Raw genomic sequence first — 247,595 nt, 5'->3', positions numbered from 1 at the left:
AACGCAGAAATTATATTCAGGCAGGTGTCCTTGCTCCAGTCAAGAAATACAATACAGTATCTAATGTCCAGCAGTCTTAAATTGCTGTTATTTTGCCTACTTCCCTACTATATTGCTTCATCAAGAAGGAAATTCCATGAGCTCTCTCTTGAGTTGACTCAGGGAAGAATGCATTGCTGGATTTTCTAGTCAAAACAGATTGTAGGCAACCCGTTGCTGTCCTTTCATTTATGACTCTAAATCTGATGCTTTGTAAGTCTTGTTTTCAAACAGCACAACCCAGAGAGACTGCAGAGGAGTGTGATCCCAGAGGTTTCTCTCTCGATTTTCTTTCAGATGAGCCTAAAGACTAAAACTGAAAAATGTTCTCCTATTAGCAGTCTTGGATCTGCTCTTGCCAAGATGGAATAAACATTTGGCATCTCCAGTACCTTTTGTCTTGCTGAAGACAATGAGTTTGGAGATTTGGAGATCTGTTTGACACTGATGTGTTCCCTGGCCCTTCTCTGCTTCTTGGTCTGAAGGGAGGAAGAACACAGGCTGTTGGTCTCTGCCAGGTCTACCCAGGAAGCAGTCTCATGGGCTCTCCAGTGCTGTCAGGAGCTGGGCCAGATGCCTAAACCCAGCCTAGGGCATTCCTCCTCCAGATGTCCCAGGATCAGCTTCAACCTGGTGTTTCTGTTCAAAAGGCATTTGAAATGATCCCACCATTGCCAAGATAAAACTAGTTACAGGATTTTTCTCCACTGACACCCACATGAAATCTTTTCATTTGTAGGTCATTGCAGTGATTTAATAGTGCTTGATGGTAGCGATTTTTGCTTCTTTTTTTTCTTTTTTCTTTTTTTCTTTTTCTTTCACTGAATGTGGAACCAATCTGCTCTCAGTTTTTATTTATGTGTTACTGGGATGGATCAACATGAGGCACTGAGATAAGTTTGCTATTAGCGAAGCCAGAAGGATTCCTGTTCCACCAGAAAACCCATTTTCCCCCCTTCTTTTGTTTCCCATAAAATCCTGTCAGTGATCTTTAAGCAAGCTCCAAATTCATTGAGTCAACACTATTTGTGCCCAACTTTTCTTCCTTTCACTCCATTAAGAACTAAAGCGGCCACAGCAGAAAAACTGGGATAAGGCAAGAAAGCAGAATGCTGAGATTTTTATTACAAAACTGGGCTGCAGCTGTAACTCCTGGTGATCTTTGAAGTTTACTGAATTAAAACTAATGCTAATGCTGATACCAGAGCTTTGCAAACACTTTTTTATTTGTACTGAGGAATTTCTTTCTGTGGGTTTTGTCCTACAGCCTAATAGCAACTGGCTATTTTACTGTTTCTACATATCAAATTGCTTCAATGCTCCTGTTTCCACAAGAGGTGCTGTGTTGATTCAGATAATTTTAACAAAGAATTATCACGCAAAGATATGCTTTTGCATATTCACTCTATAAATAGCATGGCCTTGTTCCAACCTAATACTTTTTCCATGCAACTATCTTTATAAGCAGCTTGGAAAGGTTCTTCTGATAGCTACCAATAAAAACAACCATCCATTGCAATTTTGACTGCTCAAGTAATGTCTAACTGTTCCATCTGTATATAAGATGTTGTCCAGACCTCTTGACAATGCATAGCACTTGCTCTGATAATAATGGCATTGCCTCACAGGGATATCTGGTGGTACTGGGGTGGCTGTAGGCCCACAGAGATCTCCAAGATACATTAAGTATCTTCCTTTGTCCTCTTTGCCATTTAATTTAATAGCACTATTTCATAGGATAAACCAGAGATTTCTCACCAAATTCACCACAGTCCCCAGAGCTTTTAAGAGGTAAAACACAGTTTATATGTTGAATTATAGAAGTTACTTGTCACCATTGTCCATTGCTATCAATCAGCTCCTTGCAGTGACTCTCAAGAGAAAAATTCCAGCTATTATACTCGTTAACGATGTAAATACTCTTGGGGCAACTGATGGTTGAAATATGGTCTTTATTTGTCCTGCCTCCTGCAGTCACTAAGACAGGTTTCACTATGCTGATGAGTATTGTAAATATGAGTAAGCTCATTCAAAGGCAACATTATCCTATAGCTTTTTATTTCCAAACCTCTTAAAAATGAAAATTCTTCATTGTAAGGATAGTTTTTAATAGCTTCTGGGTCCGTCTATCACAAGAGAAGCTTACTCAATCCACCGCCTCTGAGCTGTCAAATGTTCAGAGTGCCTTGTTTATATGTCCTGGGATTTTGTAAGAAATCAAACTGATACTCAGAGCTAGTTTATGAACAGTACATAAGATTCTACCTCAATTACATGGCTGCTTTTTGTTCACCACCTCTTTAATCTCTATCTAAACACTACTTCATGACTGTACTTATATTTTCTTTCCTAACAACTTTTCTTTTTGGCTCAGTGTTAGGCAACATGATGTGGTTTTTCTGCTTACCTAGTTCTTCAAAATAGATTAATTTCTATCTATAAATTAAAAACCTAACAAGTTCACCCAATAAACATGTTTATTTTCATTGAGTTTATTTTCATTGAGATTTCTTTTTTAAAATTTTTCTCCTGTCCATCCTCTGCAGAGCCTATGAAAAGAAGCAAAAAGATAAATCAGGCACTTTCTTACAGATTTTAACATCTATAGAGAATTTCAGAAATCTATTTGATCTATATAGATCTATAGCCTATATCATAAAGGTTGAAGCGGAGTATGCACTTCAGCTTTTGGTGACTGGAGAACCATCCTGATAATGCTGTGGCTTTCAGACTGGATGGATTGCCCCTTCTGTTATCTCTGTTCCGAGTCTTGTCTCATGAGAAGCACATATCCTTCTGTTGGAAGGACTTTACCAAGGAGCATTTAAATGGAGCTGAGTATGTTCAAATCTTACTTACTAAGATCTGCCTGAGCCACTTCTCTATCATCATTTCCCACACTCTTTCCACATTATGTTCTGTATTAATTTATTTTCGTTCTCTGCTTGCAATTTTGAGGACAAACAAAACTGGGGAGAGGTCAGAAGGCAGAGCAAAGGGTTATGCAGAGATGTACTGACTTCAGTGGGTACAAAGGTGCCAGGTTGGTGCTGCTCCTCTGAATCCACTGGTCTGGGTTATTCGTCCAAATCTACTAAGGTTTCTGCATATGCCAATCTATCCTTCTCATAAGAATACTTGTACATTTCTTCATGTAGCTTAAAACACTTGCAGAGTTATAAGAGCAAGTACAAACACACAATATTAACAATTTTAGTAAAACTTCTAGGATTTCCATGTGGAGTGGAAGAGAAAAGAATGGGGGAAAATAAGTAAACAGAGCATCCACCCAGAGAAGTGCCTCTCTGCAGAGACGTCCACCTCCAGCACTCAAGTGAAAAGGTGTTTGTCTGTGGTTAAGGCTACAGCAAATTCTGTGAACCATATCAACATTTAAAAACTACCAGTGAACAAATCTCTCTGCTTAATGACTCATAAGCAATTTGAAATGAAAAAAAAATAAATAAAAGATGTTTGAAGTTTATATTATGCATTTAAATAGATTAAAGAGAGACTAAACAATCAGTGATAATACATGTGTGCAATAATGCAGGAGAGGATCAAGTCTTTCAAGTTTCAAGATTGCTAAGAGGCTTCCCTGGTGTAAAACTGGGAGGAGAGCTAACGCACAAGAGGATTAAAATACATTATCCTACATGGTATATTAATTATTCTTATTGTACCAGGATGTTTTTGATCCTCAGACGAAAGTTTTGCAGGCTTAGGTAAGAGTATCTTGGATCTTTGAAAAGTTAGAAGCAGACTTGTCCACTCAGAGGAATAAAAAGGAAGATACAAGGGTTATTGATATTCTTGTTAAACTTTGCCTTTGGAGATTCAGACTCAAGAAGGGCTTGGATGGGGAGTTTACAATCAAGGAATATCTCATTTTAGCATGACACTCAAACATTGGTGCTGATGTCAGGAGATAGGGTGCTTACCCTTCCCTGTGACTTTCCCTGCACACACAACTGAGCCATGTGGAATGACTTCTTCCCATCCAGAAACACTGACAGAAGTGGGTCCTGCCTGACTTGTACCAGAGGAGTCCTGACTGAAGTAATATGGTAATTATTTACTGTACAGCACTTTTTAGGAAGTGTTTGGTTATGAATACTTAGTTGTAACTCTTCAATTCTTTCCCCTGCTGGAATGTTACAAGCTGTATGTAATCTTCTGTTATTGTTATTTTTTTCCCCTCTTGAGAACTGCTCAGAATAACTCAAACTAAATCTCTGTGGAGAAATGATCATTTTACTACCTAAGTAGAACACCATAACTTTCATGCTAAGTAAACAAGAAAGCCAGCAATTTATAATCAAGTTGTAGTTTGTAGGCATAGCGAAACAATCACTTTTCAGCCTTGGGAATGCAACACCCACCTCTAACTGAAAGTCAATGTGATTTTCAGTGTTTGCATGTGTAATAGGACTGGTGTATCAATAGGACCCGTATTTTAAGAAGTCTGTTTGACCATCAGCTCCAGGATTTCAAAAACATCTTGGAGCCTGCACCCACAGTTCAGTGAAATTACACTTCAGTGTATAACCTTGGGATGTGGCAAGAATTTAGCTGGGTGGGGAGATGTTGATGCTGGAAAACTCGAACTGCTTTGGAAGGTGGCCATGAAGGGGCTTGGTTGCCTGGATTGCCTTGTCATAAAATGATAAATGTATCTTCTGCCCTGCAAAAGACTATTAGGTAGTGGAACACGGCTGTTTTAGGCTTACTGGTAACATGCCCAGCCAGCTCCTGGTATGGTCTTTGTCCCTGCCTCCCACCATGACCATGATTTGGCCCTGTGATGTGTACTAGGTATAGATATTATTTCTGTGTTGTTACTCAGGGTATTCCTATATGCATGAGGCATGAGTAGTATCTCTATCAAACCTCTGTCAAACAGCATGGAAACTCAGAGAAATATGTTCAAAAATAGAATGGAGCTCACAGGCTAGGGAAGGGCAGATTCTATAAAGTCATGTAAACACCCAAGGAAGCAGCCTCTCCCATGTGCTAATTTAAAACCCCTCTGCAAATGGATGAACACTTCTACATTAAATATACATGCACATACTGTTAATGTTAGATAAATAATTCAGTGCTATAATGTCACTGAAAAATACAGAGCACTAAACACAGATTTAGTAATGCACTGTATATTACATTTGTCTTCATCCCCCTATTAACACCAACCTGTTTCTTCTCTGTTTTTTCACCAATATATATATTTTTTTCTAATTAAGAAAACTGAAGCAAATTTCTTCCAAAACTTATCTTGTTACCAAATATGAACAATCCCACACCAATGCTTTGTACATCCCTCTGTTACATATGGTCCAGAACAGACTGTTGGATTAAAGTTTAACAGGTTTAAAGTCCTTGAAACTGAGAGCTTGTAGTACAGGACCTTGCTCCTTGTGCTGTGACAAGTATTTCTCTTTCCCTCCCAGTATCCCCAAGGTGACAGAGAGGAACTCCCTCCCTGCCTGAGAGTCTCAGCCTCACTGCTGCTGCAGAGAGCTTGGGGTGAAATAAACCATCAAATGAGAAAAAAAGTGCTGATGTATCTTTTTAAGACCAACAAAGATATAATCCTCATTCAGTAGAGCAGTTTATTGGAAACCACCTTTCTGATGATAGGCATTGTAGTATTAGGAACGGTACTGAGGATCATACTGGCTGCCTGACTCCTGCAGCCATCTCATCAGAGTTGGGGCAGAAGGGGAGTATTATCATATGCTCAGGACTGAAGGTGGGGAGGTAGTTCTTTCCCCCTCCTAATGCAGAAATATTCTTTACCATTGGTTGCTGGTGTGAGATCAGCAGTTATTGAAGTGCCTTGCTACGCTGTAAGGTTACATAAATCAGGACAGCATTCTGAGGACCTTTGAAGGCATGTAATAGCCTTGCTTTCCATCACACCCCTGTATGATTTACTGTTTGTGCTAGATGTGGTAAATGTAGAGTGCCCTCAGCCAGTGAAGCTGAGACAGCATTTTGTCAGGTGTATAAAGCCCCATCCTTGGAAGCACCATTGGATATGGATGCTGTCTAATCAGATGGGTTTTGACATCAGAGAACTGCCCCCTGACTGCTGCTTACAGATGGATGATATTGACCTCTGCTATCCACTTTGTGAAGAGCAACATCTCTTTCGCTGCCAAGGAAGATCCCTCTGAAACCCACTGCTGGGTCTTACTTTTAGCTGAGAAAAATTACACCCATACAACTGGCAAAAGAGTAAGGCCCTCCTACAAAGAGAGCCTTGATTTACAATTATGTTCATAGATTAAAATTGTGAATGATTCAGGGTAGACATGTTGCCATTTTTCTGTGAGGACTCTAATCATGAGGCATTTGTGAATCCTGAATGTTTCCCGGGTCATACAATGAGTTATTATCAGCTAGCATTTTGCATCAAAAACCATAATTTATAATGAGAGCTTGTCATTCCCTGTTCAGATGCTTCAATCACCCAGGTGGGACAGAAACAACATTCAAGGTCAATGATTAATCGCACGACCCTCTAGGAGGCAATCTACAGAATCCTTTAACACTTGGGTATTATTAATCCAAACTGTGCTGAGTGCTATTTATTAACAAATACCTGTGATCGTGATTAGCTCAGCAAAGATTGCTTCTAATCTGGATAATTTTCAGATGAAAGGGAAAGAACAGTGACAGAATCATAATTGCATCATGATTACAAGTACCTTCTTCCTTCCCTCCCTCACCTCTTTGGGGTATTAAGGGGTAATTGGATATTCTTATAGGAATACTGAGAAGCTAAATCTTAGTACAGGTCAGTCAAATGCCCTATCTTTTCTTCACTGTAAACTTTAAATTACTGTTGTGATGTGATCATTTCCAAGATGGCTCTTTTGAAAAGGTGCCACAGTTACCAAGATGTTTCAGATATACTGAACATAGGCAAGAGGATTTGGGAGAATTTGGACAACTGGATATCTACTCAGAATATTATCAGTGCAAGGAATATTTATCTATACACATAATCATCAAAACAGCAAAATGTAGCAGAAATGGGTAGCAAGGAACACATGTAATAGAAAACTCTGCCTCCATGGCTGCTAACTAATGTCAGTGTGAAGTACAGTAAGTTGTTCTAATGGGTGAGTATGATGCCTCTTAGCAATCCTTATCAAACACGTATGTTACTCAAAATATTGAAAATTGCTGCAAAGATCTCATTGACTTTTTGAGGTCTCTGTCAACACTTGTTTGCAAATAAATTCTTAACTAAATGTTTTATATGTAGAACATTGAATATTAAAGCAGTTCCCATTGTATGTGGTAATAAGGACTGTAACTACAAATATTTACTTCAAAGCTAAAACATTATTTCCTGCTTCTCCTTTGTGATCAACAGAAAATACACCAGGATTTTACAAATTTTAGCTCATAGTAACAGGACAAATTTTGTTGCTTATTCTTGTGTTTTATCATTTCATGTTACAGGTTTTGTGCAGACTCTTCCAGATTTTACTAACATGGATGTTTTTTCCTCCTTTCCGATCTTTTTACCTCAGTGAGTTGAGCTGCATGCCAGTCTTTCTGAATTTGGGAAGGAGACAGGTATTTTGTATAAGGAGTAATAAGTAGAAATCACAGTTGTATCAAATAAAATTATCTGGAGAAGAGCAGTTAGAGAGCAGAGAATGTATATTGGGTAAGTTGCTTATCTCTAAATCTTCTTCCTTTCATTTTTCTACTTTATAACCACGTAAAATTGTTCCTTTATCTAAGCACCAGGTACAGCAAAAGAAAATATAGGATTACAACATTTCTAAACCTTGAGCTGAAATGGCAACTGCGAAAGGACCAGGAGGGAAGTGCAATTTCTACAAGAGAATCCCTGTCATGCCTGCTAATTAATGCCTCTGGCATGTGGACCCCTGTCCCTATCATACAAGGCTGAAGCTAAAGCTGTCAGCTCATTCAGGGCAGGTCATCGCAAGGGTTATGAGACTATAATATTCCCTGCAGGTTCTGTCATGCTGTTTGCAATCCACTATAGTAGTCAGAGTGGGGAAATTACCAAAAAAAAGTGTTTGAAAACAAGAGAACAGAAAAGCAAAATAACGTAGCAGTAAGAAGTAACAAGAAACACATGAAAATGAAAACTACCTCCATGTATGTCAATATTTGCCATCCCTAGCAGCATGACCTCCAGAACAAAGGCGACGGGTTCCCTGCTGCCTGGTGACAGAAACAAAAACAAACACTTCCTACACCCCAAGTCTGGCCGCAGAGCTTGCAAGTAATCTCTTATTTATATATTCTGCTCAGGGGATAACCTTAGCTCCACAGACGCCTGGCATTTCAGCAGAACAAGCCCCTCTTTGGGAGGCGCACAATAGGCGAGCTGCAGGCGCAGGGCTCCCTGCTGCGTTCTGCAGGAAGGGCTGTGATTTCCCCTCTTGCTTTCTCTGCATTTGCAGGGCTGTTACAGCTTATTCATATAAAACAAAAGAAGGAATACAGTGCATATGTTCCCACCTTTTTCTCTCCCGCTTCAGTACATTTAGCAATTAATGTGAGACCCCATACTGGAGAGAAGACTTCTCACCTTCACTTTCCAATCAAAAAAATGCTCTTTCCTAATAATTCCCAACAAATTAGTCAAATCAATGACTCGGTTGTCATTAGATGAGAATGCAACACAAAATCTCATTAGTTTCAACACTGTCTCCCAGGAAGTTCCAATGCCTGATGGGAATGCTTTTGCTTAAACAGCACATGAGGATGAGGTCTGGTGGGTCACTTCTTACTATCCCTATCACCCACCCCATCGTCTCTCCTGTCTTTGCCCACACTTGTCCCTGCTGGGCATTCAGACACTAAAACCATCCCAGGCTTATCTTTTTCTTCCTAACCTCAAATTCAGCCATATGAGCTGTAGGAATGGATGACAAAGAAACACAGGAGAGGTTCAGCTCAATTAGATGACAGCCCCATGAGTATTCTTGCACCGAGGCGTTTCCTCCTCCAGTTCTAGGATGATGGACGCTGGGTAAGGGACAGGTGCTGCCCGGGAGGGCAGCGCTCTCGGTCCAGTGGGTGCTGCACGCCCAGCTCCTGCTCTCTGCCTGCCTCTGCTTGGGGATGCTGGAAAATGGATTCATTTGCAGATGTAAATAGCGGCTGTCAGAGAGGGCAAGGGATTTGCTTTACATATGAAGAGGGAGGCGGCTCTGCATGCTGTCAGGCTCATTAGGGAAGCAGGGCCCGTGTAGCTGGGCCATTTGGTAATGATCTACCCACTCCATCCTTCCTTTGTTTCCTTAACAACCCTCTGCTCAGGCCAGATCCCTTGGGCTTTGATATTTTCCCTTAAAAAACAACAACAAAAACCCTGTAGCTTCGATCAGTATTTGAGTTAAGAAATCCGATATACACAGAGAGAATACGTATAACATGAGATATATTAGTTTTTATTGAGGAGTAAACTGAGATGGCTGCCAAGCCACTTTTATGTACGGACAAGAAAAGGCAACCGAAAACGGCACACATCACAGTCACTGCCCACCACAGGGACCAACGGCAGCAATACACTGAGGATCTGTACTGCTTTTTATTGTCTGGCATACCATTCAGCCAACGCAAGGTAAAAGGTATAGAACTAGATCCCTTCCTCACACCCCTCTCCTGGGCCCAAACCCTCTGAGAAAGTAGTCCAGCTAGATGAGAGAACCTTAGATACACAGTTTTGCAGCATAAATAGGTCTTAGATTGCTACTACTAAAAGTGGCCCCCTGCTCTCATCTCACCCTGGACATCCTTTTCCATCACCAACTGTGCATCAGCTGTTGTACTTGCATGGCAAACTGGATCAGCTCTCAGCTCCAGCCAAAAATAAATTCTGCAGAACAATAGTGGATTTCAGTAGGACCAATGGGTTGATTGCATTCTTTGCACAGCTGTGTGATCAAACACAAAATATTCAGTGCAAACATGCAGGTGGAGGTGGGAGAGCACAGGTGGAAAAGAACTGAGAGTCTGCAGTCTGCTTCAGGTGGCTGCATCCTCAGATAGACGTAGAAAATGACATTAACTTGATATGAGCTCATATTGGATTATACATCTTGGGCCCCATGAATGCTATGGGCCAGAACAGATGTGATACAGAACATACCTGGGAATTTCACCATGTAACTTTGGAGCCAAGCCCACAGCATAATAAAAACTGATAATTATTAATAAATATATGTATATATATCAGATTTATTACTGCTAGCACTATGGATTACTGTGTTCCTGCAGACTTGTCTCATAGTTGAAATCAGATTTTGATTTGAGCTTTTTGCATCCTTAGTTTTCAGTAGTAGGTTCATTAGGAGTAATATTCATCCCTCATCTCATTGCCTTATATGTCCTTCTAAAGGAGAGTGGGAACACTCATTTCTTATTGATGTTGTCCTTTTTGTCCTCTATTCTCTGCTATGTTCAGTAGTAGCAGGGGTCATATTGAGTGAGCATCAAGCTTTAAAAGGTTTATGTTGCCTAAAATGAGAATTCTCAAATCAATATCCATTGCCCAAAGCCTGCCTAAAGAACTTGGGAGATGGCTAAGATTCCTAATTTGTATAGGAATTAAAATACAATATATTGAAGAAGGAAGCAGCAGCATGAAATAAAATGAAATTCCATTCCATTTCCTACTGGCTGCAGTCCATGATGGCCATCCTGTTTTCCAATTTCAGTGTCTCCTTTGAAGTTAATTGTTTGCTAGTGAAAGCCACTGAATGGCAAACCTAATTTGACTCAAGGATAGCCTTTCCTCTATTTGTCAATTGCCTGTGAACACCTCCTGCAGCCCAGGAATCTCAAGGTCTCACACTTCCCTGACATGCATCACTTACAGGATCTCCTCCCACTGCTCTGTGATGGTACTCTCCTAAGAGTGGCTCCAAGCTGTCCATGCTCTTACTGGGGCACCTGACCTTTGCGACTTGAAGACACACACTTGCATCTTTTTGTGAATTCAAGAGGTTTTACTTTTAAGGAATGATGAAGAAGTGGCTTTCTGTTTCAGCAGATGAGGTTTTTGTAAGCTGTTGTTTCTGGACTCTATGGGACAGACTTGGATTCCCTTTCTAAAGGGAGAAGAGTGCACTCCAAACTCTTTAACAGTGCCTTAATTTGTAAAAGGGATTGAACTCTTCACAGTATGAAGGTGTGAGAGTGAATTAAGATCCCCCCTTTTTTTTTTTTTTAGTCATGGCAATAAATGCTCAAAGACAATTTTCTATTAAAGTCCCTTTTCACATCTACTCAAATTTGCCTTCACATGCTTCCTCCCTCAGGAAGCCATGGTGTCATCACTTTGTCTGTCCAGCTGGACATGATGCACAACTGTAACCAACCAGGGTTTCTTATCCCATCAGTGACAGCAGTTCATTGTTTCTGTTAACAGCTGCACATTCTTTTGTAAATATCACATTCAGGTACAAATATTAATATATAGGATAATATAAATTTTCTGTCATACAAACAACATTGCTCATGTAAGAGCTCAGGCAAGAAGATATTAAAATGCATGCAAAACAGTCAAAGAAATTGCAGATTACTATATTGCTGTGTTTATTTTCTTTATTATTTCTCCATTTGTGGCTTTGAGCTAAGAAAGTCTTCCCTACACTGAGAAAAAAAGAATTACATTTTCTAAGTGAAAAATATTGTATTACACCCTAAAAAATTCTATTTCTGTGAATTCCGTAAATGGACTTTATATAGCCTCAAATGTGGTTTAATATATAAACGTAGATAAAAATGTTTTCTTGCCTCCCACAGACAACTTGGCAAAAACAAACAAAAAACAAAAGCAAACACAGAAACAAAACAAAACAAACCTAAGTGGAACAGCTGTTCTCTGAAGACTGCTAAGAGCCTGGATAGTACCATTGCTTTTGTGAGGGGAGACAGGAAATAAAAAGGTCAGAACTGTGAGAGAAGTACAAAATAAATGGAAATCATAGCAGTTCAAAGTTTAATTTAATTTTCCTTTAGTTTATCCTGGAAATGGTAAGGCTTTCATAGCACAATAGAATTTTGTCCAGGACCTGAATTTATCAAAAACAAATGATTATTTTTTTCTTAATTCAATGACTTTTCTCTCTCCTGCCCTTCTGTTATTCTGGTCCTTGGTATTCAGCATACTCCATTGCCATGAGGAAATGCAGAAGCAGGAAATAAGGGAAACTTAATTAAATTGCAAATCTCTTTATAAAGCTTTGTGATCTACTTTTGCAAGTGAGAAGTCTTTCAAGATTATGCCAGTCAGCTTTTGGATCCATATCTGAAATAGCTACTGCCATTTTCTTTCATTTTACCATTTCCTCCTGTGTATCTCAGACACTTCCCATTCTGCTGGCCATAGCACGAGAGTGTTCCTCACTTCAAGAGTAAGGAGGAAACCACTGGCACTGGGGAGGTTGGCAGACTCCATGCAAAACACTGATTTGATAGTTTAGTGCTGCTGTAAATCTATGCAAAGCAGTCTCTGAGGCCTTCCAGAACCAATATGCATTGATAATCACCCTAATCCAAAACCAATCGGGTTAAATAATGACAAGCCTTTTTAGGCACTCATTTCTTTTTTAGTGTAGTATGAATATGATTGAGGAAAATTAAGATGCAGGTATCTCTTTCTGTGGAGCATCCCAAGGCAGCACACTATATCCCTGTCAAATCCACGCAGATCGTATGAGGAATTCCAGTTCAATCTCAGGCAAACAGACATCTTCTTGTGCATCTTCCCCTGCCTGGTACTTCTGAGTGAAACCAGTGTGCAGGTCTCTGGATCACACTGCAACCAGGCTAAATTCACACTTGGCCAGACCTTCAAGAGGAACCGATATTTCAGCAGGAATTAAGTCTGTCTGCTCTGCTTAAATAAAGCTCTTGCTCCTTTTACAAAGGTTTAGAGGCTGCCTGTGAGTAGAAGCATGCTTTTCAAAAAAGAATAGCTTTAAATATACTCCCTGTTAAATAGAAGGTAATCCTACACAAATAATAAAGACTTGGCTGTGAAAGTGTTTTTTCCCCTGCTTATAGCTCTCCTGATAGAAAAAAAACTTGATGCGAGACTAAAGTCTGCAGTACCTGCACCTGCACTCACATGTGGAGAGTGAGATCCTGTCCTAATGAAAGTCAGTGGGAATTCTGCTCTCAGCTGCAATAAGGTCACTGTTCCTGCCTGTGAGCAGTCAGACTAAATGAAAGGGATGAGAGGGACTGTGCATAATCAGCTACTCCACAAATGCAACTATTTGCAGGGGACTGCGGCCATGTTTTTAATTATCTCCTAAATTAAATATTAATTATTTCCAAGTGTCAATTGTATTATCTTGCTAATTTGTCCGCGCGTGAGTAACTAAGATGGCTGGGCACATGATGATGTAAACACCGCCCGTTTTTAAAAGGGCTTAACTGGGCAAAATGCAGAATATCCTTTGCAGATTAAGTTCTTTGGAAGGAGCAGATGGTGCAGCACTCAGCTTGGAGTTTCCAACACAGAGCTGTGATAGTGGAGCTGCAAGAGCAATCTCTTGCTATGAACTCCAGAGCCAGTTCATGACTGGAACATTGACAGTAAAAGGAAATGGATTATCTGTACAACTTCTGGCTTACATCGGAAGAGAATCAGGTTTTCTCCTGTACTAAGCAGGTAATATGTACTTCATGGAGTTAGGAGGGGAAAGTCTCAAAGTTAGCAGTATGCTTTCAAGTGAAGTTCAAGTTGAATTTCCTCCCACATCTTCATTCACACTTGGTGTCATGAAAAAGAACAGATTGTTTTAGGCATGTGCAGCACTAAATCCAGTGCTATGCAGACATGTTCTGCTTTCCCAGAGGAATACAAACATGGAAGCTGGCAGAGATGCAATGCCTTCAGCTTCAGGTAGCCTATGAAACTTAGAACAGACTTTGAGGGAGCTGTCATCATTCCTTTTAGTGACAGAAGCACCCCACAGCCTGGCAACAAGTGAGTATTCCTAGACACAGATTGAATTCAACCTGGCTTTAAGAAGGAAAAAAATACTTTAATGAAAGCTTACTTATCTTAAGTCATTGCCAGGTCACATCTCAGGATTCTTGTTAGAGCTTCCATATCAAATAGCATGTCACGTGTGGCACTTCATGGGCAGCTGCAGCTTTGCTGTAAATATTTTATATGTTTTTGATTCAGCATCTGTTTTGTTGGCATACTGCAACCTATTCTTAACCGTGGCTTCTGTCATAATAATGTACACCTTAGGGTATTTCAGTCTGTAATCATATTTAAATAAATCATTAACTTCATAAGTAGAGACATCTCACCATAGATATTGATTGTTAAATGGCTCTTCTCCAGGATGAGCAGTCTAGCAGAGTAAGACTTCTCCTTACATATATTTATGTTCAGCTTCAACAAATGTGTGGAACATACACAGACAATATGCAGCAACAAAAGATGCTCATCTTCTTGAAAAAGCAGGGCCTGAATGGGAAATGGCTGGCGTATGTTTCTTCCAAAGAAAATAAAAGCCAGCATCCAGAGCATGAGAGCCTCAGAAATAATAGCACCTTTCTGTTCAACAGCAAGGAGTGAAGTTATTCACCGCTCTCATGAAAATTGCCTTACACACTCACTGTAATGATTTTGACATCTCTCTGGCCAGGTAAAGAAAAGTTGACTTTCTTTAGCTTTATTTAATGCCAGACAAAGGATGTAGGAGTACCAACACTCATATTGTGTTTATCGAAGTACAGAGAAAGAAACTATAAGCTCTAATACACAAGGATGGAAGATTACATGAGGAGTTGTACAAACAGTGAAACAAATGAAATCACCCTGGATTGCAAGCTGCTGAGTCCCAAATCCACTGCTCAGGGCTACTCAGATGCATTCCCAATTAAAATAGTGAAAGGCATTGTCAGCAGCAAGACAAGCAGTAGTTCAGGCTTTCCAGTGGGTCAAGGACACTAATTTTCATATGATAGTGAATATTCCTGGACTCTTGCTGGCTGTGACAGAGAACCAAGAGATACCTCTGCAAATCTGAGGAAAAGAAAAGATAAAGTAAGAATAAGAAACCTTATATAAGCACGCTTGCTCTTCTGACAAAATGAAGTTCGAAGACTCAGATTTAGTGACTAATGGAAAAGTTAGTCTATCAATTTACATAATTTCTTAACACTCTGCTATGGCAGTGTTGAGGTGAAAAACATTAGGCTGAAAGACATTTTTCTCATCATTTTCTCTCTGAATCTCACATCTAATACACAAAATTAAGCCTGGTGCCACCACATAGTTGATTGACTTCAGCTGTGCTTGGTCACTATCAGTGTTTATTTATTAAACTACTGAGCATTTAGCACATGTCTGGCACCTATTCAAAAACTACTTTTGTTGGCATGTGTGGGGAAACATCCAGTAATACAGTTGATGGCTGTGGTCAGGGAAAGCAGCTACAGCCACAGAGTAACATCTGTAGTGAAGGTTCCTTGTCATTAAAGCATAATCTTAAAGTCTAGTTCTGCTGCCTATGAAAGCAGCACAGGGACCACTTGGACATGAGCATTCTCTCCTGAAGAAAAATAACGTTATACTCTGACCAGTGGCCTGGGTGTGGAACAGCACATGGTGCAAGCCTGAGGTGGGCAGAGCCTTGTTTAGATGTCTGCTTGCCCACCTGCTCCATAAGGGCTGGTCTTTCTTACTCTCTTGAAGCCCATAGAGGCTTGAGAGAGAAATGACACATTCCTCAGCTATCAAAAGGCAGGCTTGAGGCTTTCTGAGCTTGCCACAACTGTGAAAAGCACAAGGCCTGGGACAAGTGACTGTATCAAATTCAAGACCTCTGCATGGTGCCAGCCAGGTCCCGCTTGCAGCAGAGGCTTTGTAAGCCCAATAGCTATCAGCATGTCAAGCGATGAAAGGAAAGGTGTGCATGTTTGCCTCCGGTGTTATATGGTTACACACACACTTGCTAGGAAAGCTAGATGTATGCTGGACCTGTTGGCAGATTTATGGCTGGCTTTGCAATGCTGTAGGTTCTTCAGAGAACAGCACAGTAGCTTCCTGTGCTGTTATTTTAAAGCGGCTTTTCTGTTACCGTTGATCACAGAAGCCGTCTGTAAGCTGAGATCTTTCCACAACTTAAATCTCAGTGTGAGGGCTCACAGGGACCCCTCCATCCAAGGAAAGGTACATGCTTTGTCTGGGGGGGTGGGAGGGGGATGAGGGGCAAAAATAAATTCAACATGAGCTTTTTGTCCTTGACCAACTTCAACAGTTTTGATTTCCTAGCAACAGTGAAAGTTGCCCATGACAGAAATGACAATTGCCCTTCAATTCAGTGAGGAAATGGTTCCCTCTGTACTCCAGGTATGATTTGTGTGCCTGTTCCCTACATACTTGTATGATGCAATATTCCACTCTAGGTAATCTGTGCGTTTACCTGGTGTCTTGGAAAACATATTTCATATGTGCAACTTCTCAGTCTTCCCAGTTTCTACACATCACATTTTTTCCCCTCTTTGTCCATTTTATGCCTTTTCTGTTTGCTCAGCTGTTTACAATTTTAGTCATGGTGTGTTGCATCTCCCATAAGAAAAGACAATACTTTCACTGACAAGCATTTGACATGCTACATGGAGCAAGTATAGGTGAAGGTAGGGCGAAAAGGGTGCCAGAGCAAAGGCAGAGACAGCTTTGCTTTTCTTCATGTGTGGGAAAACTGGACAAGGAATTTTAATGATATGTTTTGCAAATGAGAGTTGGATGAGTTTTGGTGATAATTTCTTTAAAATTTTTTCTATTTTATTTTATTTTATTTTATTTTATTTTATTTTATTTTATTTTATTTTATTTTATTTTATTTTATTTTATTTTATTTTTCCTTCATAGTCTGTGTATGTGTGCCTTTGTCCAGGTTTTTCTCCTAATTCAGATCTCTGGCTATCCTATTTCTTTTTCAGCCTGTCTTAATTCTTTCCCCTTTCAAAAATACTTTCTATCTTGGCCTTCTCACAAGCTGCTTATCATGGGAATTGCATCTAACAATTTGTCACCTTTATAATGTGCCAGTTTTAGAGGATTCATTTCTCATATGTGTGATAAAGCTGTTTTCAATGAGAAAAAAATGAAGGAAGAGATTCAGGGATACCAATAGAAGATGCCATTGTGTCTCTGCCAGAGCTGCAAAATATTCAAAAGATAAACCCCAGAACTGAAGAAAATTCATAACCTCCACAAAACCCCTCCACGACTGTAATCTGTTGCCACATTCTTTTATGGCCTATGAGGGTCCAAAATACTTTTTATGAGCAATAAGACATGCTCTGTGAGTGGCATCAAAGTTAGAAATAGTCGAGTACTTAAGCTTGGAGTTCAGTATGTTACTTTCACAAGTTTATTAATTAAGAACTAACTCCCATCCCTAATTTGCAAGGCACTGCAAGTTACTGGTTCGATCAGTTTTTCCTATATATCCTTCTATAGAAGGTTAAAAACAAAAAAAAGAAAGAAAGAAAAAAGAAAAAAAAAAAAAAAGAATGGAGATTGTTTTGGCCTCGAGAAATAAATCTGATGCTTTATAGATTTTCACAAGGTCCCTTGCTGTTCTCTTTTTGCAAATCACTCTACATAACTGCTTTCAGTGGTGTTATCTCTATGTTTTTCCCTTAAGATATCCAGATTTTTCTTTAGTGGAACAAGGGAGTCATAACTCTAGCTATATGGCAAAGAAGCAGACAAATATCTGAAGTTCTCTGATTAATATACATACATTGCTGAATTTCAAGCCAGAAAGAGTGCTATTCAAAATTACAAACTTCCAGTTTAAGGAGTAACTAACAGAAATACTGACAGAAACTAAAGCTACTCTAACAGCAAGAGAGTGCAAACAACTGAAAATCTGTATGTCCTCGAACTATTAATTATTCTTCCTTGCCAGAATTAAAAGGAACTTCTGACTGACCTAAGTTCTGCTTAGAAAACAGAGAGAGAAATAGAGTATTCCCTGAGTCTCTGACTAGTTTAACTGTGTATTTGTTAAATTTAAGACCTGCCAAAGCCCAGCTATTATTTTCTAGCTGCTTTGTACCAGGCAGCTTCTTTAAGTGTGACTTATGGAACATTTCAAGACTTCTATACTAGCAACAATAACCATCATAAAACTTGCGGAATATGACATTAGACTCTGAAATACTCACAGCGTATGTTCTGAAAATATTGTGTTTAGCAGCAGATGTATAAAAAGATTTTAATTCAATTAACGATGCCACTAAAAATTCCAGGAATAAAATTACATTTGATAGACATGTTGTGAATAAAAATAAATGAAGTTATTGTTAATTTTGCTTATTAGAGTCAAGTCTTATTTTAGGAATGTGTACAGACTTCACCAGTTACACAAGAATTGGGCATGTAGGTTTCAATGTCAGACAAGCATCAGACTCCTTTTGATCTTTATGACAATAAAACAATTTCCATTTTGACTAGTCCAGCTATTCCAGCTATTAATCTCACCCTAGATTTTAGTTGGCTTTGAACAGTGGAAATTTAGCAATTTCAGCAAAGGAAAACAATAAGTTCAAAAAGATCTGTCTTGAGGAGAAGGTTTGCTAACAAAGCTCACAATGTCTTAAGGGGGAGAGAACAAGCAGTAACTCAGTGCAACTGTTATTGACATAGCCCAAGTTCTTTAGAGTTGGGCTGCCTGTGTGGTGGCCACACTTGTGCTCCCTGGATCTCCCACTCATTGTGAATTAAATTATGCTAAGAACAGCTAGAATATTTCTTGCAGAAGAAATTCATTTCTGTAGTCCTGATGATGGAGAACTGCCATCAATCAGTACTTCTATGTCCCAAAAGGACCTAGTGTGCTTGATTAGGAGTCAGATGGGCAGCAAAGAAGATTTATACCACTCTTCCTGGCATGTGGAATTAAAACAAAGCAAACAGGAGGAAACTGATTTCCAGGAAAGACAAGCACTTGGGAACATTAATAAATCAGTGCATTATTGATACCAACTGATTCATCAACACAAGTAAAATTAGGTATAATCTTTAGCCTTCTGCAATTTCTTCCTTTTCTATTCTGGCATTTTCTGAAAAATAATAGTTGGCAGAAAAATAGAAATGATAATACTCTTGATACAGGCTACATTTTTATTTTTTCATTTCCCTTTTCAGTGCAAATGAAGGCAAACAGTTCCCACAACCAAAACAGGGAGTGCACTGAAGCAAGAATCCTTTGTGAGTCATAAGCTGGGGCACACACACCAAGGCTTGGGCAGCTCATCCAGAAAATGAGCTTTTCCTCAGTCCATAGAGAATTCAAAAAAGGGCTAGTTTGTTAGCACAGAAAATCTGTTAAATTATTCTTAATCTAACATTATACTTTGTTGTTTAAATGGGAGCCAGCTCACATTGAAACACAGAACACAATCACAACTTCTTGCGTAGGCATAGACATTGGTCATGGCTTCATACATAATTGAGTTTAAGTCATGGGTATGTGTGAGATGAGGGGAACCTGACTTCACAAATGCAGTTCAGAGCCCAACTGCAAGACCCATCAGATGGCTACTGAGAGATCCTGGAGAAAAGAGAGTGTTCACTGGGCATCTGTCCTTACTCCAAATTTAAACATGAGCCAAAGGTGTTCCCTTTGGCAAATGTTCCCTACAGTCCAGCTTTGAGGCCCACGAGTAACTAGATTAGGACAAAAGAGCAAATAATACAACCCTCCAAGCATCTAATCAGCAGCCGTAATGCAGCTGCTTTGGTTGTAACAGCTATGCAGGCAGCACTGCTGATGGGGACCGACACTGCCAAACCATTGTAAGAAATACGTGACACATACACTGCTGCACCAGGAATGACACCGTCTTGGCTTCAGCACAGTTGGAAAAGAAAAGCAGTGTTTCTGCCTCCCATATTGCATCTCTGAGGTGCAAGAACACTTCAACTTTCAGAAAAAATATACATCTTTCCAAGGAAGTAAATTTTTAATAGGCCTCTTGAACATTTCTCTTCTTGAATGCTTCTACTTTCACCTTCCTTCTGCTGTGTTCCTCCCAGGTAATGTGAAGCTGTTTTGAGAGAAAATGACATTTTCTCCCTCTGATCTGAAATTCCGGGAAGTGTTTTCTGCTTCAAAAGTTGCTTGTTGGGATTGTAAATTCAAATTACTGCCATACCTTATGGCTTTCTTTGGCAGCAGAGCAGCACCACAGAGACCAGTGACATATTTCATCCTGGGGAACATATCTAGCACATCTACAATATGCTAGCTGTGAGAAAAATGGACCCCTTTAGTGTACCACTAGTAATAATGAGCATTAGTAAGCAAAAGGAAAACATTTTCTAAGAGCCAAATAAAGAATGATGGTAAGGTTACATAGCAGAAGAGAGAGAAAATGTACTTTCCGTAGGTGCTAAATAGGTAACCCTCAATGGTGGAGTGAAGCATGTTATATCACATACCACTGCCAGTACTAATTGATGGTACAAACCGCAGTCATCACAAACTGCTTGGAAATCTATTTCATGAAAACACAAAGGAGAGACCCCAGCTTTGGGAGTTTTGCACTGTGGGTGGTACTGTATGGAAAGAAAATAATTGTGGGCACAAATAATGTGAAAAAAATCCACACTGTAAGAAGCCTTGTCTGGAGACTTCTAGTGTGACAGCCTGGTGAGAGCCCATGGACTCAGAGAGGAAGATTAGGAGAGCAAGGCTATCAGCACTGGTAAAACCTTAAAAAAACCTGGAAAACTTCAAATAGAAAAGGAGCCACTGGCCTGAGTCCACTGATCTCATATCTTAATTTATGGGAGGTTGTTGCTAACCAAACTCACTAGAAAACTTTTTTTGTCATTGCCAAATAAGGCTAGCAAGCATATTCTCTCTTCACACTGAAGAGCAGAAAAGATCTCTATATAGATGCACTGGAGACCATTTATCCTGATTATGTTCCCTGCATTTTTATCCCTTTCCTTCATGCTTTGCCTGTGATTTTGTCTCTGCAGATGTAAGCTTTTTCTGAGAACATGTTCTGTGTATCTTTCTCTCATGCTACGGTAAGTTATTTGAGTACCATGACAGTATTTCTCGTTCTTTTCTAGAGGCTCAGAAAGCCTGTTCTGCAAATCCCTGGTCATGCCCATCTTAATCCAAACTCTTGCTTCTCATCCCAACTATCTGCTGTAGGCATCATTGCAGGACAATTCCCACACTCCAACAAAGTAAGTATCTCCCAGGAATCATTAGGGTAGCATTTTTTTTTAAGTTACTGGGACTTAAGTGGGGAGGGGAAAAATATCTGACTCTTCCCATCTCTATCGCCTGAAGTCCTAGGCAAAATTGTGCTGGTTGTTTGTGTTGTTTTTTCTTCTTATTCAAGTAGGTTACTGTCTTTCAACTAAGGTGATTTATTCCATGTAGGGTGAAGGAATAAATGAATCATAGAATTTCTTGAGTTGGAAGGGACCCTTAAAGGCCATCTAGTCCAGCTGCCCTGCAGTGAATAGGGACACTACAACTACATCAGGTGCTCAGAGCTCCATCCAGCCTGACCTTGAACATCTCCAGGCATGGGGCATTCACCTCCTCTCTGGGCAAAGTACAAGCAGAGGCTTTAGATCAGGATCTCAGTGGCATGAATTTTCTGAGTTTCTTATCTTAGCATTTTCTTCTTTCACTCTTTCAAGCCTCCTGCAGCTAGGAGTCCCAAGTGACACTACAAGTAAGTGCTGTTTTGCATCTTCCTGCAAACATGGAACCAGTGCTGAAGCACTGAGCCAGTGCTGCTCCCAGCTCCACTGCACCACCCAGTTGGGCCCTACAACACCCAGGCACTTGAGGACTGCAGTCAGGAAGCTCTCAGAATTAGATTTTCTATTCTCTCTCCAAGACATTTAAAAGTTTGGGCAACTATATCAATTTCTTCTTTCCATTACCTTTTTGATTTCAATGCAGAATGAAATGAAAGTCACAATTTCTGAAGCATTTTGGTATTCAGACCCACACAATTCAACCCTTTTTAGGGCAAACCAGAAGAGAGAATGAGCACTTATGAAAGCCTTGTTTACAGATTGCTGCCTATCAGTCCTCTGTGGCTGGAGTAGAAAGGCAGAGAGCCCCTTGCAATGCTGAGCAATTGTGTACACCAATGACTGACTTGGTGAATTTATTGCTATCCATTCTTCTTCCCAGAATCATCACTCAGTCTTTCCTACCCTGCTCTAAAATGTCATTCTGACTAGAAATCTGAAGGGAATGAAAAAAATAGTCACAAAATGGCACAGCACAGTCAGAAAGTAAGTTTAAAAGTGATAGGTCTTTCAGATTTCCTGGAACAGAAGCTTTGTTCTTTCTGCCTTTTACTGCTTGCATTGTTAAGTGGCTGCAATATAATATCTAATTTTATGTACTCTTATTTTCTTATTTTAAATGTATTTCACCAACCCTCTATTTCTGCTTTACCACTTGACTACTCATAACAATAAACCTTAATTCTTGCATAAACTGAAAGTACCAGTGGAATCAGATGCATGCAACAGTAAAGTTCCAGCAAGTTGGACAGTGCTGACCCACATGAACAAAGTAGCTGCTGAAATAAAAATAAATATTTCTAAAGTGGAACTTTTCAAAAACAAACTACGTATAAGTATGAAAGTCTTCATTTATGGGATTTTGAGGCTCATGAATTCTAATTAGTATCAAATGAATTGGCTTGCTATTAATGGAAGAAAAAAGAAAAATTACATATACAGTAGTGTATCTATTTAATATAAGCATACTTACTATATATGTTCCTATGTGTGTGTGTATATTGAAAGGGTTAGTCATGAGTTCATAGAAATGGCCCAAGAGAAGCACTTCAATCTCCATTTTTATGTAGAGAGAGTGTAACTAAAGACCGAGGCTAATGATGATGCTCAGAGCCACACTGCAGCTCAAATGATGGTGAGAACAGTTTTGTTAAGCCTCCCTTCACACTGCTCTTTCTCATGTGTTCAGTACATTCTCTTGCGTTTTCCTTAAGTGTTTGATGAATCAAGTTGCACTACAGTCCTGGCTTTGGTAGTCCATACAGAGCACCTTTATGTGTACATGTGACAGAGTATCATTGTCACTCTTCAGTCAGCAAGGATTATTCAGTCATATGGCAGGGCCGCAGCTGTATCACTCCCTGAACTTCATCAGGACTATAGCAGCTTTTAAGGTTCTTTATTCTGTCTAAGTATCGATAGTGATAACAGTGATAACTCCAACTTACTTCTTTTTTTTCTTAAATATTTAATAGATAAATTTGCTTTCTCCTTGGTGTAAGGGGGCTTAGTCACACTTGATGCTCCTAAGGAAGAGACTAAATTAACTTACATGAGAGGTGCATTTGGCCCTGTATGGCCTGCAGTTAAACATGACAAATGTAATGGGACATCTGCTTATCTAGGTCCTGTGAAGTTATCGGAATAACCAGCAAAGTACAATTATCCATGATTCGTAGTTCTTTTATTTACACTAATATTGTGCATAACAAATAAACGAGGATTTTGCAGTGTGCTTGCGGACAAACTCATGGTTATAGAAACTGTGGAAATTCATCCAGTAAATAATTAACTGCAAATTAAACATTCAACATCAGCAATAGAAAAGCAATAAGAGCTTTTGTTTGCAACCCTTTTTTTCTGAAGAGTGAAAATACAGATATTTTTAATTGATTTTTAATGACAAACCTAAGCCATAACTGTAGATGTGGATTGAAACATCGCTGAGGAATCTTTTGAACCACTTGAATTCTACTTCAGTCTACTGTAAAAACAGGAAATGCTTTGCAATATATGCATCTGAATACACAAACTGGAGGGACTTGACATTTCAGTAACTTCAGTAAACAAAATGAGGGAGATATTTACAATTGACAGGTACCAAAGCTGTGAGAATGATGTCTAAAATTCAAGACAATGTATCTTTGCCCCTTAGGATAATGGGCAAAAAATGAATGCTGAAAATCCCTGGTTTGTTGTCACAGATTGATACAAGCTAATACCAGACATGCAGCTATCCGTGCTTTCCAGCTGCTCAAGCACCAGCGCTGTTCTCATTATCTGTACCATTTGTGCTTCAAGTAGGAATCACCCCCAGTAAGCCAAGATGGAGAGATATGCAAAAAAACAAGCTCTTATTGGAGCATCCCACAGCCAGAAATTTGAATTTTGCAGTTGAAGGACATTTGAGGATAGAGCTAAGAAAAAAATTATTTTCTCAGAAGTAACTTAATCTCTTCAGGGGAGGAAAAACCTGAAGCTTCATTTTTGTGGGAAATAGTCGAAACGCAAGACAAAAATGTTTAGTATTTTGTTTCGTAAAACTAGTAGAAATGTGTTGTTTTATCATCTCTTTTGGCACTAGCATACATTGTGTTCCATCTCCACCACTTTGTTCCAGCACATATAGCCTTATGTAGCACGACATGGAAGTGACTTTGGTGTCTTCTGTAATATGAAATCCTCAAGAAAGAGGAAAAGATGAGTCAGGCTGTAACAGGCAGCATCCTGGATGTGGGGTTTCTGAGGAGGACTTTACAATCTATGCAGTGTGAGCATGCTCCACTGTGGCTATTTGTCCCTGCAGCAGCTGAGGCTCAAACAGGAATTTCTATGTTCCACAGGCACCAGCTTATTTCTGGGTCAGCCTTGACCTTTTCCTGCTTGTAGGGATGTCAGCTGCTCTGTGGTGATCTCCAGCTGAAGAGGACTCTTGCATTTTTTCCTTCAATCTGTCACTGGATGAATACAAAATGCAGCCTGAGAACGCAGAGCAGAGCAGAAACGTATGTGTCTGTCGATCTGGTGAAGTCAGGCCAACTCTGCTATTGGCCTTGATATTGGCACTGTAGGGTGGAAACAGAATATGGCTTCTTGAGGCCAGGTTTTAATGATTTATATTCTTTCTTTGTATTAATTTAAATGACGGAGAGGTTTGGGCTATTGCATTAGAGATATTAACGCATAGTTTTGAGAGTATTTCTGGGCATGTATGCTAAATTTGAAAATTCAATATGCTTGCAAAATTGCAAGTATAAATCAAATAACAACTAAAGCATTTCCTCAGACCAATGGTTTTAAGTGCTCTCAACAGCTGGAAAAATTGCAGACTCTTTGCTATGCAAAATTGGCATGTATAGATTTAGAGAACAGACAGTCCTTTGCTAAGCTGCAGTAATTCGTCATGTTTAATGTGTTTGTTGTTAACAGGGCACAAGCATGATTTGATTACCGTGGTGCTTTGACAAAAGTCCATGCTTTTACTGGAAAAGTCAAGAAAAAGTTTGCGGGAGCAAACTGAAGTTACCAGACATTAGAAAGGGGAGTTACAGTTGCCATCTATAGTATGTTCTGTTTTGCTTTCTTATTTTATTTAGTATTTTGTTGGTTTTTGAGGGAAGTGGGTGAGAAATCAGCAAAAAATTACTGGGAAGAGTATTTTGTTATGGAGTGAAATTTATGATTGGAGCATATGAAGTCTCAAGATGTAGATTACTATCAGTATTATCAGGTAAAAGTAGCTACTTTTTTGTCAAAGTAAAAGCTCTCTGAATGATCCTTCTCAGTGAAGATGTGTAACCAAAGAGAAACTGCTGTGTACTGCTTAGCAGTTACTGATCCCATGTCATGTCTCTGTGGTATCTCTGGTAGCTGTGAAATCTGCTGGTTGGCAGGTTTAATTGCACTGAGACTTGCTAATTTTACAGTGCAATATGCATCCTGAGGTTTACTCTTCAGAAGAGTCATCTATTTCAGATTTACTTGTGCTGTTCAGCTTTTATTAAGCAAGAATTTGTATGTTTATAATATTTCAGCCAGAAGAATTAATTATAACTTGGGAAAAAATAAACAAACAAACAAAAAAAAAACACCACAAATTTTGAGTCCAAATTAATCCAATGATTCTCCATAGCTCTTCTTTGCAGGCACGGCCTCAGTTACCAGCATGTTAGGAGATGACCTGGACCCACATCCAGGCAGGAAAGGTGCATGCTGAACACTCAGCAGTTTAGGTAAGATGTTGTTGAATGGTTAATAATCATCCTGAAGTGGGAAGAGTCAGCGTGTGGCCTTCAGTAAAAGACTGCCTGGCCACAGCTGCACGGGGAAATGGATCCCTGGTGTGTTGGAGGCTGTGGGAAGCGGTCAGTGAGTTCTGATGAAGCAGCTGTGTCAGGAAAAAGCAACAGGATACAAATATCTCTGCCACAGGGAGTGGGGAGAAGAGGCACTAGCCTGTGAATATGTTATATATTATGGTTGCCTGAGTTTTATTTTAATGCTGTGTGAGAAAGATTGTCTTCTTCCTCACAGGCTGGATGTGCCTGTACACTAGGCAAAAGGCTTGGCTTTGCTTTGTGTATATGCTGGACTGCATATATATTATGCTGCAGCTTGCTTCTGGTTTAGAATAATCATGACTGGTTTAGTAGCTGTTGTAGCCACATATTTCATCTCCACACAGTGGTAATTACACTTGAATGCAAGGGAGGCTTAGATGGCATTGTAGAATTCATTACTCATAGATCTACATTCTATCCTAAAATGCAAGGACGTGTGTGTCTTGTAAACAAACATGTTTATAATGGGCAAACAAACAGTTGCAGAAGTTGAAAGCAGATACTAAGGAAAATATATTTTCCTTTAGTTATAACACACAGGAGAATTAGAAGTAATGACTGTCCCAGCACTTTTATAGGAACCTGGGGAGAAAAGCTGCCAAAAACAGTACTGGAAAACAATGACAAAATATTTATCATTTTCAACCATATGCACATGCTGAATTTAAGTATGCAAAGGACCTTAGATACAAAGGCCTTAGATTATAAATGAAAAGAATCCCCACATTATGATGGCCAAAAACAAACAGACAAAACAAATATTGAACAGTTCTGATCTTTATGCTTGTGATGTTTCTAACACTCCTTACATGCAACATGTGTTCATCTAAATTCGATACGCAGATAACAAAAGAAAAAAAGCAAAAAAACCAGGAGGTGATTGGTAGGCAGCATCCAAGTAAAATCTTCATTTCTAATACATTTTCTTTTCCTGTGAACAACGATGCTCTTTTGTTTTCCTTCCCAAGATGCAGCTGTAAACCATCTTATCAGATACAAATAAAATTTTCTTAAATTCAGTGGAGGAGAATAATGAATTGGTTTTATAGGCCTATAAAACAACCCGAGTCTGTGGACATTTGGAAATAATGGTCTCAATTAGGATCGGTAATGTATTCTGTGAGATATCATAAGAAATGTGGCGGCGTGCTTATTTTTCTCTTCTCCCAATGATCACCTGCAATATGCAATAAAATGCTAGGATGTACTCATAAAAGAGCCATCACAGTATCCTCCCTAATATATATGCAAATATTTCATCACTTTGAAACTTTGAGGCATATGGGAAAGCTGTTACAAATTAAGATCAGCTTCAAGTTGCCATATAAATCAAAGCAATATCTCTGTTCTAAATAAAGTATCTGCTTGGGGAAGTAAGCTATTTGGATTAAATAGAGATACAAATTAGTCCCACGCAACATCCCCATAGAAAAACAGGCAGAGCTCTGTTCTCACCCTTCCTCCAAAGTGGTGACTTTTGCAGTTTGGAGGACTGTCTGTACCAAATCAAAGAATCAGGGAATCAATAATATCCCGAGTTGGAAGGGACCCACAAGAATCATAGAGTTCAACTCCTGTTTGCTTACAGCACCACACAAAATAGACCACAAGTATGAGAGTGTTGTCAAAATGCTTCTTGAACTCCAGCAGCTCAGAGCTGTGACCAGTGCCCTGGGGAGCCTGTTCCATGCCCCCTGTCATCTGGTGAAGAACCATTTCCTAAAACTCAGCCTGATCCTCCTTCTGGGTACTGATGTTGATCTCCTGAGGCTTGACTACTACTGGACTCAAGGCTTCAAAAGCTTCTCACTCTTCTGGGGGAATCCCAGGAGCTGAGAGGGGATGGAAATATCCCATTTCAAACCCTTTCCCCTGAAAGCCTTTGAAATCCTAGAAAGGGGCGTTTTCTCTGCTCTTCGTACCTAGAAGTGTGGCATGCTTCAGGAAACTCCATTCTTCACAGCAGCAGGCAGCAGCAGGATGCCTGTCTACATTACTGCATCTCAGGAATGAAGCAGCCTAAAGGAAGTAATCAGTAATTTTCTGAAGTTTGGGAAGGAGTAGTAAGGAAAACACACACACACAAAAGTGTATTGCTCTCTGGGAATAAATTATGGAAACAGCCTTTCAGTGTCTAAAGGGGAACTACGAAAAATAACAGACAGGCTCTCCATGACCCTGTAGCAGGGTCTACTGTGATGAGACAATAGGAAATGGCTTTACACTAAAAGGAGGGAGATTTAGACTGAATATAAGGAAGAAGTCTTTTACAATAAGGGTGGTGAGGCACAGGCTCAGGTTGCCCAGAGAAAATGTGGGAGCCTCATCCCTGAGGACACTCAGTGTTGGGAGGGATGGGGCTCTGAGCAACTTCAGGTAGCTGCAGATGCCCTTGTTCCTTTCAGGGAAGTTGGACTAGGTGGTCTTTAAGGGTCCCGTTCAACTCAAAAGATTCTACTATTTTTTGAAATGATTGCTAAAGTGGAAGGAGTCAGGAAGGCCAAATCACAAGGGTCCCCACTGTGATGCTACGATGGACAGTGTCCTAGTGCCCATTCAGGAGCTCAAGTAGCAGCTTATTTTTCAAGGTCTCTCAAATGGAAAGAATGATCAATTCATCTGTGAGGGATGACTTAAACTGAGAATCCTGACCTAATGGGAAAGCGGAGAAAAGTGAGACTTCTATTTTAATAGGTGGCAAGAACTAAAATATGTAGTGTAACAAACTCATTTTCACTTGTGCTCTTGTGTATGTGTATTTTTCCATGCATAAGCTGCCTTTGAATCCATCCATGCTGGGTGAACATTGAAAATAATATCCGATTCTGTACGGAGATCTGAAACTACTGACAGCCAAGGTCCTTCAGCCTGTAGTATGTGCTTCCTGCTGACTGGCGTTTCCCTCTGCCTTCCTTTCTTTTCAGGACAAACTAAAAGGAATTGGGGTGTAGAAATGGACACTCCTTTATTCTCCAGCCCTGCTACTGTAGGCTGGTTCCCTACTGACAAACAATTTCATTTTACTTCTAGTCTGACTTCCAGTGTGTCAGGTAGCGGGGCTCTGGTGGAACTGTATGTCACAGGATAATTGATTCTACTGTCAGAAACAGAGTGGAGAAAATAATTCTTAACAAATAATGTATTCAAAGGATGAGGTTTCACCTCCTGCCCATGGTAATCCTGCTGAAGTTCAGGAGTCCCTTGGCTGTCTCTGCTTTTTCCACTGATTTGGCACTAGGCAGAATATTGCCTGGCACAAGCACTGTCTTCCAGGAGCTCAGGCTTCTTGGACTGCTAATGCTCTATCCAAACATCCTCACTGGACACACAGCTCCCACATTCAGCTGGAGGATCTGAGCAAACAAGGGAGCAGCCAAAGGTGGGAAGACTTCTGTTGATAAGCAGGAATCACAATGAATAACTGCTGTTCTAATGCCTGCAGTGAATGCATGACAATGTGAGGGTGTGAGCATAATGTGAGCTCCAGGATTCAGTGCTGTTTCACAGGTATTTTGAGATAAAAGACACTGTATCCGATTCTCTTGGCCCAGAGTACTTCTGAAAAGCATGCCAAAAAATAAAATAAAATAAAATAAAATAAAATAAAAAAATAAAAACAAAAGTAAAAAATAAGAACTACTTGCTCTGTAATTTCAAAAAATAAAACATTTTTAAAACAAAAATTGGAATAATTTGGATCTAATTTTCCAGGAAAGTTGCACCATTTGCTAGTGATCTCCTCTGGGTTCTGAAAGAGATTAAAGTTGGTATTGCAGTTTGCATTACAGAATGTTTCATACTCTCTGAGTTATGTAGCATAAACAATACTGCCCATTAAACAACTGTTATTGAAAGCTCACAGCTCCTCTCCAAGAATGAAGATTTTTCTCTGTGGGGAAGCATTTATGATTTATGTGCCATACCCCCAGACGAGCCAGGGTGTTACTTATTTCTGAGTTGAGCTGATTTGCTCCTAGGCAGCTGTAAGTGGGAAATGATAGTATGGCGACAATATTACCGGCACTGAGGAGCAGTGTTGGCAGACTTAGCTCTTACGAAAAGCAAAGCATGCAGGAGGGCAAAGCAGGAAGAAGTACTAGTGTTGGCTGCAGCCATGCGACAGACATGGTTTATTAGCTGGGAAGGAGCAGCAGCTCACAGCAGCAGTATGGGAAGTCTGAGAGTGCAGGAGCTAGAATCAATGTTTTTATATTTCTTCATGAGAATGACTCCCAGCTCAGTCCTGCTGATGGCAAAAGCCAGCAATTTCATGCTTTGGAGAAGTGTAATAATGTCTTTGTATGTGCTTATGCTACAGAATAAATAAATAAATAAATAAATAAATAAAAAGGAGAAGCTATTCCCTTGCTTTCACACCAGAAAATGAGTGCTGAGTAACGTTGGAATAGGTTGGATGCGGTGGAAATAATAATTCAGGTAATATATTTTGTTCCCACGAGGATGACTTGTTTATAGGCTACTTCTCAATCCCACACTTCTGTGGAGAACTACCTGGTCTGCTTACCACCCCCAACCAGAGCATGACTAATTTGCAGGAACAGCCCTGTTCTGGTCTGAGGGCTCAGCTCCCCTCATCCATGTGCCATGCCATTTGCCACTGAGGCTGCTCTCTCAGGTCACTGAGGGATGAGGAGACCAGGATCACCAGAGCAGTTTCTCTGAGCAGGGTAGCCTGGAGGTGGGCAGCCACAACACCCTTTGCAGCATGAAAGACTGGGAGACACAGAAAGTGTGTGGTGACTTTGAGAACCTGCAGGATGACTGCATAGCAATGACACTGAAAGAAAGCTGAAGGTCTTTTGGTTGGCTTCCCTTGTACTGGAAGAACAATGATTATTCAGAGAAATATTTTTGAGTAAGCACAGCTTTTTGTTGGCAAGTCTGTCAGGACTTGTGCTTGCACAAGAAATTAGGCATTTGTGCAGGCTATAATTTGATGTACAGAATAAAAGAAAATAATCTAAGATATTTTCTCATTCTAGCAGTTCCCAGGTTTTCATACTTCTTTTAAGGCACCACACTGAACAACAAAACGTCCTCACTGGTTCCCTAGATAGATAGAAGGCTACCATGCACTTGACAGGACTGCAGCACAGCATGGTGCTGTTTCTCTGCATTATGGGACTTTCCAGGGTGTGCCTGATAAACACGTAAAGCTTTTCTCAGCTCCTAAACTTATAACTTGCTACAATCCTCCTTTCTAGCTCCTGGGACCCAGCCACATTTTCTTCAATAACACCACTTTTTGTCAAACTACCCTCTAAAAAAAAATTTAAAAAAAAAAGAGTTAAAACATTTGCGAAATGTCTATGTCTAACTTGTCTTCCAAAAATTACTAGACTCTAGCTTGGCCCTAACAAACCTTTCACTACTAATCACTAACTGCTGACTAAATACGGATAGTCCTTTGATGTCACCTACTGTGCTTTCTGCCCTGCCCTACCTTCAGGCTCAAATGCTGTAATGGATCAAATCAATGCAATGGGAGGAACCAGTTCGTCAGTGTGATACCCATGGCAAGTTAAATAAAAAATAAAAGAAAACAAACACAGAAAAACCAATCAAATGCCTGAGCAAAAATCAAAAGATGGAAAAAAATACTTCTTTATTGCAAGAAGCACACAGATGAGAGAAATAATTCTAGAGAAAACATAAAGATGTTGATGCAGATTATTTCTAGAGAAAAGAGAGAGCATGCAGTCTGCTACATGATTTGGGGCTTTTTGTTTGAATAACGCTGAGCAGCTCTTCTTTTTAGCTGATGCCTAGGAATACAAATTGTCTACTAAATATCCACAGCTGCAGTCTGCACTGCTATTGAAGCAGCTGCAGCATGTCACTGCTGTTTGCTTTGTATAGAGAAGGGGGAAGGGTTCAAAGAGACACAAAGGCCGCAGCAACCTTACTAAGACCTGTGTAATAAGGCTGTGGTTTTTTGTATTTTTTCTTCTGGTTTCCCCTTCTCCTTCTGGTTTGTGTAGTAAGAGAAAGGGAAGTAGGTGCTCAAGGACAGCTGTAGAGCCTGGGCTTGGTTAGATCTGTGTTCATTTTGGGATGATTTGTTTGAGTAGGTCTCACAAATCCATTCAAGCTTTTCTAGGTAATGTAATGTCTCTTCTGTACTTGTACCTCATGCTGGGGCATATCTTGGGTTTTTACCTGGTCCCTGTCCCTGGCTGCTTATCTTCTGTGCTGCAGAATCAATACACATAGATGCACTGGCGGTCACTGTGTTAGAATCTCATGCTATTGCTGCTGCTTACTGCTTGAACTATGGTAGGATATAGAAGTTCTGGTCATGGCCCACGATCTTCTTTTTCAAAGGATAAATGCAGACAAAAGCAATGTGACCTTTTAAAAGGGCTAAAGATTTATTGATTTTTTTTTTTTTTAAGGATGTCTGAGGTATACAAAGTGTATTCTGTAATGTAGCAGATCAGTTTATAAATAACACACAAATGGCATATTAGAAGCAAAATGAATGCAAAGCACAGATTCATCAAAAGTTATAAAAAGTCATAGCCCACATAAAAGGTCAATGAACCTCAACATACAAAACTTAAATGTTCCCCTGGGATTAGGTGTGATGTGCATCTTTCACCTTCATATACCAGGGACGAGCAAGAGGATGTCTTAGGAGGGTTATATACTGTCACACTGCTTAAGTTAGAACTTTCTTTCCAGTCTGTGTCATCTGTAATGCACGACTGCTGGGAAACCAAAATCACTCTACTTTAGTGTGACTCAATTATAATACTATGTTAGATAACAAAGATCAAGCAGTCACATTTTTGTAAAGTCATTTAAAATATAATATCCATACAAGGTCCTTAAGAATCAAATACACCATTCACGCTTGGGAAGCTCAAAATGCACAGTGTCCCTCATCAGATCTAAATTACTTCATTTAGCATCAGATAACAACTCTACCAATCAGCCATTAAGACTGGGTGCCCTCTGATTTCATGGGGAATAAGGGCTTTGTTCTTCTGACTGTGAGGGATGCACTTGCACATAATACCTGGCTGTTTGAATAGATCGATACAGAATGCAGAGTGAATTACATCAGGAAGTAGAGGCAGAGAATAATAAAGTATTTAAATCAATTCAGCTACTTACATTTATCAAAAGAAAAATCTACTAATTAACAAACTTAAATAGCTTTCGATTAATTAAATCTCCTAAATTCAAGGAGTTTTTAGTCATATTTTAAAATCCAGACGTGATACTATTCAGACACACTTGAAATAATTTTGCTTATGTTCTGAATAGTGTAAGAGCCAAAAGGTTATACCTGAGTCCTCTAAATTAATCTTACACTCACTAAAAGTTAACCCATCATCATGTAACGTTCAACATAAATCATGAATATGTAATATGTGGCATTTTAGCATATTATGATTAATAACAGATCTGAATGTTCATTTGCTTGATTTTATCATAGCAAACTTATTATAGAAATATTGACATTTAGTCAAATTGTTTTAAGATATGCTATGTGTAATAGTGTGAGTGCATATATTTATAACAAAAAATGGCAGTTGAAGTGCTGTTGAGAGACAGAAATATGCAGATACACAAAAATAACTATGTTTCACGCACTTACATTTTGCAGCAGGAAAGTAAAGAGGAAAGATTAAATTACAGGCAAAAAATTCATAGAAAGGTGTCTGGTGAAATTGCTGGTTCACAATCTGAACCAGTGGATGAGCACCAGGTGAGAAGGTGTGGCTAACACAGGGAACTCACTGGAAGGCGTGAGCCTTGATCCAACCTTCCTCACTCCCCTTTAAGTTTTAGCAGCTGAGGATGTAGTATCTCTCTGGACAGGGGTTGTGGTCTTTTTATGTTGTCACTGCTTGTTGGGAGAGGTTAGACATTTTTCTTTTTTTGTCCTGTTTCCTCCTTATTTCCTGTCTGAAGGCACTGTTATTGCCTTCTTTTTCCATGCATGTTGAAAGACAGATAAATATATTAAAAGTAAAATGCAATGGCTTTGTTAGTATTAGGCCTCTCTTGGTTTCCTGTTATAAGCCTAACACATGCAGTAGATGTGTTGGGATAAGTGACTTGTCCTCAAACAACACAGAATATCACCACATGCTCTTAAAACTCTGGCTATTCTGTGTTCCCAGCTTCTTTCTAGTTTTTTAATTGTTTGCAGACCACATCTTACAGCAGAGGTGGGTATTATATCGCCTGAAGACAGACACATCCTGGGAGTGTTTTCTGCAAGCTCATTTTACTCTTCTTTCTTCAGAAGCTAATGGACTACTTTTTCATAACAAGAGGGAGATGTTTCACCTGCAAATTTGGATGCATCTGAAAATATAACTGCCAATGCAAGTTTGTTAGTTATGCACTTTTTGTCCTAGTGCACAGATGGCAGGAAGTGTTAGAGCACTTATGATATTTGATAGATGTTTTCAACACTGAGAAGCTTGCACTTGTGGCACTCTGCCAATGCTACCAACTGGTGAAATGCAGTGCAGGATCTCAGCATGAATTCAGGGAAGCTTCTGCTGACTGGGATCCATCTCACTCAGCTTCAGCCCCCTACATGGTGTGTAGCCAGACTCATCTGGATGAGTCCTTCATGTAATCAAGTGAAAGAGTTGGGCATCTCTAATGGCCAGTGATATATCTAAAATATACTCACAAATGATATGCTGAAGGTAATTGCCATGACTACAATGGAAGCTGAAATACAAATGATGGAAAGCCTAGGCCACTGATTTGGAATAAATGTTTATTCTTTTAGTGTTAAAAGTAGGTGAGAAGAGTCATATTCTAACTCACAATATGCTCATTTATGTGAGTATATTACTGTATAAAAGGTGATCTAGATTAAATGGTAGTTATGCTTTTTCATCTCAAGTATGTGTAGAGGTCTGCACTTAATACTACTTTTATTAATTTTTGTTCTTTATGTGTAATATAATCACATATGGCTTATAGGAGACAGGTGCTAAACATTTTGTTCAATTGCTTATAGAAAAAGCTAAAAGTGATTAGAAGTAACATAATGAAATTTATTTATTTTCCCTTAGCTAGAGGAACAAATTTATTGCTGGTGTTGCTATTGAATGTTTCAACATTAGTGTGTGTTCTTAAAAACATATCATTATTTTATGAGGTTGCCAATTCTGTCAGAAAGGCAATTCTGCTGTCAATTTGGCTGTTATGAGCTGCTGAACAGAAATTAAAATCTGTGAACATCTCTCATTGAAAGAAAATTGTCTGAAGGGATTAATTGATTCTACATTGTAACATAGCTTTTAATGCAGTTTTTCCTACTGCTTCCTTAAAATTAGCAACAAATTTCAACTGTCAAAATGAGTTGTTTACAAAGAAAGGTAAAACTCTTGCCTGGGATTGTGGAGATTCCTTCAATGCCAGGATTAAACTTAATTGCTGCTTAGCAGTGTTCAGTATGGGGTCCCATGGTGCAGGGTCAGTGCCAGCATCTTTTGGACAATGAGACATTTTTGATAATGGGACACTATGGTCTTTCTTAAGACCATGGAATCATTTAGGTTGGAAAAAAATATTTCAAAAAGTTCTACCATCAACTTAACCTACAGATTCCCATTGCTAAACTTAGTCCCTTTGTGCCAGAGCTATACATTTCTTAAACGCCTCTAGAGATGGGAACAATGCTGTTGCCCTTGGCAAAGCTGGAACTGCTGCTGCCAGTAGGCTCTTCTTATTTGAATTAAGCCCTTGACTTCATGGTGATATACTTAGTTTGAAGTTAGCGGGAACTTCTTGTATTGATGTATGCGGACAGCAGTTGTTGCATTATGTGTGGTGTCCATAATATCCTATGGGAAGTGATCGATCAAAGAACAAAACCCCAGATCAACAGATCCACTGAATGAAGATTTCTATTGAGCATAGCTACGTTGTTGTTTCATGTAGCAAGATATTTGCCCTCTGGAAAAAACATATTTCACTTCTAAATTTTCAGAATGCTCTAAGCAGCAGCATCCTTCTGTTGCATGATTTAGATAACCTTTCCTACATTAACAGAGTAGAATATGTAGAACGCCTGGATCTGGCTTATGATAAGTTTGTGACTGAACTGAAGATACTTGTAAATATGCCACGTGATGCTTTTGCTTAACTTTTAACAATGATGAAATGTCGACAGCCTTTCAAATCCATCTATCATATTCACTTTAAAATAATTATGTACTCACCCTAAAGCTTCACCTTTTAATGGAGGAGCAAGTCACATCATTAAACCTATGAGAAATCTGTCAGAGATGTATAAACACTTTTGATGTTAACTCATAAATGTATCAACACTTCAACTAAAAATAATGATTTTCTTCAAAAAACTGTTTTTTTTTATAAGACATTATTTCTATTAGGAAAATAAAGAATAGTCCAATAGACATGTTCTGGTATTTCAAAAACCTTTTATATCACAGACTTTTTGACAGAGACATTCTGAGACTGCTACCCACCTCTCCCTGTTGCTGAGCTTCCAGTTGTTAGTCTATTCATTCAACTTGCTTTTTAAAGCTGTGTTTTCTTCTCTTTGACATTTCTTCTGCAGGTGTTTTTCCTTGGTATTTTTGGAACTTCTGTTTATTTCCCTTTTGTATTTTAAGCAAGTAGTTTGAAGCAATGTATGTATCATTTGTTCCACTAATCATCTCTATGATGCTGTTATGGACATTTTATTCAGTAAAGGCAGCTGGTGTATTGACTAGTATCATAGCTATAAAAATAAAATGGAGTTTAAGATTAAAACTGTAGCAATAACCTTGCTCTAATAGTATTAAAATATATAGGACCCATTATGGATTTTTTTTTATTTTTATTGCCATCTGTTACAGTTTCCATTTTGGATGATTCTGGAATGCTTTTTGTAGTCTCTTCACACTAAACAACTTTGGACTAAGACTCGAGTCAGAAGGAAGTGAGAAAGCATTAAATCAACTTGTCTTGGAAGCGCAAACCTCAGCGGCATCACCTTGATTCATTTCTTCCTATCCTGTAAGATGTCAGCACATGGTCTTTGCTTTGGTAAGAAAGTACAAGTCAGGAAGCAGGGTGAATTTCTGTTTGCATAAATCACACCAAGGCATGAGGGGGTACAGAAAGTAAGGCATCTTGCCTCTGACAGTAGGAATTTCTAAGGAGTTTTGGATTATCCTTCCTCTTACTGTTTTGTCCTATCTTCCTACTGTTCACTGATACTAGAGAAAAGCTTTCTCCAGCAACCTCCATCTTTGTTTGACCCTCTGTGCTGTTTCTAGTCTTGCTAAGGCAGGGAAGTCCATCAGGTGGGAGAGCTTGGCAGTAGGTTCTCCACAACTCATCATGCCTACTTTCAGTAGGACTGTGAATGTCATAGAAGGGAATCCAAGATCTCCTATGGACAACAATGCACTGTGAGAGTATGGCTTGAACAAGCAGAGATATCAAAAAGCTTTATGCCAGAAGAGACTATCTTCTGGAGTTTTCAATTTCATAAAGAGGTAGAAGAAAAGTAAAGGTATCTCATGGTGTTATGATAGAGAAATAATATTCTTACCCTGTTTAAAATGTTGGTGATGTTCATAACAAGTAGATGGAAACTAGTGGAAGGATCATTACAAACAGAAGTAGTACATAGTCAGAAGGAAAAATACAATGTATTGGGAAGGAACTGGAATGGCTTTTGTAAATGGCATGTATGAGTGCAATGTTTGAGGCACGGACTCAGATGTGAACGATCCAAATCATTTATTACAAGTTCTCACGTCCCTTATATACCTTCACAAGTTTTTGTTTTCTAACTTTCCCATCAACCCTTACAACTTTCCCAACCACCTTTACATGTTAACAAAGCATTCTACAAAACACTTTTCAACTGTCCATGCAGGCACATATCCAATCAAAGCTGTGAGTCCCTTCTTCTCCTTCCAGAGGTGTCCTTGGTTCTCATGCTGTTTATCTTGCTGCACAGCTGCTGCTCTGAACAGCTTTTCTTGTATTCCCACATACAAGTCTTTCATCTGCCTGGGTTTTGGAAAGTGGAAGTTGACAATGCTACTGGTTATGCTGATGTAAACAATCTGAAGAGCAAAGGGACCTTGCTGCAGTAGCAGAGGCATTTCAGGGGGGGACACTTCATACTGTCTCCATTGACAATCCCAGTGTGTTACTCTGTCTTCTGTTTGGGCCATGCCAGAACTAGACTTCTGCACTTGATCTGTGAAGCAGTTCACATCAGAACAGTGACTAGCCTTTCCCCTCCACTTCAGATGCTCTTGTTAGGCTTTGGGCCACCTGGAAATTAGGTCTGTTATCTCTCCAAGTCACTGATATAATTGTTAAGCAGCACACAGCCAAAATTTCTGATCAGAGTCTGTCCGTTTCTGTGAAGAACCATGAAAAAACACCAGTGAGGACTCTTCGTAACTAAGGAGATCTAAGGAGCCAAAGCCACTGTAGAAATTTCTGCCATCAAATCTATATTCTTCAAGAGTGTGCAAAGCTGTGGTCTGTGATTTAGTCATACAAGCTGAGAAGTCCAGTGTAGGTGGAATTATACTTTATTGCTTTAAACTCATTTCAGTTTTTACCTACAAGGGTGATAAATGTGGGAGAAGCACAGCTGGAGTAAACTAGCTACAGATACACACAATATATTTTTATTTCTGTTAGAATTATTTTAATATTACAAGAGTAGATTGCAAGAGATTATTTTAAAACTAAGTTGTTCAGTTGGCAGTAAAGTGAGTCATAGTAAGTATTTATTTACAAATTTTTACATACATTTTTATTTCATAATTTTACTGATTCTTTCTCAAAAACTGGAATGAAAGTACTGTATCTGAAGAGAATATCCTTGAACTTATTTTTATTTTTCTTACAAAAGCAGTCTGGAATTAAAAAGACTGATTACCACCAGGACAAAGTTTCAAGTACCACTAAATATAAATATGAAACTGAGTGTTTGGGCAGAGGCCCATGAAACAAAGTGAAGCAGCTGTTGTCTTGTCAGTGTAAAACATCCAACAAATGCATAAATTTGCAACATATGTTCACTGGAATATGTTTGACATAACTTTGGCTCAACAAACTGTATGTATCTTTCTCTAGATACTATACAAGAGTGTGTGTGTGTAAATGTATTCTTGTTTAATATTCACAAATTCCTGTACCAGTTCCCAAAGGCATAAATTAAAGAGACAATATTTCTCTATCATTACACTTTTTATATCCCAAAATAAAAAAAAATCAAGGTTAAAATTATTTCCAAATTGCCTCACCAAAAAAGAAACATTACAGGAAAAAATACATGCATATGTAAGTTAAAGTAAATTTAATGGTACATGTTGCAGTGGCAGAAAAGTATTAATCACTTCTGTAGCACTTAGGACTACTTGGCGCTCAGTTTTCAGCAGATAGTAAAGTTGAGGGAAATCTGCCTACTACTGCTGTTTAATGTTTAATTGAGGAATCTTGCAACCATTACAACCCCCAAAAAATCCCAAAACATGAAGCACCCTGCACAATGCCAGTATCCCACGAGATGAAGCAGGAGGTGGAGGAGCAAGGATGGGAATTTAGACAGGAAAGCCCATAGCCCAGAGCAAATCAAAGCTTTTCTGAGGCACACGCCTCATGCCTAGGAGAGAGGAACCAGCCTCTATCTGTCAGAGGTCACTTGGGCTGTCTGCTTCAGACAGAGAGTAAATAACCTGATATTTACATGGGGAAAAGGTGATTTGTGTGCTGTATGCCAGGTTTCATTTGTTTTCCTTTCTAGAATAGAGCTGAGTTTTCAGTTAATTTTATACAGCACAAGGAAACACTGTCAGAAAAGTAGCAAGATATGTAACATGGGCCTTCAGAGGGAAGAAAGGTGAATGTTAGTCAGCATTTTTCATGTTTTGAAGATCGTAATGTTCTATGAAGTAATAACTTAGATACTATTAATTTTTATATGGATCATAACTGTAATTTTTATGTGATTCATACACTGATGAATAAGTCCATACCCTCAAGTAATTTCCAATTCTACTGTTCTGTAACTAGCAAAATATTATTTCAGCCAGGAGCAAAACTGCTTCAATAAATCATTGCCATCAATAAGATGAATCAATACATTTCCAAGTCTGATGGCAGAAGCCGGAGTTGCCATTTGCGTGCAGTATGATGCTTTGGGACAAACACTGCTTGCAGGAGCAGTGGCACAAGCTCTAAGGGTTGGACAGTGGGGACCTCTTTTGCTGTCAGTCAGCCTGAATGCTCAGGTGAACTTTGCAGCTCAGCATGTTTTCTCTGAAGGAATGATGAGGATTTATGCTGCTGAGGAGCTAGCCACAGAAAATTGAATTTTACTTTTACTGAATTTTAGTTCGACATATGCCCATTGGCTTCAGTATCCTTCAGCTGGAATTTACTATTTCCATGTGTTTTTTAAGAAATCCATGTAGCTAATGCAAACACAGATTTGGCCAATCTGATTTGGTGGAAAATAAGTATGTATATGCCTTGGCTGAGTACTAATGAATACTAATAATCACTAACAGGGTGACTGGGCTATCCCTGTGCCCCAGAGAGCTGAGTTTATCTGTAGAAGAAGACAGCATCTCTGCATCAATTATCTACTGTGTAATGTGAAAATGCACAGGATGAGGAAGATACTGGAAATTGCTTGCAGCTCATAGAAATGTTATGTCAGTCTGTTTTAGCAGCGAACGTACATCCCATTTAGTGCCTATGGAAAATTGTGTTTCTTTTTATGTCTATTATTAAGAAAACTCCCAGAAAAGGTCCCATAAAAACATGCTGCTGTGAGAAACAAGACAACAGCAACTAAACAAGGCTGATAATTAGTCACACAGCAAAAGATTCAGTTTTAGAGGGGGGAATAGTGAGCAGGGAGCCAAGAAAAGCTGTAGGATGTAGCCCTCTACCTTACTGCAAAGAAGATCAATTTTGACTTTTGAAGATTACTTAAATAATTATAAAAGTTTACATTCATTCAAAATCTTGTTAAGGCTTGCAGCAAAATCTTGTTAAGGCTTGCAGCAGAAATTACAGTGTAGAAAGTAGCCTGTGTTATGTAGCAGATTAAACTGTGATCGTAATAGTCCTTTCTGCTAACAGAAATGTACTTTGAGAGCCTCATGGAGTAAAATCTATAATTAAGATTGTCTCATACTATCATAACAGGGAAGGACAGTAACACCAACACAAGTATACTGAGCAGGGAAAGTCTATACTGCACAAACCAGTCTTAATGAGGGTTCTCCAGCTTCCTTAGTCCACAGTCTTCTTGATCCCCAGTATAATGTGCCCTGGTTGTAAGCAAAGCCATGCTGAGGAAGAAGACCACTGCATTTTACTCAATTAGAGTCAGTTTTTGACACTCTGCACTATAATGTATCTGGGATATTTTTTTCCTGTAGTTATACAGCAGCCCTTCAAACTGACCTATATCCTTGGGAAATCAATTTTGTTCTTGTACAGAATCCTTTGAATCTATATCTCCTGAACTTTGCTGATGGCATGAAGGAAAGATTCAGGGGTTACAGCTCTGTTGGTTTATCTTGGTGTTCTCTGTCATAAGCATTGTTGCCTACACAATGGATGAGGCCGCTAAATGACAAGAGCAGAGAAATATTAACTATAAATGATGATTTCCAACACCTGTGGGCAATAAGCACAATTCATCAGAAAAAAAAATAAAATAAAAATGGGAATCAAAAAGAAATTCTATAGCAATTAAATCTAAATTTGCTATTCAAATTCCATTATTTGTTAAACCACAATTTTGTTAAATCAACACCTCTTTAAGGTGTCTGTCACTTGTTCTTTGTCACTTCATTATTTTGACTTTTATTATCTTGTATTCATTGTCTCTGATATTCTTTTCCTCCAGTTATCTTTTTTTTTAGATAAGGGTTATACCCTACCATTTCACCTATACATTGCTCCTCATGACATTATACTTGTCTGGATGAAACAGTATATTTAATAGTTAAACATCTGAGATAAATATTATGCACATATCCTTCCTGTGTACTGCCTAAATCCACACCCACACATGATTTTCCCCTTGCCTGTACATTTCCCCTCCTGCTTCTTTTATCCCTATTTTTCCCTTTTGATTCACATTTACCAGTTCTCTCTGATTCAATCTGACTTGTGTCAGATAACAGCAAGAAAACATTTGCTTCTAACTAGCCAGCTCTCATACCACGTTCATTCACTGTTAGCAACCATTTGGTTAGGAACACCAAAAAACAATTTCCCTTCAGTATTACTTTCCTAAATGTATGTTTTGCCCTACCAAAAAAAAAAAAAAAGAAAAAAAAAAAAGTTTGAAACTTTAAAACAATCCCATGTCCCATTTCTTCAGTGTTGCCTATGGAGTGCATTAGTAGAAAGTCATTATTAAAACACAGCAGGTTATCAGCACTTCTTCCTCTTTCTGCCTCTGTATCTCATTTGAGTGGTGTAAAAGTCATCCTTTGTTTGGTACAAGGAGACCAATGCTGGCAGAGAAATCACAAGCTTGAATGACTCAAAAAACAAAACAAAACAAAAAACAACAACAAAACTGCTTTGTTATTACAAACACTGTGGTAACAACTAGCATCAATCCATTCAATGTTTGTATCAACCTTTTGGAGGAAAGGCTGTTTTTTCCATTCTTATCATCTATTACCAGGTCAGTCCCACCTTCTCCCATGAATTCATACCAAAACAACTGTTTACACATTCCTTCACCTGGGTCACCCATACTCTTTACTCTTTCCCTAAACAACACCCTTTCCTGAACCAAACCGACACTTTTTGAACTAGTAGGACATCCCAGCAAAGTGAAATCCCACGGGGATTCATCAGGATTTTTTGTTTTCTTTCCTGTCTATGAGTCTATAGCTGTCTTACTGGAAAGCTTCTGGACTCCCCAGGGGGACCTGCTGCCCATGGGGTTTACCTGAGCGCTAGTTTTCTCTGCTGTGTTGCCTGGCAAAGAATGCTGAGGCAGCCGTATATGAAATGGTCATCAGAAGAGAAATGTTCTCTATTGCTCGTAGAGAAGGATGCAGTAAACGTGTTATGTTTACTTTAAGCATCTTTTACTGAGTAACAATTCATTATACATTCAGCTTTCATCAACAAACGACTATTTTTCCTCATGTTTCTCTAACACCTTTGTCTTAGCGTAGAACAGCAATAGAAAATTGCTGCTATTTATCACAAGATTGAAGTACTTAAGTAAAGGACAATGTCTTCCAATAATGATAGTACTCTGGAAGCCAACTACATTATTTTCATTAGAAATGCAAAGTAACAATTGGAATTCCAATCAGAATCAGTTGGATTCAGTAAGTGGAGCACTACAGAAAACTGAAATGTGGATTGGTTTTAGAAGTTCACAATTTGGCATAAATAAAAATTTCAAAGATACACTTTACTTGAATGCACTAATATAATAGTATAGTAATATAGAATAGAACAATAGTAGAATAGGATAGAATAGAATAATAGTATAGAATGTAGACTAACAGTGTATATTATATTAAAAGAATCTGAAAAATTGACTGATACTAAAATTAGAAATTAACAAAACAAAACAAACACACACACACACACACACACACACACACACAAAAACACTAAACCAACAAAAAAGTATTTCCAACTTTACCCATTGAAATTCATACTTGCCAATTTCCAAAGATAGCAATAATAACAGGATAAGGAATAGACACAAACAGTAGAAAAAATCTTCACCCAACAGATTCAGTACTGTAAAAGTTTGGAGCAAAATAGTGAGTCTCATTAGGCATTTCCATAATGCACATACACATACATATGTATTTTTAGTCCTAATTCACAGACTGCTATTTCAACATAAAAACTACCAAATGGTAGGAGAGAAAAGAAAATAGATGGTTACAGGCAGATGTCCACAGTAACATTGGCACCTAACTGGCACCACATTAAAATGGCTTGAGGCTGTGAACAATAGTTCACAGAGCAATAGGACAGGACAAAATGGGTTGATTTACTTTAAGAGAATGTAACATTGTGTTAATGTTAACTGTGAAAATACTGCTGAAAATGGAGCACGAGACACAGGTTTTCTTGATAGCCATAGGATGTCCTTGGAACAGAGTCTGCATCTCAATGAGCTTGACTCCACTTGCAGTGTATTAGAAACAAATTAGTTAGACTCAAACGTAATTATAATGTCAGGGTATTTTCAGTTACAAGATACATCGTTCCAGTTACGAACCACATCCTACACAGGAAAAATTGTCCTGCTTACAAATGCACAATAGATCATTTCCAGGACAAAAAGCAATGCTTCTCTCCACATTTCTTCTTCCTCCTACATTTTCCTTCTGTTTAAAGCAGTGCAGTTAAAAAGACTCTCATCTCAGCTGCTTTTGTCAGGCTAGCTAATGAGTTGGGGCGGGACTAGCGGAAAACACAGTAGAAATGGGGTCATGGAAAGGTTAAACTTCATGAATTTATTCATTGGGATTCAGCTCGTGTCCTCCTGAAATGAGATGTCATCATTAAAATTGTGAATGACACTGTTGCACAATGATTCTTCGTGACAAGCTGTTAGAAAGATGTGAAGAAAATAGGTTTCCTTTAGATTTCAGTACATCACTGTGATAAGAAAACAAGCCCAAATGGAACAAACAATGTCAGAAAAGTCCTGAAAACAATCTGTATCCATAAAGATGCTTGTAAAAGAAAAATGCTCCAATTTCGTGGAAAAGAAAAAAACATCTTGGCATTCTGTTCTTGCTGTATTTTCTGGAATTTGTGGGTTATGAATGGCAGAAGTATCTTGGAAATTAATATATTGCTTATTTCATCATAAGTAACTTTGACATAGCAAAAAAATCTTGGCTTTTTTATTTTTTTATTTTTATTTTTAATTTTAATTTAATAGAATTGAATAAGCTAATGCTTTGAGAAGGAGAAAAAAGAGAGTAACAGTAATTTCTGATGAAATGTGGAGGGTGCTGACTAATTGTAGGTGTGACCCAGAGCTATGCTAGCCACTTTCAGGGCATGGGCTCATGGCACTGAAAGGTGAATCAAACAGAAGGTGATGAAGCATTTGCTCAGAGAAACTGCGGATGCTCCATCCCAGGATGTTCTCAAGGCCTGGCTGGATGGGGCCCTGGGCAGCCTGATCTGGTGGGTGGCAACCAGCCCACGGAAAAGGGTTGGGGCTAGGTGGTCTTTAAGGTCACCTCCAAACTAATCCGTTCTATGCTTCTGCTGTCCCAAGGCAAAAACCAGCCATACTGGCCCAGTCCTGACAAGGTGATATGCTGACTTCTTTGTTAGGACATTTATGCAACTCAGGATGGCATTTGTATCTCCTGAAACATGCCATTCACCGTTTTGTTCTCCATCCAACATGAACTGCTTCTGCTGAGCTGCTGAGCTGCTTTTGTGAATGATCCTGTCTTGCAGTGCATAGCTGCCTTCTAACTTGTTGGAATGGATTAGCCACCACTTGTTTCCTCTGAGCCTCCCCTTCTTCACTACAAACCACACCTGTGATTCTGGAAGTACATTCTGAATTCAAATCCCACCTCCTAAAATACTTCCAGCCATTCCCAGGTCACCATTGTCTTCAAATCTAATAACCCTACTTGCTATTAATACATCCAACATATTATAACTGGATGTCTCAGTTATGAATGGTATTTTTCCAACCATCCTTGAAAGCTGCCTTTTTTTAAAAAGAGAATTTATGGGACTCTGAAATTAACTGAGTTGCCCACAGAAAAGTTGCAGGCTCATCAGTGAGATTTACAGCCTGCTAACTTCTCTATAATAAGGTAAATACAGAACTGCTGGGCCATCACGGAGTCTGCCATAAAAGAAAATTAACAGCAGTCTCCTTTTCTTTCCAAGACCTCTTTTATCCTGATGTGAAAACAAACAAACAAACAAACGAAAAAAACCAACAACCTCAGTCTGTGATTTAGATAGAGAATTAAGTTTTGATAAGATGGAAACTTTCCATTTATATATATATTATATATATCCTGAACATGTATTGACTATATCTCCACAGCATTCTCAAGTAAAACAGCCACAAAAGATGAGTGAATTTTGTAATATTTTGGCTTCCATGGATCCTGCAATAAACTATACAGTTAAGCTGGCTGTTATTTTTTTTTAAATCTCAGTCAAATAGGTCAAAACTTTCAGAGTAGAGAGGCAGAAGTAAAAGCTGACCTGAAAAGTATCACATAAATGGAACTGGAAACATCAATGTTAGAAAAAATCTAGAGGAAAATGCTAACCAAAATTACCCTGAGAAGAAGAAACAACTATTATTTTTCTTAAGAGTTACTGAAGTTCCTCATCCAAAGGAATATTGTGTGTTTTATATTCCAGGTATTCTCTGTTCACTCATTTCACTACTGAACTAAGGAAATTCTGTCTGCAATATGTTCCATACGGTTGATGACTACAAGCAACAGCTATACTGATTGTGACAAATTACTTCATTTGCTTGCAATTGCTGAGGTAGAGGCAGCTGGAAAATATAACAGCAAGGATGTTCCAAGTAAGTAGCCAAAACTTGCATGTGTAAGTGCATGATAGTTCAACTGCAAGGTGGTAGTAGTGGACAAACCTCTACCCAAAATGCTGAATGTAGCTATTTACAGGAAAAGGTCGTGCTGAAAAAGAAAACAAGGAGGGGAAAGTAGAGCCTGAGATTCTCTTGGAAGACCTAGTTCTTCCTAGAAATGTGTTTGAAGTGGCCAGCTTATAAGTACTGCTTGGAGTGATGTGCTGAGATGTCATAAAATCACTTCTTTATTTGGGATAACTGCATTTATCCCACAAAAATGAAAATGTTTTTAATGCAGCAGGAGGACATGCATGCGAAACTAGATCAAGCCAAAATCAGCAAAAACCCATGTACCATTTCCTCTAAGAAGGCCAAGATACTGCTTCTCATAACCTCATCACCATCACTCAGTCTCTTTGAAGGCATATCTATTTTCTTTTTTGAAACCCAAAGCTAATTTCAAGCACTGTCTATAGGTAACTGTGCTGCACTGCCATAATGGAGATCTCAAGGTGCTGTTTTCTATTCCGCTGCTTGATTCTTCAGTCTCTCACTTCTGTACACTGATGTTAGTTACACAACCTGTATATTGATTGCTAGGCGTTTCACAATAATGCCTTTCACATATGGGTAGAAATTACATCTGTGCTCTAGCTTCTGACCCAAATCCATAATCTTGACCTGACTTTCCTCTGAGGGGAAAAATGTTTGCATAATAAAGATATGCCTGACCTCAGATCTTAATCTGGAGAGACATGAATCAAAAGTCAGGGCTCTGGAATGACAAGAACTAACTCATATTCTCATGTCTGGCAACAGCTTGCCCTGTGACCTGAGGGAGTCATTTCTTCCCTGTGTGCCTTAGTTTCTTCACGTAAACAGAGGTAATGCTTACCTTCACAAAGGGAATTTGAGGTTGATCACTAAAGGCTGCTATGCACATTCATAACTGTCTGGGAAAATTTTTACTTTGATTCATAGAGAATGGCCAAGATATGCATCATTTTGAGGTACCTACGTGTAGCAGTTCAAATCAGCCCATAGCCCATACATATCTCACTAGGTTTCTAAGGACCTCTGCATATTTAGTGCTCATTGATGGGAACTGCAATTTGGTTGCAAATACAGAAATAAGCTCATATTTGAAGAACCTGCCATGGTATCACTGTTACAGAGAATTTCTATACCAGTCACCCCATTGCCAGCAAGGTGGAAATGTTGGGGAAGGAGAAGAAAGAAAATCTTACCAAATACAATGTATTTCAGCCCTGATACATATCCCTGCATCCAGGTGCTGGAGCCCATGGGGGCAGAGCCTCCCTTCAAGCACTAGATCTGCTAAGAGGATCCCTGAAAGCCTCTTCATGATGACAGCCTAGGTGGCTACCACCCTCCATGGGTACACACTTTCCATGACCATTACCCCTGCTTCAGCTCAGTCTCGTCCTCCATCACATGGATCTGACATGTCTGTCTCTCAAAATTAACGTCTTCACCCAGGAGAGTATTTTTCTGCTGGCAGAGAGCTGGACTTATCTCTGTAGCCACTTCTGTGGGTTGGCTGCTGGTGGCTTGTCCTGTCACAGCTGTGCTCATACAGCTAATCCCATCTGAGTCACTGACCCCAGGCTGAGTGGACAGGATGCAAGGCCTTCATTACAGGAACTTGTTCGGATGCAGACACTGTCTTTCTTATTTCTCAGACTTTGAAGTGGTTTTGTGGTCGTACCAAAGCTTTTTAGTCAGTATAGCTTCCCTGCCAGGCAGTAAAATAATCAGTGGGATTTGGGATGGAGTGTCAAAACAGACAAAAAATGTAATTTTGCATTAATTTGGAAATTTTATATTCATCTGTGCATCTTCCTGCGAGATGGGAAGCCTATTAAAATCCAGTTTTGAGAGCCACCATATTCCTGTGTTTCCATTCTGATCTTTGGGGACTGAACTGTCTTTGGTGTCTGTGCTGTGGGAAGTAGGGCAGAGCCACATAGCTGCATCTGGGGAGATATGGGCTGCCAGCACAGGTGGCACAAGTTACTCCTTAGTTGTGTGCTGTCTCCTCTGGAACAGAGGAAACCTGTCCTTCATTTCAATTTAGCAATTTACTACTTCAGTTTACTAAAACCAGTTCTGGCTGTGAAGATCACCTCTTCTTAGGCTTCACTGAATTACAGATGTCATTGTTTTACAGGTTCACTGCTTCCTGTGTGAGAGATATCTAGAAATGCAAACAAATAGGACAGACTCTGTGAAGGGTTTTCTACATATGCGCATTTCTATCAAAGTCACAAGTCTTATGCAAATCAGGAAATAGTAACAAAACCCACCTGGAAAAACATTTTTTAACACTCTTTGCTCTTTGAATTTATAACAGTCCTTTCAGAGGATCCATCATATATGCCTCTCGACTCAGTAGATCTTTGGTCTTAAGTTGAGATAGATCTCCATAAATTTACAGGGCCTTTCATCAAACAGGGCACAGTCACCTTAAATCTCTTCATAGGATTCAGACCCTGGTTGTTTGGAGAAAAATAGATAAAAAAGGAAAAAGCTTTCTTAGGTAGGTGTATTGAGCAATACTACTCTGTTTCATTGTAGGGTCTTCCTGGTTCATAACTCTAGATTATTCGTTTTGTGAATGTTTATGAGAAATCCAATCCGGCAACAGGAAAGAGAAAAAAAAATTGTGTGAGTGCAATAGAGCTGCCTAATGAAAACACTGAGAACACTACTTGTTTTTTTTACAAGACAGAGTTTCGATATGAGGAAAGTCACCATCTTTCTCTTCATCTAATTGCAAGGTACCACCTGTATCTGTAAAATTAGTATTTATTTGTGTAATTGTGTTGCTACAGTCATGAACCAGAAATATTGTGTTGTTCCTTAGCAAATACTCATAGAACCATCGAGTTCTTTTGTAACTGCAGAATGCAGAACTTAAAGGCTTGAAGAAAAAAAGTTGACAATGCATCATCTTCATTCCAGATCCAAATCTCTTTTTAACTCAATCATTCTGATGCTTCAGATGTTAAAGTAATGGCCTTTTGTGTTATGTAGCTGATTAGATGTTTCTGCCACATTTAATCAGTGATTTGATGTAGATTTATATGTGAGAAAGCTGGACTTTCTTTGTGAAAAAGCTTTAACTATATTCATTTACCGCAAGAAGATATCTTATTGGATTAATAACTACACTCAGATTTTGACTGATTTTAGGAACAGTCAGAATTTCAGACATCAACTGTTTTTCTTTTCAATTTGGCTTTTTTCTGCTTTCCTTTTTGCTCCCTTGGTTCACTAGTCTTTCTTTTCCCTCATCTCTCCCATGTGCTGTCTTTCATGTTTCCTATTTGACAGCTGAGATATAATAAGGAGAAAATGCTTTTACTGTTATTTCTGACAGTACAAGTACAAGCCAAAAGGTGATAAGGCTTCAAATAACAGCCACCAGTGCCTGTAAGATCTTTTCATTTCTCTTGATTTGGAAGTAAAAAGAAACCAGATTGCCCAGTGCTTCCACATTCACACAAGAACCAGAAGTGAAGAGTGATATTAAAGAAGCATGGCATGGCCACAGCCTTACCTGCAGTACAGTAAATCACTGTAAATCACTGAGTCGAGGCTGACAATGTGCTGAAGGACAGCACTGAATGGAGTTAGTGGGACTGGTGACAAAACACTCCTTACTACGTCTGAAAGTTTAAGTATTCTTCTTCATCTCAGAAGTCTTCATGATGAGAGGTATCTCTTCTTACTAATATTGCTTCTCCTGATGTGAAATTTAATTCCACCCAAGGAGGTGGTGGAGTCACCCTTCCTGGAGGTGTTAAAGAACTGGAGACGTGGCACTAAAAGACATGGTTAGTAGGCATGGTGAGGATGGGTTGGGGTTGGACTGGATGACCTTAGAGGTCTTTTTTAACCTTAATGATTCTATAATTCTATTATTACTCTCCCTCCGGTGGTTTGAATAAATTCACATGAAAGAATAAAATCCTTGAATATTGAAAATACTAGATAAATTAAAAGACTGGATAGTTTCTTCAGTAGCCAAAAATTGGATCTTAGGATATCTGTTTTTTTTTCTTTTTTTTTTTTCTTTCTTTTTTTTTTTTTCTGATGTACAAAAGATTATAATGGCTGTTAAAATTCAGCATTCTGGAGGTTTTCTGCCTATCTCCAGGAAGAGAAGGCAGCTGGGAAGGCCTTTCACACGATTCCACCAATGCTGGTCTTCAGCTGGAAAGGGGCACTTCTGAGCATGACAGAGCTGGTTTATGAGTTAGCGCACCTGACAGTATTGAACAGTTTGAAGTCAGTGTTTGAACAGCAGCATGGCTAAAGCAATGCTGTTGCTGAGAACCAGTGTCCATCTGGTTGAGATCCAAGGTCCAACATCAGGATATAACCCTCCTGATTCTGAACCTACCTGTCTTCCCAGCCCCTTTGTGTGAGAAGGTTTGGTTCAGTGTCAGCTCTGCTTTAAACATGACATTTCAGCAATGGCTTTTTGCTTGTTTCAGGTGTTTGAAACCAGCTATTGTAGAACTTGGGAGCTGATCCAGGTCCTTGTCCGGGTACCACTCTGACCTTCATTCAGAAGCATCACTTGCTTTCGTAGTATCTCTCTCCCTGCCCCAGCCTGGAATTGCTCCACGGGTAAATGTTGCTGGGGTTAAAAACATCTCTGCCCTACAGCTGGTCTTTCTGTCACAGATAGCTGCTTGGTGCTGGATATTGCAGCACAGCAGTAGGGAATCATTTAATATAAAACCACGGACAGAAAATGCATTCTTTTCAAGCCAAGGAGACTACTGTCCTTCAAACGGGACTTTGAATGGTAAATAGTGTCACTTGTCTTTATAGAAAAGATGACACTCAGTTAATAGGGTGGCAAAGTTCATCCACTACTCTATAATTAAAAAACAAGGGGAAAGATGAACCACATAAAAGGGTTTCCCACTGTGACAAATTCTGTGGATAATAACATTTTCGTTCTGTTGTAAAAAGCAACTGCCTTGGCTGTAAATCCTCCAGCAAGGGTAATGAGCAGTATAGTTGGCCTTTCATTTGTTTTGTAGTCTGATGCTCAATCTTTCCCGAAAATAAAAGCACAGTGCCCAGATTGCTTGATCAATTGATCCAAAATATATATAAAAGAAACAGCTTTGCTTCTGCTACAGTACCTAATTTCAGCTGTGTAATTAAGGCAATAACATTTGCATTTCTGAAAAACGTTCCTTTTGGTCTGCACAAGTAAATATCATCTCCATGATTTATTTCTTACCTTTATTCTCTAGTAGCTTGCTTTCTGTATCTTCCTGTACATTGACTTTCAGTAATAATAGTAACAACAACACCAATAATAATAATGGTTATTATCACATAATAATAGCTATTATTATTACTACTACTACTATTATTATTGCCATTGTTAAATTGAATGTCACAAATCCCCTCCCACTATAAATTTTGATGGCAGAGACAAAATTCTTGCTTCATCTCCCAGCAGCCTCTTAGCACACAACTACGGATGAAGACCACTTCACAGCAGATAACTGTTTCAAATCCTAACAGGCTCAACTTTTAAACCTCTTTTGCATCTTTGTTAATCTCGGAACAGGAATACAGCAAGATTTTTATCTACTTATTTATTTATTTTTAATAAAGTATAATGAAAAAGACTCCCCCATTTCCTCCCATTTCCTTCTGTGATTAATTGAAATGCAGTCCACTAAGCTTCCACTAATTTGTTCTGAAGCCAGCCATTTCCTTAAACAGCAAGATGAATGTTGTTGATAGGAAGCTGCTAATGCTTTTCTCACTTCCATTGCTGCACACCAGTTAAATCCCCAGATTTGGTCCTCTCTCTTGATGGTTATCTCTAAGCTACCATGGACAAAAAACACTAGGCTCAACTACATGTCCATTTGACCTGTGAGAGCCTTGGTTTGCTTTCTGTGTGACTTTGACAGCAGGCTTGTGAATATAGCCACTGAGATGGAGGGAGCAAGGAGTGCAGTGTTTAGCATTTAGTGCTATTGCTTCCCATGCTGCTTCAGGGGTCAGTTTTTTCCATCCTTTCTCAGCCTGAGCACTCAAACAGTGGGCGGCTGCTGCCAAGAAGGAGGCTGATGTGGTTACATGGACATGAAGCAGGCAGCCTGGACTCTATTGTTCAACTTGCTTAAAAAAACTGCAGAATGTGTTTATCAGGGGCTCAGGGCAACATTTATGTGGTCTGGTGCAGAAACTGGAGTTGGACTTGATGATCCTTATGGGTCAGTTCCAACTTGGGATATTCTATGATTCTGTGATAGGAAATATTTCTACTGGGGCACTGATTGGGAGATTAATGCTTTCCATTAATACATGCATGGCAGTACACTTGCTAAACCTATTTGACTCTTGAAGGCCACGCATGACTGGGCTTCTCAGACAAAGCTCCTGTTCTTTTTTTGGCACTACAATTAGCTTAACTTCATCTGAGTCATTCACATTCTCCATGTGTCATGCTCTGTGTATACTTGCTGGTAGTTTTACATCCTAAGACATTTGTGTCACAGCTTTCCATACTATTTTCCCCCTTTTCAAATGTAGACATTTTCTTTTTGGGCCTTATTGTCCTTAGGTTTTGGCTTGTTTGATATGGAAGCTTTGCACTGTTCTACTGGGGCTAGGAAAGCTCAACTGCAATTGAGCTGGTACTTGACTGATACACCACATTGTGTTTCATCAGCTTTCCACACAGCTGACCATAAAATTAAACCTACATTTCTAAAGCTTGCAGACAGCTGTAAGAATTGCCCATTATGCCCATTTATTTGCTGTATGTTTTCTTTTCTTAATTGTATTTTATTTTTTGTGCTGGTCTAGTGTTTTGCATCTCAATGTTGCCATTAGTGAAACATAAAAGGGGCATTTAAGGACCACATAAGCAGGGAGAGTTAGACACCAGACTCTGAAACATGTTTATTTTTTTCTTACTTTTGTTTCCACTGGTGTTGCCAGTGTTCATAGTTCAATAGAATCTGTAAGAAAATGTCTTCAAAGTGCAGTTCTGTTGCTGCTTGACTGCATTTGTCTATGGGTTTTTGGCTGTCACTGAGGCATTGACTCAAGAATTCCTGAAAACTGACATTAAATTCTAATGAGCAAGACTTTACCAAGCAGGTATTTAAACAAAGAACAACAAAAACTACTTTTCTCTCCACTCTAGCTGCTTTTGATCCCATTGAATACTACCAACTGGGATAGAGTCATGCATGACATTCACCATCTCTGATGTACTGCTGACAGTACCTACCTCACCATGGTATGTAGATACCATGCATCTTCAGTGTTTTTACAAAAATGAATTAAAATACACTGAAAGATTGCTGCATGGCATGTATCACTATTCTTCTCACTTACAATTGGGAAAACCAAAACAAAATATTTGTTTACAATTAGAATTTTTGCTTTTGGCAAATATAAACATTTCAACAGGAGAATAAAAGTAGCCATTACAGCATATTCAGCCCACTGTGTGCACTGATGCACAGTAGAAAGCAGGTACTTTCTTTGAACAACAATTCTTTGATAATGTCTGTATGTACCCAACTATCTGATAAGCTGGTAGCTGGAGCTTCAATGTCACCTTTTTATTTATTTATTTATTATTCTGTCAGCTACACAGGGATCTGGAGATGCAGTTACCAACAATTTGAACTGTTTTATTAATATGGATTTTCTGCATTAATTAGGGTGCTACAAGGGCATAGCGTTTTGACCGTACTACTAATAGCTCAGTCAGGGTGTTCAAGGATTAGCTGGACAACATGCACCTTTTATCTCCACAAAAATCATTGGTTACCTGATTGCTTATAAAAAAATCTGGGTCTGTCCTGCCTGTGGTAAAGAAGAATGAAGGAGGATCTGATTAATGTTTATAAATATTTAAAGGGAGGTGGAATGCAAGTGGTTAAGGCCAGGCTTCCTCAGTGGTGCATAGCAATAGGACAAGAAGCAAAGGTTCAAAATTTGAACATAGGAAATTCCATAAAATATGTGGAAGAACTTCTTTATGGTAAGTGTGACAGAGCACTGAAACAGGTTGCACAGAGAAGCTGTGGAGCGTCCTTCTATGGAGATATTCAAGACTTGTCTGGACATCTACCTGTATGATCTATTGTAGGGAACCGGTGTTTGTGGAGGGATTGGACTTGATGGTCTCTCAAGGTCCCTTTCAACCCCTGCAATTCTGTGATTCTGTGAAAACTTTGTGAAATGCCTTGGACTGGGATTTTGAGTTGTACGACAAATGATTTTGAGATGCCTTCTGGATGGAGCTGTACACCTGGCTGTATATTAGAATGTTTAACACTGTTTTAAATTCAGGCTTCAAAATAAAATGTATTGGGAAGGCAATTTACATAAATAATGATCAGTCAAATACTGTTATTCAGGGGAGACTATTATGTAACAGACTGTTACCTAATGGTATTAGGTAATGAAACTATTATACTGACTGTAGATAATAATGAAATTATTGTAATTATGACAAAACCACCATTTAAGACTATCTATTTTTGCAATTCCTTATGTACACGACGTAAGGTTTTTCAGAGATCCTCTTATGCTATGTCTTGACAGTATCTTGCCAGTATCAATGCCATCTCCCATATTTAAACTTTAAAAAGGCTACCAGGTGTATCTGTGAGCATGCCCTCTCAGTGCCTTTTTATCAAACCAAGGCAGCACGAAGAAGGAATCGCAGGAATCCTGCTCTCGGCTTCACTAGCCATTAAAGCTTGACCTGTGACTCTGTAACATTCCTCATGTCTTCTCTGCAGTTATACCTTTGCTGCCACAGAAACTACCCATTATTGCTTGTAGCAATGGCCTACTGCTTTGATTGCCTGCTTTGCTATAGGGGAAAATTATGCACACTGCTGCAGCACAGCTACAAAAAGGAATACTTAGGGTTTTCCTTAGCCTCTTTAGAGGTTATTAGTCTGGTTGCTAACATAAAATTTCTCGAAATTTCATCATTATTTCCCTTCTCTTAAGTAATAAATATCAAACATTAAACCGTTTCAATTTTATTTATTTTTTTAATCATAATACTTCCATTTCCCAAACTTGTCCCTTATCTTCTGTTGTTTCTTTGCATACTTGTGTATTATACTTTTGGTTACCTATATATGGCAGCATGGACATTTACATATCCATTTAATGAATTCCTTTTTTCATACACACTCTGTTTTCATTCATTCTTTAAGTTACTCTAGAAATTCATTTCATGGATACAACCTTATAAATGCTACTGAGAAACCAAAATATGTTATATAATAAAGGGAGCCTTGGCAGTGCCAAGATTTTGTTTTCTCCTTTGCAAAAGCAAAGTTTTTTCCACATAATGTGGAGCAAACACACACACAGCACACCTAGCTCCTGCAACATAAATTTAATTTCCTTGGAGCTAAATAAAAAGGCCTAACAAAACTGCTCTTGTTACAATTATGATCTTCAAAGCAGTTTATTTATTTCCTTTTATAGGTCTGGACAGCCTTGAGCTTTCTGTGTTTAGATTAAATCAGCGCCAGAATCCCCCTGTTCTTTTTTGCTGTAAACAACACTGAAATATGAATGATAATTTAAGATTAAAGCTGAACCTTTTGGATCAGTGGGATTAAGTGAGAAAATGTTGCTGAGACAAAGGAGCAGTCCTACTCTATACTCTCACAGTCTGGACCCATACAGGTCCCTGACGCTGGGCAAACTGCTGGAAACAAACACCACAGTGCCATGTTTATTCATTGGAATGAATATCTGATCAGCCTGCTCTGATGTCTCTGCCAGAGGAAGTCTTTGGGGGCAGGAACTGCCTTTTTGTGGCTCTTGATGAGGTCTCTGTTATTGTGGTGGTGCTGAGAACAAGCATGAGCGTGCCACTGCAATCCTACCTCCACATCTCAGCATCATCCTCCCAGTTGATGAAGTGGCTGTCACTAGAATGCATAAAGTCACTGGGCAGAGTATTTGAGGAATCTGTATAATATAATATAATATAATATAATATAATATAATATAATATAATATAATATAATATAATAAGCCCCTTCCTTTTTTTGTCTCTTCAAACCAGAAGATGTACTTGCACCTCCAAAACTGACAGAATTTTGGCACTTCTTTCTCTTTTGTGAATATTTTCTCACATCTGCAGGTAAATGAAACACATAATCACTGCATCAAGATGAAATCTTGACTGGATACTATCCTTATCTTGTTTTCACAATATTAAAGAAATAAATATATATATAAAACAACAACAACAACAAAGTTTTCTGGATCTGTAAGATGTCCATCACAAAACAAAACAAAACAAAAACAAAAAAAACCCACTGTTTTTCCTAAAAATGCTCTTGTGTTATGCTGATGCTGAGACAAAGCAAGAGAAAGGTAGACAGTATTATCTTTTGCTAGAGTGACAGTAAATGTCCGTTGGAGCTGTGATGTAGCGTGATATTCTATGGATGCTGAAGGTGATGTTGCAAGGGAGAATATAGTCTGTGAGATCAGTAGGTATAGAAGGAAAGGTAGCACCAGATCACTTGTTTCCATTGCCACTAAAAGCCCAACTGTTTACCTAAAGCAGACCATCTGACTAGACTGCTTGCAAACTTGATTTTCACTATTTGATAGAAAATGTTACTCAATGTAATGCTATTTCCAAAGCCTATCATTATATTGATTGTTCCTGTGAAGTCACTTGAGAGATTAGATGAGACTGTCTTTGATGGATGAGCTATGGTTTGCAGTCCACAGTCTGTGTTTCCTCTCAGGTTTGAAAATCTCAGTAGGAAGATATCCCTGGAAGCTGTTGCAAATTAATATTAGAAAGGAAATTATAGTATATCACAATATTATGATGTATACTGCAATATCCTCATACAACAACACTGGTGGTTGTTAGGATGTTGTTATTGCCGTTTCTTCCAGTGAGGAATAACTGTCTGGACCAAGCTGCTTCCCTTATATTTCAGATATAAAACTCTCACTGCAAGATCTCCCTTGTGTAGTCCTAGAATTTTCCAGCCCACTCCCAGACTCTCAAGGCTGAACATCATTTTCCATGACCAGTAAAACTGAATAGCTCAATGCACTTGGAAAGCAATCACTGAAAGGGTGTGAGCAGGCCTGAGAGATGACTGCTGTACCTTGCAGTGAAGTAATGAAAAGAGGAATTTATGCCTATGTTTATTGTCAGTGCTGTGTGCAGTACTTGAAATGAAATACGTGCACATTCTCTTGGCTCATGTGGGGAACACCCATCCTGCATGTGCACAAAATGGTAGAGTGGGGGAGGGTTAAGGAAAACGTCACTATCTGCCCAGCCCTGGTCCCAGCTGAAGGGAAGAGTGTCATTCGGAGGACTCATATGCTTATCCTCCTGTATTAATGATAGTTCAGCATGGGGCTGCTGTGGTAGTGCAACTAGAGTGGCTCTCTAGGAAGTATCAGAAAGTTTTTGACCTTGCATATCCCTCTGCTGATTACCCCTCAGATGTGTTCTAAATACTGGCACAGACTCAACGTGCTTGCTGATATGAATATGTGCCCTCATGAGTACAAAAGAGCAAGTAGAGCAGACCACACGCCCTTTGGCACGTATGCTGGCTGCTATCTCCTTGGCTTGGCTGCCTAGAAAAAGCGCCTTGGAATTTCTGCAGTGGCTGAAGCCAGGCCAGGGTGTGGGCAGCCTCCATCATAACACCCAGTTCAAGACTTCTCCTTTGCCAGTAACAGGAACAAAGTAATCACGTTTAAATAAATCCGTGATGGAACACGGGTCATGCGAAATGACCTGCTTGCATGCTTTCATTAAATCACTTTTCATACAAGTATAATAACCAAATAACTAAATAACAAATAAGCAGGATTGTTAGGAGTTAACACAAAGTAAACCAGTGTTTATCAGGAAAACTAAGATAATTTATGCACTGAACTGTCATTAGGAAAAAGAGCCCCATGAAGAGGGAAGTTACAACTTCTTTTGAAGTGAGGATTGGTTATAAATGCATTTGGATATTTTTGGAATGTGTTCTGGTAAACACAAGATAAGCTGCATTAATTTATACTGTATAGCTGTTTACTTGTTAAATAAATATTCCAACTAAAATAAGATGAATTCTGGTGAAAACATGCTCTACACAGACTTCCTAGAAAACCCAGTCATTGGGAAACTGTATCTACCATTGCACTGTGATGAAAATTGGTCAGAAGAAGCAGAAAACCCACATTAAGACTGTGTCTTGTTGAGAGTTCTCTGCTTAAGAGAGCAGGTTAATGAGGACCTTGCTGGTATTTCAGGACCTGAAAAGAACATGATGCCCACTGAATAGTATTTAAGTTATTTTTAAAGTGCATTAAAAGGAACTAATTCTCCTTAGATTACACCGGTGTGTGAAGAATTCTGTTCCCTAAAAGGCCAAAGACATTTCTTTTAATGAAAGTGATGATTAATTTATTTAGACAGAATCAATTTAAAACACTTTCATTTCCATTTGTCATTATTACTGTCACAAGTAGCTGATATACAGTATTGAAAAATGATTAAAGGTGAACATCTCCACCAAGTTTGTCACTAATTTATAACATTATATTGAACATGTTTTCCAAGTTGTCTGCTTGTTAATCTCTTCTTATTATTGCAGAAATAGTTGTATCTGCCCCCTTTTGCACAGTACTTTCAGATCTAGAGGTGAAAGTACTGTAAAAGCATTAAGTATTATCTTTAATATTATTGCATCCTGTTCGTATTATGCAGGTAATAATGTCTCTGAAATAAAGCTGAAACACACTCCTCTTTTTATGTTAGATGTAATTTTGCAATGGGATAGCTCAAGAGACAAGAGAGACCAATAAACAGTATTTAGCAGTTTTATCCTTAGTGTTGATGATGGTTCAAACGTGACTAATCTGAATTTAAAACCATCTCCTGAGACTATAGACTGTACACTAGGGTGTTGTACCTTCCCTGGAGAGGCCTTCTTCTACCTGCCTTGCCAGCACCTTTATCCCATGCTGGAGGCTGTGGAAGCCACATACCCCCTTGTGAAATGGACTGCTTTCTTTTTCTAGGGCTGTAATGCAGGAAAAGTTGGATGCAGATTGGAAACTTTTTGGAAAGGCAGAGGTAGTTATAAGGAAGGTTTCAATGTGATAACCCAGAGGAGGAAATCATATCAGTGTGAGCAAGAGCTAGAATAAACAAGTCACTACAAATACTTCTTTCCTCTTTAATAAATATTTGACTAAGGTCATCAGCCTCGCCTGAAGTGGACTCATATTTGACAATGTAGCCCATTCCTCCCTCTTACAGCTGAAAAATGGCTTTGCTTGTTTTAAAAGTCATGACTGGTGGATTCTGGTTCTATTGTCCCATACATCAGCAAGTTATCAGGAGCTGTTATTATCAGTTCTATTATTAAAATCTAACAACGTGGTCTTTATTCTTTTTAATTAAATCTAATCAATTACATTTCTCCCTCTGTCCCAGTCCACTACTTAAAACTATTCCTGGAAAGTAATTCTAGTAACAGCACCCAGAGCCACATAACCATAAAGGAGAGACAAACTGACTACTGACACCTTACCGCTGTACCACAATGCCACAACCCTCACCAGCGATCAAGAGGAGTTTAGGTAATATACCTCTCCATCTCAAATAGGGTGGGGTTTTTTGTTTGTTTGTTTGTTTTCTCCAGAAAAAATCATGGCAATGCTTTCTCAAATTTTGCAAGTTGTCCATAGTTACACAATGTTTAAATCACAAAGCAACTGATAGTTTACGAGGAAACTATCGAGATTCCTGTTAGCTAAAAACTACAACAGATTAGTTTTCCTGACAGTGCTACTGGAACACTCATTTCTAAAACACTTATCAGTATGGCGTTATGCATAGTCAGGTGTTTCACCGAAAGTATGGCAAATGTTTTATAACTCCATATATGAGGGAAGCAGAGACACATATTTAGTCTTAAAGGCCAAAGAAAATGTGGCACAAATGGTTTAGCTGTCAAGAAGTCAATGTGTTTAGTAGTTTTCTCATCTCAAACTGGGTTCTGTACATTAGCCATAAAAAGGACTCAGACATCTTTAGAGATTGCAGCTTAAAATGCTACCATCATTCATTACAGAAGAGTACAACTTTGAGATCAAATTATCATGTCCTAAAACGTGCTTGATGTCATAATCACTACCCTGCCAATCCCACTGACTTTGGCTTTGCTATGGGGGTTGATGTTCACATATTTCCAGCTGCCCTAGACCAGTCACAGGAACGAAGTAGGCAAACACCAAAAATGTGAAAGAATATCTGAAAATATACAACTGCCATTGTTCACCAGATAGTACGTACCACAGACATTGACATATAATTCTTAAGGCCTCCAAGTAATGGCAGGAAGCCCACGACTGTGCTGTTTTCTGCTTGAGTCACCAGTAATAAATATATCAAACAATGAAAACATGTAAATTCATATAGAGAGAGGCATGGACTTAACTTTCTTTTAAACAAATTCAAAATATACATGAAGATCAACTTCTAAAACACCATGACACGTATGGAGCTAAATTGATAGGAGAAACAAGCTATCTTAAGCATTCTTCTGCTGTTATATTTATTCTTATATATATATATATATATATATAATCTTATTCTCAATATGTTCCTGTGCAACCAAAAACAACAGTGAAGCCTTTCTGTGTCTAATCTAGTGACCATAAATTCTCAGACCATATCGGAAGTTTGTGTGACCTCATGGATAAAGTGTTTGCTTCATATTTTGAAGGACATAAATTCAAATCCTGTTAATAGTCTCCCTTTATGAGATGTCTCCAAGCTTATTTTCAGAAGCATAATTGAACACTGGGTCAGTTAATTATTACTGAATTTTTCCAGCAACAACAAAAAGGGAAAGCTATCCACTAAAAACAACTTAGAAAGTAATACTTACAAAATGATTAGCAATTTAAACAGTCCAATTAAATGTTGCAATTAAATTTAAGTAGATTCCTCATTAGAGTAATTTTCTGTACTCATAACTATATAAAACTCATATAAAGCTTTTTGGGAACTGGGAATTCTGAGGCACTTCCGTGAACATGTGTGCTATGATTGGGTCTGTGTTTGTATCTGATGAAAGAATTTAGGTATGGGAATTCATAAATGCACATATGAGAGATCTTGGTCAGAAAGAGTGATCCATTCTCTTCAATATTATCTTGTTTAGCTTATTGAAAGCTATAACACAGGCTTATTCTGAGTTTCTTTGAAAGAACTGCCCTGTTCCATATCATAAGAGCAAATGACACCTCTCTATGAACCAGTGTTTCTAGGGTACAAGAAAATGTGATACAAATAAGAATAGATATCTGTAGGATTTTGCATCTGAACACCAAAATTAATGTGCCACTTCATTGTATCACTCCAAGATTTTACACGGAAATACTTTGCCTCTTCTGTCTTGTGAGACCATACACTTGTTACTCAGTGTTCAATGGTGATGCTCTTTCTTTACATTGAATAACACTTGAAACAATGATTTTAAAAAGTAGGGAAAAAGATTATGATAAAAGTACAGCCATGTGTTAGTAAATTAGTCTGGGACATTTGGTTATATTTTAGGATGTTAAGGAGATTCATAATTATTTATTGGGCTTTATTTCCTAATACCTTCTTTGTTTATAAGTGTTGGATAGACACCATGATGCCAGACACACAGCAGTGACTAAATGAGTATTTCTTGGAAAACTTGTCCAGAGGATCCAGGCACGGCCTGACGAGCCACTGGCTGCAATTTCTGGGAGACCCAGAGAAGGCTCTGCCTTTACTACCAGTTGTGTGCCAAAAGCAAACAAAAAGCTGAGGTCTGGCATTGCTCCAGAGGACTGTGACTATGCTGCCAATGCACGGGAGTGGAAAGGATGTGATACTTTTGCTGTTCTCCCATTGTGAGGAGCTGTGGGCAACCATGAGGCCTCCCCTCAGTCTAATCTCCTCTGAGCTGAACAAACCAAGGTTCCTCAGCCACTCCTTATGTATCTTGCCCTGTAGACCCTTCCCCATCTTCATAGCCATTCTTTGGCATCCAAAACTACGCACAGTGCTCAAGGTGAGGCCTCACCTGAACAGAGTGAAAGAATGTCTCTGTCTCCATATTGCCACAGGGAGGAAATTTATCTCATTCTTTCTTCTTCCAATTGGTAGTTTGCCTTTCATATTAGTCCACAAAAATCATTAGCTCAGCAAAACTCATGCGTAAAAGCATAGAGTCTTCTATTAAAAATGTAGGTTTTGATGTGCTACATCTATCCTACCAAAATTAAAATTAAAAAAAAAAAAAGTAAGAAATGTTAAAAAAACACACACAACAAAAAAACAACATTCCTTCCAGAGGTGACTTTCAAATGAAAGCTAGGACCACATTTTTGGAAACTCCACAGCATTTCTCACATACTAAGCCCTAAGGTAAAAAATGTGTTTTTATTTATTTATTTATTTATTTGTGGGTTAAGTTAAAAGACTTTAAGCTTTCTCTCTACTTTCTACAGGTATCCATTAAAAAAAACTATCTGTGTGAAATATGCATTAGGAGAAACAGAGAACCAGCAATATGGGGTTCAAATCCAGCCTAGACTTAACACTGAGGGGAGAAGACATGAGCTTTTCCATGCTGAAGGAACCCCACAAAACTCCCTGGAAAGGTTTGCATAAATTACTCGTACACGTGTTTTGCAAATTAAAGATGAAAGTGACAGTTATAAATAGAAGAGAGAAAGCAGCGGCTAACGCTAGTAATTCTCAATTTTGTTGTTTGTTCCACAGGGGAGGATTTGCTTTCCCAGCCTGTGATCTCATTAAAAAAATGTGAAAATGCTCAGTTGTTATCTCTATAATACACAATAATTGCAGAGACAGGAAAGAGAGTTGCTGTAAGGTACGCCTTTTCTTTTCTGAGGTGAAAGTGGACCTGTGTTGTAGTCTAAGTTTACCTTCCTGAAGGTCTTCAAACAGAGGACCTCCCTCCCAACTTCTGGCTAGCACAGCAGTCTGGATTGATCTTGTGCATACAGAAGAGTATGAAAAAACACTTTAAAATTGATCAGCGATGAAGAATTCATCAGGCTGAGCTGTTCTATAGGGATTCTGAGTTTTTGATTTGTGATCCAGTAGTAACAGCAGGGAAATACAGACAGCTCAAGGACGGCAAATGGCACTTCAGAGAGCTCTCTTGGAAGGCAAGAGCTTTTTTTGCACACCTCTGTAAACTGTCATATGCAAATCTGCAGCCAGTAAAGGTAACTTCAGTGTTACATTTTCATTGCAAATCTTAATGCGCCATTTATATCCCCAGAGGTATCAGACACATTGTGTGCATTTGATGAAAATTCATTTAGTTTGTGAGTTAACAAGATTTCTTATCTTTTGGGTTTAATTAACATGTAGTTTTATCAGCGACTAAGTTATTTGCAAAATCCACGTACTTGCAAATTTTAATTTACAGCACACTATTTATCAAATAAATTCTCTTTTTCCCTTATATGAATGAGTGCCATATGATTGCTTTTTTGTCCAGAACATGCTTTAAATGGCAGAAATTAAAGATGATAGGCTAATAGCTGAACAGAACAGAATGTAAGCTGGGTGCTTAATTGGACATTCAATTAAGAAAATGTTGTGGCTTTTTTGTCCTTTTATTTTTATCCTTTTATCTTTTGTTCTCTAAAAGAAAATTCTAAGAGGTTAAAGGAAGAAATGTTAGAAAACTTGGAACACAAGCACATTATACATACAGAAATCTTTTAAAATTCATCTGTGTTTCTTTAATCTTGAGGTGGATGAACATGACAGGGGTAAAAGAATTTGTCAGGCACTTGAAAAAAGAAAATACATCATCTGAGAAAAAACCATCCTGGCCTTAGTCTCCCCAGCTTCAGAAAGTTAAAGTAAAATCTAGAGCAGCTGAATTACGTTATGAAGTAAAAGTCTCAATATTGGTCCTATCAAATTATTATAGTCCTCTATCAAACTATGTCTATAATTATGGCTCTCTGAGAATAAATTTATTTGCCATTTTACATAATCTGTGTTTATTTGTGAAGTCAGTATAAGTCTGCTGAAAAGTTTCAAATAAAATAATTACAACAACAAGTTAATTAGACTGAGCAGTTGGAAAGAGCAATTATCAGCCCACCGCTCTCTGCAGGGAAAAGGAAAAGAAAAAAGAAAAAAAAAGTGCATTTTTATCTTCAGGAAATACAGAAAAATAGCAGCAAATTGTGGTTTCTTGCATATCTACCATAAAAAGAAAGAAAGCACGCTGAAAAAAAATAAGCTGCAATGAAAAGAACTGTAAGTAGACTCTCAGGTGGTAGCTATACTTCATTGTAGATGTTATTTACTCTGTATCCAGTAGTACTTTTGGTAGCCAGTGAAAGCAAATTAAAAATGAACAGGTGAACGGGTTGGTGTGGGATGCAATAAATGCAAGCTATGAAAAAATTACTTGTGAAAAACAGTTACTTACCACGTTCATATGAATAAAATTACGGTATTAAGTTTGATCCCAGACAAAAATCTTGCTTTAGAAACACTGAAGTGAATAAATGCAAGGCATTAAAAATGCCTTCTGACTGTAGTCAGAAGTAGAATCAACTTCTTTATGACTTTCATCGACTTTTAACCTTTAGTTTCCCACTTCCTATATTTTTGTCACAAAATAAATACCAACTTCATGGTCACTTATATGTAGTAATTCTGACAGCCTTTGGCATGTACTACTACAGGCAAAAGGAAACAGGTTCTTAACTGCTTAAGAATGGAGCCAACAACACCCTGTGAAAATACAAAGAATAGCTAAGTATGAAGTAAGAGTAAAAATGAAAAACAAGCTCATGGAGACAGAGAAAAGTCAATCATGCAAGGCAATGAATCCACTTTGGAAAGAGGAGAACCTATGAAGTCTCACATGGCTGGAAGCAGTACTAAAACAACAGCTTGAGCAAGGCCATAGTAAAGGAGAAACAAAACAAAACAATTAAACTCAGTGCTTCATGTTTTGACCTTCCTTTAATCCAGTAACATGCCAATCACCAGCAACATTGTTTTTAAAAGACTCAGGAAAACTACAAAATCTGATGTGCATTGATAAGCAACAACCTTTAAAAGTAAGCCTGAACTAACAGTTTAAAGCTAAAGAATAGCGGGGCACAGATTAAAATTCTGGAAAGCTTGTTAGGTTAGGTCAACGAGTTTACCAGCAGCTTGAAAATGTGTGGCTTTCAGGTATCTTTTGCAACACAAGAAGTCCATAGAATGCAATACCATACTCTCCTAACAGAGCAAAAGAAGGGCTTCCACCCACTCCTCCATAAGGTTTCAGATTTGTATTTAGTGATGATTTTTTGCAGAACAGGTAAACAATCTTATGAAGAACAAAATTCCCGTCTGAGATCTGCAACTTTAATATTAATATACAAATGCCTCTTTCCATTTGTGACAGAGCTGGGGAAGGGGCTGCTATTGCTGCTGGATTTTTCCTGCCTATGTTGAGCTGTTTTAAAAACAGAAGTTGTGTTCTCTTGATGCTTTTGTAGCCTGCAATTTCTCCCATAGGTCTGTTTCTTCACATCAGCCCAGAAATCTAGGAAGAACTGTAGAGCCTGATTTAAATACAAGAGGGACTTGAATCAAGTTTCTGATGACAAATGCTTGAATTGCTGCATCTGGTTGGATTCAGTTATGTGTGGGTACTGGAGAATGTTTCTAGGTCCTTGAAAGTGTTATCTAATTGTCTGTCCTGTCTCTGAGCCTAGCTGCAAATAACACAGAAGATAAGTCGTTGCAACTAGAAAATCAATGTAAAGCCATAAAGTAAATCTGTTTTACTAATATGGGTATAGCTCTAGAGGTCCTCTAGAGGTGATAGAAAGACTGTACCAAAATGGCTCAGAAGCCCCTGGGTTTGTGGATTACCTCTCATTACATAAAATTAGCAAACCTAACAGTAAATCAGTCCATTCTGAGCCCTGGGCTGGGTAGATATATACCATAAGCACATCTGAACCCAGCATTCTCCTGGATTTGTCAAACAAATCTTTCAAGAATATTGCTTGTGGCAGTAGAATTTAAAAGTATTTGATGTTTGAAGCATATAATGTTTATCTATCTTTCTACTCTCCTGTTGCATTACCATGGGGAAGGGTGCTTTGCATTCAGAGGATAGTGTGGAGGCAGGAGTTGGACTCAATGATTCTCATGGGTCCTTCCAACTCAGGATATTCTATATTGCAGGATAACTACAAAACCCGATTTCTTTTAATTTTCTCAGTAAAACTATGAAAAACTATTTCAGTGAGACTACAGAGTTTATAAACAAGTAGAGTTTTTTTAAACTGTTAAACAATATAACCACAATACCTGAGAAACTCCACCCTAGAAATTAAAAGAGGGGAAAAAAATAAACACGAGAACACAAAGCCAAGAGACTCATTCTGCTCTTGTAGAAGAAATACAACAGTGATTGAGCACTTGGTGGGAAGGTAGGGCCAATCCAAGGGATCTCAGGTGTACGGAATGCATCAGAGTGGCCGGAAGGGATGGAAATGGAATCCATTCCTTCCCAGACCTCATTTAAGGGTTGGCAGCAGAGATGAAAATGTCGTGCTTAAGATCTCTGCCTACCTGAGTCCTTCTAAGGGTAGGCATGTTTTTTCTTTTACTTTTGTGTCCTTGACTGTTGCATTTGAACACATCCTTACTTGTAGCCTAGAATTTTGCTGCTCTGTTATCATTGCTGCATTTTGTACCATGTTACAGCTCTGAACTCTCCTTTTAAGAATTTTAATGCTCCATCCACCAGCTCAGGTGAAATGCACATAGTCTGGAGTCTTATTGCAGGTGTTGTGATCCATATATGGTGCACTTGGGGGCAGGTGAGAAGAGATTAATATTTGTGATGATGAGGTATAGTGTATGGAGAAGCTCTATTATGCAGCTGTGTTTAGAAGGATTGAACGCTGAGGTGAATTTCTTCTGCTTTAGTAAGAAAATTGTATAGAGAAACAGGGTTTTGAGAAATAATTTAATTTCTGGGTTTTTTTTTTGTTGGTTTTTTTTTTGGGTTTTTTTTTCAGAACTGATTTTAAAAGTATTTTTTGATATGTGATTGTGAGAATGGAATCTGTTTTGTCTACTGTAGGTTCTCTTGTAGCTACCTTCAAGGGAAAAAAAGAGTGCAAAGAAAAGGTGAAGATAATGGTAGCAAAAACAAGATTAATAAGCTATGCAACTCTTAATTTTCTGTTTTGTGCTACAAGATTTTTTTTGTGCATGGTCTGAGGACTGTTCTACGTATGCGTTCAGTGTTTGTTTTACCTACCATAACTGTTCTTGGGCTATACAGAGATTAAGGTTGCAGCTGAGAAGTAAGAAGTGAACTGCAGGATTTGATTGATTTAGGGAGAAGTTATAATATTTGTTTATTGCTAGATTACTCATTCTAGTCTGTCTTTTGATGCTATGATATTAGGCAACAAAACAGCTTCTGTAAAACAGGTCATAGACTCAGAACACACGAAATCAAAGCAGTTATTGTATATATCTAAATGTTTTTTATATTCTGTGTATAGTAAATATTTTTTTCTCTGATCCAAAGCAAGTACGGAATAAAAAGAAAAATGTTAGGCAGGGCTATTTCATTAAAGCTCTATTTTTCATAATGCTTTCATACAAACATACCAGAAATTCATTGAAGTTCAAATGTTTCTTTGTGAGCAGAGTGACTAAATTACAATTTAAAATATGTGAACTATCTGTACTGCATTGAGAATTGTAATACTGTGCTGGAAAATTGATGATGAGCTTTGTATTAAGCAATAATGTGAATTCTACTGAAGCTCTTCCTATCATCTAGTCCCTTCAACATGTGCTATTAGTAGAGTATTCCCTTTAGCCTTGTTTAACTCTTATTAGAATATTGTACTTGCATGGCTCCATAATTGCCTTGAAGACCTTACAAAAGTGAAATGTAATGTATTTTACCTTGTGTATCCATTTCCTAAGTTCATAGCTGAAACTGAAAGAACATGAAAGATATGTTGCTTTGTGAACTTGAAGAAGAAACTTCAAATGAAGAAAACAAATCAGGCTGGAGGCTCTTCAAAACAAAAAGTTCCTACCAGGTTCTCACTCTTATGCTTATAGTAATTACATGACAGTGCAACAGGTGAACTCTGGGAGTCTCTAGTACTTTGGTGATTTTTGGTGTTCTTTGACCTTGAAAGAAAGTTATAGGAAAGGATAGCTGACTAAATCTGATAGATTAAATTCATCTGCCGTGGTTTGCATAAGCAGAAGTTTTAGTTTTCTTCCCCATTAAAACCAACATACAGCAATACTTCTGCTTTCCCTGTCTTCAACATCAAAACAAGTTTGAAGACCGGTGGTGTCAGTGTGGCTCTCTGAAGTTTATGTTATGGATGCTGCAAGTACCCCTGCTTATAGAGGCATTTTTCCAGAAGTGACCAAGAAAGAGAATGTGCTTGCCTCCAGCTCTCACTAATGGGCTACAAAACTTTAATCTTGAGGAGGAAATACCTTCAATTTGCCAGATAATATTATTACCAGATATTACCAGATAATAGCATGCTCCTTTTATTCACTTTGCCTTAGTGCCAGGGCAGAGGATTGTAATTTGGTGTAATGGGAGTCCAGTAGCATGTTGATGGGTAATACTATAAGGTAGTTTCCTGCTACCACTTCATCCTCCTTCAATTTGCACAGCTGATGGGTTTCAGTGGAGTTTCAAGCTAATATAAGGAGGCTGGGGCAGAAGGGATGTAAACCAAAGGACCATCAGTGGCTCCTATAGAGAGAGAAGTTATTAAATAGGAGCATTCTCTGAAAGTAGTGATCAAAAAGTGGTGATGAAGTGGAATATGCCTTCTATGCATTCTAAGAAAGAAGTAGAAAAGGTGGGTATATCTTAAGCATTTTGAGGTATGCAGTTCCAACTCTTGTTAAATCAGAAACGCAGCCTAATTAGTACTCAGCAGAATAGTTCAGTCCAATTTCTCTCTGCTGAATTTTGCCTTTAAGAATGTCTATAAGAAGACTTTATCTTGTTCAGTAAAGAAACAAAGAGGGAAACTCCTGATTGTTTTATATTGTATGTGTTTTGGAGGATTGAGCTTCCTGAAGGAACAATGTTTCTTCCTGGACTGTGACATTAAAAATAAGCAAAAAAACTCCACCTAACTTTTTTTCACTTACATTCCTGAAAAACTGAGTACCTGAGTACGTTTAGAAGAGGACTTAGGTTTGTTTGGATAGCTGCTGTCAGCATAGTTTAAAACAATAGTCATAGCTCTACAAAATACATCACAGTAGAGCACTAGAGAAAAGGAAACTAATCTAGCTCATGCAGGAATGAGCGATGTCTAACATTTCTTATGAGGAATAGCTACTGCTTGTAACCATAGTTATTCACAGCTGAGTTACCTTACCTTAAATTTAAGGGAAATTCAGACTGTTCTCTGAGAGTATAGTCATTCGGTGCAACCCGAATGTCACCAAGGCTGCCCTGAGAGATCTCTGTTGTTGCATCCATTGGGACTCCCAATTCTTTCTTAAATGAAAGATTTTACAGGTTGTATGTAAAGCTTTATAAAGCAAGTGTTTTCATTAAACTAAGTATTGGAGGCATAGGAAACTGGTGCAGAGTTTAAACTCTGTATCAAGTTTGAGTTATGTAATGGTTACTGGGAAGTCTTGAAGAATCAAGGAATATAACGTGAAAGCTGCTACAGCAATCATATGTGACTGGTTCTGTCTCAGCTGTGAAGACTACATCTGGATACAAGCTTGCTCTCAATTCAAATCCTGTGCAAAAGTTGAAAGCTGGTTTGTGCATCATTTATCTGGCAAGTTTCGAGTACACTGAGTAAAATTAGTCACATGCAGAGCTTCACTGAACAAGAAAATTGCCATAAAATATTGCAGGTCTATAAAATCTATTAAGAGTAATGCAGTTCTAGACTAGTTTCTGCAGTGCTACTGATAATAGCCAATTCCAGTATTTCTTAGATAAGGGAAATCCTGTTGTCTAAATTAGTTGAGGACAATGATTCTATGTGCCTGAGCAGTCAGGCTGCTCCTCAAAATACAGAGACTCCTGAAAAGTACTTCTGGAGTGGATTTATAAATAAAAAAAATGTGCTTTATGGAAAGATTAAAGCATGGTTGTACTGAAAAGCCCAAGTAGATAGCTCCTTATAGCCAAAACTACTCACTGTGTAGGCATGCATAAGTTGTGGGAGTATAATAGTTATTGCTTCCTACTAGAAGTGTGTTAGCATGAAAGTGTACGAGTTTGTAGTTTATTAATTGCACCTGATGATTCATCCTTTTGTATGCGTTAGAAATATTTAAATGACAATTTCCTGATGTTTGAATAAATATTTCCTTGTAGTGGGAGTGCAGAGTAAGTCCTACCCATTTATTTTGCTACAGCAGTAAAATATGCATTTTAATTTTCATTTTAAATATGCATTTTATCCATTCTCAGATGTGCTACAGAATATTTATTATTATATAGAATGAATTAAAAATACATTGAACTGGTCATTCTAAGTTTGCTTCCCCTTTTTAAGGGAGCATGATGATGTTTTTCAGTGTGAAATGTGACAGTGGACCAATTTTTAATGAAATACACTTTGTCTTGAAGTAATACGCTTTCCGTAGCTCATTGAGATTATCTTACATAATTTGCATAATAAATATAATGTGTATTCCAACTATGCTTAAGGACTTTTGGCAGATGGAAATTTGATTTCTAAGACATCTTTATTTTTTTCCCATCTACCTAGACTTCAACTGTTATCATACAGGGACTCTGCTGAGATACACTTAGTTCTTGCATTTCAACAGTTTTTGAGTAAAATTTGGAAAGCAATGTAGCAGAGCAATGTAGCTTTACTTCATAGGAATAATCTTCCAAAATTAGCATGGTCTGTTCTTTCTATGTTGAAAATTCAGCATAATATTAAATAATGCAAAGATTAGTTAAAAAGAAAAAAGTGGAAGGGAACTCATGAGACCAGCTCATGAGCTCAGTTCAAATAGCATCTTTTTTTATGAATCTCATAGAAACACAGGATACAGACAAATGAAGATACTTAGCCTACCATCTATGTTTAAGAGTATTTTTTAATATCTTTGTTAGGTTTTTGTATATATGCTTGTGGAGCCCGCTCAGAGCTGGAATGTTCATTTGTAATGCAGTGCTGTTATACCAATTTTGATTGAGGTCATTGTTGCACCTGCATGGGGAAACTGAGACATCAAAGGCAATACATGAAAGGGAGGAAAAAACAGTAAATTTAAGGATTTGATTATTTGTGTAAATTATCTTAGATATGGCATCTCTCTTTGATGTAGCTGGCACAGCAAAAGGCTGGGAGGTCACACTTTAAAATATAAACTGCTTTTCATATCCTCCATGGTCCTCCTCCACAGCAAGGTTTTGGTGCAGTGCAGTCCCATTTAAGTATAGTGATGAAACTACCTCAGCTGTGAACTAGAAGGAATAAAGATATTCCTAAAGTGGAGGTTCTTTGCCCTTTTGTTGTTATGATTTTGTCGTTATTATTCAAAAGGTACCAGTGAAATACTAATAATCCCTTTGGGGAAGCAGTATTTCTAAGCTCAATTGTTTAACAATTGGGAAAAAAAAAAAAAAAGAAAAAAAGAAAAAAAAAAAAAGCATAGATGAACAGGCAAATTACCCACAGGATATCATGAATTAATTTATCCCGTGGGGCTTTTCAGTGGATTAATTAGTAATGCTTGGTGAAATAGTCACAATTAATGTACTTTATTAGCTTAATTTTTTTCCCCCCTCATTCCCCCCATGAAATTTCCTACAGAAGCTTATGGATTTTTAAAAATGTGTGTAATTGGGATAACAGTCCATCTGGATTTAAAATGCTTGTTCAGTGAAGCAACCTCCTTGTCTGCTCTGTGACACAGAGGTTGTGCAGTCCTGAAATGCTGCTGAAAATGTATCCCTCCATTTCTTTCCCAGCCTTCTAAGTTAGGCACTTAACTGTGGGAGCCCATCTGAGCTAATAACACCTTTGAGTGTGCCTGGCTCCAGGACATGGTAGTGTATTGCCCTCTCTATGAAAGAGGATGGTTGTTCACTCAACCTGCAGAGTCTGCTCTATAATGTTTTAACCCTTTTCTTGCACGCTTTATTTTTTTTATTTTTATTTTTTTATATTTTTTTTTTGTCAGTGGGAAGTAATGATGAACTTTAAGTTGCAAATCTGAAAATTAATTTTACTATTGAAGTGTAAGTGATCAGCTGTGGCACGGCTAATTTAACTCAATGAGGATGGAAAAAATTGATTACTTCAGGCAAAAAATAAAAGAGGTCTGAGGTAGTATTTTCCTCTGCTATTTCCGGAAACAGATGATATTTCAGATTGGTCTATTAGCAATTTAGTCGTACTGTAAAGTTACAAACTAGAATTCCAGGCAGCTGTGAGAGCAAACTGCAATTTCCTATCCCATAATAATGTGTTATTACTTAAAAAGAAAAACTTCAAATGCATCCTGAGGCATAGAAATTTATCCCATCTTGAATAAAGATAAAGCACAAAATACATACAATAAAACAGGAAATGTGTTCTTTGAGTAGCATGTTTCGTAAATCTTTGGTTCAGTGATTAAAACCTATATTTTCTGCATTTTGACATTAGCTTTAATCGTGCTGGTCAGTACAACCTGGGATGTGTACAGAAGCCTGTAGGGCTTCAGAAGATAAAATGTATGAAGTACTTTTCTTTATAGCAGTAGGGCATTCCAAAATGTGGTAATAAGACAACAGCTACACCTACATAACTGATCTCATATTTCAAAGCAATAAACTGGGACTCTGTGGTGTTCATTACACTTGAAGTCTCATGTGGTGGAGGAATAGATTAAGTAATGTGCATGAAAGTAGACCAGTCACCATCGTTTTAGAGAAAATAATCTCTTGATGACTCAGAAAGGACCTGGGCTCTAGCACGTATGGGCAGGTGGTGTGTTGTGGTGGGATTAATGTTCCCCCATGAGTCAACTGCTCAGGATTAACTTTTAAATTCTGTGAAAATTGCATCTAGAAGTGTGACACAGTGTGTTTTCTTATTTCTGGCAAAGTCATTTATTCCCACATGGACATATCATTAAAGGCAAGATTGAGGATGGAAATAGTACAAGCTGCAAGAAAGCTGCCTCATATACACACTTTTCCCCCACCCTGGAAAAGTAGCATGGAATTCACAAATTTGAGATATGAAAATTTGAAGATTTTTTTCTTCATAAAAATGTTTCCAATTTATATTCTCTTAATTCTATGATAAATAGGTTAGGAAAACCTATCAGAACATAAATGTGATGCAGTCTTAGAACATCTGCTTGCCTAGTGAAAGCATTGCTTTTCAGCAGTGGTCATGCAGGAGAAGATGATGGGTGTGAGCTTCCCCACAGTTACAGCTGTGGAATTTATTCCAGCAGTGGGTCTGTGTGGAGATCTGTCATATTGCAGCCAGGTTTAAATTGGCAGTGCTGTTTGTGGCAAGGTCCCTCAGCCTTTCTGGAGGTCTCCAAATACTCCCTGCTTTGAAGCTGTCAGTCTGCTGCTGTTCTACAATGCACTGATTAGTTTTGATGGATGAATTGTTTTGGAAATAACGTAATACATCAGTGAGTCTTTCATTCCCTCATAGACCTGATTATCTTTGTCCCCCGTTGGCAGTGTTCTCTTGGAGAGAAGTGAGGCTGAATGCTCAGCCTGTGCAACAGCTCACCCCGCTGTGCCAATCTGAGGGGCCAACGGTATCAAAGGGTATGGCAAATTGTGTTACCAGTACTCTGGGTAGCAGCTTTTGAAATATCTGGGGACTAAGACATATGAATGATTAGAAATGATTACCTTTTCCTACTAGTATTTCCACTAATTATTTCCAATCGGTTTGTCTAATAAGGAAAATCACAAAAGGGAAATGAAAACAAAAGCATGTGCTCTGTGCTAGGTAAAGCTCCTCAGCTGGAAAAGGGGTAGTTTTAATTGTTAGACTTTTTTTTTCTTCTTTTAATAAATACCCAAAAGCATACAAGAAAACATGACAAAGGAGCTGAGCTAATAATTGGCTTTATGTCAGCGCTGTGCGTGCAGCGCTGAAGAGACAAAATCCTTCCTGAAAACCCCGAGGCAGGCTGCAGGGATGGAGCATGGCCACTTTGTATCTGCTGCTTCAGCCCTTGAGCTGGCGCAGCAGCTGTTACCTATTGCATCCACGAAGGAGCTTTTCTCAGCTCATTGTTTTGCATAAATACAAAAGGTCTTTTCCTCAAATCTCCCCTGAAAGGCAGCCTTGTAAAGGCTGGCAAGAAGCCTGCCTTCCACTGAGTAGGGCTCTTTGTAGGACCCCTTTCTGCTCTGCTGCAGTTATGTTTTTACAGCACTACAGCCTTGCTTTTGGAGTATATTCAGCAAGGCAGATCAACCAAGACACTTCGTGTAAGTGATGCTTCTAGATGCAGCAGAACAGCTGGATTGTAGTTAGGCCTGCATGCAACAGCAGCACAGAGCAGGTTGAGGGGAGAAAATAGAAGTGCTGCTGCTGCAGCATTCCCCAGAACAGCCTTGGCCCTGGAGTCTGGCTGGCTGGGGACTATAATGCCCATCTCCCACACCAGGGCCAGTCCCTAGGGCAGCACCTTCACTGGAGTTGTGCTACTGCCTACTCGCGTTACTATGTTTTGTGACTGTGTCTCAGGACTGCCATTTTAAAAAAGCTAGGGTAGATGTATCCAGTTAATCTGATAGCATGTCAAAATACTACCGTGTATGAGATAGTTATCTGCAGGCTTCCTATGAGTGCTCTGTGAGAAGAATGGCTGCCTTGTTCAGAGAAAATGCCAGGATAAAGCAGTGCCTTTTGATGCAGGTAATCTTCAGAAATACACTCTGATAGACCAACAATTAGAAATGAGCTGCAGCTCTTGCTGCAGGAAAGCACCCACAAACAAGAATCTGGAATTGTGAACACCAATTGCTGAGCCTGCTGATGTGTGTAAAAACCAATGTATACTTATTGTCCCCTTTGCATCTAAGTATTTTCTCATCAGCCATGAGATGATGTAATCTTGAGGGATTGTTTTAGACAGGGCAAAGAAGGGTAATGGCTGGTTGGGCTGCCTTTTCATACAACTACGAAGCACCTCCAGTCTTACAGTTTTCATTCCTTGTAAAAATGTTAAACCTATGTACTGAGCAAAAATTTTCCACTCCAGATGTCAATGTCATGAGTTTCTTATTTACTATTTATTCCAATAGAAACAGTTCGGGATGTGCAGGTTAGATATTAGGAAAAACTTCTCTGAAAGTGTGGTCAGGTAATGGAATAGGTTGCCCATGAAAGTGGTTGTTAACATCCCTTGCAGTGTTCAGTGGAGGTGGCACTGAGGAACACGTATCACTGGGAAATACTGGAGGTAGGTAGATGGTTGGATTAGATTATTTTAGAGATCTTTTCCGACCTTAATGATTCTATGATTTTGTAATTTTAATGAGAAAATGCCGGGGTTTTTTCTGCATTTAATAATTTTCCCAATACTAAGTCAAGAAGATGACAAAATCTTCCTGTTTGGGGGATGGAAATTTATAGAAGAAATGACATTTTAATCACAGAAGTTTCCTGACTTGTTAAACTTTTTTGGAATGACAACATAAATAATATTATACTATTATTTTCAATGTAGCATCATTTATAGCAGTTCAATAAATAGTATTACTTAATTTCCATTCAGACCACTTCTCTTCTTTCATTTTGTCCCCTTATGGACAAGAATGTGTATGGGAATGTCACATATAAGAACTGTAAACAAGAAATAAGACCTTGCTGCAAGTCATTTTTTTCAAGCATGGCTTTCTGCATATAAACCTCACACTCAGATTTCATCTGATCTTTTACTAATGCAAATTGTTAACAGAGCAACAATAATAATATTAGTAATAAAATTAACAGAACAACAACAATAATGATTTAAAGAAAAAAATAAAATGTTGAATATTTTCCTTCAGGAACTCCCTGTAAATCAGAGATTGCCTTGCAGGCCTCTCAGAATTGCCTGTTGTAGGTTTGCCTGCCCCTCTGTCTTCTGTCATAGACTGGATATGATGGAGCAGAACCAGGATGATGATTGTATTAATTTTATTTTTGAGTTTGTTTTGAACTGGGATGGAAATACAAGACAATCCTCATGTTAGTGAGAAATTAGGGAAACTGAATTGGATTTAAACTCTGGTTTCTTTTTTGTTTGTTTCTGCTGCCACCATCTCCTGTTTTGTTTTTGTGTTTTTTTGTTTTTTTTTATTTATTATTACTATTAACAAAGACAAGTGGGATGATGACTCTGTGTGTGTGTGTATCTCAAGAGGGAAGATGTTTCAGCACCATATGTACTGTTGAGGGGCTAAAAGCACACAGCGGTGAAGATGTTTTTAAACTAAAACCAAACACATCCTCTGGATGCTCAAGGAGTAATATCTCATAAGGGAGAAGAGCATTTGTGTGGTGTTTTAGAGATATTTATTAACAACTTATTGTAAGCCTAAATCCCCTATGATTCTCATATCTGTTTTATTAAAGAGGAAATGTCTGAGACCAGAGACAGCACATGAAGACTCTTTTATATATCATATGCACTGGAAGTTTCAGATAGACTGGCTAAGATGAAGCTTTTTCTTTGTAAGGAGAGTTTTCAGTACATGGCTGAGGGGATTGAAAAGATTACATCTTTCCCATGTTGTGCTGGATTGTCTCTGCTTCCTTTTCATTACCACAGTCACTTAATTACTCTCTGTCCATGTGTGTTTCCTCTTTACCCCCCACCCCACCATCTCCCCGCTGCATCCTTTCTGGGTTTCCCTCTCCATTTGTTTTCTGCTTCAGCCCTTCTCTTGAGCCTACCAATCCCAATGTCCTTGTCCTAATTTCTTTTCCAGACTGAACTCATTTCCTTTCTTGGCCATATTTCTCCTGACCTATTCCAAGCTTCCTTTGCACCTGCCCAGAGCTCTTTTCCTGCCAAACCCCAAATACAGTAATTGTGCTGTGGAAGTCTTTTAACAAGGCCAAATAATGGAAGATGCAGAAAAATGACAGTGTTATGCACAGCGTTGCTCTGCATTCACCCTGCTTCTAGTTATCAAGGCACAGGTGCTGTTGAAGACCATATCAGTTAGTAGGTACCATGCATCTCAAAAACCACGTATCTGAGTGTAAAAGGGCAGATGCAGTATCTCAGAAAATTAATGTAGCTCAGTTGTAGTTATAAAATATGTGATACCAGATGTGGATTTGATCCCTGGAGGAGAGGAACATAGCTGAGATTATGAAATAAAACACACTGTTTCTTGTTTGTTTTCAGTGCAGTAAACTTCCAGAGCTCCATTTTGCATTATGACCATATTGCGGGCATGTCTGTACTTTATCCCACATAGAAAATATATCACCCTAGTCTACTCTGTTTAGCTCTAAGCAGGAAATCTTCCATTTGCACTGCCCATTTTTGTTTCTTGTTTCACTCTTGGAACTCTGGTTTCTTTACTCACTTGAATGTAAAAATCCCCTAAAGATCAGTTAACAAGAGAGCATTAGCAAACATTGATCTAAACAGGTCTTGTGAAGGTTCATTCCTCAGAGCTTCTCCTGCTTTAAAATTAGCTTGCATGATGCTTCCTGAGTTACTTCCAAAAATAAAAGCAATGTAGGAAACAAGTTACTATTGGATGTTTCTTCATAGTGCTGAAACTTGGAGAAACGTCTGTGGTTGGAGGTTAGCTTTTGTCTTAAATCTATCTGAGCTAACAGAAAAGACATAGAAAATGGCCCTTCAGCCTACCCCCCGCCTGCCAACTGCACTGTGTACGTCATCTAAGGAGTGGTGACGGCTGCAGATGGTAATGTATGTTGCAGCCATGGCGTCTCAGGCTATGATCTTGCCACATATTAAAGTAATGGAGCATTCAGACCTTGTCTGTATTTGAGAAACTTCCAAAGAAAACCTAAGTGTTATAATAAGTGATGTTTGTGATTTAAGAGGTGACACTTTCCTCTCTGTATTAATCTTATGCCAATGTCTCAGCATGATGCTAAAGAAAATCTTTTCTAGAGGTGTTATGCTTTGGAAGAGATGTAAAATGGTGATCAGTTGCTCATGTCTTTACTTTCTGTCAAGTTATGATACCCTATGTGGAACTTTGGTTCCTTAAAAAGCAGCTTAGAGACCACTGTATTTCTGCAGCGATGTATTTCATGCTTATGTTAGGTCTTTGAAGTGCATTACAGTACAATTATTTTCTTATGATGTGTCATACACAAAAATGAGGTTGCCACTGGCTCTGGTGATCTTTAATAAAATAGAGAGAAATGACATTAAGACCAGCTTGGAAAAAACAACTAGTAGGTATGTAAGTGCTCTTGTGAACTGTACATTTTATATAGCAAGCTAAAGTTTCAAACCATAGATGTCATCTTATTTTCCTCAGAAATTTATATGTGCATACTATGCTGTTGAATGCGAGTAGGTATAGATTCATGCCAGTAGTTATTTGGACTGCATACAGCAGTGCAATAAGAACATTTGTGTGTTTCAAGATGCATCTGATGGCTCTGTCTGGAAACGCATCCGAGCACATTGCATGTGTCTAGAGGCAGATAACATATAGTTGGGAACAGCACAAGTGGGCATTTGAAGAAGGTGACTAACAATGACTCTGGTGGTTTTTCTAAGATACAGATGTGGCAAACTGCAAGAGATCCTAATTGATTGTGGTGGAGGGAACTAGACAGTGGGAGAAATAAAGGTAGTTATAAGCCAGATATTTCTTTCCCACCCAAAAGAACGGTATGTACTACTACTGGAAAATACAGAATGACAGAATCAGGTAAACACTGATTCCACCCTCATTTCCAGCTGTTTCATAAAATCTCACATGGTTGCTTTTAGTATTTCCCTGCTCCCCAAATACATGTTGAAATTGATAGAATATCTCCTGTTGGACTGCACATGTCCTGTATATTCCCTCTACTATATCAACACCTCTCGGTGATGAAGATCAGCTGTACCATACCCCAGATGGTTATAGACTAGCCAGCATCTTGCTCAAAACTCATTGTTTTTCTAGGCGCTTGAAGGTCAGGGGATGTTTTTGAGATTGCTTTCTCTCCTTCCAATTACAGATGACCAGTCCTCTTCCAGCCTTGGAAGTCTTCACTTCCTCTTGGATAGATGCCCAAAAACCTCAAGTGAGGAAAATCTTATGGTACAAAACTGCTGTTGTCTGGAGTCTTTGTGTGCTTCATATTTATGAGACTTTACAGGGCATCAGGATTTCACTGAGCTGCAGTTGCAGAACAGGACAGGGTGAAGAGCACTTGCAGAGGCAGCTGCAAGATTAGAAAAAAATGAAAGGAAAAGAAAAGCAGTGGTTCAGTGAAGATTAATCAATCAGCAGGTAGTAATTACATCTGTTATATATAGATGCAGTTCGTGTAAAATGAAGTCATGGCAATTAATTTTGCAACTTCTGTGTTTTTTTTTTATTGTGGCTGGAAAAGAGTTTTTAAACTGCACTGTTTCAAAAGAAACAAACACGCCTTCTGTTTTTAACATGTTTTCATTCTGAAACTTCTTTTTCCAAAAATGATTTTGCCTCCATATGTCATAGACATTCCTGTGAAAAGATGTAAGATAATATTAAAACACACACTTGAAACACGTGAGCTGTGATAATTGTTTGAATATCATACAGGTTAATGCTTCCAGCCACCATAAAGAGCTACGAGGAAATTTTGAGATGCATGGTCAACATCAGCTGTGGCTTTGTCAGAAATCCAACATGCAAACAGCACCTTTTTGCATAGTCCCATGAGGAAAGGGCAAATCCTTATCTAGTTTCCTCGATAAAGTCTATTGACTCCAACATTATGATGTGCAGTTGTCGACACAGATCTGTGTTCTGGTGCACTTGATGGAGGAAAGTAAGAATCCAACCCTTGTATGGCATACTCATACTCCTTACTGCCCTTATTTCTCTTAGAGTGAAAGAAGAAAATATTGGGAAAAAGTGGAGTCTGACTACTGTGATAGCAGATGGACCTGATTAGACACTAAAATAGATGTAGCATGTGTTACACTTAATAGCTAAAAATGTTGTGACACCTCTTTTCTGCCTTGCTGCTTTAATCACAAAGCCTTTATGCAATGAATGTGGCATATTGAGTTCCAACCAGATCAAATAGCAACTTCAACAGTTAAATGCAGTTAATGTAAAGCAAAATGTGGTGTAAAATGTTTTATCCCTTTCAAGAGAACAGGATAGCTACATTTATAGCAGAGAAAGGAAAGAAAGAAAGAGAAAGCAATCAGTTTATAGGTAGGATCTAAAGCCAAGAAAATTCTTGATAGCTTTTAAGGCAATTTCAGATATTCATGTCAACCCCCTTTATCCTGTTTCTTAATCTGTAGGAAATTCCACTTACATCACTGACTTCCTGCTGCTGTGGAAAACAGACATTGGTAATGCCTTAGAGTTAGAATTAGCTCTGATCTGTCTTGTTCTCCTGTCCTCAACTATGTTGGTTTAATTACCCATAAATTATTAGTGCAGCCTTTTAGTTTTTCTTCCTTTCTATCTCCAGCATTTTTCCTCTATCAAACAAAATCAGCTTTTTGCAAGTTGGGGTAGAAGTAGGATTTAAAGCCGCTGATGATACTCAGAGTAAAAATCTTCCAAGTCTAAAATCTATAGTAGTCACAAGGAATCCCAAAACTGCCAGGAAAACCATTGGTTTCTACTACTGAGAGGTACTGCAATGCTCACTATCAGAGCTTTAAGGTGCAGTAGCAATGCTGGTGTTGTCAGAGTCATGGGAAAGCCACTGTATCTCACAACTTCAGCCAAAACACAGCCACATATTTGAGATTAAGATTGTTGTTGCTGCAAATCAAGGCACCTGATAGGACCTGCCCATCTTTCTGTCTTCTGACACTTTCCAGAGGTGCCACACAGTTGATAGACTGGTGGAAAGTTTCTGCAGGTTAAGGATGCAACTATGACCTTCAGCGGACAAGCTTAGGGTTGGATTTTTTATTCTTGGAGGACATGAGGCTGAGACACTGGAGCATTCAAAGTATATTGAACTTGCACAGGTCTTGTGCTTCATCCTCTCAGTCTCACTGCACACAACAAAATGTATTTGTTGCTTGAGACTGACGAGCATAGGGAACAGAGAAAAGGATATGATCATTACAGTACTGGCAGTCATGGATGCTTTTTACTGCCTTTCGTATATTCGTAATGTCATTAGGGATATTATCTTAAGGTCATACAGCATCAGTGACAGCTGATTCTCTTACTGCTTTGAATATTGAGAAGTGATTCAGAGCCTAAAGTAGCAAATACATGTATTTTTATTCCCTGAATTGCTTTACATGTTTTGCATTCACTTCTCCAAGGTACACTTCAGCAAGGCAACACCTTCATAACTTAGTTATGGAATGATGGTTGTGCTTCATATATATATATATATTTTTTTCATGAACATTTGACGAGTGAGGGCATTTCCACGGGAGGAGGATGTGTCATTCCTATCCCTTCTCACTCTCTTTTTCAGTTTCTTTTTCAGCTGATGTGCTTGCCAGGAGCTCATTCCAAGGGCTGAACATTTCCAGTCCAGGCTTCATTCTTGTCTGCTCAGATTATTTTGCTGAGAAATGCCCTTCTGTGATACCAAAAGGAGAAGGAAACAAAGCAGGAGATTTGATTAATGAGCTTTCTGTTGATGTGGGGATGTGCAAGCAGATTAGGCACAAGAGATAAACCTGGGTGCTGAGAGAGCTTCTCAAAGCATGAGGATATTTGCATATGCTTCATTCTCTAGAATGGCATCTATTAAGGTTCTTAATAGTCAGGTTCTTGGGTGCAGCTCATTAATAGTGACATGGGGAGGGTTTACCAATTGTAAGCCTACGTGGGTTGTAATTAGCTATTAGAGAGTGAACTTTTTTTAATGTAACTAAATGTCAAAATTTCTCTGTTCATTAACTGGAAAACACTCACAAAACAATCAGCATCCATTTAACTGGAAATACTATTGAATGTCCTTGTTTTGTTCAAACTATTTCCTTCTGGTACTCTCCAAGCTGCCCCTACTGCTTACTATCGCTATTTCCCTTCCCTACCATGCTTTGAAGAGATTGAGGATGGTTTAACTTTGAGGTTTTCCTTTATGTCATCTCTGTGAGCACCCCTGAATACTTACCAAAACTCATTCTGTGCTATGACACATAACTTTACTAATCTAGTTGAAGTGTATATAGTCATACCTAGAGGCTTAGCATACATCTCACTATACTTCAGAAACAAAAAAAGACATCAAAGCAAGGCATTAAACAAGGCATTAAACTGGCTCTGTTGTTTAGCCCTACCAAGATGCAAATATTTGTTAGCAGTCATGGATAACACTTTTGGCCCAATGCACCCCACCCTGCCAATATTATCCTACAGAACATGCAAAGGTTAGTGTCTTCTGAAGGTGTGTGTTGGACACCGCAGTGGTTCAAGACTGCTCTCCTTGTTTGATCCAGGGGGAAATAAAGCTTTGTTTGCAAGTCAAGGGTGATGCACTGTGTGGGTTTTCCCCTATAGCCTTTGATTCTCAAGGGAAGAGAATTTAACACACTAAATTCAGCTTTTCAGATCGTCGTTGAGAAACAAAGGAGGAAGTGGGTCATTAGATGTGCTGATTGCAGACAAACACTCAGGGAGCTTCTCCTTCCAGTGAAGCCCTTTTCACATCCCCAGGAATCAGGTATTACACGTATTCAAGAGTAGGAAAGACAACAGAATTGATCCCACTCCCCAGTTTTACTCTTCTCACTCCCCTGTCACTGACTGGAAATAGGCAGATTGCTAAGCAGTGGAAAAATACCTATCGTTGCAGGGACAGATCGTCATAGCAATAGACAGACTTTTACTCCCACGCTAGACAAATTCATCCTGAGTATGATCACTTCATTACTGGATAACAAGAATTTTACCAGGAAATGGACTTACTGATGAACAAATCAGAAATACTCTGAGGGAAAAGCTTAATTTACCCAAAGGATGGTGGGTTTTTTTTGGTTTTTTTTTTTGTTTGTTTGTTTTTTGTTGTTGTTGTTGTTTGTTTGTTTTTTTAATGCCAAATCAGAAGCAAAGGAAAAACTCTCATGAGGAACTAGGTGTCAGTGTTTCTTGCTCTGAGGTCCCAGGGGTGCCCTGTGCATTGATGAGTGAGAGATGGAGTGGGGAGCATGCACTCTGAGCATTTACTTCAGTCATTCATGATCACATGTCTCTAGTAGGCATCACCGAGAGAAAAACTGCACATAGAGAATCACACAATAAGTGCAACTTCTAGTTTTCACAGTCCCACCCAGAAAAAGGTTCATGTTTTCTTTCAAGGCTTTTCAGGAAATATTTGGTAAACTCACACAAGAGACACCTACAAAGGAAGGGCAGAGAGGTCCCTATATCATCCTGCTCTCACACCTCTTTCTGCCTCTACTCTTTCAAGCCACCTGCTTAGTCCAGAGATTGTCCACAAATGCTCATAAAGGAAAGCCACCATGGAGACTTGGATCTGCTCCTATGCAACAGCTAGTGAGAAAGGCAGAATATAGGGTATTTTTTGTTTTGTTTTGATTTTTGTTTTCAGGCAAACATATCACAGCTTCATAAAATCAAACGAAATCTTTAATAAATCTCATCCCCCCACATTTAAGCAACAGGTAGCTACTGGCATTGCTGCTGTCAGTAACTGTAAAAAGCTTGCACAGTGTAACACACATTGGCTCACAAGAGTCACAGGGGCTGAATTTAATGGTCCATCAACTCTAATTTTCTTAAAAAGTGGTTGGTATGAAGGGCATTAGAGGAGGGACTTAAAAATTCCACGTCACACAGCTATTTGCTTGAACTGCCTTCCCAGTAGGCATTTTCTTTTTCCTGGGTAAGTACTCTGAAATGCAGCAGTTCCTTTCTTTTCCTGGTAGTCTCTAGGGTAAGGAAATAATGTCAGTTTTTGAAAAGTTCTGATCATTCATTCAATAAAAATAAATTGAGGTGGTTTTTTTTTTTTGGTTTTTTTTTTTTTTTTCAATTGTGCTTAACTTCTCATGACGTCTTGTGGTAATAAGTTCCAGCAGTCACTGTGTGATCTTTAGACCCCTTTAGAACATGGTGAAAATAAACCCAAGTCAATGCCACCACTCATCAGTTTTTTAATTTTATTTTTTATAGAATAGGTCAGCATAGCCAGTCCATTTATTTCCTTCTTTATTCTGCTTGGCTACATGTTTTCTTTCAGTTTTCCTCTCTCTGAAGCACAGTGGGCAACCTCCTCTGTCACTCGGGACAGCTGTCCCCAGCCCTGCACATCCATGCAAGGGCTGTTTTTGAGCTGGCCCATAGCCACTTGTCCTGCTGTAAGATATGTTCCCATCTCCTTGTACGTACAGCAATTGTTTTCAAATCAGAGGCTTGCACTTGCTTGCTTCAAAGGAGCGATTTCTTGGCCACCTTGTTTCTAACCCTGTTCTCCCAGCCAGCCTGACATTCGCAAAGAAACATTGCTTTAATTGTGGTTTTTGAGGTGAGTAACTGCTAGGTTATTTTGTTTAAAAAGAAAAAAAAAAAAAAAAAAAAAAGAAAAAAAAAGGCTCAGAAGACCATAAACCTTTAGAAAAACTTTTTCTATTTATTGCAGAACACCTTGTTTTCCTGTTAGCGCAAAGACTAAAAGACACAAAGACACTTTCCCTATAATCAGGTTACAGCGCCACAATATGGCTCCCTTTATAGGGGTCATTAGGTCTTTTATTTGGGGAAGAGAGTTCTTTCCATAGCTTTGGTGAATTAACTCTTTTGTTTGTGGCAGAAAGTTCTTCCCTCAAGCAAGCTTTTTTTAGGCTCTACAAAGCAATCTCACTGCCTGGAACTTGCATATTTATTTTACTCCCTTTGTTTGCAGAAGAAAAAAACCACCATAATTTTTCTGAAGAAAACATTGCAGAAACTTCATACTACTTCAAGTGTCCTTCTTTAGATATTGGTCTGTTGTTTATATGCCAGTAGCCCTTGGAAAAAAAAAGGCTGGAATAGCTACTGCAATATTCTAACAGTGTGAAACTCTACAGGAAGGCAAGCAATGAAAATTCTCTGGTATTCATTACCTAACCTAAATTCTGCAGGGCAAAGGGAATGTGTTTGAATTTCTATTCACTAAAGCATCAATTCAAAAAAAAGGAATGCTTTTCAAAGTAAAAACTTGTCTTCATTCAGTGGAGTGAAGTGTATTTTGGCTAAAATTACAGGGATTTTTTTTCTGATTTACAGCTTCTTTCCGCAACCCTAGCTCCCATCAGAGCACAGCAGCTGCTGGCAGTACTCTGCAACAGGGATTACTGGAGAGTGACATATGTACGTGTATAGAGAAGGCCCTTACTGTGGCTTTCCATGGGGAAATAGGCAAAAGAATGTTGCTGATACCAGGATCTATACCCACTAGCTTTTCATGTCCGAAAAGCTCTTTTGAAAGCATTGCTAAACTTAAAAATGTTCGAGTTCTTCCTGGCTGAGGTTTTTATGTCTGTTCCAATTAACACTGTAAAAGAAACAGCACGCCAGGTTTTTTATTCTGGGGCTCATCTGTTGCTGAAACCATGTTTCCCTATGAAGCCAAAGGAAGCAACTCCTTTCTGAAAAGAAACATTATGATTAAGCCAACAGAAGAGGTGTTTTGGAAGAACTGCAGTGACCTTCATTCAGGCAGCAGCCTCCAGTAGGGAAACAACTGAATCACCTTGCTGGTGCATGACTTTATGACAATTAATAGATTTTACCATTGCCCCAGATGTTATCTACAAAGGGAATAGCATCTCCTTGTGTCATACCCAGAGGGTATGAAGCTAGCTCATGCCATTGATGTGTGCTCACTGCAGGGAACAGGAAGAGATCCAAACTGTTAAACTCTGCCTAAGCTCTGCTGTTGCAGTGTTGGTAGGATAACCCAGTGGCCTCAGAAGCTGACACTGAGTGCCCAGAGGGACACTGTGAGGAAGGGCAGTTTCATACTCACTCCACAGGCCCCATGAAGGTGAGAAGAGCAGCGAACCAAGCACACTGAGCAGGGTAGGGAGACCATCAGAGGGTTCTAATCCTGGAAATCTGGGCACAGGAGAGCCAGCCAGTACTGGCCAGTGCTCTCTGTTGCTCATCTCCCCATTTACAGTAACAGAACCAATCAAAGAAGAAATGCAAGAGTCTTTTCTAGGGAGTATCACTGTCCTGATTCCCCTCCTTTCCCCTACTTTCTGCTGTCCATCCCAGGATACAGTGTTTTATCTCTTTCACCTGCCCCAAAAGATACTGAATGCTCTCACTGCTATGAAGTGCCAGGTTTGAATTAAAGGCTAGATACATCCAAAAGAAGGTGGGAAAGGCAAATTGAAGAGACTACCTAGTTAGTGAAGATCTGAAGATCTTTTGCTCCCCTTTGCATCTCCTCTTTACCCCGTTCTCTCAGTTTTAATTCCTGACTTCTGCTTGCTTAACGTAATAAATAATAATAGGGTTAATCAGTAGCATGCTATGAGACCTTGATACAGCATCAGGCTCCGTGAGAGGGTGTCACAGATGTCTGCTGGGTGGAGAATGCCTATCCCAATTCCTGGCAGCCGATCAAAGCCCATGATCCTGTCCCCTCTGTGGTGTGCACATATCTGCTGGCAGAGGAGCTGCAGTAGGGTTGGAGTACATGTGTTGCAGAGATAAAGCCCCCACACTGCAGCATGACAGCAACTGTAGTGTCTTTTCATCCATGAAGACACACTTGTATCATTTATTTATAATATTTTTGATTTATCAAAGTATGTCAAACACAAGTCACTGCATCCAGAGTCATCCAAGAAATTGAACTTCAGAATGTAACCAAGCATGAAATGAATCAGTCAGCACAGGGAGCTTGCACAAGTACCAGCACAGAGATGAGGAAGCTTCCTCCCCCAACTCCTACACTTTGAATTAAGTCAAAATCACCACCTTTTCAATTCATAAACATACTGATCTTCATACTGGTTAAAAAATGATTCTAATACCTGCCTTTATAAATCATATAAGAATAACCATTAATCCTTAATAGAACCGTTAGGGAAAAATCAACTTTAAAGAAAATATGTCTTTGGATTTACAAATGTTTTTCCTAGTTACTACTGATGCCAATGAAATACCGATGAGTAAGGACTGCTAGTGATAGATGGTGGCAAGGTGACGTTCACTGAGGTGATAACCAGTGATTAATCAGGGCTGTGGGTGGAGGTAGACAGATTTGAGCCTGTGAGGAGGGAGAATGGAGAGGAATTGCACACCTGGATGTCATTTTATCACTGGCACTGACAAACAGCCCCAAGCTGAGCAGGATTGTTCCCACTTTGCTTCTGGCCTATGGTCCTGGCTTTTTACAACTTGTAGTTACATAGAAGTTGTTTCAAGACAGAAATTATCTCAGGATTATTAAGTCTCCTTTCCATAGCCCCAGTTCTTCTTGAAACTTGGTTAGAACACATTAAAAAAAGGAATTCAATCTACTACTTTACCTAAAAAGTGTCAGCCCAAGCCAAAGGAAAATTAATACCTTTACCTTCACAGCTGCTGCCTTCTTTCTCAGTTGGACAGCTTTACTGTTCCAGACCGTTGTTCTATTATACGTACTTGTTTCCTCAAACTCATTCATTACCACAGGTAACCTCAGTTTTACCTCTTGATGATCACAAAACAAACTATTGGAATATCTGGGGAAAACAAATGTTCTGGAATTACTGTGTTTCCAGTGAAATATTTGCAGGGGCCACATTTACCATTTCTGTAATCAGGGATCTGGGAAAAAAAGCAAATTATTATTAACCTACCCATCACTGGAATTTAAGTAATAAAAATAAAATGACTATAGCATTTAGTAGTGGTGAACCACATCTTTACACAAATAGTCATAGAGTCTAACTTGTGTATACCTTCCTTACTAATCAATGTACGTGCTTATGTCAAATGGTGTGACAGGCCACTAGTGAGCTCATCTTTTTGTGCTGACTTAAAATCATGTGTACTTCACCTGATCATAGTTGGAATACTGAGGAAGAAATTAATTTCCGCTAGTTCAAAAATTCTGGCTGTATAATATCACAGAATCACAGAATATGCCCTATTACTATTCGGTATTCTATGCTATTAAGCTTTACACTCTTGGTTAATTCTTTTTTCTTCTTTATGAATATGTAGAAGCAAATATTTTTCTCAGGCCCAGGCCAGCTGATTTTCTTTTTTAGGGAATCTGCAGAACTTGTTGACCCTAATTAAGAGAAGAATAGCTGTGGCTACAAAGAAGGTAATTTCTGATTATAATTTATTCAGTATCTTGCTGTCTATGGTATGAATACAAGATCCATAGCTTCTATTACAATACCAGATACATTTGTTGATAGCCAAACAAAAGAATACCCTAAGCCTGAAAATAATACATATACTAGCAACTCTACAAAGTGTTACACTGAGTGCAGACAAATACTTATGTTTTATTTATGAGTTGCAAAACAAAACGGTTGTGTTAAAATAAGAACTGCATTGATTCTGATTATATATATATATATATATATTAGATATTCCTTTGATATTTGGAACCATGTACTTCTAAAAACGAAGAAGAGAGGTAAACTAGAAAGAAGCTAGCCAAAAACTTCCCATACTTCATCTTTAAAATCGGCTCTCTGCAGCTAGGTGACAAATAATTTATTGTCTGACTGGATTATGCAGATATTCAAAATATCATTGAGGGATTTTTGGTTCCACAGAGTCCCACTAGGCTTCTTGGGTTCACCTCCACAGTTCTGGGACTTGGCCAGCCTGGCTTTCTTGGCCTTTTTGATGTTCATGTGCTTTGTTGAGCTTCCTGGGATTTGCATCTTCCTGATTAGGAAATCTAAGTACTTTCCCAAGCCTGACAGTTCCTGGCTGACTGAACCAGTTTTACTCCATCCCCTCAAACACAAGAGCTGCCCTAGCAGCCAGCACTGACCTGAGGGGGCTACGTCTGAGTGCTGTTGATGAGCTGGCTATGTACAGAAAAAGTGATAATAATAAAAGAAAGGATGCTGTGTAAGGTGTGAAACAGTGACAAGTAGGTGACATCTGAGCAAACATGGTTGAGGACAGAATAATGCATGTTTATAGAGCTGCTCTTTGGGATTTTTTCAGGCAAAGACATTTTTCACACCTCCTTGTTTGTACTTCCAGATTTTCTTTGCCATTTCTGCCTGAGCTTGCTGTATGTGCTACACCTTGTCCTGTCACCCCTTGATTTGAACTACAGAGAAGGTTCAGCTATGTCCTGCAGCAGCAGCTGCCAGATAAATACTCCAAAAAAGAGGAGCCTGTCAGCACGCAAGACACTTTTCCCAGCTCTGGTAGTAGCTGCTGCACTTCTCTCAGGAGAGTAAAAACTTCCCTTGTTTGGAGACTAAACTGTGCTGAGTCTTCAAGACAGAGATCAGAGCTTCCTTGGTTGCAGTTTCTGAGATTTACAGGGAAGGCAAAACATGCAGATGATATGAAACAACATGAAGAGTTGAATCCTAATGTTTAGTATGAGGTCTGGATAGGGATCATGTGTCTGGAAAGCAAAAGACTTCTGACGCGTTTTGTGGGGACATAAGCTTTTAGCATGTCCTCTTTCTTCCATCAAGCCTGATTGCAGTATGCAGGTAGTGGCATAACTTTTCTTCAAAAAGGGCAGGGGAGCAAAAATTCACCAGCTGTGACTATCTGAAGAAAAGCCCTATTGATTTACACAGAAACGCAGCTGCTACTCGCTGACTAAAGCTAAAGCAATAGGACTTGGCCCTAAAACACTGCAGGGTACTTTTATGTGCTTGCAAAGCTCCATGCTCTGTCGCAAGACTCCACGGACAACACAAGGATGCAGGAATAAAGCACACCCTAGTGTCAACCCTCTGCATCCATGCTAGCTGAAATTGTAGGGGCTCCATAGGGTAGGAGGGCATGGTGGGATCAGATGAAGAAAGATGGGGAAAGAAACACTGCTTCGTGCAAGCTGTGCTTTAGCAAACTCCTGGCAATTAGGGACTGTGCTCAGGCACCCGAAGGTGTGGGAAACTATGGGTGTCCCCATGAGGCTGAGCTTCTTGGGGGACATAGGTGTTTTAGCTAATAGATTTCAGCTCAGTGACAGCCAGCGTGTGGAATGTCATAGAATCATAGAATCACAGAATCATGAAGGTTGGACAAGACCACTTAGGTCATCCAGTCCAACCCTCAACCCATCTCCACCATGTCTGCTAAACCATGTACCTCGGTGCCTTTTAGCATTTCTCTCACCTCCATTTTTGATGTTGATTTATATCTCCCTCCATTTTTGCTCCAGCTTCAGCCTACCAGCTGCATTCTTTACCAAGCCAGCTTAATGCCCACATGAGCTCCATTAACTGCACACTTCTGTATTGGCAAAAATACACTTTTTTTTTTTTTTTTTTTTGTGTGTGTGTGTGTGTGTGTGTGTGCAGAGCTTTATTTGCCAAATCTAGGTCTGTTTTCACAGATAATGACTTCCTTTTTGTCTCTTTCTCCTTCTATGTCCCTTTCCCCACAAGTGGTCTTTTCAAAATGTTATGTGACCGTCATTCATCATTTTTATCAGCCTTGCAAACCCTGCACAGTATGACCTATGTTATATGAAAATTCATGCATGTAGAGACAGTAAGTAAAAAAAAAAATCTTCCATTTTACTTAGGAACTGAGGATACCTCTTTGCCATTCAAAGTCAACTTCTTTTTCTACCTGAAGCTATTAATTTTGATAGTGGTATAGCAAATAGAAACGTCATTTTTTTTTCAGGCTGTCATTGTTCATCTTGAAGGACAAGATTCTCTCATTTTCTTTCAGAGACACTTTTCATTTGGAAATATATTTGTATGGAGTGCTATAAAGTACATTAAACCAAAATATAAAAATGGGAAAGTTAAATTTGTTATCATTTTATTTCAGAAAAGACACAAAAAAAAGCTTTAACTTGTTTTTCCTCCTCGTAATGAAAAACTGTGATGGGCAATTGCCAAAAATATACTTTTGGAGTAATTTTCATAGAATTATAGAATATCCCAAGTTACAAGTTGGATTAACATTATGGGACCATAATGACAATCAAATCTAACTCCTGGCTCTATCACCCCAAAATTAGATCAATATTTGCTTAGTCCTCTTTCCATCAGACTTCAGATACCTGAATGCATTCATCCTCACAGTGCCCAAGTGTTGCTCTCCCTGGTAGTCACCACAGTCGTTTTTGAAGTATTGTTCCTGTGCAGCTAGGTACAAAATTGTTGCCAATGAACTTTTGGTAAACTAACCTTAGCCATTGTATCAGAATTCAGCTTTGCAGCTGCAGCCAGAAAAGGTTTAATTCTGGAAATGAATTTTCTAGGAAGAGTGTTAGTTAAGTACCCCCTGATAATGCTGGGAAAATTTTACATGGGTCAGGAATTATTCTTTCCGTGTGCCATGGTTCCCAGGATGGGTCCTCAGCAGAATAGCGTTGTGCAGGGGAAGTTTGGGTCTAAGTGTTACAAGAGCACAAGTGCACAGGGGGCTATGAGGTTTCAGCTAGTTATATTATACTCCTGTCTATTGATACTCTCTGATAGCATCTGGGATTTCTGAACACTACAGGGACTTTTGTAAATGAAGTCGCCTCAATGATGTTTGTCCTAGACTGGGCATGCCAAGTCAGACAACTGATAAGGGACCTACAAGCTTGACATCAATACACAGTTGCTCTGTCATAACAATACAACAGCTACCTCAGCCTCTAGGTTACGACTCCTCAGAAATAGGGAATGCTCATTAATGTGGAAGGTAGTTAGAAGTGGTTTCCTAGAAAGGAAAGCCTCTGCCAGCAGCTGCAATGTAGAGGGCAGGCGTTAACAACGATGGCATTGTTTAGAAGCTATTGACGTCTGCAAACAAAAATCTATTTAACTCTAAGAAAAAAAAAAAATCACAAATGTGTTGTTCTTCTGCTCCAAACAGAGCCGACAAAGATTCAGCAAAGCTACCTACCTCTATACATGAAAAAGGATTGTATTTCTAAAGGCATTAATAAGAGTGCTGCAGGTTTACTTCTAGATAATTTCTTCTTTTCTATTAGATGTGTGCCCAGCAAATCTTAGTGAATATGAGAAGTAACACAGGGCCAGAGCTGAAGATGCTTTTTCTAAAATGGCTGTTGCATGATGCCACAGTATCTTTCCACTTTGAAATATTAATAATAAGGTTTAAATGAAAATATTTATTTGAAATATCATCATCATTGTATGTTTCTGAGATTAAAATTAAAATTTTATAGGCACTAGATGAAGCCATTTATTTAAAGAACTTCTACCTAGCATTAATAAGTTGTCTGACATATAGACAAATGTCTCTAGTATACAGACACAGACGCACAGTTAGGCAATCCTTACTCGAGAGTTCTTCATTTAAAATCTGAAGATCAGAGCCTGAAAGACCTGCGCGCCAAGCAAGAATTTCTCCGAGCCATCATTTTTATTTGTAATTACTCTTTCAAATACAACAGCAGAGATCACAGCCATGGTCTTTGGGCCATGTCCTGTACTTGCTTTGTGCCTAATATGAATATGATTCTGTCTGTGGACTTTTATGTCACCCAGTATTTTAGATCCCCTATTATGAAGAAGGCAGAGAACAATTTACATTTCATTACTGCAAACGTTTGTAGCTGAATGTGTGACAAATATAACACACTGTCCTGCACTCAGACTGGAAGACTCAGGGCACTTGTGAAGGTGTATGAGTTCTTGGCCCTTTTGCATCGCAGGCTGGGGACAATGTTGACTGGTACATATAATGTCTGAGGGATGTTTCTGCCAGGAGAGCAATTATGGGACAACAGCTCAGCTCTCACTTCTCTGATGGCCCTCTCCAAAACCCGAAGGAAACACGTTTTGGAAGCCATGTACTGACATTACCAGTGACATAAATTAGGTAAGCTCCCATTTCCCTGTCACCCAAAAATCATATAGATGGAAGAAAATCCTTGATAGCCACTGGTTGTACGCTTAACACTTGTTAAACTAAAAGGTAGATGTAAGATGAATATGTTATGTTATGTTAATACTGTTATGTTAATTATGGAGTTTTATAAACAGCTGTAGACAAATTATGCTTCCCTTCATGAAAAAACAAGGAGGGAAGAATAGGAACTCTCACCAGGTGGGTGCTGAGTATGAGGCTTCCCCTACTGCAGAGCCTCCCCTGCCTGCCACTCTGAGCAGAACATTTCACTGTGAGACTACCCTGTCAAAGCTCAGAAAGAACCAAGCTGTCAAACCAGTGACTTGGAAGTGGCTTGATGCTTTTCCACAATTTTCTGTCCCTTAGTAAGCACCTTAATGACAATGAGCATCAAAAACTCAATAGATAGGGAAAACTTGTAGCAGATTCAAACCTGAGACTGATTCCTCAGTCTTCTGTCAACGCTCCCAGGAAATAGTTGTTTTTTCTTTCTCTGGGAGTGTTCATAGGTAAGAAAAAGAGTGATCATTGTGACAGTAACATCACACTGGGAAACCCTGACAACATATGTTTGTCAGCAAATTTGGATGTGAAAGCACGTCATAACTCTGCCCTTTCAGTCTCCTCTCCCATGACAGCTGAAATGGTCTCCCCTGCTACATTCACAACATATACCTCAGCCAACCATACATTATTGAAAAGCTCTGGATAAACATAGGCTGCTGCAGTCTCGGACTGTGCAAAAGACACTATGGAGCTGAAGCTGTTGTTACAGTAGACACCTCCTTTTGTTTCTACCCCCTGTTTGAATGAAAAGGAAAATGTAACTTTTGATAGGGTTATGTCTAGGATCCAGGAATGTAACCATGCAAGATTTTCATCTTTAATGAGAGATTTTTCATATCTTCTTTGACCATAAATAAATCTAATCTTGTCAGATTAGATTCTTGCTCTCTTAAATGCTATCAGATAATTTCTTTAATAACCTCTCAGTTGCAAGAAAGGAGGTGAAAATGTGCAGCACAGTAACTTAAATGGTATCTATGAGGGGAGGAGATTATAGGAGGAGTCCTTTAAGTTGTAGATATCCCACTCTTTAGCTTCAGAGACTAACTTATCAGACTCAAGGATCAAACATAATCACTGGATTTTGTTTGACTTTTGAACAAGCAGTTCAATGCACTGGCAGTAGAGAAACTGATGTACTTGGCTGCCAGTGAGAGGCTGAAGCTGCTGTATCAGAACTTCTTTAGAATAAGGCACATGCACATAGATATAGCTGGCTCTCTTACAAGAATCACAAGGATAAAGAAACGAGAGAACAAATACAAGTAAGGTTGTACCATTCATCTCTGTCTACAAGACTGTCAGAAATGATGGAATTTTATCATTATCTGTTACTAATTCCTCATGCACAGTGGGAAAAACACTGCTAGAGAAACATAGCTGAAGGTGTCAGTCGAGAACAGCTCAGAGAGACAGGGCAAATCTAATCACAAGAACTTGGTCTTATCTGGAGATAATTCTTACTTTCAAGCTCGCAGCTCAAGATGGGAAGTCCATGCCTCTTAGTGCACTCCAGGCTGCATCTCTCTTCTGTGTGTGACATGAGTTAAGGTACACCAAGTTTTGCCTGGTATTTGCTTCAGAGTTACGTATGCTGCTTCTTCTTTTTTTTTTTTTTTTTTAATTATTATTATTGACTGTCATAGAAATTTAATACTGACTGACAAATCTTTGTGATTACAAGAACCTACTGGATACATGCACAGAGTGAAATCCTGTTTTTTTTTTTGGTTTTTTTTTTTTCCATTTATTTAAATAAATCCAAGAAGGACCCTGATTCAGAAGAAAGAAGACAAACATTTTATCTTCTTAGGCACTTCTCTGTCTTCTGAAACGTTTCCTTTATCTCATGGTATTTCACATACGAATATATACAAAACCTTATAGCAAGCCCTTGACTTATTTAGTCATATCTACTTTTTATAATAATTATTATTATTTAACTTGCTATAACTGGGCATTTGGAAATGCTTGGAAAGGAAGAATTCACACAAGTTCAGTGTTGCTCCAAATTTTCTGCACTTCAAAAACAATGATATAAATATAACAGTCAAATTCACACTCAAATAATATGTGGTATTCTGCTACACTGAAACATGCAACACTCTCATTCCTTTCTAGTCACAGTACAGACATTGATTTTGTGTTATCCTTACAGCCTTTGCTATCAACTGTAATTTGTTTTCCAGATTCTGAAGACAGACGCTATTCCCTTGAAAAGCATTTGGTGTACGTAAGTGCAACAGCCAATTGTACTAACCATTTCATGAATTCCTATGTTCCAGAGTAGCTCTGACAAGATTTAACTAATTAAGAAAATCTGTTTTGCCCAAGGAAGAAGAAAAGGTCATCAATATTAATAATGGCAAGATCTTTCTCTCATAATCTGAATCTCATATTTCTTAATAGGAATCATAAAACAATATTCTTTGGAAGACAGAAAAAAAAAATCATTTTTAGCAGGCATCCACTGAGCAAAGATGGATAAGTGTGCTGCTATACTGAGCAAAGTATTTGTTGTCTAAAGTGGGCATATGGCAGTACAGGCTTTCAGATAGGATTTCAGGCTCTAAGAGGAATAATCAGAAAGCTCTGCTCTAAAACACCGGGAACATGTAGCTAGCTTTGAGTACAACAGGGCTTTTTATTTCTGTGATGTTATATTCACAAGAATATTAGAGATCAAGAAGAATTTTGTTTCAACAGGATTAACTCTTGATGAAAATGGAGGGGAGATGCTGAAGTCCAATCAGCGACATAGAAAGGAGAAAGCCATATAGAAGAGTGTGTGTGGGAATACAAGAAGGTCTGTACAGAGCAGCAGCTGTGGAGCAAGATAAACAACATGAGAACCAAGGACACCTCTAGAAGAAGAAAGAACAGCTCATGGCTCTGACTGGATAAGTGCCCACTTGAACGGTTGAAGAGTGTGGAATGTTATGTTGACATGTAGGGGTGAATGAGAAAGCTAGGAAAAGAAAACTTGTGAAGGTATATAAGTGATGTGAGAACTTACAATAAATGATCTGGATCATTCACATATGAGTCCGTGCATGAGACATAGCAAATGTGCACTGTCCCACAGCACAGAAGCTGTGCTAGGGGGAGTGAGGCATGCTCGCATTGGGCTGAGCTGCAGGTCTGATGTGCACAATGCAGAGCATTCATGGGGTATTTCATGATCTCCAGCTTTTTCTTTTTTTAAAAGCAGGGTTACATGCTGTTAAGAGATCTAAGGAAATACACCTGCTTGTAAAAATTCACAAGAATCAAGATGAACTCAGTAGCAGAATGCAAACTGATGCACAGCACTCACTGCCTGCTAAAGCACCACTTGGTTTGCTGCATATACCATTGATTTATTTATATCCAAATTTATTTTACAAGAAAGCAATACATGCAGGTTAAAGCTCTACTTTCTAGTAAACAAAAACAAAAACAAACAAAAAAAAAAAAAGAGTGAATTTAGTCTACTGTATCATTACAATCCAGGAGGATACTAATTAAAGATTGCAAACTACTGTTCAAGTAATCAGTTACAATGTTTTTTCTACATTTTATCATTACTCTATATATTGTATTTCCTCCAGAGTATTGCATTTAATGCTGGTTAGAAAGCTGGTGTGCACAGATTGTGCTTGCTACGGGATTTAACTGTGCCTTATGTAGATTTCCTTCTGCCAGTGTTTAGCCTGATATTGATTGACATAACTGGAAGAGGTCTTTATTGATTATTTTTTGAGTAATTGATCTATAAACAGATATTTGAGGGAAAACACACTAGGCAATAATCACTTTCATATTTCAAAATTCTGCAAGTAACAAGTCTTACTATCAATCCATAGCTATCTTGGACATTTTTCTTCTACTGATGGACAAAACTGAATATTATTTCAAGGAGCGAAATGAAATCATAGAACCACAGAATCATTAAAGTTGGAAGAGATTGCTAAGATCATCCAGTCCATCTCCCCACCCACCCTCACCATGCCCAGTGACCATGTTCCTTAGTGCCACATCTCCATGGTTCTTGAACACGTCTAGGCATGGTGTCTGTACCACCTCCCTGGGCAGCCTGAGCCAGTGCGTTCCCAGTACATTCTTTTGAGAAGTTTTTCCTGGCATCCAGTATCTTGATATCTCAGTATCCAATTGCTTGACCCATAGATGAGTAGCTGTATGCAAAAGGAACTAAGCTTACAATTAAGTCTTAACTGATATTGATGAGAAATTCAGTCAGCAGAGGTTTAAGATGTAAGTTACAGCACACATCAAGTCCACTAAAAGAAAGAGCTTCTTTGGTTGTTTATGTTTTATAATATATCCCACTATGTGGGAATACAAGAAGGACAGTACAGAGCAGCAGCTGTGGTGCAGGATAAACAGCATGAAAACCAAGGGAACCTCTAGGAGAACAGCTCGTGGCTCTGATTGGATAAGCGCCTGCATGAACAGTTGAAGAGTATTTGTGGAATGTTCCATTGACATGTAGGAGCAAATGAGAAAGCTAGGAAAAGAAAACTCATGAAGGTATATAAGTGATGTGTGAACTTGTAATAAACGATGTGGATCATTCACATCTGAGTCCATGTATCAGATGCAGCACCACTATTTTTGTGGGGCACAACAGGTGCAGTGGAGATTATTTAGCCTAGGACAAAAAGGCCTAATTGTAGGGCTGCTCTTATGATGGGCACAGACTTGATTACCCAAATGTCATAGGGACACTGAATACTTTTGCTTAATTAGGACCCTGGCTAATGGTAGTGTTTTAAATATAATTAATAACTTTCTGGGGATATTATTATTTTGAAAAATGGGAGATTTTACAGGTAATGTAACTTCCATTGTGGTAATGGAAGTTCAGAAAACTGGTAGAACTAATGAGAGCTAGCATGAAGTTAGTGGGGAATTATGGGAAAGAGCAATTAAGAAATATGAAGTTATCTTTCTTTTTTCTGAGCTTTTACACAAGCATACCAGCAGAAGACTTCCACTCACATGATATGTTAAATTCATTAGAAAGTATTCAAGCAAAATTACATTTAAAAGACTGAAATAAGCCCTGTTCCATGAGCATGGAGAAAGGTGGTTTTGTATCCAGTGTGGGCTGGAAACATAGTCCAGCTTTTCACACGCTCAAATCTGAGCAGGCAGCTAGGTGAAATTTACATTGATGCTCCACGAAAATACTAAGGGTATTAGTTTCTGCAAAATCCTTAACTTTTTTCCCTCTTTTTAGAAAATAACAGAGAGCTACTGTACCCTGCTGAGACCAACATCTGTGCAGACAATTAAACCCTTTTAGACCTCGAGCAGGGGAAACTCAGAGGAACCGGCCCTTTTTTTACTGCATCCTCTGTAGGATTACAGATAAATAAAAGATTTCACAACCATGTAGGCATACACATAATTACAAAGAGGTCCCACTGATTTGTTTTTAAATAAATTTGGTTAACAATGAAGTTTTATTTCCTGATAACATACTTACTGATATTGGCACTTGGGTCTGAAATGCAGCTCTAACGTCTTTGTTGTGTACCCTGCTTGGAAGGAGGCCAGATCTGAGGTAACAGAATGAGTAGTTGGTTCTTCAAATATCACAGCAAGTAATTTCTCAACACTTACTTCATAATGATATGATGCCACAAGCTCATTATATGGCATTCTGGTTTTCTTCTCCAAACTTTTTCAATCATTTAGCTGGGGTTGGATGAATGATGCAGAATATTTCTGCAGCTTACATTTGTACCTGGGAATTTAATTATGAAAGGGACTCCAAGCAATGGAGGATGCCAGTGTGTCATTGGTAGTTTAAGGGTGCTGCGAGTTCAGTCCCTGTTCTCAAAGACTTAAAGCTTAAGTGAACCAAGTGAGCTAGGAAACTGAAAAGAGCTCTGCAAAACAAAGAAGAATGAAAAAGACAGATTTGAAGATACCATTTTAATGGCTCTTTCTGAGATTTCTGCTGAAATTATTCTGACCCAGGGCTGTGTATTAACAGCTCTCTGTGCTAAGCACTGTACTTTCCCCAGTGCACATACCACTCTGCAGGAGCAAAAGCTCATACATTTAACAATGAATGTTATGTTCTGGGAAATCGCTTCCAGTAACTCAGGTTCCGAGGAGAAGAAAAAAGAAAGAATAGGACAGGAAAAAGAAAAAGAAAAAAGAAAAAAGAAATTGCCAGACTCTTTAGCAGAGCTTGTTGTAACAGTACAAGGGGAAATGGTTTCAAACTAAAAGAGGGGAGATTTGGACTGGCATAAGGAAAAAGTTTTTTACAGTAAGAGTCATGATGTACTGGCACGGGCTGCCCAGAGAGGTGGTGAATGCCCCATCCCTTGAGGCATTCAAGGTTAGGCTGGATGGAGCTCTGAGCACCTGATGTAGTTGTAAGTGTCCCTGTTCATTGCAGGGGAGTTACATTAGATGGCCTTTAAGGACCCCTTTCAATTCAAACAGTTCTATGATTCTATGAAAATAGGTAGATAACTGGTTATCCCTCCCTGCATTCACTCTCAGCTTTGTTGCAGGTGTGAATCCACTACCTCTGGGAACAGGCAGCAGGTGGGTGCTTCTCATGTGATGATTTTAGCAGTGCTTTGCTTTGTTCTGATAGATGGAGGCAGTGGTAAGAAAAATTACACCACAGTAAATATGTCCCCCTTCAGAGTGATGACTGCATACTTGACCTGCTGAAGTTTAGCCCTTGGTGTATATAGAGTGAAAGAAGATGTCACTTATGTCACCTTATTTTTTGTTTTTAAATCCCTGTATACATGACACAATATCAAGAAATAAGTGTTCTGCTGTTTCAAAACTGTCAAAAATAGTAAATTTCACAAATTTATCAGGGAAGTCATAAAGTACATTAGAAGGTAGAACATAGGATTATTAAAGTTAGGGTATGTCCCTGTATGGGAAATTGGTAATCACAGCCTGAATCTCTGATTAACCAGCAAGTGTTGGGTCAGCTGTAGGAGCACAGGTGAGGGTAATTTAGCTGTGCTCCTGGAAGGGGTGGAGCTTGACTCCACCTCCTCTAGACCTCATTTAAGGGCTGACCACCACTAGGGCAGCATCTCTTGGAGATTGCTTCCTGGTGGAGATTGCCTCAGTGGTTCTCAGCAGACTGGAGGTTTCAGTATGGGTGAGTTTTTCCTGTAAATAACCTTTTGGGTATTTACTACTGTCTTTTCTTTATTGTCATCATACAGTCCCCCATGCAGACTGTGTTTTCAGCAGGATAGTGTGTGTTCCAGAGCATGGCTGACCTCTGTCTGCAAACCCAAACTGGGCAGGCTGGAGCACTACGGATCATGGATGGGGGAATATAGCAGACATCATAAGTTGCAACTTGAAACAGTGACTGAGCACCTGGTGAGAAGCCAGGGCAAACCTAGGGGAAAGTGACTGGAAGGGATGGAGTCAGGATTCACCCCTTCTCAGACCTCATTTAAGGGCTGACAGTGGAGGTAAGGGTATCTTGCTAGAGATCTCTGGCTACCTGAGGTCCTCTGAAAGTAAGCAGCTTCTTTATTTCTGTGCCCATGGCTGTTGCATTTGGGCAAATCTTTGTTTGCTATAGTTTGGCATCTTATTGCTTTGCTGTCTCTGTTGAGATTTCTATTGCATTACAGCTCACAAACGGGGAGAAAAATGCTTCTTTCTCACAGTGTGGTTATGTTTTAAATTTAGTGTATGCTCTGAGTCTGGTGTGCTGAGCTACAACACCAAGGAATAAACAGTTCTGGTTTAAAGAGGTATTAAAATGGCATCAGTGAAAATGTGTTACTGTGAAAATATACTTTTCTAATAACTACTCTGTATTTAAACACTGGTTTGGAAATGTGGCTCAGTTTATAGGGTGGGTTGACTTACATGTTTGAAGAGAAATATTTGAGTTTGTACACCAGATTAACTTCATAGTAAGATCTTATAGAACACATAATTATGAGTGCTCTTCTAATAAATGATAATGAAACGAAATAACACCTCTGCCAAAGCAGAAACAGTTAAGATTTCAATATCTAAAGTTCTGCACACAATTAAGCATGTACTGCTTATACTTTGAGAGAGGACTCTATTGTTTGGGAGTTTCTGCTTTGGTGTATGTTTAGTATGAAGTAAGTGGCCTGTGCTCTGGTCACATTTAACAACTGCAGAGTTGCCTTCCACTGGCTTTTCCTGGTGCTGAGCAGGCAGTGGAGGCAGGCTTGTCTCCTCTGTCTCATTCCAGAGCCTGATGTAATGGCGAGTGATGGGGAAAAAACTGAGAATAAGAGTAGTGGCAACAGTTACATCAGAAGTAGGGATTTTCATTTTCCTTACTCCCAAATAAATGGGAGCACAGGTAAAGGCAATTAGCTATGTGACTGGAAGGGGTGGGTCCCGATTGCACCTCTCCTAGACCCCGCTTAAGGGATGACTGCCACTGGGGAAAGATCTCTTTCTGGAGATCCCTCCCTTTGGAATTTTCTACTGCAAGCCTAGGATGCAGGTGGCCATTTTTGAATGTCTCTTTCCACCATGATAATCTTTCTAACTATAAACCTGTAAAATAGCATTCTAACTATGCCACTCTAACTGTACATTTGTTAGTTATACAACATCTAATATACAAATAAACAGAAAATATCAAACCAACACACTGCTGATCTGGGTGATCCTATATTACAGCAGAGACTTAAAGACAGTGTTTTGTCTGGGATAATGCAGAATATATAGGATAGTTTGTAAACAAAGTATTCATTTATGATAATTGAGACAGAAATGTTAGTAACTACCACTGCAAGAACACTTCAAATAACGAATAAGGGCAAAAGTATTATATAGTGGGATCTTCCTTCCTCTTCTGAGTTTCTGATTGTGTTTTGTTCCTTGACAAAGATCACCCAGCTTCAGCATCCAGATTTTGTTGCTCCACCTAGACAGGTCACAGGTTCACATTACAAGGAGTGGGAGACATCCAAGCCACAGGATTGACATGCAGAAGGGATTGGAGTGCCCATCAAAATGTTGCAGTTTCACTGCCGTTGACTGACAAAGGCATCACTCTTTAATCCAGGGGGAAAGAACATGCATATTTGTATCAGCCCAGGCATTGCTTGACTGTGCCCAGTCAAACCTGAGACAAGCTGTGAGTCTGAGCCCCAGTGGTCACTGGCTGGGTGCTGGGGCCTGTGCCCTGGATTTTGTTGCAAAATCCTCAGAATTTCAAGACTCAGCTAGTGGTTCTTGGTGCTAGTGAGTTAGTTTGATGCTTGCCACTAGATGTGGAGTCTGTGTATCCCAGCAAAAACTGCAGTGATGAACAAAAGTGGGGCAAGTAATCACATCCATCCAACTTTTGCTCTTAGAATCAACTGAGAATTAACCTTCTGGCTTAAGAAAAACAGTATGACAAATGAGCTGATTTAATACCAGCACCATGGAGTGCTGTGCTGGAGTAGCCTTCATTTCACTGCTTCAGTAGATAATATAACTAACAGGTAAGACCACGTAGACCATTAATTTTTAGCCAGTGTGTCTCTTCCAGTAGTACAGTAATGTTTGGAAAGAAGGTGGACTTCATTATTTCTTTGTGATATTCTAATCATAAAGGTTATATAGAAACCCAGTGTTTTGAGAGAAATCCTTTTTTGTAACAAATACTGCTCTTAAACTTTGTGACTAGCAGGACTTGCTTCTAAATGACTCACCATAAAATGTGGCAAAATGTGTGTTATCTGAGAGTAAGGATGCACCCCAGCCTGCCACTGTCCCTATTGCCCAAGGAGAATCACAGATGTACTGGGCTAAAGCAAAAGTCAGGGTTCATTCTTTCTACGCTATTCCTGTTAGTAATTTGGCCAAGTGTTTTTGTGAGACTAAATAGATGATTTAAAAGCTTTGTTGGATGTATTCAGCCTCTGTAACCTTTCAAAACAACACAGACAGGAAACATTTTTTTTTTTTTGGCCCTGGCAAAGAAGAGATCTCAGGATAAAATGGAGTGGGAGGAAAAAGTGAAGCAAGTAAATGAAGTTTCAGTATAAATGTTATATATTTATAGTTATATATATTTAATACATATATATGACAATGCCTGCATATAACTTGGTTAAATATCTTGGTTAAATATCTATTGTAATTTTTTTCTTATGTTGGTATTTGTTTGTTTTTTATATAGCAATCATTCAGATTTCCAAGCCATGGGAAATATTAGCAACTTTATAGAATTTGGTAGGGAAAAAGTGCTCTGTAATTAATTCTGTAGTTACCAACAACCATTAGTTATTTTTCCCTAGTAAATACTCTGCAGATTTTATTTAAGACTTTGTATTCAGTAAACCTTTCTCACTTACTGTAGTTCACTAATCTCATCTCAAAATGTATTTGTCTCATACTCAGTTTTGTAAGGTTGTGCATCCAAATGGTTTGGCACATTGCTCGGATGAAGTGAAAGTCAACCAAAGTCAATAAAATATTGTTGGAGTGCCTTGCACAGGCTTCATGTGCCCCTGAGACTACTTGGTATGAATGAGGAAGAAACAGTATCTAACTTTTTTTCCCATAATTGTGCTTCTACACCCAAATAGGTGCTACTTAATGAAACAAAGTTTCTGGTTGAGATCTTAAAGCTAAGGCAAGAATGGCCCATGTATATTAAGTCATGATAAGGTCACTTCTCCACTCATGTTCATATTATAGTGTGCACTGAAGGGCTCATAGGTATATATGCAGATGTATAAATGAACACAAAGTATCAGAACAAACTTCTTATTTTGCTCAACTCCAAATTAAGCCATCAGCTAGGCATTTACAAGTTCTGCTTGAGCTCCAGATAGCACACTGCATATAGAAATGTAGAATTGCTAAGCTTGGAAAAGACCTCTAAGATCACCCAGTTCAGCCACCAACTCATTCTTGCCACACCAACTAATTATGTCCTTCAGTGCCACATCTCCATGGTTTAATTGTTAATCTTTTATCAATAAAACCACTAAGGTAGAAATTTATTTTTAAAAAGCAAGTAACGCTAGAATTTTAACATATCATGAAAGGATCCTCAGGATATGGCACAGTAATATAAGGTACCTGTACTACTCTGATTTAAATTATACATGCTAAGTGGGAACTGCAAATGGAAGCGGGTACTTACAAAGAGTGTCAATGGATGAGGAATGGTTGCTTGTGTCTTAGGAAGTAGACATAATGCTCATACATTAGGTGTTAACCTCATACATGAGGTGTTTAAAAAAAAAAATGTAGGAAGGGATTTTTTTGTTGTTGTTGTTTTCCTTACAGAGAAAACACACACACATATAATGTTATAAGGATTCTGTTTCTTACATAAATTCACTTTCTGCTGCTTCTTCACCTATTATTACTTACTAGCATTTTGGGTTGGGCAGATAACAACCAAGTATCCCAGTGATGAGCCTGAGAAGTTAATTAGAAGGGACTGAGCCTTGCACTAATGTTATCATTCACTCTATAAATAGCTTAATAGGAGTTCATTTATTCAGGTTTTTAAGCAGCTGTAAGGAAAGTTCTGTAGGAGGAGTTCATGGAGTCAGATTGTTCCATGACTTTCATGCTTTCTCTATAATGACTGTTCAGGGGATTGCTGGAAAGTGGGAGCTGCTTTTGGATAATGCTGTCAGTTCTGGAGGTTGGTGCTGTAATTGCTGTGGAGACATATCTTGAAAGTATATAAATACATGTCAGTGATCTTTACTTTTTTTTTTTTTAGTACTTGCCAGGCTTTTTTTCAACTTTTTTTGCTTTTATCCTGTAATTATTTCTGTGTTAAAATAGCTGCCAATTGTAGTTCCAGTTTGTGTTGAATTTTTCTTCTTTTGAACTCCAAGTCATCTTAATATGAATGAATTTTCTGTTTCAAGAATTGCATTTGAAATGTTATAGGTATGTTATTTCTCTTCCTTGAACAAATGGCATAATGGCAAGAGTCATTAAAGTAACACAGCATCAGTAGGACTATTAGCAGAGCTGCTGGGCTCCGAAGGACAGATTTAATTTTCAGATTTGCTAGTGTGTGGGGCTATTGTACTAGACGATAGCCTATGCTTCTGTTTTAAAGGCATATTCTCTTATGAATATGGAGTAAAGTTCCAACAGCTCTCCAGTAATTTTTTATATTACAGATGAAATGTATTGGATTCAAGGCAAATACTTAACTTGCTCAGTGTCTGACTGTCAGTGGTTACATTCTGCTACTGAACACATAACACAAAAAAAAACTGTATCCAAAGTCTCTGGTATACAGTTATTGAAGGAATAATGAGATGTTCTCATTCTCTTTCTGTAAATCAGAAAACAAAGCTAAACAAGCAACGAGGAGTTAACATGAATTGTTATAAAAAGACTGAAATTCTGGCATATAAGCAAAATTAATTACTACTTATTTAATTAGTTAGCAACGCTATCTGCTCATGGTTTAGGCAACTGTAGGAGCAGATGGTGCTAATTTCTAGCTGAACGATACCATCTGGTGGGTACCCAGGAAATTACAGTTTCAATACGAAAACCACTTTTACTATATTTTTCATTCTTAAATTGCTGAAAGTGTAGATGCTTTCTATAAGTGCCATACTATGAATGGAATTCTATTAAAACTTTTCTGTAACTTGCACTTTCTGATATTAATAGTCCAAGCCCTAACTATAATACATACAGATTTTAACTTCTAACTGGTTTAGTGCAAGTTTTATGGTGAAAAAGGAAGAATGATGCAAACTTTCTGCTGTTACTTAAGACTTTAAAATCTTGTGACTAGGAAATTACTGGAGGGAAAACCAGGCAAACAGTGTAGGAAATAAGCCCTAGTAATCACCTGTAGAACTCCTCAGCTTTAGAAGATGTCCTTAAAAACATTTAAAAAGGAGATTACTGCTGACTTCAATAGGGTTTTGCCGACAGCCAGCGCAAGCTATTGACAGTAAAAAACAATAAATATGATTTAAAAGCAAAAAAGCAACACTCACTGCATACAGTGAAGAACTCTACTGAATATTCTAGTTGTCAAAGGGTAAAAAAAAAAACAAAAAACATGCTCTTACAGATCTTGCAAAATAAAGTATCTGGGTTTGAACCAATGTATTCCTAGACTATAAAACTTGTCTGAAAAAAATGCTTCTTTTTTTTCTTCCCAAACACAACTTGTCTATTAAGAGCTAAATATTGAAAGATCAGTTCAACTCTCATTAATGTGACTGAGAAGGCACCCAAGAATTGAATTGGAAGATCTTATCTTGCTGTCCTTACTGAGGGTGACATGATCCTCGGTAACATATGGCAGATTATTCCAGTGAAAAATCTTCTGTACCAGAGCGAGTGAGTCTTGAAGGAAGACTAAACAAGTCATTTCTAAAGAACAGCCAGGAGACGTTCAAGGCCAGGCTGGCTGTGGGGCTTTGAGAAAACTTATCTAGCTGTGGATGTGTCTGTTCATTGCATGGGAGATGGATTAGATCACCTTTGAATGTCCTTTCTAGCTTTCTAGCTCTAAGGATTCTATGAAAGCTCCATGATGAACTATCTATGGTGGGGTTTTTTTTGTTTTTGTTTTTTTTTTTTTTTGTTGTTTGTTTGTCTGTTTTATTTTGTTATTATTATATATAATAACCACATGATCCTTGAGGTCCCTTCCAACCCGGGTCATTCTGTGATTCTGTGATTATTTTATGGTCAGGCTTTACTTACAGTGACAAGTGAGCCATTACAAGCTCCACTCTGCAGCCTCTGCTGGACACAGATGCTCTCCTTCGCACGAGGGGGAGGAGTCAGCAGTGGCTGGGTAAGGGATTAAGGAAAACATTGACTTCTGTGAGCTATTTTTTCAACCAGTAAAAAAATGGGTGTGAATGGTGAAGAATAATAACTTTGCACGTGCATGCAGGCATTCCCATGTTGCATCAGGTTCCGATAAAAATTTTCCTCCACTGAGCCTCATGGGTGCGTTTACAGAAGGCTCTGTCTGTAGCCAGTAATGCCAACTTGAGTTCCAAAGAGCCAAGGGTACCTCTGTTCTCTAGGAATAGTAGCAACTACATATACAATGTCCATATGTTGTATCCGTAAGTTTTAACATTTTCTTTCAGCTGGTAACATAGACCTCAGGAGAGATCACATTTAGATGAATGACATCTGAAAGTCTCTGCTGAAAGGAGGTTCTTGTAGAAAGTGTAGATTATCTGCAGTCACACTACTGCTTCACTTGTTCTTGCCTACAGGTTAATTTGTATTCTGGCTTATGTAGAGACCTTTGACTTGTGGTCTTCTGCAAAATGATAGTCATGCAAAGGTTGGATTCAATAGTTATTAATTTAAATCAGCATTGCTGTTCTGACTTAATGAATGATGAGCATGTTCCTGAGAGAAATATTATATTAATATGTGTTTGGGAAACTGTTGATCACAGCCTGAACCTCTGATTGACCACCTGAGGCAAGCAATGAGTCAGCGGTGGGAGCACAGGTGAAGGTAATTCAGTTATGCTACTGGAAGGGTCCACCTCTCCCAGATCTCATTAAAGGGCTGATTAGCTCTAAGGCAGGATCTCTTTCTCTGGAGATCACTCCTTTGTGGAGTTTTCTGCAAGCCTCCAGTATCGGTGAACATTTTCCATTTATTGTAGATCATCTATCAAGATAATCTTTCATACTTGTTTAACCTGTTTACCTATTGACTGTACAATATTTAACCATAGAAAACAAATCTGCTTTCCACCATGTTTACCCCTAACTGAAAGATGAAATTGCGTTTCAAATTTGGATGCAGTTAGATAAAGGAAGTATGAGCAAAATCTCAGGTGAAGTACTGATGAGGATTTGCTTTAATCATTTTAAGGATGGCTGATGCACTTTTCTTAAGGAAGAGTTAGATAAGGATGAGATGTAAGTAAATACATTTTTCGGCTGAAAAGCTAGGAAAGCATTCTAGGAAGTAATGAGAGTCTAGAATTGAGAGAGAAAAGGTGGGGGATGTTTGTCCTTGGCAATAGGACGTTTTAAGAAAACAAACCTCAACAATTAATAGAACCCAGCTTTGCTATCACGTTTTGTAGTGGGAAATTCACTATGTTATTATAAGACCTAGAATTTCTGATCACCATATGGAGTTAGGACCTGAAATAGCACTGGGAAGAAGCAGATTCCAAGAAGTGTCTGTGACAGAGCAGTCTGAAACTTGACCTCTCAGGCTTCTTTGTGGATGTCCACAATTCTCAAGCAACTTGGTTGTCATAGTACCTTCCATAAATTTCTACCAAAACATAGAAATATCATTTCTGAGGGGTTTTATAGGCCAATTAAACAAGCTGGCTTGGTCTGGCATTAAGGCATGAAACATAGGTTTTAACAACAACAAAAAATAATTATAACATGTTGTTTTATGTGAGTAATGGCAAGACTGGTGCTGAGGTAGAAGCTCCTGGAAAAAGTCACACTTTAACACTGGTGAGGAAAATGTTTGTTTGCCCTGAACACTAAACAGAGATATATAACAAAAACCAATATTTACAGTGCAAGTCAAGAACCATAAGCTCTCATCTTGGCTGCAAATTGATACAGCTTCATGTAGCATGTGGAACTACAGTAAGTCACAACTGAAAATCTACCTCTCACTGCCTGAAAACTTTTCCTCCCACAAAATCAACAAAACTAATTATCTAAACTAATGGTCATTGCTATGGAAAACCTGCAGGCTTAATCACTGTCTGAGGCAATGTGCCAGTGCAACACAAAGAGTGTAGTGGGGGGTGGCTGTGGTGCCAGGAAACAGTGTCAGATGATGACTGAGTCTACTCTTCTGATCCAGCCCTAGTGATAGGAGCACAGACAACCAACTGAATATAAACTCCATTGTCTAGTGATAGTTTAGAATACTACACAACATTAAAATTATAGGACAGCATCACTTGAAATGTCTGTTGTATGTTCATATGGTTTTTACAATTCTACTGGGGGGGGGGAGGGGGACATGACACACAATGTTTTTGACAACTTTCAATGGTCTGAAAGACATCCTTCATTCTCAGCATCTGCATTACACTTGATAATTAATTTGTCTTTTTTCCTGGCATATGATGACAGGGTATGTTAATACAGCAACACTGCTACTCTGGATTCTATGCACTTTAAACAAATATGAAAAAATATATAGATATTAGAATAACTCCCTGTATTTAGGACCTGAAATGTTCATTTTAAATAAGTCCTTGCTCATATTAAGTACTAAGAGACAGGCAAACTGCATTTAGCAAGGCTGAAGAAGAAATGCTGGTTAGGTTTCTGTCTGTCATACAAGTCATGGGAGTATCACATGCTGTGCAAGAGTAGAATATGAGCAATGAATGCCAGGCTTCTTTCTAAGATATTGAATCAGGCTTTATCTAAGAAACAAACAAGAAATTATTTAAAAGCTGTTTGATAATCATTTTTTGTGGTATTATTTTTTTGATTTTGATAGAGTTCTTTATAGTATTTTACTGAAGTTCAGTATTTAAATTGTGTTGGATATTGGGGAAAAAAGAGTTGTGATGTAGTGGCACAGGCTGCCAAGGGAGGTGGAGAATCACTACCTCTGGAGGTGTTCAAAAAACATGGAGATGTGGCACTGAGGGATATGGTCAGTGGGCATGGTGGGGGTGGGCTGGTGTTTGGATTAGATGATCTTAGTGTTCATTTCCAGCATTAATGATGTTATGATTCTAATCCTATGTGATTTGTGATAAAATAGCCCTGCTAAAAGAGACTAACTGAAGGGAAGTGATATCCCTAAAAGTAATTTTAAATAATTAGAGTTAATGAGGTATCCTTGTCCTGCTGGGGGGTTTCTAGTGGTTCTGCCCGGGGCCATCTATTCTTGGTCAAATACTGTTTCAAGATCTTTGCCAGTGGTCTGTGATGAAATGGAATTCATTCTGATGGAAAAAAATGTCAGCCATCAGAAAAATGTGTGGTATTGCAAAATGATAACATTGGTTATGTCAGTTATTCATACCCATTTCTAATGCTTTTTAATCAAAATATAGCCCGTACCATGTGAAAATGAAAAAAGAGTGGTAATATTCCTAGAAGAACTGTATTCTTGGTTATCTTTGCATACTGGAAAGCTGAACTCAGGGAAACACATTTTGATATTGGGTAAAGTTGCTTGTATGGGAGCAGAAAGTCTTGGTCACACTGACAAGGGAGCTGCTGGCATATCTTTGGGTCACACTGAGAATGAAAAAGATATCTGCCTCATTTCCTGACTACAAAAATCCCCAGTGCAGTGCTAATGTTAAGCAAATGAATTCAGTTGCTACATGCAAGAGTACAGGAAAATCTTCCTGAAGCCATGCGGTGAGACTTCCTGTATATATCATGGCAATGAAACTAGTGAGACTGGAAGCTACATCCAGGAAAAACCCAGGCAAACCCCTGGACAGCCTCCAGCTCTGCAGGAGTGGCATCAAGCAGACAGGGATATCCTTCCACAAAGGGCTCCAACATCTCCTTCCATACATGACGCTGCAGCCTGCAGGTGATAGAAATGTGCAACTGCCTGCAAGGGATAGGGAAAATGCCAAATATCAGGTCCTGCACTGCTTAGGAGTGTGGTGAATCAAACAGGCAGAGGTTTTGTGGTCTTGAATCACAGAATCATTAAGGTTGGAGAAGACCGCAAAGACTAAGTCCAACTATTAGCCCACCCCTCTATGCCAACTAACCATATCCCTCTCTATGTTTATTGAATGCCTCCACCCTGTCACCTCCCTGAGCAGCCCATTTCGGCTGAAATCATTCTGACAATTTTTTCCTAATATCCAACCCGAACCCACCCTGGCATGACTTGAGGCCGTCTCATTTCTCTTATTGCTCTTATCACTGTCACTTGGGAGGAGAGGCAGACCCCACCTTGCCACAACCTCCTGTCAGGCACTTGCAGAGAGCCATAAGGTCTCCCCTGAGCCTCTTCTTCTCCAGACTAAACAATCCCAGTTCCCTCAGCTGCTTCCCATGCAACTTGTGCTCCAGACCCTTCACAGCTTTGTTGCCCTTCTCTGGACATGCACCAATGTTCCTTTAGCAGAGCAAGCAGAGAACACAGAAAGCAACCTACCAGGTCTGCTGAATTCCTGATTGCTTTTTGTTCTGGCTACAGAACATAGTTCAGTTCCTCTTGTAATATCTTATTCTAGGCCTGAGACCTCCTAGGGCTCTGTGTGATAATAGGTACATTCAATAGGTATATTCAATTTTCATTTAGTTGACACAGGAAGAAAACATGCTTGTAAACCAAATCATTAGTGGTTCTTATTTCATTCATTGGCCCTCAATGTGCTTCCACACTGCCTGTACCTTCTGGCACAACATTTCAGCCATGTCAGTGGCTGCTTTGGGCAAAACAGCTCTGTGAACATTGTAAGTACAGGCAGTGCTCATCTGCTGTTACCATGAGGGCACTGATACATATTTGCAGTGCTGAGATGAGATTGCTTTTCTGTATCTGGAGGTGAAAGACAGGGGAAGTGTTGGGCGTATTATCAACAGAGTTGCAGACAATGTGAAAAATACAAAGTAGCTTTTTCTTCACTTTATATTTATGGATACAAATATAATGAGGTTATGAGGTTCCTTATAATGCCTACTTTCAAGTGCAGCTAGTTTTGTTACCCCTGAGTAAGGAAGGCCTGGCTGCAGGGCGGTACTGGCTGTCACCCTGTAGATGCCTGGCAAGATTTCTTTGCTGTTTTCTGCTTCAGCTGTGACCTGACTTTTTACCAGCAGAGTGCGTGTTATGTTCACATCAACATGAACCAATCATTCATTTATCAGCAAGCAAAATCAGGAAATCAGGGGTACTGACAGAGGAAGGAGATGATCCTGAAGAATATCTGATACTGTTCCATTAACTCATTTAAAGCCTGCCATGCTGACAGCACCAGCCACTGCACGAATCACACTGTTTTATATCTGCTCTAGTTTCCTAGACATTTAAATGGCTTTTTGCTAAAATAATAGTGATAATAATAAAGTAAAATTGTTGTTAAAGCATCTAATAACTTTGACTATGTATGAAACAGCAGCTATGGCTCAGAACACATCGTAGTTATTTTAAGGACATTATCAAAATATTCTGTCTGAAGTTGTTTTGAAAATCAGCTCTAGAAGCTTGTGCAGTTTCCTGCATTTTAGCTGCAAAAGCACTTTCTGAATCCTATGAAGTGGAATTTGGATGCGGCCGCTTTTACTCCGGTGCCTGCTATTGTCAGGCCTTGTTTTCTACTGGGTATAGCAGAGTAAACCCGGTGCTGTGAAACTCGTTAACTAGGCACTCACGTTTCTCAGATGGAGCTGCAGCCAGGGGCCGCCGCACGCCTGCGGACGGAGCTCGGCGTCGGGGAGAGATGTCGTCCGGCTCCCGGGCGGGCACCAGGGGGAGCTCCGGGACCGCGGTTGCGGCACGACGGCTGCGGGGTCCCACCGCGGTCTCGCTCCGCCGGACCGGGGTGAGCGGCTGAGGGTTTTGTCGGGGAGGAAGTATAGGAGTCTGCTGAAGTTTGCCTCGGGGTCTTTATTGAAAATAAGGAGATAAGCAGAATTTAAAAAGTTTTTTTTTTTTTTTTAAAAAAAAGTTAAAAGAACGAATAGCTTGGAGTTATGTGATAACGATAAAATAAAACTCCGAGCGTCTCAGGGGTCGTCCCCCTTCCCGCCGGGCTCGGACGGCCGCGAGCAGCGGAGCGCAGCAGCCGTCTCCGCACCCAGAGCCGTCGGAGCCGCACCTGCCCCAGGTGCGATGCGGGCGGGCGGGCGGCGGGGCGGGGCTGGGGGCCGGGCGGGGCGGGGCTCGGGGCGGGCACTGGGGCTGCGCGGCCAATGGGAGGCCGGGGGGGAGCCCGGCCGGGCGTCAAGAGGGACGGGATCAATGAGCGCCGCGCAAAGTTGGGGCCGGGCGGCGGTGGGTTCCGCGGCCGTGGATTACAAACTCAGCGGAGGAGGAGAAGGAAGCGGCGGCGGCGGCGTTCAGCGGCGTCTCCCGGGCCGGGCATGGTGGCGGGGTGGTGGCGGCCGCTGAGGCGCGGCGGAGCACGAGGCCCCCGACGGCGCGGCTGCGGCTGCTGAACGGCGATGCGGTGCGGAGTCCCCGGCCGCCCCCCGGCCCCCGTACGGTGGCGGGCGCAGGACGAGCGGCGCGGCCCTTGAGTACAACGGACGGCCGATCGGGTCCCTCCCCGGCGGGGCAGGGCGAGCGAAGCCTCGGCGGGATAGCGGGAGGGAGGGGCCGGAGCGAGGCGGCTGCGGGAGGCGGCCCCCGGCCGGGGGGCACCGCCGAAAGCGGCGGCGGCGGCGCCGGGCCCCGCCGCGGAAGCGGCCCCAGGGTCGCTATGGGCCGCCCCACCGCCGCCGCCCGCCGGGCCCCGCCGCCCCTGCTGCTGTCGCTGCTGCTGCCGCTGCTGCCGCTGGGCGCCGCCGCCGAGCCCCGGCAGGTCTTCCAGGTGCTGGAGGAGCAGCCGGCCGGCACCTGGGTGGGCACCATCGCCACCCGGCCCGGCTTCACCTACCGGCTGAGCGAGCACCACGCCCTCTTCTCTATCAACGCCACCTCGGGCGCCCTGCACACCCGCGCCTCCATCGACCGCGAGAGCCTGGCCAGCGACGTGGTGGACCTGGTGGTGCTCTCCAGCCAGCCCACCTACCCCAGCGAGGTGCGCGTCCTGGTGCTCGACCTCAATGACAACGCGCCCGTCTTCCCCGACCCCTCCATCGTGGTGACTTTTAAGGAGGACACGGGCAGCGGGCGGCAGCTCATCCTGGACACGGCCACCGACGCCGACAGCGGCACCAATGGTGTGGACCACAGCTCCTATCGCATTGTCTCTGGCAACGAGGAGGGACGTTTCCGCCTCAACATCACCCTCAACCCTAGCGGCGAAGGTGCTTTCTTGCATCTGGTTTCGCAGGGCGGGCTGGATCGGGAGGCCGCCCCCAGCTACCAGCTGTTGGTGCAGGTGGAGGATAAGGGCGAGCCCCGGCGGCGCGGGTACCTACAGGTCAACGTCACCGTGCAGGACATCAATGACAACCCACCCGTCTTCAGTCAGACTCTTTATCAGGCACGTGTGCCCGAGGATGCACCCGTTGGGGCCAGTGTTCTGCAGGTGGCAGCAGCTGATGCTGATGAAGGCACCAATGCTGACATCCGCTACCGCCTGGAGGGAGGCGATGGTGGCGGTGGGGAGGGGGCCAACAGCCTCCCGTTTGAGGTGGATCCTGAGAGTGGTGTGATTCGTATCCGGGAGCACCTGGACTATGAGCTGTGCCAGCAGTACTCACTGACAGTGCAGGCCACAGATCGTGGGGTGCCTGCACTGAGCGGCCGGGCTGAGGCCCTCATCCGTCTGCTGGATGTCAATGACAACGAGCCCCGGGTGAAGTTCCGCTACTTCCCAGCCACGTCCCGCTTTGCCTCTGTGGATGAGAATGCAGCACCTGGAACTGTGGTTGCCTTGCTGACGGTGAGCGATGCTGACTCCCCCGCTGCCAATGGGAACATCTCTGTGTCAATCTTGGCAGGCAACGAGCAGAGGCACTTTGAGGTGCACAGCAGTAAGGTACCAAACCTCAGCCTGATCAAGGTGGCAGCTGCGCTGGATCGGGAGCGCATCCCTGCCTATAACCTTACCGTGGCTGTGGCTGATAACTATGGGGCCTCACCACCATCCCCGGGATTCCCCACCTCTTCCCTTTCCCCTGATGGGGTAGTGGCAGCTCCTGTGAGCCGCTCTTCAGTGGCTAGCCTGGTGATCTTTGTGAACGACATCAATGACCACCCGCCTGTCTTTGAACAGTCAGTGTACAGGGTGAACATCAGTGAGGAGGTGCCTGTGGGCAGCTACGTGCGGGGCTTGAGTGCAACAGACCGTGACTCGGGCCTCAATGCCAATCTCAGATACAGCATTGTCTCGGGGAATGAGCTGGGCTGGTTCCATATCAGTGAGCACAGTGGGCTGGTCACCACGGCTGGTCCTGGGGGTGGCACTGCTGGACATGCTGCGGGTACATCTGTCACCAGTGGGCTGGACCGGGAGACCACTTCCCAGGTGGTGCTTAACATCAGTGCACGTGACCAGGGGGTGCAGCCCAAATTTTCCTATGCACAGTTGGTGGTGACCATCCTGGATGTCAATGATAACAAGCCTCGCTTCAGCCAACCTGAAGGCTACCAGGTTTCCTTGGCTGAAAACTCCCCATCGGGAACTGAGTTGCTGGTCCTGAGTGCTGTGGATGGGGATCTGGGGGACAATGGGACCATTCGTTTCTCCCTTCAGGAGGCTGAGCCAGCAGTGGTGGCAGTTGGCCCCTCTTCGGTGACTCCTCGGCAGGTCTTTCGCTTGGATCCTGTGTCAGGCAAGCTCAGCACCATCTCACAGCTGGACAGGGAGGAGCAGGCTCACTTTTTCCTGCAGGTCCTGGCCACAGATTTGGGTTCTCCTCCCCTTTCTTCAGTAGCCCGGGTTAATGTGAGTCTTTTGGATGTGAATGACAATAGCCCTGTTTTCTATCCTGTCCAGTATTTTGCCCATATTCAAGAGAATGAGCCAGCCGGAACCTATGTAACCACAGTGTCTGCCACTGACCCTGATATGGGGCCCAATGGGACCATCAAGTACAGCATTTCAGCTGGGGATACCTCCAGGTTCCAGGTCCACAGCAAGACAGGGATCATTACCACAAAAATAGCCCTTGACAGAGAGGAGAAAACTGCTTACCAGTTGCAGGTTGTGGCCACTGATGGTGGCCATCTTCAGTCTCAGAACCAAGCCATTGTCACCATCACTGTCTTGGACACTCAAGACAATCCACCTGTTTTCAACCAGGGCATGTATGGTTTTGTTGTTTTTGAAAATGTTGCCCTAGGTTACCACGTGGGTACTGTTTTTGCTTCTACTATGGATCTCAACACAAACATCAGCTACCTTATTACAACAGGTGACCAAAGGGGTGTGTTTGCCATCAACAGAGTGACAGGACAGATCACCACAGCCAGTATTATTGATAGGGAAGAGCAAGCATTTTACCAGCTGAAAGTGGTGGCTAGTGGTGGGGCAGTGACTGGAGACACTATAGTCAATATAACTGTCAAAGATTTAAATGACAATTCCCCACACTTTATTCATGCTGTGGAAAGCGTAAATGTGGTTGAAAACTGGAAAGCTGGTCATACCATATTCCAAGCCAAAGCTCTTGATCCTGATGAAGGTGTTAATGGCATGGTCCTTTACAGCCTTAAGCAAAACCCAAAGGGCTTGTTTTCAATCAATGAACAAACAGGTGCTATAAGCTTGATAGGGCAGCTGGACATAAATGCTGGGACTTACCAGGTTGAAATCTTGGCCTCAGATATGGGTGTGCCACAGCTGTCCTCTACTTTCATTCTGACTGTCTCTGTCCACGATGTGAATGATAACCCTCCTGTGTTTGACCAGCTTTCCTATGAAATTACAATTTTGGAGTCTGAGCCTGTGAATTCACGGTTTTTTAAGGTACAGGCTACTGACAAAGATTCGGGACTGAACGGTGAAATAGCTTACAGTATAATTGAAGGAAATGCTGGGGATGCCTTTGGCATTTTCCCAGATGGTCAGTTGTACATAAAGAGTGAACTGGACCGTGAGCTTCAAGAAAGATATGTTTTACTTGTTGTTGCTTCTGATAGAGCAGTAGAACCGCTCAACGCTACTGTGAACATTACAGTAATTCTGGAGGATGTAAATGATAACAGGCCATTGTTCAACAGTACGAATTATGTATTTTATTTTGAAGAAGAACAGAGCGGTGGTTCCTATGTGGGTAAAATAAATGCTGTAGACAAAGACTTTGGGCCGAATGGTGAAGTCAGGTATTCATTTGAGCATTTGCAACCAGATTTTGAGTTGAACACAATAACCGGGGAGATAAGAAGTACCCATCAGTTTGACAGAGAAGCTCTTATGAGGCAGCGAGGAGCTGCAGTATTTAGTCTTACAGTTATAGCAACAGATCAGGGGTTGCCAAAGCCTCTAAAGGATCAGGCAACTGTACAGATCTACATGAAAGACATTAATGATAATGCTCCCAAGTTTTTGAAAGATCTCTACCAAGCTACAATATCAGAATTGGCAGCAAATTTGACACAGGTTCTGAGAGTTTCTGCTTCAGATGTTGATGAAGGGACTAATGGGTTGATTCATTATTCTGTGATCAAGGGAAATGAAGAAAAGCAGTTTGCAGTAGACAGTAGCACAGGCCAAGTGACCTTAGTAGGCAAACTAGATCATGAAGCTACTGCATCGTATTCACTTGTTATCCAGGCAGAAGACTCTGGAGCAGTTTCCTTAAGTTCAACTTGCACGTTGAGCATTGATGTATTGGATGAGAATGATAACAGTCCTTCCTTCCCTAAATCAACCTTGTCAGTGGATGTCCTGGAAAACATGAGAGTTGGTGAACTTGTTTCCTCAGTCACTGCTACCGACTCAGATTCAGGTGACAATGCTGACCTCCATTATAGCATTACAGGGACAAACAATCATGGGACCTTTAGCATCAGTCCCAACACTGGTAGTATTTTTCTTGCAAAGAAATTGGACTTTGAGACGCAATCTTTGTATAAGCTAAATATAACAGCAAAAGACCAAGGAAGGCCACCGAGGTCATCTACAATGTCAGTGGTAATATACGTTAGAGACTTTAATGACAACCCTCCTAATTTTCCTGCTGGGGACATTTTTAAATCTATTATTGAGAACATTCCTGTTGGTACTTCTGTCATTTCTGTGACTGCTAATGATTCAGATGCAGATATCAATGGGCAGTTAACGTATGCAATCATTCAACAAACGCCACGAGGTAATCATTTCCGTATAGATGAAGTCAGAGGGACAATATTTACCAATGCTGAAATAGATCGGGAGTTTGCTAATCTCTTTGAATTAACAGTCAAAGCCACTGATCAGGCTGTTCCTGTGGAGACCAGAAGGTTTGCTTTGAAGAATGTGACTATTTTAGTGATGGATCAAAATGACAATGTTCCTGTGTTCATATCGCAAAATGCTCTTGCAGCTGACCCTTCAGTCATGATTGGTTCAATCCTAACAACAATTATTGCAGCAGATCCTGATGAGGGAGCCAATGGAGAGGTGGAATATGAAATAATCAATGGAGATACCAAAACATTCATTGTGGATCGCTACAGTGGAGACCTAAGAGTAGCATCAGCGTTGGTGCCTTCTCAGCTAATATACAATCTTATAGTTTCTGCTACAGATCTTGGCCCTGAAAGAAGGAAATCTACCACGGAGATGACTATAATTCTACAAGGCGTTGATGGGCCTATATTCACACAGCCAAAATATATAACCATCTTAAAAGAGGGTGAGCCTATTGGGACTAATGTGATATCTATTGAAGCAGCCAGTCCACGGGGTTCTGAGGCCCAGGTGGAATATTACATTGTGTCTGTTCGATGTGAAGATAAGAGTCTGGGACGCCTCTTCACCATTGGACGCCATACTGGTGTCATCCAGACTGCTGCCATATTGGACAGGGAGCAAGGAGTGCGTCTTTACTTGGTGGATGTTTATGCCATAGAAAAATCTTCCATTTTGCCCCGCACACAACGAGCAGAGGTAAAGTTTTTCTTTTATTCAGTAGTTATTCATGTGATTGCTTTCTACTCAAGCTGTTTGATGTATTTGTTGTTAGTCAGGTGTTCTCTGAACACTAGTGTCAGCAGAAGACCTGAACCTTAAGTTTGCTGATTGATTACAGGTAACCTTCTAACTGGTATGCTTCAAACTGTTTTCCTCAAAGCTACCTCTAGAAACTTGAGAGAGGCTCAGGGAAAGTGCTTAAATTTGGAACTAAAGGCACAGTGTTGGCCATATACCTTCTGAGTAATAAATGCTTTAAGTCCTAAGAGCTTTAATCACAAGCATATTGTAAGTTTTGCAGACTTTCTCATTCTAGCAATCATAAATTAAGTCTTTCTGTTCTTGAGTGAGTTACAACTGGAGGTCTTTCATTGCAGTCATCATGTCAGCATTTGAGGATTGGTCAGTAGGGGATTGCTCTCTGAACAGTCCATTTAGTGTCACCGGTCTGGACATGCTTGTTCTCCCCTGCTGTGTGCTGTTCCTGGTGAAGTCTGTGGGATAGATCTCTAATCTACCATTACTTCTTTACCCATACAGACTAGCATGGAATGGTCTTGTTTCTGTAAAAATGTAACAGTGTAGCAGGCAACTTCCCTTATCAGAAAGCAGTTTGCTTTGGTGTTGTCTGAAGGATCTTTAAACATTCTCTGAATGATTATTTTGAGCAGCAAAGGGTGCAAAATAGATCTGAGACATCAGCTGTGAAGTACAAATATTTTAATTGCCCCAGAGTGTGGTAACTGAGCCACAGAGCTAAAAGCTTACACCATTCTTGCTGCCTTCTGTATGAAGACAGAAAGGCCTATTGTGAAAGGAGGTCGTTGTTAGCTTGCACCATGTTCTGGAGCTGTGTTTTGCACTTTGCTATGAGTCACTGAACTTTCAGTTCCATGGAAGTTTGGGGCCGACACCATTCAGTGGGTCAGCCAGGAGGGAATGCTGGAAGTGCACATTTTCAGTCATTTCCCCTGCAAGCTAAGCCCATTACATCAGCATTGTACAGCCTCCTGTGTTCTAGGCATTACCCCCATGTCTATTTCCACTTCAGACTTACAACTTTGTATGAGCCACCAAGGGTACTGTGGTAGCTTGGTGGGTTTTGTGTTTATTTATTAATTTATATTTTAGCAGATGGGGTATTTCAAGTTCTTACTTGGCATCTGTAGCTTTTTCTCTTAATTGCTACTTTTGTTCTTGTTAAAGTATGGTCTGTATAGATATGTAACCTAACTTTTTTACACTGACAGTGGTTGATGCTTTACGAAGCATTGCTAGTAGAATGGGAACTTCAGTAGATTCCGAGCTCAGATTTTTTCAGTGTCTGTGGGAGAGATTATCTAAACACGTGTGCTGTTAGCCATTGGTTATGTTTTGAAGAGTAATAGCATATCTGAATGCAACCAGTTTTAGTAGGGATGCTGGTTTAAATAATGCATGCTATTTTTATGAGAAGACTTTTATCATATGGTTCTATGTATCCCAGCTGAAAATTTATAAAAGTTAACAGAAAAATCTGATAAATGTTGAATTATTACTAAGTTATGTCATTTCTTAAGTTGCTTTAAGGGTTAAGCCTTTGTCAGTGAGTATTTGGGTCATAGTCCTGTGACTAAAGAGTTTCTTGACAGAAGAAAGGCTTACAGGAGGCCCAGTGGTTGCAATAGGCTCTCACATTGTAAAAGTATTTAATATGAATATTTGGTGAGCATTGAAGAGAACAACTATTGAAACTTTAAACAAATTTTACACTGTTGAATACAAACCGCTCCTGAAATCAGAAACAAATGTTTTATTCTGTAAAGAATATTGAGAGCAGTGGTTTGGAGCTTGGATTTCATGTTATTAGTTAAATCTTTATAACTTCTTAAATGCTTCTTCTCCCAAACATGATTAGCTTACAGTGCTTCATTAGAAATATATTATAAATTATAATCAGCTATCAACCTTAAAAAAATATAACCATATGCAGTATTTCGCTCGACTGATTTCATTTGTTTGGAATGGCTTTTGCTATCCCATGCCTGAACAAGAAGTACTACAGTAAAATTCTTTGCACAAGCTGACTGTTGGTGGCTGCTGAATAAGCAATGCAGCTTTTCTTCGTGTTGCTTTTGGATAATACTTTTTTGGCTTGAAAAATGTACAGTTGATGCAGTCTTAGTTTACTGCTAGGTTTCTTTTACAAGAAACAGACAGTCCTCAAGTACATGAATGCTGTCTTTGAGAACACCAAGCACACTTGTGCTAAAGTGTTTAGATTGGTTATCAGGAAGAATTTCTTCATGGAGGGGGCAGTTGGGTACTGGAATGGGCTGCCATGAGAGGTGATGGAATCCCCATCCCTGGTGATATTTAAGAAATTTAATGTGGTGCTTAGGGGCATGGTTTAGTGGAGGACTTGTAGTGTTAGGTGATGGTTGGACTTGATCTTAGTGCCTTTTTAAAAGTAAATGGTTCTATGACTTAGAGTCTGTGGATTTTTCAGCACTTAGATATTATATTTGTGTATGATTCTGTGTTCATTCTTTCTATACAGATAAGTGCAGGTTGAGATGATGCTTATGATCCAAGTGCTAAATAGTTTGAGATTTGCAATGAAAACACAAGTGCTCATTTCATTGTATTTTACAGCTAGATTTTGTAATTTTGGATAGTTATTTAATTTGAAAGCTGATTTTTTTTTTTTTAAATAATTTTGGCAACCTATTTCTCTGCAGCATGCAGTTACAAACCAAGCTGCTTGACACTGTATGAAAGTGTTCTGTGATCAGCCTTTCTTTTGCTTTTTTTTTTTTTTTTTTTCCCCCAGCATAAAATCTCTCTTACCCTCTTTAGGTAAGAAGGAGGATTTCCCCATTATGATCCTATAGTTAATATAGAATGACTAATGCAGATTTGTGTTGTTTGGGAAGCTCGTGACTTTATTCAATATTGCCTTCTGAAATAATTATAACAACTACATGTTGTATGATATATTGTGTGATTGTATGTTATACTGTGTGTCTGGGGTGGCAGTAATGCGAGGAACCTAGGGGCAATTCTCTTTCATCTGTGTCATGTTACTAAGGATTAAGTAGAATTAGTCAGAATCCCTAGTCTGAGATGTAATCCTTAAATGAGCAGCTCCTTTGGGAAGAACAGTGGGCTTTCTAGGGACCAGTGGTGCCAATGTGACTATTGTGTGTGACAAATGAGAAAGTAACAGAGTGCTGAGCTTCTTGTTCAGTTAATCTTTTGCATACTTAAAGTAGCTTTAAAGGAAGGGAGAAAAAGGTATTAATGAGGAAGGTGTGTGAACTTTATAGATAAGGTGATGAAATTGAAAATGGAAATGCTTGGAGAAGACTGCAGGGCAGATTAGTGTTCCTAGCAGTGTCTTCTATCTATGAATGCTAACATACTCTCAGAAGAGGTTTGTGTCTTCATTTACATGGTGGAACATGAGACTCTCAGTTTTATTTAGCATTTGTATGTTTGTAGCTTCTTCTTGTGGTTTTGTCGTGATTAGAAATTATTATGAAGCATCAGCTTCCACATCAGGGGAGGCTTTTATCCCCCCGGATCCACTGTCTGGAAGGAAATGTCTGCAAGATATGGGGATTCCAGATGATGCAGGCTGCTGGCATAGTAAGGGTCTGGAAACTAGTGGAGACAGGCAGAGTGAATAGCCCTCTCTCAGTGGAAAGAAAATCATAACACATTTTACATTGACTCTGTGTGAACTTCTGCCATAGCCATAAAACCATAATTACGTGGTGTAATGAGTTGATGTGAAACTGGGCTGAGTCAAGAAACTGAAGTCCTCTGGCTTAGCCATCTCCATGTCACTCCAGTGCCGCATGGGACCTTGCTACTCCCAGGAGTGAAGTGTAGGAGTTCAGATGTGAAATATTTTACATAGTCTTTGTCTGGCATGTCTTTTATTTACCCGTGCAAATAGGAACAATGGAGTACTCCTTGTATTCATACTATTTATAAATCGTTTTATTCTTTAATGATACATGGCATGTTAATTGTATCTTGACAAAGGAAACTACTTATGAAACATTTGAGTAAACAATGAAAATCTGCCTTCTTGACCCTTTTCCGAAGCTTTTTTTTTTTTTTTTTTTTGTCCTAATGCTAGTACTGATTTGAGAAATGTGTAATTAAAGGTATTGCTGTCATTTGTACTCATCTGAAAAGGGATCTATACACTCTCCTTGAGCTAGTGTGAGATGAATGTGATTTATGTTGAAAACAGTTCCAAACCAATTAGTGGGTTTCAGTTCAAAGTTGTCCTTTCATAATTTCTCTAATTTCTATAATGATTCTGCCATGCTAGATTTTCTTAATATCTAAAATTTCTTATTTCTTTGCTATTTTTGCAGCTTTGGGGCATTTTTACATGTGAGGTCACTTCATAATTTTTATGTTAAAAATCACTAGACTTTAAAAACAACATTCTTTATTATGGAAAATATTATTTTTCATGCGTCCGTAATGCAAACACTAGAAATAATGGCTGAAAACCAACGTGAAATGTTCTTGTGTTTATTTTTGCTAAGTGTTAAATTCTTCATACAAATCTCTAAATGATTCTTAGGTTGCAGTGCTGTTAATAAGCCAGTCCTTTTCCATGTAAAATGATATTCCCCAACCTGCTGGAGTGCAGGTTTCTTTCTGTGTGTTGGTGTTATGTGAAGCAATCAGTGGCTGTTCTGAAGTTCTCCTAAATGAACTTGCTTGCTGAAGCATTCATTCCCTCTTGGTCTCTCCAGCTCTCATCCCTAGCTTTGCTGTGGTAAGACTGCGTTGTTGTTGGCTCCTTCAGTCTTTGTTATTGTCTCTGCCGATTTCCTGAGCATATCTTGAACTTGGAGAAAGCAAATGCCACACCTCATCAGAGGATGCGTGTATCCTTTTGAGTGATGGAAAGAGGCTCCAGACATTTTCGTGGTCTTTTTTGTGTCTTCAGTGGCTGAATGTTGTTAAAATACCACTCTAAGGGTCATTCCTTTCTCCTCCTTCCCCAAATAAAGAAGTGCCTGTTTTATTTTTAACAAATCAACTCCTGAGCATGACATAGTTATAGTATTGTAGTTTGTTTTAACTGTGTCTAGACTAGGGAGTAGCATTACTCTTAACTCAGTTTAGTTTGTTACCCATGTAATTATGTCTGTGCAAAACCTGTGTGTGGACAAGCCCTAATACTCAAGGGTTCTAATTAGAAACAAAATTTACTGCAAATAAAATTGAAGTGAAACAAAGACTTTTCCTAACACAGTCAGGAAAAGCGATGCCAGATCAGTATGGTACATCATATGATTTGTTTCAGTAAATTTATAGCCTTACTTCACTTTGCCAAGAAAAATACCAGATATGTTAGGGAAACTGTGTCTTTGTTTTATTATGATGTTTCTCTTTATTCTAATAAATCTTGTATTTAATTAGACTGCTCTAGTCTAGACTGTCACTGAGGTTTATTTTCGTAGTGATCTATTTTTGTTTACTCCCTCAGAGTGATAGCATACCAAAAGGACAGTAGAACAGATGGAAACTGATAGCTGTGATTATTCTGTAAGAATACATATAGACACATTAGTTAATGCAAAGGAATTTCAAAGAGCCTATTATGAAGTGGTAATTTATGTGCCAACAGCTATGCAAAAAAACAGGTATTCACTGAACCATTTCATATCCTGCAGTCTTCATATGTGCATGCTATAAGCAGGCTATTGTTTGTATTGACATAATAATCTTGAGTAGTAGGGTTCTTCTATATTTAGTGCTGACATCCAGCTTTATAGACAGGCAAAAGCATGCTTTTGTTATGTGTTGAAAACATGCAGCAGCATTTGAGGTTCTCACAGATGGAAGGAGCTTTTGGTCTCAATCTTGTGGAGCAGAACATCTCACTGTGTGTCACCTTCCCCCCCCTCTCTATCCTGTAACTTGGAGATGGCAACCCCTGGCCAGGTTGGGGTTCCCTGCAGCAACCAAGCAAGGGAAGCTAACTCCTCAGAGCTCCATGAACTCTGTCTGAAGAGGGAATGTCAAAGAGCATCTTGGAGAGAATATGAGAGAGCTAGATCAGAGAAGGTCCACAGAAAGCTTGCTTTTTGCTGGTGCCCATGAAATGAGCTAGGTCTATTCAAAGGATCAAAATAGTTGGAAAGATCACTATGATCATCTCGTCCAACTGCCAGCCCATGCCTATTACCATGCTAGACCATGTCACTCAGTCCTGCATCTACCCTTTCCACTCCAGAGGTGGTTACCCCATCATCTCCCTGGGCAACCTGTTTCAGTACTTCACCACTCTTTCTGATAAGCATGTTTTCCTAATATCCAACCTGAACCTCCCCTGGTGCAACTTAAGGCCATTACCTCCTGTCTTGCTGACTACCTCTGTGAATTGTTCATGCGTTGGATAACAGACATTCATACACTGTTCCCTGTGATTGCCTCGGTGGAATCATCTCTGGGGGATGACATTTGTCTGTGTCCCTGTGGATGGTGTGTATAGCATCCTCTGCCAGAGCTGTAACATGAAGGATGGATTTTTCTCACAGATCCATGTTAAGTAAAACAAATGGGAATAATTTTGAGATGTGCCATATGGCCAATATGTGAAGTATCATCAGCCTCAATGGAGACTAACAACCTTGACTTCAGATATCCACATTTTCCAGTCTCTTGGCTAGCTGTGCTTTTCTAAATAAGCATGTACGTGCATGTGTCAAGATAATTCTCTCTTCAGCTACTCTGTTGGATGTGCTTTGAAAATGACCCAGCTGGGTCAAAAGCAACACTGTAGTTTTCTCTGTTACATCCACCTGTACTGTTTTTGGTTCTCATAATGTATTCTTCCGGACCTCTATCAAGCATGAGCCAAGCCTCAAACTGCCCTAATAAGCACACACATATCTTACAGATGAGGGGAACACAACACTGTGAATTGGTTATGTTTGTTTCTCCTCTTTATTTTACATTCCATATGAATTTCCTATAAATCAAGGACACGAAATATGCACTGAAGGGTTCAGAGTAAATTTATTGTATGTTGTCTTTGTTAGGGCACACGTGGACCTGCTTTGTAGTACAGTATGCCCCTGGTAAACTGAACTTGACAGGTTTGGATAAATAGAAGGCATATGAGAGAACAATAATGCTCGTGCTTCATGGGTTGACATTGGTAGATGTCTTCAGGGCATCTGGTGCCTACTGCTCACAAAGGTCAAGTGCTTCTTCCTGGGGGCTGTATCATAGAGCCTAGCCTCCTGTGCCTCATGTGCTGCAGGGACACATCTGTATCTTCTTACCTCTGCTGGGCTGTTTTCTGGAAAGCTGTTTATTCCTGTGAACTGATGAGCTGGAGACTTTCTGTTACTTCTGACTCATTACCAGACCCTGAGTTAGACGTATGTGTTTTTGGGGTGTCTTATTAGTATATAGTATAATTATCACCCTCACTGATGGGAAGGAGGAGTAGTTCTTCATCCACAACCCCACTTGGGAGGGTACAGCAGGGCCAACATAGGTCACAGCAGCACTGCAGAAGGTCCAGGCTTTGGGATCCCAGTCTGAAATACTGCCAAGTACTTTCTGCCAGGCCTCCGGTGTAGAGTTGCTCTGAGCTGATACACAGCTTTGCTCTGGTACTGCTGTTTATGTCCTTTTCTTGTCTGCTGTGAAGGGAGGAATGAACAAAGGGCAATTCTCATTCAGCAAACTGTGGTAGTGTGTGGTAATTTTAGTTTTAAGCTTTTCCCTTAAGGATTAATTTGCAGCTATATTCGCTTTAAATGCTTTTGAAATAATTTTGAGGCTTTTTCTTAAAATACAATTCAGGAGAAAGATGTTAATTTGAAGAACACTTATATATTGTACTTAACATACCCAAATTATAGTCTCCTTTTAAACCTGTGCACAGAACTTATATCCTGTTTGTCCCGAATTAACTTATATAGAAGCTAGTGCTAGATAGTGCTGAATTGAGTTCTGCAATAAATTTAATTATCAAAATAAGAATTTGGTGTGTAGCACCCTGTAGCAGCCGGAGAAAGAAAGTACTAATCTCATATTATAGTGTGTATATGTAATATAAATATTACTTTGAATTTCAGACTAGAGATGTGGGTTTTCTGCAGGCACTGTATGTGGGAAAGAATGTGATTTTTGTTTCCCTTGCAGTGGATCAGAATGTAAATTGTTCCTTAGAGAGCTCAAGAGAAAGTTAAGGTGAGGGCTTTTAATGTTGAGTTCTTTTGGGTCATTCTGGTAAACTAAGAGAATTTTGCTGAAATAGTTTAGAGGAATAAATAAGATGCTGGAACTATGGTACATGTCTGCAATATATGTGCTTAAAGCTTGCATTTTCCATAGGGGGTTTCTCATATCACATTACACTCTAGGATTCCTGGTGTTTTTCTCCATTTCACATTCTTTATTCCTTCAATACAACAGATCTTTTTAATCCATCAAAATGTCATGCTGTCTGAAATATGGAGACATGTAGTGATTACAAGGCTGTTCAGAAACAGAAGGCAAACTCTGTGCTTTATTGCACTTATTCTTTAGAGACCTGTATTTTTGTTTGTGTGTTTATTTAAATGAGGTGGGTGTGTTTTTTGTTGTTTTTGTTTTGTGAGCATGATTGTATTCCCTTTGAAAGCAGCTTAATGAAGTCTTTATGCCTGTCTGGTTTGAGGGGGAAAATACATATATATAGAAAAATTGGGTCTTTATGATTTTGGTAAACACATAAATGAAAATATTAATTTTAACCCCAGCAGGGTCAGATTGTCTGGGATTTAATTATGGTGATGGTGATCTTACATAAAGAAGAGATTTTCTTTTCACTGTTTTTTCTCTCTGACAACTCTCTTAACTCATGCACTTCTAGCTTTCAAGGATTCAGCTTTCATTTTGTTTTTGTTTATAAATTTATTAACACCAAATAATTCCTGTGATCCGCAATGAAGGTTGCTTGTTTTTTTTTAATCATCCCTTTATTGTTCCATGCTGTGTTATCAACTGAGGCTGCAGTTACTCACAATAAGGTTAAGTGATCATGTTGAGCTTGTAATTAATTAAACACAAGCAACGATGCCTTATTATTTTAAGCCCTGCAGTTGACAGATTCAGACGTCTGCTCGAGCTGTGCACTGGTGGAGAGAGAAGGAAGTGGGAGTGAACGTTTTCTCTGCAGGGCAGGATGATATTGGGTAGGAGAAAGCTGCGCACATGCCTGCCAAAGTACTTGGATCAGACTAAGGGAACACAGATGGCTGAGGCTGATAAAGGTGTCTCTTATTGTTTTTGCTGCTCAGTTCTGTTTTGTTTCTGAGTTTGTGTGAGGGAGGGAGAGGTAAGAGGGGAGGAAGAAGACTACACAAATATGTTTATTTTAATACATTTTACGCTGTAGAGAAGAACTTGTATAAATGCAATAATCCTGCTCAGACGAGCTCAGTAGGATGCCATATGCTGGAGCTAAGCCCTTCTTTTAGGTTTCGGTAACAAACGAACAATAACAAGTCCCAAGGGATTTATGCTGCAGTTCTACCACGTCCTGCTGTCTGACCTTTGGTTCTTATCTCCTCATAGGAAAATCACAATGCAGGGCTGGAAGCAGCTCCAGAGAACTGAACTAAAAGCTGTGGCTGTAACCAACTTGACTGCTAACCCTCCTCCTGCGCAGCTCCTCCTTGTTGCCTGAGTTTTTTTAATTGCTGTGAGGATCTGTCATGTCCAGGTGTTATTCTATTGTCTGTTGTTTTGGTGTGGTTTTTCTTTTAGCTTTTCTACTGTTTGTTGCTGTAGAGATCAAGCAGTTGCTATCTGGTTAGTGGTTTGTTTAAAGTTGCTCGCAGAAATCAGTCATTTTCCCCAGATATAGTGGTTGTTCTAAGTCCGCTGGATCTGTTGCTCCCTTAAGCAACATCCAGGGCTGAGGAGAAGGAAGTGGAAACAAAGACTTTTTTTTTCCTACCGTCTATTTAAAGGCAAAGTCTTAAACATTTTCATTAAATGATTTAAGAAAGATTCCTGTTTTGGAAATGCAATGTTTTCGTGCTCGTGGTGGCTGGAAAACCCAGTGGATATTCCATCTACTGAGAATGAAGGAAAAACGGGACTTTGTGCTAGAGCAAATTAATTTCATTTTGAATGCATCTATCAATTTGCAGTCATTAAGGTGAGAATGCAGGTTTTTTAAATAGGAATTGAAGTATTCAATATAGTCCTGCAGTTATACTGCTAATGGTATTTAGGCCAAAATAAACAGCTTTATTTTGGCCAGTTGTATTCTAAATGCTTTTTCTTGCCTTCACCCCATATACATGTTTGTAAAACAGGCATTGAAATGAATTTTTGGTGGTGTAAAGCTGCCCAGATCTGATGGAGGGAGACAGTGTTTCATTCTAAGTTTTGCTGATATAAAATGCATGAGCTTTTATAATTCCTTGAGGTCTTACATGTGCAAACAGTTCCTTCTATAAATACAGCAGAATGTTACGAATATTAATTGTGGCTACTACTATACAAATAGAAAAATAAATGCAACCCAGATACGTTCTCCCTGGAAAAAAACAAGTGTGTGAGCATTAAAAGGCAGATTTTTTTCCATTAAAATGTGTCATTGTTATTACAGCTTTGAATCTATGAAAGGCTTATAGGCATAGGAATCTGGACTTTATAAAAGAGTTACTTAAAAACAAAAGTAAAAAAAAAAAACACCAAAAACAAAACCCTGGCTTTTATTTTAGTTATGCTAATGTTTTCAATCTTTTTTTAGTTAATGAGGTAGTACTTCATATATATTGATATACCAAAGCAGAAATTGAGGCCTCAGAGAAGTCTTCTAAAATCTTAAAATCTATATGGAAAGCGACACAGGGTAAACACCTAAGATCTAATGAATACTTGCTTTTGCCAAGGAAATAAGGAAAGTGAGACATTCAGCGGCGTGTAATTAATGGTTGCGACTCTGTATAAAGCAATATAAGACAATGGTATTAACACATTGCCCTCAATTAAAAAAAACTAGTGAAAAGTTAGGGTATGAAGGAGGCTACAGGGACAACTTTATGGAGCATGGTTCTATAGAAAGGAAGTTGATTAAACTCTAAAAATTAATTTTTAGTCCTATGCATTGGTTATTATTTATACAAGATTAAAAATAAATGGAACTCTATCTAGTGCTTGCTGTTGAAGAAATGGTTTTCTTATGTGGGGAAGATTCCGATTTAAAAAATGTATTTATTGAGAAACTTGAGTGTTTGCATGCATAAAGGTCTTACATTGGAGACAGCGACCAGCTAGGACTCTTAGCATACTTGAGAGTAGGTTGGTGGCTGAATTCTACATTCCTGTCCCCCCCTGCCATGTTCAACTGCAAATGAAAATGTTTGAAATGGGCAGTGTATTCAGTTCTTCAAAACTGTTTAACAAAGTTCACATGGCAATTTTCTCTTTAGAAAAAGCTCTGTTTATTATCAGTTTCTTTTTAATTTTCAGTCCGGAAAGTTTTAGTGAAAATAAAGGATTGTTTTAGTATACCGAAAGATACTATCTTTCTCCACTATTCCAAAATACATTTTTATTGTAACAAATCTGTGTGGCTGTGTGCTTTTCCATTTAAATAAATAAATAGAACTCCAGTGTTCAGAGTGAAGAATTCTGAAACAGAGAAACACTGCCTTAGGATTTCCTCTGTGACATCCAGAGACATTGATTAATTGGGTCAGTCAGTGTGGCTCTCTTTTAAAAAAGAAAAAGCTTAATGATTAACTAATTTCTTTTTCTGTGCCTCCTGCTGAGCATATAAAAGGCTTATGGAAGAATGTAGAAATGAGGCACTTAGAGTTGTTGTTGAGCACAATAGAAACACAGATAAATGTTTCCCAATGCACTATATATAACCAGAAACATGCATTTCCTTGTGATAGATTTCAAGATTTGAATATAATGTGTGCTCGAAGTCATTGAGTGTTTTCTGGAGAGGGAAGAAAAAACAGCTCTTTCTCCCTGGGGTGTGGGTAAAGTAACATCTCTATTGAATGGTTTACCAGTGGTTGTTTTAATGTATGTTATAGCGTCACATCTGAAAACTGAGGATTTGTTAAGTTATTACCAACTTAAAGCCAAGTGACGTTGCTCTGGCTTGGCATCTCTAAATGCCTAGTGAAAGGTAGTGAGGTTTGAGATGTGCCTGCTGTGAATTTGTAAATTATTTTGTTGGCATCACCTGGCGATCAGGCACTTGTTCCATAAATAAGGGGATCATAATGCAGTTGGCAACGGCTCTCATCTTTCGTGAGAGATTCCATGTAGTTGGTGAATGCCAGACGTGGTGGTAGTGTGGTGAAGCATAATTAAGCATCTCTTGAATTATGTATACATACTATTCAGTGTTGTTTTACCTGTATCAAGTTCAACTCTGTTTTAATTGTGTTTTCAAACCAATGTATGAAATCTATGTGTATGCTTTTGAAAAACATATTCTTGGTATTAGTTATGTCTTGATATTTTCCTTCCTATTTGTCTTCTAAACTGGTATTTGGTTAGTATAGCAATATATGGGGCAGTGGGAAGATTTAAGTGTTTAAAGAAATAAATAGCTTTTATATCATACAGGTCTTCTCCTTCATCATATAAGAGTACCTCCTTTGTGTGATGGAGCTAGTGGAATAGAGGAGGGAATGGGACAGTGAGTGCTGAAGAAGATCAGTAGATCCTGTTCAAATTAGATTGAGCGGGAAGAGCCCAAGATATGTAACAGATGCAGAGCTTTTTTAGATGCTGTGTTATGTAGGGCACCACTGTTTTCGCTCCTGTTCGATGTGATCAGTTGCATTTCTTTGTACTTAATCTCTGTCAAGACATCTGATTTATGTGATTTACGTTTTGGGAAGTAGTTCCATCTTCTGAGGAAGAATTTTCCTTGGATTAGCTGGTAGCTCTTTGTAAATAGCAGTTTTTTCTTTTTATTCTTCACATGATTAGGAAAAGAACAATTTTTGTGAATAACTATATGGTTTACCACCGTATTTAAAATACAAGAATTGATGTAATTTCTTGGTAAGCTAAAAGATGTTGTGTATATATCAATATGAAAGTTACATCAGGGTAGTTTCAATGTGGTTACTTTATATATTTTGAAAGTTACATCTTTCATAAAACTACCTTATAAACGTTGTGGGTATACATAATAGATGTCTGACGGTAGCATGCAGCTCGATATTCTTAATGTAAACACTCCCCTAAAGTCATTTGCCTCCTAATATTCAATCAGTGTTAGTGTGATAGGTGCAAATTCACGTACACTTAAGCATTTGAAATTTAGTGTTACCTTTATGGATGCTAGAATTAGTTCTGTTATGGTATGTGGATAGCATCATCGGGAAATTTACGACTTGAAGTCCAAGTATCCTTTCAAGGGAATGTTGTTTGTGTTACAGGCTGATAGGTTCTGTCTGGCTCCATTGGCTTTCTGAAAGGTTAGTAGGTTGGTGGCACATGGGGTGATGATCAGGGGATCTTAGCTTAAGGATTTAATTTCTTTTGAAAATGTAAATCCTGATCCAGACTTCTTTGCTTTTATTGTGACAGTGGCATGACATGACTTTCTGATGGTAGCTTTCACTGGAATTTTATGAGTCCTTTGAAAAGAGCCTGCGTGTTCTTTTCCAAAGAGAGACAGTTTAAGCAAATAGGTGGCAGGTAGGTATTTTAGGGGGGGTTGCTCATTGCCGTCCTCATTCAATATCTTGGCATGGACAGTTGTATCAGCACCCTGTAAAGTGGCTTAGGAAACAGATCCTGCTGAAAGATAGTCCCCAGATAATTATTTTTCAGCCAGGTCAATTTTTCTAACCCATGTTACAGCATAGTGATGCAGCTTATGGTGGTGGGCAATGAGAAACTGAGGATGAAAACCTGGGGGATGGAAAAGGGAGATCGGCAGTGATTTAAACCAGGGTAATTAAAAAAAAAACAATTAAAAAAAAAAAACCCAAAAAACATTTTGATTGTTTTTATCCCTCGAAGAGTATTTTGATACTGTTGGAAGTTTCACGTTTAACTCCAAGTCTTTGTATCCAAGCATTTAATAGATAAGCATCTGGGTATCTCCTGCAATTTGGTCCCTATCTTGTGTGTATGTATTGGATAGGAAAGCATGTATTTCATTAACTGCACATAATTGGAGCCTTAGAAGACAACATCATTTACTATACAGTGTTTCTCTTTTCTAAGTCTTCATCTATGTCATCTACTTTATTTTTAATAAAATCCTGTTTTGTGCCTTTTTGTTTTTTTAGTACATGCTTATCTTTTTCAGTCTTTCACAAACAGTTCTTTAAAAATGATGCAGAACATGGCCAACTTTTTGATCTAACTGCTGCTATTTTGAAGCTGAAAATGCTAGAAATCAGGTTTTAACAATGACTTGCAAAAAGTCTGCCAAAAAAAATAACAAAACTATCTCAGGATTTAGTTAGTAGTGAAAATGTTCCCTCATTTCAAATGCAGACTGTCCTGGGTGAATAATGGGATACAGGAATGAGTGGAATGAAGGAATGCATCTGGATTCTGCGGCTCCAGAAGTTGAAGTTGTCCAAAGCCAGGGTGTCTGTCAGTAGTCACTGAGGAGGAGCACTTGGCAAACTCTAGTCCACATCTCTGGAGCACTGACCTGGGAGATTGGATAAGCATGCTGTGGACTCACTACACGTGCATACACTGATGCTGTAGTGTGAAGGAGGCTTGTCCCAAGGGCTTCCCTTAAGCCTGTCACTTCTTAGGTCTTGTGAACTACTTACTTGTGCACATAGCTGAAGTAAAATCATTGCAAGATAACTCCTAGGGTAAGAATTCAGGTCTTGACTCAAGAGGAGCACTGAAATAAAGTAAGAAAGATGCTGTCTTTTCTTGCACTTTAGTTTTCTGTCATTGTCCACGTCTACAAGTACCTTCCTCTTCTGTTAAGTTCTGAATGTGAATTTAGTATGTACATATACATATGTGTGTTTTTTAGTGTGTAGTCATTTGCATTTATTGTTTTTATTTAATTCTTCTTCCTGCTCTGTTATTGGTAGCATTATTTGATTCATTTCTGTGATTAATCCTTATCCCTTCCAAGCCCATGGAACCATTAAAAAACAAAAAAGAAATCCTAATAATAATAGTAGCATTCAAGTTCCTTTATCTTCATTTTGTTCTAGTGCAGTGGTGGATATTCCAAATTCTCCATGGTAATAGAGAAGTATTTCAGAAGTAAGTATCTTGCCAGATCTGTGCATTTTCATTACCATTATTGCTAAGGAGAAAGCGTATTTTATCAGACATGGGCTTTGTAGCACTAGAACATAGATGTTTAAAGCTGATGCAAATTAGTGTTCTTTCATTGTGAGTTTAACACTGAAGTAGTGCAATTTTTTTTCTTCTTTTTTAAAGAACCAAAGATCTTTTCTAAGAAAGAATTCACTGGCATCTCTTTGGTAGGCAAGCGGTGCAATGCATCCCTGTGGTTTCTTACAGGCTGAACAGAAAGATCTTCTTAACTCTGCCTTTTTTGTTGCTTGTGGATTATGTGCATTAGCTGTTATCCCATTATATGCTACATTCATAACTGCTCTGTTCAAGGTCTGAAGTAACCAGGTTGGGACTGTGTACAGTCCTACTAACATGAAAAGAGTACAGGCTAAAAAATTAGTATTTGGCTACTGGGAAGACAAATAAGGAACCAAAGATTTCTACTTAAAGTGATTCAACATTTCTTTCTTCTTTTACCTTTACCTGCCCGACTGGATCCCTCCTTTCTTTCATTTTGTGTGTCATATTTGACCTAAGCCAGGTGTCTCTGCCTGATTTTACAGTAGTTTTTCTATGCTGCAAGTCTGATAAGGGCTGGAAACTACAAAGCATTGCAGAGCTTCTCAGAGCACTAATTCCAGTTCAATTCTGTGAAACAAAGGTGTTTTCTGAAGCAATCCCAAGGAGCCTGGCTGTGACGGTGCAGGGTGGGTGTGATACTTTTACTGCTGGAGCAGCTCTGAGCATGGCGAGCGCAGTCGTATTGCATTAACAAGTACACTTCTTTTCCTGCAATTGTCTTGTCGTTTTTTTAATCCCATTGTTGATGTTCTGTTTAGGACTGAACTTAGTTAGCAATTAGAGTATTAAACTCTTTTAATACCTAGTTTTTCTACTTGACAATTTATGAGATAAATACACTATTCTTTCAACCAGAGTAACTTTATGGTTGTTTTTTATTTTTTTTAATTGTTTTTATTTATTTGTTTTATTTGTATTGTCTTTGTCTGGGCTAATTATTGGATGCTTCAAATTATGGATATTCATCGAGTCAACCCAGGAAAGATGTAATCTAATAAAAAATCATGTTCAAAGCCTTTTGTCTATATTGAGATTACATACATAAATCAATCAGAAAGCACTCACATTCATTCCCTGACATTTAAGAAATAAAGTAGCTTGGTGCTACACTTACAAATGTTACAGTTATTTAAGACTCGTTAAATTACTCTTTGGTATGTCTATAGGAAGATTAATCCTGGAGAAATTGCATATATTGCTGATTTGATATTTAAGACTTTAATATCTGAATGATTAGTAGCAGTGAAACTTTTGTTAAAGAGTAATTGTAGTCATAATTACCCATACAAAGGGCCATATAAATTCCCTGTATAACTTGGTGTGATATCTCAATGAAAGTTTGTCTATCCACTAAATTTTTCCTATAAGGCAATGTAGGTTTGTGAAAATTGAGTAGATGCAGGGTCTAGCCACACAGTTAGTGGCTAGCAAGTGTAATAAAGCAAGGAGAGTGCATAGAATTGTATGAACTTTTTATTAAGGTTGCTCAAAATGAATTGATTTGGCTTCACTATGGTTCAGTGAACATCCTTAGTAACATAAGAATATGTGTGATGAATGGCAAGAATAAAATATTAAACGTTGGTTTGTAATTGAAGGGGTTGGACTTAGATCAAAACGCTACAGTAAAGTGCACTGTGTCCTTACAACAGCTTTGCAAGCAGAATAATATGTAAGTAAAGGGAAAAGAGTTATTTCTGTCCTTATGAGCTTCACACATGTATGAATTTTCATATCAGTGGACTTTTGAGACATTCTTTTCTGTGGATACACTGAAGATTTCAGACCAAATAGTGATAACAGCTGCCAAAAGCTTTAGACACAGCTGTGTGTAGTATTATTGTGCAGAGGACAGGCAAGGTACAGATGTAATGATCCTGTCATCGACTTTGAGAGATTTGTATGACTCTGGAGTTCTTCTGTCTGCGGTGCTAGTGAAGAGGATAACATGCCTGTCTGTGAATAACATACTGATATTTCTTGAAGGTGTTTCTGCCTGTTCTTTATACTGCTATCCTGACAGTTTTCTGCCACAGCCAGGAAAGTTTACCAAGAGGGCAGAAGAAAGCTGCTAGAGGGAAGGATCAACATCTGGTCAAGGTTTGAGATACTGGGCATCCATCCCATCCTAAACTGTGTCATGCTATGAAGATTACTCATGCTATGCTGTGGCAGCTCCCACAAAGCATCTCAAAAATATTAATTATCTGTTAGTTTAGATTAATGAATTTTACAAATTCATATTTGCCAGGTTTGGAGAGATTATGCTAATTAGTTTCTGTGGGGAGTAAGTAGCAGAGCAGTATGTTCCCTAAGGCCATTGCTTAAACCAGTGCACAAAACGTTTGCAACTGCAGATGCATTGGGGACTGATCTGCAAAGGTCAGAATAACATATAGCCATGCTAAATGCTGCTTTATTCTGCTGCTGATGGAAAAAGATAATTTGTGTGTTTTCTACTGTGTTATTATCACTGCCAGGGTTGAAATAATGTTGTACGGTATCAGCAGTGTAGGTGCCTTGGTGAATGAGCTGTGAGTCACATAACCTTCTTATTAATGAGATGATGTTGTATGGACATAACTATTGTCAGTGGTTTGTCAGTGTAGTTAAACAGCATTTCTTGATGAAACTTCATAGCCCTCATCATTACTATGAAATGTACGGGTTAATATTGATGTTTTTTCTATTTCAGTTAAAGTTTTGTCTTAAATTGTAACAAATGAAAACAAGAGCTTGTTTTGGAGGTCTTTTTTTTTCCTCATGTGAGTTGCATCTCATTGATTTCAGGACCATAGTTCAGTGATCTTGTAAGGTGCATGAGAGAACTCATTTCTTAGAGGCAATTGAGGTTTCTCTTATGTAGCTTGATACTGACAAGGTTTTTTTAAAAAGTAATGCTCTTAAAAGTCATTTGACTTTTGAGGGTTGTTCACTTTGTTGGCCCAGACACTAAAACCTTGTATTCTTGGGTTCTGATTACCAACGCTTTGATAAAGTCATTTGAAGTTCTGCAGACTGAATTTTCCACCTTTTCTAATGTTTCTATAGTCACAGGGAAGCGACCTGTATTCAATCTTTTAAATGCAAATCTTTGAGAAGTTACTGTGCATACTGTGTGTACCAGACTTCTTCATGGGTTACAAAAAGTGCCTTTTTTAAACAGCTACAGCAGTGTCTTTTCTCTTTCTTTTCTATTTTCCTCCTCTTTCTTTCTCCTTATGTGACAGCAATTGACTAAACTTGGGTCTTTTACGGTAACAAAGGACTGAGAAAAATCTTAAAGGTTTTTATTGCTCTACTTTTTTGGCTGGGCCAGAACAGACAAAGGCCTTTCCACTTGATTAGATAATAAGGCTAACATAGGCTTTGAGTGAAAAATATCTTTACATTCTCTCCTTCTTTCTCCTCCAACCCCCAAAGAAAGGGATGGGGGAGGGAGGGGAGATGGAAATAAAAAGAAAGCCATGCTTAATCAGCCACAATTAAATCTTTCATGGCAAACACACTTTGGAGGAATAAGTGCATTTTGTATTGCCTAACAACTCGAGTGAACATTTACAACACGTGAGAACTGGGCGGAAGAAAAATTATGGTCATCTCTTTGGTTCACAAGAACCAGGGAAGGCAGGTCATTGACTTGATTTCCATGGGAAGATTGACTCTGGAGCGCTCGCAGATTCAGGAGCAGAGCAAGCTGGTATTGACAACTGTGACTTGGGGAGGGGAGCGTTGATTGTGCCATGGCTTGGTGGGGAAAAACAAGGGAAGACCTAAAACAAAGTGCTGAAAGGGAACAGTGGTTGCAGTATCCTGGGCCTGGCAGGCGTCTTCTCATCAGTGATGGGTTCAGTGTTGCTTCTTGATTTGAGAAGATGGGGTAGAGAAATATTAGTATAATTAAAGAGGCTGCCCTCAAGGGAGAAATAATTTGCACTTAAGCTAAAGATGTTGTACTGTTTTTCTGCTGCATACTGTGAGAGGCTGAAGGAGGTGCTCCTGCAAGGGACAGCTCATGAAAATAAATAAGTGTAAATCCAAATGTACTTTTCCAAGCTAGCCTGTAGGCATAGTAGGAAAAGAGTAATGTCTAAAGAAGCTTTTAATTATTATTATAAATATTTCTGACATGTTCTGTAGGTAGACCGTGAGTAAAAGTAATCTGAACACCGAGATGTGCTCACATAGGTTCATCAGTCCACTTATTACCCACCTGCGTAGGTCCTGGCTTTTGTCTCACTTGGGCACTGAGACTGCCCCATGTTCATGCTGGAAATACAGATAAGCAAGCAACCTTCTCATACATTCCCACGCAAGTCGAACTGTGCACCCCATCCTCTCCTGTGGGAAAATCTCCTCCTGGAAGTTCAGAACCAGAATAATGATGAAACTAAAAGAACAGGATTTGCTTGTTTTGGGCTTCTGGAGTACAGGTTGACCGGGAACAGAGGTGATGGATGATGGCTGGGTTATTCCTTCCCATTTCTGTGGCCAGGTAGCTAGTTCAGTGCCATCAGCTTTTGTCTGACTAGTGAGTAAGTAGTGGGATTTTTATGTGTTTATCTGTAGTCATCGAAGTCTTTATTGGTGTGCATAGCCTTGCTGTCAGTGATTGTGACTTTAAAGGTGACAGCAATTTGTTATGTCTTCCTAGCATCATAGCCAGTTTACCACTTATTTTCAGTCACTTATAGTGAGCTTATAATATGCATCATCTGAAAAAATACAACATTATCTATTTAATTTAGGTATATATATGATGTTTTTGTGACTTTGTTTGGAAAGTTATTCAGTTGTCCATCTGGCGTGTTCTGCCTCATTTTTCTCTCACTGCAACACTTTTAGCTGTTGCATTCTTTTGTCTGTTTTCTTTTTATTCTTCTTCTTTTTTTTTTTTTTATTAATTACTAGCTGGTCTTGTGCAACTACTTTAAAAGTTTTTTGTTTATTTTAAAATCTCTTCTAAAATTCATCAACTGAATTTTCCTTTTTAAAAGGCTGGAATTAATGTTCACGCATGTAACTCGATTTACACAGTTGCTCTGCATTTGAGTTATTCTGTGCAATGGAATATAGCAGTTATGCAAAGCAAAGTCTTCAGTTTTTGATGCTGTCTGAAAGCAGGCCAACCCACGCTCCCTAGCCTCCAAAAAACCCTGGGGTTAGCACTGCACAAAGATCACCCTAGGAAGCGGTTGAGTTTTTTTTACCACTGCTTTTTATCTGAATCCCTGCTTTGCTTGAGCTTCAGAAGTCAAACGAGCAGAAGAAATGCGACAGATAATTTGAGATGTGTGTGGGAAGAATGGAAACTGGAAGATGGGCTTTCTTAAGCCTTCACTCAGTTCCTGCCTTCCCAAAGAGCAAGCAGGGAGATTATTCTTCCTGTATTTCTACAGGAAAATAATTGTCTTGGGGATGTCCAAGTGGAAATATACTTATTTCACATTATCTTTTTGTGAAACGGCAAGGGGAGAAACAGAAGTAGGTGGCTGTTTTGGATAAGTTGAAGTGCTTTATTTCCTCGTTATGAATGGCATCACTAAAATCAGGCAAGCACAGAGCCAAAGTTGCCTTAGTGGGCCCATTCCTGTCCCTGGGGACACTGGTTCTGTGGGCCCATTCCTGTGCCCAGGAAGGTGTGCTACTCCTGTCACCCAGGAGATTAGGTGCTGTCCTCAGCTCAGGCCTGCTGTGCCTTAATCTGCTTGTCCTGTGGAGCACTTCCAGTTGTAATTGTCTTAATCTAGGATTTTATGCCCTTGCCCAGGAGATGATCTGGTTTTAGCAATAGCAACTGCACATCCTAGGACACCCATGCTGTCAGGTCCTTTAGTTGCCTGATATTGCCTGACATTTCCATGCCCCTCTACACCAGAGAAAAGAATGGGCTGAAAAAGGAACATCAGGTCATGAGAAGGTGACATTTGAGTGCCCAGGGAGAACTAAATGTTATTGCTATGCATTCAAGCAAAAAATATTCACTTTCTTTGAATTTGGAGCTATTGTATTTGCATGTCAAATCATGGGATAACATGTTGCTGATGATAAGTGTGGTGTAGCAAAATCACATTCAGTGCATCAATATATATGTAAAGAGCTGAAAGCACAAAAATAAGAAACTTCTTACTAAGTGACAGTTGCCTGAAGAAATTCCTTTTTAATGCCAAAGCCTCTTTGTTGCTTTATAGCTGCTACCTGATGCATTTCTTATGGTTCATTCCTTTCTGTACTAGTACAGAAAAGTGAGCACAAAAGCATTTTTATTTCCAGCCCTTAAGCTCCAGACCTTACTGGTAGCCTTTCTGTACAGTTTCTGCAACCCAAACTTTACTACTGCTTGGGAAGGCCAGGGATTTTGTATCTAAACTCCTTAACCCCTTGCCTACTGAAAGGGTGGAATCTGATTTATCACTTCTATTGTTTCCCTTAATATAGCCTCAAGTAGATCTATCATCCTTCTTCAGCTTTTATTACTGATAGTTCTCCCAAGTTGTTTGGCACTTTGAATGGTTATGTAGTGTGTTTCTAATTTTGCTGAAGTTAGTTAAAATCCCATTGCCGTTAGCTGGACTAGTATTTCATTATCTTGAAGAGGAAGCTAATTCACTGTGTAGTTTCTTAACTTTTTCTGCACGCGTTATGTGGAGTAATGGCACATTTATTCTTGCAATTTGGGGTAGGCAATTTAGACGGTGTAGTTCTTGTAAGTTAGCTTTCATTTAAAATGCATGTAACTGATTATGTGGCTTGGCAGCTGGTCAGAATGATTGCTTAAGTACTGCAACTTCACAGTAATTTTGAAATGGAAAACCAGGCAGTAATTTAGTGATATCATTGAGAAACATAACATTCTTTCAGAGCAAGAATAATCTTTGTTTGCAAGTGGTAGACATCCCCCCTTCTTTTGTCCAGGGCTGTTTCATACACTCCTATGTTCTGCTTTGTTCCGTGCTATGCACAAATGAATGCAGAGTATTTTCTTTAATCCGGTGTAAACTTTACATTTGCTAAAGCCATAATAAACATTGGAGCGCATCCACCCAAAAATTACAAACTCTTGTTTTGTGCTGTATTAATTGGATTAAGTGGTTATCTCTTCAAGAAGAAGAGCCAAGCTTTCTGGGTATTTTATTATGAAACGGCTCATGTATATGGAACAGCTGTGCTTTGTCTTCATCATAAGGAAACTAACAGATGACTTTGGCTTGCCAGCGGTGATATTTCTCTTTATCTGTAGAAAACAATACAGGTTATCATGCAGAAAGCACTATCATTTGTGTAGACAATATCATAGACAAAATGAGCAGTGACATGGGAAGATGCAGGTACAGAAATGAGTCTTCTGAGTCTTGCTCCCATGTTGTTACTCAGGTTATAGATATTTCCATACTCCTGTAATCCTTTTTTTTTTTGTTTTGTTTTGATTTGTTTTTTTGTTTTTTGGGTTGTTTTTTTTTGTTTTGTTTTTTTTTGTTTTGTTTTTTTTTTGGTTAAAGTGATGACTCAGACCAGTAGAGCGTAATTCTGTGTTGGTTAGAGTATTCCTGCTTTAGCTTAACAAAAGCCGCCTTGTATTTCTGCAGTACTACTTCAATTGCCTACTATTCATTTTCAAAACTAAAATGACTCACTGACAATTTTGCACATGCTTGAACATCATACAGTAGTTGCAGAGTTTCCCACAAAAAACTGCATATATATATATTATAGGGAAGGTGTTTTCTTAAAAATGGACAAGGGAAGCTAAAAACCATGACATATTCCAGTTTTCTTCACAGAAAGGCTGAATGGGTCATGTAAATCATCTATTAGATGCTTTATTCCAGTGGGATGCGTCAGCAATGTAAAGATGCACAAACTTTAAAGAAGTGTATAGGCTTCTTTTAAAGCATATAGGTTCTAACAAAGGGTGCATTTCTTCTGGTCTGGCTGTGACTGTGCCAGCAGTGTTTGGGGTAGTGTGGTGGCAGACTGTTGAAGAATTAATGCAGCTTTTAGATTTCATACAGTAAAGCTTTTAGGTCTAGACATTCCTGCAAAGGTTAACTTGTCTGCAGCTGGCACAGGCAAGCAGGTATCAGTCCGTATGCTTTCCCAATGCATCCCAGATGCATCCTGTGATTGACACACTTGTATCCGGGCATCAGCAGCTCCTCTGTTTTTACTGCCTTGGGTTTTCTGTCCCCGGCAGGTTGCCACGCGCTCTCCTCAGTGGGAGCTCTCCTTGCTACTGTTTCTGGCTTTGGGCAACTGCAGAGCTTTGCTGAAAGCCACTCAGTGTGGTTTTGGTCTATATGATTTGGTGTGCACTGCCATCAGTTACATGCATCCAGGGTGTTAAAAACACGTTTCTGCTTCTCCTCGCAAATGAAAGTGTCTCCTCACAGTTTACAGAAAAAAAAAAGAAAAAAGAAAAAAAAAGGTATTGGTTTGGATAGGAATATTTGAGATGTAGAAATCACACCTTTGAGCTTTCAGTGCTTATCAAGAACAGATTGCTGTCAGGAAGATTTCTTGATAGTGTAAACTGTTAAGATAGAGTAATGTTAAATCAGAAAAAAATGCCAAAATCACATAGCCAAAGATGACTTATGCAAAATTGGTTTATTGAGCCCAAATACCGCAGCAGATTCTTTTCCTGTAGTCAGGGATATTCTCATGCATTATCCTGAGAACTGGAGTTCCAGGGAAGTTAGCTTCCCCAGCAAGGCAGGATGCGTCTGCATCTGCTGCTGTTGTTACAAGTGCTGAACAGTGTAATGAAATAGCTTGTTCAGAGGGAAATTTACTTAGTATTGTAGACAGAAATGGGGGAAAAATGTTACTTTAATAACTGACAGTTCACAAGCCCTAAGTACTAAGAGAGTCATTGATTAAGCATGGAACAAGGAGTTCCAGGCCTGGAGTCCCCAGTACAAGAAAGACACGGAGCTTTTGGGACAAGTCCAGAGGAAGACCACTAAAATGATCAGAAGACTGAAGCACCTCTCCTATGGAGAAAGGTTGAGGCAGCTGGGCTTATTAGAGAAGAGAAGGCTCCAGGGAATCCTCACTGTGGCCTTCCAGTACTTGATGGGAGCATATAAACAGGAGGGGGAGCAGCTGTTTACGAGGGTGGATAGTGACAGGACAAGGAGGGGAATGGTTTTAAACTGAGACAGGGGAGGTTCAGGTTAGAGATTAGGAGTAAGTTTTTCACACAGAGGGTGGTGACACACTGGAACAGGTTGCCCAAGGAGGTTGTGGATGCCCCATCCCTGGAGGCATTCAAGGCCAGGCTGGATGTGGCTCTGAGCAACCTGGTCTGGTGGTTGGCTGCCATGCATATATAGCAGGGGGGTTGAAACTCAGTGATCATTGTGGTCCTTTTCATCCCAGGCTGTTCTATGAATCTATGATTCTTTCGAAGTCACCTGCATTGTGGAGAAAAAAAATAATAATAAAAGCCACCAACAAGTACGTGGCAGTAAAATATTTTTGTTAATTTCCTTTTTTAAGAAACAAACAGTCCTGCTTGCAATACTAAGCACCACTGCAACATGACTGTCATTCTTCTTCCCATTAGTAAAATGAAATGCTGAGCCCCTTCCCCTGTCTAATGTTATTTCTCACATGGCGACATTCAAAAACCCATTGACAAGCTGCAAATGATGTGTGAAGCAAGCTCCAGGATTAAATTTATAACCTTCCCCAGGAGGAAAGAATTTGGAGGCAGGAATGAACTCAGGATAGTAAAACAAAAGGGCACAATGGAGGTGGATCAGGAGAGCTCATATTCATATTTACCTAATGAGAAATACCAGCCTGTCTTAAGTTTATGTGGTGTCCTGGGGGTTTTATGCACAGGTATGTAGCACATAATTTTATAGGTCCTTCTCACGAGTTTTTACAGCTCTCACTAATGAGAAATTACATGTCTCTCTCTCTCTCTCTCCCTCTCTCTTTCCAGCTTTCCAGCTGGGATTTGGATGTGTGATAAATAAGATATAAATGGTAGAAAACTGAGGGCTTATGCCCTGTGGATATGTTTGCATCTTGGGTTTTGACAAGCGTATACCTTCCTCCTGGGGGGGTTGTCACTTACTACCAAGTTTGTTGTTGAATGGGTGTGAATAGGCTTTGGGGACCTTTAGATGCTGTTAAATCACTCATGTTAATGAAGTGCTGGAGCTAGGGACCTCCTTCCCTGCAGTAATCAAAGAAACAGTGAGTCCCTCACATATCTATAAGATTATTTCTTTTCATCTGCCAGTATTAGTTTCTTTTGAAGTCATTTAATCTTTGCTCTACATAAATCAAGGAAAGCCACTTTAAGCAGCTCAGTGGGCAAAGGGGAATCCTGTGACCTGGCTCTGGCAAAAGCCGACCTGGCCTCAGATGCTAGGCCTGTCACCCTGGTGTCTAGCCCTAGTGGGGTGGTGGTGGGTCAGAAACATAGGATATGCTGAGCTAAAAGGGACTCACAAGGATCATCAAGCCCAACTCCTGGCTCCACACAGGACCACCATCCACGATTAAAACCCTATGTCTGAGAGCATTGTCCAAAGGCAAAATGGGCACTTGGCCTGCAGTTGAAGTGCTCATGCAGTTGCTGGATAAAGTTCAGCCATGCCTGTAAGCATACAGGGCTCTGAGTCCTGCAGAGGGAACAATGGTTGGACAGTAGGCAGCTTCCTGTCCTGCATGCAGGCATTGCTCAACAAACTCCGGTGCTTGTTTTTGTTTCCTGAAAATATGTTTATAAAAAAAAAAAAAAAAAGTAAAAAAAAAATCATGATTCCATTGCCAAAAATGCAGAGAGCTCCTGTATAAAGCCTGGACAAATTCCTACTGCCAAATTAAGACCTATGTTGGGAATGAGAGGTTGGGACCTTATGTCATTACTCTGTCTGATGTTGCATTACCACCAATATGATGGATTACTGCCCTCTTCACAGCTAGTGATGGATTGTCAGTGTTGTGCCTTCTAGATTTCAGAGCCACATATTGTGTTTTGTGTGTATTCATTTTTAAGGTAATTATTACTTTATTCTCTTTGTGCTGCTTTATGCTTTGACATATCTGCTCCTTCTGTATGGGTCATTTTTTAAGGAAGGAATATGGTTTGGAAAGACCAGGCATGAGTTCTTTTAGGAATTTGAGACAGAAAGTATTTGGCAAGGTTCTTCCTTAGATATCCTCTGGAAATATGCTAGTTCAAGAGTACAGATGAAGTATATCTTTCAGAATGAGGAAAATGATTCAGTAAAAGCTAAATAGCCTTATGCGTATAAGAATGAAGTTGTGGTTTTTAATTGCATAGCATGAGTCCTTGCTTGTCTTTCCAGCCCTTCTCTCCACTCTCAGAACCCAGTTCAGGTCTCAGGCATTCCCATAGAATAGGCAGAAGGAGACCACAAACAATCGGCAAAACGTGGCTGTCTGAACTGTGGGAAAATAAGCAGCCACACATTGTCTTCTGCCATTCCCCAAAGTGTGGAAGAGATCCTTATATATCTAATAAAACAAGGACAACCTGTATGGGTCCTGTCCTCGCTTCTTGCTGCCGCCTTGGGGGAAACAAGGCTGTGACTACCAGAGATGCAGTGGTGGAAAGGCTCAGGGTGATGTCTTACAGTCATCAGCTTAGCTAGATGTGTGCAAACAGCTCTACTTACTACATTTCAGGGAAAGAGCTTATATCTGAATATCTGCTCTCATGAGTGGTTGTTCTTGAAAAGAAACTGAGTTATTGCTGAGCCTGTTTTTTCCTCCTCAAACAAAAAGGCAAGTCATACATGTGCAATCTTGGCATGGTTTATTGTATTGGGAAAAAGTACCTTTTCTTTTTGTTGTTGTTGTTTTTAGTCATGCCACTACGTTTTGTGAGCGCTGCCTTCATCACAACTGTGGTCTTTTAAAATCAAATGTTAAAATATCCTTAGCCATTCTAGGTGATTCATCACCTGCTCTTCTTAGTGCTTAATACTTTGCTGGCAGAAGCCCTGGTGGGCTGGCACCTACCTCAAGTTCTCAGAAGCTGGTGGTTTCCAGTGACCTACCACCTGGCTGATGTCTCCAAGTTGTGACCTGGAGGGGAGAGGTTGTGGCCCCCAGCCCAGCTGTCTGTAGCATCCTGTCTTTTGGCCTTTCTCTTGTGACAGAAGAGTGGTGGCAACAGGTGACATCTTGCAGATATAAATCAAAGCTTGGGAAGAGGAGTTACCCTCTGCAGTTGAATACTCCTAGCAGAAAACAGCTGAAGACTGAGTTTTTCTTCAGCGTTGCTTAGCACTCTGCAGCAGTGGGGTCTTACACCCCAAATATTTGTTTCTGTAGTCAGCATCAGACCCTGATCGTGCTGTTTCAGTTGTTGACTGAAGGTAGCACCTTAGAAGTCTTGTTCCTCTTGAGTAATAGGCTTGTGTGAAACAAGATCTTCCCCTAGCAAGTGCTGCTCAGTGCAAATAAGAGTTTTCTTCTAAATGAGACAATTTCATACATGAATCCACCAGGAATTGTATATTGGTGGACCTGTTTTTGAAAAGTAAATGCTTTCCAGAATGAATGAAAACTTCATGAATTTGGCTATGATTAATTCAGCTGTTTGTTAACGTATGCTTGCATTTTATTTCTTTGTCAGTGCTCACGTTTTTGTATTCACATCATATCAGAACATTATGTGTCATCTCATGCTTTTGACCTGTAATATCCATTAAGTGCTACCATACTTAGGCCCTTGCAGCAGAGAGCAGGCAGATTCCTCAGGCTGTTCCGTTCAGGTTTGGGTGTTGTTGCACCTGTTGCTATTGTCTAGCTCTAAAGAAGGAGATGGCCAAAGCAGATGGAGATCACAGCCATCTGGGGATATTGCGGTGGCCAGCTGGGACAGTCCCTTGGGGCTGACTGAGTTGCTTGTGCTTGGATGCCTGTTCAGGCAGGCTTTGTTTTTCCTTGCTGGGTCTTAGAGTTCTCTTCCGTAGGCAGTCACTAGAAACAAGAGCAGGGAAGCAGAGGTTCTTGTGCAGAGGTTATCTCGGGTGGTTTTCAGATGATCACAGGAGGGGAGCATGCCAGAAAATTGAATCACTGCTACTGGGTCATAGCAGAGGCTTGACTTTTCAGGATACTTTTGTGTCACAAATAACGCCTGCAGCTGGGATGCCAGGCTCTGAAATGTCTCATCGGTGATCCTGTGGCGCTTTGATGAGGAAAAAGTCTTTTTAAGCTGTAGGGATTGGTTAGCTCTGTCATAGAAAAATAAATTCCAAGTGGTCTTTGTTAACCACCAAATTATAGGATATTGTGGCATAAAATAGAAGTTCATTTTGGCTGCATATTTTTGTTCTGAAATCAGCAGGAGGAGGAAATGCTGATATGGTTGTATATGTAGGAGGAAGATTTATCAAAGAAGCATACGTTTACACACCCACTTTTTAAAATTTATGGTCAGTAAATGATAGGCTTCCTTTCTTTGTTTTTGAATGTGAAGTAGATTTCTAACAAAATTATTTATATACGCATCCCTTTCGAGCACCACTGGGTCAGTGCAAGGCCTCAGTGTCCAGTCTGAAGTGAGGGAACTTCAGACACAGCCTCCAGGCTTTCCTGCCAGCTCAGCAGGAACTGAATGAATTAAGCATTTCATTATTGAATGTCACTTTCTTGCTGCCTGTTTTACTGTGTATTGATAGCAACACTCTTCCCAAATACAAGTTATTCAGTTAGCTTGGAGTTACTTTCTTAAAGCAAACAAATCCAGGAAAAATAAAGCTATACAATCTGTAACCCTAACATACTAGATAGCAAGTGAAGTATTTCCCCCAGACTGAGCAAAGCTGAAGGTATAAAATGCTTATTCTTACTAGACATGCACTATTTATACTTTTAACTTGCTGAGACAGTCAGGATGTAGGTTTCAAAGCAAATAAATGTTTATGCTTTTTTGCATATCTTTTGCTCTTCAGGGGCATTGTTCCTGTTTCCTTTTCAGGGTTTCTCCTAAAATTAGCTTCTTTCTTCCAGTAAATACAATTGGTTACTCTTAAATACTATAGAACATATGTGAACAATGTCACTAGTTTTAATTGTCTTGCAGCGGGTCTGAATGATGCTGGCGCAATTAATTAGTACCACTTATTGTTTTATATGGTCTTGTTCTGGCTGACCAAATTACTTCCTGAAGGTCTTTGTTTACTGGGGGGGTTGAATGATCTGTAATTCTGAAGAAAAGCTTCTTTCTTCAGGCCTTGTAACCAACCAGTAAATTTTAACAGGCAACTATGATTAGTTTTCTTCCCATTAGTCTAAAGATTTGCTACAATTTCTCCCCTCCCTCTTGCTTCACTTGCATGTGTGTGCGGGTCCCTTGTATGTTCTCTGTACCCTCCCAGGGAGAGGATGACTCATACTGGGTGCCCATCCAACATCCCCGTCCCACCTGCTGGCCCAACAAACACCTTGTGGTCTCCAACTGTGGAAACTTCCACCTGGAGTTACTTAAAATATGGTTGAAATCCTTCACGCTCACATACTCCATCATTCTTTATAGAAATGTATTCCTCGTTATGGAAAGGGAAACAGAAAAATGGGTGAAACAGAGCAAAGTACTTGGAAGAAAACCCCAGTGATCTTTCAGCTTGCCTCTGATGGTTTTTTTTGCTATTCTGCAGCAGGAGCAGCAGAGGGAGCACAAGTTAACACATGATTTTTTTACCAAGAGCTGTGCTGTCATCGCTGATGACATTTTGCTTGATGGATAAAGAATGGAAAAGCCCCAATCTAGAGAGTTTTCCAGAGGACAGAAATATAATGTCCCTGTGATTAAGCATGGGTTGCAGGAAGGCACTGTATCCTGTAGCTGCTTCTGTTTTAAGTTGTGATCCCAGCGAATCCCGGGGTTGTTCACTGTCAACACATGGACACATGGCTGTGACCAGTGTCACCGGGTTGTGTTTGTCATTGTCTCTACCTTTAGGCCAGCAGTGAGCCGAACTTCAGCCTGGACAGCATCACTGACTTTCTGTCTTTAAAACGAAGACCCCAGCAGAGTCAAAGAGGAGAGAATTTTCACTCTGTTAGTAAAGTGTTAATAACATACAAGCTTTAAGCTTTCCTTTCAAATTAGAGATTGCCAGCAGCCAATCTTTCTTGAATTATTAAGCAGAAGTAAAGGTTATTGAAACTTATGCAGATCAATGGCTGGGGACCCAAAGCTAGAACTTCAGAAAGCACTAGGAACAGCAACTGTTTTTGGTCTTGGATATTAGAAAAGGTAGGAATTTCTATTTGTGGAAGAAGAAAACTGCTCATGTTCTTTCACAAATTCATCCTTTGCATTTTATTGCTTTATTCAGGGTTCGACTTTGTTTCTGAGGCTGCTGCTGACTGTGTACCAGAGATAGGCACGGGTTGCTATGAAATAAAGTTATTGGAGCAGGTCAGGGAGTGAATTCATTGTTGTCCAGGATTGCTTTTTAAACACTGAACAGTGTAATGCTCAGAGCTGCAGCATAGAATTTCAATGCAAAGATGGTGACCTGTATTATTCATCACCTATGAAGTTAATTACCAACTCCATAGTTTTTTTTACGTAATTTATTTGATAGGTGCTTTAAAACACATTCTGGAAACAGCAGCTTACTCTCCTTGATGCTGCTTCTTGTGTTTTTGAGAAGTTTCCCCAGCAGATCTGTATGGGAAATTGGTAATCACAGCCTGAACCTTTGATTAATCAGCTGAGGCAAGTGTTGGGTCAGCTGTGGGAGCACAGGTGAGGGTAATTTAGCTGTGCTCCTGGAAGGGGTGGAGCTTGACTCCACCTCCTCTAGACCTCATTTAAGGGCTGACCACCACCAACACAGCATCTCTTGGAGATTGCTCCCTGGTGGAGATTGCCTCAGCATTTCCCAGTGAAGGCATCCATATTGGTGAGTTTTTCCTCATAAATAACCTTTTGAATATCTGTTACCATCTTTGTATCATTCCACCTTACAAGATCTTATTCAGAGTTTTCCCTCGGACTTCTCCGCATGCTGGCTTGCCCGTGTGCCAGGCTTCCAAATTGCTGCTTGTTCTGTGTGTCAAAGTACCACCACCTTCTCTGCCCAGTATGGAGAGGATGAACTGATGAATAGCATGAGACTTTGGGCCCAGAGGGCACCATGTTGACATGGATGCCTGTTGCAATGTGTCTTTTAAATGACTTTCCTTTATCAGAAGCAGGAAAATAGAGACGAGAAGCCTCAAGCAGAGGTCACCATGGCCACCCCAGTTATCAATGATGAATGAAAAGTTGGCTTTATCCAGTGTTGGTACTTTTATGTTTTAAGAATATTAGGTGCGTGCAGTTTAAAGAAACCCCCAGATGCTGACTTTGGAGAGGTGGATTTTTTTATTTTTTTTTCCTTATACTGATGCTGGCTGTATTTCTGCCTCAAATATGAAAATAATTTATCACATGCCTTGGTTAAGCTTCAGCCAGCTGTTTTATATTGAAGAGCTGATCTTATTTCACTGGCAGGAGAGCTCAGGAGTGATATAAGTAGCGCCCAAAGTGCAAGCAAATATATGGTCTGGTGTCATTTGTATGTGTCCAGCACTGGCTGTTGTTACTTCTAACCTTTCCTGTTTATTTAAAATAAAAGTTGAATATTGATCTGTGACATTTTTGTGTGAGTGAGCTTTGAAAGTAGCTATTCATGTGTGTCTCTGTCTTACCAATATCCTATGTGGGGAGAGAAAAATGTATGGTCATAATGGAAAACTAAAATCATTGTAATTAGTAAATAAGTACCTTTATTTATTTTTGAGATGGACAGTAAGAAAAACCACACCAGTATATGAGCATGGCTGCACATACTGAGGTGCGAAAAATGCAGAGCTTCAGTACTAGACTTAAACAGATGTCTCTGTAACTGAAGTCCATTTCTTTATGTTTCTAGATCCAGAGTATAGCTTGTTTTATTATAGTCCCACATTGAGTTCATAAATTGTCTGTGAAGCTGTTGATCCTTTTTCCAAAATCATTTTCCTGGATCTTGTGGGTTTTCTGGATCAAGGCCTGCTTGGTCATTCAGAGCAGCACTTTCAGCAGCACATTATTTAATATTAAAAAGAAGTGTGTAAGGAGCTAGCAACTTGCTTGCTGTCCAAAAGATGTGGTAGGAGGTGGTTCTCTGCATGGTTGATGGAGCTGCACAGTAAAGTTCCCTACCAGAAAGCATTGTGGAGCTGATGTGGGCTCAAGAGCAGGTTGGGTAATGCATATAAGCTACATCCTGCTTGAAAATTTCTGAGACTGAACATGGATGGAAGGTGAAGAAAAATGAAGGCAATTATGAAGACAATTATACTTAAATGTATTCCCAATATATATATTTTTTTCATTGTTTTAGGTTTGTTTTTTCAGTCCCAAGTTATGGAGCAAAACCAACAAAACAAACAACAAGAAGAAAAACAACACAGAAGAACTAGTAAAATACATTTTACTAAAGAAAATTTTCTGTATGTGATCTTTAAAAATCACATCTTTCACAAATAACTGTATAGAATTGAAGTTAAACACTTGCTTTTACAGCACTGTTGGAGGCCTGGGCCAATAAACCTTTGGTCTCAGCCGAAGCGATCATTCTAACCTGTTATGTAGGGAAGATGCACTACTTAGGTCTTCTTATGTTTTGCAACTTGCCAAGACATTTAAATCATTCACATTACTTTTAAAGCACCTATAAGGCCATAGAGGTTTTCAACTTAATAGCTATTTAAAGCAAGAACCAGGTCAGTGCTTCTCAGGGATGTTCAGATAATTGTTCTTGTTGTGATTGTATTGAAACAGATATGTCTTTCATACCTGGTAGTGAAAGGAGACCATCTTTGTGTTCACCGCCTATGTGATACGGAAGGGAGGACTGAGAGGAGATGTGCCAGACCTCAGAAACACGCATGGTTCCTGCAGCTTTGGTTCTTTGTTGGACAATGAACTAAGTGACTATTGCCTTACCACTCCAGTGGGAGGGATCACTTACTCACCAGGACAGCTTCTTAATAGCAAACTTAGTAATGCCTTGTAAGGGCATGTCCAGGGAGTTTTTTAGTATACATTTCATAGGGTGGTTACAGAAGTGTCTGCCTGGAAGACCACAGGTACAGTTGATCCTCTCCTTGGGCATGGTGATGAACTAACTAGTCAGTTTCCAGATTTTTCCAGCCTTATGTTTTTGGGTTTGTGGCATGGGACAGAGGAACTTGGCAATGTTTTTGGAACTGTTAATCCTAGCAGGGTTGAATAACTCAGACATACCAAAATTTTAGGCCAAGCCAAAATATAGTAAAATTTAACAGATAGTAATTCAAGCAGAATTGCTGAGGATAGGGACAAATGTATTCTGAAGTGGAAAATAATTTGAGGAGATAATGAATGTATGGTTGACAGTGGTAGAAAGTGTTTAAATGACTTATTTACCTTTTCTGCTTAGCTATTAGTCCTGCAATGTTTCTGGCTATCTTGAAAATGGACAAATGAAAGATTTACTTTTTTCTTGAATAGATTTGCCAGAAACCAATCCCTTGCTTAGTCTTTCTCCAGCAAAAACCTCCCCAAGTTGTTTGAGGGTCTCCCAGTGAGCATGGTTTCCCTGCAGACCAGGGCCTTGTTTTTCTGGTGTGAGCAAGAGCTGCCAAAAACAATACTGGGCTGAGTCTTCAGACTCTTTTCTTATCCATAGTTGCCGTCTTGGGTTTTTTTTTTTTTTTTTTTAGTCAATTTCTGTGAAAAGTGAAAGCTTTGCATAAATAAATATTTTGGTGTTCTTTTACAATTCTTCAGCTGCTGCTTAGTGTGGATGAAAAAAGGGGGGTGTGATTTTTGGTGCTGTGGGTGTGTGACCAAAAGGCACCATTTCACATTCTGCGTAGGAGCCAGCTAGCTGGCTGCCTTTCTAAGGGCATCTCTTGGGATGTAAATACACACCAAGGGCTGATAAAATATTGATGTATTAGAGCACATCACCTGGCGAGGTCAAAGTGAGGATAAATAAATGATAGGCTCTTAGAAGCTGTTGCCATTAAGTAAAGCTTGAGAGGAATACAATTTTTGTCCAGTTAACCTAAAATTTCTTATAAAATCTGTGGAATATGAGGTGGGAGATCTCTGATCTCCAATTGTCAGGGTTGGTCAATGTTACTTAATGGCAGTATTCAAAGGTATAGATTAAAATTTGTATTGTCTAATGTCAGTACTTGCTTTTAGCATATTATATTTTGGAAATACATACAGATACGTATACATACATAGGTAAATACATCAAATAGATTTACACCCCTCCAAAAAAAAACAAAACAAAACAAAAACCCAAACAATGAAAACAGTGAGATGGGCAGGTAGGATTTAATTAATTCTTTATAAACTGTACCTTGTCTGTATTTCTTTTGCTTAGAATTGAAAGAAGCTGAGGTCTTTTGTGTACAGGCATTTGTCATCTAAAATAGTTTTAATGGTTTCAGTTTTTAGTAATATAGAAAGATTATTATTATTATATTGTTTCGTCATGGATGTAACTGTTGATTTTAAGCATACTGATCTTTTATTTTGTTATGTCCTTTACAGGTGGCATGCCAAAATAGATAAATACTATTCTCTGAACTTTACAGATCATGATCTGTCTACCTGGGATAGATTTCATGAGAAAAGTGATGGGAGTAATTAGAATGAAGGACAGACATAGAGAAATGGGAGACATTTGTTATTAAGAGCCCTATAAAAATATTTCCTTCTGTAAACACAGCTGCTGTATGAAATGTTATTTTAAAATATATAGTGAACGTCATATAAATGTTTAATTGACAGCTGAGATACTGCAGAATGTAGTCTGTGTGTATAGGTCAGGAACAGAAAGTGATAATTCAGGGACAAGTGTTTCTGACACAAGTCACAAATACAGATTTCATATATGCTTTTTGCTTTCAAATTTAGATAATGTGTTCCTTTGCTTATGGGGCTTAAATCTTAAAGCAGTTTCAGCTTCATCAAAAGCCTGTTTCAAACAGTGCACTTTAATGGCTGGGCACAAAAGCCTTCAGATGGCCATGTGTAGATGGCAGCATTTACCTACTGTAATTTCTTCTTAAGTGACTTCAGACTATAGGGATGATTAGTTTCTCAGTGCTGAAAATAAATCACATTCACAAAAAATCAATAAGGATAAAGAATCATTTTATCCAAATCCTGCTTGTTTTTCCTAAGCCAGCAGAATGGCTAAAATATCCTATTTATGGGTAAATGAGTGGTGTGAAAGAACACAGAACTTTTATGTACTTTTGAAGGCTGCACTGTCTTGGCGAGAAAGACAATCCTGCTACACGGGGATGGAATTTTCTCTGTTGGGAAAGGGATAAAAGTAGTGGCTGCCTTAGAGAGATTGGCTATTTGAGATAGAAAAGGGCAGTGCCCATTGTTCTCAGGTCCTGATTAGGAGCTTTGGGTGTAGCCTGGTGGTTTGCCTCTCACCTTCCCGAGAACCAGGCTCACTACTGGTTTGGATCTCATCTAGATCGTTTATCCAATTAAAAAATAAATAAATAGATGAATAAATTCTCCAAGCTATTTTCATATATTTGAGAATTGAGGTGTGTTTTTTTTGTCTTTTGTTTTTTATTTTTTATTATGATTTTATTTTATTTATTTATTTTACTGAATGGTTTATTACTTGAAAGCTTTGAAGTTTAACAAGAATAACAAATGTGAACAATGCAGGAATTCTTAGAGATCTGTCTGGAGGATTTTTCTTATTTATTTAAGAGCATTTTAAGTAATTGTGTGCAGAAGGATTAGGGGAAAAAGTCTTTCTGTGAAGTCCAGCTTTTGGACAAAGATACAGGTTTTGGCAAGTAAACAACTTACGATGGGGAATTACAATTGCTGGAAAACACCATAGGGTGCAGCTCTTTTCGTTTAGCAGCACTGGGAGAACTTCTAAGGACTTTCAGGTAGTGTTGCTAGTTCCTATTGACCTAGTGTTTTTTCCCTTGGCTTTGTAGCTTGGTTATAGTTTGTTAAACTCTTATTGTTGTTACCACCACCTTACAATGAGCAATCCACTGCAGTCAGCTCATGAGCAGCATATCGCGTGCTGCTGAACAAGCTGCGTGGTATGTGGGGTGCTGTGTGCTGGTTGTAGGACACTTGTAGCTCTGTAGGCTCAGCCTTAGCTGAGTTACCTCAAATGATGAAGCATGTTCAACATGTGCTAGCTAGAATCACAACTCTGCATTCTACCTTTTCTTCAAACTCGGATAAACTCCCTCTGCCCCAACGAGTTTGCAATATAAATAAAATCATCAGAGTGGAGTGCACTGAGGAAAGCAAAAAGGAAATACCTGAGACGGGGGAAAAAAATCTTTATATTATTATTGTTGACTCATATTTCTGGCTATTCTATTAAATATAAAATGAGATGTGAATGAAAACAATACCTGGAAACCCTATGGTGTCCAAAAGTAAGAGGAACCACACTGTACAGGGTTTTAGTATTATCTTAGAAGAGTCCATGACTTTGCAGGTTCTGTTGCTATAAGGATTGGCAGTGAAGCATTGTAAAGTAATAAAAGGGCAAGGCATGGAGCCAAATACTTCTCTTTGTAATTGTGGTGGTGATGTGCAGAGCAGCAGGAAAAGCAAATCAAATGCAGATGGTTTTTGTATGAAGTCTTGACTTTTACTGTTGATAGTGCTCAAGGTGGTGTTGACACTGAAATAGTGCTAAATAAAGACTTGTGTTATATAGTATTTAAAAGTATCCTACTCATCATGGATAGTGTCACACTGCAGTCCAAACCTTCATTTCAATTTGAAATCCCTCAATTTTCTCACTCTTGTTGCTACCAGGATGGTCTTATCAGCTGTTTGCAGCAACTGGTCAACTCAGCTGTTCCCCAGGCTGTTAGGGTATTGTAGAGATAGGGCTGGGAGGAGCAGTATGTGTGTGTGCATGTTTTCCAGCACGGAGACAGAGCCTTGTGTGCCTTCGTTGCTCTTGGCAGTGTCTTGTTCTGCACCTTTCTGTTTTCCCAGCCTGTCTTTCCCAGCCCTGCAGCATTTCCCCAAGTTTCTTACCTAAATTCATCATATTGCAACTTGAGTTCTCAGGTTTTTGCACATGCAGAACAGTTTATTCTTTCTCTTCATGTGTTTAAGTTATTTCCATATCTTTTCCACCCATTGTTTTTTTTCTTCTTTTTTTTTTTTTTTTTTCCTTTTTCTAGACTAAATCTCAGTTCTGTCAATTCTGTTCAGTTTGTGTGTTGTGTTAAATAGCTGTGATTATTGGTGCTCCCCTTTTTTGTCCTTTTTCCTTTGGATTCACTGAATTTTGGTCAGAGAGCTCTAGTTAAGGTGAGTCCCTGACTAGCAGAACAGAAGGACTTTTTCCCATGACATATGCATGGTACTCCTATTTTCGTGTCTTGGCATTTTTTTTGCTTTTTCTACAACTGGGGCATGTTATTGGCTTCTGTTCAGATGGGAGAACTGGAAAGAACCTCCCCCACCCCCCCAGTAGAAAAAAAGATGTGACATCTGTGTCTTTACCCCTATGTGGATAGTCTGTTGTTCCATCACTGCTGAAAATTAGGTCTGACACAGTTGCCTTTCTGTTCTTAATCTCTGTCTTCTAGGTGTCTTTGAACCCTTATTTGACTGTTTTGGTTTTATCTCTCCTTTTCTTTTTCCGTATTAAGTCTCCTACGTACAATCTTATGCTGATGGCCTAGGCATAACCAGCTAGTCCTTCTTCCTCCGTTTCCTTGTTTTTCCTTCAGAAGTGCTTAATCACAGAAACACAGAAACAGTGCAGAGAATGGCTGCTCTCAGGAATGGACATTTTAAACTGCTAATACCTCCCATATTGGAGTTGTATGTTGAAATATCACTTGTAAAACATTAGAATATATTGACTGGACAGAGCTGTAATAGGGTCTTGCCCACAGCATTGGTTGCTGTATTGCTTCTGCTAGCTCAGGAAAGGTATTAAAACATGCAAAGAAGGGCAGTAAAAATTAATAAATGATTCCAGGTGGAGAATAAAACTAATAAAGATAGCCTAAGGTTTCTAGTTAATTGGTTAGAAGTAGAGAGGTTAGGAAGGGACAGTGCCCAGAGTCAAAAAAAGAGAAACAGGCAGGTAGACTTTTGGAAGAAGTGTGCCATCAATGACACTACTGCCCCATGCAGCTGGAAAAAGAGGAACTGGATTATGGAAGAGACCAGAAGTGATAATTAGGGTGATTTTTTTTTTCTTCTCTGTTCTCTAAGGAAGCAGTACACCCTGCAAATCTCACGTTCCAGTGTGCAAGTACATGAGGATTCAGCCAAGGAAAGCAGTATTAATCTGACCCACAGTTGTGTTAACTCAACCCATTTATCAACTGTGTGCTTGCTTTTTGTGTGAATTACAAACAACAGAAGAGATCTCTGTTGGCATTTTCAAAACAACATAAAGAAGTAGGTTACGTTCACAAGTAGCGGTTACACCCCAAGGGTATGTACTGCCGCTGCTTCAGTAGGGTGAGGACACAGATGGCATAAACTGCACGTCTGACAAAATATTTGAACCTCCTCCACTTGGTTCAGATGCAGTTAGCAGAGCCAAGACTGAAACTGAGATAAAAGCTCTCGTTTGCCAGCCCTGAAATAAATATCGGTCGTGGGCACCCGGAGGGGAGCAGCAGCTCTCTCAGGAAACCGCTCTGCATGAAGCTGGCAACAGGGAATACGCACGCACTTTCTCTTAAATACTGAATGTATTTTACACAGTGTTTGATGTGGTCTTGCTGAGATGTTATGTAGGCTCTGGGGACATTCTGTAGCTTTCGGCTTTGAGGTCTGTCCTGTTTCAGAACTCCCACTGAAATGGCTCAGGTGTTGTCCATCCCTCCTGCTGACATCTCCCTGCTACTAGCCAAGGTTGGCTCTGAACCAAGGGTCAATTCCATACCTACAGAGCACTTCTTCCCCAAAATATTATGGGAGGGCTAATATGCTATTAGCTATCTTCAGTTTAAAGTCTGGGGCTTTCATTTACCTGAGCATTAACTTTTTGTTTGGAGCAGACATTCTATCTAACAGAACATTTTTATTAAGGTCTTTGTAAAACAGCATGCCTAGCCAATGAATCTTTATTTTGAAGCTCTTCAATGAAGATTTTTTTAACAAGTTCCTGGAAAGTGGCTGTTCCTGTCACACACAAATCTTTTCGTATTTGAAAGCATAAAATCCAGTTTTACAACCCAAATCTTTTTTAAAGTTGAACTTTTGTGCACTGGATTGATAGCTTTGCTCAGTCAATGGATTCAAACCTACCACACAGGCTTAATAGGTTTTCTTTTCTTTTTTCACTGGACTTGAGCAAGTTGTTAGATAATCCCTGATTTTAAGGTTATTGCTGAGCAGGGTCACACTAGTGTTGCATGCAAAGGCTTAAGTGCAGATTCCATAATCATAGAATCACAGGTGTACTCATTTGTTCTAATAAAAGTATTGTTTATAGCAATTGATTTATTTTCTTTTCCCTTCTCTTCTTCGGCCTCTTCTCTTTGCCTTCTCCTCTTTCTTTTTTTTCCTCCTGTTCTTAAGAAAACAAAAAGCAAAAACAAATAACTGTGCTTTGTAAGTGCAACTATCTTTCAACAGTGTCTGCAGCAAGGCTGGGTCTCTTTGAAGCATTTTCCTGAACCAGCTGGATTTTAAGGCTGTATCTGTTAGCCAGTGCAGTAATAGCATGCTTTTCTCATGTGCATCAGCCCAGCAAAAGTTATCTAGGTTACTGGAGCATTTGGCACTTGGCAAGCATTATCTGGCACAGTGTCAAAAGATGCACACAAATTTTGTTGCTGTGGTGCATAAGTTGGTCAAATAAGGTTTTATGCAGGAAAAAATACATGGTTTGAAATTCTTAGTCACCTTTTCTGAGTCATATTCTAGAGAAATAAGATCGTATCATAGCTATTGTACAGTTAGACAATTCAAAGGGACACGTGGTAACAGTGAAGTAAATCATTTCTGTTGGCCTTATTTTGCTATGTAGTTGCTGTTATCTGTTAAGAGCAAATTACTGACATAATGGCTACTTTATGGCATAGCTATTGAAGGCAATAGGATTTTCGCCAGGAGGAGTTTTGGTGCAATTTAATTATGATTTCAATACCAGGAAATAATCTCAACTTTGGAAGATATTGAAGTGCTACTCAGTTTCTCTGTTGTTTGATAATATTATTTGTCAAAGTGGTTATTAAATTTGTGGTGTTTACAGAGTTGCTCTTATTAAGATGCATGTGTAAACCATGCCAACAAATCAAAGGATCTGAGTTGTCTTTGTACATAAATTAGACAATATGATAAGCTGCTGTGGTGTAAAGCATGTATGGCGCAGAAAGTTTAATTATGCAGTACCAATGAGGTCAGCTACTGTACAGTATAAAAATTAGGGCAGAATTTGATATGCTTTCTTTAATGATTTCATTAACTCAGGGATGTATTTGTAACATTGTAGCTATAATTTGTCCTGTGTTAAAGTTTTAAATACTGGAAAGCATGGTTCACAGTATACTTCGTGAATCTACAGATAATGTTACAATAAACATGTAATATGCTAAACACAAGAGGAAAAAGGTGGAAGTATTTGTAACATAGAATCAGTTGGGTTGGAAGGGACTTTTAAAAGGCCATCTGATCCAACTCTCCTGCAATGAACACCTACAGCTGCATTAGGTGCTGAGAGCCCTTCCAGACTGACTTTGGATGTCTCTGAGGACAGGGCATGCTCATAGAAAATTTGTTTTGAGTTACTGCTTGCCTTTTTTCATGACAAATACATGTTCATCACTCTGAGGAAACACTGGGACAGCGGCTATGCATTTACCAGAGATGCCAACAGGGCTTTCATGCCCTGGCTTTGCATCCCCCATGGTCTGCATGTAGGAATGCATGAGATTCCCAGCTCCCTAAAGTGCTGCCAAATAGGTGTTTGATCAGTAGGACCTTCAACAAGCTGGGCAACAAGAGCAGGGACTCTGTGGTCCCCTCTGCCTGGCCGCTCACCACAGAGGATGCCATTCTGTGTGCTTCTGGGCTTGCAGAGTCATGAAGTCCCATAGGAAGTCTTATTCTGCTCTTTCATTTTTGTCGTTGGCTTGTTTTTCTCTTTGTGATGGTTAAGGACCACGATGGGAAAAACTTCAAGACTAACATATGGTGTAATTATCAAAAGCATCAATTTTGTGGCATTGCCATGGCTCTACATGAAAGATATTGCTCTCCAAAGCCTACAGATCTTGGGGAAGATATTTACTTTTTTGTGGGCCAGACCTACTCTGCAGAACTCATGAAAGGGTCATTTTCTTGCAGCTGGGCCTTTTTGGCCTAGATGAGGTCAGCAAGGGAGAAGCATCTCAGTGGCTGTGCCACCTTCAAAAGAAGACAGCTCAGGGCCACCTTCTTGTCCAAGTACAACTTCAGTATCCAGCACAGAGAAACACAAGGATTCCCTATGCTTTTTTGACCCCTTTTCAGCCATACAACCAGGGTACTCACAGAGGTATTGAGGCTTTTCTGTATGTTCTGTACATACAGAAAAGCTGTTTGGAAACCCACCTGCTGTAACTTGACATTATTGCAAAACAATCAGCAAGAGTAAAGTCACCAGTAGTTACCAAGAGCAAGAAGAAAAAGGACAGAAGCAATTGTACATATACTCCATTGCCTATGAATGTTTTGGTTATTAGTTAGCAAGATAGGTTTGTTCCTAATCTTTTTTTACATTTATCCAGCAGTAATTGGATGCTTTGACGTAAGCTAGATTTACTGTTTGTTTAGTTGCATTCATATACTGTTTGTATGATATATTGTTATTTGGGTGTGTTTTTTTTTCCTGTCACAGTGAAGGCATTTGAGATTCTCCAGATTCTTATTAACTCAGCAGATGCACGTTTTCCTTTCTTTCTGCCTATTTTCCTTGAAATTAATAGAGCAAAAAAAGGTGTGTTTAGCCATACTTTGCATAGTGTTTGTTACTTCATTTAACTGTTTATGACCAGATGTATTTCTGCATGACTTATTTCTGGGTCCTGAATTTGATTAGTTTCAAAGTTAGCAGAAATAGCTAAATATTTCCCCTAATAAAAAACTTTGGGTGCAAATACACTAGTATTTAACAGGGGGTGTTAAGCATCATCTCATTTGCAAAAACCTTCTGCTGTTGTCCTTCTCAGCGAGTTGTCTCCATAAATTGGAGAAGAAAGCTAAAGTTTCATTTCTGGGGGCAAAATAGATCTTTATTTCTCAACATGCATATGAGATTGTCAATATATTGAATGACTTTTGAGAATGAGTGCTCTGTATGGTTCAGACCTTGACTGAACTTCTTGAGGTCTGATGCCTGTTTACTTCTAGAGTTCATCTATTTTAATAAGCAGGCTAGCGGTCATCCAGGACTAAAAACAGAATTCTCAGATGAAAGACTAGACTAAACATGCATCTTTTCCTGTGGAGTTGAACTGCCCTTAGGATTCCAGTCCTCAGTCTCTAGGGTGCCACTGGGTGAAGTAGAGAGTGCCTCGTGCCGGGGCTCTAAGTGCAAATGGATGCTTGTTCATGTTGTAAGTGGCTGCTTCCTTTCAATTCACTCCTATTTTTCATTTCTAGTAAATAAAATAGGCTAGAAAATGCATAGCACTGAGCATTTGTGCGATTGAAAGTGAAATGTGACCCCAGTTCATTGGCAAGTTGCATGTTGGTTTGAGTCGTGAGGAAGGCTGGCAGGACAGAAACTTCCCATGCAAATCTGCCATGCATCCCAATGCATGCTAACTCATTTAAATGAGCCTTAGGCAAAGGACAACTAAAAGAATTAATTTAAACTTATTTGTTCAGAAGTGCAAATCCCTCAAATCTGTCAAAATTAATGAGAAGAATAAGAAGAAAAATTGCAGTTCTGTCTAGATTGCTAGAACTGTCCAGAGCTGCTAGACTGTCTAGTCAGATAGTCTGCCTCATGTCTTATTTTTTTTATGAAGCAGAAAGGGTTTCATTTAACAATGAGATTCACCACCACTTCAGTGTTTTCTGTGAAATGATGTTCTTAGGCCACAATAAAACTCTAGACTTTTTAGTAGCGTGGCACAGAAATATGCTTAGAGAAGTGATGAGTGTTCACAAGAGGGCCCAACCTGCAAACAGGCAACAGATCTTCATGCATCTGTTCAGAAGTGCCAAGGTGGGGCAACCTCGTATAAACTTTTCTGTTTGATAGTTAGCAGTCATAGGAATTCATTTCAAAGCAATGAATCTGCAGAAAAAAACAAAACAAAAAACAAACAAACACAACCCTCACAGGAAGGAAAGAATGTGCTAACTTGAAAAATTACATCTAAGTTATGTAGTCCTGATTCCTGCATGTTCTGTGCTCTTTCTGTCCCTCTTGTCAATGCTGGCTCCAATTCCAAGAGTTGGCCTCCTCTGGGGGCCTAGTTAAGCCTTGAACCTCCAAGCAGACACAAAATATCCACCAGGGTACACAACAAATTCACCCATTTGGCTGCACCTGGGCCCATCTCCATGCCCCTGATACTTACTAGCCAGTGGGAAAAGACAGTCAATGTGGAGGCTGCTCCGGCTCATAGGTTCTAAGGCAGGCAGCCGAGATGTTAAGAGCTCATTTTTCCAATGTTTGGCTTGCAATATGCTCTCCTCTCAATAAAATAAAAAATCCTAAACCTTTTTCCTCCCGAGGCATTGGCATGCACCCACAGATAACTCATTCATGCAAGTGAGTGCTGGAGTCCCTCAGGATTTGTTTTGGGGTAACTGAGAACAAAATGTCAATGCAGTCATGAGTTATCATTATTATAAAATTTTCCCCTTCATTTCTTTTTACTGCTATTCCTGTGACCTGGATTACTGTGTGCATAACCTGTAACGTTCTCCCTGAAACACGCTGTGAATACTTGCAGCTCTTTGCAGAGGGATATATCTGATATATCTATTTCTCAATACCAGCAATCAGTAATTCAGTGTTTTAAGAAACGTCTCCTCATTTTGAGCCAAAATATTGGTCAACAAGCAGCACACAGCAGGGGATGTAATCGATTTGTTCACTGAGATTTTTCTTCAGAGTAAGTCACACCCTGCCCTGGTGGCCAGAAGGTAGAACTAGCAATCTTCGAGTTCCCAAGGCTTGGATTAAGGGAAGAAAACATAGGATAAATGCTTTCTTACTCATAAGACTAAATTTTGGACACCACTTCCTCGAGTTTGAGCACAAATTATTTTAGTATGTAGTTGGAAATGTGTGTGTTGTGTGGATAATTCATCTCACCATCGCAAGATGTGCAGCCTTTGCAGGGTTGGTTGGGGGTTCTAGGAAAGCTGCATCTCATCACTTAGCTTCCAGCATTACAAAGGTGAAGATGCCTTTTGAAAGGAATTTTAATAATGTGCTGAATCCTACTTTGTGATTGAGAAGGTAGTAAGCACAAAGCAAGATAATGTGTGTTAAGTTGGGAAAGGTGTGGTATTATTAGTGAGCCTGTATGTCAACACCAATCTGTTCTTAATGTTAGAAGTATCACCCTCAGCAGATAAATACAAATTAGAAAAAGAAAAATAAGCTAACCCTTAAGCATTTGCTACTGTTGCAGAAAATAATTTCCTGTTTATTTTTAATTTCTGCATCATCAAATCTTATTCTAATGGCTTTCTGGTCAGCTGCACATTAAGTCCATCCCAGAGGGAGTGAAGAGAGGGCTCAGGATCAGGCTACACATGGCAAATTTACAAAATTAGTTCCAATTTCAAAGCCTTCCACTTCCTGCCTGCCTCACAAACAATTAGTATTTGCTGCATGCTACCAAGTGAAATAGATGAGCATTTTTTCCTACAGTGATATAGAAAGCGTGCAGCATTTCTTGGCTTCACTGTCGGTAGCCAGTATATTCTGTACAGTCTGAATGCACATAAGTACTTATAAAACAGTTTAGTTCCTTTGAAGTTAATTCCAGATTTCAATCAATCAATTTTGCTCTTTATCACTCCAGCACTATAAAACGTCTCACAATTTAATATTCATTAATTCAGCTATTGAAAAAAGAATGAGGCTTTTTCAGTATTAGCAGATAGCGATATAATGGCGGGATACACTTAGTTCATTTGAATTTATTATTCTATAACTTGCTGTAAAAATCAAACACATTTTAATTAAGTATCATATAAATTTTTTTAAGCTTCAAGACTATTTGAATTTTATCTGTGTAGGAAGCAAGTTAAATGCTAACTGTATTACTTAATTTCAGATTGCATCATGCTAAGCAGGAATAATCCTTTTATTTCTATTCTACTGATTTCTGAGCTCTTGTTACTATTGATATTTCTGTAGTTCAGGATTTATGGTTTTAAATGTCATTTAGATTTTCTAGAAGAAATGAAAGGCAGCATATACTCTGCTTCATTCTGTACTCTAAGAGGAGTTCATTTCATTTAAATTTTCACTCTTTAATACACCTGATTTTGATAGCTAGGCTTGCAAGATGGGTTGTGTTATACACCAGTGGTTGTGACTTACTGAATGCTGAATTCAGGAGGAATTTACAGAAACATTATCTTCACTTTATTTTTGTTCCATAACACAGTGGCAGTGGGTAGTAGTAAAGGTATCTGGGTTTAATGTTTGCTATAAGCAGAGTGATTCAGTTAGAGTTTATCCACAGGAAGGCCAAGAGAATGATCCCAGGGATAGCAGACAACCCATACTAGTCTGAGAGAGCTAGGGCTGTTCAGCATTGAGGAGAGAAGGCTCCAGGGAGACCAGAGAGAGGCCTTTCAGGGGGACTAGAAGGTAGAAGCTGACAGACTCTGTAGCATGGTCTGTTTTGAGAGGACAAGGGGAAATGGTTTCAAACTAAAAGATGAGATATTTAGATTGGATATAAGGAAGTTTTTTTACAATAAGAGCAGTGAAACACTGGAACAGGTTGCCCAGAGCAGTGGTGGGTGCCCTATCTTTGGAGACACTCAAGGTCAGGCTGGACAGGACCCTGAGCAACTGATGTAGGTGTAAGTGTCCCTGTTCATTGCAGGGGAGCTGGACTAGAGGGCTTTTTTAAGTGTCCCTTCCAACTCAAACAGTTCTATGATTCCATACTAGTTTAAGCCAATGGCTATTATTTAGTTAGTGGTGGGATCTGATAAGGTGTTGAATGTTGCTTAGGAGAGCACATATACAGTTGTACTTAGTAAAAGACATAGAGGTCTACTATTACCTAGAAATATTTTTCTGTAAATAGGAAATTGTGACAAAATGTGATTTCAGTTTTATATGTGTTTGAGGGGATGGGGTACTGGAAGATTATTTCACTGTGCTGATCATCAGTGTAGCAATAAACAGTGAATGAACTTTGAGCCCGTGGCAGTACATTTCCATTGCAGTTTTATAGGTCTAAAGTTTAAAGTTTCTTATTAACTAGAAATGATTACTTTCTCATCTTTCTGCTTATTGCAAACTACTTTCTCAGTTTGCCACAAGTATTACCTTAGGATTCCAAAATAGAGATAGACTTCATCTCATCATCCTCTGAACTGTGTTGGCCAGTTAACTTCATCCATGGCTGTCTGTTTCCATCCCCTGCTTATGGTCTTTTAGTTTCATTCATCTTTAATAGCAATGCTTTGCACTGACACAAATGGCCATGACATCTGGCCTTTGAGTTAAACTAATTAATTCCTGTGCCAATGTCTGGAAAGAAGCATGGAGTATGATTTTATTTCGCATTAAAAAAATAAATAAATAAAACAATAATCTAGAGACTTCTAATCAATCATTGCATTTTTCTCCCTTTGTGAATACTAAGTAATGTGAGGAAGGCTAATGGATGTGGCTCTTGTTATCAATGATGAAATGGGATTTTCTAGCTAAATTACTACTAAGAGCCTCATTATAGGAGTTAAGAAGAAATCATATTACATAAAGTGATTTTTTTCTTCTTTTTTTTTTTTTTTTTTTTTTTTAAAATTTTCTCTCTACATAGAAGACTGAGAAGTCAGTACATTCTGTACTGTGTGCAATGGTATGGTGGGCAACTGCCACCCAAGCCTGCAGTCTTGCCCACCTTGTTACCTGCTCACTCCCTTCATGACAAGTCTAAAGGGAGTTTATGCTTCCCTTCTGTAATTAGGTCATGGGCACCTTGGATGGAGCTTGTTCAAAAATTGATGTTATTCTTTGTTTATGAATGCTAATGTTGTTTGTTAAACAGTATTTATCTAGTTTTATATTTTCATCTACTGCATATTGCAAAGCATCCTCATCTCTACTTCCCATGAAATTTCTTGTAATCGGTGAAGGAAAAACACCCTATAAAACACACTAGAATGTTTTTGAGGCATGACACTTTCCCAGTTCCCCGATCACCAAGTGTTCAATATGAAGTTACGTTGGTAATTATATTGTCACCACTGCCACTGAACTAGCAGAGGCATTGAGTTACTGCAGTTGTGTAATTATTCAGAACTATTTACCTGCCTCATTTTCTTTCTTTTCACTGATTGATTGCTTTCTCGGGAATTTTTAATGATTTTTACACTTTTAACTAGAAAATCCAATAATTCTTATATAAGTTTTAGTTCGATATTCTTCTATGCTATACTGAAGAAAGATAATGTCATGCAGATTAAACTAGACTGAGATTTGGAATTTTTGGTGATCAGAGATAGAATACAGAATGAGGGAGAAATGCAGTGTTATTTGCTAGATCTCCACATGATGCCCAGGTTTGTTGTAATTTTCCTACTAAGAGTTATAGGAGTCATAAGTCACTAAGAGTCAATATACGATTTTGTCTTATGTTTCATAAATTATGAGGACTGCTCTGAAAATAATGCCTCCTGTTTTATTATGTTGGCTCCTGATGTCAGAGTAGATGGTAGTGATATGGCTGCAGAGGTCAAACCTTCCCAACCATATTCCATTATATATTGTTGCCATATGACAAATGGCAGCATAGGGACAGTCTGACAGAATGGCATCTGACATGGAAGCGTGTTTGAAGCAAAGGTGTGCAACTGAATTTTTCCATGCAGAGAAAATGGCACCCATGGTACCCAGTGACATTCACAAAAGCCTGCTGAATGCTTCTTGAGACCAAGCAAGGGATATGAGCATGATGAGGTGGTGGGTGATGTGTTTCAGAAGTGGTCACAGTGACACAAAAGACAATCCACCTTCTAGATGGCCATGAAGATTTTTATGAACAAGGCATGAAGTCTCTTGTTTATTACTGGTGAAAAGGCATAGTTAATGGAGATGACTGTGTTCAGGAATAATGGTTGGTAGCTGAGAATGTGCTCTATCAAATAGTGTTATTATCTTCTTTTGTTACAGTTTCTTTGGAAATAAATAGGAGACATTACTTTCAGAGCAACCTGTGTAATTTTGGCCACACTTTTGTTCTCCTCCCCTTTAATATAATGCAGTCATTTAACTGTAAGCCATTCAATTTTTGTTCTCAAAATACTTTTTTTCTTTTATTTCTTTTTATTTTATTTATTTATTTATTTTTATTTTTCTTCTTGATTGTTTGTGAAACTATTGAAATGCTCCAATTGTGGAAATACAATGAATGATCATTCTCTAAATCTGCTCCATGTGTCTAGTGGGCAAGCTTGTACATCCAGAGTGTAGAACTTCTTGTTTCAGTTAAAAACCAGCAAGACTGATTCTGTTGCAATTTAATATACACGATCACTTAGAAAAAATACATGCATTTCTTAAAACTTACAGCATGCCACAGCGTAAACACCCCACTAAGAACATGACATATACTCTCATGAGTAACAGCAAAGCAAAGGATAAAGACAAATAAATTGACAATAATTCAGTCTTTCACAGAAATAATTACATCTTTTAATCATGTGTTCATAAAGATGCTTAAATGCCACAAATAGATTCTGACTTTTTTTATATAGTTACATTTGAATGTTCATTCTGAATTTTTTTTCATTTCTGAATATGTTGAAGGACTTATTGTGCCCTAAGAAGTGAATTGCTGATCCTGTGCACTGCTGAAATTCTTCCCATACATTTTTAAGAATCCAGAGGCTTGTAGAAATAACCAGTGATGGGGAACTTTCAAAGGATCAAGGATTTGGCATGATCAAGATAATCATTGAAAAGCCCAAGTGCTGTAATGCAAGAAATAGCTGAGTTGCTATAGTTGGGTTATCCAACTGAAACCTGAGCAAGTAAAGATTCTTTGGTTAGACTTGTGCCTGAAATACCATGAGAACAGTTCTTTTGTGGTATACTTCCTGCCACACTAAAATTAAGATATGCAGAAATACCAGAATATTTCTTTCTTCTTATTTTCCCTTTTTCTTTTTTTCCTCCTTTTATGTTTGCTAAGATTATCAAACCTCAAAGTTAGTTTTGCTTTGATTGAAGGGAAGCTTTGATTTGGTCATTCTTTGTCTGGAGTAACCCAGCTAGCCTTACTAGCAGCTGTGTGTTGTGTAATTGTCAAGTGCTGGTGATATTTCTGACTTGGTAACCAGGGCTTGCTTAGGGCTAGGCCACAAAACTGCATTCTTCTAATGTCCTTTGGCAGCAAGTTACTGTGAAGTGTTTTCATGTCAGTTGCGGAGTGTTCCAGATGAGGGCTGCAGGGCAGCATGGACCTTCGTGGTTTAAACTTTGTCCTCTCCACCCCAGCAGCATAGAACTGTTCAATGCTAAAGCTGTGGAAGAGAGAAAAATGTCAGTCAAAGATTCCAGAATAAAATCTTGAATAAGTGCACTCTGTTCTTCTGTTTTATTTATCTATGTATCTTTATATATTTATGTTTTAAAATACATGTATATGGTTTCTTTTTCTCATCCTGCATGGTGTTGCCTTTGAATGTGTTGAAGTCAATAAGAAGTGCAAATTCTTTGGTACTGGAGGAGAGAGCTGTAATACAGCTCTTAATATTGGGATAGAATGTGGACTATTAAAAATTAACACTATTGGCTCTGGAGGCCATAGAATGTAACTTTATAGGTTTATTTAGTTTCTACATATAAGGAAAGATGTAGCAGGTTTACAGAAAACAATAAAAGTCAATCTCTGAATTTATATTTGGACAAAACAAACACTTCATATTCTTTATTAAGGTGACTAAGAATGAGATATAAGCACACTATTCCATCTATTCTTGCTATTTCTGTGAATATTTGTTTTTTTTACACATCTTTTTGTCACTGTGTGAGATCATATATAAAAGTATTGAAATTGGTTCTTAATGCTTCATTTTTCTATATCAAATCCAAAGTTATGTATCTGAATGAGAAAATTTAAAAGAGGAGAATGGAAAACAGAATTTGTAATTGAACTGAAAAACTTCTAAGTGGAGTTTTAGCCTCCTTTCCACATTGCCAGGCAAAAAATTGTGTCATTCAGCTTCCTGGAACTTTTCTGCAGATGAGAGAATGCAGTTATAAGTAACTTCGAATATTCCTCATATTTTTCAGATCTGAAGCAGTTGTCTTTATTAAAAAATGAACTTATCTCAAAACCTCATCATCAGCAAACTTTTAAGGAGAGCAAATGTAGAGGAGTTGAACATTATTGGGCAGAAAAATGAAGCTGAGGCATATGGAAATTTTACTTTTTGTTCAAGTATATAGGTTGCACCAGTATGCACTGCAGCAGTTTACTGTTAGCAAGGACTTTCCTGATAATTGAAATAGTTGTCATGATTGACCAAAAAGATAACTGGGACAAGATCTGTGTGAAGATACAGCAGTTTAAACAAAAATACTGTTATTTGGGAGAAAAGTGAGTAAGGAGGGCTGAGGTGTCCAGGAGATTGAAGTTCTTGGCTGTTTCACTCAATTCTGACGAGGTCAGCTGCGGAAAGCAGCATAACTTTGTTTTTAAGATGCAGTATTGAAAAGAGAATTCAAACAAGGACCTGCTGCTCTAGAGCTACTTTCCCCAAACCTGCAGCCCCATAGAGATGGTTGGTAGCTGAGAATTTGCTCTGTTAGATAGTGTTGTGGTATTTTATTGTGTGTATTGTAGTTTCCATGTGAATAAATAGGAGGCATCGCTTTCAGATAAACCTAGTTATTTGGAGTTTCTAGCTGAGTAGTAGCTTGTTAGCAGCCTGATAATGTTGTGAGTGAAAAACTTGTGGGCATTTCTAGAAAAAGTCCTGTTTTTCTGAGTAGGAAACTAGAAAATAACACTTTTTACCAAAATCAATTCTGACCTGTATGGTGTATCTGCTCCAAAAAGTGGCACTGTTAACTCTAGTAACTGCATGGCATCAGAATTAGGGCCTATAGCTTTCATTCCTCTCCACTCGAAGAACAGTAAGTTTTTAAAAAAGCACCAATCTGTGGTTCCTTAAGTGACCATAGCAGTGCTGTTTGTACCATGCCTCCGGATAGGGAGAAGTTTGGGAAACCTTTAGAGATGGAGTGAATTTCACCTATTGTCCTGACAATTGAATGTGTCTCATAGCTATTAAAAGCACACCTGTTCAAGTTTAATTAGCTGATTTATTTAATTTAGAGGTGTGATATTCACATCATTGAATTGCTAATGCTTGCTTTTTCTATCTTTATGCATTTTTTTCTTTGCTTTTTTTTTTTTCTTTTTTATTTTTTTCTGGCATGCACTTAAATGTTCTTACCAACTCAATCCATTTATTATTAAATGGCAGTAGACCTCATTTAATTAAATGCAAAGTTATAAACTAAATGGTTCCCAAATGTATAGTGTTTTGAGTATTTAACCAAGAAAAAAAAGAAAAAGAAAAACCTCACTAGGAAGTGTTTGCCAAATGTTTGTATTGTTTTGGCAGGTATTTGGAATAGGTTTTGTAACTAAAGGCAGTACTAGATGCTCAAGAATTAATGTCTCCATGAGAAAATCACTTTTATCTGTGGAGATAACATAGGACTGCATACGTACGTGTGTCCCAGCATCCATAGGTAGGCAGTGAAAGGATGGGTGCAGGAGGGAAGGAAAGGTCTGCTCTGCCTGCCCTCCCCCCTTCACATTGCCCTGAAGCAGCTGCACATCTTGATGTGTTTTTGGAGCAAACCTGTCTTTCTGTCACATGTGGTGCTCTCATGGTGCTCCGCAGGGAAGGGCTGCTCCATGGTGCACAGATTGCAGGTTGTGCCCTGTGCACTCAAGGAGTCTCACTTCACCAAATGTATTTGTTGTATGTCTGTACATCTGGCCATACAAATGCACACACACGCTTAAAATCCGTTGTGCCAGCCCAGCTATGTGTTGGTCCCATCAGGCTGCCATTTCTGGGCAGATCTGGGGGAGGTCCTAGTATATTAACTGGTGCTGTTGAAACATGGCTCAGAATAACTTTTTTTTTGAATAATCAATCTTTTTTTTTTTTAAAGTTTTTTTTTTTCTTGTTTTTTTTTTCTTTTAACTGTAGGAATATTAAATGAGCTACACATGTTACTCATTTAGCAGTACTGACAAAATAACCTGTATTTCATTATGGTTTTGGTGGTGAAGGGAGAAAAAGACACGGCTGCTCATGGTTTTCCTTATCATTTTTCTTCCTTGTACCACTTTGATGTTTATCTCAAAGTTGTTGTGAAGTTGGATTATTTCAGGTTTCCATGTATATGATTGTGCGTTTTGATGTGTGTTTTAAAATCATCAGGCTGTTGCTTTCTCAAATTATCCAAGGTTTGAGTATTGCATTCCGTAGCCTGGTCTTAATTCCCTCTGTTACATGTCAGACTGTGCCTCTTTTTGGCAAGCAGTAAATTATGTAGCACTTAAACAATTACTTAGACAATATTGATTTCAGAAGAAGCGGGAGCAGCAACACAGCTTGCTTTGCCTTTAGAAAAACTATTTTTCTGTTTCAGCTTTTCAGCTGGCAGACTCACATGGGATTGCCAGTCTGTCCTCCTGCACCCAGCAAGCCTTGCAGACAGCGTGGGATTGGAAGTGGAGCTATGTGCATCCTGTCCTTGATTGTGGCAGTTTGCACAGGGTTATCCTGGGCTGCTGAGTGCCAGGGGCATAGTGTGGCATGGCATTGACAGGAACAGGAGCTTTTGCTTGAGGAATAAAATCAGTCATGGTTGCATGCAGATAGCATACCCAAGCAGTAAATAATTGCAACATCGCCTTAACTGTTTGCTTTAACTTGCCCTTTCTCAAGTAAAGTTGCGGTGATGCTCAGATTTGAAGATCTAAGCCTTCCTCTCCCAGTGCCCTGAGCTGCTTAACACATCACAGCACGTCTTTGCCCGGGCTGAGCTGGCGGGGCACCCAAGCACACAAGCAGCTTGGCTGGAGGAGGGGCAAAGTTTGGACAGCACAGAGTGCATCTTTGTGATTTCTGAGCAGGAAACCAGTGCTGTCGCTGAGCAGCTGGGATGAGTGCCTGGACCCAGTGTTTATTTCATTAAGTGGAGTATCAGAATACCATTTGTGTCATCCTTGGTGATTTATGGTATGCACGCTAGGATTAAGTGCTACAAATAATAGTTTCTGAAGTTAATTTCTGTTTACTGCTTTAGTGTTTATTCATCTGTTTCCGTGAACATGTGGAGGGATACAATTTATCAGCCACATATGTTTACTCAGGGGCTAATGAATGCAGTTGCTCATGTCACTGGTTTTTATGAAAGCTCTGCTCAGGTACTGCTGTACTGTTAGCACGAACTGATAAATCATACTGCACGTCCACTAAAAGTAGTATTTGCAGCTCTGTCACAGGAATGTACCACTTCTTTTTAGTGGTTGTATCATCTAGGCTCTGAGGAAGGGTTAGCTGTAACCACAGCAGGTAACGTGCTCCCAGACAATGCCTTATTGTCTGCCTAGGCAAGCACATGCTGCTCTCAGAGACCTTGCATACCTACTTAGAATCAAGATTAAATTACCAACCTTTTTGGCATTTTTATGTAAAATGTTCTTTATTCTGGTCTTCTCATAGCTGAAGTATGAGTCACTTGCAGGCCATACTAGATTTTGGCTATGCTACTTGATGAAGTGTTCTGGATGCAGTGAAACATTTAATCAAGACTCCAGGCAGAGCAATTCCCAGTGGTCACCTTAAAAAAAGGATAGAGAAAGAAGAAACAAATTATGACACCTTTTCTTTGCAGCATTAGGTTTAGTGTTTGTTAGGGACAGTGCAAGGAAGTGACTTCGTTTTTGCCTTAAATTGCAATGTAAGCAGATTTCTGCCTAATTTTTCTGATAGTGTTGGTTAAATCTCGGAGTTGTACAAGCACTCTGATCTCCCAGTGTATTCTAGGAGATATTGTTGCTTTATAAAAGTGAGTTGGTTGTAAAACATAAAATTGCCTTACTAAACTGTACTTCACCGTATGACTTCACCTCCAGGAAAGTTATGCAGTGTTAATATACTGGAATTGGAGCCCATGGATTGAAATTACCTGGGAAATTACAGCATTACTTATAAATAAATCTTATTCATCATGTTTTGCACACATTTATTTAATGGAGAAAATTAAATTTTAATAAAATGTGTTGAGACCTACATTTCTAAACAATTTTTAGGTTATTAATCAGTAATAACTCCCAGGAAAGAGGAAATACTGCTTGAGAGTGCCTCAAAAGGTTATCTTTTGCTTTGTCCATATTTTATCTCCATGGTCTGCATTAAAGTGATTGCAGTGGGTGATCACAGCCTGTGACTGCTTTTACATCCCCTCTTTCCTTAAGGTGCTCTTTAAAAATGGACATTTGGGCTGTAATGTCTATACCTGGCCTTGTACCTTGATCTTATTCTGTGGAGAGATCTCAAGTATATGGCTTGGCAAATCCATTTATTCCCTAAGCAATTTTCCCAGCCACCTAGAATTAGGAACTAGAAGTTCTCTTTATATTCGCTATATTCATGTATATATATTTTTTCCCAAAGATGCTACCCCAGAACTCAGCGATCAACTGGCTGCTGCTGTGCCCTGGACATTTCAACTTGTCTTTTTTCCAGCATTGCCTCTTTTCCTAATCCTCAGTGTTCCCACCATTAATACTAGAATTCTTAACAACTTTATATTTCTATTTAACAGGTTTACTCGGCAGCACAATAGCTTAATGGGATTTTTTTATTCTACTAGCATGTACTGGGATTGTGTGCCTCCTAGAAAATGGAATATTCAGATGCCTCATTTATCCTTTAAGTAAAGGTCTTGTCCCAAGACGTTTTCTGGAACGTGAGCTTTCCATCCTGTTGTGGAAATTGTAAATATATAGGACTGTAGTTTAGGTTTCCCGTCTTTCTGAGCTTTGGTATTATTGGTTATTCATGTAATTTTAAAAGCATTTATTTTTTTTCTCCCCCAGGCTTACCATTTCCCAGCATTCTCTTTTCTGTCCAGTCTGTAGCATGATTCACACAGAAGTGAGTTATATGTCACTTCTTTATCTTTCCTACCTCAATGTAATGAGGCATTCTGCATCAGTGAGGAGTGCTTCTCTCACTCACAGTCAGCTTTACTTAAAGCTGGAAAACTGGTTCATCATAGCCATTAAGTTTTTATTATTCTTGAAGTAATTTTTCTTTTCCTGGGACAGTTTTTTGTTTGTTTGTTTTTGTTTGTTTGCTTGCTTGTTAGATTTTTTTGCCTATTTTTCTTTTTTCTTCTTTTCTTTTTCTCTCTGGAAATCCATTTTTACTTGCTAGTCGACTGATACTTCATCTGTTCCTTTGCCTTCACAGTTTGGAGGAAGCACATGCACTGTTCCTGCAAACACTTAGTATATCCATAACTTCACTGATGTGAATAGCCAATAAGATTACTCATGTCAATAAAAAAGGAATCTGCACATACATGTGTTTTTCAGGATTAGTGAACAATTTCTTCCTGGATGCACTAAAGGCATAAGTGGTGGAGGCAGGAGAAAAGTAACTAGTGCTGGCTATGTTCTTGTGTTAGTTGCATGTGCATGTTAAATTGGCAGTTTATTTTTTCTTTATTTTTATTATTATTATTTATGATAATATTTGCCAGGAGATGGGGAACAGAATCCTTCACTTTTGTTCTGCTAAAATTATTTATGCATTACCACAGTCTCCAACAAAGAAGAACAGCCCCCTTATATTTTTTTAGTATGAAGGATCATATAATAGCGTAAGCATAAGCAGAAGTCTTCAGGGCAATGTATGCCAATACCATCTTTAGATTAGATGGTATCTCGTGGGAGATAGAGTGAATATCATGGCTACAAGCAAAGGGAAGAAGAATGATTCAACAATATATAAATCGAAAGAAAAGCTGTTGCCTTTCCCCTCTGTTTGATCTTTAATCAAATAGCTGTCGCATTTGAAGAAGTGTTGAATGTGTGAGACATCTGGGACTTCCTTTCTACTTAGATCACCTTCTAGCCAGAGATCTCAGATGAAGCATGGAGTGTGGATGGGATAGCTGCAAGTGTCTGCATGTTGCTCGGGGCTCCCAGAGAACCTTGCTGCTGCCACATGAGCTAATTCGTTTTCTGTGGAACCATTTTCCCCCTTATTTTAATTGGATAGATGGAAGAACTTAAGAAAAAATAAAAAATAAAAAAAAAATCTGTCTATAAACCCTCCTCACCTTGAAATAAAAGAAAAACAAATGTTAATAAGCGCAATAAAACAGGGGGATATATTCTGGCCAAATGAGTCCACTGGTTTATAGAAGGCGTTATGATCGGATAGAATTTGGCATCTTGCCTTCTAGTGCAATGTTTTATTTTACATACCTTTGTAGCTCATAAACCCAGCATGTTTGGTCACTAGAATAATTTCTTGTTCCAGAATAAAACTCTCATATTAAGCTTTTTATGTAAAGCATGGAATTTGTCTAGCCTGTTCAATAGCGATTGTCTGGGGGACTAGTGTTTTTGAAGTGGATTAATTCTTTTGCTCCAAGAAATGAAACTTGGCCATCTAGTAACTCTTTCTTAATTCAACATATTTTCAGTAAGAACAGATTTTTCAAATGCAGACTCTATTTAATATCACCCAGATACTCATTTTGTTTAATAAAAAACCTCCAGTTTTGTATCATAATTATTTCCTTGCCCCAAGAATTGTTTCTAAAACTGCACTAAGTCGAGACTTTTCATTGCAGTATTCCTCTTGTAGAGCTTCTTTCACATAGTCTTGTCATAAATGCCCTCAGTTAATTCACAGAATGTATCTTCTACTGTTTTCAAAGTAAGGATCAGGTTTTAAAATCATCAAAATCAGTGTGTTTCACATGGAATTAATTGTATTCAGTTCATGCCCTAAACACTTAAATTATGTATGCTTTATGAATTGAGGTTCTCATTTGATTTTTTTATATATATTAGCACTGGAGGATCATCTGAATATTTATTCTCTTTATGTTTGCATTTAAATAAGCAAATCAAGTAAAATTTGTTTAAGGTAAATTCTGCTTTACAGACAAGAAACTTACTGCTTCACACTCCCACCAGACATAATTTGTTCTCAATTTGTTCATGGGAAATAATCTCGAGAGCACCAATTTGAGCAGCAAATAAGAATCCCAATATGATTAAGGTAATTAATACTTCCTCTGCTTTCCAAATACAAGATGGCAGGATGCAGCAATTAGGTTGTCATAGATGAGGATAGGGTAACCATCTGCAATAGGCAGGGGCATTGTACTGTTGCAAGGAAGTTACTATGCCTGGAGAATGTGGAATTTGATTCAGACACAGGGAAATTTATGACAGTTTGACTTCCTGCTGTTACTAATCTCCATGGTTGACTCTGTGTTTGTATTTTTGCATCCTAAACTACTACAGGTTGAATGGAACAAAATCCCGTCAGGAAACCCAACACACAGAAGTTGATATGTAAGAATACTGTGTTTATTTACAGTGCACAGTAAATAAGCATTCTGTATCATTCCCTCCAACCACCTGAAAGGAAGTTGTAGTGAGGTGGGGGTCAGTTTCTTCTACTGAGTGACAGGGATAGGAAGAGAGCAAATGGACTCAAGTTGTGCCAGGGGAGTTTCAGGTTGGGCATTAGGAAAAATTTATGCTCTGAAAGTGTGATTGCACTCTGGAGTGGGCTGCTCAGGGAGGTGGTGGAGTCACCATCCCTGCAGGTGTTCGAGGAACATGGAGATGTGTCTGGAAGAACATGGTTAGTTGGCACACTGGGGATGGAGTGATGGTTAGACAAGATGATCTTGGATGTCTTTTCTAGCCTTCATGATTCTATGATTCTATATATTTCTGCTAAATAAACTGAAGGAAAGCTTTAATTTTTAGTCTTTTTTATTCAAGGTACATTAAATGTGTTAGGGGTAGTATTAGACTGGAATTTATAAATCTTGAGCAATTTTTTTGAGATTTACAGACACAAGTAGAACAAAGCTCATTTGATTTTTTTTTTTCTCTTTCTTCCTTAAAATTGATGCAACACAATGTTTTGAATCTGTATGTCAGTTTTCCATCATGCTTGTGCAAGATTTCAAAGTTATTGCAACTAAATAGACACAGCATTCTCATTGCTTCAGCATAAATTCAAGGAGCAAAACCTGTATAAGCACCTGAACCAGCAGAAAGAGCCATTCAGAGAACTGAAAGGCATGAATGTGGGTAAGCAGGCTGCAGTCCTTTTACTACTGCTGTATTTTATTATATTTGAGTGAGATAAGAAGCTTTGGTTCCTATACTAAGTTTACTGTTGATATAGAGGAAATCAAAGATGTGTCTGCAAGATGGAAAGTGATAGGAGGTTTTTGGTCAGGGTCTGTCCAGAGTAAAGAACAATGAAAAGCCCAGGACGTGTTTTCAAGTGACTGGTTTGTGCCTGTTTTGCATACTTGGGGTGTTGACTGTTGGCTGTGGGGTCTTGCAGAAACAAATATTCCCCATGTTGGCTAGAGTTGGAGGAGGAGAGGAGAAACGGGGTAGTGGTTGTCACTTCCTGTAGTCTTATAGGCATCTCCACCTAGGGGTTCCTTTCTATTCCATAGGCTAAGATGTGAACAAATTCCTTGACTTCCATTCCTTTCTTTCTGCAGCATATTTCAGCTTTTGGTCTTCTGAACTGGATATTTGTCCTGGTACTCGCATTTGTTGCTGGAGGGTGTTTTGCCATGGCTGAGCATGAGAGTGCAGCATGCATTATGTAGAGCTTTCTGAACATGATGCCTGGGAGGCGGGTGACCTTCTTGCCTTGCACTCATTAAGTCTGCGGCAGACTTGCACAGTTATTAATTGATAGCATGTGATATTAATCAAACCATGTATTTGAAGAGCTGAGTGATGCACACTGGTATTTTTTTGCATATGTAATGTGGAACTAGAAAGATGCATTTGGCTGCAGAGCAATTTGTCTTAGATGTTTAATGACAGATTTTGAATGTTTTTTTCTTTCCTCAGTAAAGAAGTGATAAGACATGTTGAAGCTTTCCTATACTCTGTGGCACTAAGAGACTTTGTGGTCATGACTGTCTTATGAGCTTTTACCTGGGGTCTGGACTTCTGAAGTAATTTCAAAGTGAAATTAATTTCTAAAACACTATTTAAGTGAAATTTTTGTAAATGGGCAAATTGCACAGGGCTGCTAATGAGACCTTACCAAAATCTAAGGCACACATTCAGTACGAAATACACTGTCTTTCTTAGCTTGAAAACTGATTTTTTCAGGATAAACCTACTTCTATGAAATATATCATTTTTACTTCTTTTTTTTTTTCTTTTTTTTTTTCTTCAATCCTTCAGAATCCAGCTTTGTAGTTTATGTGTCATGAACCCTATCTATATGTATTCTTGGATTCTTACCATTTTACATTGTACAAGCTGTAGGCAATGCAGAGCTCCTAACCCAAGCCCCAGAAATTTTCCTATCTTTTTCATATGATTTTTACATTGGCAAATCTCCCATTTAAATAACCAGAGTTATTTCTGGTGGTGAAATGTCACTAGTAGCTGAGATGTTGAAGCTGTACATGACATACATGTTATTAACAAATAAATCGCAGAGCTGTGCAGCTGCTTTAGCTTGAAACTGTACCTAACGTAATGCAATACTTTCACAAGAGGAGTGTGTTTTGTCATGGCAGTTCAGGTGCAGGACCTATTTGGCAGGTGACAAAATGAGATTACATGAGATTACTGATGAACATGGGATATAGCCACTGAAAGCTTGGGGAAAGATGCAGAAAGCAAGCCTGGGTGCCTCACTTGTTCTGCAGATAACGAAGAGTTTCTAACACACCAGAAGGCAGTGCTACCACTCAAAGTGACCTGGACAATCTGGAGAGTTGGGCAGAAGGGCAAGTGTAGAGTCTTACGTATGGGGAGGAATAACTGCAGCATCAGTGCAGGTTAAGGGCTCACCTTCTGGAAGGGAGCTCTGCAGAGAAAGACCTGATTGTCCTGGTGGGCAACAAGTTGGCCATGAGCCAGCAGTGTGCCCTGTGGCCAAGAGGGCCAATGGTATCGTGAGAGATAAAAGAGAATGTCCAGTAGGTCAAGGGAGGTTCTCCTCCCCCTCTGCTCTGCCATGATGAGGCCACATCAAGAGTACTGTGTCTAGTTCTAGGCTCCCCAGTTCAAGAAAGACAGGGAACTACTAGAGAGCCCAATGTGGGGCCACAAAGATGTTGAGGAGCCTGGAGTATTTCTGAAGAAAGGGTTAGAGACCTGGGACTATTCAGCTTGGAGGAAAGAGGACTGAGAGAGATCTTATCAGTGCTTATAAATGCTGAAGGATGGGAGTCAAATGGATAGAGCAAGTCCCAGGCTATTTTCAGCAGTGTCAGGTGACAGATGAAGGAGTGATGGGCACAAACTAAAACACAGAAAGTTCTATCTGAAGATAAGAAAAACTTTTCTGTGAGGTTGACAGAGCACTGAAACACTGCCCAGCGAGGTTGTGAAGTCTCCATCTCTGGAGATATTCAAGACCCATCTGGACACTTTCCTGTGCGACCCACTGTAGGAACCTGCTTTAGAAGGGGATTGGATTGGATTTTATCCAGAGGTTCCTTCCAACCCTATGATTCTGTTATTTTATGTGATACTGTGAAATAATGTGCAGTCTTACATAAACTATCCTTATTACTTGGAAAAACATGCATGTTTTGCAGGTGAAAAAAATATTTGTTTAGATATGCATAGGCAAGGAAAGTAGATGGTAGTGGCTGCTCTTAAAGTAACTTTTGTTTGCAATCACAGGAGACCTTTGAGATAAAGAGAAAAACAGAATTTTATTATTATTATTTTTTAATATAAAGTGCAAGGGTGTTTTTTCCTCCCTCAGAACTGAGACTTGCCAATACATAAACATTTCAGAGAGGATTTTACACCACCTCATCTTTATGTCAAGCAGCATTTAATGGTTGAATGATCCCCTACCCTGGGACTTGGCAGCTGTCCTCCAGGGGCTGACTTTGGGGATTACAATGACAGTCTATCAGTGGATCTTTTCCAATATAAACTGGGCTAGGGCCATTTAAAATCAGTTGCTATCAACAAGTTAAATTATCTTTATTTATGTTAGAAGCTTTCCTATAAGTATTTTATAACAGTGTGGAATTTTAATATCCGGAGGGGTTGTTCCTGTTGTCACTGTTATTTGGCAACGTTCTAATTCTTGTGATTAGGCACAATTTACCCGATTTCTTTCAAAATTTTGTGATTTGTAACATTCAAGTCTAATCAACATCTAACTTGCAGTGCTCACACAACTTTTCCTGATTCCCCTCCTTATAGGTGGAAATAACGCTTCAAGATATCAACGACAACCCACCAGTATTCCCCACAGATATGCTTGATCTGACTGTGGAAGAGAATATAGGAGATGGATCTAAGATAATGCAGCTGACAGCCATGGATGCTGATGAGGTAGGAGCATCGTTTCGTGTACAAAAAATGCTATTTTGGAGACACACATTTTACTTATTCCTTCATTCCCTGAGTGAAGGTTTGAGGAGCCATTGTGCCACCCAGTTGTTTGTGCTGCATCTGCACTCTTCGCTAGGCTGTGTTCAGTGCCTGCCATTCAGTCCCATATAGGCACACACACACATGACAAAGTTCCTGTTAACTGAAGGCTGCTCACTGGACTGTGTGAGAGTTAATTTCTCATAACATGTTCTAATGAGCAGTTGCACTGATGACAAAAAAGCACCCCCTGTTTTGCTTCTAGACAGTGTTGTTTTCAGCAGTTTCATCACATACCACACTCACTGACTTGGCAACAGTACTGGGCTGCCCAGCTTGTTGCAGAGATGTACTGACATCCAGTTTAAAACCACAGCTTTAGATCTCAGTTAATCCTGGTTTTGAGATTTGCAGTAAAACTTATAGGAGATAAGCCTTGTAGAATGAGAGAAATCTTAATGCTTGCTCTCACTAGATAACTTTATACTGTTATCCTGAAGGGAAGTCTTATTTCACCAGAGAACAAAAACAATGCTAAAACATGTGCTTTGTACGCTAACCGTTTCACAGAGCTTTTTTTGCTTCCATAGATGTATTTCTGTGGGGATGCTACAACTAAGGAGCTGTTAAGGAACTAGCAAAATTCTTCTGAGCGACTGATGTTAAACAGTTGCCCTGGTGTCTTAATGAGGGTTATTGGAGTCTCTTGTATGTGTCAGGCAAATACATCCAAATATAATTTAATGTATTCATTCCTTTTGGAAAGTAAATTATGAGAGAGTTAATCATATTGTTTCATTCACTTCAACTTATTTGCTTTCCACTGGGGAAAAGACTAAAAAGTCAGTATGAGCATGAAAAGAAGATTGTGTTGTCATTAAAATACAGGGTTACATTTAACAACAACAAGCAATTCTTTCATTCAAATAATAAGGTAATTGAGTCCTCTCAGGAGAATTTTATTTGCAGTCATTTTTGTGTTACTTTGGCTAGTACTTCTGTGATTGCTAATTGATGTATTTAATCTTGCTACTATATAGGGATGCCAAGAAGACCAGTGGTGCACTAAAAAGAGTGTGGCCAACAGGTTGAGGATGGTGATCCTCCCCCTCTCCTCTGTGCTGGTGAGGCCACATCTGGAGTACTGTGTCCAGTTCTGGGCTCCCCAGTTTAAGAAAGACAGGGAACTGCTAGAGACAGTGGGAATGGGCACAAGCTGGAACACAGGAAATTCAGTCTGTAGATGGGATAATCTTCTTTACTGTAAGAGTGACAAAACACTGGAGCAGGCTGCCCAGGAAGGCTTCAGAGTCACCTTCTCTGGAGATACTCAAAACCCACCTGGATGCTTTCCACTGCAAGCTACACGTGCTTTAGCAGGGGGTTGGACTAGATGACCTCAAGAGGTCTCTTCCAACATGTACAATTCTGTGATTCTGTGACTCATGTGACTCATGATTAAGAACATTTTTTCTGATGAACAGACAATAGTTGACTTTGGAAAAATGGAGATCCATTACAGAAATTGTAACTGTGCACCTTATAATTTGTATCTTAAGATTAGAAAGAAATAAACGTTAAACGGCTGCTTTCTGCTGAGATATGGAAAGTGCTATCTAAGATTTTAGCAGAATATTATGTTGTCTCCTCTTATGTGTCAACTCTGCTGTGTTATGTGTTTCTGTCTTCTTTCTTCACATGTGCAACCCACATATGCAGCTCAGTAAAATGAGGGTGCCTGAGCATACTGTCTTTGCTATGTGCATAGCTGCTTTCAGAGCTAAAAGTTGAGCTTTGAAAGGATAACAGAAACCTTAAAACTTATGATTGTAGTATGTACAAGAATCTCTCATTGATCGTATTTCCAGCTCCTTATATGTTAACATAAGTGCTTTTTAAAGATCTGAGAAAGGATGTAAAGGGTGTAAGTGCTAAATGGCACCTAAGACTTTAGCAATTGCAACAGCTTCTAGCATTTTGCAAGTTTTTTTCAGACTGTTGTTGAAGGGAAATTTCTGTAGAGCTTTTCTAATATGTTATGCCGTATAATTTCTTGTTAATATTTTATAGTTTGCTTTGTTTCTCACCTAATTGTCACCTAATGTAAAGTTACTAATTTGATTAGGCCATCATCACAAGTAGTTCTGTTTTCATTATGCTCTGATGGTAGAAGGCTACCCAGCCAAATAAATGGCACAGAATGTGGTCACCTCTGAAATCTTAAATTCCCATTGTCTGTTTTTATTAAACCACACAATTACAGGAAAATGTATTACATGCCTCAAGTACACCTGAGCACACAAGGTCTGTGTACGCAGAAGCACTGTGTGCAGCTGTTCCAGACCAGATATCTGGAAAAGGGGGGTTTCTTTCAAAATGTCATTTTATCTGTTGGCAGAATCTGACTCTTTGAAGCAGCACTCCAGGGAATAGGTTTGGAACTGATACAAGACCAGGTAGTGAATGCTTTTCTCTCGTGTCACAGGTACAAATGGGTGTTAGTTTGCTTTTCTAGCTATAATAGCTATGATTTCTTTCTCTTTCTATATTATATAATAGTTAGAATTTCTTTCTCCCTGATCTCTTTGATCAGGGTGACCTGTTGTCCCCACACAAAAGACACGGGGGAAATGGCCAGCTGCTCACCAAAACACATGCGCAGTGCCCACACATGTATCTTGGAAAATAAGTGACTCCAGAATCTGAGGTCTCGTTTTGCTTTGCTATAAAGATCAATGCTAGGAAGAAAAAGGTATAGCTAAATATTTAGTGTTTTCTAGTATTTTAGTATAAGTTAAAAGGTTAATAGGTAAGGGAAATGTGCTAAGCTGGTTGCATCCCTTGGCATAACAGTGCGACATCATCTTCATGATGAGCAAACCATCCTTAGGAGGTGACTGAGGGTGGAGCCCAGGTAGTGGCTGGTTTTGGGAAGCGTTGGAACTGAGATCCGTAAGGCTGAATGATTTTCTCATTGCTGATCAGTGATATAGGCAGGATAAGCTGGCTTTTCACATTTATGATGGTGTTGGGCTCAGGCAAGATGCATTGTACCAATTTTGGGGTAGAAAGACCTTTTTTTTTTTTGTTAACTTTTAATTTCAACATTTACGGATTAAAGAAAAAAAAACACATTTTTTTCTTTGTAAAATTACTTTTCTGTCATTTTGTTTTTAGCCAAAATGTTCAAAATGCTTATGAATCCTTTGGTTTTTTTTCCAAGGTGAAATGAAAAATTCTGTTTGATCCCCAGAGGAAAATCTTTTTGCTTCCAGGGAATGACAGTACAACCCAAGAGATCAGAACTGTGCTATTAGTGACACATGACTTGTCACTGCAGGGCTGGCTACTTGTAGAGATGAATGGATCCTGACACATGAAGAGCCCTTTTGGGGGGGTTGCTGGATAGCGCCCATGCAAACACTGCTCCCAGGAGTTTTCTCTGACCTGGAGGTGATGGAGCTGGTGTTTGTTGCCCTGATCTCCATCCTTGTATCCATCCTATCCTCCTCCTCTTCAGTTGACAGGGAAGGCAGAGCTGTGTCTGCAGGCAGGATGTCCATTTAATTTAGTCTTCCAACATAAAATACTAGTAAACACTGATCACTACTAGATGGAAAGGTGTTGCGCTGCTTGGTAATGCTGGCTTGAAGTTAAAACAGGTATCAGAGCTTTGTGGTCTTGACTGAATGCAATCCTTTTATGAACAGTGGAGCAAAAAAGTATCAGAGCAGTCTTGTCACTTCACGTCTCATAAATAAAAACTATGTGTGTATGCATCTGTATTGGGGAACTGAAAAAGAGGCTGAGCAGGAAGGCTGTTTATTAAAGGAAGCTGTTCTGAAAGTATTTGCCAAGTGCAGTTACTGGAATGGTTCTTGTCTTACTTAAAATTACGATGTGGTTTTCCTGGCAAATAACTTGATTTGACCACTTCTGTTTTTACTTAGGGAGCCAATGCCCTTGTCACATACACTATTATCAGCGGTGCAGATGATAGCTTCCATGTTGATCCGGAGTCAGGAGACCTGATAGCCACCAAGCGCCTGGACCGGGAGCGCCGCTCCAAGTACTCCCTGCTAGTTCGTGCTGACGATGGCCTGCAGTCCTCTGACATGAGGATAAACATCACTGTCAGTGATGTTAATGACCACATCCCCAAGTTCTCCAAACCAGTTTATTCCTTTGACATTCCAGAAGATGCCACTCCAGGTAAATAGAAAATGGCCCTAAAGTGACAGTTTTCTTTTTGTCTATCTAGAGAAACTTGAGAGGAAGAGGGCAGAGGGCCTACCTGACTTGTCCAGGGAGCAGCTCTCAAACATGATGGAAATAGAGGAAATCATGTCATGCTGAAACTCTGCTTGCTAACTTGTGCACTAGTGGAGTAACGTTTCTTTTAGGAAAGTACAGAAATGTTTGCTACTCCAAGAAACAACAGCCTAATGCGTAGGTGCAGAATGGGAATTGTGCATATTCCAGTGGAAAATTTGGAGTGCTACTACTTAAAATAAAATAATAAAATAAACAAGAAAAGAAATAAGTGGAAAAACTAACAGGATGGAAACACTATACTCTTGTGGAAAAGATGCGGTGATGCTAGTCATCTTCAGTGAATATGACTCATAGTACTTAATATATTGAGGGTAGGATCACAAGACTGGTGACCATTGAACTGCCAGTAATTTATACACTGGTTCTGACATATGCTCAGTTCCTAACCTTAACATCATATTTTCTTAATCTCATCTTCAACTCCTGGCTCTGACAGTGTTTTCTTTAAGAAATGTAACCTTTAGATAGCTAATTCTGGTTCCTAGAAATAATCGCTGATCTCTTGAGTTGCTCTTTTCCTTTGTTTCTTTTGTGAGAATGTTTTAGTGTTCATGAGCTAGGTTTTAAGCTAGAAACTATTCAGACCAAATTTTTCAAAAGCTATGTTGTCTGAAAATTCAGTGGTGTTTTAGTTAAAGGCAATATAAACAGCCATAGAGTCCTTTTGACCAATTAACATTCCATTAGAAATGTTAAAATATTAGGTAATACTGTATGGAAATTGTATGGGGATATTCAACTGGGTAAGAGCTGTAGCAGCATTTTTCATCCTGATAAGCAATTTTCATCATCACATTGCTTGTAAACAATTAACTGTGCTAGAACAAATATAATTCATTTGGTTCCAGGAAAAAGAATCTAAATGATTAACTTTCTTGGAAATGAGCTGATCTTAATTATAATTATGTTCAATGCACTCAGTAGCGAGACTGAACTTCCAAACTTTAGTAAGATATGTCAGTCATGTGAATGCAGCTATGCAGAAATGAAAACAATGGCACAAATTCACAAGGAGCTGAATTTCAAAAAACAATGAAGAATTGACCCCTATAAGGTTTCTGGTTTTCTAACCACAGTGCTCATGCACTTTCTTCAAAAAGTAAATCTAAGATCTTTGGTATGTCCTGACATTTCAGTTTCTTCATTTAAAGAAATTATAATAGAAGTTTTCAGAACCTGTCTGTGGGGAGAAAAGGGTCCTTGAGTAGCAGAAACAATATGCATATTTTTATTTTTTTTTTTACCATGGTTGATATCTCATCTGGACATATTCCCATTTAAAGATAAAAACAAATATTGCTGACCATTTCTTGTTTGTATTTTTTAATAGCCCTTGAAAATCAATGTCATACTGGTTGTTGCTGTCAGCTTTGAAATACCTTTCAAAGAAGTTAAACATACAATGCTGAGGCTTGAATATTTTTACAAAGGATTCCTTTTACTCTGCAGAGTTGTTTGACAATGATCTCGCTCTTAATGTGTCAGTGATGTGCCTTGTGACTTACTTGTGCCTTGTGATTTACTCTTTTCTCATGCTGTGCAGGCTCATTAGTGGCAGCCATTCTAGCCACTGATGATGACTCCGGTGTAAATGGGGAAATCACATACACCGTGAGTGAAGATGATGAAGATGGCATGTTCTTCCTGAACCCTGTTACAGGAGTCTTCAACTTGACCCGTGCACTAGACTATGAAACACAGCAATATTACATTCTGACCATCCGTGCAGAAGATGGAGGAGGCCAATTTACTACCATCAGAGTGTACTTCAATATACTGGACATAAACGACAATCCGCCAGTGTTCAGCATGACCTCATATAGTACCTCTTTGATGGAGAATTTGGCTCCAGGATCTCCTATTCTCAACTTCAGTGTCACTGATGCAGATGACGGTAGGCCCTTTACTAATATTCTGACAATAAATGCATATTTCACATAAGTGACATATTAGAAGGCCTAGCAGAAAGGACTTATTAGGGCCATTGTTTGGACGTCATTATTTGATTACATTTACTGTATACTTTGTAAGTACAGGTTATTTTTCTCATATTTCACATTAGGCTTAAGTGTGGCAATGAATTGCAAAGCTGTATTTTATCTAGAGCACGTTACACCAAGCACCGGGAAAGAAACTGCGTCCAGCTTGCATGTTTAAGTTAGACCTAATTTCAGATTGATTATTTTATTTTATAGCATGTCCTAAATAAGTTTCTGCACTAAGAGGTTTCATCTGCAATTATCACAGCACATATTCTGAAATGTACTGTAACTTTTAAGTATATCATTAAGAAAATTGTGACCTACAAAGGTACTGGTAGTGGAGAATTAAAAAAAAAAAAAAAAAGGCAAAAAGTGAAGGAAATTTTCTCTTTAAAAAAACTAATCTTGAGATTATTTATGACATCTAGAAGGTATTAATGTGCTAGAGTGCAAAAGATACAATCTTTATAGCTTACTTGAACATTTTTCCATATAATTTTTGTCCAAACAAGAATAAATGCAGAATATGGTCATAAAATACATAAAAATTATTCCACACCATGTTAAGAGTCCACGGACATTACTCAGGATGCCTTAATACAGAATTATTCATAGTACTCATGCTGAGTTCCCAGGTGAAGGATATTATGTGACATGTTTGGTAAACTTGTCTTCTGTTAACTCAAGAGACTCAGGAGAGAGTGTAGAAATAAAGTCTTACACTGAAGTGTGCACTTCAAGCATAGAGTACCCACATGCTCCAAGGAATCCCAGTTTGTTCACGTATAACAACTGTGCTTGTCGAGTTGGTTCAGTGAAATATTTTTTTCTTCTGGAAATACTAAGTTGTCCAAATCACAGACATTTTAGTGGGAACGTCCAAGTGCTGATGGATAGTATTTTCTATGGTGAAGGTTGTGCAACAATTTTTGAGATCAAATTGAGAAACTGATGGAGAAAAAATGTTTTGTAAGATAAGCCACCAAGTCAGAAATTACAATTTAATGATGTTGGCTGTTCTTGTATGGGTGTTCCTTTCTCTACTCTTGTTAAAGATTTTATTTTATATGTAAACAATGTAAATTGGAGGAGGAACTTATACTTGTATCTACATATCCAGGGAAGTGATTTCTTGTTTAGGCTTGCAGAGAAATGTGTTTGTGTCTCATCTGCCTCCTCTCATAATTCATCTTTTCTGTCCAGATATTCTTGTCTACATCACAATATACAGTGGGAAGGAACTAAGGAATGAAATATATATATATGTGTGTGTGTGAACTCTAACAACTGAAACAAGAAGGAAAAAAAACCCAAAACCAACAACTTAAAGTTAGGAGTATGATGCTTGGTTTCAAACATTCTTGATAGTTAATTCCACTTAGCCAATATGTGTCCGTTTTCCTTTTCCTCATACATAAATTTCTGTCTGTGTATAATGAATGTGAATTGTCATAACACTTGCATACAATTTTACATTTATCATGCAGTCAATTAGCCAGGAAGCAAATGAGCTTTAGAAGAGAAATTTAATGAAAAGTCAGCCACATATCTTGCCTCTTCTATTTTCTGGCACACTGACTTTTTTAATGGATTAGTAAAATTAGTAGGACAGAAATTTCATTCCAAGGTCATGCCAGGCTCGGTACCCAGTAGGACTGCAACTTCAGCAAATGTTATCATCTGTTGGCATTTTTGCTTCAAGCCCCAAACTTTTTATCCTGTCCTTTCTTGTATTTGGGTCGAATACAGAAATAACTGTTTCTGTACTGCTCTGCATGTGATTTGCAGACAATTCACACAAATATAATTCAACTGATTGTTTGTGCGACATGGTTTCAAAGATCAGAAGAGCTCTTAAAAGACATTGTTTCCCAGTGATGTATACCTGTTGTTTTAGGATAAACAGTGTTACAAGACAAAACTGACTGTGATAGTGAAACAGCTCCACCGTCGTTTTGTTTTGTTTTGTTTTGTTTGACACACCTTGGGGATACAACAGGTGTTTGTGTCAGCTTGAACCATACAGTAAACATCAGTTAAATCTGCAGGGGAAATAATGAAAAGGTAGAGAGAGGTGAAAAGAACAAGTAGTTTATTTAATAGGAACAAACACCACCATAGCAAAGATAAAAAGAGTATTAAAATTTAGTAAGAAATGTTTTTCATCTAAATGATCTAATTTCTACCTATTTCTGAAGTCAGTTGCAAAAATATTGAATTGCCAGGAAGTACTTTACTGAAATCGTAAGTCTTCTATTCAAATTATTAATCATTTTGAAGGAAGCTGAACAGAAAATAGAATAGTATTATGTTTTTACATTACTTCACTTGATCAAAGTAATGTGGAAACAGTAATATCTGGAATATAAATGTATTCATTTCTTTAATTGCATAAAAATATTTTGTCTTTCATGTTTGATTCTATTTACTTTGTAATTATGTCCATACAAAGGAGAGGGAGAAAGGTGCCAATTAGAGTAGCCCTCCAGGGAAGGCAAGTAGAACTAGAATTCCTGAGTCTGAGCATAAAAAACAGCATCAATTAATAAATCAAATACAGTAATAATATTGTAATCAGAGCAATTTAGTTGGAAGGAAAAAAGCTGCTGAGTAAAATTGACAACATGTACAACAAAGTAATAATCTGCTTAAGCAGGCAGTTTGGTTTCTTTGCATGGAGAAGTGAGTTTGAGGGATAAATAAGTAGTGAAAAGTCTGTTAATCTGCTAATCCTAAATCACAGTCCTCATGACCCAAAACAGGAAAATAAGTCAATATAAATTAAAATATTAATGAGATAAATACTTAGTATATCTGTGCACATAAGTTCATATATATGTGCATATATATATGTATAAATGAAAGAAGACCTATTTCTATTTCCATTAGGTGTTCCAACAATTAGCTGTTTTGAGTGAGCTCTCACATTTAAGTGGCTATATAGCATATTTAGGGCCATTTCATAGCCTTGTCAAGACTCAGAATGCATTTCCTGTACCAAAAGTATAAATCACTCCCTTGACCATAATTGCTAGTTATGTTTCAGTCATAAGATGAAGGCAGTTCATCTGGTGTTTTTGAACACTTCCTTGTATGGTAAGCATACCTCTCCACAGTATTCACTCTTGGCCTGCTTCCTCTAGTCATGGGAGTCTGGTTTTGTTTTTTTGTTTTTTTGTTTTTAATTGGCTGGAAAAAATCCTAAAATAATTACGTCAGTGATAAATGCTGCTGACTAGAAATGGGTAGAATGGAGCAAAAAGCCATTCTGTTAGCAGCAGAACTATTGATACTTTCTTCAGAACTCTTGCAGGTGTGACAAGTTGTGCATGTTCTCACTGCAGTTCTTGCTGAAAAAAGTACACAGATGAGATCTGCTGGCCTTCAGCGGCCATTCTAATTAGCACCATTCTTCCCTCTCCCTTTTCAGCTCCTGTCAGAATTTAATTATTTCCATGGCTTATGTTCCACTGGGAAACTCTTCTGAAATTAACTGTTGGATTCAAAAATTATGATGGGGAATCTGAATGGGAGGCATGTTCGTATGCTCCTCATTTCCATAGGAAATGAGGCTAGAAGCATCTATATATCTAGGTCAGTGGGCTTAAGGCACACTCTCTTACCTACCCTTTTCCTGACCCCCCAGGCTCCAACTCACAGCTGTCCTTCAGCATCGCCTCCGGGGACAGTGCGGGCCACTTTGGTATCGACAACAGCGGGGTGCTGAGCATCCAACAGCCTTTGGATCGAGAAAGCCAGTCTTTCTATAGCCTTGTTGTGCAAGTCCATGACTTGGCTCCTCTCCCTGCCTCCAGGTACACAAGCACAGCTCAAGTTTCCATTATTCTGCTGGATGTGAATGACAGCCCTCCTAGCTTTATCTCTCCAAAGCTGACCTACATCCCAGAAAATACACCAATAGACACAATTGTGTTCAAGGCACAGGCAACTGACCCTGACAGCGGTCCGAACAGCTACATCGAGTACAGTCTGCTTAGGCCCCTGGGCAATAAATTCAGCATTGGTACTATTGACGGTGAGGTCAGGCTGACCGGGGAGCTTGACAGAGAAGCTGTGTCCAACTACACGTTGACTGTGGTGGCTACAGACAAGGGCCAGCCATCCCTTTCTTCATCTACAGATGTGGTAGTCATAGTCCTTGACATTAATGATAACAACCCACTTTTTGCACAAAAGCTTTATAAAGTAGAGTTGGAGGAAAACACTTTGACAGGGACGGATTTAATCCAGGTGCTTGCTACTGATGGAGATGAGGGTACAAATGGGCAGGTTCGCTATTCCATTGTGAGTGGAGATACTGGTAATGAGTTTCGCATTGATTCTGTGACGGGGGTGATAACAGTTGCTAAGCCTTTGGACAGAGAGAAGAAACCCTTTTATACGCTGACTGTTCAGTCCTCCGATCGTGGAAGCAGCCCAAGGACTGACACCGCAGCAGTCAATATTGTTCTGAAAGATGTTAATGATTACGTTCCCACATTTGAACTTTCTCCCTACAATGTGAATGTTCCTGAGAATTTAGAGACACTTCCCAAAGTCATTCTTCAGGTGAGTACAATCAACAAATTGATATACCTTGACCATTAAAAAAAAAAAAAAAGCAGATAAAATTAAAAGTTGCCTTTTGGCCATAATCTTAACAGGCAATGGTTGTTCTTTTGTTTTCCTTTTTGATTTTTTCTTATTTATTTATTTATTTTTTTGCTTGCTCTTTGCCAGAATTTTACATTAGGCTTTGAAGTGGGTTTTGTGTCATTCTCCCTTCCCACTTGCAGTCTATCTTTCCACACACTCTCAGACTTCAGGAGTTTGCCCTATTCTCTCAGCTCAGTCTCTGCTTCCATGAAACAAATCTCTCCATCTGATCATTGCCTATGTAAGATAAGGCTCTGTTCCAGACACTGAAAGAACAATACATGGATTGAGATGGCAGGACATGCAGTGTGTTCTTTGACAATGAGCTCAGTCTATACCACGTCATCTGTGGTTTTCACTGCACCCCAATGCCAACTTTACTGTATTTAAACTTGAGAAAAACAAGTAATTAACTGTTGTAGAATTTTCAAGCAATGTTTTTAAGTCCATCATCGCTGTTTTAAGTCATTTTACCATTACAGCTGGTTTATAGTAGGCCTTAAGGTACTGGGATTAGTTCAATCCATTAATTAGGATTATTATCATAGAGAATATTTTCTCTATCCCAACTAAATTGTGCAGACCCTATACTTATTGGTTACTGAATTTTTTTATATGCCTTTATGTTGCTTTTGTAGGTTGTAGCAAGAGATGATGATCAAGGCCTAAACAGCAAGCTTACGTATGTTCTGGTGAGTGGCAATGAAGAAGGAGCTTTTATTCTCTCAGCCAGCGGGGAGCTACGCTTGGTGCAGAGCTTGGACCGGGAAACGAAGGAGCAGTATGTTTTATTGATCACAGCTGCTGACTCAGGTAAAGCAAATGTGCAGTCTCTTCTGGTTAGATCATGCGTTATTTGACAGCATTGCATTCCTGATTTAAAAAATATACTTTCTTCACAATCTGAAATTTTAGTGTGTGGAGATTTGTATCCAAGTTTCAGTTTAGCTCTCTAGGGTGAAAGCTGCCCTTACATGATGTCAAAGTGAGTTTATTTTCTTGAAATCTAGATTTTTATCCTTATGCATTAGTATGTCTCATGTATGCATCTCATGTCTCAAGTATAGCTTGGTTTATTTCCACCATAGTAGTGAGTGATCCCAGCAAGTTCATGAGAGCCTCATCAACAGCAATAAAAAACAGTTTAATGTTGTCATCAGAAATGTGCAGACAGTTCAAATCAATGGCCAGAAAAGAGCTATGGATTACATAGTTAATCTTTCCGAAATGTTACCCCTCGAGAGTAGTGACAATTTAAATTTCAGCGTTTAAATTTTCTTCTCTTCCTACCATCCAGTTTTAAGTTGCTCCAAAATCCCAAATGTATTTTAAGTTCTCTCTGTTTAAAGTACAGACATGAATTTTTGTTATGAAGATTAATTACATCTTGACTACAGGTGTCTGAGCATAAAAAAGTTGGTTGCAGACTTGGATATGAATGTTACTAACAAAGATATTCTGCATCTTATCCTGGACTGATTTCCAGTCCCCCAGAATCTGATGGTTTGTAATTTACTGCAGGACTTGTTCTTATTTTCTAATAATAGAAATAGAAGCAAACCCAACTTGTTGACAGTTTTGTTTTCTACTGTATTGTGCACAGTATCTTATGTCAGTGACAATATCTGTGACTTATATTTTCCTATTGCAGCAGTGCTCAGGTATTTCACAGTCTGAGCACAGCTGAAACTGTGAAATATAATTCTAGGACTTGGCATATCATCTGTCTTGTACTTTGGCTGGAGATACTATGCCACATTGTATTTTTTTTTACACTGGCTTTCCATTACTGTATATCTGCAAAGTGCACACTTGTGACTTGGACATGCTTGGGCTTGAACAAGCTTATTTTATTTCAGAATCTGGATACATCAGAGAAAACAGATCCTTGGTGCCTGTTTACTCTCCCACTCCAAGTTGGCAGGTCTAGGAATTGATTAGGATTCTATAGAATTTAGCCCTACATGCAGAATACCTGGAGGCTGAATTCATAATGTGTGTGTCAAGTGGGAAACAATGATTATCCTTCTCAGAAAAACTAGCAAGAAATCAGTTCTACCCTCTGCCGTGCACCATGTATATATATATATAAGCCAAAAGTTTGACAATAGCACAGTGTTTTCCTAAACTAATTCCTGAGAGATGTGAAATCCAGAAATTTTATTCAGCTATGGCAAATGAAAATATTTATGTGTATTTGAAGACATATGAGTTTCAGCAAGTTCAGGGGAGGAATTAATACATGAATTATGCGTGGGTCCTTTGTCTTCAGTGGCTGACAACAATAGCAGCATGTATCATTATTGCCTATCACATATATTATGCTGAGTAAGCATTATTTGAAGCTGTTGGCTTAGTTTTGTGTTGTTTTTTTAATAATTTTTCATGGTCTCAGCATCTCAAGATGTTACTTCCTCTTATCAGTATAAAAAGCTGCTAGCCTTTCTTAAAAGAGTTGTAGCTTATCAGAGAAAAAATGTATTACTTTAAATTATATAAATGCTACTGGTAGGGTTATGTGATGGATATCCAGGCTGACCTTTGGTAGTCGATGCTTGATTAATTAAATAAGGTATTTCTGGCTTTACTACCAGGAAGATGGCAATGACGTATCTGAAATGGGTAAGAAATGCATCCAAGTATTCTATTCTTCTGCAGCTGATAAATGTTTACAAAATTCTCACTGGCATGTCCAGTTCTTTGCCTAATATAACTATGTCTTTCTAGTATCATATCTTTGTTTGATAATTCTATTCTATTCTTAGAAAGAAGGATCTTGCATAGAGTCAATTCAACCCGCAACTAATAAAAAAACAGGTAGTGCTGCAGTGTAGGAAATTAGTGCTGCCGAAATGTTGAAAAGAGCAGACGTGTCTAAAATAATTTACATCTGTATTATCTCTGAAAACAAATCAAGGAAGAGGTTTGCACTTGTAGTACAGCTTTCATTAGCTGGAATAAACAATCTTTGGTTCACCTTTAGTGGCCAAACAAGTCTTGCTATATGTGGTTCTTTTCCAGACAAATATCATGGTAGGTGTCCAGATGCAGTTAGCTCTGATGATGTCTGGGTAGTACATCAAGGGCAAAATTCTGTCTAACCTATTTTCCGTTTTTCATAGAACCTACATCTCAATTTTTTTTATGCTCCTCTGACTAATATAAAACATTAGGGAATGATACTCTACTCCTATAGAAATCTGTGCCAACTCTTCCTTCCTTTTCAAAGAAGCAGACACAATACATGATCAGAAGCACGTTTTGACTTAAGAACTGATGAATTTTAGACTTGTTTTTGAATGTCTACCTGATCTCCCTATAAGTAATCGAGAATTTCTTAGTAATGTTTATTATCAGTTCATCTATTTGTGGATGTGGCTCTTACAGTGTTTTTGCAGTTGTCTGTGAAGAAGTTGATCAGCACAATGTATTAAAAACAGTTTGTGGCCTCAGAAAGTGTAGCCCCTTTGCTCATTACCATCACTTCATCCTCTTGTACCTCATGGGTTTTATAACATATATTGGCAGCACAACCCCAAGTCTATTTGTAGCAGATGAAGGATTACGACATGGCAAAATGTGAGCCTGCATATGCAAAGCATAGCGCCAGCTGGGCTGTGTGGGATCGGGTGCCCACACTGGCTGAGGAGTCTGTACTTCATCATGCTGTGCAGGCACATTCTCCCTAGAGCCCAGATTTTGGTCCTGGGCACATGAGAAAAGTTGTTGAGATGTTGAGTATTAAGAGTTGAGCCAAGCTGCTTGTAAGCATGCTCTGCAGGTGAGAAAGAGATCAGTGACAGAATCATGTGCACCAGAGATGGCAACTGGGCAGTTTTCAGAAAAAATGCTTTCCCAAGCAAAAGTCAGAGTCCTGACATATGCATCATCCTGGCTCTGACCCAGCTATTCTTTGATTCTGCCTGCTGTCTTCTACACAGTCCTCAAGATAGATCTTGGATCTACAGAGAGCAGTATCAAAACCTGATAAAACATTTTCTGATGCTTGGCTCAGTAGCAGATGACACAGTGATTTGTGGCCATGCAGCCTGGTTCGTACTCTGTTTCCTTGAGACAGTATCCACAAAGATTCATGATTTCAGCCTCTTTCCTCACTTTTGCATTTCCTTCTTACTTTGTCTCAGATAGTCAAATATTGGTCTAAGCAGTATGATTTTACAAGGAGGCACAAAGCCTCCCTCATTAGGAACATTCAACATCTTCCAGAGCTGTGTACACCTGTGGCTTTATTTGAGAAACAAAGCATAATTCAGCCCCAAAGTTCGTCCATCCCAATTTAGAGTCCCTCATGCAGCAAAAGCTGTAGACCAGAGTGTGTTAAATATAAATATGACAGGCAAAATGACAGACTGTGGAATAACATGATAGTGTTTAGATTGCAGATGCTCCTCCAAAATATCTGCTAACATAAACACCGAGAAACCTACGTGAAACTATTTGAATGAGTCTTTATGGGTCTGTTTCTAACACATAAATCATCTGTTTTGCTTTGCTATAATCTTCTTCATGGCAAAATGGTTGGGAAAAGAGACTTTCTCAATTATTTTTCCCCCCCATCTGTTGGGGACCCAGCAATAAGTAAACATTCAGTCCTGGCAGCCTGACAAGAAGTGGTGCAGCCCCTTTTATCATCCGTAGCTTTAACTCGTTGAGCCATTTTCTGGAGAAAATGTTAGCATTCCAACAGTCCTCCTCCTTTTATTTATTGGTCGCAGGGAGGTAGAGTAGCACATCTGGAAACCTGCTAGCTACCCAGGACTACTGTTTAAATAAACTGCAACAACCATATCTTGCTCTGGTTGGACAGAATAGCATGTTGCCACAGTAAAGCCACAATCAAAATGTGATGTTTCTAATTAGAATCTGTGTTGCTGTGGGTTTTTTAATTATTTTCTTAAAATAACCTATTTACTAATTTAGATAAATAGTTCTGAAAGGCATGAACCAGTGGACTGATTAATATATTTAGTTAGCAGATTGTCGTATACCTTCCTGGCCTGTGTCAAAAAGCAACCATATGTTTTTTCTTTACAAAATGTTGGCCCTTAACTTATGCATTCTTTCCTCAAGAATGCAGGAGGGCAACCAAACATAGAGGTTATATCCTTCTCAGGAATTCTCATTTGGCATATGCTTTTGGTTCACTTCAATCTTAAAATCAAATTAAAACTGACAATATAGTTGTATTGTTCTTCTTACCCTTTCTTTTGACACATTTTGAGATATTTCCTGGTCTGTGGTGACAAGTAAAGGATGACTGTATTTTTGTATTAGAAAAACTGCAGGCTCTATTTTCTGTCGATGGAAAGAGTCTTGAGGGTTAACATTATGTGAGATTTATGTGACTGGGCTTAGAGACATTTATACTTATCCTGTTTTCTTAGCATACACTGCTTCTACTTAACAGACAGTTTGCAGTGTGAAAAGATGTTGCTTTAGAAGAATGAACTGTGTTTTTAAAACAAATTCAGCTATTATTAAATCTTGTTACTATCAAAACAAACAAGCAACTCACAAATTTCCTTTAGAAATGGCCTGTTTTTCATGCTTTATATATTATGTCTAAATATGCACATCACTTCAGCCATGGGAGAGCTAAATGAAGCTGATGTGTGCTTACCTTGGTGCTGAGCAGTTTACATAATGAATACTCTCCTGTAGGATCTGTTTTATGCCACAACTCTGTCAAAATGAATGTTTGTTTCTACCCTGGCCCCATTTATTTCTGTGCTGTTAGGGAAGCACTTCCTCGGGCCAACGTTATCTTCTTGAGTCTAGTTTTGCTATATTACTAACTGCTTTATTTTTACTATTTTGCTACTGTTACAAAATGTATTGTTTTAGTAGTTCTGCATGATTCTTTAAAATACATTTCTAAATCAGACAGGAGAACTGGCAACAGATTTATCAGTGAGCTCACTGCATTTATTTTGTGTTACCACTGCTTAAAATCAAGAGAGAAGAGAATCTATAGTGGCATTTTGTAGATTTGGGAGGCTAATATCAAGATCCTAATGTTTCACTGAGCCTAGAAACTGTTGGCAGTGTTTAAATTTTTCTCTGGAAGTCAACAGGCTCACAGAGCTGTTTAGGCAGCAGGATCATGGCAAAGAAGTGAGATATCCCTTAGAGAGTAATTGCCAAGGAAGAGACTGTATCCATGTCTGTATTATGTGGCAAATTTACTCCTCAAGGGAGATGAAGTTTTAGTCTTTTAGAGGACTTCCCTGCAAGATGTGTAATCAGGCCCTAAATACCATTTGAGGGATTTAGTCTTCTATTTGGAGTTAAACCTTCATTATTAGATCACTATTTTTGAAATAGTTCATCGAGAGCCCCTGGGCTAAGTCCAAGTTTTTGTGTTCTCAGCCCCTTATAAATATAAGTACATTTCAGTTATGATGATCTTAAACAGTTTTCTAAATCAGATGTTACACCTTATAAATGGAAAGTCTGCTAGCTGATTCTTCAGTAACAAGGCTACAATTTCAGAAAGCCTTAATTACGAGGATAAAATGAATAAAACTTGTTCATATGACCTGAAAACTTATCCTGCTGGTTGATCTTTGCTATTTATAAAGGGTGCTTTTAAAGCTCGATTCAAAATTGTGCATTACAAGAATTTCTCTGTGGGATATTCAAGAGTTACAGGCAGTCAAAATTAGATTCAGTCAGCAGTCTCTTTAGGAGCTGGTTTTTCTGGTGGTTTTGTTGTTGTTGTTATTGTTGTTTGTTTTGGTTTGTTTTCTGTTTACAGCAATAATATAGGTTATAGGATAGGTTATTTGATGGCATTAAGAAAATATTTATTTTTAAATCTTTATGCATTTATGCAAGTCATTCTTTAATCTAGCTGTGGTCACCAGAGTCCCTGGTGGTATACACTGTCATGCCTGTACCTTTGGACACTGTGTATACACTGCGGACACATGGAGATGCTCCCTTACAGGTGGTCATTTGTCAGGTCTTGTTATGAGCATTATGTTGGCAGCTGTAAGAAATCAGCCTTACAGCTTCTTCCTGTGAAAATTCCTTGGAAAAAGGCAACCGTTTTGCTCTGGATTTAAATGCAGTTCTTGCTGAGTAATCTTTGATAGCTGCACACGTCTTTCCTAAACCCTATCTCCAGTGACCTATGCTTTAGACCTTAACAGATTGCCAGTGTGTGCCGAAGATTCTGAAGCACGTGAGATAAAACACTTGGGCTTTGGAAGAACAAAACCTGACAGCCACAAGTTGCTGACTGACATCTGCTTGTATCAGCAGCCCAACATCCAGTTTATGTTGTGCTCAGTGCAGACAGAATCTTGTAAAAATAGCTACTTCTTTTGCTCATTTACATATACACTCTCTTTTGTGTTTCAGGTAGATAAATTATTTTAAATTCATTTGTTTTTCAAATCAAGCTTTTTGTATACTAAAAGTGTAGTGCAAGTTAGTTGCATTTTAACTTAATCCATCTCCATTTTAAATACTCCTCCCTCTGTAAAGCTCAGAACACTCTATCTGCATATCAAAGCATTAGGAATGATTGGCTCCTTTGTCATGAGAAAGGCCTTGTTTACTTGTGTGATAAAGTTAGTGCTCTACAATAATGCATACAACTTCTAGCCCTGGGACTAATTCACTGACTGACTGCAGAAGTGAAATCCGCTTTGTTGCAAAGCAACACGTTTCAGTGAAGCAAAAATTCCATTTCTGTTAAATTGCTTTCCAATTTTCAGGATAATTATGTGTTTAATTTATCACAAACTGCCTGCTGTATGTGTTTTGATTAGTCTTTGAGATGGATTTTATTTAATTTTAATTTTAGTTAATTTTATCTATAGTGTTCTACTGAAGTTGATTGTTAGTTTTCTAGTACTTCATTTTGACATTTTATTTTTGGCAAAAAATTTGAGTTCCTAGTTCCTGAAAGAAATTATAGTTGTACTGTCTTTTGCAGTGACCACTGCACAGGCAAGACTGAGGATCCATTAATACTTAAAACAATATGAGGATAATGTTCTAAACACATTCTCTTATTTCTAGTTTTTGTTGTAAGCTATCCAGTGCCACACAGCTGGGACATTTTCCAATAACATAATCTTTTTGTGGATGTTTTTGAAGCATCTCAAGACCTGAGGATGTTCTCTCTTCTCTTGGAGGGTAGGAGCAAAAAGTTGAAGGGGCCAGTTTCTACCCTGACGCATTTTTGGCATCATACTCTTGTGGCTATCAGCCAGAGATGAGCAGTAGCATATGGGGGACCTTCTTGGTGATCTCTGCCAGTCCTGCCTTGCTGAAGCTGGCAAAAGAGGAGGGAAATAGAAGAGGGAGGTTCTGCTCCTGCCTGCCTGCCTTCCCCACAGTCCCCTTATGCCATGTCGTTGTCACCTTCCCAGATGTTCTCTGCAGAGAGGGAAGCTGCATCCCACAGCGAGCCTAGGATGAGGTGGCCTCTCATAACCTCTTCCTGCAACTTGCTCTCCACCATGGGCCTCCAAGGAGCAGGTTCCCAAGGTCTGCTCCTTCTCTTCATCCCCAGACACATGTTTACTTAGCAGATGTAAGCAAAAAGCTTAAATTTTTGGAAGAACATCCGTGGGAAGCAATTTTGTTCCTGAACTCTGCATTGCTATTTTGACACTCTCCCAGGTTAATCTTTATTTCAACAATGACATGTGGACATTTGTGGGGCTTTCTGCTTAATGTATATGTACAGCTGTCACCTTGAAAATAAACTGATCTGTTCATAAAGACAGACCGCAGTGCACAAATATTGAAAATTCAAAATAATATTAATTATATATGAGTTTTGTCTTCTAAGTTTTAAAGATTTGATGTTCACTGAACAGTCAGTATGATCTTTCCCATTTATTTCCCTGAGTTAACTTCACATTCTCTGGCTATTAATCATTTGATGGCTGCTTTGTTTCCCTATCTGTCTTGAAAATGGTTTTTCAACGTGGATGTTTTAAGCCTTTGTGAGAGCCTGTGTTTTTAAACTTAAAAAACTATTAGTATAGCTCTAGAGAAATGCTCTAAATAAGAGGTGTCTGACAGAAATAATTACAACTTCTGCTGCAAAATAGTTTAAAATGTTATGAAAGTTTGGTAGAAATTTTCCTGCAAGTGCAGTAAAAGAAAAGTGTATGTCTGTGTTACTCAGAGCTGTTTGTAGGAGAATACAAGGTCTTATGTACTGTGTATAACAATTTTATAGATTGTAAACTGGTCTGGTTTATCAAAAACAGGTTGGGTGCAATCCAAATGTTAGATTAATACAACAGAATTTACTCAAATGTAACTACTCTTATTTATGTGAAATGTAAAGCACAATGTGAAAAGCACACACACAAGAAGGATAATGCTCTAGCATAATTAGAATAACTGACTTGAGTAAGATTTGCTATTGAAGCAAAACTAAGAAATCTGGGAACTCAGCCCAACCGTGGAAAGTAGTTCTTTTACCACAAATATGACATCTACATTTTATGAAACCTACTTATAACCAGGGGCCAAATTCTGTGGTCCTTATGCAAGCAGAACTTTCACTGGAAGTTCACCGAGAATAGTAGAGTTTGGCCCCAAGCTATTTCTTTTCCATTGAAAATTACTTCATTTGTAATTTCCTCTTCTTATATTTCTCAGTAACTGCAGAAATGTGAGCTAGTCATTTAATTTCAAGTGAATACAAGCTTTGAGAGCTCAGTGAAGCTGCAACTTTATCTTTCAGCGTAATACAATAAAGGAATAAATTTGTGGACGTGATGTTTTACTTAGAGAGGAAAAAGGACGTATTTGGATAACTGTGTAGACAGGAAAGCAATGTAGATGCGTGAGTTTTTCCATCTAAGAAAAATGAGAATGATTTTTGGTTTCGAGACAAAAAGCAGTGGCTTTGGATGTTACAAACAGCTGAATTAATATTGTACTTCTGGGATATTTCTTGAGCCTCAAGCTAGCACCGAATGAGATCTGTGTTGCTTATATTACCCTAGCTAATTTTATTAGTATGCTCAACCTTGCCTGGTACTTTCACTCCTCTAAGACTAAAATAAATGTGCCCACACTGTCATGTACTGTGCCTTGTAGACACACCCAATGGGAGTAATGGCCATCAAGTGTCTTACAAAGAGCCAAGTTTTGCCATTTTGATTCACTCAAGTGCTCTTATTTTGATAAGTCTGATGCATTAATAAGGAATACGTGGATAGATAATACATATGCAGTCAGACCAAATTGATAGAGTACTGTGCTAATACAAAATCTTTACTGTTATTTGCTTACTTTTCCCATAGGAGTACTCTTCCCATTCCTCCATGCTGATGGGAAGCCTTGTGAGTACAGCCACCATGGCATTGGCTCCAACTCCTTACGTCAAGGAATGCTCTTGAGTTCATCCCACCATGCTACCATTGGGTTATGTCTAATGGTGCCTTCTGGAGCAGCTTCTGATGCAGTTGTTTTTGTGAAGAAGCTGACAGATTGAATTTTCCGTCACTGGCTCTTTGTGTGAGCAAATGCATTTAAGACAATGAGTTTCACATCTTTGCTGAAATTTAGCTTTCTTTTCCAGACTGAATTGCATTACTAATGCTCTTTGAATGGGACTTACCCGAGGTTAATTTCTGAATTATGCATAAATTGTTTAATCACCTGTGAAACTTAACAACTTTGACTTTTCATTTCATTAGCTGTGAGATGGATGTGGATTAAATGTGTTTGGAAGGCCAGAGCTTGATGACACATGCAGTGAATGCCACTGAGGACTCCGTTTCATTTAATGCAGTCATAATAAACACTCCATGGGCAGTATTTCAGCAATCAGGAATGCTTTTGCAGCCTTTTTTATCTATAAGCATTTGGCTAGATGACAATATTGAAAAGAAGAAGAAGAAAAAAGGAGTGAAAAATGAGTCAAACTTAGTGCTTTAATGTATCCTTCCTGACTGAAAGTATATTAATTGGCAGAATGAATTACTTCAGAATGGAGCAGAGAAAAGGCTCCATTGTGCACAGACATGGCGGGAAACCTCTCCTCTGGCTCATGTCTTCCTTCTCAGCATCATGATCTGGCCTGTCTTCTTGGTGGGCTTCAAAGGGAGCTTGGGAAGATTTATAGCTCATCTCCTTCAGGAGATCATTAATTTGGTTTGTTTGCATGTTGCATCAAGTTACTTGGAAGTATTTTGTGTTTAGAAAACTCCTTCCCCTGCAGAAGCTGCTCTCAACTTCTTCATGAGAGGCTATGGTACTCCTTTAGACTGCAAGGGTTAAAAGTGGGGAAAATTGGCCATTAGTTGTTTTTTTCTACGGAAGCTCTGTGTCTGGAGCCCTTGCCAGGACCATGTGAGATGCAAGAGCAGAGCCTGCCTCCTTCCCAGCCCCAAGAGGCCGAGGCCTAGCAGTGACCTCGTGCAGCAGCGACCCAACCGTCTGCTCTGATGGAGGGATTAGGATGGTCACAAGGGGCTGCCTGTATTTTATCAAGTGACAGCTCAGTCTAATAAACTTGCCTTTCAGTAAGGGCTTGAATCAGTCTCTGGGGTGCTGGCCCAAAGCATTTCATTAACATTACTTTTTCCCTGCTCCAGCAAATGGCAAATTATTGTATCTCTTTGAGACTGAGGGGGAAAGGGATGCAATCTTGGGTAAATCAAGCATGGTCACCATTTGTCTTTGTGCTGTGCCTTGTGAGTTCTGTGCTCTTCTCTCTCCTTTCCCACATATTCAAATAAAAGCAGAATCCCACATTTTGAGGGACCCTTGGTGAAGAATTTGGTTAGCAGAAGGTGTTACGCTGATTCTTGGCTCAGTAAAAGTGCAATAAACTGGCAAAGCCATCATGAACTTGTAAAGCTTTTTAGTGTCTTCTTATGATTTAACAATAGGAAAGTGTAAAGAGAATCAGTATTGAGTGTGCTTGTGAATATGCGTACTATTTCTTACTTGTTTGCACGTATCAGGGTTAAATATCAGAATAAGAAGAAAAGTTGTAGGTTAAAAAAGTTTGATCTGATTTCCTATAAGCCAGTATCACATCAGAGTGAGCACTGTGCTACTGTAGATGGATGCTTCTAGAGAGAAATCAAGACTGCATAAGTCTGGAAACTGTGCAACCTTCTCACCCTTTGGAGAAGGTCTTCCTAGGTCAGGGTGTGACCGGCAGTGGAAGTGCTGTGTGAGAGGCTGGGGTTTGCCACCGTTTCCACTCTATTTGTTCTGCGGATAAGTAAATTGAGGGCTGGAGTCTTCGCGGCTGTCAGCATGCCACCTTTGAACAACTTCTCAAAGGCAACCACATATTCAAATTGGTCCTAATTGTTACAGGAAGGCTTCTGAATGTTTCCAAGACCATCTTTTTCCACTGAGCTTGTATTACAAAAATTGCTGAAATTAGATGAGGCAAGTATAAAAAAAAACAACTTTTTTTTTTTTTTTTTGACTGTCACAACTTGTACTTTATGTCAGGATGCCTTTGAGAAATCTGACCCTGTCCTATATGTCTCATTGACTTTCTAGCTCTGTGTACCACGACGTGTTCAAGCATTAGTCTTTAAATTGGGAATGGCAGACCTCAGATTAACACTGTAGTATTTGTAACCTCTAGCATTTTATATCCTACTTTTCTGCAGGATCTCCTGCCCTCACTGGCACTGGAACCATCACTGTCACTGTGGATGATGTCAACGACAACGTCCCCACATTCGCCTTTAATATGTATTCTGCTACAGTTCCTGAGGATGCACCTACAGGGACAGATATTTTGCTAGTAAACTCCTCAGATGCTGATGCTTCTAGAAATGCTGTTATTAGGTAAGTCACTTAGCACTGCTGAATGCAGTCCCACCTCATGCCTCACTTGAAGATTTTTTTAGCAATGTCCATAATCAATATGACATGAAGTTTTAAGTTGCAGAAGGATATTAGCATGTGTATGGCTACATTCTTTCAGCAAATCTGACCTTTGTTTTGCTTTTTAGAAATTTGTTAAGTATGAGAAGACTTACAGTCTTGTTTTTAGTTTTCTAATAAGTTAAAAATAAATTGGAGTTCCATTTAGACCTGAGTCTAGATTTCTTCTTCATGGTAGCTGAAGACAAAAAATAGAAAACAAACCCTCAAACTCCACATAAAAAAATAAATGGATTAAGCACATCAGGCTACACTCTTGACATACACATCCTCTGAATGAAGAAGCATATTATAAGCTGTGAATAATCTGTGTTACTGACTAGCCTTAGTTTGTGTATGCTTTGGAAAGGCTTTAAACCTTATATTTAGCATAGCATTTAGAACTGAGTTCTTGTAATTAAGGATAATTTAATTTTCACATAAAGTTGTCATGTTCCATGAGTAAATCTACAGTCAGTTAATGTGTTCAGTTTAGAGCCCAGTTTATGGAATGAAAATTACACAATACCAGAAGTGAGATGTATCCTATTTGAAAAAAACAAAACAAAACAAAAAACAAAACAAACAAACACACAAAAGATGGAATTTGACATTATTGCTTTAAATATCAACTTATTTGCATTCCTTAGTTGATGCAGCTCTATTTCTTAACTGTTCTCTGGATTGAACCCTGGCCATTACCAGTCCGTGAACAAGAATAATGAAGATGCTAAGTGGCAGTGACAAGCTAGAGATTATCCACTGTGAAGTAATTTATTGGTGATGGAATAAAAAGGAGATTCTTATAAGACATTAATCACTGTAACATTTAGACTGTCTCTTCAAAATTAACTTTTATTGCTGGAAACACATCTTTCTCTGTTTTCTAAATTATAAGTCAAAATATAAAGGTAGCTTATTTATTTATTATCTCATTTTATACTTCAAAGTGCATATCGCTGTTCTCATAAATGGAGGAAAAGAAATAAAGTGAAGCAGAACTGTGTTATAGCAAAGCAAGTACGTACAAAATACTGTGATATTTTCTTTCCCACTAGCTAAAACCTAGAAATACAAAATTTGTGTTTTGGCAGTTTAAAAATTACCATTTATTACACTGTGAAACAATAAAACTTTTAATTCAATTCACTCTCACTCAGAGGAACTTATTTCTGGAATGCTTTCATAGGAAAAAGAATACCATACAAAGCATGTATTATTGTGATGTTTGCACCCCATAGCTAAAGACTATCTGCGTGCTCTCACATTTTTAGTGTGTTTGAATATTCCAGCTATTAGTCTTTGTCATTCACTATTTATCTCAAGAAGAATAGATTTTTCTTCATAAGTAGCAATTTTTAATTTGCCTTGAGATTTTGTTTTGTACTTCTCAAACTCAGGCATATACTTTGTTTTTCTTAGACAGATTTTGTCCAGATTTAGAATTTCAAATAATACAAATCTTAAAAGATGACTGGTGTTACAAAAATTCCAGTTATTGGAGGGACCAGAATACCTAAGTGCTTCTTGTCAGAGATGCCACACACTCAGAATACCTTCTCAGTCTTGTTAGAGCACATTCCAAAACCAAATCCTTGATTTCTCTGGATGGTATATGAATTTCTATGTGAAGATATCCTTAAAAAGAAAAGAAAAAAAAAAAAAAAGACTTAATTCTTTAAAAGGCAGATACTCCTATGCAAAACAGTTACAATTCCATGTTTGCTAAATCTTTTTCTCTTATTTCTGGTGATAGCCGATTATAGGAGGCTAATGGGCTGTTGAGGTTCTTTCTGGTAAAGCATTCTTGAATATTGGTGAAGGTAGTATAGATAAGAAGGATCAGCATAGAGTGGTCCTAAGACTGAGTACTTCAGTCACATTTCTTTTATACTAGTTGTTAGAATTACAGTTTGGGGTTTTTATCTTTTGACATGCTTTGGAACTTTTTGTAAATGGAAACTTATATTGTCCACTTGGTGTGCTTTAATTTGTAGTCGTATATATAACTCAGAATATCCCCTGGGAAATGCAGTTTGTCTTCCTTGTTTTTTAGAGTGTCTTTCAAGGTGTCTTTCCAAAGCTATCACGAGTCATTCTTTGTACATGGAAGTACACATTAGAGAGACTCTTCTGTGATGTCTCATACTGTTAAAACACTGCAGATCACAGATGAAATGTGTCCATACTGCTGGTATTTACAGAGATTCAAGTGGTGCTTTAAGCCCTACGCATTCTTTCCACTCTAGATGCACATTTCTTTAGCTGAAGAATAATTACATATGGCCATCATATTGAATTATAATTAAGCAATTAAAGTGTGCTTCTGGCATTCTGTAGAGATTAATGACTGAACATGAGAGGTTGCCACAGCTTATTAGACAGACTGGCTATCAGTCCTCTAGGAAAAGCTTCTGGCCTGTGTTGTTATTTCTGTCATATCCTGTTTAGATTTTGAAATGATGATGTGGATTTCACTCTTTTTCATGATAACAGATTTTCCCTGGATCTTTTTGTAGAATTGTGTGCCACAAAACAAAGTTGCTACTGTGCTATAACAAGCTTCTCTGAAGAAGCAGTACTAATCACAGTTGAACTTTGATTTTGTAAGGGCCATAATATTGAATGTGAGAATTTCTCATTTTACCCAGTTCATTTTTTTCCCCTAGAAATTCCATAATCTGAATTAATTTAATAATAAATAATAATAAATTTAATGTTAACCAATTACCTTTAAAAATACAGTTTAGTGCTCCAGATGCCTTTGAGATTCATTTTGTACTAAAAGTAGGTATATAGACACTCAAGGAGAAGAGACAAATTCACTACACTAGCAAGACAGAGGCATATGAGGTACAGTAGGCACACAATCATTTCCTATCACATTTTTACACTCCTACAAACATACAAACATTCACATTCAGAAACAGTATTTGTCAAATTCTGCTCCTCGTTTTCTGCTGTTAGGATACTTCTGTGTTTATGGATTTGCTATGATTTACTATAAATTAAAACTGAAATCTAGAATAGCAAAACTTAGCTCAGTATTAGGAAAATATGAAATATAAACCTTCATATACTTTGGTAAAAATCACCCTTTGATTACTGAAAATAGTGCTATGTCCAGTTATATTCTGTAATTTCAGTTAAGGGCATGTCAGTGTTTTGGTTTAACACTTCATGCATTAGCCCACAGAAATCTGTACAAGAAGCTGCCTATAGCAGGTTGCTTGTGATTTTGAGAGAGTGCCCAGCTGTGCAGAGGCTCAGTCTGAAACTCATTTATCAGAAATCTCTCTGTCTTAAGCAACTACATTTAGAAATCCCCAGAAATGTCGTTTTTGAGAAGTCTCAAAATATGGAAGAGAAATGAAGACAGACAGATAGACAGTTAAAATCTTAGTGTCAATATCCATTAGCACGGTGGTCTGAAGAGTGTAAAAAATATTGTTATCTGAAGTCAGCAGGCTGCCTTTTGAAATACTAATTGAATTTTTTTCATTTTTTTTCTTTCAAACAGCTATAAGCTTACTGGTGGCAATTCTCAGTTCACAATCAACCCATCAACAGGACAGATCATCACCAGCGCTCTACTTGATCGAGAGACAAGAGAGAACTACACATTAATTGTTGTGGCAAGTGATGGGGGCTACCCCAGGGCTCTTTCCAGTTCCACCAGTGTGCTTGTTGCTGTTGCTGATGTGAATGACAACCCTCCCAAATTTCAACACCATCCCTATGTCACTCATGTTCCATCGCCTACTGCTTCAGGTAACCTTATCAGTGATTATGCTTATGATAGTTTAGGATACTTCAGATGGCATTAACATCAAACTAAATGCAAAGCCATGTCACGAAGAATGTTTCTGATATAGTTCTTTACAGCTGTTTGTCAAATTTCTGTCTTTGTCTTGAATAGAAATAATGGCAAAGCCTGATATATGACCTACATACGAGTAATTTTTTTCAGTTTATTTCTTCCACCTAAATCCATTTTGCACTCCTGCAGCTCTATAAAGAAGATGGCAAAAATGAGCAACTGAGCTTTAAAATAGACTGAGCTGTAAAAATAGACAAACAGATGTACAAATTATTTTGTTGGGAAGGCAGTAGCCTATTTTTCCTCTTTGAGTATGTAGATATCCTTTTGCTGTCTTGAGCAAATCTTAAAGAGCATTGTGTCAACACCTTCTGAAAAGACTTCTGTATTTTCTATAAAAGATGTTAATTATGTTGTGTTTCTTTGAGACAATTTGTAAAGTAAAGTAAAACCAAGCTGCAGCCTTTCCTTTGTTGAAACAGTGCGTAAGTTGAAGTTACTTCACTTGATACAGAAATTAATTTCTGCATGGAGATAGGGAGAATATATCAACGGATTCTACTACTGAGACTTATCCAAGATTTAAAACAGATTAATACTGGGACCTCTAGTACGTCAACATAGTAAAAGGTTTTTAAAGATGATCACTGTTTTTTAGATTAACCAAACTGCAGTCGTAGTAGTTAGCTGTGAAAGTCATCATTCTCCATTCTCATATGCATTTACATATGTGGATATGTGATGCCTACAGAGAGGATTCCAAGACAACTGGTTTATAAAATAAATTTTCTGTCAAGAGAAAAAAAAATAAAAATAAAAAATTAAGCTGTATTTCTTTGTCTTGGGGTTCTCTTTTTAAATTTTAAACAATTGCAAATACTTCTTCTTTTTATGGAAGAATGAATTTGTTTATATTTCTTTCCTGTTTCCAGAACAGCATAATGAAAGTATATTATTATTACATTGGTGAATCTTTGTGTATTCTGACTGGAGTACAGTGCCTTTGTGTGGTTCTTTTTTTGATTGTTTCTTTAAATGTGATTATGATGAGCATACTTACTTTTAATTGAAGTGTTCTGGCAATACTGTTTTTGGAATTTGTATGACTCCTTATAACTAGAAATGCATAGAAAGCCTGAGCCATGTTTACTCTTTTTAACTTAGCAGAAAGCTAGAAATACATGCGCTTTTTATTTACAAATTCCTCAGTTGATAGTTTATTTTCATTTAAAAGGAAATGTTCATATCTTTTCAAATTATTTTGAAAGGCTATTGACAATTACTGGCAGTCATGACAACTATTAAAACAAAACAAAAAAAACAAACCCTCAAAATTTTTTCAAGAGTTCTGCTTTTATTCTGACCACAGAATTTGTAATGTGCAGTATGAAAAAAAAACAAAGCTTAATTTTTTATATAGTTGAAGCTAAAAATGGGAACAAGTAATGATAGTAATTAATAGTAACATTTTATTATCTGAATCAAAAATTTATATTTTATGTCTCAGAATGAATTTGAAAATTTGCTTTCCTAAATATTCTCATCTGGAGTACAAGTAATTGCACTTATTGCACATGACAGATAGTGACATGAAGTAAAGTTTAAAGGGGACACTGCCAAAATCATTCTTGCCTGCAATTGATTTTGCCTTAACAGGCTGAAAACATGATTTTTGTACAGAAGAGGCATTTTCTAAATTTAAATAGTAAAACATCAACAGGATATTTTGCAAATTGATTGAACGGCATCAAATTTTTAAGATCTGCTATGGATTAGATCTACTATTCAGTGCAAAAGGACACCCTGGATTATTCATGCAATTAGAGGTCCTAATGCAGAAAGTGCCCATATGGTTGACCTGTCTGGGAAATGTAAATTTGAAAGACCTATAACATAATTTGTCAATGTTATTGCAGTAGTGTGTAATAATTTATTATTTCGGTGTGATTTTACCCCTATCTCAGATAATCAGCATGCTTTTAAAAATGTGGATCCATTAGTCTACTACCCTCTAAATAGTCTTACGGGTTAATGGTAACAAAGCCACAACATCTAGGAAATAGGAGGAAAAAATTGTGAGGGAGAGCAAATCATGAGAGTAAATTTCCACTTGTGATACCTGTTCACTTATTTAACTTTGATAATTATAGAATTACAGTGTTGAGGGGTTTTTTTTGTTTGTTTTGTTTTTTGTTTTTAATAATTTTATTTTGGGGTGGTTTTTTTGTTTATTTGTTTGCTTATTTGTTGCTTTTTGTTTGTTTGTTGTTACCATGGATAAACTACGAGCAAAACGAGATAAATAAATAAATAAGTGACTTTCAATTTCCCTTGAGTTATGGCTTTTGTAATGTAGATGTTCTAGAAATGGGATGCTAGACTATCAAAAAATTGCAGTCTCAGTTGCCAGTGCACATAGCCACTGACATCTCTGCAGTGCATTTCCCTGAATGCAATGACCTGCTTTTCAGACCCATGGTTTTTGGACATATGCATGTTTCATGGGCTCCTAAGCTTACCATCTTGAACATTACATCTTGTGTAAAAGAAGTTTGCTTTCAGAGCAGAATGAGAAAGAGAAAGTTCCTCAAAGGAGAATACCAGAGGGGATACCCTCACACATATTTCTGAGTGAAAAGCTGGCATGGTGTTTTCCACAATTGATGCATTCATTCATCAACTGCCTGGTCTTTGTTCTCTCTTTCAGGTTCGTTTGTGTTTGCAGTGACTGTCACTGATGCCGATGCCGGCTCCAATGCAGAGCTCCATTATTCCCTCATGGGGAAAAACTCAGAGAAATTCCACATTGATTCAGCAAGAGGGGCAATCCTAGCTGCCAATGAGCTGACAGGAGAGTCTGAAGTCACCATTTCTGTCCACGTGAGGGATGGCGGCCGGTACCCCAAGACAGACTCTACAACTGTCACTGTGAGGTTTGTGAACAGAGCAGAATTTCCTCAAGTTCAAGCAGAACAGGAGACTTTCACTTTTCCTGAAAACCAAGCAGTTGGGACACTTGTTACCACCATTTCTGGATCTTCAGCCAGAGGAGGCTCCTTGTCCTACTATATTGCCAGTGGGAACCTGGGCAACACCTTCATAGTGGATCAGGTAACCGGACAGCTTTCTGTTGGCCAGGCTTTGGATTTTGAAGCCATACAGAAATATGTGGTTTGGATTGAGGCCAGAGATACAGGCTTTCCTCCCTTTTCCTCGTATAAGAAATTGGAAGTAACAGTTGTAGATGTCAATGATAATGCACCGGAGTTTGAGCAAGATCCCTTCATTGCTGAAATAGTGGAGAATCTGTCCCCACGGAAGTTATTGACGGTGGCTGCTGTTGACAGGGACAGTGGTCTAAATGGACAGTTAATTTATGAAATAATTGAGGGCAATACAGAAAATAGTTTCAATATCAACAGAGCCACTGGTGAGATCAGGAGTGTCAGGCCCTTGGACAGGGAGAAATTGTCTCGATACACACTAACCATAAAAGCTTCAGATAAAGGCACCCCGCTCCAGAGCACAACCGTCAAAGTTATCATTAATGTTTTAGATGAAAATGACAACGCTCCAAGATTTTCCCAGATATTTAGTGCTTCTGTGCCTGAAAATGCACCTCTGGGTTTTACAGTAACCCGAGTCACAACTTCAGATGAAGACATCGGCATGAATGCGATCAGCAGGTACTCCATAAGGGACACAAGTCTCCCATTTATCATAAATCCAAGCACTGGGGATATCACAGTCAGCAGATTGCTAAACAGGGAGGATACAGATCGCTACAGAATAAGAGTTTCTGCACATGACTCTGGCTGGACAGTGAGCACAGACGTCACCATATTTGTCACTGATATCAATGACAACGCTCCACGATTTACAAAACCATCCTATTACTTGGAGTGTCCTGAGCTCCCTGGTATTGGGTTGAAAGTCACTCAGGTTTCAGCCACTGATCCTGATGAAGGATCTAACGGTCATGTCTTCTACTTCATAAAATCTCAATCTGAGTTCTTCCGTATCAATGCAACTACAGGGGAAATTTTCAACAAGCAGTATTTAAGGTACCAAAACTCAAGCGGTTCAAGCAATGTCAACATAAACAGGCACAGCTTCATTGTGACTTCTTCAGACCGCGGCAGTCCTCCATTGCTGAGTGAGACAACTGTCACAATTAACATCGTTGACAGCAATGACAATGCACCACTGTTCCTTTCTCCTAAGTATTTTACGCCTGTTACTAAGAATGTGAGAGCTGGCACAAACTTAATTAAAGTTACTGCAGTGGATGACAAAGACTTTGGTTTGAATTCTGAAGTGGAGTACTTCATTTCTGATGAAAGCAAAACTAATAAATTCAGACTGGACAAGAGTACAGGCTGGATTTCTGTGTCATCTTCACTAATGGCTGATTTGAACAAAAAATTTCTGTTTAAAGTAAAAGCAAAGGATAAAGGTAATCCTCCACTGTCATCCGAGGTAGCTGTTGAAATAGTTGTAACAGAGGAAAACTACCACACACCTGAGTTTTCTCAAAGCCATATGAGTGTTACTATCCCAGAGAGTCACTCTGTTGGAGCAGTGATCAGGACAGTTTCAGCCCGAGACAGAGATGCCGCTATGAATGGATTAATCAGATACAATATTTCCTCCGGAAATGAGGCTGGCAACTTTGCTATCAACACAACCACTGGTACACTAACACTAGCAAAGCCACTTGATTTTGAGTTATGCCAAAAGCATGAGCTAATTGTTACCGCCACAGATGGAGGATGGGTGTCCAGAACAGGCTTCTGCAGTGTCACCATTAATGTCATTGATGTGAATGATAATTCCCCAGTATTCAGCCCTGAGGACTACTTTCCCAACGTATTAGAAAATGCCCCAAGTGGGACAACTGTTATTCATTTAAATGCCAGTGATGCTGACTCTGGACCTAATGCTGTGATTGCATATGCTCTCCAGTCCTCGGATAGTGACCTCTTTGTCATTGACCCCAATACAGGAACAATCACTACCCAAGGATTTTTAGATTATGAAACAAAGCAAAGTTACCATTTAACAATAAAGGCTTTTAATGTTCCAGATGAAGAGAGATGCAGTTTTGCCAGTGTCAACATCCAGTTAGAAGGGACTAATGAATATGTGCCCCGTTTTGTGTCCAAACTTTATTATTTTGAAGTTTCTGAGGCAGCGTCTGAAGGTACCATTGTGGGTGAAGTTTTTGCAAGCGATCGTGATCTGGGAACTGATGGAGAAGTTCACTATCTTATCTTTGGCAATAGCAGAAAGAAGGGCTTCCAGATAGATGAAAGAAGTGGCCAAATCTATGTTTCAGGGCCTCTTGACAGAGAAAAAGAAGAACGAATCTCTTTGAAAGTTCTTGCAAAAAATTTTGGAAGCATTCGTGGTGCAGATATAGATGAAGTAACTGTTAATATCACTGTACTGGATGCCAATGATCCTCCTGTATTCACTTTAGGAACCTACAATATACAAATTAGTGAGGGTGTTCCTCCGGGCACCCATGTCACATTTGTCAGTGCCTTTGATTCAGATTCTGTCCCTAGCTGGAGCCGGTTTTCCTATTTCATTGGGTCAGGTAATGACAACAGTGCCTTTTCCATCAATCCACAGACAGGACAGGTCACTGTCACTGCAGAACTGGATCGAGAAACCCTGCCTGTTTACAACTTGACTGTGCTGGCTATTGATTCAGGGACACCTTCTGCAACAGGCAGTGCCTCTTTATTGGTAACTTTGGAGGATATCAATGATAATGGTCCCACCTTGTCCACCCGCCAGGGAGAAGTCATGGAGAATAATCACGCGGGAACTCTGGTAATGATGCTTCAATCGTCTGATCCTGATCTCCCTCCAAACCAAGGCCCCTTTACGTACTACTTACTCAGCACTGGCCCTGCAACCAGTTACTTCAGCCTTAGTACTGCCGGTGTCCTGACCACAACAAGGGAGATCGATAGGGAGCAAATCAGTGATTTCTATTTGTCAGTGGTTACAAGAGACTCTGGCATTCCTCAAATGTCTTCCACAGGAACTGTGCAGATAAAGGTAATAGACCAAAATGACAACCCATCTCAGCCCAGAACAGTAGAAATCTATGTTCACTATTATGGCAACCTTTTCCCAGGAGGAATTTTGGGTAATGTGAAGCCGCAGGACCCAGATGTGTTAGACAGCTTCCAGTGCTCCCTCACCTCAGGAGTCACCAGCCTCTTCAGTATTCCTGGAGGCACCTGTGAACTGCACTCACAAGCCAGGTCCACAGATGGGGTGTTTGACCTGGCTGTGCTTAGCAGTGATGGCCTGCATGGTGCCGTCACAAGCAGCGTCCGCATTTTCTTTGTGGGTTTTGGCAATGCCACCATTGACAACAGCATCCTTCTCCGCTTGAATGTCCATACTGTGCAGGATTTTCTGACGAACCACTACCTCCATTTCCTGCGCATTGCCAGCTCACAGCTGACAGGGCTGGGCACTGCCGTGCAGCTCTATGGGCTGTATGAGGAAAGCAACCAAACCTTCCTGATGGCAGCTGTCAAGCGCAGCGGCAACCAGTATGTGAACCCCAGTGGTGTTGCCACGTTCTTCGAGAGTATCAAAGACATTCTCTTCCGGCAGAGTGGGGTGCGGATTGAGTCTGTGGATCATAACTCGTGCCTGCAGAGCCCATGCCAGAATGGAGGGAGCTGCATAAGGAGGCTGGCCGTAGGCCCAGCTTTGAAGAGCCATGAAAGCATCCCTGTCATCATCGTGGCCAATGAGCCCCTCCGGCCCTTCATGTGCAGGTGCATGCCAGGGTACGAAGGCACCTTGTGTGAGATCGACATTGATGAGTGCCTCCCTTCGCCGTGTCACAACGATGGGACCTGCCACAACTTGGTGGGGGGATTCTCATGCAGTTGTCCAGATGGCTTTACCGGCATGGCCTGCGAGAGGGACGTCAACGAGTGCCTTTCCAATCCATGCAAAAATGGGGCTGCCTGCCAGAATTTCCCTGGAACCTTCAACTGTATTTGCAAAACTGGGTATACAGGTACACTTTTACTTCTCTTCATCTCAGTCAGATTGGGAAAGAGGGCAGAAATGTATTTTTAAAGCAAAAGATGCATTCCAGATAAATTATCTGAATATGAGCATTCCCTGTAGGTGAAGGAGTCATGCAAAAGACCACTTTTATAGTTATGAAAACTGAGAAGACCAGGTGCCCACAGTGTTATTTTATTTTGGCTGTCCTTAAGCAAATCTCTTACCTGATTTGCATTAGAACAGAAGGATTTTGCCAGAGCTATTTTAATTTATTAAATATGTAGAAATCATTTCCAATGCTTAAGTTTGACTTTTTCTGTTCTTGTTATTGTTGTGCATACTGTGGTAGCATTTTGAGTCTGTTAGGAGTGTGCCAAGCAAGAAAATCAGCCTCTGCCCCAAAATTGCTTACGGTCATACAACATAGAAAACAGATGAAGGATATGAGAAAGAAAACAAAACTCAGGCAAAATGATGAAGCCTGTATATGTTGTCCCTTTGCCATTTATTTTTTTATTAACAGAAATGGCTGCAGAATTCTGACTTCTTCTGAGTATTTTTGGTGTTGGTTTTTTTTTTGTGTGTGTGTGTGTGTGTGTGTTTGTTGTTATTGTTTGTTTTTTGTTTTTCCCCAGTATTTGTTTTACATTACCCCTAGAAAAACAGACAGATGTTTTCATTATGACAAAGCTCTAATCTATATTTTCACATGGGAAGGATGTGTATTTCATTTGTAGTCATCAAAGGGTGTATTTATTAATTAAATTATATGAAATTCCTGTCTCACTCCTCCTGTGAAGAGTCTGGATGCTTTCAGATGTTCTAAGAAAAAATATCAACAGATTCAGATTGCAAATTCTCTTAAAGTGCTACGACCCCTGTAGCATATAGAGTTAGGGGTTGGATGGAAATACTGAGATGTCCCCAAAAGGAGAAGAAAACTACTTGGTTTGTCATTATTAATTATGCCATCAAAACCTTGGCCCAGTGAATTTGTCTGCTTGGAATTATTCTAGCATGACAGACTTCCAACCTTAATCTTCTTTTATTGCTTAGGGTGAGGTTTGGGAAAACAGCTGTACTTGAAATTGCCTGTAAATTTAAAGTTCGTGTGCACACGTGTTTTGTTCTGATCTGGCATAATCTGAGTGTGATTGAATCGTCCTCCATCTGTGGTTCCTGTGTGCATTCAAAAGCATTTTCAGTGATGCACTTGAGGATCTTTAGTTATTATCCTCGAATTTGAGGAACATTCAAGAAATTAGTGTTTTTTGAAAATACTAAAAAACTCAAAAACGCTTATTGAAGTAGGTGTATAGTGTACATTTTATGTAGGAAAAATGTTGCTTTTAAAGTTTAATGTGTTAGAAGTTGCTACAGGCTCATATATTCTGATGGGTTTCCTCTCACCGTATGTCAGGTGTCTGTCACTGTCACATGGGTAGCTATGGATGGAGGAGAGGGTTGGAGCCTCGTTCTACCGTCAGTGGAGAGCTACTCCATTCTGGCAGTGGAGCTTCTAGAGAAGCTCAGATCACTCTCCAAATGATTTGATCAGAGAATGAACTCCTGATCTTTATAATTTTTGGATGACAGTTTCTCAAAACAGAATGGAGTAGGATCTTTGCTATTGCATATTGATACAAGGTTACTTCTAGCACCTCTTACTACTGCAGTGAAGCACCAGTTACAAACTGTGTGTACCCCTGCAGGGTTTCAGTCTTCTTGTGTATAACCTTTCTCTCATGTATTCATTGTGTGTTTAAAAAAAAAAATAATAATAATAATTAAAAAAAAAATTAAAAATCAACAAACTTAGGATATCTAATTCAGATATTCCTATCATGCTTAAAGCACCAGAAGTACAAAACAGCAGAAGAAATTAAAACATTTTTGTCTGAGTATTACCAGTCTGAACAATTGTAACCATTACTTATGGCCACTTTCTAGAGATATGATAAAGAGACTGACTAGAGAAGTTAAAACTTCCATTACCTCTTCTAAGGAGTATCTCAAATGCATTAGGGCAGACCAGGTAGGCACAGCCCTGCTTTATGGCGTGACAGTGATAGTTCAGTCTTTCCTCCAAACTTGTTCGTAAACAGTGAAGTGCTCAGGGCATTTTTTTAAACCAGATTAGTACTGGAGATGTTGTATACTTTATTGCAAAGGAGAAAATTAATTGGTTTTGAATAAAGGCATGACTTCTTCATTTAAGATACAGCTACTGCAGCATTCAGAGTGAAAGTTCTCCTGATGTAGATGGTACTGATGTGGTCTTCTGTGTGAACCTCATAAATATAGTACTGAGCCTCAGGTCAGGAACAATTACTTGGAACTGATAAGCGGTTCTAATTGAGTTTACAATCCAGGAGTTTATTTTATCTTATATTATTACATGAGATTATTTTGCCAGGAGCATGGCATAATAGTTCTAAGGAACCTATCCCCTGTAACTCTTTAGGTTATTAGCTCCAGAGTTTAAATGGGTGTCTGTTGCATGTTTGAAGTTGCCACTAAGCAAAACACTTCATTAGCTCTAGCAGCATTTGCCTCTAGACTATAATTTGAAGCATTAAAGAAATGTCCAGGTCATTTTTTCTGGTATTAAAGTTTAATGTTTAAGCCTTATGTCAGCTAAAAAATAAAGCTCTATGCATGATAACACTTGGGGAAAAAAAAAAAATGTTTTAACTAAGAAAACGTGATGAGAGACTGTTACAGTTTGAAGTGTTGGATTTCTTTCATGCCATGAATTAAATCTGGCATCTGATATGAGCTTCCTCTAAACTACTTGTCAACATAAATAATTTTAAAATAGAATACCACTGAAGTAGGCGTTTATATTTGGGAGTCAGATCTTTTTAAAATCAGTTGGCCATTGTAGAATCAAGAAGTATTTAAGTGTCTTGAGATTAATTGGTCAGGACAGAAAACAAATGGTACTAAAGTATGTAATTAAAAACCAACATATCTTTGGAGCTGAATTTCAGTGGAGTTTATTAGATAAGATCACAATTGATAATCAGTATATTTTGAGTTTTTCTGTCTGCAGAAGCATATTTGAAATGCTACAAATTTAATATACAATAGGTTCTGCAGATATCAGAATACAGATTGCTTGAGAATGCTTGTCATAGCGACTATTATGTCATTATTATACTACCAACAGAAAGATTGCACAGCTGTTTGATATTTTAATTCTGATTCATATATGATTAAAGATAGCTGTAGTGAATGTAAAAATAAAGCTTGAAACTGTTTCTTTATGAATACAATACCGGAGTGCCTCACCAAAAAGAGACAGCCAAAATAGCAGATTTTTAATTCAGTGTGTCATAAACATAGCCTTGCTGCTTCTCTTGGAATGAAAATACAGTCTCCTAATTGAATTTGCATAGCTGGTAAAAAACAAAAATAGTAACACAGCACTGCATATGAGTAGAAATGTTTATTTTCCGAGATAGACATTGTTCATTGCAAATTCAAGTACTTGAGCTGTAGATCCTTACAGTGACTTACCTGGAAACTGAGAGTCTTTCTTTTGTTTGATTTACTGTGTTTTGTCAGCTGCATTTCACTTCATCACACTGCAAAGGTAATTTGGTTCATTTCACTGAGTAGGATTATGAAGAGTGATTACCTCAGAGCAACATCATTAGTGTTTAAACAATCTGTTAAAATTACGTCTCTTAATGATGTTCAGGTTTTGTTTTAAAAATAATAATCTTGTAAAAGGACTATATTTTGTGATTTACAGCTGTTGTCAGCCCTTCCTTTGAACCTTTCATATTAGGTTTTCCAGGACTCTTTAAGATGAAGGAATGTAGGTTTGTGAAATTGTTTCAAATGCAAGATTAGAATAATAGAGGAACCGTTTTAAAAGATGAGTATAAAGAACCACAAAAACTGGAACTCTTGAATCAGCTGAAATCTAACTCAACAGCATGCAGTTGATATCTGTTCCTGTTACATTTTTAAAATATATATTTTATTCACAGGAAGTTTGACTTTTTTTTTAATAAGGACATACATGTGATATCATCAGCTTGAGGTGATGAATGATAATTAGTGAATGCTACCTGTTATTAATTATCTAGTGTTATACTAAATTCATGTTCTTCTGAATACCCTGAATTCTTTCAGTATTTCAGTTGAGACGAAATCTAAAAACTCAAGTAACTGCGCCATTTACCTAAGCTGGAGTATTACTGGAGGCAGAATGGGTTTGGAGTCTTTTTGGTATATTATGCATGAGATGTTTTTTCCATTCATTGGGTTTGATACCCTGGAATACATAGGTTCTTCCAAAAATAATGCCTCCTATTTACTTCTGTGGGAACTATAACAGATACAAAGAGCACAGTAACACTGATTGAGAACATTCTCAGCTACAAAACACCGTTTTCCAACCCAAATAGTCACCATTATCTGGTGAAATGTACACAATATTATCTGTGTATTTTTGTCAGTAATGAACAAGAGATTGCATTCTGCAGTTGTAGAGAGCTGCAGCAGCAGAGGTAACCCACTGTCACCACTGCTGAAATACAACATGCACTGCCTCACTGTGCTTACATCCATCTATTGCTTGGTTTCACTAGATAGAGATAACAGAGAAATAAATAGAGATATAGAATAAATGGAGTTTAGATTAAAAGGGAAGAACAAGAATGTGCAATTTGAACACTGTTGGATCATCCAAAACTCAAGTTGATAAGAGGGCTGGAGCACTTCTCCTGTGAGGAGACTCTAAGAGTGTTGTGATTTTTCATCCTGGAGAAGAGAAGGCTTTGGGGGAGTCCTTATAGCAGCCTTCCAGTATCTGAACAGGGAGTACCATGGTAAGACAAGTGGTAATGGCTTTAATCTAAAGGAGGGGAAATTTAGATTTGACATTAGGAAGAAATTCTTCACAATAAGGGTGGTGAGGCCCTGGCACAGGTCCCACAGATGGAGCATCTCTATCTGTGCTCCTCCAAGATGCTCAAGGCCTGGTTGGGTGGGGCCCTAGAACCTGATATAGTGAATGGTGTCCCTGCCCATGGCAGGGGCTTAGAATTAGATGGTCTTTCAGGTCCCTTCCAACCCAAATCATTTTAAGATTCTATAGTTTTGCTCTATAGAAGTCTTATATTTCAAATACTTGTGTAGAACAGCTCTAGTGACAAACTAGAAAAGCATTCCTAAGTTATGTTTTTGTTCTGCTGATAATTGGCTTTTGCTTCCTAAGATAAGCATGTTTTCCCAGGTCTTTAGCACTTCAGAGAATCACAGAGAATAGCCAAATTTTCTTTTTCATTTTAAATAAATATTAGTTTTATTAGCTCTGATGAATTGTTTAATCAGAGTATTTGTCTTCCCCTGTGTCAAAACAGTTGGAATAAATGCAAACATGCTTTTATTAGTTTTTTTTGAATTATTCAAACAATTGTTAAATATGAAAAAGATGTTGTTATTCACTAGTTAAAATATGTGCAGCTAAAGTAAACATATATTTTCTGTTGCTGACTCAGCGAATATGCCAGCTTTAAAGAGAGCTGACAAAAGGAAGAGCACTTAGGGCACATTTCAGAAAACTGAGTAAAACCTATTAAATACATTAGATTTTTTAATTTTATTTTTTATTTCTTGTTAACTAGGAACTGTCATTGAGATAATGTCTTTGCCTCATTCTTGTTATGTGTTCTCCCTGATAAGTCAAATATGGATGCTATGTGTCATAATTCCTCCATAAGGAAAAAAGTAAAATCTAACATAAAAAATTATCTCATCCTTCAGTCATGCCTGTTAGACAATAAAAAAATAAATCCCCCCAGAGTGTAATTAGATACAGACACTGGAAATGTTTCCCGGATTTGTGGTGAATCTGAGTTGCATTTTAACAACAGGACTCCTCTAATGTTCCATTTCCATCCTGCTTGCAGTCATGAAGGGAAGGCTTCTGCTCACATGAAGGAACAGCCTCAATCTTCTTTAGCTTAAATAGAAAGGTACTGTAAAAGAAAGTGTTTTAATTAGGGGATAGAGGCCGTGAAACAATGAAAACACTAGCAGAGTTAGTAGAAGCGCAATCCTATTTGTCTACAATTTTAGAAGTTAGCAATGTCCCAAAATTTGAGAACTCTATATTGTCCACTGGTGTCAAATGCCAAGTAAGAATTACAGGATGTAAGTATCGCAAAAGTATGGACAGCCTCTATGCTGTATAGTGCAAGTCACTGTTAGTGCAATAAGAAGCATACACAAGTCTTACCCTTTGCTAAGTGTCTAAGTTATCTTGGCCTAGGTGGAGTTTAAGGAAAGATATGGAAGAAATATGGCTGGTTTTTAGAATTCTTTACAGAGAAACATGAGCAGAAAACATGACAATAGCTTCAAGTTTTTGCTGAATAGGTAGTGAAGGCTAGCAGTGCTGGCAGAATCCAAGTGGCATAAAGTATTGCCAAACTGGTAAAAGCAGAGCAATGAAAAACCGAGTAGTAAAGACAAACACTTTTGTAGTTAATGTTTCCAGACAAAGAAATTTTTACTTTTGTACAAAGAATCCCCTTGCCAGTGTTCAGCATCTGTTAAAATCTTCACTTCTTCTCTTGGTTCTCTTCCTTGTTGAAATAAATTATGTGATGTCAGTTTATTCTCCGATGAATAATATCTACCACATGTGACAGTGCCTGTTTAGAAAAGGACTGCATCCAGGGTAACATATTTTAGCTCTGGAGGACTCTGGTCCCTCTGAGTCAGGAAGGAGGTTGTAATTGATGAGGAAAAATAAGAAAAATTACATAATGTACAATAGCAGCCTGTGTTCACTGTGCTGTGTTCATACAGGTTCCAGCAAGGGCTGTCACTATCCTTGATTCCCTTCTTGATCCCCTTCACAATGAGTGCACTGCATTCAATAGGGGAAAAAAAAACCAAAAATTTTTTGTTTTAATTCAGCTTCTCATTTCATTTCAAGATCCCTCTGGTATAGGTGCCAGTTAAGAAAAAGAAATATTGTGTCTATATGGGATGGTTACAACAAAACACTTGAAAATTTGTCTGTGTTGGTCAGGCCCATGTCATGGTTGGGAGCAATATCCGTGTTTTCTCTCTTCTTCCCTCCCTGAGGCCCACACATTCCTTCTTTCATTGCTTAAATGTATCCTGACTTGACTATTGATCAGGTTACTCTGAGCTTGAAATTGCTCTTGTTTCAAAATGGCAGGGAAAACGTGTGACTCCACTGTCAATTACTGTGAATGCAACCCCTGTTTTAATGGTGGGTCCTGCCAAAGCGGGTTGGAGGGGTACTACTGCCATTGCCCCTTTGGTGAGTATGCTACTCCTCTTTCTTATCTTCCCTTTCCCTACTAATAATTCTCAAATATGCTGTTTATGCTTGCGTGTTTGAAACTAATGAGTATGTGCATGGATCCCTATCCTGTCCTCATTACAAGAACCTGACTCAATTAGAGCAGCCTTTAGTCAACACAAGTGCTTGCCCTTTCAGTTTATTGCATGCTAATGAAATTTTGAGTTCTAAAACCAGCATACAATTCTGAGAATTAGAGAAGCATGTAGTACTGCCAAAATAGTTTAATAGCTATTAGAATTTAATTGTCTTGAGCTTGTTTTGTGGAATGAAACCAATAAAGACATAAGGCAACACAGATATTTAAGACATTGTGATGTAATCGCATCTAGATTGATTCTAAATGCAAGTTCATACAGAGTTGTCATCGTTCATGCAGAAAAGCATGAAAATAAGTGCAATGAATTAGTAAAAAAACAACTGCAAGCAACAGACAAACTCAAGAGATCATCTGTAATATTTTAAAGCTGCTGAAACCCTCAGTACACACTTTTAAATAGCTTTAAGTACATTTTTTTGCCTAACATTTAGAGTAACTTCTTTATTTTCTTTATTTTACATTTCCTGGGAGTTTTATTCATTTCTTATATTTAAAATTGCGGTTTGGTGCATGGTAAGTGTAACTAGTACTCATAAATTGTTTTCTTATTGTCACTGCAATTAAAAACAAAATCAAAGGAAACTGTATATGCCTATGTCGTTTAGAACCCTTCTGCTCACGTTGCATATTTTTTGTCATATGTTAAAAGCTTTTTAAAGGGCCTATCTAAAGCACGACAGTACTTCATTTCTGGGATTATGCTTGATGAGGAAAAAGCTATCTGCTACCAGATTTTATTTTTTGTTATGCAGGTGTTTTTGGGAATCACTGTGAACTGAATAGTTATGGATTTGAAGAGTTGTCATATATGGAGTTTCCCAGTATGGATCCAAACAATAATTATATCTATATAAAGTTTGCCACTATAAAAAGGAATGCTTTAATGTTGTATAACTACGATAACCAGACTGGAGAACGGGCAGAATTTCTGGCTCTGGAAATAACAGAAGGAAGACTGAGATTCTCCTATAATCTTGGCAGCGGCACGTACAAGCTTACCACAACTAAGAAGGTGTCTGATGGACAATTTCACACAGTTATTGCCCGGAGGGCTGGAATGGTAAGAAATGCTAAAATGGGAATTTAAGACAAGTTCAGCCAAGTGACTTTGGCTTCCACATGAACTCACAAGAACATAAAATTAGTAACATTGCATTTGCTAGCAGAACCTCCAACTTTGGATAAAAAAAAACTCCCTCATTTCTTTCTTATTCCAACTGACTTAAAGACCTATAACAGTTTGTTTAGTATGATGATAATAAAAAATAATTAAAGAAACATGTGCAATGCCCTGCACTCTAAATGTGAAAAATGAGAACCAGGAATAATTAGTGAGATAAATTACTGCATATGAGGCTAATTAACTGATGCAGATTATGGGAATGATATTAAGGAATACTAATTAACCATTGTAACAACAAAAACCCTCAAAATAATTTACCTGAATGTGTGGATAGCAGAAATGGGCAAATTTGAAATTCCATCTATGACCTTCTTAAGCTAGTTCAAAAGTTTTGCAGATCTCATTGTAGTAAAAGCCTTTTTGTTTGTTTATTTGTTTGTTTGTTTTCTCTATAGCACAAATGCAAAGAGTTCAAAAATGCTACACTGAGAGGGATTTTGTGGGGAAAAGTAGGAGAGTTACTTCCTGCCTGCCCCTACTAGAGGGAAGGAATTCTGCCAAAAACTGGACAGGGGCAATCGATTGCCATATGCCTCATGCCTTGACCCTTCTGCCTTTTTTTTTCTTTTTTTCCCTCAGTAAATGCTTTCTATTCATCTTCTCTCATTTTAATAATATTTCCAAAGCAGAACATAAACCAAGTACTCTTTGAGTTCAAGCCAAACTTTTTGACTCCATAGTGTTTGAGGCAGAAATGAAACCAAATATGTTTGCCATCCACAATCAGTAACTATTGCCCAACAGCTCCCTTTTCAGGAAGATATGGGCAGCATAAATGGAATCTCATATTCTTCCCATGTTTGAAATTAAAGTCACATACGCATAATGTATGGATGGAGCTCCATGTTTAGCTTTATAGTTCAGTTCCGAAGAGATGGGGGGAATAAAAGAATAAACTGTTCTACTTGGTGTGACTCCTGAGTTCTCATAGAAATTTCCTATGAAATTAGTCATTGCTGCTAAGTTAGTTTTTATAGTTTGTTGCTGCTCTGTTTGCAGTGCCCTGCTGCAATGCTTCATGTCCAGGGTGAGAAGTCCATAGGCACAAATGTCCCAGGAATATCAGGGGGCTATCCTGGGTCTTGGGTAATGGTTCTGTATGTTCAGGGTTGTCTCCTGACTGTTCTGCACAGTGCTTTTTTCTCCTGGAGAGTCTTGAGCCAGAAACTGCACATCAGCTGCATATTACAACACCTGATTTCTTTCACTTGTTGAAGGGGGAATGGCTTAGTCTTCAGCTAAATTGGATATCTGATTTGTGCACGTAGGAATTTTATATCCAAATAACATAAAGGATAAATGTGACACTGAGTAATGATGTTGTTATAATGTGCCTTAATATCAGATACTTAACAGTTTGCCTCACAGCTTCCAAAAGCTTCTCAAAAATGGGCCTAGGTCTTAAAAGGCATCACTTTCACATCTTAGCAACTAAATTAGTGTGGTATACCCACTGATATTAATTATGGCTTAGTATAGAGCCCGCCTTAAAGATTGAAGAAAATAAATGAGATACACTTAAAAAAATAAAGTGGGAAAATGTTTTGCTTGTGGATATGCCAGAGGGCTAGACTACAGAAGAAGAGAGATCATAAAAAATACTATATAAAGAAAATTTCATTTAAGAATGCTTCAGACTGAGAGCATTAAAGACAACACTTTTGCATGATTTTTGTTTAAACAATCTCATTAATGTCAGCTGTTTACAAACAAAGTATGTAATCAGAACTGCCTTTGTTTTAGACATTTTTGCTGCAGGAAAAATGTCTCCCAGGTGTCTAAAACTGTATAAAATAGCCCCCCTTCAGGATTCCAAATCTGTCATTTCCTACAGCACAGTGGGATTTTATCGGAAACTGGTAAAATCATTAAGTTGTCAGTCTTGAGATATTGCAGAATGACAGGATAGAAAGCCTCATAATGCAGCAAGGTAACTGTAGAGTAATGCTTAAGTAACAAGCAGGAACATTTGACTAACATTAGAAAATAAATTGTATGAACTCTGGTCCAAGTAAAATATATTCTCAAATATCCAAGCCCTTCAGCTGGGTTTGCAACTTGGCTTTCACAGTGCATAGCGATGTAAGTTAGGGAGATTACACTGATTGAGCTAAGAACAAAAAACTCATTTCATTTTTTGTTGTTGAAACTCTGAAGGAAAATATGTACATGTATGATGGCATACAGACCAGTCAGCTTATTATTCTTTCTATGAATTGTTTCATTTATATGGGGCACATAATCTACTTTGGAACTGTAGACTGATGTTTCTCAGGAGAAGCAGTTTTCTTATTATATATGGAAAGAAATTCAAGATAAGCTTTTATTAAAAAAAAAAAAATAAAAATTGAACAATTTAGGCACACTGTAGGATGTGATTTAGGGCTGAGAGCTATGATCGTGTTTGGTCATTACAATATGTCAGCTTGCACTATGTATTTGGAAATACAATGGAGAATCTGTGGGAATTCCAACATGATGTTGTTAGTGAACTGAGATGCAGGCACAAGAACAAAACTTTGCACTGTAATGACATCCTGATAGCTATTGCTGTTTGCTCAGCTCCTGTGGAGTAACCTAAACCAAAGTAGAAATCAAGTCTTTTTGGAAAGAAACGTTTGATTTCAATTTGCCGTAAAACTGTACCACACATCTAGTGGAAACATGAGGAGCTGATGTGTGCAACTCAGAGATTATGTTTATTTTACTGAAAATTCGATTTAAGGAATAACTAACCTTCAGCACTTTTTTTCACAGTGCATCTGTTGTTAATAAATCACCATGAGGAAAATTCTTTGCTAGATAAGGAATAAAATAAAACTCCTTTTTAAATTAGTAGAAGTTATTTCGTGGTTTTAGTGAAAGCTTTTGTTAGAATTTTGGTACAGAAAGTAGAAAATAAAAATGCTGTTATTTGCTTTAGTGTAAATGACATGTAAAAAGACAGCTCCATTGTCTAGGGATTGATGGCTTTGAGATACCAGTAAATTAAAGAGGAGAATTGCTCTAAGTGCTGATGATGCCCACTACTTCTCTGAATGTCAGCTTGGTCCCTCTGACCAGGTGATGTCCACATGTTTCACCATTATTGATGTAGTCCACTGGGGTTATTTTTAGCTAGTAATCTTAGAGTTTGCATACTCAGCTTTTGCAAGGCACTTCAGACAATGTGATTGGTGTCATGGTCAGGCCCCTGAAGGAATGCCCTTTGTGTTTGGAGGGAGCAACTCTCTGTTCAGATTGAAAGTAGGATATAATATCAGCCAAAAGAACTGCAGCTTCAGGGAGGAAAGCAAGCAAATGTGGAGGAATCCAAAGCTGAAAAGTTTACATTTCACTGACTCTGTATGAGCTTGTCAATTAACTCCCACTTCATTACTCTCCACATCTCAGTGTTCACTGCGGTGATGCAGAAAGGAGTTGGTCAGTGTCTCTGAAGTACCTTTTAATACTGAGTGGTGTAATGTACTAGTACTCCATTCTAGCCAGGTTCTTTGTATATATATTATAAGCATTTAATGTGGTTGGGAATATACCCTTGCAACATTCAACATATCTTTGTATGTGGCTTTTACAGGCAGCATCACTGACAGTGGATTCCTGCTCTGAGGATCAGGAGCCAGGCTATTGCACTGTTAGCAATGTGGCTGTTTCCACTGACTGGTAAATAATTCTTCATGTTGTGGGGTTTAGTTCTGTAAAATGGAAATAAACCACCTGTAAAAATTAGAGGAGCTTGGAATAATTACTACGTGTATTTAGCCCAGTCTCAGAGAAGGGATAAGTGCCTAAGTTGCACTCCTTCAGCCTAAGGAGATAATTCTCTGAAGTGTCATTGCCTTCCATCCTTGTAGAAACAAATTAAATTGTCTCCATGTCCCATTGCTTGCCTATACAGGCTAAATTCCCGTGTCCAAGGATTTTATTCAAAAATCCTCAGTTCTCAGCTCCGTCTCTGTCCCCAGGGTGTGGGTGAGCATAAGAAGCCCACACAACAGAGTAGTCCACACTGTAGTGTAAATTAGGATAAGATTTTTTAATTAATGGTGTGGGATTTCACATTAAAATCTAGACAAAATTAATAATCAGAATATCAGACACTCATGATTACTGGCAACTTGTAAATCTGAATTAGAAAATAAAACCAATTTATTTGTTGTAATCAAATTGTTTTAAATGTACTGCAATACTCTTGGATAGTTCAGAATTCTACAAAATTTAGTGCCACAAATATTTAGCAAAGCCTTTTCCACTTTTTCTTGAGGAATCTGTCTTGCCAAAATCAGGCTTAGACTCAAAATACTATTACTTTAGTAGTGCCTGCATTTCACTCCATCTTTTTGTTTGGTTGGTTTTTGTTTGTTTGTTTGTTTGTTTGTTTGTTTGAATGTAACTATAGTTTCTTGTGAAGGTGTAAGGATCACACCTGCTTTTCTAATAGAACAAATTTTTGTGCTTTTTTTTTCTCTCTTTTTTTTCTGTTTTATTTCTTTAACTTTGACCTGTACAGAGAACAGACATTCTTTCTTTTCCTTACCATAACTAACTCAGAAGCTTTTCTGTCACTTTTTTTAATCCTCCTTAAATATAGCACTAACTTTTCCCATCATTGTTGCTAATTTCTTACAATTATCACAATCATATTTCCTAACACAGGTGGTTTCTCCACTAGTATAACAGTTATGTATCTGAAAAATAACAAATCCACTTTCCAGCTGTTTAAATATAATCTATAATTTAAGCCATAATGGAGTGAAAATTGCTATTCATTTTTATTTCAAGCATGTTGTCGTGTTAAGTGAATAGAAACGTAGAGATTCAACAACAGTGTGAATTTAGATATCATAGGGACTTCACTCTCTCCTTCTGAACATACAATATGAATTTTGGAAGTGGAACTTTAGCCACAGACCCTAGCTGACAGCTCCTTTTTTGTCACTGCTGTTTTATGTCTGAGGTCGTTAAACCTTTTTTTCTCTCTCTTTTATAGGACCCTTGATGTACAACCAAATCGACTTACCGTTGGTGGTATCAGGTCTGTTGAGCCCATCCTTCAAAGGAGAGGACAGGTGGAAAGCCACGATTTTGTGGGCTGTATAATGGAATTTGCAGTCAACGGACGTCCCCTGGAGCCTAGCCAGGCTTTGGCAGCTCAAGGAATCTTAGATCAGTACGTCTGCTATATATGGTATTGAATAGACAGTATTTATGATATAGGAAGCCAGCATGAAACTCAGGCACCAGTCCTGACGCTTTTAGATATTTCTTGTAAAAAAATGACTGTAGAATTTATTATAAAGTGTGAAAAATTAAGAAATGAATCTGGGTGAGAAATTCACAAAAGATTACAGAAACTTCAAAAAAGCAACATCATTACATTTCTGTTACCAATTATTATTATTAATGTTGCTTTGCAGGCTGAAATAGAGTAGCCCTGTTTCTTTATAAATTCCACCTGGGTTTGACTGTACTCCTACGGTTCACTAAACCTCTACTCCCCCTTATTTCTTTTTTATTCACAATGTCTGTTCTATCAATTAGCCTCTCAAGTATCACTCAAGTATCATATCCTCTGAGTGATCTTTCAGAAACAATCAACTATTTGATTCTATTGTTTTTCTGTCTGACTATTTGGAGGCACAGTTGTAGTAACAATGTCAGTTTTAGGTCCAAATTTGGTAGCTTACCCTTCTTCTTTACACCCACAGTCTTCACTGTTCTTTGTGAAAGATGTGAGGTCTCCAGAAAAAAGTACCTGAAAGGGTGTCTTCATCTCTTACATAACAGATAATAGGAATTTCACTGTCTGTGAATTCCCTTCTCTTTATTAAGGCTGTTATAACTTGATGTTGAAAGGAGGGATCTGTTTAGAACCATCAGCTGTCCAAGAGAAAAGCATCTCAGTTTTTGCATTTCTTGAAGGGAAGAAAGGATTATCATTCAACCATGCAATCCTTTCCATAATATTTGCTCTGCTTGCTTTACATGCATTCCTCAGTATCTTCTTTACTGTGTTGTTTCAGATGTCCTCGATTAGAAGGTGCTTGTACAACTAGCCCCTGCCAACATGGTGGCACCTGCACTGATCACTGGTCATGGCAGCAGTGCCAATGCAAAGATGGACTGACGGGAGACCACTGTGAAAAATGTAGGGTTTTGCTCTTTTCTTTTTTCATCTTCACCTAACTGTATGGTTATGCCATTATGAGTTTCTTTTCAGGGACACAGGATAATTAATTTTATGAAATAATGAAAACAAGTAGCCTGCTCAGATTTTAAATAATCATGAAGGAAAAGTCCACAATGGACTACTGTTCTTTCATGAGTTAAAAACAACATGAAGTTATATATGTTTCCTTGTCTTTATATCACATTTCAGGTAACTTAGACTCATTTAAAACTACTGCTTCCAATCAGGTACAATCACTAACCAAAATAAAGCTATTCAAAAGGAGGGATTTGTCTGCTCTGTGGAGATAAGAGAGTAAGGGAGAAGGCTTCCCTTTGCATAAACACAGTGTTCACATGCTTACGGCTTCTCTGAACTGTAGGCCTTTTTATCTAATGATCATCAAGTGATATGCATGAAAAGTATGGAATATGCAAGCCATCTACATTCTGGGATTATTAACTTGAGTATGTATAGCTCTATAAATCAGTACAGAATTGTCTAGGAGAACAAAGTAATTTACTTCCATATAGTGATAGTATAACGACTGAGTTTTGTTTTCTTACACGTCCAGTGACTGTCTAGCTGATTTATATGCTTTTATTATGCCAGTTTGCTAAATAATTTTACCATTATTTTAACAGCATTTAGTAGTCAGTGCTCTGCCATTTTTATTATTTTATGCCCTAACAAATGGAAAGTCATTATCTCTGTCCTGAAGAGCGTGGAGTTCTATATATCATGAAACCCTGTTTTCAGTAATGGAAATAGTAACATCCCTGGGAAGGAATTATAGTTCTGAATGCCAAATTTTTTCTCCTACTCCCTCACTTGTTCCCTAGCGAGTTTTAATTTACTATTGACTGATACCAGCAGTAAATTACTAGCACACTCCCACTCTCAAGCACACATTCTGGTTCAAGCCAAAGAACAGAGGGGGGTGAAATTGCCATTCACTCCTGCTCTCCCCACTGACCTGCTCTGAACTTGATCTCCTCCCTGAAGAAAATTGTTGTTATCAGGCAGAACATCACTATACTATGTCTGCAACCAGCTGCATACTCAGTGCTTCCCCCATCTTTGTCCCAGATATTACTGCTGACACTGCCTTATCACTGGAAGGCAGAGGACGACTTGACTACCATATGAGCCCAAATAAGAAGCGTGAATACATGATGAGACACATTACTAGAGGTGCCAGCCCAGGACCTCTGAATGTGGATAGCTTGGAAGTGAAGTTCAGAACAAGAAGCGAGAATGGGATTTTATTTCACATCCAGGAAAGCAGCAACTTCACTACCATGAAGGTAAGATTGCAGCTAATGCTGAGTTTGATTTGATTGGTCTGCCTCTTGTACAGTGATCAAAATCATATTTTTCCATTACTCTTGCTGTTTCCTTTGTAAAATATTAGGTCTTTAACTACGTCTAGGCACTGCGCCAATATCATTCATCTTCTCAGCAATTCCCTTGCTATTTGCCAAGGTATCAGAAGATCTTGATGGCTTTGTATCTAAGCAGTTTTGTCTAGGCTCCAAATAGTGACTGTTTTAAGGCAGAGGGAATGGTACTCATTGCCATATTTGTTATCATTGTGAAATTACAATCTACAGAGCAAATAATTTCATTATTGGCTTTTTATCTTCTGACTTTTCAGACCTTGAACCTGGACCCTCCTTAAGCTAGCAAACAGCCTAAAAGTTTACACAGATTCCTACTGATGTGGCTTGTGCTTATCAAACTAGGAAGTAAGGGATAACTTGAATTCATGAGGTTACCCACAGAGCAATGGCAATATCAAATTGTTTTTAGATATGTGGCTGAACTAATGCTTCAAATGCCATGCAGTTTTCTTTCCCAAGAGTTTATTGCTGCAGAAGTTACCTTCCTCAAGAGAAAGCAATGGTTCAGTTCCCGGCTATGACTCAGTCCATTTACTCATAACTCTAAACGAGTACAGCAGTGGTGCTGGCAAGCTCCTTTATTGGGTTGGTGTAAGCTCCAAGTTTCCTTGACTGCTGTAATGCTTTCCAGGTTTTTTTTTTCCCCCTGACTTTAAAAGAGACTCATACAGAAATTCACACTTTCTAAGCTTCAGCCCCGTTGATATTGTCCACCTGCCCAGTTCCTGCGTGGATCAGAGGTATGAAGCTTTCCTGTTCTCCGGCTGCTTTTAAGAAGCAAGTCTTCAGTACTTCACAGGCATACACTTATAACCTATCATTTAATAGGAAGTTTCTGCCACAGTCATATTAGCTGTTAAAATGTAATTATTTTGTGTTCCAGAGGAAAACAAAGAAACAAACAAGCAAAAACAAGAAGACAAACCAATCAAAAAGAAAAACAATGACCATTACCTTTTTTTTTTCTCTCCAAAAATAATGGTAATATTTATTATACTAGCTCTGCAATCTTTAAATAAAAAAATAAAAAAAAAAAAAATAAAAAAAAATAAAAAAAAGAAGAAGAAGAAAAGAAAAAGAAAAAAGAAAGAAAGAGAATTTTCATTCCTAGATAAAAGTCTTATTGGTGTGTTTGTGCAAACACTCTTGTTTGTTTTGGTTAAGTTATATAAATAAGCAGATGGTGTCACATCCCATCCCCAGCTGTTAAACTGCTAAGAACACAAGTTTGCTTGGTAACAGGTCCTTTAAGGAAGGAGAGGTAACTTCACTGAAGTGATTATTACCAGAAAGTTCTCATATGATGGTAGTTAATAAAATAGAAGATGTTTTTCATTGTAGTTAGTACAATAAGGGTTCTGTTCCACTCATACCCAGTGTAGGTATCATGACAAGAGTGTCCTGTGGTGGTGGCGCAAGATAGCAGTAAAGCTAACCCACATGTCAGTCTCCGTGGTGTCTTAGCCCACTCCCTGTGCAGTAAATAAGATTCAGTGACCTCTTTTTACAACTGTTTTGCCTAGCTTCAAAACAGACCTTTTCATAGCTTGATTTTTGGTTATTTAAATATGCTTGCTTTTCAAGGCATAAGCATTTGGAGAAAACCTGCATGTGGTTTTAATATTAAATTTTGCTAGAGAAAAGCTATAAGCTCTGTGACTACCTCCATGCCTCCACATTTTTCCTCATGTAGTTAACTGGTTTTGTTACAGTTGGGATTGGGATAAAATTAGAGAACTGATAATAAATCAGACCCACTGAGATTGCAAGCAGCTGATTATTTAAATGATGAATGTAACCTCCCCCTAAAAAACCTCAAGCTTGGAGAAAAGAGGTCTTATTTATGATACTAAGAACTCTTTAATCCAGGAAAAATGTAAGAACTAGCAGATGAAATTAAGCAATAGTAAAAATCAGAAGGAAAATGCTCCTCAAGAAAAGCACAAAAAGGAAAATGGTAGGAGTCTCCTTACTACTAAAGCTCATTGTCACAGCATATTTTCTAACGAGTAATGCGTACTGCAACTAATTCAGTTAGAAGTAAGAGATAAACACAGCAGGCTAGAGGTGAAATTACCTGTCCTGTTTTAGCTGAAAATCTTATCTGAAATCAGATGAGATTAACATAATTGCACCTCTAATATCTATAAATTGAATGAGTAGAGAATATGGATTATGTATTGCCCATATATGCTAACATATGCACATATCAAGTCACAGGAATAAATCAGAACATAGCTTATTTCATCAGTATCCTATACAGTGAGCTATAAATCTGTACAGGCTAGTGCTCAAATTTAAAACAAGTAAGAAGCAATTTGCTCAGTAAAGGAGATTCAGAATGTTAGTAAAGTTGGATCAGCTTTGTAGTTAGAAATACATTCGCTTTAGTAGCTCATTCTTTTAAGTATATCCCACTTGTCAGTTGCCCAGCCATTCAAATCAAACCTAGAAATGAGTGTTATTCAGTATTGTAAGCATTGACATTTGTTTCAAATTTAGAAGTATGTTTTGCTTCAAGGAACAAAAAAGAACATTCCTTATTTTTTCCTGCTAAAAGAAGTTGTGGAACAGTCTCATCTCTGGAAATTTTATTTTCTAAATACTTCTGATATATTATTTATAGACATTGGTCACATGACATTTTAAAGAAATAAAGTAGCACTTCAGAGTCATAAATCAGTATGGAGGGTAAATAATTATACAGTTATCCTCTAATGTGGACTTATAAGACACAGGTCTGTGTTTAATATTATCATAAGCTTAGAGGATACTTTTTGATATAGTATATTCCTATGGGTTTTTGTAAAGATCCAAACACACAACAGTACTTTCTTAGAGGATAGAGACCAAATAAAATGAGCAAACCCTTGAAAGCTTGTAAACATAAATAAATATATGTATTCCATGCAGTTAGTCTTTTCATAAATATTTTTCATTGTGGCAAATGGTGTTTAATATGTTATGATAATCTGTGTGACTGCGTTTCCAAATATGGGTTTTTCTTCAGTCTGTGTCATAGTTTAGATGTCTGCCACCTGTATTTGCCAGCACCAGAAGTATCCTGTCTTTGAGGGGGGATCGTTATCAAAGAGTATTTAAATAGTACATTTTCAAATAGTCCAAATTATGTTGGTTATAAGCAAATTTCATGTATATATTAACCACTGTTTTTCTTGATCCAAATGGACTTCAAACTAGATGTGTTCAGTTCATGCTTCTGACAGAATAAGCGTGATTTTACAGATGTATTAAAGCTGATCTATATGAAGAAAGTCCTCATCTTGTATCACTAAAAAAAAAGGAAATCTCCCTTTGATCAAAGGGAGCTTTGAACAGTTTCTAGAAACCAGAAGAGCATTCTTGTAGTCAAGGTGTATCACCTTGCAGTTCTTCCTAGGTGAATGTTATATTTCCTGGAACAAAGCACGCAAGGCTTAGAGAGCTTTCAACAAACCTGTGGCTCTGATCACTCCTATACAATGCTTGTGCACCTTCTACACCATGCTTTTGCACATCACGGCAAGGAACACATAAGGGATAGGAGTGGCCTTATGATGAATATGCAAAGTAACAGAGATGAGTATGGGCTGCAACAAGCTGCAGAACCACCCTATGAACTGTATTTGTTATTTCTGCGTAAAGCTTGCAAGGTGGTACAGTGCTCAGGAGATCACTGACATATCCAGGTCCTTTGCAGCATTTGAGAATTTTCTGGGCTTGGTTATGATTTTTATTTTTATTTTTTTCACTCTTTTATCTTAAATGTAAAGTTTACACTAATCTCCCTTTGGAATTGCTTAAAATTCAATTAATAAGAGGTTTAAAATTCTGTGTCTCATGAGTGTAGCATCATCTCTTGAGGAAAAGCCAAAATGATTTCAGAGACTTCAATAGTACATTTTTTTCTAATAGCTCATAAGTTTAAAATCATTTTTCTTAAGTAAGCATCAAAATTCATACAAAATTAAAGACTTCTCAGTCCGTTAGTAAGATTTCTAAAATAGAAATACTTTTCTGCAAATGCAATTTAGCAGAAGAACCAGTTAGGAAACTGGAATCTTGCTCAAATTCTGTCATACATTTTCCTACTCTGTCGTAACTGGATGCAAGTTTTTGGGGCAAGGACAACATCTGTTTATTCTGCAAAGCATTTTCTCCACTTGCTTTGACAAAGAAGGAAGAGTTTGTCTTTTACTGGTTAAAGTATTTTGTCATGTGCATACCCTACTGCTAGCTTCTCAATAGGTTTTCCTCTTATGAGAGTATCTGAGGAATAAGTGGATGGCAATTGCATATTTTCTACAGATGTAGTAATGAATTTAACTGCAGCCAAGCACTAAATAATGCATGCATTTTTAGTACCAAACAGTTGTTCAAGGAAAAATATATCCATACATTTTACTACAACGAAAGCCATGTGTTATTGTAGCTGTACTGGGTAATCATGGTTGTTTATGTGCATGTGGGGGCAAAAAGTTGAGTCTGTAACTATCATTTTTAAATTATGCATTTTGCTTTTTTTGTCTTTTTCTGGTCAGATAAGAGGTGGGAAAGTGCACTACATATCTGATGCTGGAATTGCTGGGAAAGTGGAAAGAAACATCCCAGAAGTGTACACGGCAGATGGGCAGTGGCATTCTGTACGCATTGAGAAGAATGGCTCTACCACTGTTCTGTCTGTTGACAAGACTCATAGACGAGACATTCTCCACGTCACACAAGATTTTGGTGGACTAAACGTTCTTACAATATCCTTGGGAGGTATCCCACCAAACCAGCCTTTCAAGAGTACAGTTGCAGGTAATTCATTTTTCCTTTTTATTTTCTTTTTTGAGCACATGTGAGCAGAGAAAGGGTGTCTGTTGCTTTAAGGTTGCAAAAAGTACTGTAATTCTATCTCAGTAGCTAATATACTCCTACACTTTGCCAGGAAAGCTGTAATTTGAATGGGTAAGGGTTGCAGATTTTTTCCCTCTAACACAAATTTGTTGTTTTCAGAAAACAGCATTCCATCTGCTGGGCTTTTGGAGGCATGGGAGTGAGTTTGCTTGATTGTACACAAGTGCATTGTTTTGAATTTGTTAAGCTAATGGAGAAGAAAGGATCCATTCTTTTCCCGGGTCAGAATCTAGAAAATCAAGGCAAACATACTCAGGCAAAAATTGTCTCTGTAGGGGTTTGGTAAATACTGTAGGATTTAGCCTGTTATTAATATGATTAAAACATTTTCTGAAACTCCATCTTCTTCCTCCTTTATCCTGCTGTCAAGTAAAGGAATGTTTTTTATTTTTTTCTTTTTTTTTTTTTTTCTGAACAACAGAAACTAAGGACAATAAAAAGCCACTCTGTGACCAAGAGAGTAAGGGGTAAATCAAACTTAAGAGCTGAAGCAATGTCTTACACCCTGGCAAAAGAAATAAATAACATATACTTGATATTATTCCCCCAATAATAAGTAAAGTCAGAAGTGATTTTTTGCTAGAAACTGAGATATTCCAGACAGTGCAGGAATAGGTTTCACAAGGTTTTTATATTCAAAAGATTGTCCTGACTTCAAGAAATGTGACCAGATAAAACAACTTTAAAGGTGCAAATTAACATTTCACACTTGTGCATTGTGAACTTGCTTGAAATGTGGTCTGAAACAATGAGAACGCTATGCTTACTTTTACCCTTTTTACACATACATTTTATGAGCAGCATCTGCATGGAAAAGCCAAAGAGGCTTTAGGAAAGCTGGAACAAAGAAAATTGAGTACATTAACTTCTCACCCACCTCCTGATATGGCAGCAGACAAATTATGAATGTCTAGCTTCCATTAGGAATGTACAATCCAAAATCTCATGTTTGTATGATTTTTTTTGTTATTTTTATTTTTACTTTAAATACTGGCTTATATTGTGTAAGACATACCAAGGATTTACAAGGGGGAGATATAAAACTCTGTATGAACTCTGTTGGTCAAAAAATATCTGGAGCAGTGTGAATGGCTGCTAAAGGCAGACAAAAACATACACAGGTGACAACTCCAGGGCTTTGAAGCTGGCATATCCAATATTGTTTTCGAACCCGGGTAGACATGATGAAATCCCAGTTGCTGTGTATCACATCGCCGCTGAAAAGGACCACCAAGCATGAGGCAAGCTAATCCTCCATTTCGCTTGGTCTCCCACCTGAACTTAAATCCTCAATTTCCTCTTTTTTCAGGAATGTAAAAACAGGAGAAAATGAAAATATAAGTAATGCTGAAACAAAATCGGCTCTTTCAGAATACATGCATGTAATACAGAAATTGAACACTTGCAAAACTTAGAGGGACTTTCGTGTCCTTTTACACCATATGGGTTACATCTCACAGCAAAACATTTTTGACATAGGTTCCCAATCATGTTTCATTTCTGACATCAGAGAACATTCAGATTTTAAAATTAACATCCTTTGATGGTTATGCATTTGTAACAGAACTTCATACAACTTCAGTGTATTTGATATTTCAATTCCAGCTGTATGTTTGCAGAAATTAAACCTATAAAGCTAACAATGTATGGGATATTTGCTCCATTTTATTGTTTCATTCAAGTGTGATGCTTCAGAATAGAGTAGAAGCATTTTCTTTCTCCTTTTAGATTATATCAATTGCATAATATCTGATACATTTTGTCATAAATATTGTCTTCCCTTAAGCCTGGCACTATATTGGCATCTGAAGGACCATCCCTCAGGAGTTAAGGAGAAATAAATATGATCCTTACAATAATTATGCATGTTATACCTGGGAACATAACTTGTGCATGCCATTTTGTCACAGCTCTGAGCAAAGGTCAGCATTAGGTTACACTCTCCTTAAGCTCTTGCAGAAGGGAATAAGTCTGTGGAGCACAGAAAACTGCTGAACTAGTAAAAGGCCTCACACAGAACTGCATAGAGTTCAGGGATAATCCATCTCTGTGGGTTCTTACAGCTCTGAAACTCTGTCACCTGACAGGGTAGTGCTACAGCCAAGCTGGGAACATTTCAGGAAGAGCTCTCCTTAGATTCAGAGGCATACAAGTTATTGCCATGAGCACCTCCTTTGTAGCACAGCAGGACAGGATACTGCACTGAATCTCTACAGGGAACTTCAGAAAGGGGGAAACTAGAAAGAACGCAAGCAAAGGGAAATCATATCTAATGTTCTATGCTAGGATGACCTAGCCAGATGTGAACAGGTTTCTCTACATGTGGATGATAAGAAGTTATAGAAATATGGGAGTATTAGCAATGAAAAACTTCAAGTATATTGAGTGAAATCATTAGAAGGAATATTTGTGCAAATTCATTTGAAAGACATTAAAACCATTAGAATAGATGTTTCCCTGCAGTAACCATTGGAATTTTGATTTATTTACTGAACAGTGGAGCTTTTCATATAACTTCAACAAAATTGAACTGTGAATTGACAATTAACTGAGTTACTTTAACAATATAATTTTAGAAAATAAGATGGTTCTATAAAATCTGGAGATATTCTCCTTGCTTAGTATTTTGGCCAAATTGTTACTTGATATTTTTGGCAAAATAATTTTACTTCAACGGGAAACTTGAAGTACAGTAAAAATTTGAGAATGTAGACTCCCTTTGATGAGCCTGTCTGTAAGGAAGGGAAAGGTACAGGCACTAAAGTATCAATTTGCATTGCAAATCTCAGATCTAATCCACACAGTGAGTGATAAAGCATTATTTTCATTCCATTTTATATTGTGTTTTCTTCTTGATTTGACCTTTATTGCCAATTTCCCAGCTTGTGGTACGTATTTCCTAATGAGGCAGTAGTTTCTCCTCTTGTGCAGCTTATAATCCTTAAAAGCCATGTAAATTTTTCGAATTGCATTCAGGCTTTTGCATGCATTTGCCTGTTCTTACAAATTTAATGAAAGCAGTGGGAGTACAAAATGTTTTGAAGGGCTTCTAGAAAATATAGCGTGCATATTTCAGCATCTTAATTGCAGATTTGGATACATTAATTCACCTGAGAATACTTCTATTGCTTTGAAATCCTAGTACTGAAGTTAAAAGCCACTGAATTCTGTTTTGACAGACTTAAAAAAAAATAATAATTCTTTTTGCATGATATATTGTTATCATTTAGATAAGCGCCATGTACATATTATCAAAGACAATTTCTTTATTCTTCATTTTAATGCACAGCTTGTGAAAATCATTTGTCTTAAAAGGTGCGGGTATGAAAGATACATCAAAAGCTCTGGTCATAAACAGCTTTTACTTAACCTTGTTCTGTTTAGAAATCCCAAAGTGACTGCTGTTTTCTTTCTTAGGTTTTGATGGCTGCATTTCCTACATCAAGTATGGTGGGGAGACCCTTCCCTTTGCTGGCAAGCACAGCCTGGCCACCCTTACCAAAACAGACCCCTCAGTCAAGATGGGCTGCCGTGGCCCCAACGTCTGTGCCAGCAGTCCCTGCTGGGGTGAACTGATGTGCATCAACCAGTGGTACACCTACCAGTGTGTACCACCAGGTGCTTGTGCCTCCAACCCCTGCCAAAATGGTGGCAGCTGTGAGCCTGGGCCACAGTCCAGTTTCACCTGCAGCTGCCCTGAGTCATATGTGGGACAGAGGTGTGAGATAGTGGTGGCATGCCTAGGTGTCTCCTGTGGTCCTGGTCATGTCTGCAGAGCGGGGCCCAGCAGCGGCTATGTGTGCATGCCATCCCTGCACCCTGCAGAGCTGTCTCTGCCCCTCTGGGCTGTGCCGGCAATTGTGGGCGGTTGTGCGACAGTGCTGGCACTGCTGGTCCTCAGCCTCATTCTCTGCAACCAGTGCCGGGGGAAGAAGTCCAAAGCCCCAAAGCAGGAGAAGAAAATAAAGGAGAAGAAGAAGAAAGGGAGTGAAAATGTGGCGTTTGATGACCCTGACAACATCCCGCCTTATGGTGATGACATGACAGTCAGGAAGCAGCCTGAGGGGAACCCCAAACCTGATATCATAGAAAGAGAAAACCCGTATCTCATCTATGATGAGACTGACATCCCACATGCCACAGAGACCATTCCTAGTGCCCCGCTGGCTTCACCTGAGCCCGAGATCGAGCACTATGACATTGACAATGCCAGCAGCATCGCCCCCTCAGATGCTGACATCATCCAACACTACAAGCAGTTTAGGAGCCACACGCCCAAGTTCTCCATCCAGAGGCACAGCCCACTGGGCTTTGCCCGGCAGTCCCCCATGCCTCTGGGAGCCAGCAGCCTGACGTACCAGCCCTCTTATGGGCAGGGCTTGAGGACAACATCTTTAAGCCACTCAGCCTGCCCTACTCCTAACCCCCTGTCTCGGCATAGCCCTGCACCTTTCTCCAAGTCATCGACTTTCTACAGGCACAGTCCAGCCCGGGAGCTGCACCTCTCCATACGGGAAGGGAGCCCACTGGAGATGCACAATGATGTCTGTCAGCCCGGCATTTTCAACTATGCCACTCGACTGGGGAGGAGAAGTAAGAGTCCACAGACCATGGCAAGCCATGGTTCCCGGCCAGGCAGCCGCCTAAAGCAGCCCATCGGCCAGATTCCACTGGAGACATCTCCTCCAGTGGGGCTGTCCATTGAAGAGGTGGAGAGACTGAACACCCCACGCCCCAGAAACCCCAGCATCTGTAGCGCTGACCATGGCCGGTCCTCTTCTGAGGAGGACTGCAGAAGGCCCCTGTCCCGGACAAGGAACCCAGCTGACGGCATTCCTGCACCCGAGTCCTCCTCTGACAGTGACTCCCACGAGTCCTTTACATGCTCAGAGATGGAGTATGACAGGGATAAGCCCATTGCATATACCTCCAGGATGCCCAAATTATCCCAGGTCAATGAGTCTGATGCGGATGATGAGGACAACTATGGGGTGAGGCTGAAGCCCCGGCGGTACCCTGGCCGTCGTGGGGAGGGTGGGCCTGTGGGAGCACAGGCAGCTGGCACTGGGGAGAGCTCCCTGCCCATGAAGCTGGGGCAGCAGGGAGGAAGCTTCAACTGGGACAACCTCTTGAACTGGGGCCCAGGCTTTGGGCATTATGTGGATGTTTTCAAGGATTTGGCATCACTTCCTGAAAAAACAACAGCAGCAGCAGCAGCAAGTGAAGAGAACAAAGGTGGTACGACAAAGCCTGCTTCCAAGGAGGGGGAAGCAGAACAATATGTATAGGCTTTGTCTCTGGCATTGCCACAGTGCAAAGCCATGGAACGGTCAGACTGTTGTGTGGTTGTAGAGAAGGAAAGGTCAGCATTCGCACCCCAGGCCAGTTTGGTTAAAGGAGACTTTAAAAATAATAACCATTATGCTGCTGAAAGAGACTTAAAACATTTTTAATTTAATTCTGCTCGGATGAATTTATTTCTCCTGCATGCATTGTATTTGGAAACAAAATATTCAGCATGCAGTTTTTGAAAAGGTTTCCTATTTACCATTGTTTGGTTTGTGATTCTTAAATTAATAATGCTTTGTTCTGAAAATGAGCTAATTTTTTTTTTTAATTTTTTTTAAATTTTTTTTTTTTTTTTAATTGTGAAGGATGTGTATATTGTATCCAGCTACTAATGTGTTTTACGATGCAAAAAGTATTGAGGATTTAATTTTCCTTAAGAAGTGCATGGAAGAAGGATGATGAATGAAGGAATTACAGTAGCAAGTTGTCTCAGAAAATGTGGTCACTACATCCCGCAGTTGCTCAAACACAAGGATTATGGAAGAAATCAGCTTGAGTAATTGCTGGCAACAGTGCTGTAAGTCGTATTCCATACAAGAGGTGCTAGAAGCAGCTCAAGCTGGTCAGCACTTTAGGAGTTGTTTTCAGCTTATTAATTTTTTTGTTGGGGCTTTTCTGTCTGCTTTTGGGGATGTTGTTTTTTTTATTTTTTATTTTTTTTTTAATTTTTTTTATTTTTTGACAAAGTTGTGTGAGAGCTTCTGAATCTCTATGATGTATTTGGGGATGCTAAACCCTGGTCCCTGCCTGCCCCCCTCAGTGGGAGGGGAGTGCTTGGCGTCAGGAAAGAACTCAATTTCCACATCTCTTGGCCTTGCAACTCGACTGTGCAGCTGCTGCAGCCTGCATTTCTCCCCATCTTTCATTTTCCATCTGTTTTATGGAAAGGTAGTAATAACACTTACTCACCTACCTCACGGGGGTGTTGTGAGGACTAATTAGTTAACTCATCTGAAGTGCTTAGACATTATAAAGCACTATAATAAGTATTATCATAATTATTATTAAAGCACTGCCTAGCCTTTATGACCCTGGAGTGGCATTTTCTGCATTGTATGATTTTCTATGATGAAAACTGAAGAATTATTTATTGTATAGAAAATTACTGCACTCTAGCATTTTGGAGCGGATATGAGGGAAAACTACTTGTAGACTCATTAAAGTAGGTTACTGTATGTCCCGAATTCCCTAAAGTTTTATGTTAAGTAGAACTTCACAAAGTCCTTACATCTTCATGCAAATCTGATGAACGTATCGTACTGTGTAAAAACTTCCAATTTTTTTTTTTAATTTTTTTTTTTTTTACCTAAGCTGTGTTTTTTATATCAATATTTTCCTATGCTGAATAATTTTCTTACTTTCAGGGAAGGTAAGAAAAATACCTTTTTTACATTTGTTACTTATGTAACATCCATATTTTTCACATTTTGATAAAATTGTAACATACTGTATGCTTTCTACCTGTAAATGCCAATAATAGAATTAAAATATTTATTTAAAATCTTTAGTGGGCATTATTGGAATCATTTCATCTTTTCTCTCTCTATCTCTTGCTTCTTTACTTGTTTTTATTAACTTTGAATTTCCAGAAGTTGGACTTTAAGAAGCAAGATAGTAGTGTAAAAATATACATTCAGGGTTTGGTCATGGTGAAGGCAGCACAAGTATCACTGTGGAAATTAAATTCTTTTCTCTGCAGAAGGGCAGCACAAGCCCTGCGTGCTTCTTGAGGTACTGCTTAGTCTCATATGGCTCTTCTTTACCTAGTAACAAATTTTACCACCTATCCATCTTATTTGTCACGAGTGACCTTGATTTGTTCAAAATTAGCAGGTTCCACCATTCTCAGAGATATGGAGAAGAACTATTGCTGGGGCACTGTGACATTGCTGGACCTGAGGTCATGTCAAGTAGTACCAAGTCTACTTTCTGATGACAAAACTATTTTAGTCCTGACAGGACTATGAGTACCAACTGGTCTTACATTTGTTAACCAAGACTTCCAATTCAATTCAAATCAGAATCTTTCCAGTATGTAGATAGCTGGAAGTGAGAGAACAAGATTCATCTTTAAGAAAGCAGCAGCCAAACAATAAATAGCTGCTTTTTGTGTGTATATAAAAGACTAAATCAACTTTTGGAGAATGCAAACAGTGAGAAAGTTTACAATCAAGAGGTGAGCTCCAGTTTGTATTGATTTTTTTTTTTTTTTTTTTTGTTAAAGAACTTAAAAAAAAAAGAATAACAAAATGTCTTATTTGTTACTTGTTTCAGTTTCTTGTCAGATTACCTTGGAATCAGAAGGAAGAACTGATGCTCTCATTATCTAAAAATGCTACCAAATTCCTCTTGCTCCACAATGGTGAAAAGATAATAGGGCAAAGTAGCACACATTTATATATAAGTGGTTTCTTCTGAAATAACAAGTGATCCACAAATGATTTCCGAGTTTGAGTAGAGGCTGTAATTAAACATCTGTTAAAAAGCTGTATGTTTATTTCAGATATTATCCATTTATGTAGAAGTGTACCACATCTAAGCAGTGTGTTTAATAACTCAGGAAAACTTTAACAAATGAAATATATTAAATACAACACAAACTGTACTGAGAACTGCTTTATGCCAGTTGAATATTCTGAGATTATTAAAAAATATATTAAATAAAAATAATACGCAATGTGTCCCTACACAAAATTTGTCATACCATTAAATGCAGTTTGCAGTATACTGTGTTGTAGTGCAATCTAAATGCTGACACTTTCTACGATAAAGAAAATTGCATATTTTGCTATTTCTTTGTTTCCCCATTTCTTAAAAGTGCAGAGTTGTTTTTGATACAGAAATGTATTCATTTCCATCTCAGTTCCTTCATTATGAGAATCAGAAAAGGGGTCCAAGTGAGTCATGTGAAACAATCATCCAAAACTATCTTGAGGAATGAGCTGCATAATTCCCTTGCTTCATCATTTGAACTGCATGGTCCTGTTTCAAAATCTAGGACATTATAAATCACATATCAGGAAAGGAAAACAGTCTGCATTGTTCACTTCCCTGGAGCCTTCCAATATATCTTGTGTCAGCAATAAGGCTTTAATTGACCAGCCTTTCTAAAGTCAAACAAGATTGTAATGTGGTTTCAGTTGCACTCTAGCTTGACTGTTTGTGGAACATGGTTGCTGCTTTCTGCCAATCGACTGGGCAGAGCAAGACCTATTAATAGATGTTGTACATACATTACTCTAGGTATGATATCTCCACATTTGCAAAATTAAAAACTTTTTTATTTAAGTATACTTTAAATATTGTATTTTTACATCTAGGATACTTAAGCAATTGACAAATGATAATAATTATAAAAGATTTTTCAGTGAATACTGAGGTACTCTTTAGGATAACTGAAAAACAAAATGGCTGCACTGTAAAAAGAGTGCATAGCATAATCCTTGCAGGTAAGGAAAATTACTCCTTATATCTCCCTATTTCCCCTTGCTAATCGCCCTTCTAAAGACTGAGTTAAGTGTTGTAATAATTCCTCTTTCTTCAACTCTGTGTCTTTTTGAATAATACCCTTTCTGTGGTTCCCCATAAAGCTCTGAGAGTATACTCATGTGTCAGTGATGGAGCACTCTGTGCAGCCAGCCTTGTGGGAAGCCAGGACAGGACAGAGCGCCTCTTTTGCACAGGACTGTGAGCCCCCCCCAAGCATGGGGGACCTGGACTGGCTGCCATCACAGCTCCACATAAACTAACATGGGCTGAGGCACAGAGATTTGTTTGGTTTTCTGGGAGGTGTAGAATTACTGTGTTTATATTCCCACTGCTTATTCCCACTAGCAACTTGCAAAGACACACTCTGGTTTCTTTCCCATGGGAGGCAGCTGTGCCTCTGCCCAGCTTCTTTTTACAGAACTGGAGTTGGTCTGCCATTGGTGTCTCTGACGGGGATGCTTTCTCATAATGACTAATCAGATAAAGATAATCAGGAGTATGTCAAATTTACTTACCACATTCTTTTATACCTGTGAAAATGAAAGCACAATCGTCTTAAAATTCTGTAATTTCTGGTGGGGTCCTAAACTATTAAAAGATATGAAATCTAAATTTATCTGATTCAAAACATTCAGATATTTTTCATCAGTTGTGTAATTGAAAAAAACAATCAAACAAACAAAAACAACACAAAAATAACAGGTAC

General features: G+C 38.9%; 1 protein-coding gene across 1 annotated transcript; it reads left to right on the top strand.

Annotated features, from left to right (window-relative positions):
* Positions 1-113,991: 113,991 nt before the first annotated feature.
* Positions 113,992-244,907, top strand: FAT4 (FAT atypical cadherin 4). Its single transcript, XM_015861904.3, has 18 exons — positions 113,992-114,001; positions 114,126-119,863; positions 182,024-182,155; positions 186,145-186,406; positions 188,073-188,423; positions 192,158-193,080; positions 193,806-193,980; positions 205,809-205,989; positions 209,588-209,838; positions 212,595-216,944; positions 224,148-224,252; positions 225,147-225,454; positions 229,155-229,240; positions 230,568-230,747; positions 231,601-231,725; positions 232,836-233,053; positions 237,691-237,952; positions 241,469-244,907. Exons 1-18 carry the CDS (start codon positions 113,992-113,994, stop codon positions 243,337-243,339), a joined length of 15,528 nt encoding a protein of 5,175 aa, XP_015717390.2. The 3' UTR covers positions 243,340-244,907.
* Positions 244,908-247,595: the final 2,688 nt, after the last annotated feature.

This window comes from Coturnix japonica, chromosome 4 (assembly GCF_054131305.1).
Source record: "Coturnix japonica strain WE chromosome 4, WE-NBRP24, whole genome shotgun sequence".
NCBI lineage: Eukaryota > Metazoa > Chordata > Aves > Galliformes > Phasianidae > Coturnix > Coturnix japonica.
This window is presented reverse-complemented; position numbering and strand designations above follow the sequence as displayed.

Excerpts from the sequence above, each read along its gene's own strand:
- FAT4 (XM_015861904.3), top strand. Across the intron at positions 224,253-225,146 it reads CTACTGCCATTGCCCCTTTG|GTGTTTTTGGGAATCACTGT; the intron begins GTGAGTATGCTA and ends TTTGTTATGCAG. Across the intron at positions 233,054-237,690 it reads GCAACTTCACTACCATGAAG|ATAAGAGGTGGGAAAGTGCA; the intron begins GTAAGATTGCAG and ends TTTTCTGGTCAG.